This window comes from Sycon ciliatum, chromosome 12, assembly GCF_964019385.1.
Source record: "Sycon ciliatum chromosome 12, ocSycCili1.1, whole genome shotgun sequence".
NCBI classification, from domain to species: Eukaryota; Metazoa; Porifera; class Calcarea; order Leucosolenida; family Sycettidae; genus Sycon; species Sycon ciliatum.
The window spans coordinates 13,489,700-13,721,199 of record NC_088654.1 but is presented as its reverse complement, the minus strand read 5'-3'; the positions used below and the strand labels follow the sequence as shown (position 1 = coordinate 13,721,199).

General features: G+C 46.2%; 5 protein-coding genes across 5 annotated transcripts; 4 read left to right on the top strand and 1 right to left on the bottom strand.

Moving 5' to 3' along the window:
- Nucleotides 1–15,980: 15,980 nt before the first annotated feature.
- On the top strand, nucleotides 15,981–34,125 carry LOC135828406 (adhesion G protein-coupled receptor L4-like). Its single transcript, XM_065340859.1, has 21 exons — nucleotides 15,981–16,410; nucleotides 16,992–17,185; nucleotides 20,155–20,226; nucleotides 20,465–20,536; nucleotides 21,541–21,612; nucleotides 22,575–22,646; nucleotides 23,210–23,281; nucleotides 23,621–23,727; nucleotides 24,239–24,568; nucleotides 25,259–25,399; nucleotides 25,622–25,851; nucleotides 26,129–26,305; nucleotides 26,856–26,935; nucleotides 27,884–28,077; nucleotides 28,200–28,468; nucleotides 29,844–29,892; nucleotides 30,393–30,487; nucleotides 31,155–31,273; nucleotides 31,546–31,811; nucleotides 32,178–32,256; nucleotides 32,793–34,125. Exons 1-21 carry the CDS (start codon nucleotides 16,354–16,356, stop codon nucleotides 33,682–33,684), a joined length of 3,639 nt encoding a protein of 1,212 aa, XP_065196931.1. The 5' UTR covers nucleotides 15,981–16,353; the 3' UTR covers nucleotides 33,685–34,125.
- A 4,739-nt stretch (nucleotides 34,126–38,864) lies between these two features.
- On the top strand, nucleotides 38,865–39,758 carry LOC135828008 (GTPase IMAP family member 4-like). Its single transcript, XM_065340444.1, has one exon. It carries the CDS (start codon nucleotides 38,865–38,867, stop codon nucleotides 39,756–39,758), a length of 894 nt encoding a protein of 297 aa, XP_065196516.1.
- A 4,935-nt stretch (nucleotides 39,759–44,693) lies between these two features.
- On the top strand, nucleotides 44,694–45,665 carry LOC135828007 (uncharacterized). The gene has a single exon (XM_065340443.1). It carries the CDS (start codon nucleotides 44,694–44,696, stop codon nucleotides 45,663–45,665), a length of 972 nt encoding a protein of 323 aa, XP_065196515.1.
- A 10,620-nt stretch (nucleotides 45,666–56,285) lies between these two features.
- On the top strand, nucleotides 56,286–74,568 carry LOC135828886 (uncharacterized). Its single transcript, XM_065341316.1, has 15 exons — nucleotides 56,286–56,623; nucleotides 57,197–57,262; nucleotides 59,785–60,058; nucleotides 60,448–60,577; nucleotides 61,538–61,637; nucleotides 63,448–63,650; nucleotides 64,213–64,372; nucleotides 65,280–65,396; nucleotides 66,980–67,087; nucleotides 67,892–67,983; nucleotides 68,612–68,776; nucleotides 70,019–70,141; nucleotides 71,161–71,321; nucleotides 72,046–72,187; nucleotides 73,841–74,568. The coding sequence occupies exons 1-15, from the start codon at nucleotides 56,578–56,580 to the stop codon at nucleotides 74,060–74,062; spliced, it is 2,109 nt and encodes a 702-aa protein (XP_065197388.1). The 5' UTR covers nucleotides 56,286–56,577; the 3' UTR covers nucleotides 74,063–74,568.
- A 373-nt stretch (nucleotides 74,569–74,941) lies between these two features.
- Nucleotides 74,942–211,513, bottom strand: LOC135828885 (fibrillin-3-like). The gene is made up of 26 exons (XM_065341315.1): nucleotides 211,394–211,513; nucleotides 200,452–200,633; nucleotides 195,680–195,751; nucleotides 180,966–181,037; nucleotides 178,464–178,535; nucleotides 176,834–176,908; nucleotides 174,321–174,392; nucleotides 167,666–167,737; nucleotides 164,934–165,005; nucleotides 160,623–160,694; nucleotides 132,263–132,337; nucleotides 129,419–129,490; nucleotides 124,034–124,105; nucleotides 117,696–117,814; nucleotides 113,218–113,550; nucleotides 96,788–97,111; nucleotides 95,313–95,465; nucleotides 90,800–90,943; nucleotides 87,365–87,499; nucleotides 86,300–86,461; nucleotides 84,655–84,783; nucleotides 83,335–83,502; nucleotides 81,851–81,982; nucleotides 80,087–80,239; nucleotides 79,132–79,272; nucleotides 74,942–76,927 (listed from the first exon to the last, which is right to left on the bottom strand). The coding sequence occupies exons 1-26, from the start codon at nucleotides 211,445–211,447 to the stop codon at nucleotides 76,299–76,301; spliced, it is 3,756 nt and encodes a 1,251-aa protein (XP_065197387.1). The 5' UTR covers nucleotides 211,448–211,513; the 3' UTR covers nucleotides 74,942–76,298.
- Nucleotides 211,514–231,500: the final 19,987 nt, after the last annotated feature.

The window sequence follows — 231,500 nt, the reverse complement described above, 5'->3', positions numbered from 1 at the left end:
AGCTAAGTAACAAAGCGTAGCGTAAGGCCCTGAGCTTCCAAGCTCTCTCGTTTGGTATTTGTTTGTTTGTGTGTTTGTTTGTTTGTTTGTGTCACGCCTGGCGCTATCCCATATCTGACGGCAAAAAATCAAAGGGATGTTATAAATTTTTCAATTCTCCTATTTTTTTCAGGCATATCCTGGGATTCGAACCCGCACTACCGCCCTACATGCATTCCCCCATACACTTCGCATTCATACCCATTCTTCCAAGTTGCTTCACGTTATGATCTTGCGTTTGAAAGCCCTATTTGAATATTGCGGGCAGCTGTATGTGGCCAGCTATATCCCTACCGTACCGTACCAGCAAAGACGGCTGGCCACAATGCATATTCAAATAGGGCTTTCAAATGCAAGATCATAATGTAAAGCAACTTGGAAGAATTAGTATGTATGCGAAGTGTATCGGGGGATGCATGCAGGGCGCGATAGAGCGGGTTCGAATCCCAGGTTATGTCTTAAAAAAAAAAAGGAATTTTTCAAAGACCGGGTGATGCATGCAGGGCGCGATAGTGCGGGTTTGAATCCCAGGTTATGTCTTAAAAAAAAGGAATTTTTTAAAGACCGGGGGATGCATGCAGGGCGCGATAGTGCGGGTTCGAATCCCAGGTTATGTCTTAAAAAAAGGATTTTTTCAAAGACCGGGGGATGCATGCAGCTCGCGATAGTGCGGGTTCAAATCCCAGGTTATGTTTTTACAAAAAAGGAATATTTTAAAGAATTTATAACATCCCTATGCTTTTTTTTGTCTAGGTCATCAAGGCAAAAAAGCATAGCGTAGGGCCCTGAGCTTCCAAGCTCTCTCGTTTTTTATATTTGTTAAAGAAAGCAATCCTTGGGTTTCCACATTCTTCCAAGTATTTATTGCTTGATTGTCCAAACGAAGAAATGAATAAGCCATTCTCTTCTAACACCCATACACGCGCCCAGTAATAACAACTCTATGATATCCATTATCACATTCATCGCTGAAAACGTCGCTTCTCTGAAACATTGAACATCGCAAACTCACATTTTATATGAAGTGTCCTGGAATTCCGCTTGCCACATTTTATGTGACCAAACTTAAAAATTCCTCGTGTTCGGTATTTTAAATAAAACTACCTTTTGTTTTATCGTTGCAGCACACATTATAACACGTTACCTTTGAGAAGAGCGGGCACAATATTAAAGCAAAATACTGTGCGTTTAGGCAGGCGTTGCATGAGGTAGGATGGTGAGGTGCTGTGTACTCCCCGAACTCTAGATAAAAGCTCACAGTAAATCCGACCCTGTAGGAAGTACATGTACGTTTAGCAGCTGCGATTGAACTGCTTTCCTCGCACATTTTTACTTGCTGTGACACTGTGCTTGTTATGCTTCAGTCCTGCTCTCTCTGTGCTATGCCCCTGATAGAAAAAAATCACTTGGCATGATACTAGCGGACTGGTATAACTCTGCTGGTTTCTTTTTCATGCAGGTCAAGCTGTGTAATAACTCTGCAAGATTTAAACTTGAGTTATTCTCCCCATTTGTAATTGGTGTCTAAAGCATTGATGAAGTTTTCGACAGTTACCAATATTTTTGTATCCACGTGCCCTGTATAGTTGTAAATGGGAAGGCTGTTGGTGTTCGCAATGAAGCGGTGTTATAGCTAGATATCAGGTCGTCGAATGTCAGTTGTCCGTCAGTGTTGTGCCCATTTCTCGCACCTTCTGACTGATTACAACCGGTATCTGGTTTAATACAGTGTTGGACATTGACTCATATTAAACTTGTTCCCATGTGTCCTGTACCATTTTAGTAATATCGCGTGATATTTTGTGGCAACAGACATCCATTCTTTTCATACAAGGCGAAATCTTCGCATTAGCCGCGCCTTACAAGCAAAGCCATGAACGCCCTCAGCAAGCATCCACCTGTTTGGAGAGCGGTGACAGACCCCTGGCGATATGTTAGAAAACTGCGTATTGGAAGCCTGAATGCATTTATAGTCGTCAGCGGGATGGACATTTGGTCTTCGAAAATTTATTCTTACGCATAAGTATCTGTAACATTCGAATGGCCATGGAATCTGGGAAACAGCGAAGCCATGAACACCCTTAGCCCGTATTCAGCTGGCGGGAGAGCGGCGACAGACCTGTGGGGATATCATATTTTGGAAAATTGTTGATTTGCTAGAAGACTGAACACAGTTCTGGTTTTCATTCTGCGAAACAGCGAAGCCATGAACACCCTTAGCCCGTATTCAGCTGGCGGGAGAGCGGCGACAGACCTGTGGGGATATCATATTTTGGAAAATTGTTGATTTGCTAGAAGACTGAACACAGGTCTGGTTTTCATGCTGTGAAACAGCGAAGCCATGAAAACCCTAAGCCCGTATTCAGCTGGCGGGAGAGCGACGACAGACCTGTGGGGATATTTTGGAAAATTGTTGATTTGCTAGAAGACTGAACACAGTTCTGGTTTTCATTCTGCGAAACAGCGAAGCCATGAACACCCTTAGCCCGTATTCAGCTGGCGGGAGAGCGGCGACAGACCTGTGGGGATATTTTTGAAAATTGTTGATTTGCTAGAAGACTGAACACAGTTCTGGTTTTCATTCTGATTGCAATCCTGTCACCGATATAACTACGTACACATAATCCCCTAGATTTTTTTAGTGTTTATTTGAATTCGGATAGCTCAACAGTACAGAAGTACAACTATAAAGAGTACCGAATAGAAGGCCCCGAGAACGGGAAACCAAAAACAAAACAAAAACAGCAACATCAATTTAGATGGGAAGTTTAGCATACAATTGCTATTTGGCAATGGGACTGGCTTGTAAATGTACACGTAAGACAAGCATAAGTAGATAGCAGTACACCAAGTTAAGGGAACGATAATACTACCCAAGCTGTGAGTAGACTTTGGCGTGGTGTTTGTTCAAATCTCACTTTTGGTACTGTGAATCGCAGTCAATCTTTAGCAGCCCAGTCGATGAAACAAGGCACTCTAAATGCCACCAGCGTTGAAGCGACCTCGAACGCCAGTATAAGTGAACACCCTAACGCCGTTTCAACCGCTGCACATTGGCACGTAAAATAACAAGAATTGCTGCACCAGAATACCATCCATCTGTTAGGCAATGTATTTTGAAAGATGAGATATTAATCAGGCCCTCATGGGGGCAGTGCGAAGGATATCCCTATTGCGTCAAGATAATACAGTGTAAAAAATGAAAAATAAATTCGACGGGTTCGCGTAACGGGCAGGTCAAGAACAAGGAGTCGTACAACTCCCTTGTCAAGAACCACCTTTCCGCTTCCGTGGGACGCCACCACCCCATGATCAGGCGTCAGATGCGGCTCCTAAACGGTGGGGGAGGATAGATCAGATCCACCAACCAGAGGCCAAAGGCCTCAATCCCATTTGCCACATCCATGTATTACTCATCCCAGGCCACGAGTTCCCAATTAACTGTGGGTCGCAGCACGGTTGGAAAAATCCTTCCGCTTCCAAGCAGGACTTGAACCTGGTACCTCTCGTTTCTCAATCATGGTCTTAGACCAACCCACTGTGCCTGCCTGCCTAAAGCATAACATGAATATTATTATCTTAGTATCAAAATGGAAACAAGGAAACCGGTGGGGCACAAGTAAAGTTATGCGTTAGAGTCCACCAACTTAACCAGGTTTTGAACAGTCTGACGTGCACAATGTAGCACCAGACTCACAAGGAGTACTGAAACATTCCACGGCAAGGAAGTGAGCTTGAGCACTGCTTGATAGCGCTATCCAACGGCCTTCCAACAGGGAAAAGTAAGTTATCGTGTCCGTTCCCGCAGGGAACTCACGACGGCCGCTAACACCCGGTGAATCCTAGCGGCAGATGCAGCGTCTAATGGTGGGGGTGAGTGGATAAGTCTCACAACCACTGGCACAAGTGCCGAGAAACCCCATTAGCTGCATCCATGTACCCCTTGGCCCTGGGCACAAGCTCCTAGTTGACTGTCGGTTGCAGCGCGGCCGGAGAACCGCTCCCAGGCAGGCCCTGAACCAGGTACCTCTCGTATCTCAATCATGGTCTTTGACTAACCCACTTTGCCTGTGGAAGGTTCATTGATATTAGTGATTATTAGTTGGAACGCCGTTGGTTAGCGCCATCGAGCAAGGTCAAGCTGGCTTCCCCAGCGTGGCTTGTCTCTGCACTCCTTGTCAGTCTGGTGCTACCTTGTGCACGTCTGACTGTTCAAAACCTGGCTTTTGGTGGACTCTTACGCATTACTTGTGCGCTATCGTTTTCCATGTTTCCATTACTTTAAAACCGGAAAGTCTAACGAGTCACAAAGTCTAACGTCCAATTATTTTTCGTTATTTAAAAAAACGTTTTCGCTAGAATCTGATGTCTGTGTAAAGATGCGCATACAGATGGGTGGCCAGGTAGCCATCGTTAAACTTTCTGCACGTAATCATGTCAAAATTACAAAAACGTTAAACTTTTTGGTCGTTAGACTTTCCGGTTTTACAATATTTTCCTTGGTTCACCATCTGAGTACTAGTAATACCCTTCGAATCAAGACACATGCATTGCATGTAGGGGCGACATCTTTGGTATTGCCAACCTAGTGCAGTTGAGAAGGTGCGAAATAGGGTGCAGAATGCAAGTCGACTGTAGAGAACTTGTGTGCAAGGAGAGCAGGATACAATTTCAGGGCTTTCCTCTGGTATCCTCACTACAAAATTACAATGCTATGAGTACACTGAGAACCAATTGATCATACTGCATTCATCCTACCATGCTACCTTGTAGATTTTTAAAAGAGGTCCCAGGGGATGCAAGCCTTGTATTCCGTTATAACATTATAATAAAAGGAATTTCTTACCTAAACTATTTCTTTAATTCTGTTATTCAGTTGTTGAAGAGCCGGTGAAATTGCACGGAGATGTGACGAAGAGAAATTAAGTTATTCCCCAAACCAAGTGGCTCTAAAGACTTAAGACTAAAGAGTTTACTTTGGGAGTAGCTTTTCTACCAAACCGGGGAATTAGAGCTAAAAGGAAGAGTCTATGTTTCTGCACTCGTGCTAATAGCTAAATTTGCGTGAAAAGAAGCATTTAAGCGGCGATTAAAGCTTCCTGCTTGTACCGGTTAGACGCGCTGTGACCCGCACGATATTGCTATTGGATAATCGACACACCTCCTCTCCCCTCGCTCATACTGAAACATGTTTTATCCTTCCGTAAACTGTGCAATGTACCTATTTTGATTCCCTCTGACACACGGGCTCTATTTGAGAGGGGGATTTATTCGAAGGCGGCTTACTGCATAGCAGGAAAATTTCGGACGGAAATATTTTCGGACAAAGTCGAATTCGACCTTTTGTATTGATTCTATTTTCGTACATTGCGCTGCATGCTAAATGCACGTGTTCGCATGCGTTATGCGTATATAACGTCACAGGAACAATTTTTAGTACGGAATTAATTTTAGTACAAAGAGGCTAGGGTTCCCAGTAAAAAGGCAACGCCTGTTGGGAGTTCTCTAGTAAAATAATAAATTCTACTACTACTTGAAAACTCAGATGTTGAGCCATGAATAAATGTAAAACATGTCTCAGTACTCTGTCAGTTTTGTGCCTAGTTATTGCACTTTCTGACTGCATATAGTATCCAGTTACAGTGATGGAGAGTTGCTCTTAACTCGTACCATATGTCCTTTTCCTTTTTACATCTTTAATACCACTACTACTACTACTTTTTTCATTTTTTTCACGTGATGTCCAGCCTCTTTCACTGGCAAAATAAACACATTGAATCTTTTTCCCAAGTGTTCCAAAAACTTCAACTCAAATTTCTAGAAAGAAAGAAAGAAAGAAAAAACACGCAAAAAACAAAACAGCATAATAATGTATATACCTACTTAGGTAAACAGCAGCAAGTTCAACTTCAAGTCAATATTCCAGTCACTGTTACCGCTCGTGCGCGCTAAGCCGGTACCCGGGCCTCTACCACTGCCAGCGCAGCAGAGGTATCACCCACAGCCAAGGCAGACTGGCTAGAGAGCCTTATGCACCCTCGGAGGCACATGGTGCAGGACCGCAAGAGGGAAAAAAGCGATCCTGCACCTGATGAAAGCCATCACATGAGAGTACTGCTCCCCTCTTTTCGCTGCGAACAGAGAGGCCACTCGTTTGTAGAGGGCCGTTGCTGCCTTGCCCATGCCTCCGCTCGCAGACATCACAGCCGGAACAACAGTGGCATGCTCCACTTGTCTCACTCTCTCTTCTCTACTACTACTACAGTCCATTTCAAAACTATAGACGCGTAGGGTTTTTGAAATATTTCAAATTTGGCTGGAGCTTTTTGAGAATAGTTTTCGAAATATTGCTCAGGTCCGCTCCACAATTACTCTCATAGAAGTTCTAAACGATTGGATAACAGACGCCCAATTTGGAAAAAAATTATGCACAAAGTGATCACAGATTTTATGTGGTATAGATGCTGGCATAACGGTTTTTGCCTAGGTACGCGTCTATAGCTTTGAAATGGACTGTAGGCCGTGTACAAAATCGTGCGAAAATAAATTGCGTCCGAAAATTTCCAGCTATACATTATATTCGAGCGCGTACGGTACGTGGATTGTCTTCCATAAGTCGACCGCCGCCCTGTCTAATACAGCAATCTGTATCGATTATAGGAGAGCTATTATGATATATGTACGCCGTGAAGACCTTAAGGGTGCATCATTATCTACTTGTAACCCGCATTGGACTTTACTGCCTTCCGCGGCACTGTGTTAAGTCCTTTTCACGGGTTGGACATTCTACTTTACAATACCAAGGAAGGGCACATGCAGGTCGTTGTTTTTCTTCGTTTTCTACTCAACACGACTCATGTACGTTGTTACCTTGCTTTCAACAATCATTATCTGACTCTATTCCACGGAGTGTGGCAGAAATTCTTACCACGCGTCCGAGGTATTAACACTTGCACCTCCACGATTCGCAATTCTCTATTTCTGAGTACTCAGGACAAACTACAGAGGAGTATAGCACACGTGGAATACAGCCGAACTCGAGTCGGGTGTTTGAATCTCAAGAACATTGAAGAAGATGATTCCTCCTGCTGTGACAGAGGCAAACGTTGCACAACAAGAGGTAAGCTTCGGTCAAAGCCATATAATTGCCCACCAATTTTCTCAACCTAGAAATGTCCACAGCCCCGTTAGGGCCCGGTCTGGCTGCATTAGGGTTATAGACAGACAGATGTGCTGTCTGGCACTTTGGTAAAATAAACAATGGGTCTCGCTGGTTGATCCTAGCCGCATCTAGTTGCACTGCAATCCCATGGCGGATAATGTTCGAAACAATGGCAGGTTCTGCTCGAAAAGCAGTGAAACAGAAAACCTTATGGCCGGTACTTCACTGAATTCTGCACCATTTACTTATCCCAATGTCAAACGCACATGAACCATACCAGAAAAGTACCAAATTCTACGGATTTGTCTGCCGTCATTACCCTCCAGAGGCGTCGCAAGGCTGAATACATATTTCACAGAAATACGATGTTAGAAATATGTTTTAAAATCAAAAGAAATCTTCAGACTTTTCCCGATTGTGTCTTTCCCTCAAACTTGTGAATATTTTTTAAATGACTTGGGGTTTCCTGTGTGCTAGTTTGTACATGAAGTGTGTGTGGGTTTACAATGTGGGCTGAGTCCCACCCGCCTGTGTGGATTCACAGGAAGTGTGAGCTACGAAGTCGGAAGAAAATGTTGCAGGGTCTCTGCTAGGATGATGACTTCACCATAGCCCAGTGGTTAGGACATAGCTGGCTACAAGCTAGAGTCCTTGGTTTGAGTCCAGGTGGTGACAGTCAATTTTTCTTCTGACTTTTGTCTTTCCCTCCAACCAGTAAATATGTTTTTTGGTCACAGAATGCTCCATCAACATACGGCCAAATTATTCTTATGGTCTACATACTCCTCCCTTACTTTGGTGTTTAGAAGAATTATATCGTTCTTCAGGGATATCCTTATCCAAATTCATAAACGGATGTCCCTTTCTTGTCATGCCAGCATCCAATTCTAGTTACCTGGATAATGCGTTATGTTTTCGAAATCTGTTTCACATTCCCAGTGTTTTGCGGGGCAAAGATTGATAATGCCACAAAATAAATTTCACAGTTGTCCGCATCCGCCGTGGGAACGCCTTCACCCTCAAGGACCAATGTCACAAAGACACCGCAAAATCTCTTTCTTCATTACACCTTACTGGTATTGAGATTTCCGTAGTAAGACTTTGCGGAATTGTATGTGACAAAGTGTCTGTAGTCTTCGCTGCAAAAAGTGCTCAATACTTCAAAAAGTGGCAGAGCTTACCACACAGGGCAGAACAAAAGTCTGATGAAAGCTTTTTGAAACACGAAACTCGGAGTTACGAGAAAGATTTTGGTCTCTGTTGTTCTGCCCTGTGTGGATTTGTGTGTGATATATTTTCAATCCAGGATGATGCTGGAACAAACTTTTTACCGTCCACCGCTCTGATCTACCTACCGTATATAGGATGTGGTCTGTCGTTTTTTGGACTCTCAGGAACGCTGCTGGTGATAATATGTTCCAAGTAAGCATGTTAATTTACTATTCTCTCAACCTCATCATTTCAAAGAGAGAATGTCCTTGCCCCTATAAAAGTGATTCTGAAGTGTTGCGAGGTACGTGTGCAATTGGTATTGGCGTTGATTTCTTTCCTCGAACGAATTGGACGCCCTATGTCCAAGTACTCTGAGTAGACCAAATCAGATAATTACACATGTGTAACAAGGATAAGGGAAGTGCAGGGTGAAACAAGCAGGTGAGAAAAGTTCGAAATGATACGTTACGAACCTGTGATTGGCAGCCGTTTTCCGAAAAGTGCATTTGAAATCCTAAATTGAGCTGCAGAAATTAGCAATTTGATTCTAGTACTCGTGCATGCATATATTTCAGTGATATTGCTGGAATTATTCGCTATACAGTATGCTATCATTCTGTTCTCGTTACATGTCTGTCTTGTCATCTCCCTGCGGTACCCTACCTTTCTATGCCCAACCCCCCCCCCCCCTCTCCCCCCCCCCCACACACACAATGGTTGCCTCTTTGCTTTGCCATACCACAAACATTCAACGCGGTGAACCCCTCGATACGCGATTTGCCTTTGGGTCATCCTAATAAAGTTATTGTTATTGTTTTGAGTATTCACATTGATGAAACGGAATAATACTTTTAGAAATATTTCCATGAAGATGAGAAGTGTGGAAGCTCATGTTTCTGCGCTAAACAATGACGTATCCTGGTTTTACTTACAGGAGGTTAAGGCCGAAGCCGCAGCATCAAATGATGTTCGGAATTTGCCTATCAATGCTCGCAGCACTCATTCTATACGTGACTGGCATCAACGCAACCAGCAACAGTAAAGTATGTGCGTCGATTGCAATGGCCTTGCACTACGCCATTCTCTCAGCATTTTTCTTCGCAGCAGCAGATGCGACGCAAATGCATCACCAGTTGTCGAGAGTCACTTCCAGCAACACGGCACTGTTCAATGTAAAACGGGCGCTTGCCATCTCCATAGGTATGTGAAGACTTTCTTTCTCCTTGTAAATGGGCACAACAGCCCAAATGCTAGAACGTATTGGGCACAATGTGGTACTATCTCTCTCTCACTTTCTCTCGCTGTCTCTCTCTCGCTCTCTCTCTCTTTTTATCTCTATAACGCACACAAAGATTTCCAGTGCGTAGTCCTCGTAGTTAGGCCGAGTCGGATTGACGTCTGAGCTTGGTCTGCCCCATGTATTGTTCCTGCAAAGCTGAACTTGCGTAACAACAAACTTGGAAAATTTGCTTCATCACGATCCATGCATACCTAATGAACAATGCCATTCGCGCAGTGATTATGTACATGTACATGTACATGCATCCACGTCATCATTGAAACGGTATGACATGTTGACATACAGAGGTGCATGCACGCAATGTCTGCGTATATTGTACCATTAGTTGCGATTCTTGGAGTGTTGTCTGTTCGTCGACCTTTGACGCATTCATGTATTTTTTTATTTTATTCCTCCCGCAACCCTTTATGTCTTTGTATTTACAAAGGGATTCCGATGGTGACCGTTGCTTCAACGGCAGGAATAACGCATGCCAGTCCGTATGGAAGCTCCGACGGATTTGAGATGTAAGATTGTTTATATTCCCAACGTCTGTTATTCATAGAGTATTTTCGTTCTTAATCGACAGGAGAATTTCGAACATGTCAAACCCAAACTACAAGACTGTTTATTTTAAGAGTAGGCGTGGAGAATTTATTTTATTTTATTTTTTATTTTTTAGGCCTCTTTACGGGTAAATTAAAATTGCAATAAATCATACGCTGGAGAAGAAATCAGAAAACATGCATGTGTGAAATAAAGCTCTTCAAACCCAAACCAAAAAACTTCAAATCACTTTTTTTTTATAATTAAAAAGAACTCAATCAATAAACTCAATAAACTCAATTCAACAGGAGAAAAACAATAACAAAACAGAAAAAAACATTGTACGAAATAATAAGAACACCGATAAACAAGACTGTTTACCGGTATCCTGTCTTCTGTCCTTGGGAGTTCTGGGCCTTGCAATATGTTCTACTGCACCAAAGGAGTGCGATCATTCATTTATCCAAATCAGGCACCCTATCTTGTTGGCATCTCTACCGACTGTATAGGTATAGTGGCAATCCTAAAGTACATTTCACACGGTGAAACCTGTCCACTTCTTCCTTGCCACGTTTTAAGGCTGTAAAGGTCTACTTCAGTAGAATTTAGAAATGAATTCACCTACATAATTATTGTACGAGTAAGCTCAGCTGTTAGGGCGTCAGTGGCCATTATGAAAGCCCCGGTAAGAACGTCAGCCCTGGTAATGTTAGTCCATTTGTCGTCATCACACTTTTCTTGGCTTTTCAGTTGATCACATGTATGAACAAGTCGGAATTAATAAATAGAAGTTCAAAAGCAAAGGACAGGTAAATGCATACAAAGAAGATTGTAGTGAAGCCAAACTCTTTAGCATTTCAAGTGTGTTGTTGAGCTCAAAGTTGGACATATTCAGCCTTGCAAAAACCTGCCACGGCTGTTCGCGCACGGACATCTAACAATATGGAGTCGTTCGGTGCGATTTACGTAACGCGGTACAAACCTCCTGAATACGATTGGAGTTTGCGTTTTGGGATGAAACTCATGTCACTCTCCGTGTGGTTCCACGATTTCGCAAGTCAAACCAGGATTTATTATTTGAAAGCGCTCGAGCGAGATACTCAATATCCAGACAATTTGAGAGAGAAGGAAGGTAAAAGGAACTCCTGCCGTGGTCAACCAGCATCCTGACCTTTTCGAACCTCTCCAAGCTGTCCCTGGTAGTCTGGATATTGACGCACGCACTGATTTTCAGCTTCTCCTCGCCGGGATCACGGGTGAAACTTTCAAATTTGCCGATATGCACTCGAACAAACGCACAATTGGATCTACATCACAATTTCGGGGCTATCTGTGTGCTTGCTGCCTTTTTCAGCAATACCCCACATGTCTACTGGGCAGTTTCCACCAGGCCTCGGCCTCCTGGACTCAACAGCGACTCCAGCGCCATGCCATCTGTCCCCTAAATCGCATGAAAAGGTAGCTCAGCATCGAACGCACGGGACCTGAAGTTTGTGCACGGGACGTGATAAAACTTGGTGAAGATAGCCAGAAGATAGTCCTCTACCTGGGAAAACTGAAAGCTAGACTGGGAAAACTCCTGAAAGGGCTTCTTGACGCAGGCATGTCAACGATGAATCAAGGAACGAGCGAGAAAGAAGGCTTGACTTGTGCAACGCGGAACAAACTGTTCCTGAGACGAAGTTGGCCATGTGAGGTACCAGCGGAAAGCTAGTTTCAAGAGGAACACGGAATACCTGTTTTCCGGGTAAACCTGGCCTGGTAGCTTTCTAAATCGAGCGAAAACCACAGCGAAATCGGCTGCTGAGAATTTGAAAATTCAAATTTCCTTGCCGATCCAGCCCAATCGAGACTTTTGGCTGCCATCTTGTTAAATGTCCAAATTTCGCGAAAAAAAACAGCCGTGCTGCGGGAGTACACAGTGTGATTTTATTAGACCAAAGAAACTTCCCGGAGCAAACACAGCTCATGCAATCTATGACAACTGAACTAAGGGGAGGTACACTGTTGGACGTCGGATATCCAACATTCCGAGTTGCACTGCCTTGGGAACGTTACGTACATGTATGTATGTATGTATGTATGTATGTATGTACATGTATGTATGTATGTCCATCCATCAGGGATTGTAAGTGCTTGACATTCCGTCTTGTAGCTACCACGTTCATCATTATACCATTTGCTGTCTCTCTCATTGGGCAGATGCTGGATCAACGACAGAACCGTTCTCTACAGCACATTCCTTGCGCCGTTGGGAGCTCTGCTACTCTACAACTCAATTGTTCTGGCCAACATTATGGGCTTGCTGTGGCGTGGAAAGGTGGACATGATAACTGGTCGTCGACAGCAGCACACTGCTGGTCTGAACCTGCTGAGTGTGGGTATGTCCCTCTCAGCAGTGCTCTGCCTTGCATGGCTGATAGCGTTTTTGATGCTGCTCAGAGAGCACGCAGTAGTCCAGTGTTTGTTTACGCTAGTAAACACGCTCTACAGCCTCGGCGTCTTCTGGCACACGATCTCCGAAAAGGATGTGCGGACGGGCGTGAAAGATCTCTGCTATCCCAGCACAGTATCATACATGGGTGAAGACGTGGGGTCATATGGAAAGGAGGAGCCTCCAAAGCCAGTGCTTCAAGCCAGGACCAGCTCCATCGCGGATAACGACAACAGTTGTCCCTTCGCGTTGCCTTCCACCATACAAGATAACGAGGCTGCTGCTATTAGCTTCACTAGAATGAGCTTCCCGCTGGTATCTTCGGCCGACATAGCAAACTCTCACCATAAGGAAAACGTCTGCAGTGGCCCTGGACTTTAGTGGCACATACGACTGTAAGCCGTAGATATTTACGTCTGACAGAATTACCATTTCCGTCTGGTCATCATACAAAATAAGCCCGAAAATACTCTTTACCTCTGCTATCATGAAGCATGATCAAGCTGAATATTTCAACGCTCCGTGTCCATGTGCATCGGCGTGCAATCCTAATACTATGATATTCATGATCCTAATACTATGATATTCATGATCCTAATACTATGATATTCATGATCCTAATACTATGATATTCATGGAAAGCCAGTAAACTCACAGCCCAGTAAACTCACGATGTACATGCACATTTACATGCATCAATAAATGCTTCAATATATAGTACAAAATAAAAATTATGACTAGAAAATAGGTTGTGCTCGCCACAAACAAACTATATGCACTGCGATAACGATTCTCCCACACCAACAATCGATTGACCCGCTGTTACAAGTAATGATTTCATGCCACTCTTTCTCGGCAATACTGCCAAACTCACGTGAATCACGTGGTCTTCGTAGCACCGACCCTATAAAATGAATAAGCAGAGAAAATGATTCCCCTCAGAATTTCTCACCTTGCTCCCCTTATGTTCAGGCTGCCCGTTTTGCTTTGGAAGTCTACTCAGGAAAGGGCTTGCTCGCCAGACGGGAGCTCGCGTTTCTCCGCCAACTTGTATTATTTAATTATTTAAACGATTTCCCAAAGGCATAGACACTTGACTTGACACTTGGCTGACTCACGACTGGCTCTCCTCCTCTGCAATCCACGTATACATGTACATGTACATGTACGTGTACAATGTAATTCAAAATTGGTTTTGGAATTTGTTTATTTGTTTTGCTTGCAAATACCGGGGGAAATCGGCATTCACATCGAGGCGTTGTGGAACTTGACTGTAGACATAAATCGAAGTCTGTAGCATTAGGAGCATTAGCATTAGGAGATCAGTTGTATTGCTTGATAATAATTACTTTCCATGAAGAAAGCAGTGAAATATTTGTCTTGTCATGTTACAATCCAATCTGTACTGCTCATGAGGTGGTCCAGTCTATGTGCACCTAATGTGCGGCATGTGGAGCAATAAAAACACATCTCTTTATACCACTTTCACTGGATTACTACTCACCATCTCTCGGCAGTGCAATGGCACAAGTGACACGAGCTCAACTGATTCCCAGTACTGCGGGTGAAGTTCATCTGATGTTCAGACATTTAGAACGACCGTTGCAGGTTATTATCAACATAGCTTGCGGGGATCCACCCTTCCACAAATATGAAGTGCAGAACCTACTTATGTCGTTAGCAGGCGCCCTTATTACAGTATAAACCAGAAGGGTGTGCGTTTTGTTGTTCGATCAGCTTAAAACTGGTTACTTCAAATCGCCGTCGACCGCTGGTTCTATTCCGCTGGGCGTTATGTTGCTCGTAAGAAGCAAAAACAACACACGCCGTCAAAACGCCACAACCACATAGTCCAAAAGGTACTAGAAAGACTCTAGCGCGAGCAGCTTCACGCACCAGACAACTGACCTACGCTGAGGAAACACTTCTGCTACCGCACACTTGACTTATTCCCTCGTTCAAAAATAGCATCTAGTTGAAGAAAATAGCACGAATTGCATACTTTTTCTTGACACCTTTCACGAAGAAAGACGATTCCGTAGATAGTTGAGGCATCAACAAACCGAACGCCTAGACAACGAGTTCGACCCTACCACCTAGCGTATGTGGTTCATGCCTCGCCGAAAATTATATATGGCAACAGGATGTGTATATCGACTGGGTTCACTTGAAGAATGACTTGCCATCATCACCCGTCTGCACGAAGAATGGTCCAGAAGAAGGTCATTGCTTCTACTTTTGTCCGTAGCGGACAAAGGACTTGTATACAGTAGGTACCCGGCCGGTAGGTCAGCCTGCAGATCGGTAGTATACAATGTACAATGTACATGTGCATGTACAAGAAATGGCCAGGTAGCGCCTAAGCCGTCACACAACACGAGTATTTAAAATTCTTTCTCCCACGGTAATCCGTGTCATATATGTACATGTATGTGGTGGAACGTACACGTAGTCTTCGATCCCTTCAAACATGTATCAAAGTCTCGTAGGAACCGCGCCTCCGACATTGGAGTTGGGGACGCTGATATTGCCGACAATCGACAAAGTGGCATACATGTTTTAGAGATTTTTGACATGGAAAACACTTCGCTATAATAGTATGGTTTACATGTACTTAGCTATCTGCAGAACCATTAGGTGGAGGCGCACACTCACCCCTCATGCATCCCTTAGCTAACGAATACATGTAACTTAGCGGCACTCAAGAATTCTTCCTCATGCTGATTAATTTTTGTGATAGAACGATGAGCTAACTGACCATGCTATCCCGCGGCTTGAGGGTGAGAGCGCTCTCACTCGCAAGTGTTTCTTATCGGGCACAAGTTCCTTGTAGGGCAATTCAAAGCGCTGGGGAGGTACGCGTCATGTTGTTGTGAAGCACTTCAAGAAGTGAAGCTGTGTGTACAGGTAGGACTACTGAGCAGGAACTCCAGAAGCACCTAACGTCTAGTTGTACGGTTACACAGGGCACTGGAGAACCTGGGAACCGTTTAGTGCTATGGACCATGACCGGCACGAGCTGTTTCTTGTACTTGTAGGCATACATAATATTACTGTACTAGCTCGACCTGATCATGGACTTTAGTATGTAATCGTTGCACCACTAAGGAGTAAGGGAAAGGTGTCGGGCGCACAAGTCAATCACCATACAGGTACTTGTAAATTAATGTAAGCCCTCCATTGCACTAAGTGGCGCAGTCACACACAGGATCTCTGCAGGATATTCCCAACACGACGCGACCAGGTGACGCAGAGTGCCCGTATGCTAACGTTAGTCGCGGCCGTGTCACGCAGTCACGCATACAGGATCGTGTCCCACTCGAGAACTTCGTTCTTCCCCAGATCTAGAGGTTCGCAGTCAATAACGCCGGCATATGTGACTGACTGCACAGAAAGCTCCAGGTTAGCTAGATGCAGAGCAAGGTGTGTCGTAAAATACCTAGGCTACAGCTGCTAACCTTTCTTTATTACCGTACACGCGCCCTGGGAACAAAACACTTTTGTTTCTTGGACAATACTAGTGAGAAGCTAATTTGGCAAACCTTTAGGCGTAAAGCAGCTGATGAGTAAGCTATGTACATGTACATGTATAACTCCACGAAAAGAAGAATAGTATTAGTAGTGGTCTGTCGCGCAGGTCGTTGCAGCTGAACGCCTATATACTCCGCAGAGCGTTTACTCATGTCTCCTTCAGGATTTCATCAGATGCCAGCAATGACGCACATTGGCACCATACTGGTAAGTGGCCTCGTATCACTTATGGACATTAAGCGATATCTTCATTGGCCGATAGCCGATAATCTTGACGGAGACAAAGCGCATTTGTGGAATAGTCAGCATTAGAATGGAACCTACCAGATGAACCATATTTGCTTCCAGAATTTATTTATGCACGGCATGCATTCGTGGGCTGATCACAAGCATCTCTTATCCTTTTTGCGGTGTTTTTTTTCCTACAATAAAGGTTGCTAACGTATCTCGAGGGGAGACAATCCTGGTATCCACATAAAAGCTCATTTAAAGTCAATGTGCATTGGATTGCATTTACAAAGGTTGATGCGGATGATCACATAGTGTTGATTAACAACTCGACAGGGACAGCTTTGAGATTCTATTCGCATTTTAAAAACACAATGGTTCTTGTTTTGTCGATTTCAGAAATATTTCTGAGCACTGTGCAATAGTGCACGCACACCAAAGGATACTCGCAGGGATCGAATGTACATGTAGATCGTCCTCATACTGATTTTCCCTGAAGTACAGTCTGTAAGTTAAGTGGGTAGACCTCACCAGGAATTAATCTCTGATTTCAAATGCAGATTGTTTGTGTGCATCTTGCTTGGCCTGGAGCCGCCCAGCGCAGTGGACCACTAGGCGATCTGGATCCCGATGTATCAAGCTCCCTGCCAGCCGCCTGTTCAATGTGCAATTGCACCGGCGGAAGAGTCGATTGTCAGCAACTGAATTTGTCTTCATTCCCCACAAGTTCTTTACCAACATCCATTACTGAAATGTAAGGCCTCCTAAAATGCTAATCAATATTATAATTATTCACAATGACCTGAAAAAAGATATCAAAAGACATTCACGATTAGCGGGAGACTCTGTTAAACAGAGGTTCGCGCATCGCAGGCACGCCACCGCCCTCAGGGAGCAAGGCGTAGATGCATGGCCTAAGGCAGTGGGAAAGGAATTCGTCAGGAGCTAACCGCGGAAGATATACATCTCCATGTATGAGGTTGTGACCTGTGAGTGTGACAAGACAAATAACAATGTGGATTACTTTATGGCCCTGGAGGATGTTTGTATAGCCAGTCAAGAACAGCCGAGGCATGGAAGGTTTGTGAATAATGAGTTACGTTATACTGAGGTAGTAAATATATTAGGGATGACAATCCCCTCGAACAAGCTTAGAGAGATCATTGGTTCCCTGGGGAGTTGGTTTTTTTTTTTTTTTTTTGCGTTCCTCTCACAATTATAGCTGCTTCCCATGCCTGGCTTTAAATATCATCAGTTTTGGTCAAATGCAATTATGCTGAAATTCCACCCCGAATGACCTCACAAACATTGATTGTGGTTTCTGAATACTACATCTATGGTTCCTAGTCTCATGGAACAATGCTTCCACAAAAATATTTGAAAGTCAATGCCAATAAATGCTAATGACGGTTCATCAGGTGTCCAGACTTCCACTCGGATATAGAACCAATGTAATCATCATGCATATACAAAGGAAGGATCAAAGATCATGAGTTATGACCAACTGTCGATGACAGTAACTAGATTATAATACAGTCGGCAAGTGCGACAACAAGGAACAAAGTTGCCCAGGTGTATTGAGACGTCCAACGACATGACACCTTTTGCTCCAGAACACCCATGAGTTACAAGCCAACAACCTTCTAACTTAGAAAGGGTCGGATTAGAAAATTCAAAATTACTCACATGATACGCCGTCATTAGCTATGGCGAAACGTACGTCGTGTAAAACTACTTCAAGAAGTACTTGATAGTATACTTGGCTCGTCCATCATATAGACATCATAGTGGAGATCACACTAGCTGAACATCCGAGTTCTAATAGTGAGAAGTGATCATTTAGCAGGAAGCACTCATGATCACGTCATCAGTTCTGAGGCTGGAAGAGTTTTGGCGCCTGAAGGTGCAAGGTTACCAAAATGTATAATTATGTGCCTCGCCAGACAAAATTTGGCAACTCTGGCACGGTGGCACCTCTGGCTGTTCTATGGTTATAATTGAATATTTCGGATCCTAGCATCCCTCATTATCCAAATGATCGTCTTTATTGTTATTATTATTATTATTATTATTTGAAACTCGGATGTTGAGCCATAAATAAATGTAAAAGAGAAAAGGACATATGGATACGAGTTTAGAGTAACTCTCCATCACTGTAACATGATACTATATACAGTCAGAAAGTGCAATAACTAGGCACAAAACTGACAGAGTACTGAGACATTCTGTCAGTTTTGTGCCTAGTTATTGCACTTTCTGACTGTATATAGTATCATGTTACAGTGATGGAGAGTTACTCTAAACTCGTATCCATATGTCCTTTTCTCTTTTACAATTATTATTATTATTATTATTATTATTATTATTATTATTATTATTATTATTATTATTGGTCACTTCTCACTGCTTCCACGCCTTCATTTCACTCACCTTTTGTAGTAGCTCACACCGTCTGAACCCTCTCACATCTTTTCTGCTAATTTCTTTCGTCTTCTCTCCCACTTAAGTTTTTTTTTTTCTTCACACCTCACCTTGTATACTCCCCACTATCCTATAACCTATAAGTAGTTTGTTTTTTCCGTACAGCCTCTATTGTGAGACGATTTTTCCCTGATGATAGTCTCAAGAAAATCGATTAGGAACAACCATCTTAGATACATGTATTCTCATTCATCATTTTTGTAATGTCCGCTTCACTTATACTATTAATCGCATTAATAAAATTATTATTATTATTATTATTATTATTATTATTATTATATTTCCCTCAAACCAGTTAATATTATTATTATTATTATTATTATTATTATTTCTCCTGTATTCACTTCTTTCGAAGGCGATAAGCCAGACCCACCGGGAAATATTTCCATGGGTGGGACAGCAAAAAGAAAGTGAAAAAACAAAAACAAAAATAAATAAATAAATAAAACCTAAAAACCAAAGGGACAAGAACTAGTTGAAGGAAGAGGAAGAAAGGAAAGAAACTCAATCCGAACTCCAACATCAAAACAATAATAAGGAATTTGCAGCGACAGGCAAAATACATCAACCAATGAAGGGAGTAGTAACAAAGGAAATATCAGTCTTTATCAGTCGTTATTCAAGTCTCTTAGCTATTGAACATGAGATTTTATTATTATTATTATTATTAATGTTGAACGGCCTCTGCTGGGAAGACGACTACACCATAGCTCAGTGGTTAGAGCATCGCTGGCTACAAGCGAGGGTCCCTGGTTCGAGTCCTGGTGGTGACAGTCAATTTTTTCTTCAGACTTTTCCCGTTTGTCTCTTTCCCTCAAACCAGTTAATATTTTATGACTTGGGGCTCCCCGCGTGCTAGTTTGTACGTGAAGTGTGTGGGTTACAGTGAGGGCTGCGTCCCACCCGCCTGTGTGGATTCACAGGAAGTGTGAGTTACGAAGTCTGAAGAAAATGTTGAACGGCCTCTGCTTGGATGACGACTACACCATAGCTCAGTGGTTAGAGCATCGCTGGCTACAAGCGAGGGTCCCTGGTTCGAGTCCTGGTGGTGACAGTCAATTTTTTCTTCAGACTTTTCCCGTTTGTCTCTTTCCCTCAAACCAGTCAATATTATTATTATTATTATGCTTTGTTGGGATGTGGAATAAGTGGAGAAAGCAGCAGCCATGGGTGACTTGTACATGTATGTCCAAACTATCATACGACGGCTGGCAACCACAGATGTGTTATTTGCTTTCTCAGATTATTGTCGCGTAACAGACTTCGCACGCTGGCAGCTACGTCTTTCTACAGATTTTCAGACCTAACGGACCTGTGAGTACGGCCGTGATTGCAATCTATCTCATTCTTGTAACAAATTGGCTGAAAACAATCCTCAAGAGAAATGCCTTTTTTATTAGGCGGTCAAGCTATGTTGATTGATATGGTGGTAAATGCACGTTTGCCCACACACACTAGGGTCAAGCGGTGTGTTTCCTGAAGGATTAAAGTTGCAAAAACGAGTCTTCATCTTTGTAACTGGATTTTGTTTCGCTGTACACTACTCTTTCAGGTTCCTTGACAATAACCATCTATCAAATTTGCCCAGCGGACTATTCAACCAATTAAAGAATTTAGAGATATTGTAAGTTATTTTTGAGAACACTGAATGTCACACTGGTGATGTAGAATTTAATTAATGATATTCTGTTAAAATCATCTCCTGCTTATGCAACACTTTAAAGAGACTATTCCGGTTTAAAGTCCGTTAAACCATGCGTAATGTGTGCGTATTAGCGCTCCCCTCGAACGCAACGTTTGTTACAAGGCGGGGCGTCACACCAGCCTATGAGGATGTTCAGCCGGCTAGTGGTTTCAAGTCTGAATGAAATGAAATGGAGACCAGTCGTGGTTGACATAACGACTTCACCCCAAAGCATATTGGTACAACGTCGTAGGCGATCAGCAAGGGTCACTTCTCTGAAAGTTGTTAGACTGTTGCTTTTCGTGAAACGGGAGTAGGACCAGGGCTTGAATTGTGTATGTACCCTTGTTTCGAGGCGGTGAGCATTGACCAATTTGTTTAGAAAATTTGAAGTTAGTGATAAAATGTCGCGATGTAATTATGATAATTGTAAGCAGTCTCTTACTCTTCTCTTTTTACGTATTCCTTTTCACTCTCACCTTTCTATATGCGTCATTTATGTTTTATATTTGCGTCAATAATAATTTTAATTATAGGTTAGTGCATGGCAGGGAGGGCCCTATGGCTTGTTAGTGCCCTCCAGGGTAGAATGAACGCGTCATCAAAGAGTAGTAAAATTACAAGTGAGCGGGCTTTAAACTCTGATAAGGCCCGCGGCGGGAAAGTTGCTGATTGGTCAGCTCCTAGGCAACGGGATTGACCTCGTTCTAAATGCTGTGGTGGAGAACTCTTGGACAGGCCTTCCAGCCTTTGGTGAAACCAGAAATAAATAAATTGCAATAATATTTAAATTGGTCAGAGCATCGCTGGCCTCAAGCGAAGGTCCTTGGTTCGATTCCGGGTGGTGACAGTCAATTTTTCTTCTTCAGACTTTTCCCTTTTCCATTCCGTCAACTTGTGAAAAATGTCAAATAAACAGCCTCTATGTGAACCATGTGTTTTAGGAACCTTGCCTCAAACAGACTTAGAGCACTTCCGGGTCGTATATTCTCCGGCATGGAACGCTTGACGGATCTGTAAGTAAAATCTTCAATAGCGGATTTGGAGAGCTGCTTCATATTGCCAGGGTTTGTTTTCGGGTCTTTAAGTAAAAATTTCAATAGCGGATTTGGAGAGCTGCTTCATATTATCAGGGTGTTTTCGGATCTGTAAGTAAAATTCTTAATAGCGGATTTGGAGAGCTGCTTCATATTGTCATTTTGTTTGTTTGTTGTGGCTATGAAAGTTCTGATGGTGAAGTGTTGAAGGTAGTGACGGTGATAGTGGTACTTGATTGTTGATTGTTGTTAGAGATTATACACAATGTAGGGAAAGGATGGTACACTGTCCTGGCGTTGGCAGTTACGGCGGCGGTGACAGCGGTGGTGGTGGTGGTTGTTGTAATGATGCCAGTCATGGTGGAGGTCTTATACGCTTTCTGGTTGTGCTGGCACGAGTAGTGCTAGTATCAGTGATGAAGCTGGCCGTGCTGGAAGCGGCGCTCGTGCTCGATTTGTTGTTGTTTAAGAGCTTGTGAATGGGCCTAATGCTGGTTTTGCCAGATGCCCTAGTAGTGATGTAAGCTTACATGTACTAGGTTGCTTACGGCGTCCATAGTGCTGTGTATGCTTGTCATGCTGGTGGTGTTGGTGGTGCTGATAGTGGTGAAGGTGGTGATTGCGGTGCTCATTATTTGTATAGTGCTGGTCTTAGAGGTGGTCGCTGGGGTGGTTTTGTGGGCTTCCTGCTCGTCTTTGGCCAATTCGTGATTTTTGTGCCTTTTGGGAGTGTCTCCGTTTACTCTATATTGTATTGTGGATATCTTTCCATCGATTTGGTGCGCCGGTCATTCGAAGGTGCCGAGACATTTGTTTCTCTGAGCACAGCGGGCGTCAAAAGCTCCGTTTCACCCCATGCTAGCTCTATGCACGGCCATGTGAGTTGTGTGCCTGCTGAAACCCTACTTTTACTTGGGTGTGACTGCAATTTCGTTTTCCAGGTACTTAGACAGCAATCAGATCTTCTTTGTGTCTCCAACTGCCTTTTACGGACTCCACTCACTTGAGAAACTGTGAGTGTACATTCACACAGTATTTATTTGCATTGACGCAACATTTTTGAAGTAATGGCTCATCCTCTGTAGTGAATTGTATATACTCATACCGAGTGAGCTGCAGAACACAGCTAAATTTGACTTAGCCAAACTGTCATAGTGAAATGAACCATGGTGAACACACATTTCGCACGTTTAAAATTCAGGAATGCAAGTTGTCTGAATAGCTAGTAAACGTACTGGACCCATTGTGACACTACGTATTAGTTCCGCTCATGAACTCCCACAGCACGATAACCGGCACGATAACTATGGGTAATTATAGAAGGGTCGAGATTACTATGCTAGAGTTTCTTCTATGAATGAGACATATTCAGCTGACTGGCTCTTGCAAGTTGACAATTGATGGTTCTCAATCCAGAACGCTTTATTCTATTTTTTTAAGTCGAAGACCAATTTGAGTCTCGCATAATTTGAGACACTCAGGTTATATTATAAAACAATCTTTGGGCACACTTTGAAATACATTCTTTAGTAATGTTTTCTGTGCGGCTCGAACTTCTATTTTTGTCCTTCTCCAGATCACTAAGAAATAATAGTCTAACTAGACTGGAGCCAGATGTATTCGCTGTACTTACTCCAGAAACAGTCCTGTAAGTTCCAACACTTTAGAATTTGCGAAGATGATGGGAGGGGGGAGGGGGGGGGGACGAGCGTAAGCTGCACAGAAAAGGTATGGATAGCGATCCAGCACGTAAACATCTCTTTAGATTGTCCCACTGCATGGTCCCCACTCCCCAGTAATCTTGAATATATCCTGCATTGTTTGCATGCGAGAAGAATAACTGGGAACGAATGTTCGATAGTCGCTTGGAATAGGTTTGCTGGTATTGCAAATTTGCTGTAGTAGTACGAATTCTCGCTATTAAAGCACTTGTTTGTCTTTTCTGTACTCCGATAATTAATCGGTGTCGCTGATGTTTATCTTTCAGTATTATCAATGAAAACAATGTGCGCGGTGAGAATGCCTGTCCCATTACGACGGTCGCCTCCAGTAACTTACAGGCTGATGCAACAGCTATTGAGGCCAGAGGAAATAGTAAGTTCAGTCGTTGTGAAGAGCATCCAGTGATTGCGAGCAAGAATCCGGTATATTTTCTTGCACGTATCCGTCACGTTAACCAACACACGAAATTATTTCTATCGTCTTTTTGGGGCATTTTGTCGTTTAAACCCAAGACAAAACTACTAACCTGCTCATTAAGTTAAGTTCTCCTCATTTGTGCCTTTCGTTTTTCGCGTTGATACTAGTCTTGTCGTACACAGTATGTACAAGATTCCATCACGATAGTCACATCCCAACCAGATTAAATAATATTGACAATGTTACACTGGATTTCTTTGGGCTAGACCTAACCTGTGAAGACTCTCCCCCCCCCCTCCTTCCCAAACGCAGGGAGTAAACCTCCATACCTTTGCTTCAATTCTTTTAAAATAAGTTTCACTGTAATAATAATTATTGGTATTTCTGATCAAAGCCAGAGCAGGCAATCGGAGATGGCAAAAATAATTCTGATGAATTTCAACTTATTCCATGTTGTTAACTGCAGTGTTATCGCAATGTGGTACGGCAGCTCTCACATGTTTTAAATTAAACCAAGAGACGAGATTCGACTGCAGGTGTCCTCAAGGAACTGCATTCTTCAACCACAGTTGCAACGATAACTCAACATGCTCAAGCCAGCTCGGAAATTGCTCAAACTTCATCCAATGCGTCACGACCGGGATAAGCAGTCGTCTGAAATGTACCTGCCCAGAAGGCACTGAGATTCGTCCGTCGTTACAGTCAGATATAGCGTCACCTGAGTGCATTGTTGCTTGCAACAGCACTGAAGTACGTGATGAGCCGGGACAGTGCGTATGCGCTGATGGATATGCAGGTCAGGGGCCTTACTCTCTCTGTACCTCTCTCTTTTTCTCTCCCTCTCTCCCTTTCTCTGTCTCTGTCGGTCTCTGTCTCTCTCTCTCTTTTATTATAATCACTACCGCTATCATCGCCAAAACCTTAAAATTTTGCGTACTGAAATCCACAATCATAACAATTTCGGATTTCGATAATGGGGCTAGACTCCCAAGACGGTGAAAAGTGAAATCCTCCACAATGACAAACATAACAGTGACAACCTGGTGATTGGCCATTTCCCAATAAAATCGGAGTAACAGGTAGCAAGAAACACAAAGCTTTTCTGAAGTTGTGAACCAGTCCTTTACGAACGTAATCACACATACTGACTCATTCGGTTCTGCTTGAATCCTTTCTGCCTTCTTCCAAAATTCTCGCCCTATTACTTTAGTAGTAAGTGCCTGTCGTCTGCCACCAACACATTTTCCCATAGACCTTTTTTTAGTATAGATTGTATATGTTTTCTCAAGTCAAGTTCAAGCCTCACAATGCATTTGAAAAATACAAGACTGCCTACACTGGAGAAGAAATCAGAAAGGTGCATGTGTAAAATAAAGTGCTCGACTTTCCCTTTTCAGCACTCTCAACTGTACTACAGGCTGCTCCCGTTCCATTTCTCTCATACCTATTCCTTGCCTTTGGCTCTCTTTCTGTGCGTTTTCTCCAGGTGACGAATGTGACGATATTGATGAGTGTGATAATTCCACCCAGAGTTTATGTCCGCCGGAGCAGCTCTGCACAAACACAATCGGTTCTTACCAGTGTACATGTCGACGCAGAAATTTCAGTAACGAATCTTTATGCTTAGGTGAGTCGAAGACGCTGAAATTGTGTGTGATTAGAGATTGAGGCATACAATTACCTGAGTCTTTCGTCCTCTGTTCTCCGTTTTATCTATCTTGGCCAAGCAGCTTTATCGACACAGTAGTAATCACAATATTTAGACGTAATCGTTTGTCGCTCTCTTCTTCGAATTGCCATCTCATTGCTATGTCTATGTTCCACATAACTTGGGTTTATATGTATACAGGAGTATGTGCGTCAGACACCACCAGTGGGCAAGCGGGTACTCTGAACTGGGACCAAACCTTTGAAGGAGAAACCCTGACTATTCCCTGTCCGTCAGTACCCGATATGAATGCTTCTCGTCGCTGCGTCTTGTCGGAGGACAACGCCAGTAGGTCAAGTGCAATGTGGGGTGCAGTGGACAGTTCACAATGCCTGTCTGACCCGGAATACGATATCAGTGATTTATTATCGGTGAGCATTTTAGGAGGAATTAGAAAATATGAATATTTTCGATGATAAAAATAAGGCGGCGTCGAGACATGAAAATAAAAACGACATTCAAATCCTTTCATATTTTCCATTAGTGTCGTGGTATGAGTGCGCTCACTGTATTTTTGTATCGATATTTTCGATATTGAACTTAGTTTGTTCGAATTTTTGGCACAACTACTAGATGTGTGGATATGAGAGTTTTTGAACAATATCTTAGATGAATACGTAGTATATTTCGTCTGTTGTGTGCCTTCAGATTTCCATTAGCACCGATGATCCGGGGCAAATACTGTTTTTGAGCGAGAGCTTGCGAGATGTGACTGGAAATGTGTCGACGCTTACGAGAGACAATTTTATTCAAATCTCAGGATTCATGGAGAGGATGATGATGGCCGTGGTCCAGGGAACGTTTCCAAGCAATGACAAAACCCAGGTAACAGTCCATGCTCGTCGAACCTCTTTTAAAATAAAAACAATAAAATCATATTCGCCGGATCCGCGTCGGCATCGCTTGAATGTTCAGAAACACGCAAACTAGCCTTCTCATCCGCAGGCTACCACTATGCCAGTTCACCTTAGTGACCAATGCAGACCTCAAAAGTGAGTTAGGGAGACTTGGGGAGTCTTCTTAGAATTCATATCCGTCCAAATCCAAGATTTGCGTTAAATTGTGCACGTACAAAAATGAGAGAGCACCTGTAAGTGCCCAGATCTGTCCATTCGCGTTCCGGACACAGTAGATATTGTTAGCTTTTTACCGCGCACGGTAACTCCAACCGTCGGCCTGGCCCGATTTTGTGTGTTTTCAAGACATTGTTAGCATTTCGATTTCTGACGCAACAATCGACTTGTGACGAGCCCTAGTTGGAATCTCACCGCTTGCATTGTTGGATTTAACGAGAATGGTAGAATGCTAAGCATGTCTAGTGTTGCAGGCATCTACATTACAATCTGTTCTTTTGGTTCCCGGTGTACACTTGCAGATCTCAAAATCCATCGTGGGAACAGTGAGCAACGTCTTGAATGCGCCAATGGAAGCATTCGCGACTCAAGGAGCGGAAAGGTAAAATCGATGTCCACAGAATGGGCCAACTGACTTGCTTCCAAAGCTTTCAAACCATTGAAAAGAGAATTATCAGGCAGGTGATTTCTGTTGTGACAGGGAGAGTGGAAGCCTGAACACTCTACAGCACGACGGTTGTGAAAGATCGTGGTCTAGACAAGCATAAAGTTCACCAGTCCTTGGCTCCATGTGGCAAAGCAATGGCGGTTGTGTTCCGGATGGGACAATAAATACCTGATTTGCCATTGTGGTCCGATTGCGGAATCCATCGCTCAAATACTTGAGCTCAGATGGCGAGCCAAGGAAAATCGCATAACTTGTGCCCACAATTTCCACGTCTCAAATACTTGGTCAATGATTGGTACCCACTGGTTCTGTTTGGTTCGGAATTTCCTGACTCAAGTACCGGTATTTCGAGATTGGGTCAAGTCGAGAACCATCCAGCAGAACAAAGTGAATTATTGACTCTGACAAGAAATGCATCGGACACGTCGGTAGACTAATAAAAACAAATTGTAACATTATTTAAAAATCATGTTTATTTTGACTATTTAGGAGGGTAAGGTGGTTTCAAGATTTCCTTCAGAAACTTGTACAACGGCTTTCTACAGGCGATTTACACCATAAAGGGAACCTACCCGCAGATTTTGAGCGAAATCGAAGATATCGACTTGTGCACATACTGTGTTTTTCTCAGAAATATGACAAACCAGTTTCTGCTTCGGTTAGGAATTGTTGTTTAGTCCGCTGATATTATCAATATCTGCCGAATAAAACGGGATTTGGATCCTTTACAGCCATATCAGAGCTAAGTGAAGCATCCTTGGAATGTCCAGTAATCATGCATACATCTTAAAGTTTTGGTCAAGTCTGGAGCGATCAACAGAAATGAGAAACCATCAAACTGCAGCAACTATTTAACCAAATATTTATTCTTGGTCTTTTCAGAATTACACTCTCCATGGAGACCCTGGTGACATCTCTTAGCATATCCGCGGACGAAAGTATCGAAGCTATAGAGGAGAATGTTGGTTTCGTCGTCACATGTCCGGATGCTGTGAAAGAAAATGGGCCTGGCGTGGTCAATCAAACTGATGGATCTCGACGTTTCGGTGTCGACTTGGCAAGGCTTGGATCGATAGGTGAGTCCTTGGAAGCGCATGACTCTTCTTGTCAGACCTTCAATGTTGATCGCATCGTATCGTATAAAATCCGAGTGGTGCAATGAGACCCTTCTCCTTTATATAATTGTTTTTTCCTGCAGGCCATGATCTCAAATTCAAATTGCCAAGCGATCTGCTGGCTGCGGAGGGAATGCCCCCAGATCAAGGACGGCCCGTTGACTCATGTGCATCAAGGGCTCTGCAGCTAATCGTTTACAGACAAACCTCCCTGTTTCAGGACTCTCGCTATCAAGCCATCTTGGGAGGTGAAAACGGGTCTGTATCCAGAATTGTATCGGCTCAGATGGGCAACACTTCTCTACATAACCTATCGTCGCCGGTGTCAATATCTTTTGACATCAATAACACAGTGAGTGTAAACGTTCAGCACGCTCAGAACGACGATGTTGTTTGATTCGGCATTGTTCTTAGAACAAGTTAGTTTATAGATGCGCGTGCACATTGGCTGACAGGCAGCAGCCTAGCAGTAATCTGGCACGTAACGTAACAGCTGTGATGTCTGATGCAGCACTCCCAGTCACACTGCTACAGTAAGAGGGCGTAGAATAATCCAGTTCTGTAAGGCCAAAACAAATTATGACCTTGTTTCCGGTCGCCCGACCGGGCCACTTTTTCCCAAATTCTGAAACTTTTTTTTGGTCCCAAATGTATACAAACGGTGGCAATGTCATGTGTGCAAGTGCACTCAACGAGTCATAACTCAGTCAAATCTCAACCGAATTCCACAATCGAAACACCTACAAGGTAGCAGAGATTCTCAGCTGTCGGCGCGAGAACCTCCGGGGTCGATACGAGCTAGAATAACGGAGCTGGAAGGACTCGAACTGTTTGCTTGATTTCTCAGGATGTACGAAAACAGAAATACACCACATGCTGTACAAGAACAGTGAGTCAGTCACTTTGACATTGATCCTTGCCATGATATATGTACAATGTACATGTGTAGGTGCTCTTGTCCATCAATACCACAACGATTGAGGAACCAAAAAAAGTATCCAAAAAAAGTTTCATTCCGGCCGACCGAGTCTCCTTTTTCAGGGGTTGCCGACCGGAAACAAGCCTATTTTTTGTTTTGGCCTAATATCAAAACCCTGGTGAATTTGAATGCATTGCATCGCCCGAAATTAGTCCTTACGAATATCGCTTTGGGCCCGGTATTATTCTGTACAGTTCCGGAGTATAATTCCTGATTCCGCTTTGTCCTTGGCAGAAGAAATAATTATAATTCCATCCGAGTCAATTCTAGAGAATAATGCTTTTGGTGAAGACAAAATCATGAGTGCAGTTGAAGGATGAGCTCTTTCTTCACGGAGTTGTTGTTGCTTTTACTACTTTTTCGTGTTCCCTGCTAACCCCTACTTATTTTGATTTCCGTGGTTGGCTATCACCCACTCTCTCCCAATGGCCGGTGTTTTCACTGAGTCCTGAGATGTGGTAATAAATATTTGATATGAAGTTCACGTAATCAAGTAGCGTGCTCCACTGTCTGAAGAATGCTCAATACCCATCTAGAGCAGAGCCTTCTATGCGAGACAGAGATTGGAAGCTGTGTCATAACTCAGAGTTCCACGTATTCATACCATCATCAATGCCTGAACATCGTAGTAATGCGTGAAACTCAGAGTTGCGACACAGCTTCCAATCTCACTCTTATGTAATGTGAAGTTCAATTTCTTTGTACCATTCGAGTATCTCTTTGTGGTCTTACGTTGTGTATGTTTCAGTTTTTGCCGAGCGCCAATGTGAAATGTGTGTCCTGGGATTATTCGCTGGGTAAGTGCGTGCTACAGACTGTGGTGATGCAACTTGTTTTGTACTTGCAGTCGTAGGCTCCAAATTATCAAAGATTATGGCAGTCAGTGTCGTAATGAGAACCCCGGATATGTTACGTTGTTCCCACTTTTATTCCAACTATTTGAAAAACAGCGTTGTTTCAACAAGGTACACATGGTGAAGTGCTCACTCACTCTCAATTGTTTCGACAGGAAACGGTGTTTATCCAGAGACGATAGCTCTAGTCAGTTGCTACATCAGTCACTATTATTACAAGTTTTAAATCATGGGCCTCCTGGCCAGTGAGCCGTGTAACGGAGAGATTAACAACCGACCAGAGCTGTGGTCATACTGGGAAAACGCATGTGTAATAATTATAAAAAAAGAATACGCCAATATTGGCTCGAAGCAAAGAATCCATGAGGGCAGCTTGCACTATAATTATTATCATAGATTGAAATGACTACAAGTAGCACACATTTTCTTGTCTTGCATAACAGGTGGCTGGAGTGAATATGGCTGCAGCTTGCGTGAGGTCGTGAACGGTTCGGCAACATGCGAGTGCAACCATCTAACACACTTCGCAATTCTCGTGGTAAGTCAAGAAAAAACTTATAATTAGGTTGGGTGCACACACGTACTGAAGTACACCTTTAATCAGCTCTACTCTTTTTAGGATAAATACTATGAAATATTCAGGGGTCGAGTACTGGCAGGCTCGTTCCCATTGTATTTTTACGATATCTGGCATAAACCCAGGAGGAAGATCCCAGGGTCGCTATTAGTGGCTTGTCAAAATTAGGACTGAAAAGATATGCCTACACCCAAGAGCAGTGGTCCGATATTCTCAAAAATTGAATATTGCTCCATATTCTAAGGGCTTTCCCTGTAGTGGATGCAGGAGAGCATGCCAGGGTGAGATTTACATGTTATTTCCTCCTCATAAAAATAATAGAAAAGGTCCCCATTTTTAGAAGAAATTCTGACGAGGGGCGACTGGACCGAAAGGTCGATAATTTTATCAACATCACAATAAAGAATTTGCAATCCAGCGCATGCGCAGGTCATGAATAGTAACTGAATAGAGCAGTAGTCAGTTGACAACCCCCACCCCCCTCCCTGTTTCATAATGCAGTTGCGAGATGGCCACAACTTTCTTACTTCGAAGTAGTTATAACAATAATTATAGCAGAATTACTGTTTCAGAACAGTTTTGCAAAGCAAGAAAGCTGAAAATTGTCCTTTGTTCCTTCTTCCTGCAGACTCGCGCACACCTGGCTGATACGATTCCCGCTGCCATTCTGACATACGTCTCGTACATTGGCTGTGGACTGTCAATCTTGGGAGTCACCGCCACACTAGTGACCATTCTAGCAATCAGGTACTGTGGATGCCCAAGTAAAGTAATAAATAATATTATCATGCAATACAATAGTCCGGAATAGCGCGAGCTCCAGTGTGGGGAGCAAACCCTTTCTTATGCAATACAATACATTAGAAAAAGAGACAACAGTGCACGTCAATAGACCTGTGGAATGGAGCTGTACTTGTTCTATAGTGCACACCTCAATTGTTTCGCATTTTTCGGGTGAAATAAGTGAAAAAATCTGTCGCTAATGGTCTGATACGTTTTTGTTCTGCTTTGCCATCTAGGAAACTCCGAACAAAAGCCCACCAAAAGATGGTGTTTGGACTCTGTATTTCGCTACTGGCAGTGCTGATACTCTTTCTGTTTGCGGAACAAGTCGTCAGTGACACCATCATCTGCAAGGGAATCGCAATGGGGCTTCACTACTTCTTGCTGTCGGCGTTCTGTTTCGCTGCGGCCGATGCTACGTATTTGCACCGGCAGATCGTGCGAGTAATAGCCATCAGCAAAGGGGTCTTCACAGTGAAGCGATCCTTGCTGTTTGCACTGGGTAAGTCACGTATTCAGCTGATCTAATCGGCGGTGAATTTCATGACGTTTCCATCAGCTGCATTAATCGACACTCGATTTGGAACGAAGATATGAAAATTTGTGGCGGCAGTTTATTCCAACATATTTTCTTGATGTTTCCGGGCGAAGGCACTGTTTCTGATCATGAACCGCAGTGTTCCAACGATCTAGCCTTGCCCCTAATGTTGCAGTGTGCAGTTCACCTCCAAAGCGTTAACCTTTTTGTCTGCCTACAAATAGACTGCACAAAAAACTATGGAGTGGGTAATGTTGTTATGGATAATGTTCAGTAATGGCTTACCAAGAGAGAGAGAACTGGTTGATGTGCTGTCGTTCTCGTCTGCAGGTGTGCCTTTGGTGATTGTAGGCGCAACAGCAGGCGCGACTGGGACAAGCGTATATGGGCGCGGCACTGATATGAACTTGTATGTATGAGAACCCTTGAGTGCTAGAAATAAATATGGGAAAATCAAGGGGATTGAAATCAGGTTCATGTATATGTAAAATTTAGATTAAATGAATACGATGTGTAGATTATTAAAATGTGCTTTGACATGTGATGTTTGAATTCTTGAAGGACAATACGAGTTTCTGGGACCCTCGAGGTGCAAGGGGCAACATATATTCCAAATAAATTGATACTTTAGTTGAATGGTTTTTCACCCTGAAGTTGGGCCATGCCCGAAAATTTGGTGCATTCCATTTATATATAATATTATTTATTCTTATCTCTTTTGGAAGTGAAGTGACCTTATGCAGCGAAGAGAACGTAGTTGGAGAGTTTGAAGTGAGGTACCCTGTAATGTATGATTGGCTGCAATGGAGTCTCCGAGTGCTTAGAAAAATTGATACTAGTTAAAACTATGTTCATCTTGCACTGCCAGTGTTTGCAATAGGTCACAAAAAGTTCAGAATCCTGCTGACACAAAATGTACCTCTTTTCTGTGCTATTTTTCCACAGCTGTTGGATCCATAGCAGAGTTTACTTCTTCGGCACTTTCATAGGTCCACTCGTGTTAATCATGCTGTACAATGCTACTATTCTGGCTACCGTGACGCGTGCTCTGATGGGAGGCAAGGGCAAGGTAGCCAGCATGAAGAAGGCCAAACGCAATGACGGCGTTCGTATGGCGCGCGTAGTCCTCTCATTGTCCATGCTGCTTGGCCTAACCTGGATAAGTGCTTTCGTAATGTTGCTAACGAACAGCATAGTTGTGCAGTACGTATTCACCATCTTCAACACCCTACAGGGCTTCGCTATATTCGTTCATACGATACTTGATAAAGACGTACGCAAAGGATGGTCGGACGTTCTCTTGCAACGTAGAAAGTCGACCAGTGTTCGTGGAGCCCTATACTATACCTCACATGTGAATCGACAAGTGGACATGTTTGAGACACGAACGACCAGTATGCATGGAAGTAGGCGCTCTACCTCAGCGCGTTCACTACCAGAGCGGGTTATCATAGCAAGCGCAGCGAAGAACAACAGTTCCATCTCCTCTACAGTTGAACTACCTGTATCTCTGAAACGGCCAGCAAGTCGAAGTGATAGCATGGGGAAACAGGAGTTTCAGCCACTATGGGAAGAGCAAATTCAGGGCTTTTCACCGCCACATTATCACGGAGGCCTTGCTAAACCTCAATCATCACAATCACCACTCTCCTATGCAGCTGGAAAAAGTAGCTACTCATTTGTGAGCAGTCCGTGGAGATCGATTCTCGAGCCATACCAGGAAAAGAAGTCACCTCTAGCTCTAGATCCAGATACCTACCAGATCTCTCCTGAGCATCATAAAGAGCCTTCGCGTGACAGGCGCTACTCCTCCATCAGCATCACAAGCAGTGTATAAGATACAGTGAAGCCTGTCTAAAACGACGAGGGACCTTCAAAATGTGGTCTTTGTTGCCAGATGGTCTCCTTAGTACCCACGGTCATTTGACTGGAAATAGTATCCTTTGATCCTGGTTTCGGTGGTCTTCTTGGACAGGTGGTCGCCTTATCCAAGTGGTCGCCTTCACAGGTTTTACTGTTCAAGGAATAAGCCGCATAGGGAAGAAAAACACAGCACACCTCAGCGGTTCTACTCAGCACCTCAAGTCACATAGCACCCGACATAAATTCAACTCATTCCAGCTCAGAGAACAACACGAACGATTTGGATGTCAACCACTTGAACACTACGTGCGTAATTTTCCAGCTGCCATCCACTTTAATACATGTATTTAATACTTGAATAACAACCGGCATCAATGATATTAATACGATGACTAAATTTTCGTCACCGCCATACCCACCACACGCAGACACAGAAAGTAACCCCAAAGCTTTCTACCACTACCAACATCTATGCCTGATTCCATGGCAGTCTGAGGCTCATAAAACTAAACGCTATGGTTCTGTTATCCTTTCTTGTCTTGCCCCCAATACCGTAACGACATGTAAAAAAAGCAAGTGCGTACGGCCATAGAAGCCGTGCTTCAACCATGTTTCTAGTATTCAACCATGTTCTCTATCCAAAATATTCTTCTACGTAAACATCATCAGTTTCCACTGTGCTGTGCACACGACCACGCATGCGCTGTGTCTGATTTGAGAGGGCCAATTTCCTTCCTGCTCATCAAGTGATTTGCAAATTGCTTTCGAGGCTGTAAGGCATCTTATTTGTGTTGTTGTACATGATCATGATTTTTAGATCAATGCCGCCTTCGAGGTATGTAAGTTGGCACCAACAATACCAGCATGTTCTTCAATTTTATTGAACTTACTTGGTAATTTTTATATCAGTTGTCTGAGGATTGCCTTAGCTTTGCTATGTGCATGAAACGCAGCGTTACAACAATGACCTAGCCGGCGGTCTCTGTTCTCTTCTGTCTTTGTGGTAAATTTTGTTACTGTTCCCTCAAGAGGTACACAAAGGAAGTAAATAGGGCTATTTTCGTTGTTACTCAGAGTTTCATGGCAAAAACCAATCATCAGACAACATAAGGAGATTAGAAAAAGCGCAGGTATATGAAGGCAAGCAGAGGAGATAGAATAGTTCAGAGCAGACAGTATGATAATCAACACCTCCCAGAGGCAGTATGCTCTGACGTACCAGAATCAACAGGTGTTGGGTGCCTATGGTGAAAAAAACAAAGGAGCCAGCGACAAGACCAACAAGAAGACGTATGGCTTCAAGAGCATGAACTGCCCACCCCATATAGAGCAGTTAAGAGCATTTGAGGACGACATGTACCATGGTAGAATTTTCTTTCCAACGTGCCTCGAACCAGCTCCCGGACAGAATGAGGAAGGTTAGCCCTCGGACTTACGGCCCTCGGGCTAACCTCTCGGGGCAATACTATGCCATAAGGCCCTCGCAACCATGCGAGAACATACACTTAGTGCATATGTTGCGCACAATCTGAGAATTTGGGCAATCTGAGAATTTGCGCAATCTGAGAATTCCCAGATTGCGCAGACCAGGCACGGTGAAACCGTGTGCCTGAGCTTCTCCGAGACTTCTGGGAGCACACTCAAGCATGTTTGGGGCACAATTCCAGTGTGTGGTTCGTGCAATCTGTGGATTTCTCTCAAAACCTGAAGAGCACAGCGAATTCATGTGGGGCACAATCTGCTAGTGCAATCAGTGGATTTCGTTGAAAATCGTGAAGAGCACGGCGAATCCAAGTGGGGGCAATCTGTGCATTTCGTTGAAAAACATGGGTAGCACAGCGAATCTGTGTGGGGCGGAACCCTTGGCCCGAGCTGTGAAAAAAAGAACGAGGAGCACAGCGAATCCATGAGGGTTGCAATATGTGGGCGCAGTCTGTGGATTTCGTGGGAAAAAACATGAAGAACACAGCGACTTCGTTTTCAGCGAAATCGGGCCACAGATTGCCGCCACACGGATTCACTGTGTTCTTTATGATTTTCTGCGAAGTCCACAGGTTGCACCCACAGACTGCGCTCCACATTAATTCGTTGTGCCCTTGAGGTTTTGAGAGAAATCCACAGATTGCACGAACGGCGCACGTGAATTTTGCACCACACGTACTTTGTACTTGGGTGCTGTAAAAACCGGAAAGTTTAACGTTTTGTAATTTTGGCATGATAACGTGCAGAAACTTTAACGACGGCTACCTGGCCACCCATCTGCATGCCCATCTTTACACAGACATCCAGCGATAACGTTTTTTTTCAAATAACGAAAAATAATTGGTCGTTAAAACGTTAGACTTTGTGACTCGTTAGACTTTCCGGTTTTACAGTATACGGGTACCGCTTGTGTACATGTGCTTCCAGAAGTCTCGCAGAAGGTCAGGCACGCTGATTCACCGTGCCTGGTCTCGTGCCACAAATATTATCGTGTCACCGCAGATGCAGATTGCGCAGGCAATCTGCCCAATCTGGGAATTCTCAGAGTGCGCAAATTCTCAGATTGCGCGGAACATATACAGTCACTTATCACTCTCTTAGTATTGACTCCCATTGATTTTCGCTATACCTAAGCAGTCAAATATTCCTGCATATTTGAGTCCTTATGGGCTACATTGACCGCTTATATTTGACTGCTTAGGGGTTGCGCAGTTGAACGGTGCCTAGTGCAGCATGGTCACGCATGAGTATGTGATGGTGCAACAGTTGTGCAATCATAAAACCGGGATTCATGACGGTATCGTTCTGGAATTTGAAATACGGACTGTTTGTCGTGATAAATCCAATATTGACTTCGTACTTTGTAAGTATCTCTTTGTCTGTCACCAGTTAATCCTATATTTTATACATGTAGGAGTTGACTTCAAGACGCATTTGCAGCCTCGAAAATTGTCGAAATGGAAGCAATGTTATTGAAGATGCATTTCGAGCTTTCCAACAATGTATCTCTTTCTTTAAAATGAATGAATAGAGGTTACCCAATGGCTAGGACCCCCAGGAAATGTCTCTGCGTGCAATTATTGCTGATGAATTGCAATATTAAGCCGTAGAAAAAGACTAGGAGTGGAATAGATGAATGTTAGCACCATCCTAGCATTGAAGTCGTGTTGCAAAGTGCTCTCAGATCAATATGAACTAAAGACACTACACGTATGAGGCATTTACTAAATCAGTTGTGTTCAAGTACTTGTATGTACACATATTAATAGTGGAATACTCTTGGGGCACTAGCCTAGGAGGTGCTTCTTCTTTACCCATAGATGCATAGAATGTTTTGTTAGCTCTATATGGGCCATATCTAGGCTATATTGCCAACTGGGGTTTTTATTGGCAGGGGAAACTGGGAAGTACAAAACCAATTTTTGAAGAGGCCACATCTTACAATGTACATGTACATGTACATGTTATAAGAATTTGAACATTCTGGACACCTTTGCACGAGAAGTTCTGCTACACCAAAAGCAAAGCCCTTGTGCTGGTGAAACTTGGCAGACATCATCTCTGATAAACATAAATAAAATCGTAAAAGACCTCCGCTTTGCCTCGGTCTTTTACTCTGCTTTTATTTCCTATATTGACCTCATACTCAGTGAATATTAGATACGTAATGTGTGGGAAGACGCGCTCGCGCCCGAAACGACTTGCGCGCCCCCCAAAAGTGTGTGGCCCTTAGCAGGGGGAAACCCCTACAGTGTGTGTGAACACTTATCAACGATTTAGACTATGACAATGATTGTATAGCTGTTTTTCTGAGCTCAAGACAGTTGACAACTTTGGGCGCGTTCGAATTATCACTCTTTGACTTTTCGAGGAGTTTCGTTTTTCTGAAGACGTGGCCTTATTGGCCTCTTCAGGAAACGAAGCTCCTCGAAACTCCTCGAAACTCCTCAGCCTCATCCGATGGGAGAGGTGGATTAGTTCCGAAGAGTTTAGAATAGGTACGTAACGTTGCACGTGAAAATGGTCGATCTGATCGGACCTCATCATCGCCATGACAATTCCACTGAAAAACTCTAAGATGATAGAAACCGTTCTAATAAGACACTTCAACTAATCTCTTTTAAGCATTTGTTTGAACAGTTGATGGAGATAATTCGAACACTTCCTAAACGTGTCCAAGCGGCCTGAGTAAAAGTACATAGTACTTCGAGGTGCGTGTGTCCTTTTGTGCGCTGCACTGTCCCCAGCTCTGCTACTCGCCACAAGAACGCATTGACTGGACGAGAGTAACACTGTTGTTGTCGTTCGCTGCATGTAGCACTACAAAGTCATGGAAATGTGTGCTTGTGCGAGTCGTACCTGCGGTCCGCTTCGGCACTGCCACGTATCAAATATAATAATTAAATGGTTTGGAACACTGGTCCCAGTCGCACCAGGCACGGATGACTGCACTGTGGCATACGCGTGACTCATGCCTCCTTTTCAGATCCTGCTATTATTCCCCTCGTTCCTCAATGCAGTGCATGTGCACGTACAATGTAGTTCGTTTGCTGACCGACATCGCTGCAGGTGTGGGGGCATAACCATGATTAACACCAGTAAAGAACATAACGAGTCACCAACCACTGAACCAGTCCATGCATCAAAATTAATTATGTTGACAACACAGAATCTTCGTCTGTGCAGCCTGTCACTGGATCGCATTTGCGGGAATTCCCCATAATGATTCCCGTCCCCATTAGTACGCGCATACGGCTGTTCAGTGTTGTCAGCTATCGTGTGATGGACATGGCGAATAACATGACGCTGGCGAGCACAGGCACACATGACTTACTTTGTACTTACTACTCTTTCCTGCATGTGCCGCGCCTCGACTGGCATTATAAAATAAGGCAGAGGAATATTGTGCTACCTCAGTGCAAAGATCTCTTCTCCAGACGAATGCTTGCATAAAATTTATGTCTAGTTTCTCCTGTTCCAGTGCACCAGCGGGACGTGGGTTTTCCAGCAGAATTTAAAATAGTTCTAGGTAAGCGTAGCGTTTGTGGGTGAGCGAAATCAAGAATCCTTCAGAGAGGGCAATTTCACTGTGTACCTACTGCAACCTAGTGTGTCATCAGCGACTGTCACTCACCGACGTGGTCTGTAGTGTAGACTAAGTATTTAAACAGTATGGCATGTACAAGTGACTATAGACCGTGTCCCGCTGGTCGCAAACCAGACAGGACAATTGTCCTGATGGGAAAAACAGGCAATGGAAAGTCTGCCGTGGCAAACGTACTGGCGGGAGATTATAACGGTGGCCTCTTCCCCGAATCCAGCAACCCTGCGAGTGAAACGAGTGGTTTGCCGACGCACACCGTTCTAGTGTCGTACGCTGGCAAAGACCATGCCATCAAGATTGTGGATACGATCGGCTACGGGGACACATCCTTGTCGGAGAAAGATGTCTTGAACGCACTGGCCAAGGTGGCTCAGACGTGCACCGAGGGAATCAATCAGATTCTCTTTGTCACACGCGGTCGATATACCCAGGAGGATAAAACCACCATGGATGCGATGATGAACGTGATCTTTCAGCCCGACGTGGCCAAGTTCTCTACTATCGTGCGCACTGCAACACCCGCCAAAGAACTGGACGAAGCTGTGGTAGCTGCCAAGACTGCCGAGTATCGCCAAGAGATGATAACGCTGCATCCGAATCTCGTCCAGATCAATACCTTTCTCATGATCAGCAACCCGGACGATGGTGACGAACGCAGTATGCAGATGCGCCGACGCTCTCGCAAGACTCTTCTCGATCACGTGATCCTGCATTACATGCAGTGCTATGCGACTCCAAGTTACACCAGTGCTGTAGCAAGGGTCAACAAACACCTGAACGCACAAACTGCCCAGCAAGAGGAACAGAAGCGCCTCCAACACGAGCTAAAGGCCAGAGAGGCGGAGCAGGAGAGACTTCGGCAGGTGCAGGAAAGAAAGGTCCTGAAAATGCAGCGTGTCAATGAGCAGCTCCGACGAAAGGAAGCAGCGTCGCAGGGTGGTGACGACTGCATCATCTTGTGATCTCTCCCTGCTCCAGAGTGTAAAGAGCTACTGGATGGTACGGCGGTGGACTGTACGTTGTGTTCCAATTCGTTGTTGCATTGTCTTCGTCTCATCGTGCCAGAAACATGGCATAGGCTATAGTTTATACTTGTCCATGTACTTGAGAATTCACGAATAGCTTATTCCATGTACATTGTATCAGTGTCAGTAAGAGCACTTGAGCACTGCTGCAAGTCAAGGGCAACTCTGCTTGGTGACAGTATTACATGTACATGTATATGCATACAGTAGTAGTGATTTGGTGCATTCCTGACTGTGCGTAAAGCTCCTAAAATAATTATTGCCCAAGATCGTGGAACTGTACATATATGTACAAGTATTTGAGTGTGATATATTGTGTATATTGAACTTTCATTCCTTCCTGTTATGTTAACCGGCAGTCTTTTCTCACCTGAACCGGAAATAGTCAGCGCCATTGTAGCACCATGTGGTACATGTACATGTACAATGTACAGTGTAAGTCCAGGCGCCTCAGATTCCAAATTTTATCAAAAGTCTCTTGTGTTCGCATCGTGAAAACTCTTTTCTCGTTTTCCGGTTCGCTACTTTACTTTTTCTTCCTATTTTAAAAGGTGCGAATTTGTTTTTGTTGTTCGGTTCTGCTGCATTGCCGCCCTTCTTGTCAAATAAACTGTTGGCAATGACAGTACATGTACATGTATTTGAAGTGGCATGCCTGGGCAGACGTTGAGCACATTAGAAGAGAAAATAATGAAAGGCCCGCAAATCCAAGCCAGTCCATGTCATGTCATGATTTTGTTGTTGTTGTTGTTGTTGTAGAAGTTTATTTAACGTCGCACCACAAACAGGCGATTTCGCGTCCTTTGATACATGTGGACGACAGAAGGAATGAGAGAGGGGGGGGGGGGGCAGAAGTATGGAGAGAGGAAGGGTAGAAATAAATAAGCAATCAACCTCAGGGCTACACCAAAGCAAAAACGGAATGGGAACATACTATATACAAAATAGCTTCATACATATATTGCAAAACACGTTTACTATTCTTCAGTCCGCTATACCACAGAAACACACTAGCCGAAAAGCATTTAAACGGAGCCATGATGCGCTTTTAGCAGGGCACAGAACTGAAGGTGGCTGGGCTCGGAACGGAGATCAGGCGGGAGCTGGTTCCACAGGACTGCGCCGATGAACTGCATGGTCGCTCGACCCGCAGGACCGGGCCAAAATGGTACTCGAACGAGGTGATGTGCTGCTCCCCGAGTGCGGTCACCAGTAACTCTCACGAAGAAGCTGGTGAAGAGGGAGCTAGCTCGGGAGAACAGACAACGACGGACAAAGATGAGGAGCTTAATGTTAAACATGTCCTCCAGGGTGGTGAGGCAGAGCTGTTCAAAGATCGGGCTCGTGCGCGACCACGGTGGCAGACCGAAGAAGCCGCGGATAGCGCACTTCGTTAGACGTGTGAGGGGCTCCATGTTGCCAATTTGAAGTGACGGATAAAAGGCGTTGGAAGCGTACGACAACCTACCCTGGATCATCGACCTGTAAAACAGGATCTTTGACGCCAGGGTGAGGCTTCGGCGGCTCCGCCACAGCGCACCTACTGACTTCCGCACCTGCTGGATTGTGTGATTGACGTGAGGCTCCCAGGAGAGCTGCCCATCTACCATTACGCCCAGGTACCGCGCTTGTTCCACAACTGCAAGGGCTGCATTCCCACAGCGAATTCGAATGTTATCTGTGTCAGGGGCTGGGCCTCTTGGGGTAATCAACAGAGCTTGCGTTTTCTTTTGGTTCAGCATTAGCCCGCGGTCCTCCAACCACTGCGACAGGCCAGTGATGGCTGTGCTTAGAGAAGAGCACACTTGTTCGCAACTGCCTGATTTTCTGAATGGAGTGCAATACTTGACTAGCATGCTGGCTCTGAGCACAATTCGGGTGTCCTGTGAGCAACACTGGGAAAGGAGAACAGCTCCATCGAGTACGGGTAGAATGCCAGGATGTGCATGCAGAACATGCTCACGACTGGACTTCAGAAGCAGAATGGTTGTATGAAGTTTCTCTCTCCCTTGCCAGTCCTTATTGTGAGTAGCCGTGGTGCAAGGGTAGTAAGTGACAAGTTGCAGACATAGAGCAAGAAAACATGAAATGTCGATCTATGCACGTAACACTATTTTCAGGACCATCATTAGGTTCATATTCTGGTTCTACGGGCTATGTTTCTGAATGCTTGCGAAAATGCTCGATACCACGAGGGTAGAGCGCATGGTGTTACATGTACAAACGGCTCCATTGTGCATGATTGTGTTTCTGCCTGTCCATTTGTCGCACCGCTGGATTCTTGCCCTCTGCAAGCCGCCGTCGTGATTCCCTGGCGAGTTGAGGTGGAGCCCTGCTTTTGTGATGAGTAAAGGCGAAGGAACGACGGATAGTGCAGTTCAATAAGATTCAGGAGAAGAGCCTTCACAGGGGTGATTCTCCCTAGTGCACGCTACGGAATGATTACATAATTGCCGGTACTACAAGTATTCAGTGGCTTTGAGGATAAAATACGAAAAAGTGGTTGCGACGTCGGCGATGATTTTTTTAGGAATGGGTTTGCTCCCGCTGTGGAGCTCGTGAGGGGTGAATTCCCCGAAACACTGTGTATTGAGCAGGGAATGGTGCTTTCTTGCAGGTTTGCCGAGTCGAAGGTTCAATGGACTTCTCGTGTGCTCAAGATGGCAGTCGTGAGTCAGTCAAGTGTCAAGTCAAGTCGGCGGAACAGCGCGAGCTCCGGGGTGGGAGCAAACCCATTTGAGGATATTATGATAACGGAAAAATCTGAAGAAAGAGCTGACTGGCACTGGTTTGTGGTTCATGCATCGTGCAAGGACAGTGATGAACCAGCTCATGCAACCGCGGTGTTTCACCTGCTGATGAAGGTACATTAGCCGAATACAGCAGCAGGGGTGTACAACGGAACGTCAACTACAACTAGGCATGTACACATGTACCATGTTCACAGTAACGAGCGTTTCCAGTTATCTTAGACTAGAGTGCTCAACACCACAAGGATAGAGCAACGCCACAGAGGTAGAAGAGAGCAGAGAGCAAAGACAACCGGCTAGGTTATTGTTGTAGCTCTGCGTTTCATGCACATACACGAAGCAGCGCTAAGGTAATCATCAGACAACTGATAATTTTATTTATTTATTTATTCTTCTCTTTAATGTGCATGTTTGCCCTCAGTTCGTGGTTGCTTTCACCCTCACTTCCTTGTATTGGCTATTATCATTATGTGCCATGAAGTGCAGACAGTAAATAAATTGAATAAATAAAATCTGCTGTACAGTGTTCACGTTCGTTGCGTGACCCACTGTGCTTCTACTAAAACATGCGAAACATAGAGGAAAGTGGGGGAAGTTGGTTAGTGCACCTGCGCTGAAGCGCCAACCAACACCATACCCAGAATCTGCTTGTCAATGACACTGTAAGCTCTTTTTCACCGCTGTCGAGCGCACGCATGGCAGGAACAAAAATATAAAACCTGACATGCGTCAGTGGCATCTCAATGACGGGAAAGTCCCTGGCATCATTCAACATGGTGAGCGCGAAGCGAAAATGTAACTACACAGTCAGTACTACAGTACATGTAGTACACAACACTGCACAACACTGCACTGACACTGCACTGACACTGCACTGACACTGTCAGCTCTTTTTCACCGCTCTCACTCAGGCGCACGGCAGGGACAAAACGAAAAAAACACTTGACTTGCGTCCGTGAGATTTCAATGACCATGATGACAGGGAAGTCCCTGGCATCATTCTACTTGATTCATGGTGAGCGCAAGGCCAGAATATAACTACACAGCACACAACACTGCACGATTATGTCTGTTAGCACGACTACATGTTCCAGTAAGTTATCTCGGTACTAGTATCATTGCATTGCGTTTGTTAGTCTTTGCCTTTTCCGACTTTTGGGGTGCCCGTTGCCGAACGTGCTGGTGTCTCGTTAGGTGCTTGATGGTACAGTACCGTGATTCACTCGACACCGTATTTTAGTCAAGCTCAACAAAATGTGAGAACACGAATTGTACATGTTCTAGTACGTGCACTAGTAGTAGCACTTGGTTCTACTTTTCGGGATGACCTTTAGTCCATCACCAATACGGAGATATCCGTTCACCTAACCAATAGTACATAAAACCCAGAGTGTGCAGCTTGGGACCTTTTCTGCTATGGGTGTGTCTGTCAGTGTCACGGCGGAATTCCGTGATTACATCATATTTGGCGCAGATCTGAGGCGGGAAATGGCGTAGTGCGTACAACTGACCTGCAGTTGTGCAGAAAGAGACCTGCTTGAATCCTGCTTGTACGCACTACATCACTAAAATGATGTAATCACGGAATTCCGCCGTGACAGCAACCCATCCGAGGTGCACACTCTGATTTTCATGTACTCTTGATCTAACCCATCTGTTGCTTGGATATCGCTGGAGAAAGTTCGACCACGGGGAGGAGATACAAGGAGATACATGTACTCGTAGTCAAAAATCACCTTTAGGTTTTGATGGGACTTTCCCCGCAAGAATGCTCCTGAAACTGATAGTTGTGGTGTGTTTAATAGCAGCACTACGATCATGTGCTGGTTGTCAGTGTGGTCTGACGACATCACAACACCTATTACTCATCCTCTGCCACCCGCCAGCGAAGCCGATCAAGATACAGGGTTGCCAGGGTATAATTTACTATAAAAGCACAAAATTTCAACGGCTACTTCAGAACGATTTCAGAGCTATTTACAGCCGCCTAGAGTCACTAACTTGTGAACTATTGGCTCTCAGTCGAATAGGTCTTTAGCGAGAACATCCACTGTCCTGCATACTTGTTCTTCAAGGCCCCCGGGTACTAGTATTCAGTTGACTAGGTTGACGCAAGGTTGTGATGGACAACTTCGACGACTACAGACCGTGTCCGGATGGAAGGGAAATTGATCGCACGATTGTCCTAATGGGTCGGACAGGCAAGGGCAAGTCCACTCTGGCAAACGTCATTGCCGGTCGATACAAGGGTGACTTGTTCCCGGAGTCCAGCTCTCCGACCAGCAAGACCGAGGGCTTACCGACGCACACCGTCCTTGTGCCGTACGCAGGCCGCGAGTACGCAGTGAAGATCATCGACACCATCGGATTCTGCGACAACCGCTTCACGGAGGAGCAGGTGCTACTGGAGCTTGCGCATCTGGCACACAAGTGCAGCGGCGGGATCAACCAGATTATCTTCGTCACCAACGGCCGATTCACCCAGGAAGAGCGACAGGCCTCCGATTCTGTCATTGACGTGATCTTTCAGCCGCAAGTGGCGCCCTTTTGCACCCTGGTTCGCACGCGAACGCCGGGCGGGGAGCTGCGAGAAGACGTCATCTCGGCCAAGACACAGGCCTACAAGGAGGAGTCGGTCGCTCTGCACCCCAGCCTGGGGCGCATCAACACTTTCCTCATGGTCAGCAACCCAGACGACGGAGATGACCACAGTTACAAGGTACGCAGCAGAACTCGAAAGCGTATGGTCGAGCATATCATTTTGCATTACCAGGCTGTTTACGTTCCACCTCTGTTTGCCGAAGTCAAGGGCCGGATCGATGGCCATATTCAGGAGAAGACCGCGACCGAGCGCAAACTCCAGCAGCTAGAGGAGGACCTGGCGGCGGCGCGCATCAGCAAGGAGGATTACGAAAAGCAGAACGCTGCGGAGTTGGCAGAGCTCAAGCGCATCAATGGCGAGCTGACTTCAAAGGTCAAGAAGGAAATGCCGTGGTGGAAAACAGCCTTGAACATGTTCACACAAGTAGCTAGCTCAGTTTTATTTGGACCAGTAGGAGGCAAAGCAATTAGCTCCGCGCTTTTTCCTGCGTAACTTGTGTGGCTGGTCTCGTCAGGTTCTCACCGCTGTTTGAATTATAATTCTACCTGACAAATCCTCTCATTGATTATGGTGGTGAAGAGTTTGAAATTTGAAGTCTTTCCTAGCCCTAATAAGTGTCCTGTCTGCGAGAGACGTACTGAGAAATAATACTGTCAGTGTGTACATAATATACCTCAGATGATTCGACCAAGAACCATTCCTGCACGTAGGCCTCTTTGCCGCCGCATCGTGCAATGTCTTTGCTCTGTAGATCCACTCCTGATAGGGATGAACTCCTCATTTGTATTCACTAGAATGCGCAGAAGTATTTTGGTTGTGTGTCCCCAAGTAATGTAATTTATGTGGCAGGAGAATACTGCGTGTTCATAAAGTTAATAGGTAGGTTTAGTAGCACACGCTGATACGAACAGTCGAATACACAGTTGAACTTTAGAACAGAATTGTACCTCTCTCACCAGCTCCTACATGAGATCTGTTTAGTTTTCTGTCCTACTGATCACAAGACTATAATAATAGTTATATTCACAGTTGTTTCGTTTCACAAGTACTCGGTCAGCCGTGCCAGCGTTTCCTAAGTTCTTGTGGCTTCTTGAAATGCAATCATGTACATTGTGCAGGTGCGCTGTACCTGCTAATGCTGTTTTCCTGCCTGTTGACATGCGACACTGCTAATATACATTGGCCTCGTTTTAAGCTAAATACTAGTGTCTTGATTTGCTTCGATCTGAACACTCGCTGTCACGACACTGTACATACATGTACCTGAAGAAAGTTTATGAATTACAGCTTTATTTCTGCACCTCGTAGCATGTCAAGACAGCCAATTGAATTGAGGAGAGGGTGAGACCAACCACGGAAGAAGATAAAAAAAAGAAAAGAAAAGCACGTGCACAAAAGGGGTAGGGATTAGCAAGTTACAAAGCAATGGGACGCCCAGCGATCTATGCAGCGGAAGGGGCCCATGATAACAGCCTTTCAAGTAACAGTTGCGAAGACTCCACTGTCCGTAGCCAGAAGCCATCGGATTGGGAGCATTCATGTTCACTTTACCATGGTAACCCGCACGCTCAAAAACCATGATTCGCGTCTCAATACACTGTCTATGTACGCACGCGAGGTGTCCAGTTCGCGATGCATTTGGTGCTGTCATGCCTTTTCCTATTCATAATATTTTACTGTTCTCCGTAGCCATGTACGCAAAGTATAAGGTATGGCTGGGAATATACTAGTTACTTGTAGTTCATACATAATTATTATGTATGAACTAACTAGTTTAATGTTGAGTAACCTCCACCAATACACTGCGCTATTTAGCCGACTAGACCCTCCTGCACACAACCATCACCATTGCGAGGACACTTCCGTAAACGATATTGATAAACTCCTTCAGACAGCTGTTTCGCTAATACATAGCTCATCAGTGAAGGTCCTCGCATTGGTGATGGTTGTGTGCAGGAGGGTCTAGTCAGCTAAAGAGCGCAGTGTAACGGTGGAGGTGACTCAAAATGTTCTTCAATGGCCGAGAGCTCTGTCGCACCCTGTAATAACTAACTACTACGTATCTAATATTGACTTCGTACTTGGTCAATATAGGAAATAAGAGCCGAGTAAAAGACCGAGGCGAAGCCGAGGTCTTTTACGAGGTTTTTTATTTCCTATACTGACCAAGCACGAAGTCAATATTAGATTTATCACAACAAACAGTCCGTATTTCAAATTCCAGAACGATAACCTCATGAATTCCGGTTTTATGATTGCACTACCGTTGCACCAACACCTACCCATACAGCGACCATGCTGCACTAGGCACCGTTCAACTGCGCAACCCCAATACTAAGAGAGTGGTAATTACTAGTAGATCTACTTTGCTGACGCTGTAGTTCATCGAACACGACAGGATCAGCTGCAAACGTACATGTACATGTACGTCACAGGCTGTTTGGATCGCAGACAAGTGCCTGATGACCGTGCGGTAAACACGGATGCTGCAAAACGTAATTTTCATCTCAACTGTCAAAGGTTCCAGATCATGTCTTCACAGGCATAAGTCAGCTACAAACTCAAACTACTTTAGACCCTGGCCTGAGAAGACTAGTTCACCAGTGTACGTTTAGAGTGATCAACACAGATGACGTTGCTATAAACAACGACACAGAGCAATGCAGGAAAAATCATGTAAAATTTGGGAGTAAAAATTAATATGTTTTCCCGTTTGTGCCTTCCCCTCAAACTAGTGAATATAATTAAAAAATGTAGCAAACAAAGGGGTAGACTCTACGCAGCAGCATTCAACCCTGTACAGATTTTTCAACAACCACCACACCATAACTGCGCTCTCCAGCCGACCGCCATACCTTGCCACAGCACACCACCAGCAAAGCCACATATCTGTTGATACCGACCTGAATTCAGTACCAGTTCAGTTCAGTGTGTCTCCTTGCTGCTGGTGTGCTGTGGTGACGTCGTGTGGAGGTCAGCTGGAGAGCGCAGTTATGGTGTGGTGGTAGATGAAAAACAGATGTAGTAGCGTACATAATATGTACATGCACAGCTATCAGGATATCACTCATACGGGCTATGCTGCTCACTGCAGCCAGGTTTGCTCTGCTGAGAGAAGGCTAGCAGTGGGTTGTCAAGGCATGACCTACATGTATGTACAGTGGGTGCCTGGAAGTGAGCCCGGGAAAACAGATCAAGTGCGGGGTATTTCTTAACTGTGAACTAATTGAAAAAATAGGATGGAGCAGGATCGTTCTAAGACACCCAAAACCCAAGATCTTCTCTCATCACGCATGCCGCACGTGGTCCAATGTTTGGCAGTCAATATCAGTTAGCGCTTTTAAAGGCACGCGTGGCCTACAGCATGGCGCACATGTCTCCATCACTTTCCATCGACTCCATCTTCTTGACAAGCTCTTGGTTGACCCGCATCATCTCCTTCAAGATCTCGCCTTGCCTCTCCATGAACTCTTTCTGGCTGATCGCGGAGGTCTCCAGCTGGCGTTTCAGCTCTTCGACTTCATCTTGTAGTGCGTGCTTGGCGTTCATTTCCTTGCCTATTCTGGCCTGGATGTTGGGAAAGAGCGGCGGAATGTAGTTCTTTCGGTAGTGAAGAACAATGTGCTCCATGAGGCGATCTCGCGTCTTTCTTCGCATTTCGATGCTGCTTTCTTCGCCGCAATCAGGGTTGCTCACCATGAGGAAGGTCGGTATCCTCCGCAGCCGTGGATCGATCTCGACCAGTTGTTGCCAGTAGTCGGCTGTCTTCTGGTCGATCACGGCCGGGGCCAGATACTTGGCGGGTGTTGCTGTGCGCACGCGCGTGGAGAACTTTGCCACGTTCGGCTGGAAAATGACGTTGATCGCCTTGTCGATCGCGTCCTGCTCCTCATTGGTGAAGCGACCGCGGGTGACGAACAGCACCTGATGAATTCCGTCGTCGCATTCGTGTGCCAGCTCCGCCACCGTCACAAGCACCTTCTCCTCCGACAGGCGATTGTCACCGAACCCGATGGTATCGACGATTTTTCGCCGCCAGCTCTTCTCCGGCATAGGAAACTAGAACTGTGTGCGTTGGGCGGCCGAGCGTTTCACTCATCGGAGAGTCCGACTCCGGGAATAGGTCGCCATCGTACCTTCCAGCGATAATATTGGCCAGCGTGGAGTTGCCGTTACCTGTCTTGCCGATGATCACGATCGAGAGAGCAAAAATGGCTGTGAAAACAGTCTAGTACTACAGTCTAATGTCATAAAATGGCTGTGAATACAGTCTAATGTCAATAATAACAATTGTACTTCCAAATGTACAACTACGATGTACTTAGTACAGACATGTCAAAAACCGTCCTTCGACGCCGAACACAACTGCCTCAGGACCGGATAGCCGCTTCAGCCACTATCCTCACGACAGAGGTGTCCATGGCTGGCAGGGGACGAATCCTCCGTGCGCCCCGCAAACAAGCAATGCTGGATCTCAGCAGGGCAAAAGACAGCCGGCACCGGATCCACGACATGACCTGGCTGTACCGCTCCTTCGCCTTCTCTGAGACTAGAGACGCGACACGCTTGTAAAAGGTGGTGGCGGATTTCCCCATCCCACCACTGGCTGAGAAAACCAATGGCAGGAAGGTGGCATGCTCAATATCCCTGACGCGTTGGCCATAGTGTCGACGGCCATTGTGTGACTCATGTCCTTTGACCTCCTCCCAAACAAACATTAGCCATTACAATGTTAGGAAGATCGTTATAAGTAAAATCCCCAAATCGGAGGGCCGAAAACGAGACTTATCGAAATATCGCAAAACTCTTCGCCGACTTTGAGGGTGTCTTTGAGAAACGCCGAAAATCTACCAAATCTTGCAGTATCTCACCAAATTTGAAGCCAATATGCCAACAGGTTTTTAAGCGATTTTCCAATATATTCCAATTTTTCAACCGATTTTCGAACAATCAGCTGATTTTGCAGCCCAGTCTGATGTATTTTTGAGCTAAGCGAAAAGCTGGATAGGCGAAAAACGGGCCGATTTGGGGGAAGCCTAACTCAGACCATTACCATGATGTGGACTGGGAGCTTTGTGGAAGTACAAGACAATAATAATGTACGAGGAGTACCAAATTCACAAGCAAACACTGAACGTTTGGGAGATGTCGTATAGTGGCTGCCGAAATATTATTCCAAATCGACAAGAAGCACTATGTATGGTCCTTGAATAGCAGGTGTGTAAGTATACGTTATCGCATGGTTGCAAGGGCCTTATGGCATATTATTGCCCCGAGAGGTTAGCCCGAGGGCCGTAGGCCCAAGGGCTAACCTCGAGGGGCAATAATATGCCATAAGGCCCGCAGCAACCATGCGATAACAAATTTATCACATGGCCCACAGAGCAGACCATTGGGCTGCTGTTGAAATTAGCCCAAATGCCAACACATTATGACCACGATGTATATTGATGTGCTATCATTATCAAAACAGGAAAAATGAAGATATTTCTCCTACACCCTAACAAAAAGTCTTCTACAGGCCATCAGAGAGTATACAGTACTGAAAGACGGAGACAGAAAAAAAGTGCCGGCACCGCATCGTCATAGCAATAGACATGGCAACGACAATAAAATACAGCAGAATCATAATTTCAATTGAAAAATTAAGAGTGCTACCACAAAGAGTTTCTTCATGTTTACATGTGTATCAGGAAGTTGTCAAATACAGTACTGCAACAAGTGCAAGTATTTGACGACTCCCTGGTGTGTAATTCTGAGGACAATTTTTCTTCTTTTTTTCAGCTCCAGATAGCTGTATTTTTCATTGCAAAACATTCCTGAATTGTTGTGTTTGTTGTTCAAGCAAAGGTGAGATGAGCCTGGTAAGAGTTTTGCGTGGCACATGAAGACCACACACAGGCAGTGACTTTGCGAGGATTTGAAAACGCACGACGCTGAGTTGAATTTGTGTTATTTCAAATAATTGTTTGTGATCACAGTACCACTTCGAGCAGAACTGAATCTTATCCACAAGCTTACCGACGGTCAGGCTGCCAACATGACTGAACAAATGATCCCTGCAAGCACCACACGGCAGACGTCCGAGGCCATGTCCATTGCCGGCATGCCGGGATGTCCATCTCCAAAAAGAATTCCATCTTCGTCTCAATGCTACACTGCGACTCGTCGTAGAGTCGTACAGTCTACAGAGTCGTCGACTCGTCGTACGAGCGTAGTCACGCGATCACTGAAATAAACTATTTTTTTGCGGGCAAATAAACTATTTTTTTGCGGGCAATATCGCATATTATTGCCCGCGGCGCGAAAGGTGCTGATTCGCTGGAGTACGGGCAACAATCACGTGCCATGTGATAAATGTATATAACCGCCTCATCGGGCAATGAGCATCTGGCCTTGTTTTTCGAATGGCATTTTATGCTCCCTCTCAAAAAGGACCTGATTAGGCTCCGGCGGATTATGCTCGCGAAATCATGGAATTATGCTCGCGAATACACTGGAATTATGCTTTCATGGATTTTCGCATTATGCTCGCAAAATCCTCGTATTATGCTTTGGCACGCGGGGATACATATCCACTTTGTTGTACTTATGAAGCCTCAAAGTTCGAAAAATGTGTACACCTCACAGTTCCTCACTCTATCATATTCACCTGCTTCCACGCCTTCATTTCAATCACCTGTTGTAGTAGCTCACACCATTGGAACACTTTCACATATTTTTTTCTTTCTTTCGTCTTCTCTCCCACTTTATTTTTTTTCACACCTCACCTTGTATACTTCCCACTATACTATAGACGTAAAAGTAGTTTGTTTCTCCGCATAGCTTCTATTGTGAGACGATTCTTTCCTGATAATAGTCTAAAGAAAATCGATTAAGAACATCAATTATTTTAGCATAAATGTATTCTCATTGATCATTTCGTAATGCCCGCTTCGCTTATACTATTTATCGCCTTAGTAATGTTCAACTGTCTTCGTTATCGTCATACTCGTCGAACCGAGGTCGCCCTCACCTAGGCCTTGACAGATTATGCTAATATTTTCGTGAAATTATGCTTTTCGCATTGCTGAAAATATTGCAGAATTATGCTATTTTTATGCTAAAAGTTATCATATTATGCCGCATTATGCTCACATATGCTGCTAATATTATAATGGTTCTGTGCAAAATGACAGGGGATTTTTTTTGTAGGTGGCGTTGTACTGTAATAGCAAAAGTTCAACGGGGTCAACGCACCGTCCGACCTAGCTACGACCGTCACTGATTGTTGTGGACTGGACATGTTCTCAAGGGAGTCGTAAACCTACGACTTCCTGGTGCATCTACTTGTACATGTACTTGTACTTGTAGCACATGTACAAGTGTATGGAATTTGATGCGAACAGGCAGATTATTCCAATTTTATGCGATTCGTATGCAATTTGCCTCGAATTATGCGATTATTCGATTTGGGTAGGAATTATGCGAACAATTATGCTAGCATAATCTGTCAAGGCCTAGTCGGATTTCCGTTGCCAGCTCTGTACTACTAGTACATGAACTGACACTGACAGTGTAGTCAAAGCTGGTCTCGTGCCTGTAGATGTAGATCCACGTACAGTATTAAAAAGCACACTGGTTTCTGTCCATGAGTACCAGAGTAGGCGACTACCGGTACCAGTATCCAATGTAGAAAACGTTTCTCCTTCAAGTGCTATGGTGAGTTTTCTGCTGGCCAACATGGCTTGCCAACTCTCATTGCCAAATGCTCGAAGACTGTTCCTACCTACGCTGGTCGTGGGGCTTGTGCTCACAGCAAGGGCAGGCCATGGCGAAGTGCTGTATAACGGTATGGTCTACTCGGGCGGCGAGTGGTCGTCCCCGGATCAAACACTGTCGAGCCTCAGCAGTGATCAGTCCTTGCACAAGTTGCAGGCAGTCGCGCAGACCGGAGCCACGCACATTCGCCTGCTCGTTACCTGGTATCAGGATTACGTGAACTCGACGCAGATCTACCCGATCAACGGCTCATCGCCGCTCCGCACCGTGACCGACGATGACCTCACGCATGCCATCAACACATCCCATTCATTGGGCCTCAAGGTGGCAATGCAATGGCCCCCATCCTGGACCCCAACTGGGACCTGCCCACAAACCTGCGAAGCTTTCCCGGATACAAGGGTGCGGAGTGCATCCTGAAAGGCAGCAAGACCTGCCCTGGCTGGTCCACGAGCCGCCTGGTGATCGGCTGTGCCCAGAACTCGCCGCCGCTGTCGATGAAGTGCGCCCGGTTCAACGACAACCAGTGGGCGGCATGGTTTGCTAGCTACGGCGCATTCATACTTCACTACGCCAAGTTGGCGGAGAGCCAAGGCGTGGATCTGTTCATGGTCGGAAGTGAGTTGGACATTTCGTTCGAGCAGGGTGACCATTGGGAAGACCTTGTCAAAGCCGTGCGAGCCGTGTTCTCTGGTAAGTTGACTGTGGCCGTCAACATAGGCACAGGCATGAACATGACCTGGTGGGACAAAGTCGACTATCTGGGCTGCGAAGGTTACGATCCTCTGCACCCGGACAACGAAACATTGGAAGGATTCGTCGCCGCATGGGAGCCGCTGATAGCGAAGCGTGCGGCACTAGTCAAGAAATGGAACATGTCCCTGATGTTTACCGAACACGGATACCAGTCACGTCCGCACTGCTGGAAGAGGCCGTACGCCACTGTTCGGCCGAACTCGGAGGACTGCTCCGTCTGGCCCCTGTGTTACGACATGCAGTGTCAGGCCACGCTCTACGAAGCATTTTTCACCGTCACGAGCAAGCTTCCCTGGTATGTAGGTAGCTTCTGGTGGCTGTGGCGCTCGGATGCCACCGCCGGCGGAACCAGCGATAATTCGTTCACGCCCCGTGGCAAACCAGCTGAGCAGGTGCTGAAGAAATGGTTCGCCAACGCAACCAATCGACGCACAAACAATGATGAAAGCACAGGAAAAACAATTCGTGCGAAAAATGCTGAAAGTAGTGCGCGCCATGCTGCCAACTCCACAACATCGTATCAGCACAGTATGATTTTCGCGGCTGGGCAGTGGTCGTACCACGGTGTCCGGCTGGACTCTTCAGAGGCCTTCAACTCCATACAGCAATGCTCCCTGACAACAGGCGTGAACATGCTACAGTATGTGCCCACACACTACTACAACAATGCTAGCAGTACGGATTTCTACAGCAAAGGTGATGACTCTCCTTTACGAACCACCACAGCAGCAGAGCTCAGCAACACCATACAGTTTGCAGCATCCCTGGCTTTAGACGCTACCATCGCTGTGGTCCTGGAGCCAGATTACGATCTCGGGACAAATTTCGACTCCACCGGTGCCTTCAATGGCACACCGCATCAGCATCTCGGCGAAAATTTCACAAGTGCCGAGTTACAGGAGTGGTTCATGAATTATAAAGCCTTGGTGGTGGAGTTTGCGACACTGGCGGAGAAAAACCATGTGCAATCTCTGCTGCTGGGCCATGAGCTGAATGCTATTGTATCGCACAACGCCAGCGCACCCCTGTGGAGCGACTTGATCACAGCCGCGCGCAAGGTCTACTCGGGTCTTGTATCGGTCACTCTGGACGGCTCTGGGATCATGGAGGATGTAGCAGCTAATCGTGTGCCATGGCTGAAAGAGCTGGACTTCATCGGCCTGTCATGCTATTGGCAAGTACCGGGGACTGGCGGCCTCCTACCCGTTAACCATTGGCTGCTCCCAGCCATTGAAAACCTTACTGCTGCGTACATCGTGACGGTGGATGAACTGCAGCGGCTCTCTGCGAGTCACGGCAACATGAGCATTGTCTGCACAGACGTGGGCTACCAGTCGCGGCCGTACGCCTGGAATCATCGCCTGTCCGGCACACAGCTTGACGGATCCGACTGCAGCGTCTGGGACCAGTGCATGTCGCACGAAGGCCAGGCGCTGGCCTACTCTGCGTTCCTGCAGGCGGTCAAGGGCAGGCCATGGTTCGGTGGTGCTCACTGGTGGCTGTGGAGATCCGACGTGTCAGCCGGTGGGCACTCTGATGATTCCTACACCCCTGCGCAGAAACCCGCCGCCGATGTACTTCGAGAGTTTGCGCCACCGCGCCAGTAGCACATGTGGCTAATAATCATCGCATTACTCCTAGCAATCATGTGGACTCTTTACTGCACATCTTGTATGTTTTAAAGACAGAGCTCCACAGGGCTAGACTTTGAAAGTTGATGATTCCCTTTTTACAGTTTTCATTGAAAGATGTTATTTTGTGTCACATTTACCGGAGTATATTCACTGCTAAGGAGCAATACAACAGCAAGTACTCTTACACAATGTTAACCCATTGAACGCTGATGACGTCTATAGACGTCATTGAAAATGCCCCCCTTGCGCTGATGACGTCGGACGTTATGGGATATTATAGTGATTTCTGGCACTGTCTGGTATGTAAAAGCACTGTTGGTCAGTTGTACCATGATCCTTGCTCTTCCAGCACTCTGAAAGAATAGTGCCCAGACAGTGGTGTCACAGTGACGAAACGTGCAAGAGCGATAACCTTCGCTCTAATATAATGTGGTGATCTTAGAGCGAAGGTTTCATTCGCCTAGCTCAAAGTGATGGTACTACCGTAGTACAGCTGAATTCAAGAAAACAACGTGTACTCAGCATTCATGCAGGTTTGCCCGAGTGTTCTGCTCCGCGTTCTTCTCCTGTGCTTCAGACAGAAATCAAGTTTTACTGTCAGTCATTCATCTGGAAGTCCTAATTGCTACGCCAATGGACTTTTAAAAGGATCCCAATTGTTTAGCTCATCATACACAGTAAAAGTAACGTTAGTTAGTGTAGGTCGGCCGAGTAATAGTTCATTGACAGGCGTCCATTTGCCAAGTGGCTTTCCCCTTCAATGCTTCATGCCATCAGTGAAAATTTAATGCACTAAAATACCGGTATTACAAACTTCGAACTTGACGTCATGACGTGTAGTCATGTAGGCCGTGGCCGCCTGCTCGGTTCACGTGAACTCACAGAGCCTACGCGACCCCAAAATCCGGTCGAGTGCATGCAGTAGCTTCGCTGCAGCCTGCAGGACTCTACTACTTCTGGAGTACTGGAGGCTGGGCACTGGTTGGTGTGGGGAGCGGAGGAGAGTCATTCAACGCAGTTTGCACAGCTCTAACGTTAGTTCACCTCCCTTCGCCTCATCAAAGCTTCTACGACTTCAATTACTATAATAATTACAATTATTTTCAGTCCTTTGGAGTGGCGAAGTGTCGGGGAGCGAGCATTCCAGCCCAGTGTTTGCATGTAATCTGCGATCTGCTTAGCATAGTAACGGTCGGTTAGATTTCAAGTGACTACGCGGAGCTGGTATCGGAACTGATTCAAGTGTTCGAGAGATGGCTTCTCTACTTCGAGCGCTACTTGTCGTTTGGGTACTGGAAGGTAAGCGGTCGACGGTTGTGTACACTTTGTAGAATTTCGTGGTCGTCTAGTTGCAAAGAAAATTGTATGCATTGAGATGAAAGTACATAAATTTCGCATGGTTACGATAATTTTTGTTTGGGTTCAAGTCTCCTGGTATGGAATAATTTACTCGGCGTTACGATCAATGCAAGGGTTAGGGACGTGGAAGTGACCACCGATGAATGCATAGTCCAGTGGCTTTAGAATGCTCAGTCACTCAACACGACAGATCACACGCATGGGGCTGTGTTTCCTAAAACAAGAAATTCAAACAAACAAAACAAAAACAAACATGAACTTGACAGGCAACAAACACGACTGTTCAACCTAAGTCATTTCCAAACGGGAAAGTCATCAACTGAGATGTATTTATGAAAGGTTGCCCGAGGATCGTAGTAATACGTCGAATTCGGAGTTGCAACACTGATTCCCCTCTCCCTTTCGCGTTTATGAAAGGTTATGCGATCACATCACTGAGTCCAATACCAACTGCGAGTCTTGAACGTTTTCACGGAAAGTAATGAAAAGTGGAATGTGTTCTTGCGCCTGCAGGCCTTCTCAGCCAGGGCAATGCTGACGAGGAGATTGTTGAGAAGCCTCAGCAAGACAACCTAGCAGGTGAGTTACTAACGCGCCGGTCAAGGTAGCTTGAAGCAAAGTGCTCAATGTAGAAATATGCAGAGCAGTGTACACATACCACGGAGATGAAAGGCTGTGTAATTGCATGTAATATAGCAATTAGGAGGACGAGCTGAAGTGACATTTGGATTACTATATTTAATATGAAATCGTGACTTCAGCACACGATTTCATTGATAAAGTAATCCAAATGTCACTTCAGCTCGTCCTCCTTATTGCCATAATTGTTGTCTCCTCGTCGAATATTTAATTACATGTACGTAGCCTTTGTTACAACTTATATGTGTAAACAAAATGTCACGGTTTGCGTGAGACTCGGCCGAAGACGAGTTTTCCGCATCTGTAGGAATGCCATCACCCTTCAAGGATGAAGGCGCAGATACAGATGTTGTATGTGTGGAAAGTATGTTTTTTTTCTGCCCCTGGACCTTCTGGCTGGTAGTGACTATCGGGAGTTCCCTCTGGAACAGGGACGATAATTTTATTTACATGACAACCCCCCACACTGGATTTGTCGCAAGTCGTCAGCCGTGCTAAACAACCCTTGCTCCAGAAGACCACCTGTGTTTGGACACCATGATACGTTGTAACTATTGAATTCACCGTAAAGCACCGTAGATCCGCCCCGTCTCTAATTCCCGGCCGAATTTGTATCTGTGATGCAGCTTTAGCTGTATCAATATGTCAAAGTGCGATGTTGAACCGATGCATGCATGCACTGTTGTACGCAAACCATGCCAGTGCTGTATGTCTGCGCATGATACTGTACGCAGTACTGCACGACAAGACTGATCGTCCGTATACAGTGCTGGCAACTGAAATCCGACCCCCTGGGTGGCGCGGGGGGGTCGGATATCAGTTGCCAGCAGTGTATATGGACATCATACTGAACATGGCAGCCCTGATCTAACCGCCTGCCCCTATACTCTCCTGGAAGCCCAGCCTCAAAACAACACCGAGGGGTGGGGTGGATCAACGCTATTTAAGGTACTCTAAATCTTCCGATGAACAACAAGGAGTCGTAAACTTATTACTTTCAAATGGCTGGACAACCGGTGAATGTGTCGGTGGCGTAAATTTTGACCGTTCATATAATGTACACAGAAATAGAGTAACTGAAGATGATCATAGCCAGCAATCGCATGTCATCACGTACATTCAAAATCAACATAATTTTTCGAATCGACCTTTTTTTCAGGATCACTTTTCAACGAGGACGAAGCAAAGCCGGCCGAACGAAGCCTAGAGGAAGAAAATCACCCTCTCCACTTCACCATCACGATACTGACATAGATACGAGATGAAACAACTAAAAAATCCACAAGAAAACAGTACGGCCATCATCGCGCTGACTTTGGTCTGACTTTGGTCTGAGAATTTCTATCACGATCAAAAATGTACGAGGAGCACTCAAAAATAAGCCACAGACGTACCTTTATCGCTCTCTACTCCTTTTTCAAGGCACAAAAGTCGACTCTCCACTTCCAAACCAGGAACCAGACATATCAGTGGTCCTTTTCAGCTGCTCCACGAGCGCAGGAAATGTTCACCAAGGGGCGCAGAGCAGCATCCATTCCAGAAAAGAGCTAAAATACGAGTGAGACTGCATGACTGAGTACATGAGTACATGTATGAGTACATGCAGAAAATAGTCAATTTCAGCGTTTCTGCTCCAAACAGCAACTAGCTTCGACTAGAAACAAAGATTACACCAAAGAATCAAACAACAACCATTTTCTGCAGTTTTTTTGTGGATGGCTTCCTTGTGCTTGGCCCAGCACGCCAAAAATCACACCTCGGAGGAGTACAAAAATTACAACTCTCAGATGTCCTCGATTGCTGGCCATGATACCCATTGACCATAGTTGTAGTGGTCTTCTTGGGTAGGTTGTCACCTGATCAGAGAGGTCGTCTTGCCAGGTTTGACCGTAGTTTACTGCTGTCTGGTTGTGTGTACATCAGGTGTAGTGTTCATAGCTAGCTGAGTGTGCCTCATTGCTTTCTTGTTCTATGTACCAGATGTACTGTTAGTAGGCGTGTGTCGTTCATTGCTTCCGGGTTGTACGTGTCAGATATCTGTTCAAAGTTGCTGTAGTTCGCTGCTTTCTGGTTACGTGTGACGAATGTACTCTACCTTGGTGCTTGTAGCTCATTGCTTTCTGGTTGTGTTGCCAGATGTACTATTCCTAGTTGAATATATTTTACTGTTTTCTGGTTATGTGTCTCAGATGTTTGTGATTTGCTTTCAAGCAATGTGCATAATCAGTAAATTGGTGTTACTGTTTTTGTTTTGTTTTTTTTGGTTTCCCGTTCTCGGGGCCTTCTATTCGGTACTCTTTGTAGTTGTACTTCTGTACTGTTGAGCTATCTGACTTCAAATAAACATTAAAAAGATAAAAAAAGGTGTATGTAGTTCACTGATTTCTTGTTCTGTGTGTCATATGTACTGTTCCAAGTCGATGCACATGGAGTTTACTGCTTTCTTCTGCTGTGCTTGTCAGATGTACTGTTCGTAGGTGGCTACGCCGAACACAAGGACTTTGCAGTGTACGCGGACGGCAAGCGGCAGCAGTACATGACGACGGACACCATGTTTGAGGCGGGCGACAGCAACAGCTTGCGACTGGAGGTGCGCAGCTCTCACCTGATAGCCATCGTCATGACTCCACCACAGTTCCGCAGCGGCGAGCGGCCACCATTGGGCATCATAGCGTCGCTGGAGCAGCACACGAGAACACAGGAATTTGCGACGACCGATGCCACATGGAGATGCAGGTAAAACATACACACAATTTCAATCCTACTACAGATATTCGTTAGTTCAGTAAGTTTAAAAGGGAAAGTCTTAATTATGACTGTCACTACCAGGAATTAGACCAGAGAACTACGCTTGATGCCAGCGATGCTCTACCACTGAGCTATGGTGTAGTTGTCATCCCAGGAGAGACTGTTCAACGTCTTCTTCAGACTCCTATCTTCAAATGTTCAATTTTGCCCATGCAGAGGGCTGTTTTGACAGGTCTTGTATAATGCGTGTGCGTGTGTGTGTGTGTGTGTGTGTGTGTGTGTGTGTGTGTATGTGTGTGTGTGCATGTGTTTATGTTTGTGTGCGGCTGTGTGTTGTGTATGCTCATCTGTGTACGCATTGTAATACACTTGGACAGGCATGGCAGCGGTGCAATGCGCCGACTGAAGGAAAAAAGCACGGGTCGCAAGTGGTTTCACCCGCAGTACGACGACTCTCACTGGCCTACGGCCACTGTTTTAGGAAACCATGGCCAGAAGCCTTGGGACGTAAGCTTGAAGTTTGTATTGTGTGTGTTTGTGTCACCGTGTTCATGGGTGTGTGTGGGGCAGGGGGGGGGGGGGGGGGGGGGGGGGGTTGTGCGGGTGCTTGCGTGTGGGTATGAGTGCATGTGCGTGGTTGCGTGTATGTGTGTGTGTGTGTACGTGTGTGGGTGTGGTTGTCTGTGTATGTGTGTGTGTGTGTGTGTGTGTGTGTGTGTGTGTGTGTGTGTGCGTGTATACGCATGTGCATGTGAGACTGTGTGTGCGCATACACTTGTGCACGGTTGGGTTAGCACGACCATTAAAAGCTTGATTTACCGGACCCTGCGTAAAGCGGAATCCTGTTCAGACCTGACGATTTTCATGCACGGATAGTCTGCCATATAGAACTCACCGCAACAAGGGAAATGCTGTCGAACGAGGAAAGCGGAGCTTATTTCATGACCCAAGTTCCTTTTTCACCTATCACAACAGAAGTCCGTACTGTACAGTATGAACTGTCGCCGTCATGGAAGCTCTTTTCAGGTCTCGGTACGATCCTAGTTCCCAGCACGGACTGCATACGTGTACACACATACGCAAAAGAGTTGCGTGTGTGCGTGCGTGTGTGTACATGTGTCTGCGCGCGCGCGCGTGTGTGTGTGTGTGTGTGTGTGTGTGTGTGTGTGTGTGCGTGTGTGTGTACATGTGTTTGTGTGTTTGTGTGTGTGCGTGTGCGTGTGCATGTGTGTCTGTGTCTGTGTGTGCGTGCATTTGTGTGTGTGTATACACGTGCGTTCATGGCTTCTGCTGTAGCATCGCTATCATCGCCTCTGGCGATGGGCGTCCAATGGTCCAATGGAACCCTACTGAAATGTTCGCGTTACATTACCCAACCAATATTTTTACAATCTTTGTATTTTCGTAGAGCCCTGTCTCCTATGCAATTATTTGTGTCTTCTTTTTCTTTACTCCGCCCTTGTCCAGGTATTGATGGACATCAGCAGTTCAGCCAAGTGGATCTGGGCCAACACAACCCAGCCTAGTCACACAGTTCTGTGCAGAGGCTGGGTATCACATGACCCAGGTAAGACATCATACTGAACGGCTGAATCTGAACTGCGATGCGAAAGATAGGACAAGGCATTGGTCGTGCTTAAAATCGGGCCGGCCGGGATTGGCTCCGACACCCCCGTGCTCTAGTGTCTCTCGCAGATCTGCGTGACAAATTACGTGCTGTATCGCGAGTGCAGAACGGGAACATGGTGCGCTCAATTACGTCAACATACCAAAGAATGTGTCTTTTGCAAGGGTATTGGGCTCTCTATGAGTCCCTGGCCAGAGTGTACTCCACCTACCGAGAGTATACTGCATAAGCCTATGATGGGATAATGTTCGACCCGATTCGTAGGATGAGATTCTTCATGTTTCATTTACTGCTCATCTCTGGCTTACCCGCTAACCATTGTGAACCTCGCACCCGCACACAGCCATCGCGCAGCTTTGCGTAAGCTGCAGGCAACGCGTTGTCGGCACTCTGGTTGCCCATTGTGCAGCGAAAAGCTCCAGCGTCTGGTATTTTCTCTCCGCAATGTTCTCCACAGGGTCTTGACTCAAGGTTCATGCGAACAGACCTATCTCACACACAAGGCACCTAGTTGCGACAAAGATTCATGAAGCTCTGTGTGCACTGGTTTTAGGGAAAGACGCAAACGGGAAAAGCTGCGTCCTGTCTGTGTGTATGTGTGTGTGTTTTTTTTTACAAAGAACACAAACCCTGTCGAGAATTGATAGAACAAACAACTATTGAGTCGGGGCTGACTACTAGTATCCATTAGTGCAGCTGTGTAGGTGGGGCGTTGTGGACTCCTCCGACCAAAGGTCTCGGTATGCTTGCACACAACGCTCACCAGGTGTTGATATATGGGCCGCGATCAGCTAAAACATGTCTTTGGGGTTTCGTAAAAAAGTTGGGAATTGACGAAATGAAAAAAATGTTTTTTTGGAGCGCGTTCACTCTGCACTTCATTCAAATGATTCATGATGTGGCGATCATCTTCTCAAATTTTGTTCAAACACTTGTTTGGCGTTCTACTTCAAGTAGCTGGCGAGCAAAGACTCACAATGTCCGCATCTAGTGATACTAGAGCAGCTCGCAGGGCCAGACAATCGCTGTGCATGGCCCAGGTTTGTTCCGGTGTCTGCAAGTCCGCGGCGGCGGGTCTGCAGAGCGACGCTGACAATTTGTTGGGATCTCATTGATGTTGATGTCGACAGCGAAGCTGAATCGTCCCCGTCGTCTCCAGTAGCGAAGAGGCACAAGTTATGGGCTAGTACATAATCATTTTTTCCGGCGAACAGGCTGCCTTACGACGTTACTTGCGTTCAGCTCTCATGAGGCGTCTGACGCAGTCTCGGAAACGCAGGCGATGATCGAAAGTGTCACTGCCAGAATCGAAAGAGTATGCAAGTGCAACGCCGCCCAGTGCATCGTGTTGCTTTCCAGGAAGAACTTGGGCCATGCCTTTGAACTGATGTCGTTGACATGCTCAAGTCGGTGTCAACATCTTTAGTTTCGTTGTATTGTGCTCCGCCACAAAAGCCACTAAGTAATAGTTTGTCTCTTTGTGTCAGACTGTGAGAAAACTGTCAATTTCTATTTCAAAGTACATATTTTGAAAGCGGAGTTTGGGGCACTTGTAGACTACTTTTCTGCCCTGTATCACCTTCAAGAGGTCAAGTAAGGTCCCAAGAACTGTTTTCTGGAGGAAAACAAAATTTGAAATTTTTCACCCTAAGTTTTAGCTGGTTGTGGCCCATAATTATAATGGGTACACATTTTGCTGATGTGCACAGTCTCGCATTGTGTTGGTTTGACCTTTTCCTTGGGTTTCCAGATGTTCTCTCCATATCAGTCGACTCGCATTTCACGGCTTATGGTGACGGCCGTCTCCTTGGAAACGGTTCTGATTGGGAGCAAACGTATAGGTTTGCTATGCCTGGCAGGTCCAACCATCTCCTAGCTGTCCATGCATGGCAAGACGGTGAGGCGAGCGGAGCGGGTTCCAGCAGATCTCCGGGAATACTGGCTTCGTTGCAGGTAATGTGGGAAGAGTGCATGACCCCCAAGAGCGTGCGACTGCGCTGTGAGTGCTGCCCCGACGGAATATCACGACTTCAAGTTGAGGAAGGGGGGGGGGGGGTGGTCCTAAAGATGGGAAACTCGGTCTCTAGCCGAGTCTTATGCGAGCTGTGAAATGTTGTTATTTATTCTCTATTCATACGATTTCTTTGAGCATGGTTGTAGTGTGTTGGCCTACTGTTGGCCTACTGTTGGCCTACTGTTGGCCTACTGTTGGCCTACTGTTGGCCTACTGTTGGCCTACTGTTGGCCTACTGTTGGCCTACTGTTGGCCTACTGTTGGCATACTGTTGGCATACTGTTGGCCTACTGTTGGCCTACTGTTGGCCTACTGTTGGCCTACTGTTGGCCTACTGTTGGCCTACTGTTGGCCTACTGTTGGCCTACTGTTGGCCTACTGTTGGCCTACTGTTGGCCTACTGTTGGCCTACTGTTGGCCTACTGTTGGCCCTTCTACTAGTATATTATAAAAACGAGCCATCACAAAACCTCTCTTTTGTTTCTCCTTCTTGTGCTGCAGACACCATTTCCACCTGGCGGTGTGTCCAATCAGATGTGGAAGTGCCGTCGCAGTCTCCAGGACGGAGAGGAGAAGGATTGGATGAGGGAGTCGTTTGATGACTCCCGGTGGAAAGCGGCCAGCGTCGTAGAAGGCCACTATACGGACCAATCAGAGAAAGGTGGGACGTGCATGTGCACTCAAGTTTCTCATCTTCCACTTAGTGCGAAAATGGCTCAGAGCTCCCTAGAAAATATTGTTCATAGTTTTCACTTTGATCTCCATACAGTGAAGCCTGTCTATGGTGACCTATCAAGGCACCGTCAAATGTGGTCTCTGTGTACAGGTGGTGTCTTTATCCTTGGATATTTGACTCGAACTAATGTCTCTTGGTTTGATTCATAGTGGTCTTCTTACGCAGCTGATTGCTTTATCAGAGTGGTCTCATTGACAGGTTTTACTGAATTGCATTCCTCGATGTTACGCTAGAAATGACCGAGTGTCAGATCGATCAAAGTCTTGCAACGTTTCAATCATATCATTTTATGATTGAAAGCTGCACATGCCGTCCACAATAGGTTGAAAAAATATCCCAGGGCCATTCTCCGGTACCCCCCCCCCCCCATATTCTGTGTAACACAACAAATCTTGAGTAACTCCCAACGTCTCTGGCTTGTGGTTCCTGGCACTCCACATGTATTTCCCCATACTTTGCTGCCATTTTCTGCTCGGGTGTCTTGCCTATAGGTCAGAAGTGTACGTATACACTGTAACGTCTCTCCTTTTGCTGTTTGATTCCTGGTAATGCAGACTTTTGTATCGATCTACAATAAAACCTGTGGCTAACGACCACCCCTTGGGGCCAGAGAAAGCAGTCTTTAGTGGCAGGTGGTCCTTAGTTAGAGGTTTGCACTGCACAACCACATATGAATGTGAGACCGTCCTTTCCTGGCGAAGTGGTCTGTAGCGCCAGGCTGGGCGCTAGTCAGGGTGGTCTTTAGTTACAGGTTCTACCGTACATCTATAACAAGGTGTATTTCACAAACGGAGTTGTCTTCTCTTTTTCTGTTTTATTGCTGGCTATGCAGGAGTTCGCATCGACATCAGTCAGCATGCTAACTGGGTTTGGGCGGCCGGCAAACGGCACTCGGAATCGGAGCGCGACGAAGTCTTTTGCCGGGCAACAAAGATGTCGTCCACCATGCGTGAGTACAATACTAAACTGCAACGTTTTGATTTCATATTCTCAGCACATGCATATGTATTTAAGTAGGATGACATGAGGACATGTTTGTGCAAATTGTTCAAATTCACCTTTTTTGGTAGACTTGCTTGAGCATAGTCGTATGTTTGTTTGTGTGTGTTTTGCGGGTGCCTCTGTGTGTGTGTGTTTTGCCTACAAAATTCACATTATCTCCAGACACTGGGGTGAATAATGGATTGTGGTGGTGGGGCACATTAACCCTTTCAGTGCCAAGGACGAGATAACTCGCCCTACAGAGCCCCACGCGATTGGCCAAGGACGAGATATCTCGTCCTTGTAGTGCGCACTACTACAGTAATGGCAACTGAAATCCGACCACCCCAGCGGTGCGCTAGCCGCGTTAGCGATTCGTACGAGACGCTAGGGGGGTCGGATTTCAGTTGCCGGCGCTGTACATCTCACTGGCCATGCACTACGATCTAGCTTGGCCGATTGTGGCTCTTCGAGGGGAAACTAGAGGTTTTCCCCTACTGAATAAGACCTCACTCACCGTGTTTGAGTAAGTATGGGCGCGGGGGCGTACATTCACAGCGCAAGCGCGAAGAACATATTTCGATTGAGAAACAATTAGAGCGACGGAACGTACTTTAGGTCTCTCTAGCTGTCACTCAGAAACGGCGAGCGCCGCATGTCGACTGAAGAGGTCCTCCAGTCCATGATGGACTCGGACAGTGATGACTGGAGCTGCGATAGTGAAGGCGGTGACTCGGATGCGGACATAGCCGTCCGCGATCGTGAAAAAATCAGATTTTTCATGAAAATGGCACGGCCAACCGCGTGCATCTGGCCTGTCACTGAAAGGGTTAAGCTCAGCCGACCAGGGGTCTCGGCTTCATAACTTACCTAGTGTGTGTGTGTGTGTGTGTGTGTGTGTGTGTGGTGTGTATGTCTGTCTGCGTGTGTGTGGTGTGCGTGTCAGCTAGTTCGGTTGGTTGGTGCACTTATGCCAGGTAGTGTTGAGTCTGTTGCCAACGGGTTCGGCTGCTTCAAGGTGTAATGTTGTACCTGCCACTATTATTGGTTTCAGGGTTCATACTTTCAATTTGAAGTATACAGTTCTGTTAACCATGGACGACTTCTGGCTATAGTAACTCTTGGGTAATCAATGGTGATAGTGAAGCTTATATATATTTATATTATATACTCTGGTTTAGCCACCCAAACTAGTATCAAATATTACCTTCACCAGGGGCGGGGGTAAGTGCATACTGGATACCCTGCTGCTATGAATCCTCTTTCTGCACCTTGTCCTCACCGACTTACCAGCGCATTTACACCTCTGCGTGCTTCTCTTGCGACAGGAGAATACACGGTACATGGCTTGTATGTGTGTGTGCATGTGCATGAATGTGTATATGTCTATGTGTGTGGATTCGTGTGTTTGTGTGTGTGTCGGGGGGGGGGGGGGGTATACATATTTGCATGCTTGCTTGCATTCCTTCGTGCGTGAATATGTTTGCGATTGCACATGTGTGCATGTGCGTGTTTTATGTGCACGTTTGTGTTGTCTTTCCCCTACACCAGATGCCATGAAGAGTCAGTCCCGTGGCAAACTCTCCGTTGTTGACAGCAGCGCGAGTAAGAGAACGGAAGGCAAGCTGCAGATGAAGTATCTACATCCGCGGAAGCACTGTAAGATCTCGGGGGGGGGGGGGGGGGGGGGTTGGAATGAACTGAGCCGGCTATCAATCTACTACAGAAATCGGACAGTTGTATGATGCTGTCCGATGAGTGTTTCTGAACACGGAACTCTGAGTAACGGCAGAAAAGGGCTTGGTTGTGTCGTTGTTGTGTGAGTGATGCTATGACGGCATTATTTATTTATTCCGCCATTATGGTCATTTTTGAACAATCTTCACTTCTTCATCATTTCTAGGAACTGGCCCGTGGCCGGTGAGAAGGCATCCTTGCCTGTAAATCTCATGAAGTAAAATAAAACAACAACAACAACAACAACTTTCGTTACTGATTGCGCTCCTAAATTTCCAAACGATGGCACCGTGGCTGCATCCACGATACCACTGGCTAGAAATTTAGGAACACAATGTAAACTCGCTTTCTCCAAGAAGAATGAATCTCTATTCAGTTATAGGGCACTGCAGGAGCGGAAAAGGCTCGCAAGGCAATTTCTGTGATCCTACCCACAGACCACGGATGTTCCAGCCCTGTAAAAATGCCCCCCCCTCCATTCTTGTTCACAAGAGCGTAGGTGGAAATTTGTGCATGGTGAACTCTCCCGCAGAGCATATAGCAGCGAAGCACAGAGCGTTTATTTATCTGCTTTTCAACTCGGGATGGCCGCCTTAAAGACGAAGTTGATTACGAAAGAAACTCTAAGCAGCATGACTGTCGAAGAGAACTATGCTGGTCGTATTCCTCTTTGATACAGCAACAATGATATTTTCTGTGGCTCATCATGATCGTCTGTTGTTGCAGTTGAAAAAGTTCAGGAAGTGGATATATCTCGGCTGGATCCGACTGCGTTCTTCCGCGACTTCCTTTCCCAGGGTCGTCCGTTTGTTGTGCGGGTAAGTTGGATTGGCATCACTGTCGTGTTCGTGTTACTGTACAGAGCACATGTGAACGGAACACGGCATGGAGCACTTTTCCAGCACCCTTTGATAGTTGGGAAGTTGCAGTCACATACTGACAAAACTCCAAAGTGTTCACGACAAGGATTTGTAAAAGTACAACCCTCCGGAAGCAGCATGCTCGGTATGTGTTCATGCATTCGAATGCGAATCCCAGAGCATGACATAAGCTGCGTACACAATAATACCACAGCTGTGTCTGAACATTACACACTCTGTGTTTTGCGCAAGCCAATGACGCTGTTGGTTCTGCTCCGTTATCCTTTACGTAAAGCGTATTGTCCGAAGTAAAAGCCGCACTAGAGTATAAGCCGCACCTCCCCCCCCCCCCTCCTTTGTCACGAAATACAAACCTCTGTGAATTTGATCATCAGACTATAAGCCGGACACCCCGTTTCGTTGGTGAAGTTTTCAAATTTCGGCTTATACTCCGGATAATGCAGTAAGTTACTCCTCCTCAATGCACAGTCTGCCATGCATTGGGTCGTGCAACATACTCGGCATAACAATAATATTTCCCAGTAGGTGATGTTCTCTACTTGACTGGTCATGCTTTCTCGTTCAGGGTGGTATAAAGTCGTGGCCGGCATACGAGAAGTGGACTGACGAGTATCTGATGTCCAAGGTTGGTAATGACCAGACTATGGTAACACACGCTCCAGACAACATCTTCTACTTCTACGGAAAGAAGCACGACATGACCGAATCGACCGTCGGAGATTTCTTGTCGGTAAGTACATTTGCATTTGCTCAGTTGCATCTAACAGACCTGACAGAACCCGTCCGGTCAACCAACCCGTCCAGTCGGTTGCCTAGGCCATGGCCGGACCAATTGTTTGGCCACCAACATGTGTTACTGCTGAGGAGGTCATGTGTATACCCGCCGTATCATACACAAAGTATAAAAGACTAGGGTATGGCCGGACCAATCAGAAACTGTTTCCGTGGGTACTGCATCAGGTCAGTGTTAGCCTTTAGCCTTTCAGGCGTGACGCTAAAGAAACTCTGGATGTGAATGTGAGTACTCGAGATGTTTTATAGCCGGTCATGTTAGTTTACATCAGGATCTAAAACTGACTATCCGGTCAGGCCCCCTCAGGATCCCTTTGGCTGTGATGCACTTGTGCAGACGCAGTTGCACCGGGAAAGAGCGGTTTTCACTTCGCTGAACTTCCCCATCACATAAAGCTGGATATGCCTACAGTTGGTGTCACGGGCAGCCCTCGCTTACCCGGTCCTCTTTTATCCGGATCCCTCGCCACCCGGAAGAAAATAGCTGGTTACGGATTTACAGCATACGTGATGCATTCAACATAACCGGAGTTCGGTTATCCGGTTCCCTCGCCTATCCGGATAATTTTTGTGGAAGACGGATGTGTGCGGTTGAGCGAGGTCTGACTGTGCTCAGCTTAGGATTTGTGAGGGAATCTGAGTGCCACAAAGTACAAACATCCTATCAGAGTTGTTTACTGTCTGTTGCACTAGTTCCAAGCTCTTAGTCGGGACTACAGTTTCTGGGCTGGCTGTTTTTTCTTCTTTTTTTTTCTTTCTACAAAATCCACATATCCCCAGACGCCGAGGTGAATGATGGAGTGCGGTGGTGGAGCCCATTAGTCTCAGCCGACCAGAGGTCTCGGCTTCATAGCTCCATGGGCGTCCAGTTAATGTCAGACTCGACCCTGTGGGTGCACCACTGTGCAGTATATGTCGCAAACCTGAAGAGTCTTAATACATGCCAGGCCACACTAGTCACAGAGTACCACGAGTTTGGTTTGTTGTAACTATACGCTTCATCCCAGATGGCAATCTTCAGGCAACTGTGTGAGTGATACTGCTCTGCTCCTGCATTGAGCACTCTATCGAACCGGACAACTCTGCTGTCTAATACCTGCGAGGTGATATGATCACCAGTAGCTGTACTTGAAATGTTGTCGTTCTGTTTTTCTTCTTTCTGCCATGGTCATTATCACAGACATATCGTGATCCGAACAGGAAGAAGAACTTGTACCTTGCACAGCATCCACTGCAGTCAGAGGATGGTACCAAGTCCAAAATCCGGGATGATGTCAAACAACCACCGTTCACCAAGTTCTTGGTATGTTTGTGAGTGTGTTGGTGTGTGTGTGTGTGTGTGTGTGTGTGTGTGTGTGTGTGTGTGTGTGTCCCATATGGTGCAGTGGTATGTGCAGCGATTTCCAATCGATAGGTTGCGGGTTCGATTCCCGACGATTATGGTCACACACGTCTTTCTTCTCTTTCTCAGACTCTTCCTGACTTTTCTTTCATTCTCCTGGGTGGTTACCAACAGCCAGTGCATGCCGGAGTATGTGGTGTGATGTGTGTGTGGGAAAAAAAAGAAAGAAAGAAAAAAAAGAAAAAGACCAAAAATAGGGATTCACTGGCCAGAAAAAGTCACTTCAAAATAGCTGTATGGTGTAGACCAGGCTGAATAGTGACGGTCAATTCTTCAGCCTTGCAAGCTGTTGAATGGTGCAATCCCAGCACAAGTTGCTATGGCTTCTGCCGTAGCATTGCTATCATCGCCTCCGGCGATGGGCGTCAAAGGTCAAGGTCAAAGGTGTGTGTGTCTGTCTGTCTGTGTGTATGTTCGTGTGTGTGTATGGGGGGGGGGGGGGAGGGGGGAGAGGTATGTGTGTGTATGTGTGCATGTGTGTGTATTGTGTTCATGTGTATGTGTGTGTGTGGATGTGTGTGTGTGTGTGTGGGGGGGGGGGGGGGGGGGGGCTTACTCAAGTGTGTGGATGCGTGTGCATGTGTATGTGTGTGTGTGTGTGTGCGTGTGTGCATGTGTGTGTGTGTGTGTGTGTGTGTGTGTGTGTGTGTGTGTGCGAGGGGGGGGGGTGTACACATGTGCCTATGTGATCGTTTGCGAATGTTTCTAACATAGCCCGTTCGCTAATATCGATTCACTGTTCGGCAGGTGTAAGTGCACATATTTATTATGCATGTGTTCTTTTTACTTCTGTGCATGGCTCTTTCTTGAATCAGTCGAAAAAATTTCATGTTTTGACTTATAGTAAAGATGCATTCATGTTTTGACTGATGGTGAAGAAAAAAGAACTGTTTATCATGTGTTCTTTATGCCCTTCACAGCACCTGGAAGATGCATTCGTGTGGATGGGTGGTGGAGATCAGGTGACACCAGTACACTTCGATAACTCTGAAAATGTCATGTGCATGGTGGCCGGCAGAAAGCATATCCGCATCTTCGAGCCGGGAATGAGCAACTTCCTCTATCCATTGGTGCAGAATAAGTAAGTCAAGTCGATGGGAAATATGCCCTATTCGAAGAAATGGCCATTGTGTTTTGTGAATACCGGCAGAATTCCAAGCCGGTGCTTGCGTTAGAAGCGATACCATCTCTCCTCTCGACATTTCCTGATTTTACCCTCAATTCACTTTCAATTACATCGGTTTTCATTTGACCCGGGCGAGTTGTAAAATGGTGCAAAGCTCTTCACTGAAATTTGGTCATACACAAGTATGTCCAGTTCATCCCATGGGTTGCACAGTGACCAGCGAGTACTTGACTCCCACCATCCGATTTCGTTGAGCAACGCCATACAACTCTCACAATTTTCTCTTGCCTCATCTCCTGTGTGTGTGTGTGTGTGTGTGTGTGTGTGTGTGTGTGTGTGTGTGTGTGTGTGTGTGTGTGTGTGTGTGTATCTATGTATCTATGCTAGAGCTGAGTCGGGTAACATTTCTTCGGGTATCGGGTTCGGGTAGTTTTCCAAGGGTAGCACGGGTACTCGATCTGGTAATGTTTCCGTGGTAACACCACGATGCACCCCTTCTCTTACACAATGGGTAGATGTGCAGAGTCTGCACGCGTGCACAGTACATGATCATCTGCGACTTCGGGTTTTCGGGTACTATTCTGAACCCGTCTACCTGAGGTCCTCTCGGGTAGCATAGGGACCTGACTACCCATGCACATCACTAATGTATGGTACACCATATCTGTATTTACCACAGGAACACGGCAGTCACCAGTCAAGTACGCAACGCCTCCAACCGTAACCAGCCTGACTTCCCGGAGTTTGCGCAGGCAAGCTCGCTGACGGTGACCCTGGAAGCTGGCGATCTATTCTTCTTGCCGGCGTACTGGTGGCACGAGGTAAGCATCATGTATGTTTGTGTGTGTGTGTGTGTGTGTGTGTGTGTGTGCGTGCGTGTGTGTGTGTGTGTGTGTGTGTGTGTGTGTGTGTGTGTGTGTGTGCATGTTTGTGGGTGTGTATGTATATGTGTGTGTGTGTGTGTGTTGGGTGTGTATGTGTATGTGTGTGTGTGTGTGTGTGTATGTGTATGTGTGTGCGTGTGTGTTATCTTTGTATGTGTATATGCATATGGATATGAGTGTGTGTGTGTCTGTGTAGGTATGTGCGCTTGTACATGTGTTTGTTTTACCTTACAAGCTACCCTTTCACTAGTTGATTCCACTTGCCCTTATAAATCTATAATGAAACTTCAGTGCAACTTGCATGAAAAAGTAGATCCTCCGGTCCGTTCCCAAGGGAACACAGGATGGCCGCTAACACCCGGAGAACCTATGCATTCAAGGGCAATGACATCTGCAATTACCAGCCAGGATACTCTATAGAAATGTCAAACAGCAGGTGTAGCATAGTGTACAGTCCATTCAGGAAATACGATATCCTAGATTTTGGCTATAAATGGGTCAAATTTGAAGTTTTTTACAATCTTTTTTGTGCAATCCCCCATGAAATGCTCTTGCAATTTTGTTTCTGAAGTCCATTTCTCCGAAAAGCAAACAATAACAGGAATAGGATTTCGGCCAAGTTGGTCTTGTAAGCTCTAGTAAAAAATAAAAATATAAAGCACTGAATTGGGAATGGTGGCAAGAAAATCCAATCCATTTCACACCACTTGCATCACTGCATTGTCCGGTTCGAACATCACTTGAGGTACCTATTTCGGACCTTTTTCTAACCTAAAATTTCGCGGCACTGCTCTATGTACGATAAAACGACGAAAAATCGACAGATACGAAAGCTCGCCGGAGCCAGAGGTCATCTTTTTATGAATGGACTGTAGTGAAGTGAATATGTATCTAATATTGACTGAGTACGAGGTCAATATAGGAAATAAAAGCCGAGTAAAAGACCGAGGCGAAGCCGATGTCTTTTACGAGGTTTTATTTCCTATACTGACCAAGTACGAAGTCAATATTAGATTTATCACGACAAACAGTCCGTATTTCAAATTCCAGAACGATAACCTCATGAATCCCGGTTTTATGATTGCACAACCGTTGCACCACCACCTACTCATGCAGTGACAATGCTGCACTAGGCACCGTTCAACTGCGCAACCCCTAAGCAGTCAAATATAAGCAGTCAATATAGCCTTAAGGAGTGAAATATGCAGGAATATTTGACTGCTTAGGTATGGCAAAAATCTATGTGAGTCAATACTAAGGGAGTGATAAACTACTTTATGGCCAAAGACATGGCATCGAAAGTACTATTTTATGTCTAAACATGTGGGAAAGTACTATTTTCACATCCTGGCTCCAATTAGTTGCCCAAAGCAGCAAGGCGAATCTTCAGTGCGAAAAGCTAGGGTACCGGTATGTGCTTTTAAGCAGTAGCAGTGATTGAAATTATTTTTAGTGCCACTGTATAGTGTATACCAATCGATCGATATCGATTAATGGGGTCACGAAAGGTTAAAAGCAGGATATCATATCTAAACATTGTGACACTTTCATGCATTGTGCTATCCCTCTGTGTACATTTTCCTGCTGCAGGTGACCTCCTTTGATCGCAACATCGCTGTCAATTGGTGGTTCAACACTCACAGCTACGTCCTTGATGCCGTTTACAACAAGTGGATTGACGAACTGCCACAGACCCAGTGGGGGCTGGAGCAGGACCAGCAGCGAATTGAGCGCGAGAGACAGATGGAGGAACAGTCACGCGGGTCAGGTGGGGAGCGCCGAGGTATTCGCAGGCCCGGTGACGAACTGTAAGATGTGACTGTGCCAGACTAGCCGATGATGTTGGAAGAATGGGATTTTTTAAACATCTCGCATTGTACTTCACACAGTATACTTCTGTTTCGAAGCATGTCTGATACCGGAGCGCTTACCGACAAACCCACCATTCTAGCTCTATATACAGAATGACTCTTTAATCACAGCATACAAAGCATTTTTGCTTTCAGTTACTTCTCTTTTATCCATTTCCTTAACTAATGGATATTTGAATTATTTCACTTGAAATTCTAAACTCTAGGCTGTGCTGTATGGATGATACTGACATGACCTGATGTTTTTATTGGGCTGAACAAACTGTGTTTTCGTTGATATGGAACTGGTGCAAAGTGTGTCATTTGGAGACAATGTCTACGATCGATATTGAGCCGCTCTGAATTTTATATACGTAGGGGACAATTACGCATTGCCATTTATGCTCAAGGATTTGCGTCATGCATTCCCGTAACATTATTTTGCGAGTCCACTGGGGATAAGAGTCATACTGTAGCTCAGTTGGTTAGAGCATTGCTCGCGAATAGCAAGGTCCCTGGTTTGAGTCCCCGTGGTGTGACTGATGATTTTTCTTTCTTTCATATCTGGGTTGCAAGTGTTCAGTTTCGGTGAGAAAAGAGCAATACGTGGCATGTGGCCTCTGATTTCCTAATACTTTGAAATTCTCCTTGAAGTCCAAATTTGAAATTGCAATATGAATAACACTGGCTGCTAAAATACTTCGTTGCTGCGTTATGTACGTTTGAGGAGTATTGGTCGGAGAAGAAGTCTCCTTTATCTCCAGCTAACAAGGTGCAGTTTGAATTTAATTGCACGCAGCACATATTGCTCAACTGTCTCTATCGGTCATTGCACAGAAAATAGGTGAGAAAAGTTTATTCGGAAGATATTTCAGTTAGAAAATTTAAAAGTGGAAGGGTTAAAACCCAGTACGGAAAAGGAAAAAATGAAACAGGAGAAGATTATGGATTTGCTGAAGTAATGCCCTGCAAAGCAGACACAACAACATTCACAAACAGAATAACTTGTAAGTGAATAACGTTTGAAATCGAGCAATCATGACCAACCAGTGTGCCTTGTCATGCGCGGAAATGTTTAGGAAAGCAGATTTTTTTAAAGGTGCTGACAAGAATGAAAGAGAGACGTTCTAAGATGCCTAGCAAAATCACTGAAAAGAAGCATGGAAACTAACAAGGACTAGCCTTTACATAGGCGCTAACGTTTACACGGATTAATAGACGAGGAAAGGGGGCAGTGTCATTATCGAGCAACAATTACAAACACATAAAGACGCATGCATGCATGCAAAGCACTCCGTGAAGAATTTGTGTACAGTGTAGAAACATGATAACGATAAAAAAATTCACGGTTCGCGTCAGACTCGGCTAGAGGCCGAGTTTCCGCATCCGTAGGAATGCCACCACCCTTCAAGGATCAAGGCGCATGATAACAAACGAGGAGGTAATACTGACCCCAAAGGAGATCAGGAAATACAGAACATTGTTTATGTGTCCATTCAGCACTTCTGCGGAAACGTGTGACCTTTAGCACTGAAGTCGGGCACGAAGACTTCCAAATGTATAATTATGTGTGAAGTTCGGAAGACAATTTTCCACAGGAGAAAAATATTCTTTTGTTCTGCGATGGGTAAGAGCGGGTAATTGGGGCAAAGATACGCTCTTGGCTGATGTGTGCGAAATTCCAAAAGTGATAGGAAATCGAAAACCTTGCAATTAAATCCGATACACATTGTTCAGGAAATTGTGCTAAATGTTTTGGCAGATATGCACACCAGCGTGATGATAATAGCGACTAAATAGCCGAGTTGAGATGTTTTGCTCATATCTGCTCAAGCGTGCCACCAGCAGATTTGGTATGCAATACAAACATGGGACGGTGACTTGGCACATCGACCTCCCAAGTGGAGGAATGTAGCGAGAAGAAAAGATGGAACGTTGGTGATGAAGCTGATAATTGTGCTGCAAAATGATGCATTTGAAAGGTGTGTGAAATTGCACAATTCATGCCGGTCAAATCTCGGTCACGTATCCCCAAAGATCAGGGTGTTGAATTCTGGAAAGTGTACTGGCAGGACACTGAATGTATGGCAGAGCAGTTGCGAGAAAAATGAGTCGACGAGTGGCTCGGTGCTGCAGAGAAATTCAATTTTGATTGATGGTGCACAAAATCGATAGACTTGTGTGTTAGAATTATGAAATCAAGCCATATTCACGTAAATGCCATCATTCCCGACCTTCGGAGAGGAGTTGCCTGGTTTAACGTTGACATAGGTATTCTCTTCTGCCGTTTGCACGTCATGGGAATCGCTCTCAGTGGCTTGTGGTTTGGGGCTTTGTTGCGTAGCATCAGGTGGGAGAGAAGCAGTCACGTATGCATAATCAGCTTCAGCGATATCCGCCACCTCACCACCTGCTTCGTACACAAAATCACCCTCTGGAGTCGCCGAGGGTCTTTGCTGCACAGCACCGACGTATTCATAAGCAAAGTCATCTTCTGATGCGGATACGTCTGTGTTGTCAGCCACACAGCTCCCATCTTTCTCATCATGTTGCTTGTGGATCGATCCTTGCGACGTTGGGTCTTCCTGACCAACACTCTGAGCTGCAGGCGGTGGCTGATAGCGATCCTCGTTGCAGACCCGTACAAGATCCAACTCGTTAAGCTGTGGCTCCAGTGCGACTCCCATGCCCTTTGTGATCCTGGCACGATACAGTAGCACAAACGGCACCACTGCCACGATAAGCACAAATGCCAAGACCGCCAGTAGTCCGAGTGACATGGAGGTTAGCTGAGTTGATGCATCCTTCTGCTGAGGGGGTATTAGAGCTGGTAGAACAGAGCAGAGAGAAAAGAATAGTCCACGTCTGAAACACAGTTTAATGGATGTAGCCCTGTTGGATAGGCATTCGTACTGGAATAACACCATATCAGTACTAGGAATCTGTACCGTTAACTTGGGCATGGATTAAACGTCAATTCCCTCCAGAATTTCGCGTTCTTATAATTACGTGGTACGAAAAGTTCGTTGTAGTGGTTGCGACTTGATGTGACTTGACTTTACACGACTGACTCACGACTCACGACTGACTGTTTCTCGCGCTGGAAACGGAGTGTCTCTGTAAGTCGTATCCGTGGTGATGATTGTGCGCTGAGGAGCACTATAATTATACACTATAATGTAAGTGGTGCTCTTCAGGGACAACCCTCCTCAGCTTACTCAAGCTAAACTGATGACGGGGGAATCCCCGTAACACTGTGTCTTGGGCAGGGAGTGATGCTTTCTTGCAGATTTGAAGGTTCGATGGACTTCTCATGTGCTCTGGATGGCAGTCGTGAGTCAGTCAAGTGTCTAGTCAAGTCGTCGCGCGAGCTCCAGTGTGGGGAGCAAACATAATGTGGTGGTCAGGTATTTCAAGAATCCAGGGGTGAACTCAACCATATTTTTCAGCTGTGATCAGTTTGCATGTACGCACACCCGGTCATAGTTCAAGAGTCGTGTGTCTATCATAGAAGTGCTGGGCAAAAGCACAAAGTTTAGCAAACCGAGCTGAGTATGCCACACAAGTGGTCTGTATGCTCAGAACATTGCCCGTGTAACGTGGCAGTGCAGGGTTTCCGTTTGATGGTGCATTCCTGGCAGTATAACTTATAAGGTAACCGGTCTCCGAGGAATGGGCCAGGAAAGGTTAGATGCTTGAAGTGAGCAAATCCTGAGCGAGAATTTCAATAGCATCATCACGAATTTCCTAGAAACTGTGAAAATTATAATAATAGTTTATCACATGGCACATGATTGTTGCCCGTACTCCAGCGAATCAGCACCTTTCGCACCGCGGGCAATAATATGCGATATTGCCTGAAAAAAAATAGTTTATTTGCCCGCAAAAAATAGTTTATTTCAGTGATCGCATGACTACGACGACTCTGTAGACTGTATGACTCTACTACGAGCCGCAGTGTAGCATTGAGACGAAGATGGGATTCGTTCGTTTTGGAGATGGACGTCCCGGCAATTGACATGTCCTCGGACGTCTGCCGTGTGGTGCTTGCAAGGATCATTTGTTCAGTCATGTTTGCAGCCTGACCGTCGGTAAGCTTGTGGATAAGATTCAGTTCTGCTCGATGTGGTACTGTGATCACAAACAATTATTTGAAATAACACAAGTTCAACTCAGCATCGTGCGTTTTAAGATCCTCGCAAAGTCACTGCCTGTGTGTGGTCTTCCTGTGCCGCGCAAAACTCTTACCAGGTCCATCTGTCCTCTGCCTTCACCTTTGCTTGAACAACAAACACAACAATGCAGGAATGTTTTGCAATGAAAAATACTTGAAGTACAGCTATCTGGAGCTGGAAAAAAAGAAGAAAATTGCCCTCAGAATTACACACCAGGGAGTCGTCAAATACTTGCACTTGTTGCAGTACTGTATTTGACAACTTCCTGGTGCACATGTATACATGTAGAAACTCTTCGTGGTAGCACTCTTAAATTTTCAACTGAAATTGTGATTCTGCTGTGTTTCATTGTGGTTGCCATGTCTATTGCTATGACGATGCCGTGTCGGCACTTTTTTTCTGGCTCCGTCTTCCAGTACTGTATACTCTCTGATGGCCTGTAGCAGACTTTTTGTTAGGGTGTAGGAGAAATATCTTCATTTTTTCCGGTTTTGATAATGATAGCACATCAATACACATTGTGGTCATAATGTGTTGGCATTTGGGCTAGTTTCAACAGCAGCCCAATGGTCTGCTCTGTGGGCCATGTGATAAATTTGTAATCGCATTGTTGCTGCGGGCCTTATGGCATACTAACTTCTCGGGGCAAAAATATGCCATAAGGCCCTCGCAACCATTCGATAACATATTACATATCTTATAATTATACATATCGTGCAAATCCAGGCAAGCAGAGGCACCAATTGAGAACGCCCTAGGTTTAGCATTATAATAATAGTTACTCTTAGAGACATGCATAGAAGGTCCTGGGGTATCGATGCAGACATCACTGGATTCTTCTTTGTCGGTCGCTTACCAGAACAATTCGTTCCAGGTCCAGTGTAGCCTTTTCGGCAAGAACATGTATATGAACCATTGGTATCCATGCATGTAGCATTGGCATGGCAGTTGTGAGTCTCGGGCGCATCGCATTCGTTGCTGTTTGTACACTGTGTGCCTACAGCGAACATAGAAACAGTACAGGTACAGTCAACGTCGAGTATAACGACACTCGGCGGGGCATCAGAAAAGTGTCCTTATTGGCGTCGGGTCCTTATGCCCAAAGTATGTATTACAGTTGGATGGGAACTCACGCTGGGCATGGAAATTCTGTCGGTTGTGGCGAATTGTCATTATATCCGCAGTCGTTATTAGCGAAATTTACTGTATAAAGGTATTTTTGACTTTTCCTTTTGGGTTGCAGACATTGGTATAGTGAATTACTCACATTTTCTCAGTCCCGTCCGAAGTTCCCCGATTGTGAAATAGCGTTGGTGCGAAAATATGGAAAATGGTTACGCACAAAGGCTAATTGGAGGTCATTTCAAAGGCCAATTATGGACCCAAGCCAAAATTGTACTCAAAATAGAGCATATGGGTACAGATTCTGTGTTTGGATAAAAGGGAATAATGGACTCGGATGGAGAGGCAAGGATAAATGTATCGAAAAGAAGAGGACCAAGGAAATACAAGTATGTTAGTTGGCTCACCATCCGATGTTAGTTGGTGTTAGTGGACATAAAATATTGAAACTTGTAATACCTTGATCCTTTCTTTTGTGTAAAAATGGAATAACGGAGATGTTTAAAAACTCGGAAGGCATGACGAAGCTTGGACGGCTGCCCTTGATAGCGTTGCCAGTGTCGTCCTCGAAAGTTCTCTTCATAGTGCAGAATAATCTTGCACATGTCATACTCATACATGTGGACTGTCAAGAACTAGAAAATTGCTTCCGCTTCGACATACCGGTACAAGATGTCTCCGACGCTTACCTGAAGTCAACCCTTGTTCATATTCATATCCATCCACACAAATACATTTGTAGCTTCCGATTGTGTTAGCGCAATTGCTATTATTTGGACATTCCGCTGACGGCAAGGCACCTCCCGTTAGTGGAACGCACTCATTTTCATCTTCACAGATAACTGAACAAGTAGCAAATAAAAGCAAGACATACACAATGACTACACAAATCCTCTGAACTCCGAGATTTATCTTCTTCGTTAATCGTACGTAATGGGCACAGAAAGGCTTGAAACACACGATACAGCAGGACATAATAATTGAAGAGCCAAGATTCCCCGTTCATAATCTGCTGTGTTGCTGCAATTAAGTTCATATTCATCTGTCAAGTTATTCTCTGGCCAGGGACACCCACAACTTCCTTAGAAAAGTGGATGTGGAAGGCAGTGAAACGTGCGTTATAACTAGGCTAGGCTATTCAGACTACGACCAACTGTGATCATGTTTCTACGATTCAGACTTGCTTGATCTGGGATTGTGCTTAACATTTTTAAACACGACTGCATCACAATGGAAATGCAAGTTCACACGTGATTTTGGCCGCAGTGTGAATCGCCTATTTCAGTCCGACGACGTTTTAGCTTTGTGAACATGTATTGGCCTAGTGAATATGCGATTTGGCTCCATGGCTCACAGGCTCTCGTCACAGGCGCTGCACACCAAATCCAGGATACCCTCAAAAATCGGCAAAGACTAATACACACGTTCCACTACTGCCTAGTACTGAATCCTACCTGAATTCTTGACAAGACTCAAACTTGCCAAAATCATTAACTCAACGTCAACTACAATAATCAAGCCACATATCTGCAACCTCACGAGGGTACTGGCAAAAGTCGTGCAGCCCAATACATGGCTAAAAAAGTGATTTTTGGACTTGGAGCACACTTCTGCACACTTTCGCGTGTTTCCATGATACGACAAGTTGCACACGGTCTACTCAGATTCAAATACAGTGCTGCCAAAAAATGACAGCGTGCAACAAAAAAATCTTTCCTTGCAAGGGCACATTTTCGGCCATAACTCTTGAACGGCTGGTCTGATCGAGACAAAATGTTCAGAGATTTTGCAGCTATTCATGCTCTTTCAACTGATGTAGCACTCGACATGAATTTACAAATTCGATTTTTCAGGGATATTACGACCAGGCTGCCCCCTTAAATGCACCAGAAGAGCCCGCGGCTGGAAGACCAGCGCCCCATGGCCGCTTGACTTCAACGAATTTCAAAGTCCGCTACACTAACAGTGCATGATTGTTTACGACCTAAGCACCTACCATATGCCAAGGACCATCTCTATCCAGAGACGTATTCGTCCTCTACACACGTATCATGCTGGGAGTGGGGGTTAGAGGGGAAGGGGGGGGGGAGGATTTCTCTACATGAAAATAGCTCCTTCACTCACCCCCCTCATCCCTTCTTTGGTTTCTCTCTCTCTCTCTCACTCTCTCTCTCTCTCTCCATCATTGTCCGGCTCTCAGGTTCTCACTCTTCATACACAGTCTTTCTTCTCTCCCTTTCCCCCATGGTGCGTGATGTGCGCCTTGATCCTGAGACCATTGGTCCGGAGAGCGCACTTCACCTCACCGGCACAGCTCAATAGCACCTACACACCCTTTGTAGTCCCCTGTGTTCTCTTGGTGTTGATGTTGTTTTTCTCTTCCATTCTATGTAGGCATGTGCACTTTCATAAAAAAAACAACAACAAAAACATACAAAGCGCAATCCGCTTACCGCTTCCATGCCTGAACCAGGGTACAAACCCATGTTTGCACTGGCATGAGTAACTTCCGACTGTATTATTACAGATAGCGTTGCTTTCACATGGACTGGTTCGACATTCATCGATATCTCCACACTTGTCTTCTGTGATTGAGAAGAAATTTGGCAGAAAATGTTTTTTAGAGCTTGTTTTGTTGTGGCTTCGGTATCGATGAGGACGCATACTGCTGTGTTGGGGCACCCTATCAAGAGATGTACGAAGTCTTGATTGTCCTGTTGGCAACGGATCTGGGAAGTTATATTTCCTACCGGCCGAGAGCATCGGGATTGGCGACATATGATTTCTTGGGCTACATTTTCGGTAGCAAATACGGCATCTAGCGTGTTCTTTATCGTCGTTTATTTTCCCGACTTCTTCAGTCAGCTGGGAGTCTCACCAGGCCTTACAGCCCTTGAATTTGTGTGTTGTGGCTATTGTTCTCTATGGCTTTGGCTGTGTGTGCCAGCACAGTAAAACCTGTGAAGGCGACCACTTGGATAAGGCGACCAACTGTCCAAGAAGACCACTGAAACCATGATCAAGGGATGCTATTTCCAGTCAAATGACCCTGGATAAGGAGACCACATTTTTGAAGGTCCCTTGAGCGGTCGTTTTAGACAGGTTTCACTGTATTATGAGAAGCTAGAAAATATGAAGGCTATGGAACTGTAAAAGCCCGCTCAGGCTCCTTGACCAAAGAGTCGCTCACAAAGAATACAGATCTCCTACAACTTCAGTCTACCCGGCTGGATTGTTCTACCGCGGTGTCGAAGGCTTCCAAGAATACAAGGTCTTTGTACTCAAAAACATAGGTCTCCTCCTACTAAAAATAAAAAGACAGGAGGAATATTAATAAAGCAATAAATAGACCTCTGCCGTCATCACAATGCATGCAACACATGCGCACGCGCACGCACCTGCCCTATTATTGCGATGCTCTATCTGTTTGTGGTTTTCTCTGTCTATTGCTGTCCTCTAGCCGAGTCTGACATGAACCATGAAGTTTATTTCATTTTATTTTTATTGCTGTGCTCTTACACGCATTTTTAGCACACGGATAAGCGGCAGTGCATTTTTCATCAGAATTGTTCTTACTCTGTGTGGTGACCTAACACATCCACTACCTTGATTTATTTTACCCACCACTCATTGACGTACTCTGGTTAATAATCATAAAAACCGAAACGTTCTTAGAGCCACACCCTGTTCCATGGATGATGTGAGTGGATGCATGATTGTATTGGATGACCGAGCTTTATATTTTAGGTTGCGAGTCTAAACTTGTTGCCTCCTCGTCGACTTTTTTTATCAGCCATATTGGTACGTTCGGCCTCCTGTCCTCTATGCAGCGTTGATGAGTCCACAAAGGACGAAACAGTTCTGTCCGCAGATTGAGCATCAGTCATATTGTCAACTTTCCATCACGGCCCATGGCATGTAAAGATGAAGTACTTACGAGAAGTTGAGTCCTGTTTCACTTCATATCCCTGTAGGCATGTACATAGGAAACTTCCGATCGTGTTGACACACTTGCTAGTACTGGAACAATTTGCTGATGGACTAGTCCGACCAGGGAGAGGAGCGCACTCGTTTTCATCATGACATGTAGTTTCTGTGCTTGTTTCTGGAACAGTGAAACAGAGAAAATATTGCAATATTCTCATCCCTTATAATGATCGTCTTGTTTTGGTACTGAGGGGAAAAGGAAAATTTGGTCAGGACCACCGGAGACACTGCTCTAATTATTATTACTCATCAAAAGGACACACTTCAGGCTCATTTCAAGCATTTTGAAAGTTTTTGTCTTCACGAGTATACTTTGACGGCGATGGCAGCGACTAAAGCACAGACAGAGGCAACGGCTAGGGTCCACTCGACTAGCCATGTGATATTGGATGTGTCAACCTCACATGCTGATTGTTCTGATGTTAGTTCTGATAAGTATGAGTCGTCCATTGCTAGTCATTTGTTTGAGCATCCTGATCGTGGTGCTGTGTATTCAGATGATTGTTTTCGATTGTGTCACGTGCACGCAGTGCTAGATTGCTGAATGTTTTGGAAGCCGTATACATCCACACAAAGAAACCCAACCTTTGCAAGCAGAAACAAATTAAATTCACACTTAGGCTGTTAGGTAGGTCGTCATAACCTCGTTAGTTACATGTATGTCCAGTGTTGTCTCTTGTTGTCGCACTACATGTCACGCTTATTGAGTTTTCTCGCACTTGCACCTTTGTGTCATTATTGCAATTTTCGCTGTTTACTTTAGCTATCTTCTTCTTTGCGCAGTTTTACCACCTTCTTACTGTATTTAATCCACTGTTCCTGTTCCTTTTCCCTTGCCTGTATTTCACCTGAGGAGAAGGCTTGAACGTATACTTGTGAAGAAAAAACTTTCAAGATGTTTGTAATGAGCCTAAAATGTGTCCTTTTCATGAGTATTATCGCATTTTTGTCTCAGCGGAAACTGTTTACTAATTATTATTATTATTATTACACAGCTTCGCGAAATGGAGATACGGTCGATAAACACAAAGTAAAAAAACATACCATGCTGTTCTAATAATAGAACTAATATTAAGACGCTCCGTTTGCTTTGCTTCATTCTAGGATTGAAAGCCAATGATTCATTTACAGTAAAGAAGGGGACCAAGGCTGTACAAGTTACGCTATAATGTCCATGAACACCACCAGTGTTACTGGACATTATAGCGTATCTTGTAGTTCCTTGGTCCCTTTCTTCGCTTTATTCTCATGCAATTGGTTACTATCTCACCTGATTTTGGCCATGGTACAAATCCACGTTTGCAATGGCAAGCATAACTACCAGCAGAATTGATACACGTCGCGTCGCTAACACATGGACTGCCCAGGCATTCATTGATGTCAGTACAGGTTGGTGCACCTGTACAACATCAAAGTTGAGTTGTCAACGAAGGAAAAAGGTTGTGAAAGCAAACCTCTGTGCTACAGGGAGTTCTAAAAAATCATTTAATAATTTTGCATGTAGCAGTTCTGTCAGCAGATTTCGCACCTGCTATTTGTGGTAGTTGAGTACTAGTATGTGGGATAGTGCCGTTGCTGTTTGCTTTCGGCACAGCTCACTGACTTGTCACTTTGAGCACCCCAGCAAGGTACGCTCGGACGGGGTTTAGATCTGGCTTTGTAAAATAGATTTTTCATTGCTATCAGGTTTGGCCTCATCTTCTCGGTACTGTGCTGATGAGGTCACAAAGGACGAAACAGTTCTGTGCGCATATTGACTATGTTGCATCTAGTACCTCCATAACATGCAAGTGACGTTAGTGAAACTCACTCAAGAATTGTCTACTGCCGTTAATATCACCGTCTTGCCAACTTGCCAAGTGGAACCAGAATCGATATGGGATAAGCAGCTGTATTCGGCCTCGTACTGATTTGTCGTCCACCACCACACCACAACTGCCCTCTCCACCCGACCTTTACACCTTGCCATCCCACACCATCAGGAAAGCGACATATCCTTTGTTATGCCATTCCTTCATAAAGAAGATGTTCAAAGAGAGGGCCGTTTCATTATAATGCAGGAATACGCCAAAGAGACGTAACCAGTTAGGTAGGCTTGAACGAATGCTAAACCGAGATTTGCGTTCAGTGTACGATACTGGATTTTGTAGTCCATCAAGTCCTTTATTTGCGAGACTTGGTCTAGATCGTTTGGTATCCATGTATTGCAAGAAATTTCTGTATTTGACGAGGCGCTGTCTGGAAGGCCGCTGTAGTGTCACATTAAGTCAAATGTTCAAGCGCTTAAAAATGGTCTTGCAACGCGCAGCCTTGTATCACGCACTCTTAATGTTAAAGATGCCCATGCTCAGAACTGCCTTTACCCGTCAAGGCGCTTCCTTCCAATGTGCTAAGTTGTGGAATGATTTACACCCTTTAGCTCGATGTGTGATAACTACGCCTGTTTTAAGAAACTCTTACCCCAATGCCTTGCTTTTTCATGCTAGTACATATGACATTCAGCTATGCAAAACTTATGCAAAAGTTGGGCGCCCATCTTTTGTTGCCTCAGCCATTCGTTCTATCGCGGACATGATCACCTATCCAATAGTCTATTTACATCTTTCCCTCGAGTGGGTCTATTTTTACACGAGGATACAGAACTGGATAATGAACTGTACCGGTAGATGAAGAGGCTAATGTGTATGTGTATGCTTGTGTGTGTGTGTGTGTGTGTGTGTGTGTGTGTGTGTGTGTGTGTGTGCGCGTCGCTTATGCAATTGTCTCCATCAATTTAGTCTCCTCGTCGATCTTTTTACCAGAACTGTTATCGAATTCCTACAAGGCCAATGTTATGTTAAAACGAAGTACTTACGAGAAGTAGGGTGTATGTGTGTATTTTGGTGTGTGGGTAGGGTTGATTTAAATGAACTTACCCGTTACTGAACCTTGGACCGGTACAAAACCCGCTGCACATGTGCATTGGTAACTTCCCAGGATATTCACACATTTGCTATTGTCTGGACATTTGGCCGTTGGCTCAGTAGCACCAGGAAGAGGAACGCACTCATTCTCGTCTTCGCACACTGTTCCATTGCCTGTGAAGGGTGTTGCAAAAGATGACCCAGAAGAGGAATTATATATTTTCCCCGTTACAACACCATTAACCATCAAAGAGAAATGTTTTAGAGCAGACCTGCCTTTCCAATTCACTCTGCAATGTCGAACTCTATTTGAGCCTCTAGATCCAAAAGGGGGCTTATTTCATTTTTGAGCATTTGAGTTATCTACATGTATACCATTGCTATATCCCTGAAGATCACTCTGTAAAAAACCTAGGTCCCAAATCTATATCTTTCATAAAGTTATGGGTCTTTCAAAACGTGAATTATACCTCGCTTAATGCAGAAAACTCAACTCTCAAATGCATTTTTTCTCAATACTGCGCGGAACGACATAAGCCCTCTGTTCGGAACTAGAGGCTCATTTATCAATCAGTTTTTACAACATTTCGACATATTATTGACCTCATCTGGCATGCAATGACATGCAATCTTGCAAAGGAGCAGTTATAATTATAATACTATGCTGTGGTACATCGCGACGTGCTCCGCAAGAGTGACATGTTCAGCAAGAGTGACGTGTTCAGCAAGAGTCACGTGTTCAGCAAGAGTGACGTGTTCAGCAAGAGTTCAATATTGGAGAGTGTATGGGAAAGAGCGGTCTGTTTTCCTATGAATGAATCTGCAGGAAGCCTCACCACTGCTACTAAATCAACTACCAAAATGCTGTCACTCTCATTTGCAGACTTGAGGGAGGTATATATTCTAAGATAACGGCAATCCCGACATCCTAACAGTCCTCACCACCCTACGTCCTAAACCGCCCGAACGAGACCGAACGGAAAAACAATCATCATTAATGACTAGAACAAAAATCGCCATTATTCACCAGATGGTTACTATGTCAATAACTATTGCAACGATTACAGACAGACGAACCTGCACCTTGTGTTTTCCATGATACAAATCCATGTTTGCAGTGGCATGTGTAGCTGCCAGCTGTATTGGTACAAGTAGCATGAGTATCACATGGATTTCCTGTACACTCATTTACGTCATCACACTGACTTTCTCCTACAACACAGATAAAGTCAAAAGAAGGAATTATGGTGTTACTTGCAAAGACTATTAATTGTAATGTATCAAGAACAACTGAAAAGAACTTCAAACAAAGTAATTTTACTTTGTTTGGAATCAGATGGAGAGCGAAGGGTATTTTATATTAAAGAAAAAGGGACCAAGAAACTCCAAGTTACGCTATAATGTCCACAGACACCACCAGCTACTAAAGAATCAGATCATGCGATAACATTGCACGACACTGACCGGCGGTACTGACGTTCTACAACTAACTGGCTAACAGCTCTAGCACATCTAGATCACGTGGGTGCGTTCAGTTGAGTCGTAATATTTTCAAACCTGGTCACGGGGAACGCGTTCACGGGGAACGCGTTCCCCGTGATCCACGTGAAAATGTTACGACTCAACTGAACGCACCCACGTGATCAACATAAGATACAAGGTTTTTGCTCCTATCCCAAAAGTAATATGGTTGAAAATCTTGCAGATCTCAGATAGGATCGCTTTGGCATTATTGTTATGAAGCAACTATCCACGACTGTTACAAGATAATAAGCAGTCAGAATGTGCGATAACAGGGCACAAAACCGACAGGCTACTGAGACATTCAACGACATAAGACCTAGTTCTAATACATGTCCAGTGCGCAAACCAACAGCCTTCCAACTTTAAAGGTTCAAGGTTGGACCAACGCGCTTTCTTCTTCTAAGTTACATTTAATACTGGATCATTATCGAAGTTCAACTTTTCATCATCTTTTCCTTCGCCAAAAGAAGGTCTTTTAGGAATATTCTCTGTCAGATAATGCCCGGAATGTTCGAATTCACAAAAATCAGGATGTCATTCTGATTCACCTAGAAAGTATCAAAACATACTCCACTTTACATGCGAAAAGTGCTTACATAGACAATATCATTTTTGAATGGATTGGGGACAACTTCAAATTCAAAGGACTCAAAGAAACAAAATACCAGACCCATCAGGACTCGAACCCGGGATATTTGAAGTGAAAAAATTGTCAGCGCCTTCTAGACTCAGCCTAGTCCCATAGCTCAGTGATTAGAGCATTGCTAAGGACAAGCAAGGTCCGGGGATCGAGTCCTAGTGTGTCTGGCGACATTTTCTCTTTTCAGGCAGTTCACTTCCCCCACTGATCCTTTGAATAGACAAAATAATTCATACATATCCGCTTGATGACAATGCGCGAACCATGCCACGTGGGGACCCACGATTAGCGACCAGTACATGTTCCCTCAGCAATACAATCGAGCCAAGAGATCTATTTATGATGGCCCAGGCAACGAGAACAGATCCAAAGCATATTGTAATTTGTATGTGTGCAAACGGGTGCAACAGTTGATAAGGCTATTATAGCCGTGGACTTCATCACAGCTCTAACAATTCAAAAATGCAACAGCAGCGACCAGGAGTGTGCAAAAACTAGTAAAGCAGATAATGCAGGAAGAAAAAGTAAGACATGGAACAGTAAGTGAACCCCTTGTGACCCTACTGAAAGTACGATAATTTACTCACCTTCAAAAAAAAACATGCACTTTCACTTGTATCTCTGCCAAACATTCCCCAATTTTCACAAACTTGCCACCACTGGAAGGTATTTCCAAGACGCAGCGACTAATACCCCATTCAAGCCAGCTACCTGCATGGCTTCTGCTCTGCGTGGCCTAGAATGCCGCTCAAAACAGCAGCCATGCGCGAACAGCTCCAGCAAAGTTCAAACAGCCGCCATTCCATTCTCCTTTACCACATCGACTTCAAACAAAATACAGCCGAAAGCTCGTTTCAAGCGCAAATTGTTTTCGTGTGCAGCATGCTTGAGTATGACGTGGCACTCCGGGGAAGCCCCCGCCAAATGCAGTGTGAAAATTTGAATTTTTCGATCGGAGTGAATTGTTTAGTTTTCCTCTGATCTCGAGTCTCACCACGGCGGCATTGTATCTCGTAGAGACTTCGGATACCTTCGACGTGATAGCCAAGGTTTCCCTCGAAACGTAGATGCTTTGTTTATGAACATCGACGAAGGAACACCAGAGATATACCTTTTTTAGTGCCACTGTATACCAATCGATCGATATCGATCGATGGGGTCTAGGGAGGGCCCGAATATGCTTGCGCATATTTTCGCATATTTTGGTCATTTTGACTAGGCCTTGACAGATTATGCTAGCACAATTATTCGCATAATTCCTACCAAAATCGAATAATCGCATAATTCGAGGCAAATTGCATACGGATCGCATAAAATTGGAATAATCCGCCTGTTCGCATCAAATTCCATACAGTTGTACATGTTCTACAAGTACAAGTACAAGTAGATACACCAGGAAGGCGTAGGTTTACGACTCCCTTGATGACATGTCCAGTCCACTACAATCAGTGACCAGGGTGACGGTCGTAGCTAGGTCGGACGGTGCGTTGATCCCGTTGAACTTTTGCTACTACAGTACAACGCCCTCTACAAAAAATTCACCTGTTGTGTTATTTTGCACAGAACCATCATATACATTAGCAGCATATGTGAGCATAATGCGGCATAATATGATAACTTTTAGCATAAAAATAGCATAATTCTGCCATTTTTTCAGCCATGCGAAAAGCATAATTTCACGAAAATATTAGCATAATCTGTCAAGGCCTAATTTTGACTCAAGGTCGCATAAAGTAGCAAATCTAGCATATTGTACCAAATGTAGCATATTTTGCTACAAGGAGCAAATAATTCGCATAATTATAGGGAAGATTGCGGAAATGGACAAGGAAACTTACCACGGCAAGCTCGGTCAGGGAACACTTCCAAACTTAGCCCGGAAGGAAAAAATACTCATCCAAACACGGGGGGAAAATTTGACCCGAGAAGAGAGGGTCCGTGATTCAAGGTCGCATAAAGTAGCAAATCTAGCATATTGTACCAAATGTGGCATATTTTGCTACAAGGAGCAAAGAATTCGCATAATTATCACTGATATCAGTTCATATTTCGAGCATGTTTCGAGCATATTTCGAGCAAACCTTTCTGCTTTTGTGTGATTTCGAAGCATATTTTGAAGCAAATGGCCAATATGCAAAAATCATAAGATGCGAAATTTTTGAGCATATTTGGGCCCTCCCTAATGGGGTCACAAAGTTAGGGTACCCTGTAAAAAGGCCTTAGGCCTGTGGGGATTGCCCTATTCAAAATTTACATAATAATAATAAAGTTAACACCACTTTTTCGTGACCCTAATGGCCAAGTGGTCAAAATTAATTACAAAATAGAGACCTTCCTACAGTACTGACCTGTTTTTGTTACGGACTTGGCCACAAATCCAGGGAGACAAATGCAAAAGTAACTACCATGGGTGTTGACACACCTACTTGCATTTTTACAATCGTTGCTGGTTTCCTGACATTCGTCAATCTCTTGACATTCAGGAGAATCAACTGATAAAAACACAGCAGGTGGCAGGTAGAGGTAGCAGTGAAAGTGACATGACGGATGGACAAAAAACGAAGAGTAAAGAAGAGAGCCCGGACGTGTAAATACCGTGTTTCCCCGTAAGTTAGTTCTCCCCAAAGACATAGTACCCATATAAAAAATACACTTTCCACTGCCGAGGTTATCACTCCGAAAGACAGTTCCCCCGAAAGATAGTAAGTTCGTACCCGTCCTACATGTACAGACACCGTACAGTACATACATCATATGCACGGACACTAGAGTTGCGCAGGCTTCCCACTGCGTGTCATTTACCCCCTATAAAAAGGTACACCCCGAAAGATAGTAGCACCCCCGAAAGTTAGTACTCATGTGGCTGCTAAGTTCGAAAGTTAGTACGTACTAACTTACAGGGAAATACGGTAGTACAATACAATGTGTGGTGCAGGTATGGATTAAAACTGATATTCTTGCTATGAGTGCACCCCTTCTCGAAGCACTCACAACAATAATCTAAAATTGCCTGCATGGATGTTTTCCTATCAATATTTTCAAAAGGAAACTCTCCTTGACCCACTCACTCATCAACGAAACTTTTTCTCTTCGTGTACAAGGCATCTTCAACATCTCCTTTGCAAGCGGCGTATACCCACTTGTTTGGAAGTTTGCTGTTGTCACTCCCATTTATAAGAATAAAGGTTCTCGTCAGCACACTACCAATTATCGCCCCATTTCGCTGCTACCAAGTTTGTCGAAAGTATGTGAACGTGTTGTTTACAATATTCTGTATAAACATTTCTCACCCGCGCTTTCTCAGTACCAGTCTGGCTTCTGTCGTGGGGACTCGACCTCGCTACAGCTGACCCGCATTGTCCAGGAGCTGTACACTCAGCGACACCAAAGGCGCCATCAAGGTCTCTGCTTCTTCGACTTGGCCAAAGCATTCGATTCGGTATGGCATAGAGGGCTGATCGCAAAACTACGATCGTGCTACCGTGTCACCCACCGCGCCAACAACTGGTTGTGGTCATACCTGAGCATGCGGACCCAAGCCGTGAAAGCAGGCGGCCTGATTTCGGAGGATCGTCCAGTAAATACAGGTGTACCACAAGGGTCTATTCTTGGCCCCCTGCTTTTCTTGATGTACGTGAATGATTTGCCATCCGTTACTCCTTGCCTCTCGCTTTATGCAGATGACACCGCACTTCACCGCTCAGCCTCCACCGAGCACGAACTAACGGTATCGCTCCAGCAGGGCATCGATGCCGTGGTAAACTGGATGAAGATCTGGAAGCTACAGCTCAATGTCCAGAAGACAAAAGTGTTGTATATTTCTGCACGTCCACCATCTGCACCGTTGACGTTTCCGAACTGCACCCAGGCCCTGGAAGTTGTAACTTCTCACAGGCACCTGGGAATCGTTCTTGACTCGAAGCTATCATGGTCCGAACATGCTGACCATATTTGCCTTAAAGTATCCAGAATTTTAGGAACTCTGAAGCCTCACTGCCGTTATCTGCCTCACGACTGTAGATCTCTGTTTTTCTCTTTGTATATTTGTCCGATCTTCGACTACTGTGACGTAGCGTGGTGTGGGTTATCAACCACGATATCAGACAAGCTCGAAGTTTGCCAACGAAAATTATTAAAAATGCTATTTTGCTTGCCCCGTGATTTCTCCTCTGCACAACTCTATGTTCTCGCTCGTGTTTGCCCCCTTTCTATCCGACGCAGTCTCCACAGCAACATGCTAATTCAAAAGATAAAACTCGAGAAAGTACCAAGGCATCTTTTTCCCTATGACTGGTTTGTGCGGAGCCGTTCAACAAGGGCACAAGTCTCGCTACCTGCAGCTCGCACTGTCCAGTTTACAAAATCCCCTTTGTTTCATTCCTATTCTGACTGGCTCAAGCTATCAAGCCTCGCCCACCACTGCCACAGCATGTCTCAGTTTCGCCAAGTTGTTTGTGCTGAGTTGCGTTTTCCTGCAGCACTCACGCGTGTTTAGCTAAACAATGTAATTTCCGGCTATCTCACTTAATTGGCTGAGCTTTGTTTTCCTCCCTGTTCCTTTCTTGGCTGAGCTTTGTTTTCCTCCCGGTTCCTTTCTTTCCACTGTTTTCTTGTTTTCTTTTGTACTTTTACCATGGCTGGTTATCGCCCTCATCTCTGGGGTTGCTCCCCACATTAGCAATGCGTGCACATGCTACGAGATTGAGTTTAATAATAATAATAATAATAATAATAGTACGAAGTAGTGGTTGCGACTTCGGCGATAATTTGTAAGAAAGGGTTTGCTCCCCACACCTCACCGTGTCTCACCGTCCAGGAGCGACACTGACTCACGCTGCTATCTGGTGTTCACGAGGTGTTTGTCGCGCTGGAAACGGAGCGTCTCTGTAAGTTTGTATCCCTGGTGATGTTTGTGCCTGGAGAGCACTATATAAGTGGTGCTCTTCAGGCACAATCTTCCTCAGCCTACTCAAGCTCAACTGATGAGGGGTGAATTCCCCGAAACACTGTGTATTGAGCAGGGAGTGGTGCTTTCTTGCAGGTTTGCCGAGTCTAAGGTTCGATGGACTTCTCGTGTGCTCTGGATGGCAGTCGTGAGTCAGTCAAGTGTCAAGTTAAGTCGGTGGAATAGCGCGAGCTCCGGTGTGGGGAGCAAACCCTTTCTTAATAATAATAATAATAATAATGTAAATAGGCGTCGAGGCGACAATAGTTTTAGAATTGCGATCAACAGAACGAGCTGAACCGACATTTTCACAAAGGCTTTTATTGTATTCAAAAAACGAGTGGATACGAAGGCAGTGAAGAACATGGAAGAAAGAAAAATGTGATATGGAAGAAATGATGAACAAAAAATTGTACTTCGAATTAGTTTTCGCACAACACTCCCCAGGAAGCTACGTTGTACTAATGAAAAACAATCCAGAAAGATACTAATAAAGAGAAATAGAGTGAGAAGAAACAACACCTATGAAAATGATAATCCTAGCACTAAGGTAATAACAGGAAAAACTGCGAAAGCACTTAACGAACTTGTAAGGACTACTAGTATACTGTGACACAAGATATGACACCATGGCCAACCAGAGCCAAACAGACAGAACAAGTTGCTACTAAAACAATTTCAAACGAATAATGCTGTCCTTCTGGACACACAGATTAGGCTTATGAATACGTTGACAAACGGCTTCTAACACACTCAACTGCAACTTATAACCATGACGAGCACGGCACAAAACAGAAAAAGAAGAATCAGAATAAACCTTACAGCAATCAGGACGAGATGCAAGATGCTTATACACTGATGACTTCCTACTAGAAAACACACGCTCGCACCCACTCTTACTCACACGATCATTCCCGCTCTCACACTCACCGGAATCACTGGCCGAATCCTCCTCAACGACTTCCTGCCTCGGAGCAATCAGGTCCCGTCTCCTCCCATCCCTCGTCTCACGTTCCTGTTGTGTATTCCGTTGGCTCGGTACTTCCGTACTGAAATAGGTCATGGTGTAATTAGCAGTTTTTCTTCTGGGTCTCATTGATATTGAGGTAGGTATTGTTGTCGTCTCTGCCGGTGATGCAGCAAGCGATGCTGATGCAAACGTGTCTGCATGCAACACACGCGGCCGTTTGTCAACGTATTCATAAGCCTAATCTTTGTGTCCAGAAGGACAGCATTATTCGTTTGAAATTGTTTTAGTAGCAACTTGTTCTGTCTGTTTGGCTCTGGTTGGCCATGGTGTCATATCTTGTGTCACAGTATACTAGTAGTCCTTACAAGTTCGTTAAGTGCTTTCGCAGTTTTTCCTGTCATTACCTTAGTGCTAGGATTATCATTTTCCTAGGTGTTGTTTCTTCTCACTCTATTTCTCTTTATTAGTATCTTTCTGGATTGTTTTTCATTAGTACAACGTAGCTTCCTGAGGAGTGTTGTGCGAAAACTAGTTCGAAGTACAATTTTTTGTTCATCATTTCTTCCATATCACATTTTTCTTTCTTCCATGTTCTTCACTGCCTTCGTATCCACTCGTTTTTTGAATACAATAAAAGCCTTTGTGAAAATGTCGGTTCAGCTCGTTCTGTTGATCGCAATTCTAAAATAATAATAATAATAATAATAATAAGATCGGCAATTATGGACGGCCCCGTATGTCTCATGCTAATTTTGAATATATCTCCCAAATTGCCAATATTCACTTGTATGGGGACGTCTTTCCGAGATGTGTGTTTCATACAATTAGCATGACTTTTCATTGCGAGCTCCTACGTAGGGAGCAACACACAATTCCCCAAGTATCGCCGAATATTACCTAACACCTAATAATACCGGTATATTCTACATTCGAAAATATTCCTTACCAATGCGTCTCCCTGGAATGGCGCGATATCCTGAGTCGCATGCACATACATAGCTCCCAATGGTGTTCTTACATGTGCTGAAAGGTCTGCACACTGGAATACTTCGGTTTGAGCCCAAGCATTCATTCAGATCTTGACAGATTCCTCCATCCCCTAGTCATCAACACCATAGCAATTGCAACATGGAAAGTACATGTACATGATCCTGAGACCGTACGACATTCATGATCACAATGCACGGATAAACAGGGAGATGTATAATGATTTTTAACGTCTGTTTACCCTGTGAATTTCATTTGCAGCATTGTAGTATAAAATAAGAAATACATGAGACTGAATCTATGTTCGTCAACTATAGGCATCATGATTACAGCACAGTACTGAGCAGTTTTCCGGCTATACTTGTTGAATTATATAGTTTTCAATTTCAAATTTGGACTACAAGGAGAATTTGAAAGTACATGTATTAGGAATATAGAGGCCACATGCCTCGCACTGCTCTTTTCTCTCCGAAATTCAACACTTGCAAGCCCGATACGAAAGAAAAAAATCCATCAGTTACACCACCGGGACTCGGACCAGGGACCTTGCTATTCGCGAGCAATGTTCTAACCAACTAAGCCATAGTATGACTCTTATCTTAGATTTGCCATCACTGTGGATAAAAGGCATGCTGACGGAGGAAATTCTAGCAGTGAGTTGAGTGAGGGAGAGAGTGTAGGTATGGGAGAGTGTGGGAGTGAGTGTGGGCATGTGTTTCGACCTCGTAAACCTGCTGTGTATAAACAAATGTGTATCTCGTTCTGAATGTTGCCAAGTGTATTCTGATTAAGTTAATGTTTCTCCGTTTTGTGTCGTGGATGTCATGGTTATCAGTTACAGGTCAAGTGTTGGAGGCTGCTTTCCAACGTATTCACAAGCCTGACCTTTTTGTTCAAAAGGAGAGTGTTGTCTTTTCTGAAATTGTTCAACCAGTAAAATGTTGTGTTTGTCTCGTCCAACCAGAAATTTGTCACTAGTGTTGTTTCATACTTGAATTTGGTCCCTTAGGAGTGTTTGATTGTTATCTTCCACGCACATGGTATCTTGCAAGAATAACTTGTGATACATTTATTGGCATTGTTTAGGTGGTATTTATCACTATTGGTCCTTTATAATAGTCTGTGTTGCAATTTGTTCATTAGCACAACGATGCTTCCTGATAGGCGTGCTGCGAAAGCTATTTCAATGCCTTTTTATATTAATTTTTTCATCGTTCCAAGTGTTGTTCTTCACATTACATTTCCATCATAAAATTATCTTTGTCCATCACTACTTTCTGCAGAATTTGTTCGTGACATCTTAATAGAACCTTCGTAGCATGACGCTTTAGCTGATTCTGTTTATTGCCATCTTAAAACTTGTGTCACCTCGCCGCCTGTTCTAATAATAATAATAATAATAATAATGAAAACAATCTATGCTCAGTATCCGACCTGTGTATCCCTCGACACAACGGCATACATGCATTCCTGAGGTAGCGACGCATCTTGCTTGACGGCCGCACAGTGAACATTCTGGAATAATGCTGCACATTGATCCATTCAGAGTGAATTCCTCTCCACAGTGACAGTAATGTCCCGCGCCTGTGATGTTGCAAACTGGGTGTCTACTGCAGGGGCTGTAGCGATCGTCAGGGTCACAAGTTGTACGGTCTGTGCACATGTGTCCATTGTAGACGCTTCCTCGAGGGCAGTGACAGAACGTCGAGTTGTGTTGAGACGAACATCTAGTGCTTGCTCCAGAGCAGTTCACAAGCGCTGAACAAGTATAGCAAAAATATTATGGGTGTAATAATTATGATTATGCAACTCGAACCCGGGACCTTGCTTGTCATGAGCAATGCTCTAACCACTAAGCTATGGGACGGGCTGAACCTAGAATGCGCTGACAAGTTTTCACTCCAATGGCAGCTCACAACACGTGCCACACATACTGATGGCACTTGGGTTTTTCTCCCTCCCCCAGGGGACCAACCGCGGTCAGTTTCTGGACCCTACCAGAAGTGATACATATTTGAAAAAATTGGGAGAACTTCAAATTCTTAGGATCAGCTGGGGAAGTGAACTGCCTGAAATGAGAAAAATCGCCAGACCCACCAGGACTCGAACCAGTGGTTAGAGCATTGCTCATGACAAGCAAGGTCCCGGGTTCCAGCCCTGGTGGGTCTGGCGATTTTTCTCTTTTCAGGCAATTCACTTCCCCAACTGATCCTTTGAATTTTAAGTTCTCCCAATACTGTCCAAATTTTATCACTCTCTTTCACTTCTGGTAGGGTCCAGAAACTGACCTTGGTTGGTCCCCTGGGGGAGGAAGAAAGACCCAAGTGCCATCAGTATGTGTGGCACGTGTTGTGAGCTGCCTTTGGAGTGAAAAACGTGTCAGCGCATTCTAGGTTCAGCCCGGTCCCATAGCTCAGTGGTTAGAGCATTGCTCATGACAAGCAAGGTCGCGGGTTCCAGTCCTGGTGGGTCTGGCCATTTTTCCTCTTTTCAGGCAGTTCACTTCCCCAATTGATCCTTTGAATTTGAAATTCTCCCAATCCTTTCAAAAATTATTGTTATTATTATTATTGTGGAAGAAAAAAGGACATAAAATTATGGATACGAGTTAAGAGTAACTCTCCATCACTGTAACATGATACTATAATATAGTATCATGTTACAGTGATGGATATTATACAGTCAGAAAGTGCAATAACTAGGCACAAAACTGACAGAGTACTGAAACATTCGACGTCCTGACACCTAGCTTCAACACATCTCCGTAGCGCTAACCGACAGCCTTCCAACTTGGAAGGTTCAAGGTTATGGAAAAGACCAAAGAGGGGAAGGCAAGCGCAACGAAAACGAGCAAAAGCTACAGTCCCAACGGAACAAAGAATGTCGATTGTTACTGGACGATGACGAGACCAGTACGATATTTGACGAAGCGGTCTAACTACAATTCGAAGCAGCAAAGCAGCACACTACCCAACTTGAACCATACGGCGAAACGTACGTCGTGTGAAACAACTTGTTTTGTAGTCAACTAGTCCATCACAATGTCATGCATGAGGAGTACTGTAGGAGTTTGGCTTTCGGCTTGTACAATTCGTTTTCGCAAAGCTTCCCTTTCTTTACTTATCTTGATATTTATGACCCACCCAAGTTGGGTGGTGTGCTGCTTTGCTGCTTCGAATAGTAGTTAGACCGCTTTGTCAAATATCTTCTGGTCTCGTCATCGTCCAGTAACAATCGACATTCTTTGTTCCGTTGGGACTGTAGCTTTTGCTCGTTTTCGTTGCGCTTGCCTTCCCCTCTTTGGTCTTTTCCATAACCTTGAACCTTCCAAGTTGGAAGGCTGTCGGTTAGCGCTGCGGAGATGTGTTGAAGCTAGGTGTCAGGACGTCGAATGTTTCAGTACTCTGTCAGTTTTGTGCCTAGTTATTGCACTTTCTGACTGTATATAGTATCATGTTACAGTGATGGAGAGTTACTCTTAACTCGTATCCATATGTCCTTTTCTCTTCCACATTTATTTATGGCTCAACATCCGAGTTTCAAATTATTATTATTATTATTATTATTAACTGGTTTTGAGGGAAAGAGACAAACGGGAAAAGTCTGATTATTATTATTTCTCCTTTATTCACTTCTTTCGAAGGCGATAAGCCAGACCCACAATGAAATACTTCCATGGGTGGGACAGCAAAAAGAAAGTGAAAAAACAAAAGCAAAAATAAAGAAATAAATAAAACCTAAAAACCAAAGGGACAAGAACTAGTTGAAGGAAGAGGAAGAAAGGAAAGAAACTCAATCCGAACTCCAACATCAAAACAATAATAAAGAATTTGCAGCGACAGGCAAAATACATCAACCAATGAAGGGAGTAGTAACAAAGGAAATATCAGTCTTTATCAGTCGTTATTCAAGTCTCTTAGCTATTGAACATGCAAACGCAGCAGAGGTGCATCTACATGTTAAGGATAGTTCTCAGTATTTTAATCGAACCTTGTATAGCCTCCTGTTGCACAATAGCCAGGTCTCCTCCCTGCACAGTCCGAAGGCATTGAGGAGTCTCCCCCACCAAGCCTCCCAGGGCACCGACAACCACAGGGACCACGTCAACCTGGTGGAGGGACCAAATCCTCGAAATCTCCCGCTTCAAATCATAATATTTCGAGCGCTTTTCAGCCATTTTCTTATTGATGTTGTTCTCACCAGGAACGCTGATGTCTATAATGTAGGCGATGTCATCAACAAGGAGCAGATCGGGCCTGTTTGCTGATAGTTTCAGGTCAGTTGGGACCGAATACTCCCAATAGAGGCGATACTGATCACTCTTGACCAATGCCTTGAGCTGGTGGTCGAATCGTGAAGCACCAGTAGGTAGATCTCGTGCTTTACACATTTCGAAGTGCACATACTTTACTATCCGGTTATGTCGTTCAATGTAACTGGTCCGAGCAAGAACTGGGCAGGCACTGACAATGTGGTCAATTGTTTCTAAGCTGCCCTTGCAAAGCCTGCAATTGGCATCAGTTCGAGCAATTGACTTCATTATGGCGTATTGGTAATTTTTCGTTTTGAGGGATTGGTCTTGTGCTGCCATAATCATGCCTTCAGTTGAAGGTTTCAGTGTCCTTGATTTCAACCACATGAAGGTAAGCTCCTTATCTAGGCGATTCTCCTCCAATCGGCTCCAATATCTCCCATGCAGCGGCATAGTGGAAAGTGTTTTGGATTTTCGCTCAGCGCACGCTTGTTTAATGGTATGCTTATTGGGTAAAGCTGGTCCAGCTGCTGGCAGATCCAAACTCGACAGGAACTTAGCGGCCTTTGCAGTTATTGAGTGGCTTTTTGTTGTAGGTTATTGTTGATGATACTGATAAAGCAGGCTTATTCTGTCTATTGGGCTGGTACTCATGTAGCGGGCCAGGCCACACATGCTCCGGCCGTGCATATCCTCACAAGAGACCAAGCCCCGGCCTCCATCTCCCCTCTTCATGTAGAGCCTGTTGACTGAGGCTTTGGGGTGGTGAAATCCAGACGCAGTCAAGGCTGATCTTGTCACTCGATCTGTGGTCTTGATTTCAGCCTCGGTCCAATTTACGATTCCATAACTATATGTCATAACCGGCAGAGCATACGTATTGATGGCCTTGATCATGTTTCGCGCATTCAGTCCACTGTTAAGAAGCAAATACAATCTCTTTTTGTATTCTGCAGTGAGTTGCGTCTTGAGCTGCGGGTGAGGTATCATGGCTGCTTGCACTACTCCAAGGTACTTGTATGTTTCATTGAGTCGTAGCGACTCTGCAATGGTCTCATCGCCAACCTGGATAGAGCATCCTTCATCTGGTTTTCCTCTCCTGACGTGCAGCACGGCACACTTGGCCGGGTTGAGATTCATGCCGATGTCATCACCAACGCCACACACGGTAGACACGAGGGTAGTCACATCCTTTGTAGTTTTCCCATAGAGTTTAATGTCGTCCATGTACCAAGAGTGATTGATAGACAACTCGGCGTCTCTGCAGCTGACTCTGTATCCCAAAGGCAATCGGTTGAGCTCAAAACTGATTGGGTTTAGCGCCAGGCAAAACAGTAACGGGGATAATGTGTCACCTTGAAATATGCCTCTTCTTATTGAAATGTTGCCGGTAGTGACCCTGCATCTTCCCTGCCCGCATATGTGCATTGTCGTTCTCCAGTTCTGCATGCTACGAGCAATAGTTGTGACCAAAGACGGGTGGAATCGATACATCGTCAAAGCATGTAGAATCCATTCATGCGACACACTATCAAATGCCTTTTTGAAGTCCAGGTATGCCATGACCAGATTTCGCCCTTTCGTATGGGCATCCTCCAGAATCATCTTATCCACCATCAGGTGCTCCTTGCAACCAAGACCAGCTGCTGCACAACCGCGCTGCTCCGTTGCAAGTATTTCATGTTGATTGATGTGCTGCCACATAATCTTCGATATGGCGGCGGTAAAGAGCTTGTACTGTATCGGAAGACACGTAATTGGTCTATAATCTTTGGGCATTGCCGAAGGTGGAGAAGTCTTAGGAAGGAGAGTAGTAGCGCCAGACGTCAACCATCCCGGAATGTCACTGTGGCCATCTATCACCCTCTGGAAGGCTCTCCGAAGGTAAGAGTGCAGGCTTGTCAGCCTCTTCCACCAGTACCCATGCAACTTGTCATGGCCCGGAGCCCTCCACAAGGCTAGTTTGCGCAGGCAGTCAGCCAGGATGTCCTGGGTGATAACTGCGCTACTCTGCACAGGGACGTGTTCTTCATAATATTCTGCTTGCCTTACATACCACTCGCCAGCGGTGAACGGCGCAGGTGTAGACAGAAGATCACTCCAGAATTCGGTGGCTTCACTCGCCTCTGGAAATTGCGGCGTCTCCAATCGATTTGAAGCACCACTAACAGAGTGTGCAGGCTCCCGAAGCGTCCGGTAGAAAGCACGCTCATTCATTTGGAACATTTTGTTGGCTTTTTTGGCCTTTTCATTTTCTCGGTATCGACGCATCCTGGCTGCTAGCGCAAGAAGTCGATCTTTCTTTCCCTGTAGCTTCATTTCCAACTCGTCTGTGTTTCCGACTTCAACTTCATATCTCCTCCAGAAGTCATGATGTTTCTCCGATGGATATCGTAGCATGCTGGTGAGTCGGGAAACATCCGAGCGGAGTTGATCGATTTCCCTTGTCAATCGGATCTGCCACTGCGGCGGATGGTCCTTGTCACTTCCGTTTTGCTTGGCATTGCCAGTCGGATGATTCTGACTGCCTTGGATAGTCGATATGCAAACGCAAGCACCAGCATACACGAGGCAATTGATCTCATGGAGCGACGCCTCACCATCAGGAAATAGCCGGCGACACACAAGCCTGAGCTGAGAGTTGACCATGGCGGTAACACTGTATAATAATTTATTTTGTACATGCTTTTTTGTTGGATTAGGGAGGCATTGTCGCTGTGCCATGTACGCCACGACCTCTGCACGATACCTCTTCTCTAACTCCTCCGTTACATCACTAATCTCCTTGGGCAGCAGCTCATCTTCCAGGTTGTACTGCTCAGCATCAGTGTTTGTGGCGTTTTCTACAGTCGGTAGATTGTATTATTATTATTATTCCGATGGAGAGCAAAGGTTTAATTTATACAAAGAAAAAGACCAAGGAACTACAAGGTACGCTATACTGTCCACTAACACCACCAGTTACTAAACAATCAGCTCATGCGATAACATTGCACGTCATGTGACCGACGGTACTGACGTTCTGCAACTAACTGGCTAACAGCTCTAGCACATCTTGGATGCACACTCCAACAGCCTTCCAACTTGGAAGGTTCTAAGTTATAGGAATAACATAAGGAAGGGAAGGTGAGCGCAATCAAGATAAGAACGAGCTGAAAGTCTCAGCTGTGAAGGACGTTGGCGGATGTTCATGCATGTCGATGACGATACTGGCAAGACCATTGGACAATACGGTCAAACCACGATTCAGGAACACAACGCCACATTCCACACATCTAGTGTGGCTCAAAAGATGCGAAGATCAATAAAAGGGAAAGCTATGCGAACAAGAATCATGAAAAACCGAAAGCCTCAGTAAAACAGCACTGTACTTCGACTATGACAATTTAGGTGGACAATAAGCAGCGGTAACAAGCAGTAGTTTCACACGATGATCGTTTCGCCGTATAGATAAAGACGGCTCATCAGGTGTGCAGGAATGGACTCAGATGGAGAGCCAAGGTTTAATTTATAGAAAGAGAAAGACCAAGGAACTACAAGTTACGCATCCACCTGGTTATCGCCCTCATTTCTGGGGTTGCTCCCCACATTAGCAATGCGTGCACATGCTACGAGATTGAGTTTAATAATAATAATAATAATATTAACTGGTTTTGAGGGAAAGAGACAAACGGGAAAAGTCTGAAGAAAAAATTGACTGTCACCACCAGGACTCGAACCAGGGACCCTCGCTTGTAGCCAGCAATGCTCTAACCACTGAGCTATGGTGTAGTCGTCATCCAAGCAGAGACCGTTCAACGTTTTCTTCAGACTTCGTAACTCACACTTCCTGTGAATCCACACAGGCGGGTGGGACGCAGCCCTCACTGTACCCACACACTTTACGTACAAACTAGCACGCGGGGAGCCCCAAGTCATAAAATATTAACTGGTTTTGAGGGAAAGAGACAAACGGGAAAAGTCTGAAGAAAAAATTGACTGTCACCACCAGGACTCGAACCAGGGACCCTCGCTTGTAGCCAGCGATGCTCTAACCACTGAGCTATGGTGTAGTCGTCATCTAAGCAGAGACCGTTCAACGTTTTCTTCAGACTTCGTTACTCACACTTCCTGTGAATCCACACAGGCCGGTGGGACGCAGCCCTCACTGTACCCACACACTTCACGTACAAACGAGCACGCGGGGAGCCCCAAGTCATAAAATATTAACTGGTTTTGAGGGAAAGAGACAAACGGGAAAAGTCTGAAGAAAAAATTGACTGTCACCACCAGGACAATAATAATAATAATAATAATAATATTAACTGGTTTGAGGGAAAGAGACAAACGGGAAAAGTCTGAAGAAAAAATCGACTGTCACCACCAGGACTCGAACCAGGGACCCTCGCTTGTAGCCAGCGATGCTCTAACCACTGAGCTATGGTGTAGTCGTCATCCAAGCAGAGACCGTTCAACGTTTTCTTCAGACTTCGTAACTCACACTTCCTGTGAATCCACACAGGCGGGTGGGACGCAGCCCTCACTGTACCCACACACTTCACGTACAAACTAGCACGCGGGGAGCCCCAAGTCATAAAATATTAACTGGTTTGAGGGAAAGAGACAAACGGGAAAAGTCTGAAGAAAAAATCGACTGTCACCACCAGGACTCGAACCAGGGACCCTCGCTTGTAGCCAGCGATGCTCTAACCACTGAGCTATGGTGTAGTCGTCATCCAAGCAGAGACCGTTCAACGTTTTCTTCAGACTTCGTAACTCACACTTCCTGTGAATCCACACAGGCGGGTGGGACGCAGCCCTCACTGTACCCACACACTTCACGTACAAACTAGCACGCGGGGAGCCCCAAGTCATAAAATATTAACTGGTTTGAGGGAAAGAGACAAACGGGAAAAGTCTGAAGAAAAAATCGACTGTCACCACCAGGACTCGAACCAGGGACCCTCGCTTGTAGCCAGCGATGCTCTAACCACTGAGCTATGATGTAGTCGTCATCCAAGCAGAGACCGTTCAACGTTTTCTTCAGACTTCGTAACTCACACTTCCTGTGAATCCACACAGGCGGGTGGGACGCAGCCCTCACTGTACCCACACACTTCACGTACAAACTAGCACGCGGGGAGCCCCAAGTCATAAAATATTAACTGGTTTGAGGGAAAGAGACAAACGGGAAAAGTCTGAAGAAAAAATCGACTGTCACCACCAGGACTCGAACCAGGGGCCCTCGCTTGTGGCCAGCGATGCTCTAACCACTGAGCTATGGTGTAGTCGTCATCCAAGCAGAGACCGTTCAACGTTTTCTTCAGACTTCGTAACTCACACTTCCTGTGAATCCACACAGGCGGGTGGGACGCAGCCCTCACTGTACCCACACACTTCACGTACAAACTAGCACGCGGGGAGCCCCAAGTCATAAAATATTAACTGGTTTGAGGGAAAGAGACAAACGGGAAAAGTCTGAAGAAAAAATCGACTGTCACCACCAGGACTCGAACCAGGGACCCTCGCTTGTAGCCAGCGATGCTCTAACCACTGAGCTATGGTGTAGTCGTCATCCAAGCAGAGACCGTTCAACGTTTTCTTCAGACTTCGTAACTCACACTTCCTGTGAATCCACACAGGCGGGTGGGACGCAGCCCTCACTGTACCCACACACTTCACGTACAATAATAATAATAATAATAATAATATTAAGATCGGCAATTATGGACGGCCCCGTATGTCTCATGCTAATTTTGAATATATTGTAATGGGTAGCCGAGTGGTAGGCGCGGTGAAATCAACAAGAATTACTTTTATTCTACTTCTTTCAGGTACACACCTGAGATATAATTATTAGTGAAAGAAGAAACGGCAAAATAACTGACTTTCTCTCCGGTGCACACCTGGAGGTTGAATAGCTCGTTATTATCAAAATCTCATCTTCGAGTTAGCTTTCGTTGCTATCTAATCTAATCTAATCTAATCTTCTTCAAAACAGAAATGCGCAGCCGCTTTTATGCAGCAGACGACGTACGCTTACATACGGAGATACACTAAATATACATCAGGCAAGCTCCGTATTAGTTCCGTACTGCTTCCGTATTGGTCGGGCAGGGATACTACACCCTCCCTTCCTACAGATTATCACGCCCTCGTGGTTTTCAAAAAATTAGTGAAGAGTTATGAACACAGCGTCAACCGGAAGATGGCAAATTATATCGGAAATGATAACGTTTAGAGTAGACAGAAGAAATGAACTGATAACAAATCATAAAGTAGAAGCACACCAGGTTCACACGATCTCACCGGGGTCAAAAGGGGAAAGAACTGTTCTCCAAATAGGACCTGAAAATCCACAGCACTCTTGCTGCACAACGCTGGCACAACCCGCCAGGAACATCGCAGTTCAAAAACCGAACTGAATACACTATAACTATAAGGGGCGTTGTCACACACATTGTCCCACGTTAGCTGGGTAAACCGTGGCTCACCATGATCAGACGCCTACCAAACTAAACTGGATTCACACACTCGCATAAAGGAAGACTGAAAAGTACAGGGAGACTGAAGGAAGACAGGAAAGAAAATGCCATACCTGGAATCAGCGTTAGTAACCACGGCGGCGGCTGGAGCTATGGTGGAGAGCAAGCCAGGTTTTATCTTCATCTTGGTTGAGCCGGTCACTCAGAGCGGCTAGCTCGGCGTCAGACAAATGACCTCCCTCCTCGTCTTGAATCGTGGTCTTCACATTGTCGATAGCATCGCTTTGCGCGACGTAAAGAGTGATGGTCTAGCCAGGAATAGTGTTGACGAAAATCTGCATCCCACCGACGAAGTACCAAGTGAAGAGTGGGCTCCTGCTTCCGACTGCGTGCCGGCGAAAATCAATCGCTGCTGGTCTTGGGGAATACCCTCCTTGTCTTGGGCAGCAGCCTGCCTGTCGTCGTCCTCATCAGCTTCGCCATCACCACCGGTAGTATACATGTAGGTAGCGCGTCGCTTGGAATCGCCATCGGAGTCTCCAGTGAGTGCCGTGCGGAGAGAAGGGTGGTCCACGCTAGCACCCTGACTGTGCTGCAAGCTAATAAGTAGGGCCAAGCCCAGGACGCCAATTGCGTGAGCCTGACTTGCCCAGGACTGAATTAAATCAGTTGAATGTCAAAGGCTGGCCGCTATATCCTCGTGCGTACATCTTCGTAAGTAATACCCTATCATAGGGCTTACAGTAATTGTTTTCTCAATCCTTCCCTGCACTGAAGTGTCGCTGAAGCTGACCCCTCAGGTCGGCGGAGATGCTCCAGTTTCACCACCACGGTTGCGTCTGCAGCCACCTCTACCATGCAGTAGTCTGTTCTCGAGGTTCATAGTTTCGCGTTAACCCCCCCCCCCAAAAAAGACTCGGTGCTTTAAAACTGCCACTACTACGACGGTCGACGGCAATGTCAATTTGAGGTTCTTTATCTGCATAACTAAAGCCCAGTCGGGTTCCTGGTGGGTCCATGCATTGTAATAGAGCGTGCGCTTGGTTTCGATTTGGTGGCTGCTTCTAAGGTTCTTATTCTGGTTTGTTTCGATGTTATCGGATTTCTATAGCTAGTGTGGCTCGGTGGGATTTGTGAGCAAGAGGGGCAATGACCAAAATTTTTCGATACATTAAGTGAAAAAGTTAAAATCATCGTACTAAACGTGAGAAGCAGACCAAAAAGTCCCTCTGCACAATCAGATTGATTATATTATTTGCCGTGAGTCACAGAAACGTCTCTTGAAGAACTGCAGGAGCTACGGCGGGATGGAGACTTATAATACTCAGATCATAGAATTGTAATCGCAAACCTAGAGATATCGAGAGTGTATGGTGTCTTGGGTAGCCTGACGCACAAACGGAGCATAAGCAGACAGCCCAGTGTCAATACACTACGCCTGGCATCAGAGAAAGAAGTACAGCTCGCCTATGCAAAGAAGCTATCAGATTCACTTGCAGAGCCTACTGGGGAGGCAGGAGACGACGTGCAGGAGAACTGGAACGCTATTCAAAAACACATTCACAGTGCAGCAGCAACAACTGTGGGATACGCCAAGAGAAAAACACCAAAAATACGATGATGCAGAACTAGAAGCCCTATCGAAGGAGCAGAGGCAGCTGCGCATACAGCTGACATTTGTCACTGACGACAAGAAGAGAGAATCCCTCAAACCCAAACGTAACCGAATTCAACACAAGGTGCGGAAGCTGTGCCTAGACCGTGCCGAGGAAGAACTGGACCTGAAGGCTAAGGAAGTAGAGAAACTGAAGAACGGCGCACAAATGTTCAAGGCAGTTGCCACAATGCGGAGGCGGCCGGCAGTGACCACGGTAGTGCAGGATAAACACGGCAAACTGGTCGGCAGAGCCCAGGAAGCAGTAGCTATCGTTAAAGAACATTTCCAACACCAGTTTACAGATAAACATGCTTCAGCCATAGAGCCCTTCATCGGTGAGCCTTGACCACTCGATCGGTCTATCACAACTTCCGAGCTCCGAGATAGCTTCAAGAAACTAAACAATGGTAGAGCATGTGGCCCGGATGGTATTGCGGCCGAACTCCTGAAATATGGTGGTGAGAAACTCCTGGAGGCTATGATCCGCCTGTTGAACAGGGTCTTCGAAACCCATCAGCCTCGGCCTAGGCACACTGATTGCTCTTCAAAAACCTAACAAAAAGAAGGGACCACCTGGAAATCTTCGTCCCATAGTGCTTCTAACTGCCCTCAGGAAGGCGGTGTCACTTATCACCCTGAAACGCATCTCACATAGAGTTAATACCTTTCTCAGTGACAACCAGAGTGGATTCCGGGCAGGACGATCAACGGTAGATGCAGTTTGGTGTCACAAATGGCTTGCAGCAACAGTCCAGAAATATAAGTATGTCATTGAAATTCTCGGTATAGACATGTCAAAAGCATTTGACACCATTCAGCGGCACCGACTTCTGGCCGTTTTGGAGACCTTCCTACTTCCGGATGACCTACGTTTGGTAAGGTTGCTCATCGCTAACACGACGCTGAGTTTTCGACTTGGAGGTTTTAAGTCTACCCCTTTCCACACAACAATTGGCACTCCACAGGGAGACTCACTTTCCCCTGTGCTATTTGTAGTCTATCTAGACGCAGCACTGCGCGATGTCCTCGCCACAGCCCCACCTCGCTGTCTTGCAGATAGCACTCTACCAATCGACATCATCTACGCGGACGACACCGATTTTGTCAGTACCTCATCTGCTTGGCTAGCACAGCTTGAACCTCTTGCCGCAACAGTTCTCAGGCAATGGAATCTCCATGTCAACGCAGAGAAGACCGAACACACAAAACTCACCCGGCAGCAGGATCGAGTCTCGGAAGAATGGAGAATGACGAAAAAGTTAGGTTCTCTGATTCGTGACGACGAAGACATCACCAGGCGAAAACAGCTCGCCACAGTGTCCTACAGAGCAATGTACAGTCTTTGGAAGCGGAGAACATTAGTGCGTGAGGAATTGAGACTGAGGCTGTACAACGTGTTCGTGATGCCGGTCCTACTGTACAACAGCGGCACCTGGGCACCCACTTCAGTGGCCGAGGCCCAACTGGATTCGTTTCACCGCAGGCAGTTGCGTAGTCTCATCGGTATTAGGTGGCCACAAACAATAAGCAATGCTGCTCTCTACAAGAGGTGCAAAGCACAACCGATATCTAACTTTGTTCGCCTAGCCAGATGGAGACGCTTTGGCCATATACTGCGCATGCCTGACGGATGTCCTGCTGTGGCGGCTATGATTAACTACTACCAGGTGAAGGAAACAGTGTGGAGGGGACGGCCAAGAACGACTCTGCCTATCGTGCTATCCCGTGACCTGCAGAGAGTAGGGCGGAGGGGACTCAAGACGTTGTCTGATCTCCTCTCCATCCGGGAGATTGCACAGGGCAGAGGGGAGTGGAAGGACCTTTGCGAGGACGTCTGCAAGTCCAATAGTGGCGTCTACGACTAAAACCAAATAATATTGCTCCGAAATATCACAGTACTGCTTTTCATAACTGCTGCGGTAATAGTAATAATTAACATCTTTTTTAAATACTAACAAAATTCCCCTCTCTAAAACGTAGTGCATGGATTAACATTCATATGCCACCATTTTACTGGATTATTCTCAAAACGGAGTCGACAATGCCCTTTATCCTGTGTCTGCGTCCTCTGTTCAATCTGAGCAATGCTGTCATGTGCCCCTTAGCAGGTACGTCTTGTATTGTATTTCTATTTCTGTTGTCATTGCTTTTTTATTTTTATTTTTCATTTCCCAAGTCCATTCAGCACGTGCGAATTTGTGGTCGGTTTACCACCGCTGACAATAGGGAGGTTTCGCTCTACGTAATTACGTATGAATATCCGTATGTCGTACGCGCCGGGGAGCGAGGGCAGCTTTCATACGTAAATCTCTCTACGGAATTCCGTAGGAAAGCTCTTTCCTACGTTGGGTCCTCCGTATCACTTTTTGAAATATTTCTCGGCATTTTCCGCATTTGTCCATGGCAACGTTCAAGCCGCGCGAAACACAAGGTACACACACCGTACACCACGTGCAAAATAAGATGGAAAACGCGGTTTCGGTTCATGGTGCATGCGGTGCACCGGTGGGCGCATGAAGCCAACGCGTCTCCAAAGCAACAACGCATGTTTAGTAGTCGTGGAGAAATCACGTAGAGCGAAACCCAACAGTTCTGTTTTTTACGTATGAAAATTCCGTGCAGTTCCTACGATATTTTCATACGTAATTCCGTAGAGCGAAACCTCCCTATTGACGCGTAAGTGCATAATAATAATAATAATAATAATAATAATAATAATAATAATATTGACTGGTTTGAGGGAAAGAGACAAACGGGAAAAGTCTGAAGAAAAAATTGACTGTCACCACCAGGACTCGAACCAGGGACCCTCGCTTGTAGCCAGCGATGCTCTAACCACTGAGCTATGGTGTAGTCGTCATCCCAGCAGAGGCCGTTCAACATTTTCTTCAGACTTCGTAACTCACACTTCCTGTGAATCCACACAGGCGGGTGGGACGCAGCCCTCACTGTAACCCACACACTTCACGTACAAACTAGCACGCGGGGAGCCCCAAGTCATAAAATATTGACTAGTTTGAGGGAAAGAGACAAACGGGAAAAGTCTGAAGAAAAAATTGACTGTCACCACCAGGACTCGAACCAGGGACCCTCGCTTGTAGCCAGCGATGCTCTAACCACTGAGCTATGGTGTAGTCGTCATCCCAGCAGAGGCCGTTCAACATTTTCTTCAGACTTCGTAACTCACACTTCCTGTGAATCCACACAGGCGGGTGGGACGCAGCCCTCACTGTAACCCACACACTTCACGTACAAACTAGCACGCGGGGAGCCCCAAGTCATAAAATATTGACTGGTTTGAGGGAAAGAGACAAACGGGAAAAGTCTGAAGAAAAAATTGACTGTCACCACCAGGACTCGAACCAGGGACCCTCGCTTGTAGCCAGCGATGCTCTAACCACTGAGCTATGGTGTAGTCGTCATCCCAGCAGAGGCCGTTCAACATTTTCTTCAGACTTCGTAACTCACACTTCCTGTGAATCCACACAGGCGGGTGGGACGCAGCCCTCACTGTAACCCACACACTTCACGTACAAACTAGCACGCGGGGAGCCCCAAGTCATAAAATATTGACTGGTTTGAGGGAAAGAGACAAACGGGAAAAGTCTGAAGAAAAAATTGACTGTCACCACCAGGACTCGAACCAGGGACCCTCGCTTGTAGCCAGCGATGCTCTAACCACTGAGCTATGGTGTAGTCGTCATCCCAGCAGAGGCCGTTCAACATTTTCTTCAGACTTCGTAACTCACACTTCCTGTGAATCCACACAGGCGGGTGGGACGCAGCCCTCACTGTAACCCACACACTTCACGTACAAACTAGCACGCGGGTAAAATAATAATAATAATAATAATAATAAACGTGCACTTTAGCTCCCGGATCTCTGTCTCTCCTTTCCTCTGTATTTCCTTCGTTCTCTCTTTCTCCTTTTCTTCCTTTTCCGATTCCTATTGCATTCTATTCGATGCAGTTTTAAGCAGATAACTATACGTCGAAAATATTTCCGGAAGTATAGCGAAGGTACATGAGCTTTGCCTATTGGTATGAATATGAGTACATGCGGCCGCCTCTCTCATATTTTTGGAGTTCTGCACATTCATCAACACATACTGTAATATTATACCGTGTGCACATTATCATTATGATTATTAAAATATATATTCCCGTACCTATGCAGAAGACGTTACTTCAGTAACGTCTGGCGCTAGCCAGGGTCCACACAGCTTTAATTTGGTATTTGTTTGTGTGTTTGTTTGTGTCACGCCTGGCGCTATCCGTATCTGACGGCAAAAAAGCATAGGATGTTATAAATTGTTCAATTCTCCTTTTTTTTCAGGCATATCCTGGGATTCGAACCCTCACTATCGCCCTACATGCATTCCCACATACACTTCGCATTCATACCCATTCTTCCAAGTTGCTTTACGTTATTATCTTGCGTTTGAAAGCCCTATTTGAATATTGCGGGCAGCTGTATGTGGCCAGCTGTGTTTGATGGTACGGTACGGGAGACGGTGTCGTATTACCCTCGATCATACCTGTCCCGTACCTATCCCCTACCGTACCGTGCCATCAAAGACGGCTGGCCACAATGCATATTTAAATAGGGCTTTCAAATGCAAGATCACAATGTGAAACAACTTGGAAGAATTAGTATGTATGCGAAGTGTATCGGGGTATGCATGCAGGGTTCGCGATAGTGCGGGTTCGAATCCCAGGTTATGTTTAAAAAAGAAAGGAAATTTTTAAAGAATTTATAACACCCCTATGCTTTTTTTTGTCTAGGTCATCAAGGCAAAAAAGCATAGCGTAGGGCCCTGAGCTTCCAAGCTCTCTCGTTAAATTTTGAATAGGGCATTCCCACAGGCCTAAGGCATTCTTATGGGGTACCCTATATGTTTTGTATGGATGAGCGGAAGTCTGATAGCGTGGAGCAAATACGAACAGAAGCAGGGAGCGAATTCCAGCGATCTGCACCTAAGAAGCTTAATGCGTACAGGCCATAGCGGACACATTCGACCATCCCAGGCGTGCCGCTCCCTTCCTGAAAGTAAACCAAACTATTTTAATTCACTTCCTTCCAGTTCTTTTACCTCTCTCCGGTGCCCCCACCCCCCCCTTAAATGGCTGTGCACGGCTGGTCAACATCAAAATAGGGCCAGTAGCATTATTAATAAGAGGGAAACCGCAGATGAAGACGAGCAAAATATGTCCTGGCTTCCTGAAAAGTGGTCACATATAACTTGAAACTGTTAGATACCACTCTTACCTACAGTTACAGAACTATCGACTTATCGTTCGCTGACTTACTGGTAGTTTGATAACGCTTCGCTCTTCATTGAGATATCTACCATTCTCTCTTTTTTCTCCTTATTTTCTCCCCAACCCTCCTTCCCTGTAACATAATAACATATTCGCTGCCTTGTCATTGAGCATTTGTGCTCGTTTGGATTTGCGAATTCAAATAAAGTATACATGCATACATACATACCTGACTGGTGAGGAGGACAAAGACATTTGTATCCTCCTGATACCTGACTGCAAGCTTCATGCGGTCCACACATTGTGCATTCTGGCTTCAGGCTGCACATCGGACCCTGCAGAGTGAACTCACTGCCACATTGGCAGTGGAAGACATTATCAGATGAACTGTTGCAGGTTGGGTATCGGTTGCACGTCTGATAGCGATCCTGAGTGTCACAAGTTGCTTTGGCTTCACAAGAAGATCCAGTAAATATCTTGCCAAAGGGACAGTGACAAAAATAATCCGACGCAGTGGTTTGGAAGTAACATTTTACTGCTGCACCAGAACAAGTATTTACCACTGCAAAGGAGAGAAAGAATGTGAAATAAAAGCTTGTGCAACAAGTTATTACCAGTAGATTTAAAAGGCGCATTGTTGGTGTGAGATTCGGCTATATCGAACTTCCCTTTCAAATTGGTATTACATAAACTTGAGCCTCCCTTGTAAGCTGGGTGATTTGTTGCTTCGCGTCGTCAAGTTACAGTGCGGCGGGTATGTCATTGTCTTGCCAGTTTCGTCATCAACCAGTAACGTTCGGCATTTTTTTCCTGCCGCGGGACCTAGCTCATCCTCCTTTTTTTGCGCTTTCTGTTATTATTATCATTATTATTATGAAATGACATGACCCAAAGGCAATGTGCCTGTCGAAAGGGTTCATTTGATTGAAAGAGCAGTACTACTACTAGTACATGTAGATGTCTGTAAAATGACAAGTAGGGATTGATGAGGAGAGAAATGGGGAAAATCAACTGCAAGGTGGCGGAATTCCGTTGATTGCATAAGCATGGTCAGCTGTAAATTTCCTGAGGGCAGCTTTGAACTTATAGAGCGAGGCTTCCCATGTTAGACTGGGGGTAAACAGTTCCATAGAATAGCAGTTATGTTCGGCCTGCAATCCTCACATGATTCCATTGCGGGACAAGGCAAAGACGGACTACTCACGTTGCGATTAAAATAGCGCTACTTCAATAGCGTCTGGCGCTAACCAGGACCCACACCGCTGAAATTCCCGTAGCTATGCACTAGTCAGGGCCCACCGCTTTCACATTTGATGCGGCGTTTGATTGGTTGGAGTGTGTCTGCTGCTTTCAGGTCAACATGCAGGCTGTTCCATAAGAAGGAAGCCCAACATTTGGTCGACACGACCTGTGGTCAATGATCGGCAGGGACACATCGCCTGTCACACGGCCCCTCGTTGTGCGGGCAACGTGTTCGATCCAGACCTGGAAGAGAGAATTCCAGGAGACTCCTGGCACTTCCTTGGTGATGACGGTAAACTAGGAGGCGGGTTTGGCACTCTGCTCGCTCTATCACAAGGCGGATTCCGAGTTGTAGATAGAGTGAATTTTTTTGCGCTGGTGGATGCTGGATGGTGATGCAACGGATACACCTCTTATTCAGTCTCATAAAAAATTTGCCGTCATTCTTCCGGAAGACCCGGACAAAAAGCGTTGGCTGCATACAGAGCATGAGGCATTATCAGAGCATCGTAGAAGAGGTGTTCCTGCTTGATGTGGGGGCCTAACGAATGCGTTCGTCGAGCTGGATACCCAGGTACTAAACAGTGAATGCTTGTTGCAGAAGGGTACCATGGCAGTTGATAGACAAGTCGACTGTGGTGTGACGGCTCGCTGTGATACCGACGACTTATGTCTTGGCAGTATTGAGAACAGACAATTGGAATGGAGCAGCTCTGCCACAGCCACCATCGCAGACTACAGAGATCGGTTGACGACTGGTGCCACCAACTTACGCAACTCGTTGTCGACGCTTGCTGAGGTAGTCAGCAAACAAAGGCAAGGCATCTGACGCGACGCTGATTGCAAAAAGCTCCAGGATTAGTGTGAGTGAGGGGGGAGGGGGGTTCCCGTTGCCCGGAAACCCTCCAAATGTTCCAAACGTGCAACGTGTTTGGGCATTTTTGGTAGGGCACACGATCGATCTGGCAAGAATGCAAAAATTCAACAGATCGTAATTCAGTTGAATCTCGATCAAATCGAAAGATCCATAAGTCCAAGTCGAAGAGAACACCCTCAGCTGTCGGTAGGCATCGTGACTTGAGCATTGAGAATTTGAGACTTTTCTCTACGCTGACTTGCACAAATTTACACGGGTTTCACTTGTGATATTCTCAAGAGTACACAGAAAAGATCGAAACTCTGCAATCGAGAAAAACGAAATAGCTACAGCAGGTTACCATCAGTACATTTGAGGCATTTTTCGCACCACCGACGCACGTTGGATATACACTGTCAACAGTATTGACGATCATGGTTGACCTCATTCTCTTCCTCTCCCCGATACGTTTCCAGGAGGCCCGAGATTATGAAGATTGAGTGATTGGAACTGAAGGTATGATCCATGGAACACGAAAAAATGCAGGATTTCGAACATTTCCTGTTGCTGATAAATATAGTGGTAAAGACACACCTGGCAATATGGCGGTAAACACACGCCTGCCCACACACGCTCTCTAGGCTGCAAAGTTCTGGCACAGAGCTCTCCTTCTCACCACCACCACCATCAGTTCGCGCCTGGCGCCTGGTCGATGCATGGCTGGCGGTATCCGGCATAGCAGGCTGGTACATCAAGTAGCGCATGGCACATAGATGATGACACAGCAACGACATAGCTCGATTGCGACGTACGTTTCGTCCCCGCTGGACTCATCAGGCAATCTTCTTCTTGGATGTCTTTATACGGAGCTTGATTCGGGAGAATGAAGTTGAAGTCACCACTGCAGCTGTACTTATGGTTGATAAATATGGTGGTAAAGACACACCCGGCAATATGGCGGTAAACACACGCCTGCCCACACACGCTCTCTAGGCTGCAAAGTTCAGGCACAGAGCTCTCCTTCTCACCACCACCACCATCAGTTCGCGCCTGGCGCCTGGTCGATGCATGGCTGGTGGTATCCGGCAAAGCAGGCTGGTACATCAAGTAGCACATGGCACATAGATGATGACACAGGAACGGCATAGTTTCGTTTGCGACGTACGTTTCGCCCCGCTGGACTCATCAGGCAATCTTCTTCTTGGATGTCTTCATACGGAGCTTGACGCGGGAGTCATTAGGCAATCTTCCTCTTGGATGTCTTCATACGGAGCTTGACTCGGGATACCATATTTATCCACCGTAAGTACAGCTGCAGTGGTGTCTTCAACTTCATTCTCCCGAGTCAAGCTACTGTCCTTATGGTTGATAAATAATATGGTGTCCCGAGTCAAGCTCCGTATGAAGCTCCGTACGAAACGTACGTCGCCATCGAGCTATGGCGTTGCTGTGTCATCATCTATGTGCTGATGGTGGTGGTGGTGAGAAGGAGAGCTCTGTGTCTTCAACTTCATTTTCCTGTTTCTCTTAAAAAGGGTTAAACCCTTTCGGATGTAAAGGTAAGATTAATTTTATAGAAGAACAAAAAGGACCGGGGAACTGCAAGTTAAGCAATAATGTCCAGTAACACCACCAGTTACTAAACAATCAGCTCATGGGATAACATTGCACGACACTGACCGACGGTACTGACGTTCTACAGGTAACTGACTAAGAGCACTTACACATCTTGGATGTGCACTCCAACAGCGTTCCAACTTGGAAGGTTCCAAGTTATAGAAATACCATAAGGAGGAGAAGTTGAGCGCAACCAGAATAAGCACATTCCACACAACTCGTGTGGCTCAAAAGATGTGAAGATCAATCCACAAGTTACTAAACTTTAGTAACTTGTGGTGTTAGTGGACATTATAGCGTAACCTGTAGTTCCTCCGTCCTTTTTGTTCTTCCAAAAATTAAAACTCATTGGTTGCGATTCGGTTGGAAACCCCCTAGAGGTGACCCAACGCCAGAGAGACACCAAGCCTGGATGACTGACCGGTGTCTACAACTTCTGCAAGTTTCTCCCAGAAGGACTCGGCCTCGCTGGGAGGATGATAGACAATTCCCAGCATAACCGGACTACCTCGATCTTGCACAGACAACAGAAGCATTTTTAGGTCGTGTCGGACAAATGTGTTCATTCTTGGCGCATGTCGTGAACTCCGAATGTAACATAAAACTGGGTATTTTCACTAAACTGTCCGGTATATCTGAAGTGAGAAACGTCTCAGCAAGGCTTACCAGATAAATAAGCCTTTTTACAAAATTTAGTATGCACTGCTCTTTACGTTATTTTCTCTCTAGGCGAGTCGCAACTCCTGTTTTGAGTTGGTTTTCTTTTCTCTTTTTCTTTCCCTACTAGTTGCTGTTACACTCACTGATCCTTGTGCACATATATACAGCATTCCCTCACTAGTGGGACCATTGTTATTAGACTAGGGCCTGTTTTGGACTTCCCACTGTAAATATAGAATACAAACAAACAACAAGGCATATTATGAGTTAGCACTAGATTATTGAACTTCTTCTAACATTGAACAGTAGTCTTATCCATTGTTTGACCTTACTTTGAGAGATCTTGTTCTTTACTGCTGAGGAGGCGTGAAAACCTTGCAATTGACTCCTTACACTTGCCAACGGACACAGATTGTTTGTGGAACGTGCAAGCTTGTTGTCACCGATAAATCTGAATACGGCGACAGAATGTACAAAGTGGCAGAAAAGGACAGAGATTCTGCAATGCAGTCTAGCCTGAGGATTACATGATAATGAGACTCAGAGTAGCAGCAAACAAACGCCTTTTTGTCATGTGTAATACACTTTGCCTCCGTTGTGTTGAGCACTCTCAGTACATTGAATGCATATTCTGGTGTATGAGGTCTATTACAAAACACAGGAATTGATCCATCTTGAATGGACCCTCTGGCCTCTGAGATTCCAATCTAGGCCAGATCAATGTCCTGGCGATCACTTCCAAACCCCAAATCTCCCAGCAAGGAAAGAGTTGTGGAATGGTCAATGTTTGAGAAACAGAGGATACCAGTTTCAAGTCGTACTTGGAAGAAAATAGATTTTTTATTCTTTGCTATAATACCCAACAGTTTACTGGGAACTCGTAGCCTGGAAGAAGGGCGACATGGATGAATCGGATAGGATTTTCTTTCTTTGAAACTCTAGTTTGGGGGAGCTGCATCTGCGGCGAGGATGGTGGCAATTCTACAATTCGGTAATCTTGGTCAAAACGAGTCTCACAGCGACCATGATACTTCATCACGCAACTTCAAAGAATAACTTTCAAGTATGGTTTCCAATGGTATACTATCCCCATTTTTATGAAGCCTTGCTGAGAAAATGGCAGTTAAAACACACGCCAGTCGCGATCTGTACAATTTGTATATCCTAGTTTTACTTTGAATTCCTCAACTTTGTGCGATTTTAGGATGCACATGTGGGCAAAGAAATTTGCATGGCGTTAGACGGAAATTTCTGGTGCCAATCTTCCTCTGGGATTTTTTTAATTTTTGGACTTGGATGACGAGCTAAGGATAAATTTATAGAAACGAAAAGGGACCAAGGAACTACAAGTTACGCTATAATGTTCACTAACACCACCAGAGTCTATGGGTGCAATGTGTGGATTTCGTTGAAAAATCATGAAGAGCAAAGTGCATCCGTGTGGCGGCAATCTGTGGCCCGATTTCGCCTGCAGTGCCTCATGATGATGTTGTTCTACCTGGGGAGGCAGAGCCGGCTCTTCCTGTGATATTTCAGAGGCTAACCCCCGAGGTGATCAAAAAGCTCAGCCGACAAATGAAAGGCTCGTCTGGCCCCTCGGGCCTCGATTCGGACGCCTGGTGCAGGATGACAACCTGCTACAGGGAAGCCTTGGATCGTCTTTGCTGTGCTCTGGCTGCGGCTGCAAGGTGCCTGTGCACGGAGACTCTCGAGGCTGATGCTATGATTGGCTTCACCTCGGCACGCCTCATACCCCTAGATAAGAAACCTGGTGTTCGCCCAATTGCCGTTGGGGAGGTCTGCCGACGTTTAATCTGCCGCGCGATCATGACTGTTGTGGAGAGCGACGTAAGAAGAGTGACGGCCCCATTGCCCCATTGCAGACGTGTGTGGGTGTGCCACCTGCATGCGAGGCCGCGGTTCACACCATGTCAGCCTTGTTTGCACGCCCAATGGTGGAAGGCGTTCTGATGGTGGATGAGTCAAATGCGTTTAACAGTCTAAACAGACAAGTCGCTCTACACAACTTGCCTCGTCCGTGTCCAGCGTTGGCAAGAGTATTCGTGAACACCTATTCCAGCCCAATTCGCCTTTTTGTGAGCGGTGGAGGCAAAGTGTTGTCGGCCGAAGGAACCTGCCAGGGAGATCCGCTTGCTATGGCTATATACGCAGTCGCCATCAGCCCCCTAGTCAAGAATCTGGCCCAGGTATGCCCTAATTTCACGCAGTTGTGGTATGCAGATGATGATTCGGCAGCTGACTGGCTCCAGCCCCTGCGTACATATTGGGATGAGCTGAAGGCGGTAGGACCTGGATATGGGTACCATCCAAACCCATCCAAGACCGTGCTGGTTGTTAAGGCTGATGTACTTGACAGAGCAAGAGACATCTTTGGAGGAACGGGCATCAGAGTCACATGTTCTGGATTCCGGTACCTGGGCGGCGGAATAGGCACCCGAAAATTCTGCCATGGATATCTGTCGGAGTTGGCAGGGAAATGGGCTGATGAACTGCGGGTCCTGGCGGTGATGGCCAAGACTCAGCCTCACGCTGCCTACACCGAAACACTAGAGGCTCATCGAGCAGGTGCAAGTACCATCTGCAGGCGATGGCATGCCCCAGCGACATCATTACCAGCGTGGATGACGTGCTAAATACCGTCCTGCTGCCGACTCTCCTTGGGCACAATGTCTCGGGTTCGGGGTCCTTCCGCGAGCTCTTGGCCATGGCAGTTCGTTTTGGTGGTCTGGCCATTCCCGTTCTTAGCTCCATGGCGCGACAAGAGCACGATGCTTCCATCAGGACCACAGCACCGCTGATCCGGCTTGAGCTGCCGGGTTACGCTGCTCCGACAACTCAAGTACCTGCGCTTGCTGGTGCCAGCACCCCGGACGAAGCCCGCTTTGTGACGGCCCCGAGCCGGCAGGCCGGTGATTTCCCCTGCTGCATTGAATTCAAGCGCGCAGCCCCCGGTGTTGTTGCCGCATTGACAGCGGTCCCGGATTCAGCGATTGTCCCCGTTGAGGCTGATCCGGTCATGGACGCCATTGGCGCAGTGCGCGAAACTGCCCGCCAGCTCCGGTCTGTGCAGATGAGGGAACATGAGGATCAATCCCGGAACCTTCATGGCACCGTATCACCACAACAGCAGTTGCTTCTGGAGACGGCTGGTGAAAAAGGAGTCTCCAGCTGGCTCACAACACCTCCTTCCCTCATGCACAGAGTAACAATTCTGAACAAAGCCGATTTCCGTGATGCACTGTGCCTGCGTTACGGTCTTTCTTTGGATGGCCTCCCCAGTACCTGTGTGTGTGGGGCTGCCCTCACCACGGATCATGCTTTAGCGTGCCCATGTGGGGGGATACCCCATCGCTCGCCATAATGAGATTCGAGATCTCCTGGCAGAGGTGATGCGAGAGGTGGTGAAGGTTGTGGAGACTGAGCCGACTCTGCTCCCATATGAGGGAGAGGATTTGCCAGGCCGTTCAGCCAACCGGTCGGCAGGAGCACGCCTGGATATTCGGGCTCGGGGCTTTTGGTCGAGCCAGCACGATGCTTTCTTTGATGTACGGGTCACTCACCCCAAAGCTTCCCTGCTGTCTCGTTCGGAAGTCCTGAGTCAGCTCCAGGCGCATGAAAAGGCAAAAAGAACATACTGTGACAGAGTGAACAGAGTGGATCGTAGAAACTTCACGCCTCTCGTTTTCAGTACCTCCGGCATGTGCGGTAAAGAGACGACATTGTGTTTGAAGGCACTGTCATCGCAACTGGTGGAGAAGCATAGCGAGCTTGCCTACTCCGTGGTGATGGGTGAGCTTCGGAGCCTCCTGTCGTTTACCCTGCTCCGTTGGGCCATAACATGCTTCCGCGGTTGCAGGGGTTCGTATGGCCGCAGGCAAGACCACGGCTTCTTGCACCGCTGCCTGTGCAGGTCACTGGCCTAGACGGTATTAAACGTGTTTTAATTGTCTGATTGTTTCTTTATAATTATGCGTTGCTTGCTTACTTGTAGTTTGTCTCCTGCAACCATGTTTCCGCATTGTTAGTGCTTACGTTTGGTGATTTCGTTGCAGCGTGACCGCCAACTGCCATCTTCTCAGATTTGTGTTGGGTTTTAGTTCCCGTTACGGCAACAAAGAATTGGATTGAGTTTTTTCTTTCTTCAGATTCTTGACGTTTTGTTCATTTATTATTTTATTATTTTTTATATTGAGATTTTCTGTCATAATATAATGTAAGCAAATTTGCTTTGCCCGTACAAGAGTCTTGTTACATTTCGCTCAAAACGGATTCGCGGTGCTCTTCATGTTTTTTCAAAGAAATCCACAGATTGCGCCTACAGATGATGTCCCTCATGGATTCGCTATGCTCCTGGTCTTTTTTACCACGGAACTCGAACCACAAGTTGCGCCCCACTCAGTAGGCACCGGCGGATTATGCCGGCATAATTATTGGGATAATTTGGTGGTTGAAAATTTGGAGGATAATTTGGCATCCTCGCGGAGGTAGGAGCATAACTACACCATTATACCACAGTTCTAGTAGGTAGGCTATACAATTGTGCACAATGCACATGATCATTGCTGGTGGTTTGCATGGTAAAGGGTTCGGAAATCATGCAGATAGTGTTTTCAGTGAAAGCCAGGGTAGAAATCATGGCAATACAGTATTGTATACTCGAACTCTTCTTCTTCAAAGTTCTTTCTCACACTGACACAGTACATGTAGCAGAAGATGCGAGTGAATCAGCCTTCATCAGGTATCTCGGGGCGGACGAGATAGTGGCGGGTAGTTCGCAAAACTCCGTTTACATTACATTTGTACATTATGCATGTTACGAAGTCAATATAACTGCAGGCTATCGATATTGCTGGAAATTGATGTATAGTTGATGTTCAGTCATGATGGAAGGAGAAGTTGAGCTACGGGAGAGATGAGCTGATTATTCGCAGGGTGAGGGTGACATCGGTTGGACGAGTATGATGATTACGAAGACCGTGAGTTGAACATGATAATTTGCAAAGGTAACTCAAACCAATTTGGCAATGAAATAATATTTTTCCTGAAGTACAACTGAAATCAAGTGATGAATAGAAGAAGTAATGTTTTCTCTTTTCTATGTTGATCTATAACATGCATGGACACCTTGATATGGGGATACTCATGTATTTTGTTGTACTTATGGCCACTTGCAACTTGCAAGTACGAAAAAAGCACAATTTCCGAACTTTGAGGCTCCATAAGTACAACAAAGTGAATATAATATCGCCGTGTGCCAAAGCATAATATGAGGATTTTATGAGCATAATGCGAGAATCCTTGAAAGCATAATTCCATGATTTCGCGAGCATAATCCGCCGGAGCCTTGGCCCCACACGTATTCGCTGTGCTCTCCATGATTTTCAACGCAATACACAGATTGCACCCGCAGACTGCGCCCCACATGAAGTCGCTGTGCTCTTCAGATTTTGAGAGAAATCCACAGATTGCACGAACCACACACTTACTTGAGGGTGCTCGCAAAAGTCTCCTAGAAGGTCAGAAACGCGGTTGTACCGTGACTGGGCGGCGTAATCTGGGAATTCTCAGATTGCGCAAATTCTCAGATTGCGCGGAACAATATCATACGAGTATAACTCAGAACCTTCCAAGTTGGAAGGCTGTTGGAGTGCGAATCCACTATATGCTAAAGCTTTTACCTAGTTAGTTGTAGAACGTCAGTATCGTCGGTCAGTGTCGTGCAATGTTATCGCATGAGCTGATTGTTTAGTAACTGGTGGTGTTGGCCATTATAGGGTAACTTGTAGTTCATTGGTTCTTTTTCGTTACTATAAATGTATCCTTGGCTCTCTATCCGAATCCATTCTTGCACACCTGATGAGCCGTCTTTATCTATATGGCGAAATGATCTTCTTGTGAAACTGTGGCTTGTTACCACTGCTTATTGTCCATCTAAGTTGTCATAGTCGAAGGACAGTGCTGTTTTACTGAGGCGCTCGGGTTTGCATGAATCTTGTCCGCGTAGCCTACCCTACTATTGATCTTCGCATCTTTGAGCCACACAAGTTGTGTGGAATGTTTCTTTGCGTCCTGGAATCGAGGTTAGACTGTATTGTAAAATGGTCCTGCCAGTATCGTCATCGACATGCATGAGCATCCGCCAACGTCCTTCACAGCTGAGATTTTCAGCTCGTGCTTGTCTTGGTGGTGCTCACCTGCCCCTCCTATGTTATTATATAAACTTAGAACCTTCCAAATTGGAAACAGTTGGAGGACCCATCCAAGATATGCTAGAGCTGTTAGCCAGTTAGTTGTACAACATCATTACCGCGGTCAGTGTCGTTCAATGTTATCAGATGAACTGATGTTTAGTAACTGGTGGTGTCAGGGGACATTTTAGCGTAACTTGAAGTTCCTTGATCCTTTTTCCTTTTTCTTTTTATTCCCCTTTCGGTATCTTTCTAGCTATCGGAAAAGTTGTGCGAGATTACGTCTCTGTCTTTCAACAACAAATTGGCTCCTTCCTATATACACATATAAGAGATGCCCGCGGTAGGCGTCAGCCTTTAGGTAATCCTGAAATAAAGATTATTATATTATTATATTATGTCGGCTTGGGAAATATGAGTTCTGCTGAGTGGTTGAAACATTTTCCGATTCAAATACTTACAGGTGTGCCAGATGAGCGTTCTTTGAAAATAAATTTCGAGGAAGGAACTGGATTTCATTGGATGCGAGTCCACTGAAAGGTAAAAAGACAACAAAGTATTTTAAAAGAAGCACGTGAATGAACTGCGGGGAGATAAAAGTGTTAGTACTAACATAGGAGTGAAATCAACAGAGTAAGAACGGCCTACAATTCTTAAACCCTGTTTTGTATTCAAATCATTTTTCTGAATATAGTATAAACGTTTCTTCATCGCGGCATTACGCAAACCTACATGTCTTTGTGTATATACAGAAGTCTTGCTTGATAGTTTAACATGTTTTTCGATTTTGACAGCATGTTACAAGGCGAGGACGCGTAGTTCTCCTGACTACAACCATAACCCGGTTGGCAGAGCCAGACGTGATCCCTGCAGCGCAGTTGTAGTTGACGTTGATTTAGGGACTTTGGCAAGTTTGAGTCTTGTCAAGTAGCCGGGTAGGATTCAGTACTAGAGTGTAAGATTTGGTATGTGTGTGTGTGTGTGTGTGTGCGTGTGTGTGTGAGTGTAAGAGTTGGTATGTGTGTGTGCGTGCGCGCGTGTGTGTGTGTGCACGCGTGTGTGCATGCGTGTGTGTGGGTGTGGATGCGTATGTGTATGCATGTATGTGTGTGCGTAACACAATGATGTTTTAAAGGGCAACTCCCGTCCAAAATCACCCCCATTTTTATTACGGAATCCATTAGAGTATGTCGTAAGTGGTAGAATGGCGAAAACCGGAAGCTTCTACGACAAGGATAACATTCCTAAATTACCAATTGCAATTTTCCATATTTGGCACGAGGGGCCCCGCCTACCCTGTGATTAGGGTGTGCGGATAATGCTCGAAAAGGTGGCAGATTCTGCTCGAAAAGCAGTGAAATTGGCAGAACCATACAAACCTTATGTATACAAACCTTATGGCGGGCAATTCCTCGAATTCTGCTCCATTTCTTTATCCACATACCAAACATGCATGAAACTTACCAGAAAAAGTACCGAATTCTGCCAATTTTCCTGCCGGCATTATCCGCATATGCCTACCCTGTGACGTAAAGCGTTCTCAGTCCGGTCCATGATCCACTCAGATGAAATTTTCCAATAATTGAAGCAAAAATGAAAAGTCCTTGGCCATTACATTTTTTTGATTGTTGAAGTGCTTGTTGTTCTGTGCCATGCCCGATTTATTGTCACGACTCGCTGCTGCGTCTCTGGATGCGACAATGACACGAAGAAAGAGGCCCCTGCCCGCCTGTCGTAGCATGGATTTGTGCAATTGGCAATATAGGTATGTTATCCTTGTCGTAGAAGCTTCCGGTTTTCGCCATTCTACCACTTACGACATACTCTAATGGATTCCGCAATAAAATGGGGGTGATTTTGGACCGGAGTTCCCCTTTAAAGGGGAACTTCACACTCGGATTTCGCATCTTCTTTCTGTTTGTCCATGGAAGAATAGGGTATTTGCTGCCATCATGGCTTCTGGCTGTGTTGTTGGCTACTATAATCGTACTGGCAACCCCCTGGGATGAACCTGCACCAATTTCCGAAGGATTGTGCTTGGCACAGGCCGAGCAGTGTACCATAGCAGCTATCAAGCGACATACATGTAATTATTTGCTTGACAATTTCGGGACTACAATGTAAATCCTTCGCGTGTGTTCCAGCCATTTGGCAGAGGAGGATTTTCAGGAGGAATATTATGCACTCTTCCGATCCGGACGCTGGTGGATGAAACTGTGGTGTGTCCTTTTTTCGCACGCCACACTGTGAAGCGTCAGTCGAAAAGCGGAGGTGAGTGCAATATTTCAAAAACACTAGCTACTGTATGTAGTTCTTTCTTTTCCAAAGCATTTGTAGAATTGTTTTGGACTAGATCACTACGAAATGTGAAGCTTTCCGAAACCGGCCTGATGACAGGTAGACGGCAGTAGATCTACTGTTTTCCTAGGTTATACTGCTTGCGATCGATGAACCTGTCTGCGATTGCTGTTCTTGATTTTACAGGAAGAAGATCAAGAGCGGCTGTACCATCGGTCGCTGTGACTCACTGATGAGCTACGACCACAGCAGCACGTACCACCTCACATGCTGCCGGACGCAGCAAAAGCGAAGCACCCTAAGCGGGGAAGACCACGCAAGAACCCGCTCCCTCTACCACCGACACAGCCAGAGCAAGTCGAACACATGGTGCAGAGGAAGAGTGGTGGATCACTAGGCCAACCGAATGTGCCTTCTCCACCGTTGCCCTTGCCGCCAGCGGAGCCACCACCAGTGCCGTTGGTGGTTGGGGTTGGGGTAGAGTCGGAAACAACGACAGTACCGCCAATCACAGAAATTGATCCCATTTCTTTGACACAGTATCCGGTTGTGCGGACACCGCAGCACCCTCCGGCGCTTGATCCGTGGGTCCAGGGACCACGTAGGTCGACCGCCAATTATTCAACCAAAATATATGCTAGGAATGGCCAAGGCCCATGCGGAGCATCGAAGGAGAACAGAAGCCTGAAGCTAAACGGAACACAATCTCGGGACGTAGATGAGGTAAGAAAAGTCGCACGGGACACACGTAGGAAGGAGAACACGGATGGTATGAGACGACTGACTGGTGGTGAATGTGAGTTGGGTAATGATGCGGCGGATGACGAAGATACAGATGACGACGAGGCGGATGATGACGAGGCGGATGACGATGAGACGGCTGGTGGTGATGGTGATAAAACGGACGAGGAGGAGTCAGATGGCAGGGAAGGTAATGGAGCTGATGAGGGTGAAATTCGTAAGAAGTCAAGAACATTCATTGAGTTTTTGTATTCATTGCTGTCTGATGATCGCCACAGGCGTGAAACTTTGAGTCACAGCCAACCCAACCTCCGTATCCCATTCTATTCTTTTTGTAAGAAGTCAGCTGTGTACTTGCATTTGTTATCTCGTCCCGATTGTTTGAGTGTGTATGATGATTCCCACTTCTCTGTACTGTGTCGTGCCCGTTATGTCCAGCAGTTGAAGGTCCTTGAAGCTGTTTGTATTCGTACGCATAAGCCCGATTTGTGTAAGCAAAAAGAACATGTTGTAGCACTTAGGTTATTTTCGTTAGTTTGCACCCCGTGTTCATGAGTTGTTTCTGCACTGTTCATGCCCATTTGTCACTCTTGCTTTTTTTTTATCTTAGCCCTCACTTTTTGTAATACTTACGCGTCATGTGTCACACGTCTTTGGATTTTTAACCTTTGTTTTTCCCTTGATCACTTTTAGTTCCGTATTTCCACTGATGATCGGAGCTTGAAAATCGATTCTGGAAACACACAATCTTAAACCTGGAACAAATTGTCATGTTGCGTGGTGGTGTCTGCGGCATTCATACTTTTCATACTTGCAAGTAGCTATCATCTATTCTGTGTTATCCTTTATGTCATTCTCTCCCCTTGCGGGAGGGACATGGAATGACAAGTAGTAGATGCATTGCCGTTAGTGATCCTAAGGGATGTGTGCGTATGCAACCAAGTGCATGAGTGCGCGCATGTGCGCGTGAACGAGCATGTGCACAGGCACTTGTATGCTTATGCACTCGTGTGCGCACGCGCTTGTGAAATTGCGTGTCTGCGTGCGTGAGCATGTGTGACTACTATACTAGGTGCCCACCAAGGTGAGCACATGTGCGTGTGTCTGTGTGGAACGCAGGCGGATATTTGCACACATGTTAGAATAATAATCAACAAGAACAGAGAGCTGTTCCGGTAATGCAGTCATGAAACACCACAGTAGGGCAAAACGCACTCAATATGCTACTGTGCTGCTGCTGCTAGAGTGCACAGCGTAATTGTTGGTACACAGCTACGTGAAATACAACATTCTGTAAGGACTAAGTGATTATGCAAAAGGTGAGAATGTATTTCGCTACAATACGAATTCAGGTGCAGTCAACTTATGTGAGATACAGCAGAAGTGAACGGATACACATTGCACGACTTGCACGGAGATAATGCTAGCCATGTTACGCAGCAAACTCCATGGACAGGAGTGCGAGTGAGGAGACTATTGATCTGAGTACTGTGTGAATACAAAATTTCACACAATTTACGATATGAAGAGAACGATTCGATTTGTGAGCATTACGAAGGACTATACTGTGAAAACACTTACTGATTGGGTTGTCTGAGTTGCTTTGGCTGCCGCTTCATTTCGAAATAGCCCAGCCAACCGTTCGGCAGATGTTGCTGATGGAGAGCGACTTCTCCAATTGCAGTCATTTCTGCTTCATCCACATTTACAGCCCGAATGGAAGCCACCGCTTGCGCTGCCATGTCCTTTCCTGAAAATTTCGGCTCATGCCCGAAGCCAAACATTTTCAGCTCAGGCTCTGAGCTTTCAAGCTCGTCTGATAGGTCGGAATCGCTCATGGTGAGGACGTCTTTGTCAGAACTATTCCTTTCACATACCAAAATACCTGTACTTCTGAGCTTGGCCCAAGCAGGCTAGTCTCAATGACGAAGAAGGGCGTTTTGGGGGTGCGTCGCGGCCGCATGACGTCATGGCGCGTCCCCCGAAAATACAATTTAAACCGAAGATATCTCAGGAACGCTTGGTCGGATCGAAGTGGAACCTTCACCATTCGACTCAGCGTCCAAAACTCTACGGACCATGAAGTTTTGATTTTTGGGTGTAGTTCCCCTTTAACCTTTATCACGTGTGGCATAGTTTCATTCTACTTCGTGTAGTTCGATACACATGTAACTCAACATTACCGGTTTCTCTCCTCAGTTGTTATGATGGCTCCGTGATCGACGGGCTTTTGGTTGAGATCATTGAGTTTGCGGAGAAGAGAATTGCGTGAAATTGGGCGCACGTGATCTGGGTGGCGTGAATTATCTACTACTGATGTGATATCAGTGATATCACCACTGAGCAATCTAACTTATACCTACATGTACTCGCAATATCTTTTTCCTGCGCCAGACGGGTTGCATGGTTCATGTTTTTGAGTAGTATGCATAAATTATGATGAAGTGTTTGTTCACCTTTCTCTTTGCCCTTTTTTCTTCGTCGCTTCTCTTTACTCCCCTTCTCTTCTGGTATCATGTCTACCATTGGGTGTGGCCCAAACGAGGGCTAGGCTGACGCCGATTCCAACGCGAAAGGGCTGATGATGATGATCGTGATGATCATGATGAGGATGATGAGATCACTTCATTAGGTAAATTAAATGATGAAGTGTAACATGTATTACAAGTACGTTGTTCACATGTGTATCAGCATCGCGGTGATCAGAGTAACATTGATACGGTTTTTGAGTGCAACGAGAAATGAGTTGGATGTTGATGAAATGAGAACTACATACGCACATGATCAAGCTTTGCCCATGTACTTACAGTTTTTCAAGACTTGTTGCATTTTCAAACACCTTAGCATCCAGCCACGTCAGACTGCATCGGTCTAGGGTCCTACAGCGCGAAATCACAAAAAGGTAGACCCACCATTTGGCAAATCAAATTTCTTTCTCGATATTGAGTGTTTCGGGTGTTTGGGTCATCATTACTTGACTATTAAAAAATATTATATTTCACGTTTCGCGTGAGATTCAGCTGGAAACCGAGTTTTCCGCATCCGTAGGAGGAACGCCACCAGTAATTTGAGGGGACGATCCAACAGAGACTATCATGAATAGATTTATCTGTAAATTTTCAAGTTCAATTTTTTTTCTTTAAAAAATAATTCGGTTTTGCATTTTCACAATCGACGAGGAGACAATATTCGTAAAGTGGCAATAAATAAGATGAATTGTGCACTCATAACAACAGCAAAAATGAAGAAAGTCAAGTTCCATAACGTTTTCTTGTGACTGTGATCAGTTTATGTGACGGCGTTCCACTAAGGACAGTCACAAGAAAACGTTATGGAACTTGACTTTCTTCATTTTTGCTGGTGTTACGAGTGCACAATTTATCTTATTTATTGCCATTTTGCATTTTCGTTTGTTATTGTGCCAGGCCTGTGATATCATGTAAAGATCCATCAAACCGACTCGATCTGCCTCATGGAAGCATTACCAGGCTAGGGATAGTTAGCAGATCGACGACACAAGCCTGACCAATCCGCTTACAAGGGTGCTGTCGAAGAGAAAACTCTCAGCGTGCCGAAGAACCCGTCCGCGACGCACTACGATCAACAGTTCCTGAGATAAATCGCTCGTACGTTCAGCCGCGATCGCGGCATCTTGAAAAGCGTGGAGTGCAACGGGAAAGTTGAGAACTTTGAGACTTTTCCTCACGCGGAGTGACTCAATTTTGTGTGGGTTTCACGGGTAGTATTTCCAAGAGTCCACAGTGAAAAAATCAAAACTCTGCGATTGAGAAAAATGAAATGGCTGGAGCAGGAAGAAATTGCACGCATTGCAAGCCATTTTCGCTATTTCGCTGCTCTCTGCCGTTGGAGATATGGCGTTATGGTCACCATCCGTGTCGTCAATCTCTTCCTCTCGCGGAGACCGTTCCAGGAGGCCCAAGATTGTGGAGATTGTGTGAGCAGAACTAAAGTGAGGTCCCAAAGAACATAAAATATACAGAATTTTGAAAGGTCCAATCGGCTCACAAAGGGCTAATTCTGCAGTAAAACCATGATAAACTGAGTACTGAGCTATGAGCTTGAAACGGAGATAAATATTTCGCAAGGAGAGGTAGAAAACAATGCCAGCCGTCTTGATTTTGTTTACCCCATCACATGTGCATTCACCGGCATTCATGATACATGGAAAGTTTTGAAACCCAAGCCGATTTTGAATTTTATGACGTCATTCACTATCCTGTTTTCCCACAATTGTCACTTGGGTTACGAGCATTAAATTTTAGAACGAGCGTTTAAATAGCACATTAGAGCTTGTGGTAATGTAGGTTAACACATTGCACAAACCACCACTTCACACGCGCTCCAGCGGCTTCCAAAGAGCCCGCAGATCCCACGCTATTCATTGATGCATGTCAAGTAACACGCACATGCACGCTGCGGTGGCATGTAACATGCGAACGCCGGAACTCACCTGAACTCGCCAGCAAAAAAGACATATGCGGCTGCAGCACACATCGGAGCTTGAACCCGTAACGCATACACCATAATTCGCGCTGGCCACATTGCTACTTCATATTTGCTTTGCTTGCGTCGTGAGAAGAACACCGGTTTGTTCCTTTCTCACCCACCCACCTCTTCCCATCTATGAATAATATTGATATCCTTGATTCAACACAGGTATCATAATTCATACAAGACGAAAATAAATAGGAGTGCTGGGCCAGCTATCTCCTCTCATCTGGCAATTATCACGGCCTTCGGCCATCACACTCGTACTCCCACACTCCTGCCTCCTAACGGGCATTGCACTTCGTGCGTGGGCCGTCCACACTCCGTCCATTTCATGGGCGCCCATCTCATGGGCTGCACTTTGTGCGTGGACATACATAAGCACTATCATACAGGCTATCCACACTCCGCCCAGTTCATGGGCGCCCATTTCATGGGCTGCACCTCGTGCGTGGACTATCCTACATGATTATCACATGCCAGATTCGGTTGCCCAGCACTCCATGAATCCTCCATATGATGTGTCTGCAATAGCGAATGCATGCGTGTTAACTAGCATTATCTGCCGAAATGAAAAGCAGTGCTGAAAGCATCACTAGTTAAATAAACGAGCATTAGCCGCAAATGCCTATTTGTGATAGAAGTGTGAATTTATAATGTTCATCACTATTGTAATTATTGATGCTCTCTCTCGGCAGAGTTTGCAGCAGTTTTCTTCTTTCAACATGGTCAGAGGGTCGATGGATGAAATCAAGAGCTAAAACCAATTCAAAACGCTCCCTCCACCTCTCCGCACACCCCACCTCCTCCCGTTACTGGAGTATTATACTGTAAATGTCCAGATAGCTTAGTGGTAGAGCATCCATGCCATACGCGAACCCCAGGTGCGAGTCCTGTTGGTGACAGTCAGTTTTTCATTGGGACTTTTCCCGTTCCCAGCCAATGGATCACCAGGAACATTTTTGTATCGATTCAAATTACCAGGTGATTTCCTGCCTTGGGTGAAATTCTACGGCGTAACGTCGCCAGAAACTTCATTGAAATGACCTGTGTATACCTGTACAATGCCCTGGCTCTGCAGCCTGCATGATTTATTCAATAATAATGAAAATGAAACGACGCATGCAAAATCATCAACTCACAGCAATTGCAATGTTCGAAGATTTCCAAAGATGGATGCTGGCAGGCTGCTGAGGGGTTTGTTGTTCCGAAGATGCCTGGAAATTCATATAAAAATACGTGATCAAGTAGCGTGCTCCACTGTCCGAGGAGAGCTAAATACCCAAATAGGGCAGATCCTTCTACACAAGAGAGAGATTTAGCAATTTCTAGTCTGCACCTGACATGTACGCTTTGGTTCCCCTTATTATTTCCCACCTTGCTCCCCCTTATGTGCAGGCTGCCCGTTTTGGAGCCATCAGTTGCCTGATGATCGTAAGTAACACAGGAAACTCGAAGTTGCAACACAGCTTTCAATCTCTCTCTTGTGGATGTATATAATTATAAACTCGGATGGAGAGCCAAGGGTTAAAAGTTACAGTAAAGAAAAGGACCGCTAAACTACACTTTACGCTGCACGCTGTAATGTCCACTAACACCACTAGGTACCAAAAAATCAGCGCAAGGGATAACATTGCAAAGCACTGTCCAACATTACTGACGTTCTACAAAATTCTGGCACGTGCTGGATGCGCTCTCCAATAGCCTTCCACAGCACCCACGCGTGCTTTGTTGCTGTTGTTTTTGATTTTGATTTTACTCCGCAAGGCCAAAAAGGCAATGGTGCCCCATTCTATGGAAGACAATTTCAAAGCGGGATAGAGCTACGGGATACAGATACAGAGATACAGAGACGGAAGCAGTGACAATAGGAGCATCGGTGCGTGGTGGGCCCATCAACGTGTGGTTGGGGGTAGCAGCGAAGAACAAATTGCGATGTAATTTAATATGGACTCGGATGAAGAGCCAAGGATATATTTATAGTAAAGAAGCAAGGATCAAGAAACTACAAGTTACTCTGTTATGTCCACTATGACTACCAGTTACTAAACAATCAGCTCACGCGATAACATTGCAGCTCATTCTCCATCTAAATTGTTATAGTCGAAGCACAGTGCTGTTTTACTGAGGCGTCCAGTTTTGCATGATTCTTGTTCGCATACCTCCCCCTTTTATTGATCTTCCCATCTTTGAGCCACACAAGTTGTGTGGAATGTTGCTTTGCGTCCTTGAATGGTAGTTTGACTGTATTGTCCAGTGATCTTGCCAGTATCGTCATCGACATGCATGAACATCCGCCAAAGTCCTTCACAGCTGACAATTTCAGCCCGTACTTGTCTTGGTTGCTCTCACATCCCCCTAATGTTATTTCTATAACTTAGAACCTTCCAAGCTGGAAGGCTGTTGGAGTGAGGAGCTATTAGCCAGTTAGTTTTAGAACGTCAGTACTGTTGGTCAGAATCGTGCAATGTTCTCGCATGAGCTTATTGTTTAGTATTAGGTTGTGTTAGTGGCGCAAGATATCAATGATGAGGAATTGCCGTTTATCACCCAAGAAGTCACTTCAGCAATCAGTAAACAAAAAAAGGAGGCGCCGCGGGACCCGATGGAATCCGAGTGCGGAAATGCTACGAGCTGCTAAGGACCTCCTCAGTCCTTGGCTAGCCTCTTTCTTCAACGCAATACAGAGTGTGGTTATTGCCCTGACGATATGCGCAGTGATTTGGTGGTACCTGTATACAAACTAGGCAAGCCACGATCATGTTACTCTCTGTAGTGAGAAAGGTGCTGACGTCAGGTATTACTAAACGTAACACGGATGACATCACAGTTTATGTCTCTGAAACCCAGCCTGGTGTTCGTCCAGTTCGCTCAACCACTGATGATGTATTTTACACAAGGTCGCTGTGTGAGCGCGCCTTGCTTGGCAACTGGACATATTCCGTCACCCTCCTAGATTTCTCTGATGCTTTTGACACTATAATTCGCACCACAGCACTTGACAGGTTAGAGGAAGCAGATATCAGCACAACAACTATCAAGTCACTACTTTCCAACACGACAGCCAGGATCAAGCTGAGTGGCTCCCTGAGTCCACCATTCCCAAATAACATCGGAGTGGTCCAGGGAGACCCGATGTCCCCTATTATGTTCATAACATATGCAGAAGGCACAATGCGCAAGATGAGGGAAAGATGCACAATTCGTTCACCAATGCCTGCTCCAACAACGCAGTATGCTGACGATACTACTCTGCATAACCGAAATGACGATGAGGCGAAGGCTCTTGCTGCTGAGTGTGAACCTATATTTATCGAGGACAATCTCAAGCTCAATACACAGAAAACTGAATATGTTGATGTTGCGAGAAACAGCAACGAATGGAGATCAATCACACTCCTGGGTTCTCTATTGGGCTCTGCAGAAGACGTGGACATGAGAATCTCAAAAGCAAACAGGTCGTTTGGTTCGATTTCTTGGAGACGGCATTCCTTTCAATTCCGACTATGTATGTTTAACTGCCACATAATGCCGATACTTCTATATAATTGCGGATTGTGGACTCTGTCCAAATTACTCAACGACAAATTGGACAAATGGCAACGGAGGAAGCTATTCATACTGCTGCAGATTGTCTACCCGCAACGCATCACCAATAACAACTTATACACAGAAACAAAACAATCTCCAGTTAGTGCCGCATGCCGGCGACGCAGGCTGCTGTGGTTTGGCCATGTGGTGCGAGAAGGTCCAGAATCCGCCTCGTTCCAAGCACTGGAGCTATCAATCAAGACAAATGACTTAAAAAACCGTGGCCGTCCGCCATTGCGGTGGATAGATACGATTCGGCACGACCTGAAGGCAGCGGATCTCTCCGTGGAGAGCGCTCTCCAAGCTGCATGAGATAGACTAACTTCGCTTGACACTGTTGCCAGATGCGTTGACCCTGCTCCTGTTTAACAGGTCCAGGGAAGATGCGAGCTGTGTTTACTATTATTAGTGGACATTATACCGTAACTTGTAGTTTCTTGGTGCTTTCTTCTTTAGTATAATTATGATAAGCGACTTTGCAGCGTCCACAGAGGGAACACAAAGAGTTCATAGGTGCACAGACATCCCGAGAAGAGTACATCACATAGTGTGTGGACGGACAAAGTGAGACAGTCACTGCAAGTCACTGCAAGGTGGACAAGGCTGCCTGAAAGGCCAGGCGAGATGTGAATGTGCAAATTTATGATTGTGCCCAGGGGACAGTGACGCCCCGTGGAAACCTAGCGCCGGATGGTGCTACTAGCTGATGGTGAGAATAGATCCAGGAGGACACTGCTGGCTTTCCCGTTGTCATAGCGCTGCACCAGGACGAGTCGCATCTGGGCGTAATACTCCCGAACTCTGTACAGGGACATCCGTTCGAGCAGAGGCTGGGCAGAGGTGTGAGGTGGCAAACCGTATACCGCTCTGGCCCCTCCGTTCTGCAGGACCTGAAGGCAATCAAGCTGCGAAGCCTTGAGGGAGAAAGAGAAGGTGTTAGATCCGCATAGGAGGTCAGACATGTCGTCGAGTAATTGCTGAGATGTAGCAGGATGAGATATTATGGCAGGGACATCACGGGTGTAAATGCTAAACAGGATCGGTCAAAGGACAGAGCCCTGAGGTTCACCGGATGAGCACTTAGAAGCAACACTGTAGGTGTGGCTAATTCGTACTTGCTGGATGCAATCGCTTAGGTAGCTGCAGAGCCGTCGAAGGGAAGAATTATCCAGGCCGAAATCAAATACGTCCCGGACCAATTGGCAGTGATTGACCTTGTCAAAGGCTTTTGACATATCGATTAGGCAGACGCCGGAGGTCAACTGTTTTGTTCCGGGCCTTTAAGATGGCATCTGTTGGTATAACTAGGGCGTCCTCCGTGGAGTGCTCACGGCGGAAGTTAAAAGGCGTCGGTGGTGTGGCACATGATCGCTCCAGATGTGCAACACGTTGCTTCTGGAGTATCTTCTCGAGTAGTTAGGATACGATCTGCAGGAGCGACACAGGAAGATAATTTGCAGCTACAGATGGATGGCTAGCTGATGGATGGCCAGCTTTGAACAGATGGCTTATTACAGTGTGTTTGAAAGCCAGGGGGACGTCACCATGCCTCAGCGATCTAGAGTAATTCTCCTGGCTTCCCTAAGGTTGTTCTTGTGGATGTTTCGAGCTATCCAGTAAGCTGACTTAGCCACAGTGCATTGTGGATCTCGCGAGTACGCTTTCTAGAGTCGGCTTTGCCTCCACTTTAACATGTGTAGCTGAGGCGTGTACCATACTGTTGTAGCGGGCCGCAGTCTCACTCGGAGGCAAATACACACGGGTCTCAGTGAACACACTGTAACTGGCAATTGAAATGTAACTATTATTATTATTAACTGGTTTGAGGGAAAGAGACAAACGGGAAAAGTCTGAAGAAAAAATTGACTGTCACCACCAGGACTCGAACCAGGGACCCTCGCTTGTAGCCAGCGATGCTCTAACCACTGAGCTATGGTGTAGTCGTCATCCCAGCAGAGGCCGTTCAACATTTTCTTCAGACTTCGTTATTATTATTATTATTATTATTATTATTTGTTTTACATCGGAAGCTCAACAGTGCAGCTGCACAAATATGAAGAGGCCGATGGGACCAAAAAAATAATAAAAAATAAAAAATAAACAATACATCAGTGTAAATGTTCAAATGTTTAGAAAAAAGGGGGATGAGTGGTGAACATAAAGAGAAAAGAAGAAAAACGTATGCTGAATGAACCTGGGCAATATATACATGTAGCTGGTGAGAGACTAAACGTTACCAACGTTGTCAAACAAAATTGCACGATATCGTTCAAACCAAACTGGATCACTATAACTGGCAATGAAATTAACTGGCAACTAAATAAACTGACTGGCTACTTTCCAGTCTCTCCGGAGGCGTGGGTTCGAACCCCACTGCTGCCACCAATTATGTAGCGGGCCGCAGTCTCTCTCGGAGGCAAATGGACACGGGTCTCAGTGAACACACTGTAACTGGCAATTGAAATGTAACTATAACTGGCAATGAAATTAGCTGGCAACTAAATAAACTGACTGGCTACTTAATTAACTAACTGGCAACTAAAATGGAAGTTTCCGGAGGAGGAAGGAGGAAACTGTAGTTATCACCAACCCTCACCGCGCCCAGCTCACGCCGCTACGGCGTGCGACCTGAGCTGGGCGCCCTGCCCAGTATGGAACTGTCCTCAAGCCAGTCACGTATTTGGCAGCCCAGTGAGCTGTCTAACGGATCGCAGCGTTTAGAAGCGCCAAATGAGGCAGGGCCAGTCTCAGGCTGGTCGCGTAGGCGGCAGGCCGGCGGGCGACCGGCAAGGCTGCATTCGCATTTGGATCACCGAAGTGATACAGGTGCTTCGACGGCACTCCGTGGCGCATCAAGGAGGCATCTGGGGCCCAGGCAGCCCGCCCGTAAGCGCACCACCGTATCAGGTATGCGCAGGTGGAGCAGCAGAGCAAGATGTGTGCGGGACACTCACCATCATCCGGTCGACTGCATGGTTGTGCGACTTTACACAGCCGTCACTCATTACTTGCTATTGCTTGCAGAAGGCCAGAATTTTTTCTTTTCTTTTTTCGCTCTTTCCCTTCTTCCAGGCACGGCTTCATGTTAGAGCAGTAAATTGCAGTTAGGGACTCAGCTGAGTCAAGCTGGACTCAGCGTGTCAAGTTTGGCATAATACAATAAGCGCGCTATCCCCAAACAGTTGTGTGGTTATTGTGTGAGTGTATATGCAGGAGTCCGCGGTCACGTGAGGGGGGAGTGATAATAATAATTAACTGACTGGCAATAAAAGAATCGTGAGCAGCAGCTTTAATGCACAGGCAAACTCCGTACACTAATGTACGGGGATACGCTAACAAACGGGGACATCGTAACGTACGGGAATATGCTGACATACGGGATACATTTTTTTTTTTTTTTTTTTTTTTTTTTTTTTTTACTATGTTCACACTCCCAGCTCGAAAATAATAAAGAAAGACAATGATACTGAGACTAGGACGAACGTGACAACTATTGAGCAGGGGCTGCACCGAGACGCAGCAGTGATGGTGGGGCATTGATGGCTCTGCCGACCTGAGGTCTCGGCATCACGGCCAAAAACACGCACCAAAAACAAAAGATAGAGCTGTACGAGTCAGCAAAATGAAAAGAAAGGAAGGGTTAACATCAGCGAGTGTGCGGGAGAAACTGTGAGACTATTAACAAATTACAAGGGCTGTTACTGAGAGGAGCATCATCATGGCTGATCATGGCGAGTCGGTTGTCTGAGCCAGTTGTGGTGCATAGATAGGGATAGAGGAGAACGACGAGAGCATCATCATAGCGAGTCGACTGCCCAGAGCCAGTTTGTGCTTCGCAGATGGCGATAAACATTAGTTTTGAATGCTTGCATTCCCTTGCTGTGGGGAGGCTGGGACAGAAGAGCGGCGGGGAGGGAGTTCCAGTCACTAATACTGCAGTGTGGGAACGAGCGCTTTAATGCCAGCGGGACAGATGCAAGCAGCTGGTGTTGGAGCTGGTGGTCATGGCCAATGACGCTACCATGCTCGCTGCGAGTTCTGGGGCTGGATGAGGGGAAATGGCGCGGTGGCAAAACAGAGAGCAGCTGCGGAGGGCCCGGCAGGTAATGCAGCTTGTATAGGCAGGCAAGCGAGGCAACAGTACGACGGATGGCCAGGCTAGGTAATAGTGCACCTGGACCGATGATTCGCAGAGCAAGGCGTTGGATATGATCCAGGCGTTGCAGGTAGCTGGGTGGAGCACCTATCCAGATGAGGGGGGCATACTCCATAACTGGTCGAACAAATGCCTTGTATACAGTGGTGCGGCCGGCTGGAGAGAGAATGTGCGCTGCACGGCGCAGGAAGCCCAGGCGTTGTTTGGCTCGAGTGGCAACCTTCCGGAGATGAGTGCTGAATGACAGCTTCGAGTCAAAGGTCACTCCAAGTAAAGAGAGAGCCTTCTCCTCAAGGACAGGAGTGCCGCCGAAGACAATGCGAGGCAAATTGTTGGGGGTTCTGCGGAGAGTGGCGGTCATGGCTTGGGACTTCGACGGTTCGAAGGAGATGCGCCATCTGCGGCCCCACTGATGCAAGCGATCAACAGAAGTCTGGAGGCTCAATGCTGCGTCGGCTGGGGATGTGTCGAGGGATATCAGGCTGTACAAGGTAGTATCGTCCGCGTATGCCTCCAGGTGGGCTCCGGGTGACAGGGTCTCTGAGGCGTCGTTCACGTAAATCAGGAAGAGTGTAGGGCCGAGTATGCTCCCTTGGGGAACTCCTGCTGATATGGTATACAGCGATGAGGTTTGGCCGCCCACCAAGCATTGAATGGACCGTCCACCTAAGTAGGAAGAGAGCCAGGTATGCAGGGGGCCGCCAATGCCAAGATGGCGGACTTTGTGGAGGAGGCCAGCATGGGACACACGGTCGAATGCTCCGGCAATATCCACGGCTAGAATACGTGCTGCACCGCCTCGGCCGACGGCTGTGATCCAGGCGTGGTGTAGAGCCTGTAGCGCATCTGAGGTCCCGAGGCGGCGACGAAACCCGAACTGGTGGGGTGTCAGGAGTTTGTAACGCTCAAGGTGATTCATGAGCTGACGATTGATAACGCTCTCCATGATCTTAGAGATTATGCTCAGCAGTGAAACTGGACGATAATTCCTGAGGGCGGATCGTGAAGATCGCTTGTGGATTGGAACCACGCTGGCAGTCTTCCACATTTGTGGCTGGACTCCGTGCTGGAAGCAAAGAGCAAAGAGCTGACACAGTGGCTTGGCAAGTTCTCTGGCGCATTCCTTCAAGACACGAGCGGAAATACCGTCGGGTCCAGTCGCCTTTGGTTGGTTGGTTGGTTGGTTTTTATTTCACTTCGCACATTCAAACGGGATGACGACCCAATAAAATGACGGCGAAGGCTTAGCCTAGAAGTGGCTATGGAAGAACATAGTAAAAGCTATGGAAGCACATAACGTTAGTAAGAGAATAGGATACTAATAACTGCGGGTAAACGGGGGGAGAGAGAGAATACGATGTATCTGTGATACTACGTGCGGGTTACTGAACTGCACGGGGAGGGAGAGCAGAGCAATGAGCAGCAACTCGAACTACTCCCTACAGGCGTATGGTACACATGCATGCTTAAACTCAGGTAGCCGGGTAATTGTGCGGACCTCACCAGGGAGAGCGTTCCACAGCAGAGCACCAGCAACAGAAAATCTCCGCTGACCGCGGCGGCTACGGTTTGCCTGGCTTAGTAGGCCATTTGACTGCTGATGGCGGGTAGGGGTGCCTTGTGCCGGGGTCAGAAGCTGGGCGAGCACAGGGCTGGTGCGGGCGTTGATGCACCGCCAGATGGTGATCAATATTTTCTGCCTGTAGAGCTCGCTGACACGGTACAGGGAGTGAGCAGTGAGCAGCGGCTGCATGGCTGTCCGGGGCGGGTTGCCATCGATACAGCGGATGGCTCTGTTTTGCGTGGTTTGCAGTCGTTTCAGTTGACCCTCTCGCATTGCGGCTGAAAAACAGCAGGAGCCATAAAGCAGGTCGGGCATTATGACCGCCTTCACATACACCTGACGAGAGCGTCTTGATAGGCTTCGGCGTGCCCGCCACAAGGCGCCAATTTTCTTGGCAACCTTGGTGACCACATAGTTTACATGGGTGTCCCAATCTAGGCGATTGTCAAGGTGAACGCCGAGGTAGCGCGCAGAAGACGCTGAGGGGAGGAGACAGTCGCCGCTTTTGACTGTTACTTCCTGTACATGCTGCTGGGGAGAGATAGTCAGAACCTGGCTCTTGGTGGCGTTCAAGATAAGGCCTCGGGACTTCAGCCAACCGGCCAGAGCAGTTGCCGCTGTGGTGAGGGTTCTGGACGCTTCCGCCGCTGAGGCCTGGGAGTCGTACAGGGCTATGTCGTCTGCAAATTGTACACTTGGCACAGGCGAGGAAACCAAAGGGACATCGCGTGTGTATATACTGAAGAGGACAGGGCCGAGAACAGAGCCTTGGGGCACTCCGCAGGTGCAAGCCAGAGCAGGGCTGGTTGAAGGCGAGATGAGGATCTGCTGCTTGCGGCCGGACAAGTAGTCGACGAACCAATTAAGGGCTTTTCCAGAAATTCCAACCGCAAGGAGGTCTTGAATTAACTTGTCGTGGTGCACTTTATCAAAAGCCTTCGACATGTCTAATAGGCACAGCCCTGTGGTCTTGCCACTGTCTCTCGCCTTCTGCAGATTATCAGTCAGCACACAGAGGGCGTCTTCCGTGGAACATTTCTTGCGGAAGGCAAATTGTGTTTCGGGTAATGCCTGGGTCAAGTCCAAATGACGAACTAACTGGTGTTGCACTACCCTCTCCAGCAACTTGGACACTATTGGGAGAAGGGATACAGGCCTATAGTTGGTGGGGACTGATGGGTCACCGGCCTTGTACAGTGGCACGACAGACGCCAATTTAAATGCGGATGGAATGGTTCCAGTCCTCAGCGAGGTGCAGAACAGCACAGCAAGAGAATATGAAAGCAAGTCAGCACACTGCTGTAGCAGAGAGCCCGGTATGCCGTCACTACCTGTGGCTTTCCGCGCATCCAACTTCTCAAGGAGACGTCGGACGTCAGCAGGAGTCACAGGATCAAGTTCGGTCAAGGAGACGGGTCCAGCGGGACCGTGCGGGGTACAGAGTTGTTCAGGACGGTTGGGATCGGTGACAATGGAGTGGAACGTGTCGGCCACCTCGCTGATGCTACAACTAGGATCTTGGCGGCGACGTGAACGCCCAGTGACTGCATTTAGAATGGCCCAAGACTTCCTAGGGTTGGCCACATTTTCTTCGCACTGACGGGAGAAGTACTCGTTTCGCTTGCGCCGATACGCGTTCCGAGCAGTGCTACGTGCTTGTTTAAACTCTGCATACAGTGTGCCGTTTGTCCTATCCTTCCGCCAACGGCTGTGCAGCCGCCGTTTACGCTGTTCGAGCTGGTGCAGCTCTCTGCCTTTGAGGCATCCAGGCGAGCTAAAAGCCGGTGGACTGCATCCGGGCGAAAGTGGACTGTCGTTAGTGCAGGTGCGTCAGCGAATGCCGTGTCCGGTGAGTCCATCGTGGTAAGGTCGCGGCCTTGCACACTGCACTTGTGGGAAAAGAAACGTGCGAAAGCCTCCGCTTTCTCATAGCTTGTGGCCCTCTCGCAACCTTCACTATCAACGAGCAGGGGAATGTCAGTGTTCCGACCCTCGCCACAAGCACACTTTAGCTTCGTCCACCATTCCTTCTCCTTCAGGGACCCATTCGACAAGCTATGTCTGAGGCTGTTCTCTTTGGAAACTCTAGATCTAGCGAGGACTGCGATAGCATTGTTTACAGAACGGGTAAACTCATGTTTCAGTGCAAAATCGTGAGGGTGCTTCCTCCAAGTGCGCCAGCGTTTGTCCTTCTCCTTCATGGCGGCTGCACACTCAGGTGTCCACCATTTCGGATCCGTTGACTTCACTGTCAGTGTCTTGGACGGAACGAACTGGGAAACGGCTTTCATGATTGTGGCAGTAACGTGCTCAGACGAAGTTTCTGGGTTGGCAGTAATGACGGTTGACCAATCAACCTGGCGGAAAAAGGATCGGAGGCGGTTCCAGTCTGCCTTTTCATAGCGCCAGACAGTTCGTTGCACCGCCGCTTCATGGGTAGGAAGAACACCTGTGAAGTCCGAAAGAATTACAGCGTGGTCAGATCGACCAATAGGGGACATTATCTGCGTGGTCACTGGAGAGTTGAACGTGGACATCACCAGGTCGAGTGTGTTATCCCCGCGAGTAGGACTCTGAACGTGCTGCGTGAGAAAGTGGGCTGTGCATGTGTCTTCGAGGGCTTCCCCGGCAGGTGTGGTCTTCGAGCTATGGAGCCAATTGCGGTTATGCACGTTAAAATCACCGGCGAGTATGAGGTTGGCACCAAGTGCACGAGCAGAGGGAATGATGTCATCGAGATGGTTAATGAGCGTAAGGTCACTGGGCCCCGTCGAACCTGGCCTGTAAGCAGCGCCCAAGACTATCTTTTGTCCAGGGGACAATTGAATGGATAGCCAAATGAGTTCGTGATGTGGAGAAAATAACTCATCAATTACCATGGCTGGGAGTGTAGATCTGATCCATACCGCCACTCCGCCACCGCGTGCTGTTCGATCCAGCCGGAAGGTGGTGTAGCCAGGGAATGTGGAGTCGGATGGTGGAACGGTTTCAGAGGAAAACTTTGTTTCCGTCACTACTGCTATGTCGGGATTATGCTGGTGCAGTGTGTGCTGGAGCTCAGCTAGCTTGTTTCCTAAGCTAAATGCATTGGTGCAAAGGAGTCTGAGTGAACATTTAACGGTATTGTGATGAATGACAGAACTAGGCATGGGTGTAAAAATGAAAGGTAAATGTGTATCAAAGCGGTAAATTTCTGAAGTGACTTACTGCAGGACTTGTTGGCCACTCTCAGGAGATTTTCGTTTCCGTTTTTTCCGTTGCTTGGATCCAGTGGTGGTGGCACTCTGGTCCCGATCAGGTGTGACGCTATGGCGTGAACGCTTGGATCGGTTGACTTCCCACCCGCCAGAATCAGGATCATCGTCGCTATGGCCTCCCAGCTGTGGGCCTAGGGCTGTACATGCATCGCTGTCTGCCTTCTTGGCCTCCCTGTCGGAGTCGCAGGGCAAGTTAGACAGCTGCTGGTTCTCTGGCTTGGATAAGCTTTCGTTGTCGACCAATGATTCAGTATCAGCAGAAAGAGGCAACTCTTCAGACTCAGGGGAGCTGGAGTCGCTCTTGTCAGCTGCTGGGAGATCAGCCTGCTTAGACTTGGATGTTGGGCATTGTGATTGGGCTTTACTTTGCTGCTCTGTCTGGGCTGGGTTTGCGACCACATCAGACAGGAGTCGACGTGTGCGTTCAGTGTCTGTACATGTAGGTGACGTTGAATGCCGTGACTGCTGTGTACTACCGGTACTGGCAGTGGTACTGCGGGCCTCAGGGCAGTCCTTGGCAAGGTGCTCTGGCTTGCTGCAAATCCGACACGTGGGCTTTTGGCCACTATAATGTACGCGGAAAGTGCCTTTCCCGTCTCTGGATTTCACGTACGAAGGTACGGCTTTATTCGACCCCAGTACAAAGGTTGCAAAACGGACTCCGGTTGCAATAACAACGTTGTCCCGTACCTTAAGTTTACCGTGGCGGATGGCGCCCTGCACGGTACCGTATGGAGCAAGTGCGGCTGTAATGGCGCCATCCGACACCCACACAGGAACATCGTGAATGTGCAACTGAACATGAGTGTTTTCTGTCAAGGATTTTGGAAGGATATGTTGTCCATTGATATGGAAGCCATTCTTCACGACTAACTGGGCAAGCTGGATATCTGTGAACGTTAATCTGCATTGGCCTACCGAACTGACCTGGATAGATAGGATGAGCTCAGCTCCTATTCCGTGTTGCTCGAGGCAGCTCACGTACTCGGCGAGTTTCAAATCCTTTGGAGCTGGAAATAGCACAGTTCGGGCCATCAGGTCCCTGGCGCTTACTTTCCGCCATGGGTCGACTTCAGCTGGTTCCCGAGATGTATCAGTGGTCTCTATGATCCCGGAACGGGCATATGTGGGGCTAAAACGCCCAACCACGAGATTTTTTCAGAGCTAAAAAAAAAGACTACAAAAGTAGCTGTCTCAAGACTCTCAACGCAAGTCAAGTAACGTACGGAAATGTTCTATACGCTAAACACTATACGCTATACGCTGTGAAGTCAGCAGCGTACCAACTACTACACTGTTTCCTTCTTCCGGGGTTGGTGAAGGTACCAGGAATAGGATCTATCTATGAGACTCTGCATGTGCGTATCCCAAGCTTTCCGCGCCATTTCAACATCATCAGAGCCAGTATTTCAATCGAGAAATGGCTCCTTCTCTACGAGGTGCTGAAGGCGGGTGTAATCCGATTTCAACTTGATTCGGATCCTTCTGTACGATTTCCCGTACAGTTTGAACAATAGGAGTGGCGGCAATGGCTGGCCTGTTGTCTCCAGTATTAGGTGCATTCGATCATGTGGTGGTGTTTGTGGTGTGTTTGATCTTGGCTTGCGCTTTCTCAAGGTCACTGGACATCTGATTCACATGCTCAGAGTCAGGCAGTTCTGGCATTGCATTGTCATGTCGTGCCAGTACAGTGCTTTGCTTTTCTATGCTTGTGAAGTTGTGATCACAGTACGGGAGCTGGTGGCATGATCAGACGATTTACACCCAAAACAGCGCAACCATAAACGGCGCGTGTCCCTTTTAGCACCCCCAGTACAGCGCGACCTAATGTGACACTGTGTCACTACAGCTCGTCTCATCTCTTGCACGCCCCATTTTGGCGCGACCAATAGATGACTTGCACAAAGATCCGAGCCGCGAGTGAGACGGGGCAAGTGCACCCAGGCTACACTGCGGGCCCCCTACACCATCTGTAGTGTACTTTTTTTGTCAGCGTGAATGAATGGTGCACGGCATGTACATGTACATGATCAGTACCGTCACTAGTGTGCACTGTCTTCAGCAGCTCATGAGTCATGCATGTGCACTTGTAGGGTTAGTGGAAGTACATGAGTGTATAATTATTATGTGAAGAGAAGCCAGGCGTCCAAACCAACCCAAAATACTCTTGCCTTATTCTTCGGTGAAATAGTTATATAAAAATTGTCTTACCAAACAACAGTGAGCATAGCAGCAACCTCGATGCACCCAATAATATGGCATCCGGGAGCAGCAAGTGTTGCACGAGAATCCCAAGAACACGTCATGTTCCATGCTACCCGCCGCCATCAAAAGAACGAAGGATAACTGTGCTGGCCTAGTTCATATTCAATGTAACGCTAACGGTACGGGATATAGGAGCCTGTTGGGAAGGCGTAGGTGAGCTGTAAAATCGTGTACGGTTCGCACAGCACAACATACATGCAGCAGTTATTGCGACAGTTAACGTCGATGGACGAGAGTCATACAGCACAGCCCATGGGGGTTGACGTTTCTGGGCTTCCTTTCCGAAAGGAAAGTTTTATTTCTTCTCAAATAAAGCAGAATCATGCTGATTATACCAGTCTGTTATGAAGACAAGAAAGCAGCCATGGACATTGTGCCATTCTAAAGGAATGACAGGTAAAAGATAAAGCACTTCATCTGAAAACTCAAGGACTATCCATAAATACAGCAAATGATAATCCAAGCCTGATAATGTCCAACTCCGTCATGTGAGCCATTCAGTGAGTTATCATGGGAAGCGTAATGTTCGAAATGCTGAAATTTGAACAGTTGCAGTTGTGTTCGTCGCCACACAATGCCATCGCCAGTTGACATTCGAAATGTAGCCATTTTTTACGCTTGTGTCCCTGTACACGGCATGGAAGGTTGGATAGATTCAACTCTTCCATCACTTCCTGATCTGTACAGTAGTGCAGTTGCGTTCCCGTTCCTGACACTCACATCCGGCTCCGCGAACCAGCATCATGAGCACTCCAATGGTTCCCGCCGCTCCTTCCGCATCGTCCCAGCGCGCCCCGTCAAAATGTGAACTACTGTAGGCAACAGAGCCAATGTATGATGAAGGTGAATGCACTGTTTGATGATGCTCCAACGAATCCTTTCACCGTTGTATTGAATTTGTAAGAAGAGTAGTGGCTCAACTGTAGGTCCAACGCAGAAGGTACCTCGCAGCGCAGTTCTGTTACGTCCACAATAATGAACACACTCAGCAGACTGTGATGTGTATCAGACACACTGTGGCATTATTTGTTCCACCTTCTCCCAGGAGATAAAATGTAGTTCAATCATGTCTTCAGTACATGGGGTACCGTTGCCTCGTTGCAACTAAACAGGTATGCAAGTTACTTTCCCATGAGACCCAGCCAGAGCCGCATCGTCGTCATTACCAGCTAGTCATGGAGAGGTATAATGTGACTTTCCACCACTCCCTGATTCAATCATAGTTTGCGAGCCTGCGCAAAACTGCTTTCTCACTAGAGCCAGGCATTGGATACATATGGCTTCAGTAAGGTTTACAATGCTATGTCTCTGGCCTAAGTCTAAGTCTAGATACAGCTGCTCAGAGTCAGGGCTGATGAAATGTTCATATCGGAACAAGTGAGACTTCAACAGTAGCTAGTACACATCAGGCCTGAGGCAGCGTTTCTCCAGCACACTTGTTCTCTCCTTCAACTCAGATACTACTTGAAGTACTAGTAAAGGCCATCTGGCTCTCACACTCAGTCCTTCCACCCTTCATTTTCGTGGTTTGGGCTTCCACTCGTGACTCGGCAGGTTCCTGGCCTCTCCGCAGTCTGTCCTCAAGAGAGGGTCGCTATGGAGCTAATGCAGACGAATCAAAGGGAATCGAGTTCTTTCTCAGACGTCCACAAACTTTCGTGGTGCTTGACTTCGCTTCCACTGCGGGAAAGTAGTCACACTTCAGGACCACGATGTGCTTGTTGCAGCCGCCAATTATACTAAAATAATATTCCCTCATTTTTCTGCCTCCCGGCCGGCCGGCTCTGCAAGGAACGTATGGAATTGGAGCCTCAGTTCCGTCTCTCGTCTGCTAGTGCATTCAGGAGCGCAGCGGCGCTTCGGCATGACGATACAAGCCGAATCAAAACAACTCGACTCTCTAGCCAAAAAACTAGCTCAGTGTTCGTCAGGCAAAAAGCCAAAGTCACGAACTCAAAAGGTGGGGAAGTCAGAGTCAGAAGGTCCACTTGCCCCGTCTCGAACCCAGACAATCTTTGTGCAAGTCATCTATTACGTTAACGTCCGAATATAAGCCAGCTCATTACACACGTGACCCATAATGTGCAGGCTCATGTTAGCAAGAGTGCATAACCAGTTTTATATACTCTTGATGTTAGTATTACCATGGTGGATATCAGGAGCAAACCCGTTCCTAAAAAAGATATGCAAAAAGAGAAGAAACACATGAGAACGAGTTGTGCAGCAACTATCCACGACTGTAACAAGATGATAAACAGTCAGAAAGTGACTGTGCGATAATAGGGCACGAAACTAACAGGCCTCTGAGACATTCAGCGGCCCAAGACCTAGCTCTAACACATTTCCAGTGCGCAAACCAACCTTCCAACTTGGAAGGTTCGTGGTTACGTAGGACCGAAGAAGGGAAGATGAGCGAAGCGAAAATTCTGAATATTTACCTTGTTAAAGTCGTGGATAGTTGCTGCATAACTCGTTCTCATGTGTTTCTTCTCTTTTTTTACATTAATTAATTTTATTACTGGCTCAGTATCCGAGTTTAAGAAAGATATAATAATAATAATCTGAGGGCGGCTGAGGGATTATATCGGTTGAGCACCTGCTGGAGAGGAAGTACATCCGTCTGTCTAGGTACCTCCAGGTGCACTCTGACCTGCCACTGATTGCTGCTCTGCATTCTCATCCCGATAATCTCCCACCTACAAAGTCGATCATCTCCCGGGCAACCACGGCTATGGAGCATTTCAACATCCCGGACATCGGAGGTGAAACAACTGATGTTGTTTAAGTCTGCTATAGTAACCACCACCCAAGGTCTGCGGCAGAAGCCCCTGCATGGTCGCTATTGGCAGCCGAGTGACGGTGTATTGGACATGCCTCTCTCCTTCTTAAAGTCTGCCACATTGTCCATCTGCTAAGTCATCTTTATTTGCTGCTCAGGATCAGGTGGTTAATACCAGGAACTACCAGAGGTCAGTCATTGGCGACACTTCCGTGGTTGACGTGTGCCGTTTGTGCGGAGGTCCGGGGGAGACTGTTGACCATATTCTGGCATGTTGACCCGTGTTGGCACGGACAGGGAGTTTGTTTCGGGGCCAGCAGAAGCACAATCTCCTCTTGCAGCTGCGGTGACTTGTTAACGTCCAAGCCATTTCGTGACTCTGCCCACAATTTGTTCATGGATTCGCTCCAGGCAGCCATTTAACGTCTTTTCTTTTCTCTATTCTCTTTACCAGGCGTGGGCCATCTCCTGGACTATCAAAAACTATCAAAATGGGTGCCTTATCATTTTTCTGTTTCTGTTTCAGTCCATCACAGATTACCATTTTCGGAAAACCAAAATATGTAATACTGAACTAGCGTTTTTTGAGACGACCGTTGTTTTTTTTTAGTTGATCATTGCTTTCTAGAGTTGATTACAACCTACTAGTACTTATATCTGGACTTGGTTACGTCCAAGCCATCTCGTGACTGCCCACAATTTGTTCATGGATTCGCTCCAGGCAATATCGCCATTTAATACTGAACTGCACTGTGTCCCCATTGTACATGTACATGTACCTGTACTTCCTGTGAAATATCCGTCTTTTCTTTTCTCTATTTTTTTCTCTTTACCAGGCGTGGGCCATCCCCTGGACTATCAAAATGGGTGCCTTATTATTTTCTTTTTCTGTTTTAATGACGTCCATCCAGGCAATATCGCCATTTAATACTGAACTGGTGTTTTTGAGTCGATAATTGCTTCTTTTAGTTCATCATTGCTTTCTAGAGTTGATTATAAATTGAGTCCAGGCAATATCGCCCTTCAATACTGAATTGGCCATTTCGAGTTGATCATGATTTGAGTCTTTGACAAGTCGAGTGTCCATCTTTTGGGTTTGAGTGTAAATGAGTCGACCTGTATTGAGCGTGCGCGCTGACGGGGTGGTCTGTTTTGGGGATGTCCAGTTATGGGGATGGGGCTTTTGGGGGGGCGCTGAAGTCAACAGCGCTGTTTTGGGTCGCGCTCATGTGGGTGCATACCGATCAGACATGGATGTCTCGAAGTGGTCATACTTTGATGACAGGAAGTCCATGCTTGTTGCCATGTCCCGAACCGTACTAAGCGTGGACTAATGGGATGCCTCCACCGTAGCAATTCGACTTTCAAAGCTCTCAAGGTGTGCCTAATTAAGATTGATTGCGAATGACCGAGGGTCCTCGACGTCTGTCTCACCGTCCAGGAGCGACACTGACTCACGCTGCTATCTGGTGCTCACGAGGTGTTTGTCGCGCTGAAAACGGAGCGTCTCTGTAAGTTTGTATCCCTGGTGATGGTCGTGCCTGGAGAGCACTATATAAGTGGTGCTCTTCAGGCACAATCTTCCTCAGGCTACTCAAGCTCAACTGATGAGGGGTGAATTCCCCGAAACACTGTGTATTGAGCAGGGAGTGGTGCTTTCTTGCAGGTTTGCCGAGTCGAAGGTTCGATGGACTTCTCGTGTGCTCTGGATGGCAGTCGTGAGTCAGTCAAGTGTCAAGTAAAGTCGGCGGAATAGCGCGAGCTCCGGTGTGGGGAGCAAACTTTTTTCTTACAAATCATCGCCGAGGTCGCAACCACTACTTCGTTCTGTTGTGCCCAGCGCGGGCTTGCGACTAGTTGGTTTGGAGGTGACAGCGTTGCGAATGACCGAGGGTCCTCCACGTCTGTCTCACCGTCCAGGAGCGACACTGACTCACGCTGCTATCTGGTGCTCACGAGGTGTTTGTCGCGCTGAAAACGGAGCGTCTCTGTAAGTTTGTATCCCTGGTGATGGTCGTGCCTGGAGAGCACTATATAGTGGTGCTCTTCAGGCACAATCTTCCTCAGCCTACTCAAGCTCAACTGATGAGGGGTGAATTCCCCGAAACACTGTGTATTGAGCAGGGAGTGGTGCTTTCTTGCAGGTTTGCCGAGTCGAAGGTTCGATGGACTTCTCATGTGCTCTGGATGGCAGTCGTGAGTCAGTCAAGTGTCAAGTAAAGTCGGCGGAATAGCGCGAGCTCCGGTGTGGGGAGCAAACCCTTTTCTTTCAAATCATCGCCGAGGTCGCAACCACTACTTCGTACTGTTGGGCCCAGCGCGGGCTTGCGACTAGTTGGTTTGGAGGTGACAGCGTTTCGAATGACCGAGGGTCCTCGACGTCTGTCTCACCGTCCAGGAGCCACACTGACTCACGCTGCTATCTGGTGCTCAGGAGGTGTTTGTCGCGCTGAAAACGGAGCGTCTCTGTAAGTTTGTATCCCTGGTGATGGTCGTGCCTGGAGAGCACTATATAGTGGTGCTCTTCAGGCACAATCTTCCTCAGCCTACTCAAGCTCAACTGATGAGGGGTGAATTCCCCGAAACACTGTGTATTGAGCAGGGAGTGGTGCTTTCTTGCAGGTTTGCCGAGTCGAAGGTTCGATGGACTTCTCATGTGCTCTGGATGGCAGTCGTGAGTCAGTCAAGTGTCAAGTAAAGTCGGCGGAATAGCGCGAGCTCCGGTGTGGGGAGCAAACCCTTTTCTTTCAAATCATCGCCGAGGTCGCAACCACTACTTCGTACTGTTGGGCCCAGCGCGGGCTTGCGACTAGTTGGTTTGGAGGTGACAGCGTTTCGAATGACCGAGGGTCCTCGACGTCTGTCTCACCGTCCAGGAGCCACACTGACTCACGCTGCTATCTGGTGCTCAGGAGGTGTTTGTCGCGCTGAAAACGGAGCGTCTCTGTAAGTTTGTATCCCTGGTGATGGTCGTGCCTGGAGAGCACTATATAAGTGGTGCTCTTCAGGCACAATCTTCCTCAGCCTACTCAAGCTCAACTGATGAGGGGTGAATTCCCCGAAACACTGTGTATTGAGCAGGGAGTGGTGCTTTCTTGCAGGTTTGCCGAGTCGAAGGTTCGATGGACTTCTCGTGTGCTCTGGATGGCAGTGGTGAGTCAGTCAAGTGTCAAGTAAAGTCGGCGGAATAGCGCGAGCTCCGGTGTGGGGAGCAAACCCTTTTCTTACAAATCATCGCCGAGGTCGCAACCACTACTTCGTTCTGTTGTGCCCAGCGCGGGCTTGCGACTAGTTGGTTTGGAGGTGACAGCGTTGCGAATGACCGAGGGTCCTCGACGTCTGTCTCACCGTCCAAGAGCGACACTGACTTACGCTGCTATCTGGTGCTCACGAGGTGTTTGTCGCGCTGAAAATGGAGCGTCTCTGTAAGTTTGTATCCCTGGTGATGGTCGTGCCTGGAGAGCACTATATAAGTGGTGCTCTTCAGGCACAATCTTCCTCAGCCTACTCAAGCTCAACTGATGAGGGGTGAATTCCCCGAAACACTGTGTATTGAGCAGGGAGTGGTGCTTTCTTGCAGGTTTGCCGAGTCGAAGGTTCGATGGACTTCTCGTGTGCTCTGGATGGCAGTCGTGAGTCAGTCAAGTGTCAAGTAAAGTCGGCGGAATAGCGCGAGCTCCGGTGTGGGGAGCAAACCCTTTTCTTACAAATCATCGCCGAGGTCGCAACCACTACTTCGTACTGTTGTGCCCAGCGCGGGCTTGCGACTAGTTGGTTTGGAGGTGACAGCGTTGCGAATGACCGAGGGTCCTCGACGTCTGTCTCACCGTCCAGGAGCGACACTGACTCACGCTGCTATCTGGTGCTCACGAGGTGTTTGTCGCGCTGAAAACGGAGCGTCTCTGTAAGTTTGTATCCCTGGTGATGGTCGTGCCTGGAGAGCACTATATAAGTGGTGCTCTTCAGGCACAATCTTCCTCAGCCTACTCAAGCTCAACTGATGAGGGGTGAATTCCCCGAAACACTGTGTATTGAGCAGGGAGTGGTGCTTTCTTGCAGGTTTGCCGAGTCGAAGGTTCGATGGACTTCTCGTGTGCTCTGGATGGCAGTCGTGAGTCAGTCAAGTGTCAAGTAAAGTCGGCGGAATAGCGCGAGCTCCGGTGTGGGGAGCAAACCCTTTTCTTACAAATCATCGCCGAGGTCGCAACCACTACTTCGTACTGTTGTGCCCAGCGCGGGCTTGCGACTAGTTGGTTTGGAGGTGACAGCGTTGCGAATGACCGAGGGTCCTCGACGTCTGTCTCACCGTCCAGGAGCCACACTGACTCACGCTGCTATCTGGTGCTCACGAGGTGTTTGTCGCGCTGAAAACGGAGCGTCTCTGTAAGTTTGTATCCCTGGTGATGGTCGTGTCTGGAGAGCACTATATAAGTGGTGCTCTTCAGGCACAATCTTCCTCAGCCTACTCAAGCTCAACTGATGAGGGGTGAATTCCCCGAAACACTGTGTATTGAGCAGGGAGTGGTGCTTTCTTGCAGGTGTGCCGAGTCGAAGGTTCGATGGACTTCTCGTGTGCTCTGGATGGCAGTCGTAAGTCAGTCAAGTGTCAAGTAAAGTCGGCGGAATAGCGCGAGCTCCGGTGTGGGGAGCAAACCCTTTTCTTACAAATCATCGCCGAGGTCGCAACCACTACTTCGTACTGTTGTGCCCAGCGCGGGCTTGCGACTAGTTGGTTTGGAGGTGACAGCGTTGCGAATGACCGAGGGTCCTCGACGTCTGTCTCACCGTCCAAGAGCGACACTGACTTACGCTGCTATCTGGTGCTCACGAGGTGTTTGTCGCGCTGAAAATGGAGCGTCTCTGTAAGTTTGTATCCCTGGTGATGGTCGTGCCTGGAGAGCACTATATAAGTGGTGCTCTTCAGGCACAATCTTCCTCAGCCTACTCAAGCTCAACTGATGAGGGGTGAATTCCCCGAAACACTGTGTATTGAGCAGGGAGTGGTGCTTTCTTGCAGGTGTGCCGAGTCGAAGGTTCGATGGACTTCTCGTGTGCTCTGGATGGCAGTCGTAAGTCAGTCAAGTGTCAAGTAAAGTCGGCGGAATAGCGCGAGCTCCGGTGTGGGGAGCAAACCCTTTTCTTACAAATCATCGCCGAGGTCGCAACCACTACTTCGTACTGTTGTGCCCAGCGCGGGCTTGCGACTAGTTGGTTTGGAGGTGACAGCGTTGCGAATGACCGAGGGTCCTCGACGTCTGTCTCACCGTCCAAGAGCGACACTGACTTACGCTGCTATCTGGTGCTCACGAGGTGTTTGTCGCGCTGAAAATGGAGCGTCTCTGTAAGTTTGTATCCCTGGTGATGGTCGTGCCTGGAGAGCACTATATAAGTGGTGCTCTTCAGGCACAATCTTCCTCAGCCTACTCAAGCTCAACTGATGAGGGGTGAATTCCCCGAAACACTGTGTATTGAGCAGGGAGTGGTGCTTTCTTGCAGGTTTGCCGAGTCGAAGGTTCGATGGACTTCTCGTGTGCTCTGGATGGCAGTCGTAAGTCAGTCAAGTGTCAAGTAAAGTCGGCGGAATAGCGCGAGCTCCGGTGTGGGGAGCAAACCCTTTTCTTACAAATCATCGCCGAGGTCGCAACCACTACTTCGTTCTGTTGTGCCCAGCGCGGGCTTGCGACTAGTTGGTTTGGAGGTGACAGCGTTGCGAATGACCGAGGGTCCTCCACGTCTGTCTCACCGTCCAGGAGCGACACTGACTCACGCTGCTATCTGGTGCTCACGAGGTGTTTGTCGCGCTGTAAACGGAGCGTCTCTGTAAGTTTGTATCCCTGGTGATGGTCGTGCCTGGAGAGCACTATATAGTGGTGCTCTTCAGGCACAATCTTCCTCAGCCTACTCAAGCTCAACTGATGAGGGGTGAATTCCCCGAAACACTGTGTATTGAGCAGGGAGTGGTGCTTTCTTGCAGGTTTGCCGAGTCGAAGGTTCGATGGACTTCTCATGTGCTCTGGATGGCAGTCGTGAGTCAGTCAAGTGTCAAGTAAAGTCGGCGGAATAGCGCGAGCTCCGGTGTGGGGAGCAAACCCTTTTCTTTCAAATCATCGCCGAGGTCGCAACCACTACTTCGTACTGTTGGGCCCAGCGCGGGCTTGCGACTAGTTGGTTTGGAGGTGACAGCGTTTCGAATGACCGAGGGTCCTCGACGTCTGTCTCACCGTCCAGGAGCCACACTGACTCACGCTGCTATCTGGTGCTCAGGAGGTGTTTGTCGCGCTGAAAACGGAGCGTCTCTGTAAGTTTGTATCCCTGGTGATGGTCGTGCGTGGAGAGCACTATATAAGTGGTGCTCTTCAGGCACAATCTTCCTCAGCCTACTCAAGCTCAACTGATGAGGGGTGAATTCCCCGAAACACTGTGTATTGAGCAGGGAGTGGTGCTTTCTTGCAGGTTTGCTGAGTCGAAGGTTCGATGGACTTCTCGTGTGCTCTGGATGGCAGTCGTAAGTCAGTCAAGTGTCAAGTAAAGTCGGCGGAATAGCGCGAGCTCCGGTGTGGGGAGCAAACCCTTTTCTTACAAATCATCGCCGAGGTCGCAACCACTACTTCGTACTGTTGTGCCCAGCGCGGGCTTGCGACTAGTTGGTTTGGAGGTGACAGCGTTGCGAATGACCGAGGGTCCTCGACGTCTGTCTCACCGTCCAGGAGCCACACTGACTCACGCCGCTATCTTGTGCTCACGAGGTGTTTGTCGCGCTGAAAACGGAGCGTCTCTGTAAGTTTGTATCCCTGGTGATGGTCGTGCCTGGAGAGCACTATATAAGTGGTGCTCTTCAGGCACAATCTTCCTCAGCCTACTCGAGCTCAACTGATGAGGGGTGAATTCCCCGAAACACTGTGTATTGAGCAGGGAGTGGTGCTTTCTTGCAGGTTTGCCGAGTCGAAGGTTCGATGGACTTCTCGTGTGCTCTGGATGGCAGTCGTGAGTCAGTCAAGTGTCAAGTAAAGTCGGCGGAATAGCGCGAGCTCCGGTGTGGGGAGCAAACCCTTTTCTTACAAATCATCGCCGAGGTCGCAACCACTACTTCGTACTGTTGTGCCCAGCGCGGGCTTGCGACTAGTTGGTTTGGAGGTGACAGCGTTGCGAATGACCGAGGGTCCTCGACGTCTGTCTCACAGTCCAGGAGCGACACTGACTCACGCTGCTATCTGGTGCTCAGGAGGTGTTTGTCGCGCTGAAAACGGAGCGTCTCTGTAAGTTTGTATCCCTGGTGATGGTCGTGCCTGGAGAGCACTATATAAGTGGTGCTCTTCAGGCACAATCTTCCTCAGCCTACTCAAGCTCAACTGATGAGGGGTGAATTCCCCGAAACACTGTGTATTGAGCAGGGAGTGGTGCTTTCTTGCAGGTTTGCCGAGTCGAAGGTTCGATGGACTTCTCGTGTGCTCTGGATGGCAGTCGTGAGTCAGTCAAGTGTCAAGTAAAGTCGGCGGAATAGCGCGAGCTCCGGTGTGGGGAGCAAACCCTTTTCTTACAAATCATCGCCGAGGTCGCAACCACTACTTCGTACTGTTGTGCCCAGCGCGGGCTTGCGACTAGTTGGTTTGGAGGTGACAGCGTTGCGAATGACCGAGGGTCCTCGACGTCTGTCTCACCGTCCAGGAGCGACACTGACTCACGCTGCTATCTGATGCTCACGAGGTGTTTGTCGCGCTGAAAACGGAGCGTCTCTGTAAGTTTGTATCCCTGGTGATGGTCGTGTCTGGAGAGCACTATATAAGTGGTGCTCTTCAGGCACAATCTTCCTCAGCCTACTCAAGCTCAACTGATGAGGGGTGAATTCCCCGAAACACTGTGTATTGAGCAGGGAGTGGTGCTTTCTTGCAGGTTTGCCGAGTCGAAGGTTCGATGGACTTCTCGTGTGCTCTGGATGGCAGTCGTAAGTCAGTCAAGTGTCAAGTAAAGTCGGCGGAATAGCGCGAGCTCCGGTGTGGGGAGCAAACCCTTTTCTTACAAATCATCGCCGAGGTCGCAACCACTAATTCGTACTGTTGTGCCCAGCGCGGGCTTGCGACTAGTTGGTTTGGAGGTGACAGCGTTGCGAATGACCGAGGGTCCTCGACGTCTGTCTCACCGTCCAAGAGCGACACTGACTTACGCTGCTATCTGGTGCTCACGAGGTGTTTGTCGCGCTGAAAATCGAGCGTCTCTGTAAGTTTGTATCCCTGGTGATGGTCGTGCCTGGAGAGCACTATATAAGTGGTGCTCTTCAGGCACAATCTTCCTCAGCCTACTCAAGCTCAACTGATGAGGGGTGAATTCCCCGAAACACTGTGTATTGAGCAGGGAGTGATGCTTTCTTGCAGGTTTGCCGAGTCGAAGGTTCGATGGACTTCTCGTGTGCTCTGGATGGCAGTCGTGAGTCAGTCAAGTGTCAAGTAAAGTCGGCGGAATAGCGCGAGCTCCGGTGTGGGGAGCAAACCCTTTTCTTACAAATCATCGCCGAGGTCGCAACCACTACTTCGTTCTGTTGTGCCCAGCGCGGGCTTGCGACTAGTTGGTTTGGAGGTGACAGCGTTGCGAATGACCGAGGGTCCTCGACGTCTGTCTCACCGTCCAAGAGCGACACTGACTTACGCTGCTATCTGGTGCTCACGAGGTGTTTGTCGCGCTGAAAATGGAGCGTCTCTGTAAGTTTGTATCCCTGGTGATGGTCGTGCCTGGAGAGCACTATATAAGTGGTGCTCTTCAGGCACAATCTTCCTCAGCCTACTCAAGCTCAACTGATGAGGGGTGAATTCCCCGAAACACTGTGTATTGAGCAGGGAGTGGTGCTTTCTTGCAGGTTTGCCGAGTCGAAGGTTCGATGGACTTCTCGTGTGCTCTGGATGGCAGTCGTGAGTCAGTCAAGTGTCAAGTAAAGTCGGCGGAATAGCGCGAGCTCCGGTGTGGGGAGCAAACCCTTTTCTTACAAATCATCGCCGAGGTCGCAACGACTACTTCGTTCTGTTGTGCCCAGCGCGGGCTTGCGACTAGTTGGTTTGGAGGTGACAGCGTTGCGAATGACCGAGGGTCCTCGACGTCTGTCTCACCGTCCAAGAGCGACACTGACTTACGCTGCTATCTGGTGCTCACGAGGTGTTTGTCGCGCTGAAAATGGAGCGTCTCTGTAAGTTTGTATCCCTGGTGATGGTCGTGCCTGGAGAGCACTATATAAGTGGTGCTCTTCAGGCACAATCTTCCTCAGCCTACTCAAGCTCAACTGATGAGGGGTGAATTCCCCGAAACACTGTGTATTGAGCAGGGAGTGGTGCTTTCTTGCAGGTTTGCCGAGTCGAAGGTTCGATGGACTTCTCGTGTCCTCTGGATGGCAGTCGTGAGTCAGTCAAGTGTCAAGTAAAGTCGGCGGAATAGCGCGAGCTCCGGTGTGGGGAGCAAACCCTTTTATTATAACCAATGTTACTTTTATGGCACCGTGGAATCGTGTACAGCGTACAATGCCACAAGTCATCCCTGTGCCATTCATGTTATGCAAATAATCACTAGGGAGTAGTACAAAAGGTGATCATGTCAAACACAAAAGGATAAAGACGAATAGTTTTATGTATTCGCACGTGTGCGCGCGTGTGTGTAGTACAAGGTCAAGAGGGTGTGTGTATGTGTGTGGGTGTAATTGCAATTCGCGTTGGGCAGGCAGACTTCGCAGCCACACCCAAGTCGTCGCTCTTCCTCTTCTGTCCACGAGTTCTGGGAATTAAAAAAGCAACAAAGCAACCAGCCCTGGCCTCATTCAGTGCTGAAAACAAGTGATCTTGAACATTATGTTCAAATCTATACAACTAAATAAGACTTCGAAATTTTCGGAATGAGTTTTCCAAAGTGATACATTCTCTAACACGTTGAAATGAAGTAGAATGGTAGACAAATAGGTATAGTTTCTAAATATCCCAACTTGGTGAGGTGTCCGAGTGGGTCCAAATGAGAAATTCAGGTTCGTGTTACACCATGTCAAGATGAGAAAATTCCATCACGTTACTTACCTAGGATAGCGTCCTCCATATTCGTCACTTCCATCCATTTTGGCGAGTCGAGACTTGGCAGCAGTGTGGACGATGTACCAGACTAGCTCCCAAAAAAGGCTCGAGCTGAAAAGAACAAGTGGCAGCTTGTCACGAAGGTATACGTCTGGTCTTCTCGTCACTATTTGAAGGTTTCTCAGCGCTGTCAAAAGAGCAAAAATTTGAATTTTCGCGCGGTTTGTATTTTTTGTGTGAGGCAAAGCTCGTAATCCCGGATGTGTGCCCGTATCATCTCCCGGTATTTTACTACTCCCTGATTCAAATGTACTCCCCTCCCCTCCCCTGTGCCTACTCCTCCCCAGTTTTTGGTGCACTGAAGTGTCGCTGAAGCCGAGACCTCAGGTCGGCGGAGATGCTCCAGTTTCACCACCACAGTTGCGTCTGCAACCACCTCTATCATGCAGTATTCTGTTCTCGAGGTTCGTGGTTTGCCGTAAAAAAAGAAAAGGAAAAAAACCCATGGTAGACCCGTGTGCTTGAGTCTGAGACGATAATGACGAGTTTGCTGTTTCTGATTCGAGCACCTAAGGCTGCGTTTACACGGAGATGAAATGAAACGCAACGAAATCGTTTTCAAACCGTTTACACGAGAACTGCAAAACGTTTTGAACCGTTCACACGAAAACGGAAAACGGGCGATCAGGCTGGAGCTAGCACGTGCTGGCCTGGCGCAAGGGCGGGAAGTAACACGTTAGTTGGAGTTGGTACGTGCTGGTGGTCGCAAGGATTGGGTATTTCCAGCGAAATATACTCCAGCACGGAATGTTTTCCATGACCGCGCTCCGTTTCCAATCGTTTTCACTGTTTTCACCGTTTACACGAGAACGTTGTATATTGTAGACTCTCACTCTGCTGACCAACACCCCCCCCCCCCCTACAATCCGCGCCGCAAGCTACTGTGTGTTGTACTTCCGTTGTTAATGTAATATTATGGTAATAAACATGTTAACTGGTTTGAGGGAAAGAGACAAACGGGAAAAGTCTGAAGAAAAAATTGACTGTCACCACCAGGACTCGAACCAGGGACCCTGGCTTGTAGCCAGCGATGCTCTAACCACTGAGCTATGGTGTAGTCGTCATCCCAGCAGAGACCGTTCAACGTATTATTCAGACTTCAACATGGTTAGCATTTTACTGTTCACGCTATTTTCGACGGTCGGCGTGTAGAGGGCGAGTCTATTGTTTTTGATGTGTTTTCGAGACACGGTTAGCAGGGCCGCTTCTGAGTCCTGACTCCTGGCGCATCGATGGACTTGTGACGTAACCCTAGTTGGAATCTTACCGTTTCGTTCTCCCGCTAAACAGAGCTTTCTATTGTCGAAACGGTACCTAACCGACGGTATTTTGGATGTTGGGTACGAGTACCGTTGGACCTAGGGCGTTAACTGTAAAATGCCATGTCTACACACACAAAAAACGGTACAGGCCTACCGTCGAAAATAGCTCGAACTGTAACATGCTAACCATGTCTAATAGATGAAAAACCCTACACGCACCCTCCTAAACAAAAGTGGTTTCTTCACTGCAAATTACAATATCGCAATCAAATATTCGGCCAGGAGCCATCATCAGGATGGAAGAGAAAATAATTGAGATTGACCTATATGATGGAACACAAAGTGCAACGAAACTATAATTATAATATGCACACCATCCTTTGGGCAAAGGCACACATACACATACAAACATACACATACACACGCCAAAACAATCAGACACACACTCATACTCACACTCGCACGAACACTGTGAGCGTAGAGTATCACCATAATCAAGCGTGTAATCTCTCCCAATGCCTCTGGACTTACAGTGTCTCGAGTCTGATATTGTTTTTGAATAGCGAACTGGGCAATGAATTAATCTTGTTATCCTCTAGTTGACTACAGAGTTGAAAAAGAAAAAAAACAAACGGTTTAATTTTGAAAGGATTGGGAGAGCTTCAAATTCAAAGTATCAGTCGGGGACCCACCAGGACTGAAACCCCGGACCTGGCTTGTCATGGGCAATGCTCTAGCCACTGAGCTATGGGACCGGGCTCAGCCTAGAAGGCGCAGTGTTTTGAGCTGCCTTTGGAGTCCAAAACTTGTCATCGCCTTCAAGGTTCGGCCTAGAACATAGAGCCTAGTTTTCATGGTGAGGTTGTGAGTGAAGGTTGTGATTTTCTCTGTGCTATGGCTGAGTATTTGGAGACCGAAAAATCACGATTCGGATCCACGAGCGAAGAGGGTGGACGGAAATAACTCAGCGATGTTACATCCAAGAGAACTACTGCTGCCACCGCGTTTTGGGTGAGTTTGTCAGGAAGAAGTCCGAAGACAATGCTTTGCACTGCAACGCAAGCACGATTACGGCTGAAGAACTCGCCTGTTTCCTCGAGCAAAACTTATCCGATGTCCGGAAGCAGGACGGCAGTCAGTACAGAAGCAACAGTTTGATCGCCGCTCGATCTGCCCTCGTTGGCACTTCAGCGACGTGGGCCCGAGTTACGATCTTGTCCATGGCCGGGAGTTCACCACCAGCAGAAAAATTCTGGACGCCGTACTGAAAGAGAAACAACGAAGTGGAAAAGAGACTGGGGCCCAGAACAAGAAGAACATTTCCGACCGTGATTGGACGAAATTTGAAGATTACTTCAATGACGTTCTCACCAGCAACAACCCGCGAAAGCTGACGATGTACGTCTGGAACCTGTTATTCAGCCATTTCTGTTTACGAGGTGATGAGCTGCAAGCCCGCCTGAACAATTTGGTCTTCTCCACGGTGGACGGAAAAGAGACCATTTCCATCGCAAATGAATTCAGAACGAAGAACAACCGTGGTGGTCTCGCCCGCAAGGGATTCCAGGCCGAAGGCGTTATCGACGATGAGCACTGAGCAGCAGGCTGCCACCGTGAAGCGGTACGTCAGCAAGCTGCACCCTCACATAAATCGGCTGTTTCAGCGTGCTCGAGTAACAAAAGATGAGGTCGGACCCTCTGATATGCAGTGCTGGTTTAGGCCGTTATCACACTGCGGGTTTTTTTAGGCGCGTTTGGGTGTACGTTTGCGTTTGAGACCGGTAAACGCAAGACGTGATATCATACTCTACTTGAGATTTTCAGCGTTTGGGTCAAAAACAGTGCGCGCTGGAAAATACAAAAATGTGGGGACCAGATCTCTGCGTGGCCGTGGACGTTGAATTTATTTTCCGGAGATAAGGGAGGGTTGTGTTTCTGCTCCTATGTCCTTTTGTCAGTGGTGCTGAGGAGAGGAAGTTGATAGGAAGATTGCACCCGTTGCGTTGTCGGTGTTGGGGTGACAGTTCCGTTGTCGAGGCACATCGTCCAGTTAGGCTAGCCGCCGCCAACTAGTCAGCGCAACCTCCGACACGAGCTCGCATCAGGTCCATGCTCGCGTCAAAGCCCCGATCTCTACGGACTCTGAAATCTAAAGAGCGCATATGTCCAAAAAAACCGTGCATTACATCACAGTGCATAGACCAGTGTCACTCACTGAAACATAAACGCATCGCGACCAATACAATGTTGGAAAATTCTTGAGCACATTTTTCCGGGGATATAAGGTTCGTCGCGATAGGATAAAGGTTCACTGAGCGGCGACAAGATGAACACGGAAACGTGCGACGCTGCTTCCCCTACAACATCATTGACGAGTGGAACACCTTGCCCCCAACTGTGCTGCAGGCTACGCCACGCCTGACGTCTCTTCAGTCGTTCAATGGCAACGTGCATCAGCACCTACAACAAAGCCGCTGGTATCGGGCTGCAGACTCGCTGTAACACCCCATATATCCATAATCAGCTCCCTCTCCCTCACTTATCTATTTACATGTGTTTCGTAATCCCGTCCATGGTGCGCTGGATAGCGCTACGCCGACACCCTAGGTCGGTGTTGCTAGTCCCGCCTCACCGTCACAGGCTCCATGAGAGCCCCTGCTAGTACATTGTCTGTCTTCCTCCTTTGTTGTCTCGATCATTATATTCTTTTGTGACGTCTCTCCAGTCGTCCAATGGCAACGTGCATCAGCACCTACAACAAAGCCGCTGGTATCGGGCTGCAGACTCGCTGTAACACCCCATATATCCATAATCAGCTCCCTCTCCCTCACTTATCTATTTACATGTGTTTCGTAATCCCGTCCATGGTGCGCTGGATAGCGCTACGCCGACACCCTAGGTCGGTGTTGCTAGTCCCGCCTCACCGTCACAGGCTCCCTGAGAGCCCCTGCTAGTACATTGTCTTTCTTCCTCCTTTGTTGTCTCGATCATTATAATCTTTTGTGTTCTTCTTCTCCTCTCTTTGTTATAGTCTATCAGTAGGAGGTAGGGAGGGCCCGAATATGCTTGCGCATATTTTCGCATATTTGGTCCTTTTGACACAAGGTCGCATAAAGTAGCAAATCTAGCATATTGTATCAAATGTAGCATATTTGCTACAAGGAGCGAAGAATTCGCATAGTTATAGGGCAGAGTGCGGGAATGGGCAAGGAAACTTACTACGGCACGCTCGGTCAGGGAACACTTCCAAACTTAGCCCGGAAGGAAAAATGCTCATCCAAAAAAGGGGCGAAATTTTGACCCGAGAAGAGAGTGTCCGCGACTCAAGGTTGCATAAAGTAGCAAATCTAGCATATTGTACCAAATGTAGCATATTTTGCTACAAGGAGCAAAGAATTCGCATAATTATCACTGATATCAGTTCATATTTCCAGCATATTTCGATCATATTTTTCTGCTTTTGTGTGATTTCGAAGCATATTTTGAAGCAAGTGGCCAATAGGCGAAAAGCATAATATGCGAAATTTTTGAGCATATTTGGGCCCTCCCTAGTAGGAAGTGCATTCTGTAAAAAAATTAAAAAAACCTCGGGCCAGTGCGAACGTTACAAGGCGTGGACTATCAAAATGGGTGCCTTATTCTTTTATTTCTGTTTTGTTTTAATGACAGTCCATTGTACGCCTGAAAAAAAGTACTTAGTTATTAAGCGGGTTACAGAACTGTCGTTCGCTGGCTTACTTGCAGTTTTGATAACGCTTCGCTCTTCGCTGAGATACCTACCATTCCCTCTTTTTTTTATCCTTGATTCTCTCTGCATGTACCCATTCCCACTGTCACATGCCATACCGCCACCGCACCTTCACACAAGTTTGTATGCCACCTTGTACAAAAAAAATAAAAAGTTAGCTTTTCTGAGAGCAATCTTCTTCCATGCCACCTTGTACACAATAGGTTCACAATTTGAAATTTTCAGGGCAAATTAAAAGTACATGGATGCTCGACATGAACGTGAAACGCCACCGTTCGAGTACTCGAAGTTCATACTCTGCCGATTTTTTGCATGTAAGCGTCTCTCACTTCTAGCGCCATGGCGTTAAAACCGAGGCTTTTTTCTCCAAAAAATTGGTCCAAAACAGCGATGTTTCACCTATAACGCCATGGCTTTATTTGAGCGGAAATACGGTATGTTCTCCCCAACCCTCCTTTCCTGTAACATAATAACATATTCGCTGCCTTGTCATTGAGCATTTGTGCTCGTTTGGATTAGCGAATTCAAATAATGTATACAAACAAACAAACAACGCGAATTGTTTTGGTCATGACTTTGCAGTTATTTGGAGCGTGCTAGGGGATTTTCCTTCGACGTGATGCATGCTTGATAGACGTCGAATAAAGTGTTTGGATCTCAGCGTTGTATCGCAGTTTGAATTTTGGAAAGCTGTTGAATTTGGGAAAGATGCTGAACGTGATATTTTAATTCCTGTGTTTTTCCGAGGCGAGGTGGAGTAGTTTGGAGAGGAGGTGGCAGTGGATCTTTTGTGTTTTTGTCGCTGAAATATACTATGATGGATTCGCCTGGACCTGATATTGCCTTGGAGCTGTGCACCTAAACTCCACCAAGCGAGTCAGTGCGCTGGACAGCGGGCCAATTGGCGAAAAGGGGCCCAGCATTCAAAGGATTGACTTTGCCATTGGCATTGATCTTGCGTCGCAGTTTTTATATGTTCATGTATTTTTCTTTTTGCAGTAATTCGTGCTGAGAAACTGCAATGGACGCAAGGGAGAGTTGCAAATATGAATGAATGAATCTAGGGAACTCTTGACGTCTTCACCCTTACTTACAGCAGCCGAAGGTTGGTGAGCCTGTCGAAAATCCGTGGAGGCAATGACGGCAGTCTGTTGGTATGCAAATACCTGCAAGGTAACGCAGGAAACGTAATATTATGCAACTAACAATCCGAGAGTGAATTGACTACTCGACATATACCACACTCTCTTCGGTCGGCCTGCCACAATTTTCACAACAGCATCATTTTTGGACTTCACGAGCTTTGGAAAGCTCAATCTGCAAGAGTGCATCATGTGTTTCCACTTCCCATAAAAATAAATTACCTTTCCTCTATATTTTTTTTATATTCGAACTCGGATGTTGTGCTTCATTTAGGCCATGGCCACACTACGTAAAATTATTGTATAATTAAATGTTCGTGCATACTTCAGTACAAGTCTAAAACTAAAATCATGCTCTTTTCTTCTCAGCCCGATGTTCCAGCCCCCCCCCCCTCCATCCCACTTTCCCCCAGCCTATAGACATAGTCTCCAGCCATAAGTATCTTGGCATTTTCATTGAATCTAACCTTTCATGGGAACCCCACATCGATATTATGGAAACGATCAAGTTCATCTTAAGGAATCCTCTCTTCTCACTGTTACCATCTCCCAATCTCTTGTAAACTCCTCTTTACTCAGCTTACCTACGCCCAATCTTTGATTGATGAATATGCAAATACTGCTTGGGCCGGAATTTCCACAACCCGTGCTGCCAAGCTGGAAATTGACCACAAAAAAGTTTTCAAAATCCTCCTCCGAAAACCCCGCATGCTCCCATCTTCCATCCTTTATGCCCTTGCTGACACTACCCCTTTGTCTAAGAGACGTAATTCACATCTTGTCACCCTTATCCATTCTCTCAAACTCAATCTGTGTTCACCTCACCTCCACTGTTTCAACTGGTTCTCTTCCCGTAGCACGAGAAACTCCCTTTTCCTCCCGAAACCTAAGTCCTCCTTTCTACTTCACTCTCCCTTTTTCACTGCGTACTCTGCGTGGCTGGCACTTCCCCAAGAAGCTAAGGACCTTTCTTCCCTCCGCCTTTTTAAGAGCCTTGTCGCACCTTGACTTTGATTTTGTGTTTCTCATTTTGTTGCAATCACTGCTTATCCATGCCGGCTCTTTTTTTCTTCTCCTCCCCTTCTCCCTTCCTTGCCGTGGTTGGCTAACACCCTCTCTCTTTGTATTGGCCGGTGTTCTCACTGTGCTATGAGATGCTGTAATAAATAAATAAATAAATAAAATAAATAAAGTCGGTACGCAACCACACTGCACTTTTCGGTCTGCATACATGACGCTTTCACGCGACGAGAATGTGACTTTGTCGTACCAGAGCGTGTGCCATGGACTGGGACAGGACAGGGAGATTCAAAAAAAATTCTATATAAAATAATTCTCCTGGCTTTGTTGGCGTTCGAAACATTTCGCCTAGAGTGGTGTGTTCTTTTTTGTGTCGTGAAATTCCACTACTTCAGTAGCGATTTGTTGTGGCTATGATTCCCTTCTCCCCGAGATAATGTACTGGCAACCTATGTGCAATATGGGTACTTCAGATACTACAAATTTATTATGCTTGCAACTGAGAAAGATGCTCGAAAATGGCGATTCAACGGATGCACCAATCCGAGCAATTGGTTACAAGGACATCCATCCTCCTCGCCGCCTACGTCGCGCTGATTCGTACCAGAGATCGTCAGACGGTTATTGTGGACTACCCATCCTTAAAACGGGATTGCATAATCACAAGGATAATAATAATTACTTCGAAGTATAAAATTCACTGGTTTGATGGAAAGACACAGACGGGAGATGTACGAAGAACATATTGACTGTCACCATCTGGACTCGAACTAGGGACCTTCGCTTTGAGCCAGCAATGTTCTAACCACGGAGCTATGGAGTAGTCGTCATACCGGCAGAGAGCGCTCAACCTCGTCTGCAGACTTTGTAACTCACACTTCCCGTGAATTCCAAAAAGCATACTATTTATAAAACATTAGTACTTAGTTTTTTAGGCGGGTTACAGAACTGTCGTTCGCTGGGTTACCTGTAGTTTTGATTCATTGAAATATCTACCAATCTCTCTTTTCTCTCCTTATTTCTCCCCAACCCTCCTTCCCTGTAACATAATAACATATTCGCTGCCTTGTCATTGAGCATTCGTGCTCGTTTGGATTAGCGAATTCAAATAAAATATACAAACAAACAAACAACGTGAATTGTTTTGGTCATGACTTCGCAGTTATTTGGAGCGTGCTAGGGGATTTCCCTTTGTCATGATGCATGCTTGATAGACGTAGAATAAAGAGCTTGGATCTCAGCGTTGTATCGCAGTTTGAATTTTTAAAAGCTGTTGAATTCGGGAAGGGATGCTTAACAAGAACGTGATTTTGAGTTGCTGTGTCGTTCCGAGGCACGGTGGAGAGGAGGTAGAAGTGGACATTTTGTCGCTGAAATATACCATGATGGATTCGCCTGGTCCTGATCTTTCTTCGGAGCTGCGCGCCCAAACTCCACCAAGCGAGTCAGGGCGCTGGACAGTCGGCCAATTGGCGAAAAGGGGCCCAGCATTCCAAGGATTCACCTTGCCATTGGCATTGATCTTGCGTCGGAGTTTATAATTATGTTAATGTATTTTTCTTTTTGCATGAATTCGTGCTGAAAAACTGCAATGGACGCAAGAGAGAGTTGCAAATATGAATGAATGAATTTAGGGAACTCTTGACATCTTCACCCTTACTTACAGCGTCCGAAGCTTGGTGAGCCTGTCGAAAATCCGTCGAGGCAATGATGACAGTCTGTCGGAATGCAAATGCCTGCAAGGTATAGGAGGAAAAGCGGTATTATGCAACTAACATTCCAAGAGTGAATTGACTACTCGACACATACTACACTCTCTTCGGTCGACCTACCACAATTTTCACAACAGCATTATTTTTTGACTTCAAGGGCTTTTGAAATCTCAATTTGCAAAAGTGCCTCATGTGTTTCCACTTCCCACAAAATAAATTGCCTTTCCTCTACATGTTTTTATATTCGAACTCGGATGTTGTACTTCATTTAGTCCGTGGCCACACTACGTAAAATCTTTGTATAAATGTTCGAAACTCGGATGTTGAGCCAATAATAAATGTAGAAAGGAAAAGGAAATATAGATACGAGTTGAGACTAACTCTCCATCACTGTAACCAGATACGATATACAGTCAGAAAGTGCAACAACTAGGAACAAAACTGACCGAGTACTGAGACAGTCGACGTCCTGACACCTAGCTTCAACACATCTCCGTAGCGCTAACCGACAGCCTTCCAAATTGGAAGGTTCAAGATTATGGAAAGACCAAAGAGGGGAAGGCAAGCGCAACGAAAATGAGCACAAGCTACAGTCCCAACGGAACAAAGAATGTCAATTGTTACTGGACTATGACGAGACCAGTACGATATTTGACAAAGCGGTCTAACTAAAATTCGAAGCAGCAAAGCAGCACACCACTCAACTTGGGTGGGTCATAAATGTCAAAGATAAGTACAGAAGGGGAAGCTGTGCGCAAACGAATTGTAGAAGCCACCGAGGGGAGTCGTCAATGCCAGTTCTTCTTGGCAGAATTGCACTGCGCACTGTGCCTGTGGTGCTGCGCAACGGCAAACGCAGAATGCTCTGTTGGATGGCGTCAGCACAACGAGCTACATCAACGCCAGTTTAGCGACTCCTCTACAGACGCACTTACTCGAACTCTAAAAGACCTCTCTCCCAAACTGACCATTTGACGCCCATCGCCGGAGAAAAACCGATTTCTCTGAACCTTCTATGAAGTTAAATTAACCTTAATCTTAAACAAGCCAATGTTCTAAAAGGAAACATATCTTTCCGCATGCGATTTGTTCATGATTAGGGAAACTCATTTTTTCAGCAGTTTCTGTTGATATACATATCTAGAAGGCTGATGATCATGAATCTTGGAATATTTGTCAGGCTTTTGAAATTTTCAAGTATCGGACTACATAACGCGAAATGTCGTGAATTTTCGGTATTCGGCCGTACTTCAGAATTGGTGAAATTTTGGTGTGAAAAATTGTCTTTATCAGACTAATCCACACGTAAGAAGTGCACTCTGCTACTATGGCCACCCAACTGGCCTGAAGATTCACCGAAAATTTGGTCATGGCACATAGAAACCTGCCGTCTTTCTTCGATGTTCCCAAAATGGAACGTTGGCCCCATCCGAGACCCAGATATACCTCATATTTACCTGATTTCAGGAACCAGTATATCTAGCGCATATGCCTTGTTCGTACCATCCGTAAACGTGGATATGTAACTGATGGAGCCTTTTTGATGTTTTGATGGTGATTTGACCGTCTCCATGGGAACTAAATTTGGTCATATAATTGTGATTCACTAGCATGCGGAATACGTATATGTTATCGCATGGCTGCGATGGCCTTATGGCATATTATTGCAGCGAGAGGTTAGCCTTCGGGCCTACGGCCCCTGGGCTAACCTCGAGGGGCTATAATATGCAATAAGGCCCGCAGCAACCATGCGATAACAAATTTATCAAATGTCCCACAGAGCAGGCCATTGGGCTGCTGTTGAAACTAGACCAAATGCCCACACATTATGACCACAATGTATATTGATGCGCTATCATTATCAAAACAGGAAAAATGAAGATATTTCTCCTACACCCTAACAAAAAGTCTGCTTCAGGCCATCAGATAGTATACAGTACTGAAAGACGGAGACAGAAAAAAAGTGCCGACACGGCATCGTCATAGCAATAGACATGGCAACCACAATGAAACACAGCAGAATCGTAATTTGAGTTGAAAAATTAAGAGTGCTTCCACAAAGAGTTTCTTCCTGTTTGCATGTATATCAGGAAGTTGTCAAATACAGCTTCTGAGGACAATTTTTCTTCTTTTTCTCAGCTCCAGATGGCTGTATTTTTTTCATTGCAAAACATTCCTTAATTGTTCTGTTTGTTGTTCAAGCAAAGGTGAAGGCAGAGGACAGATGAGGTAAGAGTTTTGCGTGGCACAGGAAGACCACACACAGGCAGTGACTTTGCGAGGATCTGAAAACGCACGATGCTGAGCTGAATTTGTGTTATTTCAAAATTAATAATTGTTTGTGATCACTGTACCACATCGAGCAGAACTGAATCTTATCCACCAGCTTACCGACGGTCACGCTACCAACATGACCGAACAAATGATCCCTGCAAACACCACACGGCAGACAACCGAGGCCATGTTCATGGCCATGTCCACCTCCAAAAAGAATTTCATCTTCGTCTCAAAGGTACACTGCGACTCGTCGTAGAGTAGTACAGTCTACAGAGTCGTCGTATACGCGTAGTCAAACGATCACTGAAATAAAGTATTTTTTGCGGGCAAATAAACTATTTTTTTTGCGGGCAATATCGCATATTATTGCCCGCGGCGCGAAAGGGTCTGATTCGCTGGAGTACGGGCAACAATCACGTGCCATGTGATAAAGCAATGTTATGGAAGCCTGACACTTGCCAAAGTAAAGATTGCTAAACAGTATCCAAAGGGATATACTTCTGAAGTAGGTTTTCTTTTGTGTAACAAGATTCACTTGAACAATATTTAACAAAGTATGGATGCTTTGTGCCGTTCTGCTGGACTTTCAATGATTGTTTCCTCCGCGCGGTTGCATTTTTTCAGAAAATATCGCTTAAGCTGTAATGTGGTATGGCAAAGGGAATTGCTTACAGTAGCAGAGTCCTTTCTGAAAAGGGACTCCAAAATGATTCCAGTGAGAGCTAAGGACATTGTTGAGAGCTCCAACACACTTTTAAAGAACCTTTTCATAGCGCCACCGATTACTGGCAATCTGAACGTGATAGGGGAAAGGCATCCTGCAGCTTCATAACTCGAAAAGAAATGGTGAGCACACTTGCTCCTTCCCTGAGCACTGCAAATTCATAACTGAGTTCACGGCATGATGCTAATGATTCAGTGACTCTGATGCAGTAAATCTGCAGTGCCCTTGGAAAGAGCATGTGTGCTCACCACTTCCCGTTGGTCTGAACGTGGACGATGAAATAGAGTAGTAATAAGATGAATCAACGGATGATAAAGGTTTCATCGAACCTGCAAGAGATCTGGACCTAGAAAACTACCAGGTGACGGATGGATAGGATTATGATGTTTGTGTCTGTCCTACTGATAGTGAGTACGACGGCAAAAAAACGCCAACCCGCTGGAGCAAGGGGTGGGTGAAATAGACTGGTGTTTATGATAGGCGTCCTGAAATTGAACTGGACTAATCCCTTCATGATCACCACGAGACCACTACAGCCTCATTCACTTGCCAATGGCGAGGTATACACACCCTGTACATCTCTAACAATATTGGACAAGCAAGTATCGCGCAATACCCGCGACACAGACAATCGTGAGAGATTCATTGTAATTCTTTTTGTCTGGCTCCACATTCTTACAACTGATATGAGATTACGAAGTAGTGGTTGCGACTTCGGCGATGATTTGTAAGAAATGGTTTGCTCCCCACACCGGAGCTCGCGCTATTCCGCCGACTTTACTTCACACTTGACTGACTCACGACTGCCATCCAGAGCACACGAGAAGTCCATCGAACCTTCGACTCGGCAAACCTGCAAGAAAGCACCACTCCTTGCTCAATACACAGTGTTTCGGGGAATTCACCCCTCATCAGTTGAGCTTGAGTAGGCTGAGGAAGATTGTGCCTGAAGAGCACCACTTATATAGTGCTCTCCAGGCACAAACATCACCAGGGATACAAACGTACAGAGACGCTCCGTTTCAAGCGCGGCAAACACCTCGTGAACACCAGATAGCAGCGTGAGTCAGTGTCGCTCCTGGACGGTGAGACAGACGTCGAGGGCCCTCGGTCATTCGCAACGCTGTCACCTCCAAACCAATTAGTCGCAAGCCCGCGCTGGGCACAACAGTACGAAGTAGTGGTTGCGACCTCGGCGATGATTTGTAAGAAAAGGGTTTGCTCCCCACACCGGAGCTCGCGCTATTCCGCCGACTTTACTTGACACTTGACTGACTCACGACTGCCATCCAGAGCACACGAGAAGTCCATCGAACCTTCGACTCGGCGAACCTGCAAGAAAGCACCACTCCCTGCTCAATACACAGTGTTTCGGGGAACTCAGCCCTCATCAGTTGAACTTGAGTAGGCTGAGGAAGATTGTGCCTGAAGAGCACCACTTATATAGTGCTCTCCAGGCACAAACATCACCAGGGATACAAACTTACAGAGATGCTCCGTTTCAAGCGCGACAAACACCTCGTGAACACCAGATAGCAGCGTGAGTCAGTGTCGCTCCTGGACGGTGAGACAGACGTCGAGGCCCCTCGGTCATTCGCAACGCTGTCACCTCCAAACCAACTAGTCGCAAGCCCGCGCTGGGCACAACAGTACGAAGTAGTGGTTGCGACTTCGGCGATGATTTGTAAGAAATGGTTTGCTCCCCACACCGGAGCTCGCGCTATTCCGCCGACTTTACTTGACACTTGACTGACTCACGACTGCCATCCAGAGCACAAGAGAAGTCCATCGAACCTTCGACTCGGCAAACCTGCAAGAAAGCACCACTCCCTGCTCATAACAGTGTTTTGGGGAATTCACCCCTCATCAGTTGCGCTTGAGTAGGCTGAGGAAGATTGTGCCTGAAGAGCACCACTTATATAGTGCTCTCCAGGCACAAACATCACCAGGTATACAAACTTACAGAGACGCTCCGTTTCAAGCGCGACAAACACCTCGTGAACACCAGATAGCAGCGTGAGTCAGTGTCGCTCCTGGACGGTGAGACAGACGTCGAGGGCCCTCGGTCATTCGCAACGATGTCACCTCCAAACCAACTAGTCGCAAGCCCGCGCTGCGCACAACAGTACGAAGTAGTGGTTGCGACTTCGGCGATGATTTGTAAGAAATAGTTTGCTCCCCACACCGGAGCTCGCGCTATTCCGCCGACTTTACTTGACACTTGACTGACTCACGACTGCCATCCAGAGCACACGAGAAGTCCATAGAACCTTCGACTCGGCAAACCTGCAAGAAAGCACCACTCCCTGCTCAATACACAGTGTTTCGGGGAATTCACCCCTCATCAGTTGAGCTTGAGTAGGCTGAGGAAGATGAGTCAGTCAAGTGTCAAGTAAAGTCGGCGGAATAGCGTGAACTCCGGTGTGGGGAGCAAACCATTTCTTACAAATCATCGCCGAAGTCGCAACCACTACTTCGTACTGTTGTGCCCAGCGCGGGCTTGCAACTAGTTGGTTTGGAGGTGACAGGGTGGCGAATGACCGAGGGCCCTCGACGTCTGTCTCACCGTCCAGGAGCGACACTGACTCACGCTGCTATCTGGTGTTCACGAGGTGTTTGTCGCGCTTGAAACGGAGCGTCTCTGTAAGTTTGTATCCCTGGTGATGTTTGTGCCTGGAGAGCACTATATAAGTGGTGCTCTTCAGGCACAATCTTCCTCAGCCTACTGAAGCTCAAATGATGAGGGATGAATTCCCCGAAACACTGTGTATTGAGCAGGGAGTGGTGCTTTCTTTCAGGTTTGCCGAGTCGAAGGTTCGATGGACTTCTCGTGTGCTCTGGATGGCAGTCGTGAGTCAGTCAAGTGTCTAGTAAAGTCGGCGGAATAGCGAGAGTTCCGGTGTGGGGAGCAAACCATTTGTGATATGAGATTGCTGATTTTTCAAGCAGCCGTGAGCCCCAAGCCGATGTCCTACATCCAGTTTCACCACGAGATCGCCGTCCTATTTTATTATTGCCGACCGCGGCCAGAACCACCAGTATCTTGCTGATAATGTGCAATATAAGGGCGTTGATAACACAGAATGTGGACAAAACAATGTCCTTGTAAATGGTGCAGACGAACCACGATATGCTACTGTTCTAAGTGTGGAGTTCGACTGCATTTCGACCGTGGATCGAATGCCACGGCGTATGTGAGACGCGAACGGTAGCAGACGAAAACCCTAAGAAACATTTCTGGACACTCCTTGACGACCATTACATATTATTTCTTCTCCATTACTGCTTGTTCATGTTTGCATTGTTCCGCAAACACTTTGAAGACAACATAATTCGTTATAATCATAATTATTGCATCTTCCCTTCATAAAAACCAGGGTAATATTGGTACCCGATTCTGCCAATGTTCTTTTTTTAGGAACATATAAATATTTCCCTAACGTGTTTACATATTCAGTTCAAACTTATGAACATGCTTAATTGGTCCAATAAAAGCGGAAACAAAATAAAAAGACTGCAAGAACTTTCTCAATTCTTGTGACGGCCAAATTAAGGTTAACAGTCCCTTTATTGTGCCAAGCCAGCATGTAATTCGGGTAGACTTACAGTTCTTCTAGCTGACCGGTTGCTAGGGAAACATCTATCGGGATGGAGGTAATTTGATTAGAAGCCAAGCCACTGTCAATGGAAACGAAAATACACATACTTTTCAAGTAAACGTTCAAGAATGGGTCTCGATTCAGTGAGTTACGCTCATTTGCGATCATTAGAACTATGAAAAAGAGTTAGTGGACAAGCCGTTGATTATCCACTCTCATTGTTATATCTAAAAAGAATTCTTTCTAGAACAAAGAGAGGTATATTTGAAAATAAAGATAGAATATTCACGATACTTCTCCAGACGTTTCTCCACTGACGATGTTGTTAAGAACAACGAAACGTCTGGAGAAGTATCGTGAATACTTCTATCTCTATTTTTCCAATATACCACTCTTTGGTCTAGAAAGAATACTTTTTTCCATATTAGAATTATGGTGGAGAACACGATCGCGCCAATCACCACGGAGAACACACTCGTGCTTGACGGGAGCCAATCATCGTCCGTTTCTATGCGAAGATTTGACCAATCCGCGATCATCGCGCCAATTTGGAAGTCGGTTTATAAACAGCGAGCCAAGCGATTCTACCCTCACTTCTGTTCTTTTCAGGCAGCGCTTCGGAGCTGTTGAGTGCTCTGGGAAAATTCGACGCTAACGTCCCTGAACAGAGCTGTTCTGAGGAAAAACGAAATTCCTGGCTTGCGGCTTGATCCGAAATCATCGGGCCATTGATATTTTGAGCGGCCAAAACCTTGTTTGCTCGCTTGAACGCTCCGTTTGTGAAGATGCTCACTGTTCGTTGATGACTTGTCAGCACCTGGTCACATGCGGATCCAGCGGCAATGGCAAGCAAGTAATTTCGTTTGTACTCAAAAAAGTCCTATTTACGGAAGTTAGCGAAGAGATTTTCTAGGGCACTCGACAGCTCCGGTGCGCTGACTGAAGAGGAATCAAGCGGAGCACCGAGTACTGCTCTCTTTACAGTAATCATAGAAAAAAAGGTGAATATAAGCGGTGAATATTCAGCAATATTTACCACTTATGTAGATAGCCAATTGTATGTGGGTGAATTTGGAATGTGGTATTAACACCAATATACAATATGACAGCAAATAGGTGCAATCAACAGTAGACAAACAAGTGTGTGCAACTCCGGATCTCTCCGGCATAATCTGCAGATACCCCCTCCCACGGCGGAATTTTGTGTTCACGTCACCTTTTTTTCTGAAGAACGCGCATTTTGACGCAGAGCAGAGTGAGAGCACGTGCTGGGCAACGACCTTTTAGTGTAAAGCCGGCCAAGCTGCACGAGGGAAAACTTTCCGAAAGACTCGCAGCGCGTGCGTAGTCGAAAAGATAAAGTCAACACAAAATTCGTGGGCCTACCCATCCGCGAGTTGCACACTCTTGTTTATCTACTCTTGGTGCAATGTATGTATACGACGTATGTGTACAATGAATATTCAGCATTCTAAGGTGGGTGAGCAGCTTGAGTACTTTTAAAATAGTGCGATAGGCAGCTAGAATGGCTGAATGGTGCGGAGACATGATCGACATATTCTCTACTGCATTCTGCGTAGTGTCATTCCGCAATCTCATCCTCCATTTCTTCCTCCGCAGCTGAAGACACGACGTGGCCGCAGTAACTAGCCCCAGACTCAGAATTTATCTCAGATGACGACTCCTCAGCTTCCGTCTCTGACTAGTCATTGGCCACCTTGAGCCGCATCGTAGCAGGAGATGAAGGCTGCGATTCTGTCTCGCTGTCGACATGGATGTCAGAACCAAAGAACGTCTCACCCTCACTCTGAACTTCAGTATCAACTCCTCACCAGGCTCTAGCTAGCTGTACACAATGACTGCCACGCGTGCTCGGCGTCCGCAGCCATAGCAACAAGATCAAGGAACACTCGAGTCGACACTCGACACCACTTCAACGCCAACTCAAATTACTTCAAGCAAGGCGTTCAAGAAGTGAAGAACTCGCCGCGCTGTTTTCAGCGCGATCCCAAAATCGATGAACATCACAAACCGATCTTTTTCTCGAAAATAATACGAAACCTCTAAAGTTCGTTTTCGTTTTCGTTGATTGAGCCTGGGAATGTAGCTTATGTTCGGCTTTATCACACTTACCTTACCCTCTTTGGAATTACCACTAATATCCATGACCCTTCCAAGTTGAAGCGTGCAATATGTTGGAAGACCGTTGGTTAGCTTTACCGAGCGGTACACAAGCCGATTTGCACGGCGTGGATTATCTCAGCCCTCACGGTCAGTTTCGTACTATACCTTGCAAGTCGGAAAGATCCAAATTTAGTCTAGTTGGTGAACTCGATCACGTAACATGCACCGACACTTTCCAAATTTTTGTCCCGATTTCAGGTCGTCTTTTACAAAGCATTTGTTTGCTGATCTGCCTGTGACCGCTTGGCGGAAAGTTAAGGCAGGTTTGGACTTCGATTATCTCTTGGCACTTCTGTTAAAAAGTTGATTTGATCACAAACTATCGTTAGTCCTTACAGTCGATAGAGGGTTGTCAAGTTATCGAACACGTGCCAACTAATGACGAGGTCATGGTGCAAACCGTTAAGATCACTGTTGAAAAAGGAAAACAAAACACAGCAAATGAGGTGACACGTTAATGGTTTTTAAGTGCAACTATTTCAATCTCTTTGTCCATTAGTGGGACCGTTTTTTCACCCAGTGTGGTTTTTTTAAATTTTTCTTTGGGAACACAGCCCTACAAAGAGACATGTGGAGACAAACACAAAACAAGACACAGGGGATGTAGGTACGACGTGCCGATGTACAGGGAGCAATTCGACCGACCAGGGCTCTCAGTGTTAGCGTTTGCAACCTGGCATCGAAAAAAGGGGGGCCAGGGTGGTGATTGGTCAAGTAGCAAAAATAATAATTTGGTGCGAGAAAGGGGCGCTAGTATTGCACCAAATAATATAAATACGTGTAATAACTAAACCAGAAGGGAAAACGAAAAAAGAAAACAATAATCATAACAAGCAAGTACTAGTAGAAAGGTAACTATAAAAGGGGCCTTAATATCATCGTCACAGGTACTGTGTAGACCACAGCCATCTCTTTCGGATTAGATCCTTACATACGTTGACTTTGAAGATTTGAAGGCGTTTTGAACGAGGTTCGTGAAGGAAGAGGTCCGCAGGCAGGTTTTTCCAGGGTGGGATGGCAAAGAAGGAGATCGTGTCCACTTCAGCTGATGCGTCTGACGTTTTTGCCGTGTGCACATGCTAGCTACGGCAGGGGTTTGGTTGGTGGCAGGATGGCCTTTACCTGGGGAGGCCCCGGAATGTAGTGCAGCTTGTACAAGTATAGGGCTGCTACCATCCGCCGAAGCTGAAGACTTTGGGGAATGGTTCCAGGTACCAGGAAATGTAGAGCACGTTGCTGAACCTTATCCAGCTGGGCCATGTTAGTTGCGGCTGCGCCCAACTAGGCCAGTGGGGCATATTCAAGCAGGGGTCGCACGAATCCTTTGTAGACTGCCGCTCGACCATGGTCATCCAGGATAGGTGCTGCCTTTCGTTAGAAACCCAGCCTTTGGGAGGCACGCAATGCAACACTGCGAGTGTGCGTTCTGTAGGAGAGAGCAGGACCGAGCATGACTTCTAGCAGCTACAGGGTATCTGTTTCCTATAGTGCTTCACTTCTAAGGTGACTGGTGGAGTGTAGGGAGGAACGTGCTTGCGATGTAGAGTCATGCGCTGTGTCTTGGCTGGCTCAAAGCAGATACGCCACTTGCGGCCCCACTCTTCAAGACTGTTGGGGGGCTCTTGGAGGGAGGCAGTAGACTGTACTAAGATGTAGAGTGTGGTGGTTCGCCTTGCTTCTTGCACACACTAACTTCAACAGTCCAGTTCGCTATAATTGTCTGCTAACAGGAATTAGCATTAGAAATGGCTCATTCCTAAACACACCGAAATTAACTGCGGGTTAGACTATTCTTTCAGCACAATTCTTTTCCAAAGCAGATAAAATAGTGTCAATGTAACAGGATTACCAAATTCAGCAGGGCAACACTGTCGTCCACATGTATCAAAGGAGGCGAAATCGCCTGTTTGTGGTGCGACGTTAAATAAACTTCTACAACAACAACATGCCTGGGTGGGATACTTACAGAATTCGAAGAAGGGGGAGATTTGAAAACAAAGGTTGTTCAATACTGGCAATGGGATTACTGGCCAAATACCTGTTAGAAACAGAATATGGAACCTTTCGTGAGTATTACAAGGGTAAAGATGTGAATCGTGCATGATATGTGAAAGTGGTCAATACATGAAAACTAATTATGATGATGTCCGAGAAAACCAGGCAATGTGTGTAAGTCGGCCCCTCCGATTTCCCTCCAATCTTAAAGGTAGTTCTCCGTTCGTGTGTACATCGACTATTAAGGCACTCCAAAACAATTTCTGAAGAGAACCTTGAAACTCCATACCCCTCAAAGGTGGTCGAAAATTGAGATGATTTATTAGTCTACAAACGAGCAATGACACAGTGTAGTTCTACATGACGGCAACTCCATCAAGCCATGGCATCATAGCCTCAACGAATAAGAGTTAATGGGCCAGCAGCGTTTAGCGACACCAGCATCCAAGAAGATGAGGTTCATTAACCCTCGACGCCACAAATGATTGTCCTGAGTATGGTCAATTTACAAGCGCTGATGTAACAGCTCCATGTGTGGCACTTGACATAGCAATACAGTCGAGGCAACGGACGTGTACCCAACCAATGCTGTTTCACAAAATCGAAACTAGAATTTACAAAGATTTTGACCCACACCAAGGGCATTATGGCCCACCAAGGGCATTATGGCCCAGCAAGGGCATTATGGCCCACCAAGAGCATTATGCACCAGCAAGGGCATTCTGGTCCACCAAGGGCATTATGGCCCAGCAAGGGCATTATGGCCCACCAAGGGCATTATGGCCCAGTAAGGGCATTATGGCCCACCAAAGGCATTATGGCCTAGCAAGGGCATTATGACCCAGCAAGGGCATTATGGCCCACCAAGGGCATTATGGCCCACCAAGGGCATTATGGCCCAGCAAGGGCATTATGGCCCACCAAGGGCATTATGGCCCAGCAAGATCATTATGGCCGACTCCCTCGGCTGTGTTGTCGAGTAAGGATGGCACATTCGGTCTTCGCGATCGATGCCGAGCTTTCACTTGTATTCTGTACATCCATTCCCCTGGGGTTACTGGAGACATTTAGCATAGCATTCTTAGTTTGATAAATGCTGCAAACAAACCTAAACCTTTATGACCACCTTGCCTGAGAGCATGCGACGCATCGCGGTCACTTGAAAGCTATGTAGTAACAATTCAGGTCAATTGCTTGGCGGTAATGGCTGCCTATAACTTAAATGTGTTTTTGTGCAAGAAGGATTGCATAACACCAACCAGAGTGGGAATTGTTTGACAGTTGCTGAGAAGCTTTTCTGCTGATAAAAAGATCGTTGCTCATTTGTTTTTTTGATATTTTTATTCGTTCGTTTCTCTGCGATCCAGCACGGCAGATTTTGATAACGTTCCTGAGGTTGACTTTTGATACTCTTGCATCTTGTAGTGACTTTGAGATGATTTGCCACTGATAGTCTCTTTTTGGACCGCTGCTTGGGTGATTCCTGACAACACAGTCAGTAGCGTGTTTCTTTGTTCATTTCTCTACAATCGAACTCGTCAAATTTTGATAGATTTCATGAGACTATTGCACACTCTTGTATGTATCAGTCACTTTGAGATCAATTTCCTCTCATAGTTTCATTGCTGACTACTGCTTGGGTGATCCCTGATAAATACCCTCTACAGTGCGTTTCAAAAATATAGACGCGTGATTTCAAAAAACCGTTAGGCCAGCATCTATACCAGTCTTACCAGATAAAATCTGTGACCACTTTGTGCATAAAATTTCGAAATTGGGCGTTTGATATCCGATTGCTCAAAAATCTATATCAGAGTAATTGGGGGAAGGAACTGAGCAATATTCCGAAAGAAATTCTTGAAAAGCTCCAGCCAACTTTTATATATTTCAAAATAACATGCGTCTGCTGTTTTGAAATGGACTGTAGGCTCTCAATATATGCGCCGGTATTATGTATGGTCAATTGATCCCGGCCGGTAGTTCTACGTACACTCGGACCATTTCACAAAAACGAAACGGATTTTTCACCTGGGATTTTGCTACCTGTACTGCTAGGCAAACATAGGAAACGCCAAATGATATTGTTGGATTTTGACTTTGTATGCAAAATTATCCTTTCCTGAAAGTGCGATTGGGGTCCGTTGACCCCACCTGGTGGTTTTGGTGTTCAATAAAATTAATGTGAAGGGTGTGTGAGAGAGAGAGAGAGAGAGAGAGAGAGAGAGCGAGAGAGCGAGACTGAGAGAGAGAAGAAGAGGAGAGCCTACCATAGAGAGATAGTGATAGGGAGAGATTGACAGAGAGCCACGGAGTTAGAGACTGCGAGAGCGTGGACAGCAATCGAGGATACAACCGAGTTCACTGCTAACATTATTCACCTCAAGAACTTTACAACTGGCCAGCGAAAATCAGGATATTATATCGCGATGTCAATTTGCACAAATGTTGTAAAATATTTCAACATTAAACTTACAATTCTTCGAGAAGGATATTCTTGGCCAAGAGATCTACGGGGACAAAGGATATCCTGTTGTTCCGCAAGTCCCTGCAGAATCAAGAACAGTGCATCCTGATAAAAAATGCGTTCCAAAGTAATACCGTAGAGTGCTGTTGATCTGGTCCCCACACCATGTCACTTCCCAGCCGAGTGTTCGGCTTTGGGGCGGGAATTTCATCAAGGCTGTCAAGTGCAGCAAGACTGCGTTTACATGAGAGTTTTTAACCCAGGTTGAGTTCGGGCCGGTTTGAAAGTCTGTGCGATAGAAAAAATAGGTGAGCGTTTACATGAATACAGTTGACCTGGTTCAAATACTGAAGTAGCCAAAGGTCCACTTCTAGAATCCCGATAACGGCTGTGGCTGGCGACGGAGCTACCCAATCCTTGTTTGCCGACGGCTTGGGTGCGGGTCAAACTTCCCCAATGGTGGAATTCTCCTGGTCGACAAGGGAACCAGCTGTGGGTACAACCCGAATGCCGAAAAACCCGTCCTCAGCGTGAAACCGTACTTCAGTGCAGATGCAGTCCAGATCTTTGACGGCAAGGGTGTCACCATCAACACCAACGGATATCGCTATCTGGGTGCCGCGATCGGATTCACCGTCTTCAACAGGGCGTACGCCACTTGGGCACAACAGATCAAGAGATTGGGGGAGATAGCTACCTCGCAGCTAAAGGTAGCGCACTCTGCCTTCACCCCAAGCCTCCAGAGCTAGTGGACCTTCCTTTGCTGCACCATGCCCGATCTCGTTGAGCAACTGACACCGCTCGACGATGCAGCCACTGATTGCCTTGTTCCTGCTCTCCTTGGCCGTCACGTTAACGACACGGAGAGGGCAATGATCGCCCTACTATGTCGCTTCGGCGGTCTTGGCCTGACACCTCCATCGTCAGTTACCCAACCACACGAGCTGTTGTTTCGGGTCTCTCGTGCGTTGGCCGAGTGAATTCTACAACAGGACGTTGAGCTGGGCAATACCATTGCGTGCGTCTGGCAGGCAAAGGCGCAGGCCAGATGTGATACCAGGGATAGCGCTCAAGCTGATGCTTTGCTCCTCGACTAATTTGGTGTTGCCTGAAATGCAGAGAACCCTGGATTTGGAAGCGGAAAAAGTAACCTCCAGTTGGCGCACCTGCAGTCATGTTCGCTGTCACCGCCTCAGGCTCACGAAAGGAGAGTTTCGTGACGCTGTGTGTCTGCGGTACAACTGGCTGCCTCTCCGTATTCCGACAACCTGTCAATGCGGGAAGGAATTTTCTTTGGCGCATGCATTATCGTGTTCCACGGGGGGGGGGGGGGCGCCAGGGCAATGAAGCAGGTAGCCTAGAAAGTTGTTGTGGAGCCCCACCTTGAACCGCTGACAGGGAAACATCTACGTTACCGGTCTGCCAACACCGATGACCAAGCCTTGCTAGATGTGGCAGCAAATGGCATTTGGGATGGGCGATTTGGTCGCACCTTTGTTGATGTTCGGGTGTTTAGCCCACATGCGTCCACCAATCGCTCCAACTCGATTGCCACTTGCTATGTCAAATATGAGCGGGAGAAGAAGAGCGCATATGAGCAGTGCTTGCGCACTATCGAACATGCCTCCTTCATTCCAGCCGTCATGTCCACCACTGGGGGCATTAGCAGATGCGCCACTGAATTCTACAAGAGAATTGCTAGTCTGCTAGCTGAAAAGACCACTGAACCCTACAGAAAAGTGATGGCAAACCTCCGCTGCCACTTGAGCTTTGCATTGTTACGTAACAGGGTCATGTGCCTTCGTTAGGGATATCAGCGAACACACTGCGCAGAGGGTTTGCGCAGTTATGATGTAATCGAATTTTGTACATGTCAGCATGCCACGCGCGCGGCCAGAAAAGTCCAAGTCAGAAAATGAATATTTTTGCCGGGAAACTGGAAGGAGTCTTGGTGGAGAAAAAGGAGAATGGCGGCTGAAGTCGTAACCTTGCGCTCAGGATCTGCCGTTTCGTTGATTGCTTCGTATATTCGCTGCTGGTGAAGGATTCGTGGGTAGAGAGTGACATGCCTACGGTAACAGCCACGCGATCAACTACAGATGAGCCTAGCCCCAGGACTTTCTTCAGACGAATTTTCAAATTTGTCCTTTGGTGCCCAAGGAGCATGGGTGAATTGAAGGCGATTTTTTACAACGTTCCCACCGGAGAAATCTTCTAATTTTTGGTGAACTGGTACCTCACCCATGGATCTATCCATGTGCCAAGCAAGAAAAAAATTGACGGAAGCAATCCAAGGTCACAGAGGTCAAAAGTTCACAAGGTCGATCGTTCAAGAAGAACTCAGGAAGATGAAGAAGCTTGGACGATCGATGAACATGGGCCTGTCGTCCTTCACCGATTTTTAATACTGTGTGTTTTGTATAAGTTCGTTAGTGTAATTGCTGGCAGAGGATGCCCAAAGTGAGGTACACAGTAGTCGGACATCATCAGAATCGAAACAATGGGGGTCTGTTCACAGCAGTATGCTGTAATAAGTATCACAAGCACTGGTGCAGTACTGATAGTAGCCCGCTGCAGGTTTGCCCTGCAAAGCTTTTGCAGGTTATCAGGAAAATACCAGGTAAGACCAGAATTAAGCACAAGAGACTAAGATAATACAACACTAAAAGACACACTTGGGCATGACTGTGCCGTTGCAGGTTCAGGCCAAGGCAAGAAGGTATGCCAAGATTGTTTGCGAAAGGCACCAGCACGCACCGACCTGGAGCCATTTCTACCAGACGGATTCAAATTTGAGCAGGTATGCATGACCAGATAAGTGGAATACATTGGAATACAACCACCAAATTACACATACACACAGAAATACAATCAGACTAAAGAGTGTCATTTTTCGTCTTCCACTTCCCACATGCGATGCAGGGGTGGTACAAGTGTCAGAATGTGGACATAACCGCCGAAGATGCAATCGACAAAGCCCTGAAAGAACTGGATCACCTGAAGAAAGAAGTCACAGAGAGAAGTTGAGAAATGCATAAGAAACGAGTTGCACTAGAGAGGTCGCAAAAAAGTTAGAAGAAAGTGTCCAGACATCTAACGAAAACAAACAAGCAGCTAGGGGAGCTGAAGCAAACCATTGATCACCTAATGAAGCAGAACAAGAAGAATGTAGAGTCCATTGCATGTCTACAAGGCGAACTGGTTACTATCAAAAGACACCTCTCCGCTGCAATTGTTAGCAAGCAAGCAGAATGTCATCAGAAAGTTCTCTTCAGGCGAAACTACAATGCAGCCAAGCAGACAGTTGTCAAGCTCCAGAAAAAAGTGTCTAGCGCTAACAAGGGACAACAGCCAACGCAAAGGGACCAGTCAGGTCAGCTAGTCCAAGAGCAAGTTGAACATCACAAAAAGAAAATAAAGACACTAGAAGGCAGGCCACCACGCTACACAGAAGAAGTTCGCCTCTGTTGTATTCAGCTACTGTCGCATAATATTGGTGTAAACCATGTGTCCCGTGTTATCCAGTGTGTGTTGGAAACACTTACCGATTACGCAGTTGACCGACTGCCAAGTCCTGCCAAACTTTGTGACTTTCTGGCCTAATCGAAGCGACTTGTTCTAACACAAATCGGAGAAGAGATGGCCAAAGAAATTTTTTTACAATGCATCGTGATGGTACATCCAAGCAAGGAGCGAAGTATTACACTGCGCAATTGGCAACCCCGAGCAATATACTGAGTATCGGCCTAACTCCCGTGAAATCTGGAAGTGCTGAGCATAGCTTTGACGCTATTCTGACCATGCTATCCGATGTTGAACAGGCATGCAATAACTCCGGATCTCCCATCTCGGCCCGCTTCTTTTTAACCTGTGCATCAACTCTTTCCCTGATGCCCCTGCTTCTAGTACCCTATCCCTTTTTGCTGATGACTCTAATTTAATTCTTGTTTCTCCAGCAAACACCTCACTTCCTATCCATCATGCATTGCTCCAGACTGACATTGATAAGTGTTGTCAATGGTCATCAGCTACTGCCATGACGTTTAACACCAGTAAATGCGTCCACCTACCCTTTCAAAAATATGCATTAGCCCCCGGCCCGTCATCCCCCTTGACAATGAACGGTGTGCCTATTCAGAAAGGTGATAGCCACTGTCATCTCGGCGTGACTATCACTCCTTCCATAAATTTTTCTGACCATATAAAATCTATCACCCATAAGTTTCGCAGTCGTGTTTTTCTGTTGCGCCATATGGCCCATTTCCTTTCTGCTTCAACCGTGAATTTGCTCTACAAGTGTTACGTACGACCACTGTTAGAATACGCAGTCCCTGTCTGGTCATTCGCCGTATCCCATTCAGATTCGCTTACGTTAGACCGACTGCAAGCCGTTGCTGCTCGTTCATATCTGCTTTGTAAGACCCGGCACCCTCCTGAGTGGGAAACCCCGAAGCAGATTCTTAATCGTACTTGTGACTGGTCATCCCTGAAGTGGCGTCGTCAGATTCTGTCCTTGCTGTATTTTCATCATGTCTTTTACCAGTTTCCGTCTTTGCTAATTCGTTTCAAATTCAATGTATCCCTTAGTTGTCGTCACCCGTCCTCTATAGTTTTACCTCGTTCTGGCGCCCATTTCCTTAACTCCCCTCTCTTCAGTTTATCTGTGGAATGGAACAAACTTCCAGAACACATCCGCTGCGTTCAGTCCTCTGTCAATTTTCGCATTGCTCTAAAGGCTCATTACTCACAGCATAGATATTCTCTGACTGGAATTCCGAACTTTTCCGTTTGAGAAATTTTTTTTTCCTTGAAATTAATCCTTGCTGGGTTTTTTTCATCTAAATGTCCCGCTATTATCTGCTGAGGTGATTTCTTCCCTCGTCGATTTCTTTCCTGCTTTTATACCTCGATATTTAACCCTTTCCGGACTGATGCCGCACATGTGCGTCAAAACGTCATACCCTGATTTCCTGATGCCGCATATGTGCGTCAAGTAAAAGCGCATACTTGTACAGTGCATATACATCACTGTTCAAATTGTCGTAACTCCATTGTCCTTTCTCCGATCGTCGCGAATGATGGCTCATTGGAAAGGTGAGAGAATAAGCTTTCCAGTGGTATGTCGTTTGATATAGCGCGGTACGGAATCACTGAGTATCGAAGAACGAAACACGGATACGCTTGAAATTGTTTCGAAAATTTGTACGCAGAGCGCTTCAAAGTGCGTCGGCGTGCCTCAAACGGGGACTTTCCCAGTGACTCATCGTTGCACAGCGCATGCGAAGTAGAGATCAAATGAATCGCTTGAGCTTCATGAATCTGCAGGACTTTAAATCATCGTTCTACGTTGAGTAAAAATTGAGAAACGTTAAAATTTGCGGAGGTGGGTACAGAATCTCGCTCAGGCGCAATAGGGCAGCTCTCAACAGGCTTGAAGGCGATTCTGTTGCTCCTACCGGGTGTCTAGTCGCGATATTCAGAGAGAGGACATCTGTAGCTTTCCAAAAGGAAATAATTACGAAACTGGTGAGTGAAATTAGATAATTTTCAAATGCATACTGGGACTATTGCGTATGGCAGGGCGGCCGGTGGCAGGAATCAGGGGATTTAGCACCAGGACGCAAAAGGTTAAGTACTTGTTTCCCTTCTTCCCATGCTTCATCTTCCAATCTCCTCTCCCCCATTTCCCCATTTTTCTTGCGATATTTATGTGGGAGACTTCCGTGATAAGCATCCATTTGCTTTTGGAGAATCCTTTTAAATAAATACAATACAATACAATACAATACACTCCTGTGGCCAGGAAGCTGATCGCTAACATAACCAGCACAATGACAGATAGAAGTAGTGTTGAGAAGAGCGTCAATAAATTTCTGGAGACTTACCGTGGTACTATCCTGCCCGAGGTGGTGGCAGGCTGGGTAGATCTCCCGGAACCAGTCAGGAATACGATGCTGTCCATCAATACATTCTACTGTGGCCTGCACTATATTGTCGGCCTTGCAGAACAGGCACAGGAAGTCTTGCGTGTGTGGGAGAAAACCCATTTCGGTACTTCAGCAGTGGGCGCTACGAGCCATGGGTTCGAGAACACTGGAGAGGCCGGGAGTGTTCGGCTGATTAGGACAGCATGTAAGGCACTCGAAGCCCACTGCAACGAACAGTCTGGGAGTCATCAGCAATTCAAGAGCTATCTCCAGTCCAAAGGCGTAGAGTCAATCCCACTTGCAAGGTTCGTCGGCAATAGATTTAACATTGTATTTTACAATGCTGCAGGCATCTACACACTGCGAGACCACATCCAGCGGTTTTACGAAGAGGCGTTTGGCACTCCAAACCGATTGCACCGGGCTGTTTTGGCAGACATTAAAGTTCATGGCTATGTTGCAGCATGCAGGGCACTCGGCATAGTGGGCAAGATGATAACTGGGCCGCTTTGGAGGAAGCTAGAGCAGCCAAGCATCTCTATTGCCGACATGAGCATCGTGTATCAAGAACTGTGCACAGCCTTCAGTGAGCTTAAGTCAGATTGCTCCGCTTTACTGGATGGTTCGGCCAGGATGTTTTCCAATGCACACATTATCGTTGACGAAGTCCACCAGGAGCTGTTTTGCAGCAACGACACGGATGCGTCCACACAGGTCATTCTAGAACTGTTTGTGTCGGCATTCGCAAACTACTCCACGAAGCTGCTGGCTGACCATTTGCTGGGTGGCAAGTTCAGCAACATGTCAGCACAGCAGCAATCCACAACAGCGAGTGTCCGTACAACAAATGTGGCCAGCGAGCGAGCTTTTGCTCTCCTGGACCGGTTGCAACGTGAAAAACCAAACGCGTCCACCATCGCCATCGAAGGCATCGTATTATTCTGCTGCAACCGAACCGGGGAATGGCTCCGAAGCCAATCCTCGCTGAGGCGAAGAGAGCTGTTCAAGAGCGCTCTAGCAGGAGCCCAGCACCACCGACAGATGTACCAGCAACGCAGCCAGGCCATTCGAGATTTCCAGCGGGAAAGAATGATAGAGAAGGAGAGGCAGCGACAGCAGAAGGAAGCGCATACTCTTCAAGAGAAGCAACAGCTGGTGGACAGCATTGCACTCACTGGACTATGGAGCACTCCAGATACTGTAGCGGAAAAGCTTGCGCTCCTTCCAACAGCGGCAGCAAAGCTGGCTGCTTTGAAAAAACAAGTTCGTTTCAGACGTGTCGTGTTGCAACAGCAAGGTGACAAGATATTGTGTCAGTGGTCGTCCGGCGGCAAAGCGTTTACATGGGAAGAGTTGGGCAAGCACCTTCTACAGCTAATCAGGGAAGCTAGAACGGACACGAATGAACTGCCTGTGGAGGAATAAGGTGAGTTCTCTGACCTGATCGTTGTCTCTAAAATAATAATTGAAAAATGTGCTTTCAAATTATTCAAATGCAGGTCCGCGTTCAACCAGTCGCCATTATATTTGCTTCAATTTTTTGTCCCCGCCAGTACGTACATCGGTATGGTAGCGCTGAAAACTGCGCAAACCCCGTGCGCAGTGTGTTCGCTGATATCTCTACCTTCGTGTGGCTCCCAGTACATTCACAGCTCACCTCCCTGCTGATCATGTTTCTGCTGAGTTGTTGTTGTTGCAGACGGTGGCCTAGCCTATTTTTCTTTTTTCTTTCTTTACTAACAAACACAGCCTTACCAATAATCAGAGAAAGAGGACGGCTGAAATTACACTGCAAAACCAGATAAAGGGGACTAGAGGCGATGAGACAACCGGAGGTCCCGAAATCATAGCCTACCACCAGGCATCGATAGGAATTCAGCTAGGGAGGGAGGGAGATCAAGTGAGAAATAGAAAAAGAGAGAGAGAGCCACGAGAAATACAAAATAAAATAAAACAAAGAAGAGATAATGGACGAGAGTAGTTGCTCATTGACGGGTGACATAGCCTCACAGGGAATCCGTAGCCCAGAACCAATTTGATTCCCACCTTCCAACCCGGCAAATATTTAGACTTTGATAAAAAACGATTCAAGGCCTCTCAATTATTTTTTTAATACTTGAAGTATAAATATAAGAATCCCGTATCCCATTCTATTCCTTTCGTTAAAATAATATACTTCCACACAAAACAAGGTCGGTGCAGCACTAATCACGGCAGGGGAAAGTGCCAATTATTTTGACGCGAGTTGCGATGGACCTTCGTCTTGAAAGATTGGAGAGACTTCAACTGGGGCATCGGTTACGGAAACATGTCTTACGGCAGCATGTTCCATTCATCCACTACACCACATGGGAACGAACGCTAGAGAAAGTTGGGGGCCGTAGGGAGGAGCACTGTTTGTAGCTGAAGCTGATGGCGGACACGGACCTGCGATCTTGTCCGTGAGACGAGGCTAGCTTCCTGGCGAGATGGCACTAGCGCAGAGAGGTCTGGATGATCTTGAAGGCACATCAGCTTGCACATGTACATTATAGCCTGCACTTGGCGGGGGGGGGGGGGGCAGCTAGGCTCTGCAGCAAGGCGTCAGGACCAATGATAGCAAGGGTCTGCCGCTGCACTGGGTTGAGACTTTGCAAATGAGAGCCGGCTGCGCCCATCCATATCACATATCGCGTATTCGAGTACAGGGCGTACGAAGCCTCTGTACGTTGTCAAGCGTTCTTCACGACCAAGGAAACTTGATGCTCGACGTAGAAATCCGAGCCGGGCTACTGCACGAAGAGAAACATTGCGAAGATGGCGTCTGAAGATGAGTTTGCTGTCGAACGTCAGTCCCAGGAGCTTTCATCCCCGAAGAGAATATCAAGGGCTCCGAATGTTAGGTCGGAGAGTGGTCAGGTGCTGTGGTGGTGGTCAATATGCAGCAGCTGCGACTTTGTTGGCTCAAAGCGAATCCGCCATTGTTCCCCCAGCTATGAAAAAGGAGCGACCTTCCAGCAAGCAACGAAAATGCTTGACAGCGGAGTGCATGGCGAGGAGTTGTCGGCCTAAGGTGCTGTACCGGTGCTGGGTAAACGTGAGCTTACCAGAAAAAAGGGCCGGAGGGTGCCACTGGTCTTCCACAAACTGTTGAAGTGCACCGCAAATGCCATAATTAGAGGCATCGGTCATGAGGCAAATAGGCGCAGAGGGATGTGAATGAGCAAGGAGAGTGGCATGTGACAGACCAGCTTTTGAGGTCCGTGAAAGTAGTGATTGCATCATCGGTCCAAGGCAGTGGCACTGATTTAGGGCGGGCAGGATGAGATGACAGCAATGCATGAAATGGCTGGAGAATGACAGCAGAGTGAGGAAGGAAGCGATTATGGAAATTCACCAAATAAAAGAAAAAGACGCAAAGAACGGGTAGCAGCGGGATAAGATTGAATGGAGGACATGTTGCTATCTAAGGGGGTAATACCGACAGGATTAACATGATGTCCTAGAAAATCTAGAAAGGATACAGAGAACTCACTCTTCGTGGGATGGATGACAATTCAGTTCTGTGATCAGCGAGGCGCTGGAAGACAGCACGGTGTTCCATGTGGCTCTTCATGTCAGTACTAGCCACGAGAAGGTCGTCAATGTAGTGGAAACAGAATGGCAGCCCACGTAGCACCTGGTCCATACACCGTTGAAATGTCTGGGCGGCGTTTCGCAGACCAAGTGACATCCTGGTAAACTCAACACAGTCCAATGGGCGTGATGACTGACGTCCGTTTTCGGGATCTGGTCAGGATTTAGTGGCATCTGTTGTAGTTGTCATCTGATGGTAAGCGGGCACCAAGTCCAACTTAGAGAATACTGTGCAGCCATGAGGTTGCCCTGTGAAGTCCTGCAGGTGAGGAATGGAGTAGCGGTCCGGAACAGTGGCATTATTCAATGCGCGATAATCTCCGGACGGCCGCCAATCGCCAGACCATGTTCAATTGTGAAGACCATGGGCTGCACGAAGGACGAATAATACCGAGATCCAGCATAATTATTATTATGTTGAAACGTCGCCTTGGCTGACTGGAGCTTGTCAGGTGCGAGGCGGCGAACTTGAGCGTGGACCCTTGGTGGTCATATGGTGAACAACTGAGTGGCATTTCTCTTGTACTGCCGAAAATGGACGGGCAATGCCAGAAAACGTGGTTGGAAACTCATGGACAGGAGGAGGTGAATAAAGGAGGTTAACAAAATGAAGCACAGGAGAAGCAGTAAACATGGTGTGTGCATTAGTTGATATGTTCGTGAGGCAATCTACAATCTTTTTGCCACGAATATCGAAGAGCAGGTGATGAGTATGGAAGAAATCCGCTTCTAGAATAGCCCGTTCCACCTCCGCAACTATTAAGAACAACTGAAAACGGCGCCTTGAGGACCGCTTGTAAACAGGGACTACAATCATGGGCAAGTTTCCATGCCGGGGGTTGCACACCGGATTAGAAGCAGTGTAAGAAGACTCTTGTTGTACAAAGTGCCCTCTACCCCAATGCGTATTTCCCAGTGCCATTTTGCAAATATTTTCAGTGCTTTCCGTACTGTATTTTTTCAGGTCAACATTCTCACTGATTATTAGTGTGATTTGGGGAAAAAATCGATACTGTCCAACTTTTCCAGGCGCAGAGTTCAATTGTGAAACGTACGAATTAAAATTTCTGATAGTAATGTAATTATTCTGTAGACTAAATTATTCCTTGATCATGATGTACTGATTCAAATCAATTCACTCATTACTTGAACACGTAGCACGCCTGTTCTTCTCTCCTGTATGTTTCTTAGCTTGGGTCCGAAGTGACTGCGCAAACTTCGTCTCTTCACAGCACGCTGCATTCTTGTTGAAGTGGCTTGGGATCAGTGCTAACAGTGTTTGTGTGCTGATCTGAGACCTGAAATCCGTCTAGATTCGTCGGAATCATCGCACCAAACTGAACATGCGCTCACTGTCCGCATTTGACACCAGTATCGCCAGGAGCGGCAAAGCGAGATCAGCAAGTTTATTGTACTTCACCTCCCCGTGACTTGTGTGCATGTGTAGTTTGCACAGCATGGTGTGCAGCTGACTACAACCATGACCAGGTTGCCAGAGTCCTGGTCTTGCGACCATTTGAACCGTATTGGGAAAACCCCAGGTTCAGACCCTCTTTACTCTAGGGCCTAGGGGTTGGTAGGATGTAGAATTTTTTTCTTGTAACTTGCTGTCAAAATCAGAAAACAATCACGCACATGTACATGTACTGTGCATGAACATGCACATGACTTGTACACTGCATGATGCAAATGACATGTACAGCGCATGTACGGGTACATACCCTGTACAGTGCGCGCACTGCAGGCTGCATGCGCTGTGCAATCCGATTTTTGGATGCATGTAGATCCATCGATGGCACGTGGATGGGCGTCTTCTGCGTCATATTCCCTCCTTTCGAAGACACCGGTTTTTTTTCGCTTTTTCGGGATAATTCGATTGAAATCCGTACTGCGGACAAAAGTTCAGTTTCCGTATATATAGGGACAAATACGGGCAGCTGGCACCAATTACAGAATCAGTGGAGCTTTTTCAGAGGGTCTCCAAGTTCAGATGAGCCTATCTAGAGCACAACAGCAGAGATGCCAACCGATTCAATTGCTTTTGATACATCACGTTCTCCAAGGGCCGTTTGACAGTTGCTGCGCGGAAGTTAATGTGCTTTAGCGTGGCATACGCAGGTCGTTGCAGGTCAGGCAGGTCAACAGCACAGCTGTCGTTAATGCCAAGCCTGCACTTGTTCGCGAAATGCGCTGCAAAGCACTCGGCTTTCTCAGGAGAAGAGTGGGACTCTTGTCATTCATTGTTCGTCAGCAGGGGAATGCCAGAGCAATGTCCCTTGCCTGCTGCCCTCTTTGTGGTTGACCACCATTCTTTGTCCCGGAGAGAACCTGCAGTGAGATGTTTGCGAATTCCACGTGGGTGTGCTTATTGTGCTGCATGGCACGTTTCTACTTAATTGTTAACAGTTGCGAAGTACTGAACCTTTGCGGTTATCGTTGAGAATATCGCGTCGCCACAGCTTCCATGCCCGCTCCTGGTATAATTGGCGTTAGAACAGTCCAGTGTCCACCATACAGGGTTGGATTGGTGTATCACAAGCTCTTTGCATGGTATAAACTGTTTCTTTGTTTCGAAGGAAGCCTCTCATGTGGTGCCAGTCAGCAAAGGCGTATTTCCAAACTGGTCGAACAGCAGGATATTAGCTGTGTGGACGCTGTTTGAGAAACTCGCCAATGACAATGGCATGATCTGGTTGTCCAAGTGGTGCATAGGCTGTGGTGCATACGGGGTGGGGGAAATCGGAGATGATAAGATCGAGAGCATTGTTGCCCTTAGTTGACATGTTGGATAAGGTGATGTGTGCGCAGACTTCCTCGAGGCCATCATCGGCTAGGGTAGTGTAGCTACTCTGCAACAAGGCTGAATTATGCATGTTGAGATCCCCTGCAATTTTCACATTGCTGCCAAGACGGCGGACATTGTCTAGCGGGTTGTCTAGGTAGTCCACCAGGCTGGTACTGTAAAACCGGAAAGTCTAACGATCAAACAGTTTAACGTATTTGCATTTTGGCATGATAACGTTCAAAAAGTTTAACGATGGCTAGCTGGCCACCCATCGGCACGTGCATCTTTAGACAGATATCTTGCGATAACCGTTTTTTCAAATAACGAAAAATAATTGGTCGTTAAAACGTTAGACTTTGGGACTCGTTAGACGTTCCTGGTTTACAGTACCTGTCTCTGCACAATAGCCAGGCCGGTAGAGTGCACCCAAAACAATCTTAGTTCTGGAGTGCATTGGAAAATCCACGAGAGCTCATGATCCCGGCGACCTATCTATAAGTAAGGAGCAACACACAATTCGAAGAAGTCGAACCAACCTCTTCTTCACATTGTTGTCCCTGCCGCGGGTTTGGGAATTAGATGGTTTGGAGGCAGCAACATTGTGCTTGGCCAACGGTCCTCAGCGTTTGCTCAGAACCTTATTAATGCGCTATCTGTTTTTCACAAGGAGTTTGTCGCGCGGAAAAGGAGCGTGTCTGTGATATTTGTAACCCTGGAGATGTTTTGCCCGCAGAGTGGAAGGTTCGATGGACTTCTTGTGTACTCTGGTTGGCAGCCGTGAGTCAGTCAAGTGAGTATTAAAGTCGGCAGGGATAGCGCAAGCTTCCACGTAGGCAGCAACACATAGTTGCGCAAGTATCACAGAAGTCGTACCAACTTCTTCTTTAAACTCTATATAGAGGAGCCAAAAGGCTGGACTCTATACAGGGAGTGACGTCCATCTAAACTTTGAACTTACAGTTCATTCCTAGTGTGGACTGTGTATAGGGGAGTACATTTCTATAGAGGGTGAAAAATGAAAGGATGACACATGTGATAGAGTAAAAAGGGGGAGCCATGGTGCAAGCAGAGAGTTCAGGGAGGGTTCAAACTGCATCTGAGGCTGATTGCCAGTCTCGACTGGGGAGAGACTTGTAGGCGCCTTCCTTGAATGCCTGCATTCCTTCTACTTGGGCAGGTTACATAACTGAGCAGATGGAAAAACTATTCCATTTTTAGATCATGGCAGAGGGGAATGATTGGAGAGCACTATTACGGGCACCGGCGGGCAGTTTCGGTGCCAGTTGGTGCTGGTGCTGCTCCTCTTGCTGGTGGCGTGTAAAGCGCCGGTGCTAGTTTGCAACTGACAAAGACAACAAAGGAGTACAAGTAGTAGCTGTTACAAGTGCTGTTCTGGTCAGGCGCGGTGCACGCCTCCGACAATTCCGGTCTGGGAATCAACATGGACTGGGCGAGCCAAGGGGGTATACTATGAATGATAGGTTTATGAGAGTAGGCGAAAATGCAACAGAAATGAGAAAGAGTAGATTAAAGAAGGCAAATAAGACTTCAAGTATCAAGCTTCAGCTCACGTAGGTCCCTGACAGTCTTAGTAAGAGAGAGAGAGAGAGAGAGAGAGAGAGAGAGAGAGAGAGAGAGAGAGAGAGAGAGAGAGAGAGAGAGAGAGAGAGAGAGAGAGAGAGAGAGAGAGAGAGAGAGAGAGAGAGAGAGAGAGAGAGAGAGAGAGAGAGAGAGAGAGAGAGAGAGAGAGAGAGGGAGAGAGAGAGAGAGAGAGAAAGAGAGAGAAAGAGAAAGAAAGAGAGAGAGATAGAGAGAGAGAGAGCGAGAGAAAGAGAGAGAGAGAGAGAGAGTAAGTTACATTTATAAAGACAGGTAAGTCTAACGCAAATCCGTGTGAGCTTTCGATTTGAACGCTTGCATTTTCATATCCTCGGTGTTGACGAGCATCTCTGCTGAAAGGCTGTTCCACACTTCCAGGGGGCAGAATTTGTTTTAAAGAAACTGGAAGTTAGACCCACTTATGGCCAAACGCTAGAAGTTCATATTTGCATGAGTGTTATGTACCAGAGCACGTACCCAGCGTGCTGACAGTGCTCAATAGCGCAGAGGCAGAGAGTAATACAGAACAGAAAAACAAGGACAATCGAGGCTTGTTTTCTGTATGAATATACTGCAGTCAGCTAAATATTGCTTAGGTTATGCTCTCATGTCGTGGCTTGAGTTTGGTAGTTCACATGGCAACAGCGCTTGCGCTAAGTACCGAAACTCCAAGGACACGTACATGCACTAACAAAAGCCATATCACAAGGATCGAGCAGCTGCCACCATTATCATTCTTCGACATTTTTCCCTGAAACGGCTAGGTAAGCATTTAATTGTATGAGTGTAATACGTACAGCTTCCTGAGGCTGGTGAAGTTGTCCATCTGCCCTGAAGTAAGATTAGCTAGCTGATTGTGTCGTATTACACTGCAACAACAAATTCAAAGCATTCAATAAACTACACTTCCAGATACTTTTATTGGTTGTTACGACATCCATTTTTGGCAGGATCATGATGTGGTAAAAGATTAATATTAATGAAATATCACTAGTTTGAGGAAAAGACACAATTAATGAAACAATGAGTCATTTTCGTAATACTTCCCAATTCAGAAATATACCTGGGCAATTGCAGACGCCTGCCACGTATGCTGTGCTGAATAATCTAGGCCACGTGCTCGCATCTCGACAACATAGGCCATTGTATGTTTATTATTATTATTATTATTATCTCTGCTGGGATGACGACTACACCATAGCTCAGTGGTTAGAGCATCGCTGGCTACAAGCGAGGGTCCCTGGTTCGAGTCCTTGTGGTGACAGTGGGTCTGCGCCAACCGCCAGTTTCCACCAGGTTCGGCAAGGGTTGCCTCGCGTTCCGGGGCGCCCAGCTGTGGAACACATTACCCAGCGATATACGTGCCATCTCCACGCTCCGCCAGTTCCGCGCCAGCATGATCCCGCACACACTTACTGGCCTTAGTACCTAGAGTACCAGACGTCCTGTTTGATGATCAGCTGGCTTAGTTTTTCTCCACCTCTATCCTAATTACATCAGTCCCCAATTTCATTTATTACTGCTTTCTATCTGCATTCGCCACCTTTTCATTGGGCAGATCTGCCCGTTTGGTTTGCGAATTAAAATAAACACAACAACAACAACAACAACAACAGTCAATTTTTTCTTCAGACTTTTCCCGTTTGTCTCTTTCCCTCAAACCAGTTAATATTATTATTATTATTATTATTTATTCTTCTTTTACTAGGGAATTCCCAACAGGCGTCAGCGCCTTTTTACAGGGAACCCTAGGTATAATTTGATTGATGAGCGAAATTCAGCTGGTGAACTAGACATGCGGCAAGCCGGTGGAAGTGTATTCCACCTGGCAGCGCCCAAATAAGAAATTGCACTAAAGCCATATCGGGTGTTAGCGGGGGGAAGAACAAGAGCAGCAGAGACTTGGCCACGGGTGGTGCCTGCAGTGCGAGCACCATGGGCGCGCAAGGTAAAGCGGTCTCGCAGAAGAGGACTAGCAAGTCCATTTAGGCAGCGGTAAACAAATACATAGGTTTTGAAGTTGAGGCGTTTCTCAAGGGCGTACAAGTTAGTATGACTGTATAGAATAGTGGTGGGAGTCGAAAATATCCTCTTTAATGCTACGCGGCTGGCAGTAAGAAGCTTGTCATATAGGGCTTGTGATAAGCAATGAATATATGCAGTGCTGCCAAACTCAAAAGTGGACTGAATGATCGATAAATATAAAAGTCGTTCGCCAAAAATGCTGATATTCTGCTTTGCATGGACAAATGCTCCGACCTTCCTATTGACATTTGCACATACTGCATCCACTTGGGTTGAGAAAGACAGATGTTCGTCAACCAGTATTCCTAAGTACCGAGCGTAAGCAGATGGGACTATGGAAGTGCCCTGCCAGTTGACTGCAGTGCCAGGTGGCAGCTCCGTGCCCGGTCGCCTGAGCAGGACAAACTGAGTATGTGAAAACGTGTTTTTGGGGAAACCTATTTCTTTCAGAATTTTGATAAAATCCCCCCGAAAAAAGAGTTTAATTTTATTGTTGCTTGATCGCTGATTTTGTCGACAAAACTGAATCGATCTGAAGACCACAAGAGAAGTGACAAGCGATCGAATTTCGTCAATCATCATGGACGTGGCAAAGCAGAAGGAGTTAGAAGTAGCACTCGAGGGATGGGCCTCTGACCAGACAGACTTCGTGGCAGACGCGAGCAACACTTCGGTCGAGCTGTACAGCTCGCGTGATTATCCTCGGCGCGTCCCAAGTGACCGGCACATTTATTATTGAGGAGGAAGACAACAATCCATTTGGCGTACTGTACGTAGGAGGAGTCAGCAACTAGCAGTTGTAGTGCTCACAATAACTCTGGTGAAGCCCCAGCTAAGCGTCCGCGATTAAAGGCTCGTGCGTTGAATTTGGAGGTGAGTCAAGTGCGGTAGAATCAGGCGGAGATTCTGGGGACTCTGCAACTGACATTGAGTAGGAGGCGCTTCAGAGTATTCCCGTCATGGACTCACTGATTCTTGAAGGCTGTGTCTGCGTTCAGAACTACCATATCAGCAGCTTCACGTCGGTCCTCCATCCGTTTCCAAGGTGCCATTCCCAGGAATATGTTGTTGCCTGAAGTTAGATGTGTATCACGAAAGGATGAATTCATGAGCACTATCTGACACTGTATTGATTCGCTGGTCCCTACCTCTTTGTGTCTTAGCCTCTAGAACCGCTAGTTCTTGTGTTCAGTTCCCTCTTTTCTGCACGATTGCCTTGTTTGTAAGTTCTCACCTCTTTCTGCACCATTGCCTTATGCTCTATTTATGTGCACCATTGCCTTTCCGGAACGCTGTATTTTTTCTCGCATCCTTTCTCGACATTTGCCTCCAGACACGCTTTATCTTTAATCGTCAGGGAACTCTTGCATAACAACTAAACTATCGTAATCCAACATCATCATTATTCATTTTTCTCATATCTTTCTCATACATGTACATATTCATATCGCAGATTTTTCGTTTTTGGTAGGAGTCGGAGAATCCTCTCTCCGGTGAGAAGGCAGTATTGCCTGTGCCCTGAGCGAATTGTATTAAAAGAATACAACAACGTTGAGCGGAATCCTATCTCCGGGATGAAATCGAAGCGACTCGACCTTTTACATTGGTGTACCGGTTGCACTGCTCGTGTGACTGGCGGGCCTCAGCTTGGGCAACGGAAGGGACGCGCATCATGCTTCGATAGCTATCCTCCCGGTGCACATGGAAAATTGGCAATGTGCCTTGGAATAAATTTACGGCTGAAGTGGGAGACAGACCTTCGCAGTTTTTCTCTCGTACCATTCCCCCTTGTGTTTTTGCTTTCCTCCCAAATTTGGTGCGACTGCCATTTGAAGATGCCGAGACCTCTGGCCAGTTGAGTATGGCAGGCTCCGCAAGAACCCTCTCACCCCGTGCTAGCCCCATGTGCTTGCCGGTGAGTTGTGTATGTTGTAAAAAAATCATCATGACCTACAGCTTAGTGTTCGGTCACCCTTTGCCTGCAGCATCCAGAAGGAGAGGTGAGGAATCTCCCAAAAGCTTGCCAGCATATGCTGCCTGTTCTTTCGGACTATTTCAAGCAGTCTGGTGAAGCGAAAACCTTGGGTTACTGTGTATATTTGTACCTGTGGACTAAGAAGTGCAAGTCCATCTAGTTCATGACACGACGGATGGATGTGTGCAACAAGTGTGAGCTACTCCGGGATGATATTCGTTCTGTTCGTGCAGACGATGAAATATTTCGACAACGGAACCACTCCGTGACCATGTTAACAATAATAATATGAACAGGTCGCATATTGCCCGCAAAAAAATCATGCGGCGGTCATGCATTTGGCAATATCAGCTCGACCCTGCAAGTGCAAGTACTTGCACTTGCAGGACACGGCAGCCTTCATGGAATGTCTTGCCCAATACTGAAGGCTGATGCCAAAATTGTTACTGCTTCCAACGACGCTGTTGATAATGCATACTTCAAGGCGTATTCCTCGTTGGATAATGCCATAGAAATCATGGTCTCTGTGTACTTTCTTTCGTGATATCCAACTTTATCTTCCACAGTGGTGTTCTGTAGACCCCTGTGATAGATTTTTTAGAAAAACTCTTTTTCACACAAGGGAATGGTCTCAAACTGCGGAGAGTGCTCAATGCAAGCGAGGCAGAGCTCCATCACACACAAGCGGAAAAACCGTCAGAGATCAAATTCCGTTACACAGTGTTTCATCTAGCACCTAGGCACTCTGTACAATGCATCATGAAAAATGGACTTGTCACATCCGGCACCCGACATAATGATAATTTTCACACTCCATAGTGACGGAGTTCACACCTTCTGAGTATATAACCAGTGTATCATACTTTGTTTGATCACCCATCTGATGATCCGTTGCTTGAACGGTGAAACACTGTGTAATGGAATTTGATCTCTGACGGTTTTTCCGCTTGTGTGAAAAACTCTTTTTCCAAACATTTGCCCCTAGACACGGTATTGTATGCACTGGCCTAAATTATAATGCTGTTTATCGCACTCGTATACATTTTGGTACCGATCTTTATTCAAATGATTAGCTAATATTATTATTACACGGCGAGGGGAAAATTAGGGCTCGGAGGTAGAGCGTGACCTCGGTATGACTTTGTTTCAAGCCGGACAATCGTAGGCCGATTTCTGGAGATTCAAATCAAGAGGCATAGTAGGACATCCGCAGCGCAGTTAGCGGAGGAGGAAGTCGGAATCTTCCACCATACATGTTCCTACTAAATTTTTTAATCATTATCAGTCATGCTCCTTGTGCTACCCGCAGTTAGACAAGTCCTACTTTGAAGCTTGCATGGCTAGTGTTTTTTTTACTCCACTCCACTCCAGTAAAAGGAGCCTTTCATCTCTATGTTTATCACTTTACTCCTATTTTAGCTTTCAGGATTTCTAAAACTCGTCAGAAGAAAACTGAACGGAGCTCTATTACATGTACGATGAATGGCTCTGGGGTGGAATTAGCAAACAGTAGATGGCTTCAAATACACGTAAGAAATTTCCATATGCATGGGGCATAATGAAACTTACATATTGATAACAGTGACCGGGATGTCCGTAGGCATATTTGAAACAATTTGATGCTGGTTGCAGATGAAATCGGTTGCGGTACACGAGCACGTGACAGTGGATACGCATCCGGCAGCCTGTACGGAGGTACTGATAGCTAGCAAGAGGACTTGGACCATCAACAATCTCGCCATTGATGGGATCTATAAGAATACCATTGAGCAGGAACACAAACCCATCGGCCTTGAAATCGGTTAGAAATTATGTTTCTCCTTCCCCTATAACCACCAGTAACATTAAATCGTCTATTTCAGATCAAAGACTTGTCGTCTTATTCACGTTGGCCTAGTACTTATAGATAAACCAAACCTCAGCCTTAGCCTTCAGCATGAGCTAGCATACGGGGACAGAAGGTGACTGCGAGTGCACCGTAGGATGTTATCATTAGCTTTCCGGACATCTAGCGCTGTCAAAGAAAGCTACCAAGTTGGGTGTCACGTATGTCATCATACATTGCGGTCTTCTAAAATATGTTCAAATGCAGTACAATCGTTCTAGCTAATAGCAAAGAGTGCACAAACAAAAGTATGCAACTATGATCTCTTTTTTATGGGCCAGATGCGCTTCGCGCTGCCTTCGTTATTGGTATTCGTAATCCGACATCGTCAATATTCATTTTTCTAATATTTTTCTCATACACATTCATATCGCAGATTTCTCATTTTTGATAGGAACCGGAGAATCCTTTGTCCGGTGAGAAGGCAGTATTGCCTGTGCCCTTAGCGAATTGAAATAAAATAATCGCAAGGGTCCCTGGTGCGTGTCCTGGTGGTGACAGTCAATTTTTTCTTCAGTCAAAAATAAAAGAATACAACAACATGACATAATTCAGCTGCAGTCCGCACACTGCGGAAAATGAAACATCGCATTTTCCGTCTGGTTTGAAATGAACTTTCGTACGGAACTGGAATCCACGCGCCAGTATTTAGAGATTGCGTAGGTACTGGAACAAATCAAGCAAAAAGGGATGGGCTTGTAAGAGAAATTGTAGGTTTAAATGTATGCTTTCATAGCGTGTTGGAGGCAAGCTACAATAGCAGTTGTTACCGCTAGCGGACCATCATAAAGAGGAATTGGTGTACTTAGAATCAAAGATTTGTCGTTTTATTCAACTTGCCCTAGTACTTATAGATGACTAAAACTTCAGCTTAGACCTTAGGCATGAGGTAGCATATGGGGACAGAAGGTGGCCGCGAGTGCATCATATGATTTTATCATTATCGTTCCTGACATCTAGCGCGGTCAAAAGAAGGTGCCAAGGCGGGCGTCACCTATGGCATCATACACGTCGTTTAAAACATAAAATACTAGGTTCGAGTGCTTTTTAACAGGCATCAACCTTTAGAGCGCATAGAAGTTATTATGTAACGCTGGGCTGAAACAGGAAATGTTGGAACTGCAAAGTCAATACGCACCTACACGTACTCGCTGTTGACCTCCAAAGCTCAGTAAGTACTTAGTCTAAGGAGTGTTTTATTAGGCGGGTGACAGAACTGTCATTCACTGACTTTACTAGTTTTGATAACGCTTCGCTCTTCATTTTTTATACCTGCAAAAGTAAAAACAAAAACAAGAGTGTTTTTCGCTGTGTCCTTTTTAGTTATTTTGGAGCTTTTTAAGCAGCCTCTGGCAGGATTGTTAAGATTTTGGTTTCCTTGTGTGCGATTTGTGCTAGGATTTGTTTTCCATTCTCTGACTATTTGTTGCTGTTGGTCGGATTGTGATTTTGTGTGGCTGCTTAGGTTTTTTCTGGATTTCTGTTGCGTTTTCTATTGTTTTCAATTTTTTCCCTCTATTTATTTCATCCATGCACACTTCAAATTTTTTCAAAGCATTCGTCTGCAGTCCATTCAGAAAAAGATGATATCCTAGCTTTTTGCCTATAAACGGGTCAAAATTCGAGTTTTTCGTCACAATTTTTTGGCAATCCCCCATGGAATGTTTTTCCAATCGTGTTTTTGAAGTCTATTTCTCCATAAAACAAGCCGTAACAAGAATAGGATTTCGGCCAGGCTTTGCCCCCAAAGCACTGAAATGGGTAAAAACCATGAAAATTCAGGCCGTTCACTCCACTTGCATAACAGTACATTTGTGGTACGAACCCCAGTTGAGGTGCCTTTTTGGACCCTTTTTGAAGTTTCGAATCGCGCGGCACTGCACAGTGTACCACAAAATCGCCAAACACAGGAGCAGTCCAGAGCCAGCGTTCATCTTTAGCTTAAAGGACTGTAGGGATTGAGTTGAATCTTTTACACAACATTGTTACATTTGCCTTGAGTTTTCATTTGATTAGACTTTTTCAAATTTCCATTTTGATTTCATAATCGAGTTTCATTTCTTGAATTTTTGGTTTTCTTCTTTCTTTACATGTTGTAGTGTTTAATTAGCACCATATCCCTCACACACTCATACTCAGCCCATTCAACAAGGAATTGTTTTGGAGATGGTGTGCTGCTTCGAGTAACTGGTCTTGTAATGCAAAAGCTCGAAGACCTGGAAAGCAATGCCAGGCCACTGGCAGCAACTGGTTCGCGAGGAGCCGCAATAAACCCACATTGTGCCACAATGGGGTTGCAAGGCAAAGCCAATGCAATTGGCAACAACTGGCTCGTGAAGAGCCGCAACTAGCGAAGCAAGTGACCAGTTAGGAGCGATAGAGCTAAATGTTCCATAGTTCCATTAGGAAGATGATTAAATGGGAGGGATGGAGGGTGAAAATTTGGTGCTGGCACAAGCTAAAAGTCACCGCTAATTAGACTAGTCTTTGAAGTGAAGCCAACAGCAAGAAAGAAAGAGAAAGTTCAAAGGAAGCAGTTGTACGACGTCAGGCTAAGCACGCCCGAATCCATGCGCTGGCAGTGTACTAGTGTGAGTGTGTAACAGGTTTAATCAAACTTGAAAAGTAAGAGGCCTGGTTGAGCGTGCCTTGACCAGTTATATGCAAAATGTGATAGTATACACGTGGCAATGGCGCCAATGAAGGTGCTAATAGACAGGCGTAAGACGCATGAGGTGCGAGGGAGTGTAAAGTTATAGAGAACAGGGGAAAACTGTTACATCATCCCCCTCCTATGGAGAGGAAGGAGCTTATAACCCAAATGCTCAAGTGGAATAGAGTACAATAAGCGCAAACACGTGCGAGACGAAAAAAGGCTTCGCACTGAAGTAACACAATAAGACGACTGAAACTCCATGCAAATAAAGTGTAATAAGCTCAACAAATGTGTAAGGTGAAACTAGAAGTTCAACTGCAAAACTCAGCGGGCAGAAGCCAAGGTTTTGTACTTCTGAAGTGGAACAATGTCATTACCAGATTCATCCAACAAATAATGTTCAGGCTCCCAAGTGGCATCAGAGTAGCCTTGCCACTTGACTAGGTACTGAAGCTGATTCTGCCGGCGGCGGTGACTGAGAATGTTCTCCACCACATAGCGGGCATGACCATCAAGGTCCGTGATAGGCGGAGGCGTAGGCTGTCTCCTATTAGGAATAGCGTTCTTCTCGTAGGCACGGAGTGCCGACACATTAAATACCGGGTGACAGCGGCTGGTATGAGGCAACTTGAGCTTGTAGGCATTCGGGCCGACCACATGGGTTATAGGAAAGGGGCCAAACCACTTGGGGCGTAATTTATGGGATGGTCGGTCCCGAGCTTCAGGAGTCAGGAGGAAATCCCGGTAGACCATTACCAAATCTCCCACCTTCAGCTTTCCCTCGACCCTTGTCCGATCTGCATAGAAGGCCTGACGAGCTTGAGCTGCCACTAGCGCATCTTGTGAGATCTTGACCGCGTCTTGTCTTGCTTGCAACCAATCAGCTGAATCTCTGCCTCCCTGAATAGGGTTGAGGAAGTCGGGTGGCGCTCTGGGATTTAGACCGTAATTTAAGAAGAACGGTGTGTTTCCTGTAGATGATTGAGTAGCGCTGTTGATAGAAAACTCACAGAGAGGTAGGAGCATATCCCAGTTATCTTGTTTATGATTTACAAAAGCCCTCAGCACATCCTCTACTATTCTGTTTACTCGTTCAGTTAGGCCATCTGTCTGAGGGTGATTGGCAGTACTAAATGCTAGTTTCGTTCCTAAGCGATCAAACAATTCCTGAAAAAATGCTGCCGTAAATCTTGGATCACGATCACATACAATACTAGAACTCAAACCATGAAGTCGAAATACATGTTGAATATACAGATCAGCACTTCCTTTAGCGTCAATAGTAGAGGAAGTAGGTGCTAAATGTACACACTTTGTCAAGCGGTCTACAAATACATATATAGCATCATGACCTGTATCGGTCCTAGGCAAACCCATGATAAAATCCATCGAGATATCCGCCCACGGCTGACTGGGCACTGGTAAATTCTGCAAGAGACCAGTTTTTAGCTGGCCGCCTTTAACTCGTTGGCAGACGTCACATGACTTGACAAACGCCTTTACATCCAGTCCCATTCTGGGCCAATAGAAATATCTAGAGAGTCTGAAATAGGTGCGATCTCGACCGGGATGCCCCGCAGTCACACAGTCATGGTATTCTTGAAGCAGGGCGAGTCGGAGTTTGCTACTCTTTGGAATTCATAACCTGTTCTGTGGTGAAGATCTGAGATAAAGATAACCGGGTGTTTCATTTAGAAGGTAACGGTCGTGCAGATTGTCATGGCTTGAATTTTTCAGTCTCCTGATAATGGGAGCAAGATCCTTGTCGCACTTGTAACCGCTGACAATTAACTGCGCTAAGTCTGGATTAATCTCTAGGGTATGCTCTATGGCATTCAACTGAATGTTAGGAGGATAGGATGACCCGCCTATTTCAGAATCACTGAACAGATCTGGACGGCGTGAAAGCGGGTCGGCAATGTTTTTCTTTCCTGGTTTGTGAAAGACCGTAAAGTCATAGTCAGCTAAAAACTCTACCCATCTTGCCTCACGCTTGGTGAGAGTCGGTTTGGTTCGTAAATAGACAACACCCATATTATCAGTCATCAGGTCAAAGTGGCGGAATAGATAGATTCTCCAGCACTTTAATGCAAATACCACAGCCAACGTTTCCCTCTCGGCCGCAGTATAGTTGCGTTCTGCAGCTGACAGTTTCCGACTACAATAGGCTACGGGATGCAAATCCATATCTTCTCCCTGCTGCAGGAGCACACCCGCCACGGCAAAGTCACTTGCGTCAGTTTCTACCATGAAGCTTTTCTCAACATCGGCCAGTTGCAACACTGGCGCCTCGAGTAATGCTGATTTTAGAGACTCGAATGCCTTCTGTCTAGCAGCGCTCCATTCAAAGCGTGAATTTTTTCCGGTGATTTCTTCTAATGGACGAGAGATGGTCGAGTGTCGATCTATGAACCTTCGGAAATAGTTTGCAAAGCCAAGAAACTTCCTCACATCAGTTACTGACGACGGAGTTGGCCATGTTTCCACAGCACTTATCTTCTTGGGATCAGGGGAAATTGATGTGCCGTTGATTTTATGCCCCAAGAAGAGAACTTCTCTCACGCCGAATTCGCATTTAGACTGTTTGCAATACAGCTCACTATTTCTAAGTGTTTCTAGAACTGTTTGAAGATGATGCTGATGATCTTCCCAGGTCTTGCTGAAAACTAGAATATCATCCAAGAATACTACAACGAATTTTCGGAGATGCGGTTGCAGAATAGAGTTCATGAGTGACTGAAAGGTGGCCGGGGCATTAGTCAGCCCGAATCCCATGACTCTAAATTGGAAGTGGCCGAACGGCGTATTAATGGCCGTCTTAGAAACATCCGAGTCTTGAATTCTGATTTGATTGTAGCCTGACCGCAAGTCCAACTTGGAGAAATATGCACTGCCCTGGATCGTGTCGAATAAGTCATCAATATTAGGAAGACAAGCTTTGTTTTTGATCGTAATTCTATTCAATTCTCGCCAATCGCACACCATTCTCAGAGTACCATCCGACTTTTTCACAAAAAACACAGGTGCACCGTATGGCGACTTACTTGGCTCAATGAATCCCTTCTCAAGTAATTCTGATAGCTGTGACTGGAGCTCGTCCATCTCTGGTTTCGGCAGGCGGTAGGCGGGTCGAGACGGTGGTCTGGCTCCATCTTCTATCTGGATTTCATGGTCGACTGGTCTCTTCGGTGGAAGCTCATTCGGCAGCTCGTCTGGAAATAAATCCTGGTACCTCTTGAGCAGGTTCTGGATGTCTTGTTGCTCTGATTCCTGGAGTTGTGGCCCGGAACGATTCTCCTCGTTTGCAGCAGTGACCCATGCAAGAAACCCCTCGGCTCCACTCCTCAGGGCATGACGAGCTTGTCGGCCACTGATAAACATGCTTTCCACAGATGGCCGGTCGGCTGTCGGCGGGTTAGCTGAAGGCAATTTGGCAACAAAGGGCTCACCGTCCAACTGAACTTCGTTCGTACGGAAGTTGATGCTGGGGTTGTTCCTTGTAAGCCACGGCTTGCCAAGAATAGCGTCGTAGCGAGTCAGGGGATACACAGTAAAGTGCTGTTCCTCACTGAAGCCCCCGACTGTCACCCTTAGCGTGCGTGTGGAAATCTGCGGGACCTCGCTGGTCGAGCCGTCCGCCAATGTTACGCTCAGCACTGCTGAGCTTGCATCCGTGTCAAGATGATGCTTTCGAACAAAACTGTCTGCAATGAAGTCATGCGTCGAACCGGAATCTATCAGCATCACTGCACGGCGACCGCCGATCTTTCCCTGTATGCGCAGTAGGTCGTGTTCAGGTTCATTGCCGACGCTGACGTTGCTGACATGACACCTTTCTGCAACGGGACAGTTTCCTACAGCTATGGGTGTCTCCGGCTCCGTAGGTTCCTGGAGAGCAACGTCTTCAACCTCCAGAGCTCCGAACCGGTTAGCGACTGGTACCGGCGTGGGCGCTTGGGTCGTCGCCAGTAAGCGCACCCCCTTTCTTACTGGCGACCAGCGTTTGGGTAGCGCTGTCCACCCTCAGTACAGTCTTTAGCGAGGTGGCCTGGCTTCCTGCAAGCAAAGCAGTGTCCCATTGCTCGCAGTTGGACACGCTCTTGGTCCGTCAGCTTGCGGAGGCCCTGACCACGGAAGCTGGGCACGGAACGCGACTCTCTACTGGCTGGTGGCCCCGACGCCGGTGGCCCTGACGACTGCTCCACGGTGTTTGCTGCCATGACAGCTTGCTCCAGGGTACGTGGATGCTCACGCATGACCTGTCGCTGGATGTGCGGCACTAGACCCCTGACGAACAGCAGCGCTCTGGTGTGGTGGTCGATTTCCGGCACTTGCAGGCTGAGGCGAGTGAAAGCAGCAATGTATGCGTCCAGCGACCCGTGCTGCGCTGCGGAAATTAGTCCCATACGCGAGGTTTCCTCGTTGTGCCGTGGTCCGTACACATCGCCAAGTGTCGCTTTCAGAGCAGGCCAGTCGGAAAACACTTGGTTAGCTTCCAATGCCGCTATCAACCAAAGACGAGCGTTTCCAGTCAAAAATCCTGCCGCGTAGTCGACCCTCTGTGCCGCATTTGGGAGTGCCAACGACCGTAGGGCCATGTCCATTGCAAACGTCCATTCTTTGAATGTAGCGGAATCTCCTCCAAACACAGGCGGCTCTTTCGTAAGGCGGGGTGTTGGCTCCCACGGTTCCGAGTTCGGATGTATCGTTCGGTTTCCTTGGCTAACGCGCTGAGCGGTCTTGATATCGTTTATCAGCCGAACGACGAGTACGAGGAGCGTAAGCAGAGCGACCAGAACACCTGCCAAAAGCAGAGTAGTAACCATCCTCTGCTACCAGTGTAACAGGTTTAATCAAACTTGAAAAGTAAGAGGCCTGGTTGAGCGTGCCTCGACCAGTTATATGCAAAATGTGATAGTATACACGTGGCAATGGCGCCAATGAAGGTGCTAATAGACAGGCGTAAGACGCATGAGGTGCGAGGGAGTGTAAAGTTATAGAGAACAGGGGAAAACTGTTACAGAGTGCAGTGAGCAAAAGTTCAAAGGAAGCAGTTGTGTGACGTCAGGCTAAGCGTGCCCGATTCTATGCGCTGGCAGTGTGAGTGCAGTGCACAATGCACTGATGCAGCGGTGCGCGGCAGATGCAAACATGGCAGTGTGATCGGTGGATGCTAACACACACTAACTACATTACTGCGACATTAGCACCATATCCCTCACACACTCATACTCAGCCCAAGGCAACAAGGAATTGTTTTGGAGACAGTGTGCTGCTTCGAGTAACTGGTCTTGTAATGCAAAAGCTCGAAGAGCTGGAAAGCAATGGCAGGCCACTGGCAGCAACTGGCTCGCGAGGAGCCGCAATAAACCCACATTGTGCCACAATGGGGTTGCAAGGCAAAGCCAATGCAATTGGCAACAACTGGCTCGTGAAGAGCTGGAAAGCAATGGCAGGCCACTGGCAGCAACTGGCTCGCGAGGAGCCGCAATAAACCCACATTGTGCCACAATGGGGTTGCAAGGCAAAGCCAATGCAATTGGCAACAACTGGCTCGTGAAGAGCAGCAACTAGCGAAGCAAGTGACCAGTTAGGAGCGATAGAGCTCCACAAAGCAGCAGCACTATCCCCGAACAACCCCCCCCCCCCCCCCAGCATTAAGAAATTATCGAGCAGTTACATGCCTATGCTAGGACTTCAGGGATGGAACATAAACTGTCCGTGCAAAGAATCAGATAAGGTCACTGAGGCAAGCTGAGCCGAGATCTTGGACTTGGTCTCCATTGGAATTCGCATATAGTGTAGACACACATCGCTCTGCCACCTGCCGGCAGAACGAATCAGCGAATCTGGTATCCCTGCCATGGCGGCGGTAGTAGCTGCGCCAATTCGGAATGAGTGTCCCGAGTAGAGTTCGATGTTTGGCACCGCAGCCTTTTCAAGCAGCTAGCGCACAGTACTGGTGAAAACAGCTCTGGATAACGGCACACCCTTGGCAAGTACATGTGCGCGATTATCAAGAATGCTAGCGTGACTAAAGGCGCCGCAGAACTGCTACCTGTAATTTCTGTTTTGCGTATTCACCCCCAGTGTGAATAATACATGTACACAAAACAACAAGAGCAAGACTAGTTTGTCGCTACTCCCTGAGTTGCATGCTCACGCAATCATAAGGCAGGATGTGGATGACACCGATGCTATTTGAAATGCCGGTATTTATGCCTGGAGAGGTATCTGTAATGCTATGCGTGGGGTGATGATTGGTAGGTTTAATCAAGCGCCGTGTCCTCAGACTCACCTGCCGAAACTAGCCACATCGTCCGCACTCACGGTACAATGATATGCCTGACTTAACAACTATTGCCTCCACAGCCACCTGACTTCAACAGCCAAACACTCTGTACTCAGCCTACCGCCCATATAATTGAACAACCATATTTTTGCACTAGCATAACACTGCTAGCCCTGAAAAGTTTTCAGTACCAGTATTGGTACAGAGGTTGCAACATAGAGCTCATACCTACCAAGTCAACACCCAATGAGTAGCACATAGACATCTACCAATCTCTTCTCAGGCTGGGGTAGTGACATGGCCAATAACATGTTCATGTTGGCTGATTATTGCGTAAGAATGAAACTCAGTGAAGCCTAGTTCACATTCGACGCAACGCCGACGGTACGGGACGTAAGCGCTTGTCGGGAGGGCTGGGGTGAGCTGTAAATCCTGTAAGATTCGCACGACACGACATGCAGCAGTCGTTGCGACGTTCAACGTCGAACGGCGCGAGTCATAAGGCACGGTCCGTGACGGTGTGACTTTTGGACCTAATTTCTCGTGTTTCGGGACTTCCTTTCAATTATTTCTCCTTGAAAGAAGCGGAATCAAGTTCACAATATCAGTTTTTCGTGAAGACCAAAAAATTAGCCCTGAAAGTTGTGGCATTCAAATAATAGCCCCAGGAAATGATAGAATAGTTCGTCTGTCACGCTTCTGAACTATCCCTAAATACAATAAGTGACATGAGATCTTATGTTGCTAAAATTCAACTCAAGTCGTGCTAGCCATTCTGTGAGTTATCATGGGAAGCGCAGTGTTCGAAATGCTAAAAATTTCCAAGTACGAATCGGGAGCAGTCGGCGCACTACGCCGTCCCCTGTTCACACTCGAATTGCAGCCGTTTTGTACGCTTGTCTACGCCCGTCTACGGTATGAAAAGTTGGATCGATCCAACTCTTCCCGTCGCTTCCCGATCTGTACGGTAGTACGGTTGCGTTCCCGTTCCTGGTGTTCACATTGGACGCCGTCAGACCGTCCCGTCGTTTCCCGTCGATCCTTACGTCACGTCCCGTCGCGCCCCGTCGAATGTGAACTAGGCTTGACATTGGCCATGCCCCTGTTTTTTGTGTAGTCCACGTGTTATCACGCAAACCACTTCGATATTCAATGACCGAGAACGGAACAAAGTTGCATTGTTCATGTACAATGTACAACGCGGACAGTTAGCTATTTCTATATCCCGTTATCGCCTAATGACAGCTCAGATTTACAGCCTTGCAACACAGGTCGAAATGAAGTCCTATGAACGCTAAACAATGTTCTTACCAGTTTATAAAAATAATCTAAAGTCTGATTTTTCTACCGGCGATAAAAACTTTACTAGAAATTGACAATGACTTTTGTTTTAGTGTACCACCGATGTACAAGGAAGATGGTTAATCTAAACTGAAGTAATAGTAAGCAATATTGGGAAGTGAACTGTCGTAAACTATGCTCTAACCACCTTTAGATCTTGCACCATGTCTAAACTAAAACATGTGGGCATCTCAAATCTGGTTCATTTGCCACACGCACACCAAACCGAACCTTCCTCCAATTGCAGTTGCCTATGCATCTTCAGAAATGTTACGGTAGTCATTGTAGCTCGTAACAAAGTGACAAAACAAGAAAAACAACTTTAGAAACTATTTACCTGCATGGTTAGGCTATTGTTAATTCCTGTCAAGACGCAATAGGCGCGGCGCATATCATTCTGTAGAAAGGAACACAACTCCTTCGCCGACGTCTTCGCCCTCAAGATCTTCAAACAACCGTGAGATGACGATCGGAAAGAGTAATAATTGTATTTGTATTTGTGAATTCTCCACAAGCCGTAGCCTAAACTTAAGGAGTCTCTTCTATTTCGGATCAAAGACTTGTCGTCTTACTCACTTTGGCCTAGTACTTATAGATGACTTAAACATTTCTTAACATTTGGCATAAGGTAGCTCATGGGGACAGAAGGTGACCGCTAGTGCACCACAGGATGGTATCATTAGCTTTCCGCACATCTAGCGCAGTCAAAGAAAGCTGTCTCCACAGCCCTCTAATCCCAACAACCACACACTGTGTACATAGCCCTCTGTCTACTCCAGCAACACTTTTGAACTAGCATAACACTGCTATAGCCCTGACACGTATCCAGCACCAATTTTATATACTCCAGTATGAGCTTGCATACACCGCGCTCATCACTACCAAATTACCACCCAACACTTAGCACTAAACAATCTGTAAATATTTCCTCAGGCTTAGATACTAGCATAGTCGATAGCATGTTCGTTTTGGCTGATTATTGCGTACGAATAAAAGTGAGAGAGACGAGCCGTGGCGCCGTTGTTCCGTGCAGTCCACAGATTGTCACACAAACAAATTCAACATTCACTGTCTGAGAAAGAAGTAAAAACGCATTGTATAATTATTATGGAAATTTCCCGTACACAAAGCTGTGTCCATATCCCTTATTCGCGTCATAGCAGCTCAGTGTGACATATTTGCTGCACCAGCTGCAATGACAACCTATGAACGACAAAAAGATGTTTTAAATAACCAGTTTAAAGTATCTACAGTCTGAGAGCTTTCCAAAATATTGACAATTGCGGACGCACTGTATTATTGTTCTTCTGATTATCTTAGATAATCCTTGATCTACTTGGTCCGTTTCATCGCAATTGTCGCTTATCTCCCACGCACCTTTTGACAGGTAAAACCCAGTCCGATCTCAATATCTAACTCACATTCGTTTGGGAGGTTGTGATGGCAAGATCAAAGGAGACCAGAAAGAAAAAAACCCATCGCGACTAGCGCCAGTGGCATCGCGATTCATACAATTTTGATGGGAAAGTGGGAAACTTTTCGCTGCAGTGAATGCACTGCAGTGAATGCACACATTCACTGCAGCGAAAAGCCAAGCGCAGCTCAAAGACCGGAACTGTAGCAGGGGAAATCGACATCCTGACCTGGAGAGCGTGACAGTCACGGCCAGGCTAGCCAGCTGAGTTGTTTGAACTGCAATGTTTGAACTGCAATGACCTGGTATTCTTTGCAAGCCTGCAAACTGATGGCGAGATGGTGGCAAAGAAGACATCGTCCGACCTGGCAGCGGCAGTACAAGAGTCGTGGTCAGTGTATCCAGCTGAGCGTATGACAGCTGTCTGGTGAGGGATGTGTGCCTGATTCAAAAACATTGTTGAACACACAGTACTGTAGTGACAGACGGGTAACGTTCCTCCAAGTGCCAAAGTGACAGCCGCGACTGTTCCTTTCCCATCGCTGCTATACGCCAAGCGGAGAAAGAAAGAGATACGGTACTCTACGCCAGCAGCTATAAACACCAGTGAATGTCAGCTCAAGTGGCATCAGCTCGAGTGATACAGAGCCAGAGTCGGATAAACTAAAGCTTGAGTGCTTGAGTGCAAGAAGGCGCTCCGTCGCTGTTTTCTTTTGTACATTTTTGTAACCTTGCTTCCTTTCTTCGACTTGCTTCATCAGATTCCATCGCTGAATTTATTTCTTGTGGCGGAAAGAAATCCTGTATCATGCTTCTTCACTATGCGTATTGGAAATTTTACAGAGCGGTAAAAAAACTCCTGTTCTTAGTTGCGATAGATAAGCGACAACTGCGATGAAACGGACCAACAAGTATACTGAATAAAAAAGCAAACTGTCAGGAGAATGAACTGCCTGAAGGAGAGAATAACGCAAGGTTCCCCAGGATTAGAACCTGGGACCTTGTTTGTCATGAGCAATCCTTTAACCACTGTGATATGGAAATAGGCCCAATCCAGAAGGCGCTGGCAAGTTTTTCATTCCAAAGGCAGCCCATAGCTCAGTGGTTAGGGCATTGCTGCCGGCAAGCAAGAACCCGGGCTCGAGTGCTGGTGGGTCTGCCCTTTTTTCGCTTTTCAGATAGTTCCCTTCCCATGACTGTTTCCTTTAAAATTATTTTCTCCGATTCCATCTCATCTGAATGCTGCTGCTTACCGCTCTTGATTATCTTTAAAAGACAGTAAACAGTAAAACTTATAACTAAAGACCACCGTTACTAGCGACCAGCCTGGCACTACAGATGACGTCGCCAAGCACGGACGGTCTCACCTTGAAGTAGAGTTATGCCGTGCAAGTCTACCTAAAGACCACCTGCCACTAAAGACCGCTTTCACAGGGTTTACAAAAATAGTGTTCGGCCATTCTAAACTTACTTTCCTGTTTCCTTTGCGACAAAAATATTAGCAAAAAAGTACTTATGGTTTCAAATGGCGTGTAACACACTGCCGCGCCTGAAAAATATAACAATGCAACGCATTTGCACACATTACGTGCGTTGTATCGACGGGATGAATCTACAGGAACTGTGCATCACTATAACGAATGTCAAGACGGACCATACCGTCTGCCCAACAGTCTGTAACCATGAACGATTGAGGAAGCGATGGGATTTATGAGTATCCCGTCTTGAAATATGTGCAGTAGAAGGAGTCTTGTGTGTCAAAGCACACATATTGCTTGCACATCACGAGAAGATTTCTATATGAAAATCGATGAACAGTGCTTTGAATTCTGGTAAAATTTAATGGGAAAATTATACAAGTGCTCCTGAACATGACAGGGGATATACAAAATCGGCAACTGGTGTATCTGAGGGATGTACTGGCAGTAAACAGGTCTTAATGTCACACAGTTGCAGCATCCCTGCTTGTTGTTAGGCACGGTGCTGGAATTTGTCTGTTAAGAATTACATTCTTGCTGAGTGTCGCATGTACGTTTGGAAGCTAGACATATGTGTGGTTTGGAAAGTAGATAACCCTGGCTGCAGTCACTTTTATCGGTAATTTTTTTGATGGTAATAACGAGGAGATGGAGATTGGGCACATGTCAATAGCCCAGGCTATGCTGTGCTTGGAACACTAGTACTTTTGTGTGATGATTACGCACAACGTCATACTTGACTTTTTTAGACTGGTACAAGTGCATAGGCGACAGGAGAGAGTGTCTCAGATATGATACAAGTTGACCTTTATCATACCGACTCCTCAAGGAATTGTCCTATCATTACGAAACGTTTCACACGAGTGTATTTAGGTTGTGTATCCTACGTGTCAACACGGAACACGAAAAGCGGAACACGAAAGTCGATTTTGAATAACATAAAAATCCTTAAAAATTCCATGAACTCGTTGTTGTCTGGCCATGCCTGCATCTATTATACTCCTAATTGTTGTTATAAATTCTAAATTGGTATACCAATTTGAGTGCCGACAATGCGGTAGTCGGTGCGTTGAAAGGACTCTTCAACATCTGAACGCACCTATCAAGCAGGGCGTCCCACTGCATAATGCTGACTGGCTCGGCACGGGCACTGCGACCCAAACGCGGCAGGCCACTGAAGAACCCTCGGCCACAGCCGTCGTTAGCACAATTTCAGTTATCGGCAATAGTGCCTCCATTACCCGTATCGAGAGCCTTGGAGTCGGGTAATGGGCATATTGTCACCACAACACAATGCACCATAACAACACAAGATAACACACCACAACAACATTCAGCTCAAAACCAAAGTGGACGCTGTGATGAGGTAATGCCCTCATCGCCGTCTTTGCCGTTGCCTCCCCCAGAACCGCCACCTACATCTATCATCGGCGGTGCTGGGGCTGAGTCGGTGGCACGTGCATATATGGATGAGGCAAGCACTGAACATGAACAACGAGAAAGAAGGCTGAAGGGAACGGAATTCAACAAAGAAAGTAACACAATCAACATTCAAAGACATAGACGATCGACGGCTAATTATTCAATGAATTATTACAGTACTGGAGATCAAGCACCGTCGAGGACACTGGGAACACAAGATTTAACAACAACAACAACAACAACAATGGTAACAATTTACCATCAAGATCAAAGGAGGAGTCAACGAACAGAGGCGAAACCACATGACGCGAGCCTGGGACCGATCGGTGTTGATGAGGAGAATGACACGGAGGACGACACTGAGGACGCGTTGGGAGATGAGACGGGAGACGAGGTTGCGGTTGTCGGGGACGAGGAATCAGATGGTGATTGTGATCGTAAGAAGTCTGCCGTTTTTCTTCACTTGTTGTCTCACCCTAAGTGTCTGCAGGTGTATGATGATTTTAGTTTTTCTGTTCTTTGTCGTGCACGGTATGCTAGTCAGTTGAAAGTGCTTGAGGCTGTTTGTATTCCTTTGCATAAGCCTGATCTTTGTAAGCAAAAGAAACATGTAGTTGCGTTAAACTTGTTTTCGTAGGTGCACAGCATGATTGTTTGTCTCACTACACAGTTTTAGCGTTATAATTTCTCACCCGCCGTTGCACTTAGCTCTCACTTCACTTCTATTGTCTCACCTTCCCTCGTTCTATTTTGGCACTGTATTTTGTTCTCGTAACACATCATTGAAAGTATATTTAATCATTGTTAAGCATCAGAACTAAATATTGCAACAGAGCTTTCGGCCATATTTTCAATTCATTGCATTCCCAACTCATCACAACCACGCGCTCTTCAGCCGAACCATACAGACACCAGCAAGGACACTTCCGTTGAGAGATAATATTGCTCCACGCCTCTAGACAGCTGTTTCGCTCCCTGTCGGAGCTCATCAGTAGAGGATGACAATGGTGATAATGGAGGAATGATCATTCTTATACACCAGAAATGGCGCAAGTGCGCGCTTTCCACATAACCATTTTAGCCGCTTGCATATGCCATTGATATATTATATCAATGGCATATGCAAGCTGCTAAAATGGTAAAGTGTGAGAACAGCGATAAATAATCATAGTACGCGCTCATTGGTGGAGAAACACACCACACAAGCGACGAAAATCTTACTCGGAATACTGATGCCAATGGAAAGTACATGTATGTTGTTTATTATTATGATGTTGCAATGTCCATGTATGCAGGCGAGGCGAGACTCACCGCCGAGATCCCCCAACGCGACAGGCTCGGTTGCCGTTCAGGATTCACACCGACCTGTCCGCCCGTCACACTTTACCATTTTAGCAGCTTGCATATGCCATTGATATATGTGGAAAGCGCGCACTTGCGCCATTTCTGGTGTATAAGAATGATCATTCCTCCATTATCACCATTATCATCCTCTACTGATGAGCTCCGACAGGGAGCGAAACAGCTGTCTAGAGGCGTGGAGCAATATTATCTCTCAACGGAAGTGTCCTTGCTGGTGTCTGTATGGTTCGGCTGAAGAGCGCGTGGTTGTGATGAGTTAGGAATGCAATTAATTGTTAAGCATGGTTACTCTTCAGTCACGACTTTCCACTGTTGAATGTGACAAGAAAATTAATTCTGGTAAACTTTCATGACTTCGTTGTAGTGTGGCGATGACTGCAGAATTTGTTCTCTTGATTGCTATTATAAAATTGTTGTCTCCACGTCGATTATTTGCATATCAATATAAAAACAGGAAAAATGGAGATATTTATCCTACACCCTAACAAAACGTCTGCTAGAGCAGTATAGGCCATCAGAGAGTATACATTACTGAAAGACAGAGACAGAAAAAGTACCGGCGCGGCATCGTCATAGCCAACACGGTAACCACAATGGAACACAGCAGAATCATAATTTCAGTTGAAAAATTAAGAGTTCTACCACAAAGAGTTTCTTAATGTTTACATGTGTATCAGGAAGTTGTCAAATACAGTACTGCAAGTATTTGACGACTCCCTGCTGTGTAATTCTGAGCACATTTTTTCTTCTTTTTATTAGCTCCAGATACAAGTCGCTGTATTTTTCATTGCAAAACATTCCTGAATTGTTATGTTTGTTGTTCAAGCAAAGGTGAAGGGAGAGGACAGATGAGCCTGGTAAGAGTTTTGCGTGGCACATGAAGACCACACGGAGGCAGTAACTTTGCGAGGATCTGAAAACGCATGATGCTGAGTTGAATTGGTATTATTTCAAATAAGTGTTTGTGATCACAGTACCACATCGAGCAGAACTGAATCTTATCCACAAGCTTGCCGACGGCCAGCTGCCAACAGGACTGAACAAATGATCCCTGCAAGCACCACACGGCAGACGTCCGAGGCCGTGTCCGCTGATTGGCGGGACGTCCATCTCCCAAAAGAATTCCATCTTCGTCTCATTGCTACACTGCGACTCGTCGTAGAGTCGTACAGTCTACACTACAGAGTCGTCGTAGTATGTACAGTCTAGTCACGCGATCACTGAAATAAACTATATTTAGCGGGCAAATAAACTATTTTTTTGCGGGCAATATCGCATATTACTGCCCGCGGCGCGAAAGGTGCTGACTCGCTGTAGTACGGGCAACAATCACGTGCCATGTGATATGTATAACTATAATATTGACTGAGTACGATGTCTATAATTATAGGAAATAAAAGCCGAGTATAAGACGGAGTCGAAGCCGAGGTCTTTTACGAGATCTTCTATTTCCTATACTGACCAAGTAAAAAGTCAATATTAGATTTATCACGACAAACAGTCCGAATTTCAAATTCAAGAACGATCACCTCATCAATTGTATTGTATTGTGTTGGATTTAAGGATTTCCCAAAGGCTGATCGCCTGTCGAGGGATTTCCTGTTTCCGCTTGAGTGATGAAATACGTGGGATGGAAAATTGATAAAGAATCACGGTTTTATCATTGCACAACCATTACACCACCACCTACTCAAGCAGGGACAATGCTGCACTAGGCACCGTCCACCTGCGCAACCTCATAAGGAGTGAAATATAAGTAGTCATTATACCTAAGGACCGGCGGATTCTGCTCGAAAAGGTGGCAGATTCTGCTCGAAAAGCAGTCGGAAATTGGCAGAACCATACAAACTTTATGGCGGGCAATTCCTGGAATTCTGCTCCATTTTTTATCCACATACCAGACATGCATGAAACTTACCAGAAAAAGTACCGAAGTCTGCCAATTATTCTGCCGGCAGAATCCGCCGAACCCTAATTGTACCCCTAAGGAGTAAAATATGCAGGAAAACTTGACTGCTTAGTTGTAGCGAAAGTCAATGGGAGTCAATACTAAGAGATTGATAACAGCATATTATTGATCTCTTATATTGACCACTTGTTATGGACCACTTAGCCCGAGGACTTACAACTTTTTCCTCAACTTAGAAAAAAATCCGAAATGAAAGAAGAAAAACCTGAAAGCAAATGTTGGGATTTCAGTCAAAGAAATTCGAGAACATACTACAAGTGACTCTTGAAAACTTCTGTTATAGAGAAGTAATGTCCACTGTAAACGGCATACGGTATGTACCTTATTATTATTATTAGACACAATCTCATAGCATGTGACAAGCATAGCTAATGCAGGGACAGAATCCCCTGAGACAAGGGCGTTGAGCCAGCCACGGCAATAGTAAGCTAGGAAAACAAAGCAAATATGAATTTAAAAAGCAGAAAATGAATGGAAAATTACAAAGAAAAACGATTAACGGAAGCGAGCACTATCAAAATTCGTGCATCACCCAGGTATTCGAGAATGTTCTTCGATGATAATTATTTCGTCTAGTTCAGTTGTGATAGTAGATCTTTAAACTGACCAATAGAAGAACAAGTTTTCAGACCGTATGGTAATGATAACCAATGAGAGTAGCCGGAAAACAAAGGGGACTTTAGATACTGGGCTGACTTAACAAGAGGCAGGCTGAGCGCGTTACGGGTTGAGCTTGTCGAAAACCAATTGTACTTCATCATGTGTGAAGGGGTTTTATGAAGAAATATTTTATGAACCAGTGTACAGAGATGGTGCTTATGACGAACGGAGAGAGGAGAAGTGTGTGCAAGTCGATAAAGGGCATCCGAAGGAAAACATCGATCCTTGTTGTAAAGAATTTTAAGAGAGCATGTCTGAGAAAACCAGAACATATGTGCAAGTCGATCTCTCAGATTTCGCTCAAATTTTGCAGGTAGGTTTGCTTTGGGGTGTAGATCGACATTCCAAAGCCCGCACAAAATCTTTTGAAGGGAACTATGAAATTGGTATACCCCTCAATATTGGCCCAATATTGGCACGATTTATGGGTCTACAAACGAGCCACGGCACAGCGTGCAAGAACAAGCTACGAACAAAACTCCATCAAGCCAACATTACCTCACCTTAGAAGAGTTCTTGGGGCAGCACTACTTAGCCACGCCAGCATCCCAGAAGACGAGGCCAATCATCCCTTGACGCCACAAATGATCGTCTTGAAAATAGCCTAATTACAAGCGCTGATAAAACAGCGAGCTACGTCCTCAATTAGCAAACACTATACACCGGCAGATAGTAGAACACCTCTTCTAGCACTGAGGACATGTCCCCCATCATCCTTTTGGGGTTTTCTTGAAATAAACAATTTTGAATTTTTCCACTCGACCATTCTGAAATACGTCCAAACTCATACCTGCGCAGGAAAGCTCGCCCCTCCGCGACGTCTAGTCAGCAATTTCTACTCCAACACCACTCCCAACGCTGCAGAACAAAGTGTATTGTTGACTCTGACAAGGAAAAGCAGCGGTGATCACTTGTCACTCCAAACGACAAGCTTCTCCTTGCGCCACCAACATTTTTCGTTGCAACAGTTGATGCAAAAGTGACTGAATTTTTGCGTGTAGTTTTTGGATTTTACTGCAAGAGGAATGAAGAAATCACGTGGATCGTGACGTAGAATAATGCTTTCTGGTGCACGACACAATGCACACGATCACGATCGTTCCTGAGGCGCTATTCGAAACTGACCATGAGGGAGGAGGTAAGATGCATAATATTTCTTGCATGCTCTGCTCAGAACATGCAGAAACTATCGTTATATCGCTAGCAGTATTGCATTGGAAAAGAATTCTTTGAGATATTTCCTCTTGCAGTAAGAACAGGGATGCATTTTTTCACACTAACCTCGCTCATCCCGAACATGGTTCAACAGGAACTACGGCTGGTTTACATGCTGATGATCCACGTAGATCTGCAACAGCAAGGAATGAGCGTGGTCCATGCCATCAAGGTCGCTTGGAGTTGACCAGCGCGCGGCCAATACTGGTTGCATGAAGTATGTGGCGCGCCCGCATGGCAGATTTCTTACGTCATGAACAACGTGATTTGACCCCACTCGCCCTAGTCTCTGTGCTGCATGTTGAGGGAAAGTCCCAGCTGGAAGGCCTACAACACGACATGCGTGTTCTTGAGCTGGACATCAAGATGCACTTGATTCGATCTAGATCAACGGGTGATCCATGTAAGTGCAGGAGCGCTTGATCAAGGTGACTCAGAACAACTGCTGAACCGTGATCTACGAGACCTGGCATTCTTGTGTCACGAGGCACGTGATTTCATCATTCCTCTTGCAGTAAATCCAAAAACTACACGCAAAAATTCAGTCACTTTTGCATCAACTGTTGCACCGAAAAATGTTGGTGGCGCAAGGAGAAGCTTGTCGTTTGGAGTGACAAGTGATCACCGCTGCTTTTCCTTGTCAGAGTCACCAAAACACTTTGTTCTGCAGTGTTGGGAGTGGTGTTGGAGTAGAAATTGCTGTCTAGACGTCGCGGAGGGGCGAGCTTTCCTGCGCAGGTATGAGTTTGGACGTATTTCAGAATGGTCGAGTGGAAAATTCAAAATTGTTTATTTCAAGAAAACCCCAAAAGGATGATGGGGGACATGTCCTCAGTGCTAGAAGAGGTGTTCTACTATCTGCCGGTGTATAGTGTTTGCTAATTGAGGACGTAGCTCGCTGTTTTATCAGCGCTTGTAATTTGGCTATTTTCAAGACGATCATTTGTGGCGTCAAGGGATGATTGCCCTCGTATTCTGGGATGCTGGCGTGGCTAAGTGGTGCTGCCCCAAGAACTCTTCTAAGGTGAGGTAATGTTGGCTTGATGGAGTTTTGTTCGTAGCTTGTTCTTGTACGCTGTGCCGTGGCTCGTTTATAGACCCATAAATCGTGCCAATATTGGGCCAATATTGAGGGGTGTGCCAATTTCATAGTTCCCTTCATAAGATTTTGCGCGGGCTTTGGAATGTCGATCTACACCCCAAAGCAAACCTACCTGCAAAATTTGAGCGAAATCTGAGAGATCGACTTGCACATATGTTCTGGTTTTCTCAGACATGCTCTCTTAAGTATAAATCTATGGTGGACTTCTAATTGGTTCAGAGTTGTGTCAGAAAGGCCACACCAAGCAGTATCGCAATAGTCGGATATAGGGAGAATATAGCACTGATAAAATAATAGTTTACACTGGATGGGCAAATGAGTGGAATGTGGTTGTAGTACCCCTAATGCTGAACTGGTTCGCTTGCATACACAGTTGACATGTGCAGCCCAAGAGAGTTTGCAGTCAAACATCACACCTAGATGTTTGTGCTGAGTAACAACACGGATAGGCATAGTCGAGTCAGGGAAGTATAATGGTTGATCAGGAGGGGATGAAGAAATATACATGGCTTCTGTCTTGTCTAAATTGGGCTGGAGTTTCCACGTTTGCATCCACATGACAGTGCTGTTGATGCGATGCTGCATGGTAAGGAGTAATTGTGCAGGGGAGGAATCAGAACAGATAAGGCCAGTGTCATCCGCATACAAACTAACATCGGGGACAACTGAAGGTAGGTCAATTAACGTAAAGCAAGAATAACAAAGGACCCAGAATGGAACCTTGGGGCACTCCAGACGATACAGGGAGGGGGTCAGACAAGAAATAGGACAAGCGAACAGCCTGAGAACGAGCAGACAGATACGAGGATATCCAACGCAAGGCAGCATCCTCCACCCGGAAGGTGACCTCCAACTTGGCAAGTAAGCCACGATGCCAAATGGTGTCGAATGCCTTAGCCAAGTCGAAAAACACCATTCCCACGTGCTCCCCACAGTTCCTCTTTGTCGCTATGTCTTGGACAAGTCGAGTCACCTGGTATTGAGTTGAGTCACCACGGCAGAATCCCGACTGAGCAGGTGAGAGAGCCGGAGCGATGTGCAGGTAGAGGGAATCGAATACAATACGCTCACAAAGTTTGAAAACTGTGCGCAGCAGAGAGATGGGGCGGTAGTTTGCCGGGCAAGCACGGGAGCCTTTATTCTTGTAAAGCGGTGTCACGATGGCGGATTTCCAATCCTGTGGGAATGTACCAGTTCGAAATGACATATTAAAAATAATGGCGAGAGGATAGGCTATTGATGGTGAAAGAGACTGCAGCACTTCATTCGGGATCCCATCTGAGCCGGGAGACTTTCCACATTTCAGGCGCTTCACATATTTCCGAACTTGAAACGTAGTGACAGTGATTGTACGGAACGGAACAGATATGAAAGGCGACTGGGACAAAGGGGGAATGCGCCACGAAGGATCGTCAGGTAGCCCAAATGAGGTGAACTGAGTGTTCAGAACATCAGCTATGCTCTTGGGGGACGTGGCGACCTTACCGTCGGATGCTATCATCGTTTGGGGCATGACACGGCCAGAAGTGTGCCGCTGTGCTCGCACAAACTGAAAGAGTGTACCGGTAGGTCGATTCGGTGACGTTAGTGATGCTTGGATGGAGCGTATATGGCCCAGAATCTGCGAAAACCAGGCTTAGGGTGAAAATCATTTTTTTGAGAAAAATGATGTTTTGTAAAAAGGTTGTGTCGCGTGGACGATCGAGTGCAGTGAAGTGGAACCAAAGAGAATCTCGCTTGTTTGAAGAAGTAGCAGTCATGGCAGGAAGGGTTTCAGCAGTCAGGGAAGTCAAAGGGCTTCCGGTAGAGTATCCCTGCTACTCCTCTAGTCACAATGAAGAGTTTTTGAGCTGATCGAACGGATTCCATCTCCTACACTCATGGATGGCGAAATTTCTGCGCTAGCTGCTGCTTGCGGAAAATGGTGAAGAAATCGTCTCCAGTTAGAGTCGTGATGGCGATAGCGAGGAGAACCTGGACGACATCAATCCAGCCAATCGAAGTACGGAGATACTAGCTGTTTCTGGGCCTCATGCAAAGGGAACACGCGCAGCGGAGCTCATACGTTTGCAGCAAGTTCACGAGGAAAATGGCTTGAAGCGCAGTGTGAAAACGGTTTTGAATTGAAACCCTTGGCGATGAAGTGCTACTGAATGCCAGGCGAATGAGTGAGCAGATCGAGAGGCCCCCACTCGAGACTTTCCTCGCTGGAAGGCTAGCTGCAAGGGATTGTACCGCGTGCTGATATTTCACTTGCTGGTCAGCACCAAGCAGATACTGCAGCACGCCAGCACACTATGCGCTTACTATGAACAGGGAACAGTTTGAAAAGGCTGTGTTCTTGCTTGTTTCTGAACAGGTGTACTAGATTCACCCTTCAAAAGGTGCCATCTCAACTGGAGTCAGGTTTCCTTGTGGTGTGTAGCGCCAGAGCATGTCAGTACATGTATTCAGCCCCAGAATGTGCTGAGTGCACTAGTAGTATAGTGAGGAGCAAACAAAATTCATGCAGAACTGTGCATGGCCACTACAGCCTGCAGCATGAAGGGGCCACAACAAGCCTGCCCCCACATGCCTACCTTGTCATGTCACCTAAACAAAAAATATCCATGTCTCTTCCTTCAGTCTGGTGGATCTCTCTTCATTTCTTTTCTGTGATAACAATTTTGTGTTTTTTTTGGATTTTTTAACACAATACCCTGGTGTGTTTGAGATGCTTTTAATACCACTATGAGTCGACCCACACCTGTAATATTTTGTTTCCTGACCCCCCTTGCCCAATAGAAGCTGAAAATGGGAAAAAGTCATTTTGTGAAATTTCACCCTAAGCCTGGTTTTCGCAGATTCTGGGCCATATATTGACGATGTGCTTGCCGAGACAGGTGCTTTACAGCATTCCTTTGTCGGTTATAAGCTGCATGATTTACTGCTGTCGGATATTTTTTGTACACACTATATAGATCACGCTTGCGTTTTACAGCAGACCTGAGCTCAGCAGTAACCCATGGTGGAGATTGCATGCGGGGCCGTGGAGATGTCACAGTGTGGGTGGCTCCGAATGAGGTGAGGTGACGACGGAAGACGGACTGGAGCTCACAATCAAAGTGATGAAGTGCGTCATTAACATCAGTGTACGTGTTCAGAGAGGACCAGTTGTAGCCAGCTAAATCAGCGTTGATTAATTGCCAAAGGTGCGAAGGTACTTGTTTGAAGCGATACAGTGAAGAGGGAGGACCAGTGGAAGAGTTGGGGAAGTAGTTCGAAATAGGGGCGTAACATAAAGTGCAAACAATCTGTATATGGTCAGACATACCCAAGGGAGATGCTTGATCAATTGAGCGCACGAGGCGTGGTCGGTTGGTGATCACCAAGTCCAGACACGAAACAGAGCCATTAGGTGAGGAATGAGTGGGGAAGTCAACCATCTGGTGGAGCCCAAGAGCAGCAAATACTGAGCTAAGGAGATCACCAGCCTTCGAGGTAGAATCGGTGGGACACCAGCTTGAGTTGTGGGCGTTGAAATCGCCAGTCACTAACAGATCATAAGAATCTAAACAGACTGCCTGTAATGCCTCAACAAACATGTCACAAAAGTACGACAATTGCATTGTGCTCTGTGAGGGTGGTCGATACATGCAGCATAGTAAGATGGGATTCTGAGATTGAGTAGAGGGGGAGCCAAGTTCAAGCCACACAGACTCGCAGCCATGGCGTTGAAGGTCGGCACGAGGGGAGACGTACGGAAAGGAGTCCGAACGGACAAGTACGGCAACACCCCCATACCCACGGCTTCAATGCGCTGACCGATTATCTTCCGGAGGTCGATCTCTGCGGATGCAGATATAGCCTGACTGTGAGAGCTGGTTCGAGGGACAGAGCCACGTCTCTGTTAGGCAGATTATGTCAGGCTTAGCACATTCGGCAATAACGCAGAGCTCAGACAACTTGTTGACAACAGAGCGACAATTCAGAGATACTAGGGTTAAATCACGCTGGGATTTAGGGAAAAAAAGGAACGCTGATGGATTTAGCACTGGACATGCAATGTGTGCGGGTCGGCCAGAGGAGGGCTGAGCGGGGTAGAGCGGGTGGGCTAGTTTTGATCGTGGGGTGAATACAGGGGCGTTGGGATTTAGTCGTTGTTGCTGCATCGTTGTGTATGTTGGTTTGTTAGCATGACAGTTCAGGATTGATCATCACTGCCTCGCCGCGAAGTAGAAGACGACTTGTTACCTTGGGCATCAGCAAAGCGCCACTTTCGCACTGTGTGCTGGATGGTGGCCGGCCAGAATTTGGAGTCGAGAACTTTGTCCTCGTCCGATGCTGCCACGGTTACGCGAGCATGGCAAGTACCCAGGTACGTGTTTTCTGAAATCGAACAGTTCAGTACGTCAACTTGGCGGGCCTTGCACCACGCTGTTATTGACTCTGCCCTGCAACCCGGGCTGACATTTCCAACGTACAGAACAAGCTTCTTTGTACGTTCAGGCCCTGTTAGCACACGCGGGTCGGCTGCCCGGGGCTGAGGTTTCACGTAGCGTGACGTAACCCTACGGCGTGTGATTTCGACCACTCTGCACCTGCAGCACTCGACCCTGGGTTGGATTGCTCAGCAGGTGGGTGTGGTCTGGTGCCATGCATTGACAAAACAGGCTGCGACAAATGGCTGGAGGTGGTGTGAGCGGGGGTCATATGGTGAGTACTAGAACCCGTACTACCCTGTGTGTACTGCATAGGACCAGAGGAAATATGGGTGCGTGCACGTGGGGGATTCAAGTCTCCTACGGCGGTGCTGTACAACTTCCCGCCGGACATTGCCAAATTTTGCTGTGCTTCCTGTACGAGAGGGTGTACACAGATTTCCGGTTGTTGGAGCCCCTGAACTTCCCGCCTGAGTTGTTGCACTTCTAATTCCAGACTCAGGATTTTGTCGGCTCTATCCTGTCTCAAGGAGACAATTTCCTGTGACATGCAGCTAATTGAGTCAGTAAGGCTTACAATTGCAAGTTGGAGCTCCGATGTGGGTAGCGAACCCTGCGCCAACACGCCCACTCCACGCTTCCTCAGCTCGCTCACCAGATCCGGCCGGGAGAGGCTCGAGGCTTTATCCACAGACATTTGCTCGCCGATCTTGATGAGCTCCTCATAGCCAACCAAAGCCAGGTCCATGCCTTCGTTTGTCGCCATTGGTACTGTTGGTCTCTTTTATTAGTTCTAAGCAATAATGGGGAGGGGTAGTTCTGTAGAGAGACACACCTCGAGGCTAATCCTCGGAGCACAAAATGTCAAACCGCACCCTACTTTCACTTCGCATCTATCCACCTACTATGTACTATTACAATAGTATTCCTTTCTCCCTATAAACACAGCTAAAAGAGGTTAGGTATGCTAGTCCTAGATACACCGACCAATAACAGGCAGCATGACGCCACCAGGAGTGGGGAGCTTGACGAGTATATTGAGGCCGACAGTGAAGAGATGGAACCTGAGGGTGAAGAAACTAGGGAGAGAATGGCTACGAGAGAGCTTGGAAGCTCAGGGCCCTACGCTCTGCTTTTTTTGGCTTGATGACCTAGACAAAAAAAAGCATAGGGATGTTATAAATTCTTTAAAAAAATCCTTTTTTTAAAGACATAACCTGGGATTCGAACCCGCACTATCGCGCGCCCTGCATGCATCCCCCGATACACTTCGCATACATTTGTTTGTTGGTGTCACGCCTGGCGCTATCCGTATCTACCGGCAAAAAAAGCATAGGATGTTATACATTTTTCAATTCTCCTATTTTTTTAAGTCATATCCTGGGATTCGAACCCGCACTATCGCCCTACATGCATTCCCCCATACACTTGTTTGTTTGTTTGTATACTTTATTTGAATTCGCAAATCCAAACGAGCACAAATGCTCAATGACAAGGCAGCGAATATGTTATTATGTTACAGGGAAGGAGGGTTGGGGAGAAAATAAGGAGAAAAAGAGAGAATGGTAGATATCTCAATGAAGAGCGAAGCGTTATCAAACTACAAGTAAGCCAGCGAACGATAAGTCGATAGTTCTGTAACCCGCCTAATAAACTAAGTACTTTTTTTTCAGGCGTGCAGTGGACTGTCATTAAAACAGAAACAGAAAAATAATAATAACTTCGCATTCATACCCATTCTTCCAAGTTGTTTCACATTGTGATCTTTCATTTGAAAGCCCTATTTGAATATGCATTGTAGCCAGCCGTCTTTGATGGCACGGTACGGTAGGGGATAGGTACGGGACAGGTACGATCGAGGGTAATACGACACCGTCTCCCGTACCGTACCGTACCATCAAACACTGCTTGCCACATACAGCTGCCCGCAATATTCAAATAGGGCTTTCAAACGCAAGATAATAACGTGAAGCAACTTGGAAGAATGGGTATGAATGCGAAGTGTATGGGGGAATGCATGTACTTGTAGGGCGATAGTGCGGCTTCGAATCCCAGGATATGGAAAAAAGGAGAATTGAAACAATTATAACATCCTATGCTTTTTTGCCGTCAGATACGGATAGCGCCAGGCGTGACACAAACACACAAACAAACAAAATTAATACCAAACGAGAGAGCTTGGAAGCTCAGGGCCCTGCGCTATGCTTTGTTGCCTAGCTCATCGTGCATGTTGTTAGAACTGATGGAAATGCTTTTTCCTTTGATTAGCTACATCGTTGTATTGCAAAAACGTTTCAATGAGATACTGAAGTACAAGTAACGCCTTCTGCATAGCTATGGGACCGGCGCTGACTCTGCCGATCACGGGCGTTCTGGAGTTGGTTGGTTTGGTTGGTTTTTATTATTTCAGTTCGTTGCCTCAACAGTACAAAGTACAAATATCAAGAGGGACAAACGAAAAGAGAAAATAAAACAGAGCAGAGAGGAAGATGCAACTGAAAGGAAAGAAAAACGGAGAGAAACGGAGAAGGAATGTGGACTGGGAGGATTCATGAACCATTACTAGAGCAGGGCAATGCATGAACAGAAGGGGCAAGTCCGTCGATATTCATGTTTAAAAAATTCCAAGCCTTATTTTATTGGTGAAATACATTTTCAAAAAGGAGGGGATATAGGGATATAGTCAATTTTTCGTCATTTAGAGCGTGCAAAAGTTCTGTAGAAAATGATCTAATGTCCTCACTTCCTTTCAAGTGAGCAGGGAGGGCATTCCACATAAGGGATGCTCTGGAGGAAAAGGAATTGTACCCTACCATGGATTTATACAAGCAAATTGACAAATTGTTTGTTGTAGTTCCACGAGTTGACCGCTTAGAGGTGGGCAAAGGGAAAAGACTGCGTAAGCATGATGCAGGCTGAACAATATGACAAATAAACGTAAACGTAAGAAATTGATAAATGTATCGATATTCAAGGTGTTTTATTTGAAGAGAAGCAAGAAGGGGTGGTACAGCAGCATGATATGAAGCACCGCAGGTAACTCGTACAGCTCTACGGAACAAGGTAAACAATGTCTCCCTGGACTGTGCTGATAGGTGAGATGCGTAAACAGGGAAACAATACTCAAGGTCAGGATGAATCACACTAAGCAGGTACTGGCGACGGGCAAATGCTGCCATTTGGCGGAAGGTGCGTCGCAACGCGCCTATCTTGCGTGACACCTTGCTGGTGAGGTGATCTACGTGTGGAACAAATGAGAGCTTGTTATCGATAAGGATACCAAGGCAGCGAATGACACTCACTTCCCTTAAGGTAGTGCCGCCCAGCTCAACAAGAACGGGTCTTTGTACGTCAGGAGCATTCTTCGGCAAGATCCTCATGACCACGGTTTTGTCAACATTAACGCTCATGCCCAGTGATCTTAGTTCATTGTGTAGCTTAGCGAGAGCCGAGGACACGACATCGGCGCATACTATTGGATCTCGTGAGGAAGCGTACAAAGTCTTGTCATCGGCAAACATGAGGAGCTTTGCACCGCTCCCTGCAACCAGGTCAGGTAAGAGTCGCACATAATAATCTTGGGTCTCTAGCCAATCTTGGGTCCCACCCTTTTTAACTTATATTATAAGTTAAAAAGGGTGGGACCCAAGATTGTTCCCTGCGGAACCCCTCGGGTTACAGGGAGAAGAGATGATGTTCCAGAGGCTATACATACACGCTGGTACCGGCCGTTCAGGTAGGAAGCAAACCATTTCAGGGCAGAACTATGAATGCCTAAGCTGTGCAAAGTAAGGATAAGTTCCTGGTGCACAACTCGATCAAAGGCCTTGCTTCAGTCAATAAATGCTACAACGGTTGTATGACCCACATCTCTAGCCAACGTCCAGTCATTTACAGCCAAGGTCATGACCTGCACTGTTGATCGCTGGGGCCGGAATCCAAATTGATGATCGTGTAGACAAGTATACAGGTCGAAGTCCCGCAGAGTCGACGGGATGTCTGTCCTGACGTTTCTTGGGACCGGCGCTGACTCTGCCGATCACGGGCGTTCTTCTTCTTCTTATTATTATACTGACGGCAACTAACATCCATTCTGATTGCATTTACTCGTCTCCCTACTTCGTATGTTTTTCAGAAAATCTCCCCATACAGCAGGGAGTCGTTTACATAATATGACTCCCTGCTGTATGGGGAGATTTTCTGATTGCATTCACTCGTCTCCCTACTTCGTATTTTTTTCAGAAAATCTCCCCATACAGCTGGGAGTCGTTTACATGACTCCCTGCTATAGTCCTACATGACTGTATATACGTTTTAATTACTCAATCTGATACGTTATAATTATTATGCTATCAGCCTACATGCGATCCCCGGGCTGGTCGACAGGCGGACCAGCCAGCCTGCTAGTGGGTTCTCGGCCTCGCACACAAATCCACACAAAATGTTACTGCACTGAATGCATTCCCCCGATACACTTTACATATATACTCATTCTCTTGATGGTACCGTACTCTTGATGGTACGGGACAGGTAGGGGATAGCGCCAGGCATGTCGATGGCACAAACAAACAAACATATAGTAGCCAGCTGTCTTTACTGGTACGGTACAGTACGGTACAGATACGGGATAGCGCCAGGCGTGACACAAACAAACAAACAAACAAACAAACAAACACCAAATTAAAGCTGTGTGGACCCTGGCTAGCGCCAGACGTTACTGAAGTAACGTCTTCTGCATAGCTACGGGAATTAAAGCTGTGTGGACCCTGGCTAGCGCCAGACGTTACTGAAGTAACGTCTTCTGCATAGCTACGAGAATAACACGTATTGTCCACCAGCCAGGGGTGTACAGTTTATGATGACTCATGTTTCACAGTTTTGTGCCGCGCTGGGAGGTTTCGTGAGCTCAAAGTGTTGGAAGGTGTTTTCTTTCGACAACATAACTCCAAACTATGCATCCGGAAAGATAACGTCACAAAACTTAGACTATTCTCCTAGCATTCACACACATACACATAGCGCCTTTGGTGCTCTTCCATGTATATAAAAAATTGTTTCTTAGTGCTCCCAATGCATTCTGCAATCGGACACTTTGCGAAAGCCATTGTACCTGATTTATATTAATGTTTGTCATGATGTTGAATGTTAGGGCTACTGATGCTTTTGTGGCAATGAATGCATGTGGTGGGTGAGAAAACAACATTGACATTCGTATTCGTGTAACACACTTTGGCATATAAATTGAACTGCTAGTTTCGTGAGGACGAAAAAGTTCTCAGCATGGTTAGATTCAATGGGATTCATTTAGATTTGGATGCAGTCGTGAAGCAGTGCTTGCGACTGTCATGCGAGTACAAGGTCTCACGTCTGGTACTGCACGTTTAAATGGCTGCTGTTTTTT

What these genes read in the sequence shown, in the direction of transcription:
- LOC135828406 (XM_065340859.1), top strand. Translation starts at nt 16,354, where the DNA reads ATGTCTCCTTCAGGATTTCATCAGATGCCAGCAATGACGCACATTGGC. An exon ending in TAACGAATCTTTATGCTTAG is followed by an intron (nt 25,400 to 25,621) that starts GTGAGTCGAAGA and finishes ATATGTATACAG; the next exon opens with GAGTATGTGCGTCAGACACC. An exon ending in GTCCTGGGATTATTCGCTGG is followed by an intron (nt 29,893 to 30,392) that starts GTAAGTGCGTGC and finishes CTTGCATAACAG; the next exon opens with GTGGCTGGAGTGAATATGGC.
- LOC135828008 (XM_065340444.1), top strand. Translation starts at nt 38,865, where the DNA reads ATGGCATGTACAAGTGACTATAGACCGTGTCCCGCTGGTCGCAAACCA.
- LOC135828007 (XM_065340443.1), top strand. Translation starts at nt 44,694, where the DNA reads ATGGACAACTTCGACGACTACAGACCGTGTCCGGATGGAAGGGAAATT.
- LOC135828886 (XM_065341316.1), top strand. Translation starts at nt 56,578, where the DNA reads ATGGCTTCTCTACTTCGAGCGCTACTTGTCGTTTGGGTACTGGAAG. An exon ending in GAATACTGGCTTCGTTGCAG is followed by an intron (nt 63,651 to 64,212) that starts GTAATGTGGGAA and finishes CTTGTGCTGCAG; the next exon opens with ACACCATTTCCACCTGGCGG. An exon ending in TCTACATCCGCGGAAGCACT is followed by an intron (nt 67,088 to 67,891) that starts GTAAGATCTCGG and finishes CTGTTGTTGCAG; the next exon opens with TTGAAAAAGTTCAGGAAGTG.
- LOC135828885 (XM_065341315.1), bottom strand. Translation starts at nt 211,447, where the DNA reads ATGCGCCGCGCCTATTGCGTCTTGACAGGAATTAACAATAGCCTAACC. An exon ending in ACAATAGCCTAACCATGCAG is followed by an intron (nt 200,634 to 211,393) that starts GTAAATAGTTTC and finishes GTATTCTTATAG; the next exon opens with ATCCCATCAATGGCGAGATT. An exon ending in CATTCCAGGGAGACGCATTG is followed by an intron (nt 90,944 to 95,312) that starts GTAAGGAATATT and finishes TGTTTTTATCAG; the next exon opens with TTGATTCTCCTGAATGTCAA.